The sequence below is a fragment of the Manis javanica genome, chromosome 11, assembly GCF_040802235.1.
Source record: "Manis javanica isolate MJ-LG chromosome 11, MJ_LKY, whole genome shotgun sequence".
NCBI classification, from domain to species: domain Eukaryota; kingdom Metazoa; phylum Chordata; class Mammalia; order Pholidota; family Manidae; genus Manis; species Manis javanica.
Window position 1 is genome coordinate 432,537 of NC_133166.1, and position 288,358 is coordinate 720,894.

At 41.3% G+C, this 288,358-nt stretch overlaps 7 protein-coding genes and 1 pseudogene across 33 annotated transcripts; 5 read left to right on the forward strand and 3 right to left on the reverse strand.

Annotated features, from left to right (window-relative positions):
* Positions 1–35,120: 35,120 nt before the first annotated feature.
* On the forward strand, positions 35,121–36,059 carry LOC108384424 (olfactory receptor 5AN6-like; annotated as a pseudogene).
* A 9,121-nt stretch (positions 36,060–45,180) lies between these two features.
* LOC108384425 (olfactory receptor 5AN6-like) lies at positions 45,181–46,517 on the forward strand. Its single transcript, XM_037004389.2, has one exon. It carries the CDS (start codon positions 45,377–45,379, stop codon positions 46,361–46,363), a length of 987 nt encoding a protein of 328 aa, XP_036860284.2. The 5' UTR covers positions 45,181–45,376; the 3' UTR covers positions 46,364–46,517.
* A 51,471-nt stretch (positions 46,518–97,988) lies between these two features.
* MPEG1 (macrophage expressed 1) lies at positions 97,989–102,133 on the forward strand. Its single transcript, XM_017641417.3, has one exon. The coding sequence runs from the start codon at positions 98,074–98,076 to the stop codon at positions 100,225–100,227; it is 2,154 nt and encodes a 717-aa protein (XP_017496906.2). The 5' UTR covers positions 97,989–98,073; the 3' UTR covers positions 100,228–102,133.
* Positions 102,134–102,716: 583 nt separating this feature from the next.
* DTX4 (deltex E3 ubiquitin ligase 4) lies at positions 102,717–136,812 on the reverse strand. 5 transcript variants are annotated; one of them, XR_001850016.3, is made up of 10 exons: positions 135,684–136,340; positions 126,982–127,705; positions 121,038–121,099; positions 120,554–120,715; positions 118,674–118,735; positions 117,748–117,900; positions 115,584–115,745; positions 109,393–109,482; positions 105,042–106,126; positions 102,717–104,873 (listed from the first exon to the last, which is right to left on the reverse strand). XR_001850016.3 is itself a non-coding variant. In XM_073215783.1 (9 exons), exons 2-9 carry the CDS (start codon positions 127,596–127,598, stop codon positions 105,893–105,895), a joined length of 1,542 nt encoding a protein of 513 aa, XP_073071884.1. In that variant the 5' UTR covers positions 127,599–127,705; positions 136,752–136,812; the 3' UTR covers positions 102,717–105,892. The 5 variants fall into 5 exon arrangements, 2 of the variants coding, with proteins under 2 accessions (XP_073071884.1, XP_017496908.1); XR_012122483.1 differs by having other exon boundaries at positions 102,717–104,669; positions 104,750–106,126; XR_001850018.3 differs by having other exon boundaries at positions 102,717–103,822; positions 104,454–106,126.
* Positions 136,813–146,322: 9,510 nt separating this feature from the next.
* Positions 146,323–169,384, reverse strand: FAM111A (FAM111 trypsin like peptidase A). Of its 17 annotated transcripts, XM_037004365.2 has the most exons (8): positions 169,191–169,384; positions 156,853–157,855; positions 156,233–156,358; positions 155,806–156,016; positions 155,036–155,065; positions 153,494–153,612; positions 153,085–153,202; positions 146,323–150,920 (listed from the first exon to the last, which is right to left on the reverse strand). In XM_037004365.2, exons 7-8 carry the CDS (start codon positions 153,163–153,165, stop codon positions 149,193–149,195), a joined length of 1,809 nt encoding a protein of 602 aa, XP_036860260.2. In that variant the 5' UTR covers positions 153,166–153,202; positions 153,494–153,612; positions 155,036–155,065; positions 155,806–156,016; positions 156,233–156,358; positions 156,853–157,855; positions 169,191–169,384; the 3' UTR covers positions 146,323–149,192. The 17 variants fall into 17 exon arrangements, with proteins under 17 accessions (XP_036860260.2, XP_036860261.2, XP_036860267.2 ...); XM_037004366.2 differs by lacking the exon at positions 169,191–169,384 and having other exon boundaries at positions 155,806–155,969; positions 156,853–157,846; XM_037004372.2 differs by lacking the exons at positions 156,233–156,358; positions 169,191–169,384 and having other exon boundaries at positions 155,853–155,969; positions 156,853–157,846.
* Positions 169,385–178,607: 9,223 nt separating this feature from the next.
* On the reverse strand, positions 178,608–194,498 carry FAM111B (FAM111 trypsin like peptidase B). 4 transcript variants are annotated; one of them, XM_073215790.1, is made up of 6 exons: positions 194,278–194,471; positions 193,821–193,989; positions 189,006–189,918; positions 188,131–188,180; positions 187,150–187,269; positions 178,608–180,879 (listed from the first exon to the last, which is right to left on the reverse strand). In XM_073215790.1, the coding sequence occupies exons 5-6, from the start codon at positions 187,228–187,230 to the stop codon at positions 178,768–178,770; spliced, it is 2,193 nt and encodes a 730-aa protein (XP_073071891.1). In that variant the 5' UTR covers positions 187,231–187,269; positions 188,131–188,180; positions 189,006–189,918; positions 193,821–193,989; positions 194,278–194,471; the 3' UTR covers positions 178,608–178,767. The 4 variants fall into 4 exon arrangements, with proteins under 4 accessions (XP_073071891.1, XP_017497389.3, XP_073071893.1 ...); XM_017641900.3 differs by having other exon boundaries at positions 193,777–193,989; XM_073215792.1 differs by lacking the exons at positions 178,608–180,879; positions 187,150–187,269 and having other exon boundaries at positions 189,006–189,967; positions 194,278–194,498.
* Positions 194,499–197,042: 2,544 nt separating this feature from the next.
* LOC108407616 (glycine N-phenylacetyltransferase-like) lies at positions 197,043–238,075 on the forward strand. Of its 3 annotated transcripts, XM_073215795.1 has the most exons (7): positions 197,043–197,178; positions 197,429–197,642; positions 217,173–217,268; positions 227,047–227,154; positions 229,020–229,146; positions 229,993–230,161; positions 237,544–238,075. In XM_073215795.1, exons 3-7 carry the CDS (start codon positions 217,191–217,193, stop codon positions 237,944–237,946), a joined length of 885 nt encoding a protein of 294 aa, XP_073071896.1. In that variant the 5' UTR covers positions 197,043–197,178; positions 197,429–197,642; positions 217,173–217,190; the 3' UTR covers positions 237,947–238,075. The 3 variants fall into 3 exon arrangements, with proteins under 3 accessions (XP_073071896.1, XP_073071897.1, XP_073071894.1); XM_073215796.1 differs by lacking the exon at positions 197,043–197,178 and having other exon boundaries at positions 197,281–197,642; XM_073215793.1 differs by lacking the exons at positions 197,043–197,178; positions 197,429–197,642 and adding an exon at positions 212,148–212,350 and having other exon boundaries at positions 237,544–238,070.
* A 6,087-nt stretch (positions 238,076–244,162) lies between these two features.
* On the forward strand, positions 244,163–263,582 carry LOC108409953 (glycine N-acyltransferase-like). 2 transcript variants are annotated; one of them, XM_037004381.2, is made up of 6 exons: positions 244,163–244,518; positions 249,962–250,057; positions 257,938–258,045; positions 260,474–260,600; positions 261,952–262,123; positions 262,501–263,582. In XM_037004381.2, the coding sequence occupies exons 2-6, from the start codon at positions 249,980–249,982 to the stop codon at positions 262,901–262,903; spliced, it is 888 nt and encodes a 295-aa protein (XP_036860276.2). In that variant the 5' UTR covers positions 244,163–244,518; positions 249,962–249,979; the 3' UTR covers positions 262,904–263,582. The 2 variants fall into 2 exon arrangements, with proteins under 2 accessions (XP_036860276.2, XP_036860275.2); XM_037004380.2 differs by lacking the exon at positions 244,163–244,518 and adding an exon at positions 246,800–246,922.
* Positions 263,583–288,358: the final 24,776 nt, after the last annotated feature.

Below are 288,358 nucleotides of genomic sequence, written 5' to 3' on the forward strand. Positions count from 1 at the left end.
ATTCCACATATTGGTGACATCATACAGTATTTGTTTTTCCTTTTTGGGCTTATCTAAATTAGCTTAATGCTTTCAAATTCCACTGATGTTGTTGCACATGACAGGATTTACTTCTGTCCCATAGCTGAGTAACATTTCATTGATACACTCCTTCATCCATTCACCCATTAACGGACACTTCAGTTGTTTCCATGTCTTGGCTATCGTGGATAATGTTTTAATAAACATAGCCATGCAGATATCTTTTGGTATGCAGTTTTCATTTCCTTTGGATATGACTGCTCAATCTATTTACATTTAGGGTAATTAACAATATGTTAGGGCTTGCTAATGCAACTTCTCAATTGCATTCTGTTTGTGTTTCCATTCTTTCTTTTTCTCTCTTCTTGCTTTTGTGAATTGGTGATTTCCATGTTGGTATCCTGTGTGTTTATCCGCTGTGAATCTACTATAGGTTTTTGCTTTGTGATACCATGAACCATACGTAAAACATCTTACAGACAAAATAATGCATTTTACGCTGATAGCAAGTTAAATTTGATTGCGTACAAATGTTCTACCTTTTAAGTCCCCCTTTAATATTTTTGATGTCACAATTTACCTCTTTATATTGTGTATTTAAAAAATTATAGTGGCTATAGTTACCTTAAATACTCTTTTCCTTAAACTTTATACTATACTTGAGTGGTTAACACACCTCATATTGCAGAATTAGGATGTTCTAATTCTGACTGTATATTTACCCTATAGTCTGCTGTACATTTTCATCTTTTTGTGTTACTATTTGGTGTGTTTTCATTTCAGCTTGACAAACTCCCTTCAGCATTTTTTGCAAGGCAGATCTAATGTTGATAAATTCCTTCAGCCCTTGTTGTCTGGAAAAATCTTTATTTCTCCTTCCTATCTGAACGATAACATTACTGGATAGATTGTTCTTGGCTGGCAATTATTTTCTGTCAACACTTTGAATACATCATTCCACTCTCTCTTGCCTATAGGGTTTGCACTGAGAAATTGCTAAAAACCAAATGGGGTTCCCTTGTAAGCAACACTATTTTTTTCTTGCTGTTTTTAGGACTCTCTCCATTACTTATTTTTGACAGTCTCTTTAAAATACGTCTTGTAAAAGGTCATTTTGCATTGAAATAATGGGGTGATCTACTAGATTCATGAACTTGTATGTCCACATCTCTCTTCAGGTTTGGGAAGTTCTCAGCTGTTTTATCTTTAACAGGCTTTCTGCCCCTTTCCCCCCTTCTTCTCCTTCTGGAACTCCAATTATTCTAATATTTGTAAGTTTCATAGTGTCCCATGAGTGTGTAGCCTTTCTCTGTTCTGTTTCATTCTTTTTGTTGTTCTCTCTGACTGTGTTATTTCAAACTTTCTATCTTGATTCTACCTTCCATTTCTATCTTCCATGTGGTGTACTCTATTTCAGATCCTCTCAATTTCACTTCTCATTTCACTCACTGAATTCTTTAGCTACAGAATTTCTGTTTGGCTGATTCTTACAATTTCTATCTCTTGGTTAAATGTCTCATTTCTTTCATGTACTGTCTTCCTGATTTCATTGATTTGTCTTTCTGTGTTTTCTTATAGCTCTTTGGATTTCCTCAAAACAGCTATCTTCATCAGGCTAATTGCAAGATGCTGTCTTTGTGTTTGGTTACTGAAGAATTATTGTTAACTTTTGGTGATGACATGTTTCCTCGGCTCTTCATGTTACTTGGAGTTTTGATTTGCTGCTTTTGTATATGAAATATCAGATACCTCCTCACGTCTTTACTAGTTGTCTTTGAGTGGGAAATATTTTTCATCCGTTTTGCTTATATCTGAGGTTTCTCCGATCTGTATCGAGTACACCTGCTCCATACTTCTTGCTTTTACTTGTGGCTGATTTCTTAAGCTTGGAAGCTTGCATCCCTTTAATACCCTTTGATATGCTTATCTGCCTTTCTTCATCTCCTCCCTCTCCCCGTCATGGAGGTCCTAGTTCAATACCCCAGGTGCTGTGAGACAGAAATAGGTTTCTTTAGCAGCATTAGCACAGGTACTTTCTGTGCTGTACCAGGTACTTCTCCTCCACTCTACCTTTGTTACTAGGAAGATCACTTCTGGCTAGTTCAGCCCTGTTCTCTGCTGTCTTACAGGAGGGCTGGTGCCGGCACAGTTTCTCTTACCCTATACAATGGATCCAATCTTACCATATTTTATCTCCAATGGTGTTCTGCAAGCTCTCTTTGGGGGTGCTGGTCTTTTGCAAATTCTCTCTCATCTGTGGGTGTCTTCCCAAGCCAGCCACTTTGTTTTCTCCCTGACCACAGCTAAGAAGGGTTGGGGCCAATTTGATGGCTTCTTCTGGTTCTATAGCCCATACAGGGTCTGTCTACATATTACCCAATGCACGAGCGGGACATACTGCTCCCAGTTCTCTTGGCATACGGTGCTGGACCCCACAACTCCCAAAAAGGTTTCGGTTATGGATAGATGCCATAACCAAACTTTTTGATTATGGATAGATGCCAATTTTTAATTATTAGAATGGGGGATAAAAAGGAGGAGTGTCTTATGCCACAGTGATCCTGACATCACTCCCTTAAGTCATTTTGTAAATTTTTTTGACTGAAAATGTGCTGTGATTTTCAAAAAGCAATGGTTGGAAAGTTCTGAACAAGATGGCAATTTTTACCCTGGTGTCTTGCCCAGCCCCAATTACATTCCCATGAAAATGACTTGCACAAGTTGCAAATGATGAATTGTATTTATTACTACTGGGAATGAGAGATAATGAGAATCTACATGCCAGGAACTTCCTAATGCCACTATATTGACTTTGTTAGATTAAAGAGTCTTGTGTGGATGTGAGAGAGAAGCTTTGATAATTCCCCACTGACCTTCCCTACTTCAGAGATGAAATGGCACTAACTATATGTGAGCTGAGGAGTTATCAGGAGAACTTCAACAATAAAAAAAATGGAATAAATCAATGAACTAATGCCACCCAAACAGAAAAGGACACTTAAAAAAAAAAGATGTAGTGTGTGTGTGTGTATGAGAAAGTTAAACTCACTTTTTAGGAAGGGGAAGAAAATCCCTAAAACCCTACTAATTGAACAAACAAGAAAACAAGTTGTTTCACTGGGTTAAAAGGATATCTAACTTCAGTGATATTCTGCTTACTTAAAATGCTCCTAAAAGCAAATGACTCAAACTAATTAAATGCAAATTGATGGGGAAATACATATAACATACAGAAATGAAAAAAAAATGAGTTGCAATGTTGATGTAAGCAAAGTAGAATTTAAGGGGAAGAGTGAAGTCATCCAACTACTAACAACAACTACCAAAAATTCATAATGATCAGTTTGATCACAATTTATAATGATGGTAATAGCCACAACCCAGCGGCATTGAACAACAGCGGCACAGCATTTGAAGCTAAATGTCAAAAACGCAAGACGAAATTTATGGCACCACAACTAAAATTACGTAGAGTTTACATCCAGTCAATTTAAGATCATAAAGTTGGCAGAAATTAAATTTAAATATAGGGCATTTAAAAGCTTTAATGATAGATTTAAATTGACTACAGTAAATATATATCCTCTTTTACAGGTTTTGTAAAATTAAAAAATAAATGAATCTAGAACAAGTTAACAAGAAAATCTCAATAAATTTCTGAAAGCAGAAATCAGGTAGGTAAACTTATTGATCACAAGGCCATTCAATTAAATTAAAAAATAAAAAGCAAAACAAAATTCAGTGTTTTTGTGTGATAGACTAATTGTTAGCCCTGATTTTCAAGGTTCCCTGCATCCCCACTCTTGCTACAACCTTGTCACAGGTAGAGTGTTATTTCCCTATTCTTCACCTTGGGCTTGCCATCTGATGTGCTTCAGTTGGCAAGAGTAACAGGGTGCCAGTTCTCATCCTATGCCTTAAAAGGCCTTGTGTGTTTCTACACTTACTCACTTGTCTTCTGCCATTGCCCTGCGAACATGTCCTGGGTGCCTACTGGCCCAAGGAGGAGGATAAAAGACATTTGGGTCAGAGCTGTCTCAGCCAAGCCCAACCTAGACAGCCACACAGTCAGTGGCTAGCTTACTTCAGAGGAATATCCATGTAAGCCAGTTAGTTCTAGATTGTCTGAATCCCAGCCAATCTCAGTCTAGAGTGGTTGGATCCTAGCTGACCTTCCCCTGACCTGAAGATGCATAAGTGGCAATATTCATTTACTGTTATTATCATTGTTACTTATTGTTATTAATGAATGTTGCAGTAAGCACTGAGTTTCAGGGTGGTTTGTTATGCAATGATAGTTAACCAATACACTATATAATTGGAAATTAAATTAAATTACTATAATTGGAAATTAAATTAAAATTTTTCTCCCGAGCCAAACTACTTGTTTTCAAATCCTGCTTCTGCCGCTCACTAGCGGTGCAATGCTGGTCAAACTACATAATCTCTCTCAGTTTTCTTGTCTGTAAATTAAGGATATCATATCTATCTTGTTAGTTTGTTAAGGTTGATTAAGTGAGTTGATATCTGTCAAGAACTCAGAATACTGCTGACACATTTGTCATAGATTATTGTTTTTTGAGTACTCACTGTTTTCCAGCAGTTTTAAATTGAACTAAGTTCTGTTGTGAAACCCACTTCACAGAGAAGGAAAGTGCAGCCTGAGGAATTAAGAAGCACAGCTTGTAAGTGAAGGAGTCGGGATTCACATTCAGGATCACAGATACCCAAGCCTTAATACTTCGCAATATGCAACATGTCAAATAACTTCTTAATGTACAGGGAAAGTATGAGGAAATTTTAACAGTACTTAAGAGATGCAGCTAATGCTAAAGTCAGATGTAATCTTATTTGAAAGAAATGAAGTAACAAAGCTCTCGATGGAATTGCAAGAAGAATATCAATAGAAACCTTAAGGAAAACAGGAGGAAAAAATGATGAGAACTATGTTGGGAAAAGGAAGAATAAAATTTCTAAATTTGACAGACAGGTCTTTAAGAATATAGATAAAGTATACAGACTCAGGGCAAGTTTTGCAAGAAACAGACAACATCCAAATTTAGAAAAAGGACTAAGTAGAAGAAATTTAAATATGTATTTTAACTAATTACTACCTATTTGCTAAGTACTGGACTTGGTTGGGGAGCCTGCCTAAGTATCTCTGCAGCAGAGATACCCATAGTAGGTGAAACACTGGTTCCTTCAAACTTTTATGGTTATTAGAGAACCTAAGGTTAAACATATATGTTTACCTGTTTTTGACCTTCTCACAGTGCAAGTAATGCAAGCCATTGATTCTGAGAAACTTGATTCACTACTTGCACATGCCATTTTATGCAATTTAATGCTGAATAAAATGTCTCTAGAGGTACAACTTCTATGTGCACATAAGTGCAACATCTTAAAGGGAAATCACATGGTACAGAGAAAACATTTTTGGACCAGGACAAAGGAATAAATTTGTCTCCAAATCTGACATTTGTGTTTTGGGTGACTTTGAACAAGTCACACACCATCTGTCATCATGATTTCCCTGTATTAAATGAAGACCATTAACCCTTGGTTTCTAAGGTAATCAAGAAATTAAGTTAGGGAAATGCATGTGAGCTTACCTGAAAGACGCTCTTCTCATACTCTCTCCAAGGATAGCATAATAAGCAACTTGTTGAAGGTCATACTGCTAGTTAATAATGGAATCTAGAATTTTCTAATGCCAATTTCAATGTTTCTTCCCATAAGTGCTAATGGGCTAACGAATAGCTCCTTCACCCATCCTTGTTAAAAATATACATTTCCTGAAATCCCACTGGACACATAAAAATTTATTGTGTCGTAGATATTCTTGCCTGTGAGGTATAAATTATTGAGAGCTATATTAATTACACAGAGTGGTTTTGTTTCAAAGACTAATAGACCAATGGAATGGAAGAGAGTCTAAAACTAACTCATGTATACAGACGTTTGATTTAGAGCAAAGCTGGTCCTGCAAGTCAGGAGGGGAAGAGCAGACTTGTCAGCAAATGATGCTAGACAATGGGGTATCCAAGTAAAATAATGTTGGGTCTTTACACATACCATGTACAAAACTCATTTCCAGGTGGACTCAAAAGGTTGAAGTTCATGGAAAATGAACACTTCGAAGCACACTAGCCATAAGGGGAAAGGTTTATAAATTTGGTGACATTAAAATTAAGAATCAATTTCTACTAAAAGATACTGCATGAGAGTGAAAAAACAAACCAGAAGCTGAGAAAATATATTTTAATACAAATGTTTGATGAACGACTAGCGTCTAGCATGTAAGAAGAAATACTACAGACCACAAGAACACATGTTAAACCAAAAGAGAAAAGAGTAAATATTCCAACCAGCAAGTCACAAAATAGGTAACCCAAATTGTCTATAAACATATGAAAAGGTATTCAATCTGATTAGCAAGCAGAGAAATGGAAGTTAATACCATAATCTGATAGTGCACTAGAGAACTAACAGATGTACAAATGTTAAACAGTCGGATGACACAAGTATTGGTAAGGATAGAGAGCAATGGAAATTCTCATGCACTACTTGTCCAAGTGTAAAACCACAGAATTACTTTGGAAAACAAGTTAGAACTATTTGGAAATGTTGAAGATACGCATTCAGTTCAACCCAGCAATTGAACTCCTAAGGGCACAAGTTGGGAAAACTCACACACATGTGCATGAAAGAATGCTCATAGCAGTACTCTTAGTAATTACCCTGTAATGGAAACAGCAAATGTTAATCAACAGCAGAGAGGATAAGTTGTCATGCAGTAAATGGAATAATACATGGCAAGAAAAAAATGAATGATTACAGATGCACACACAACAATGTGGAGGAAAAGATAATATTTAGGGCAACAAGGCAGTCACAAAGGAATACAAACTAAAGACTTCCATTTACATAGGATACCATTTATTTAATGTATATTATGTAAAGTATATGCTCCATGTAAATACTTGGTAAAATGATTGAGAAGATAAAGAATATGATGTTCACCAAAGTGAGGATGGATGGTGATTTCCTGTGGATGAAGGGGGATTATGATAAGGAAAAGGCTTGGTGTGCATTTCTGGGACATTACCAATGTTTTATTCTTGATCTGGCCATTTGGTTTAAAAATATTTTTAAAAGAAGTACATATGTATTTTATGTACTTTATGTACTCATCTGTTTTTATTTACAACAAAAGTGAAAACATAAATATATAAATGAAAGACTGGTACAATATATCTGTAAAGCCAATTTTGTAACAAGATCCTTCAAAATATCCTGATCCTTCTGTCACATTAATAGCCTTCCAAGGAAATATGGCCTTACATAATCCACGTTCAAAACTCAACACACTAGGTTAGGAATCAGATTCTGGAGCCAAACTGCTTGACTTTGACTGATCAGAGCTCTGCCACTGATTAGTAAGGCTGCCTTGGGCACATCGCTGAGCCTCTCTGTGTCTCAGTTTTCCCATCTGTGAAAAGAGCACAGCAACAGCACCGGTCACCCGCACTATTGTGAGCATTAAGTTAATACATGTGAGGATTAGGGTATATATTCTGAGAGCTCAGAATACTGTCTGCACGTAACAAGCACTATAAAAGTGGTAACTCCTAATTGGATCATGAGGGGCCATAGAAGAATCAAGGAAGGGCACCAGCTGAGAAAATCTCCCACCAGTTTCTTTCATCCAACCCTCTTGAGAGTAATTAATGGAAAATGCTGTCTTCTGTTAATTGCCTCTTCTCCCTCCACCATGGACCCAAAGGAAACATTTAAGAGAATCCCTAGTTGGAAGCATCTCTCTTACAAGAACTCTCTGAATTCCTGAGGACCAAGGGAAGGCAGCAGTGTGGGAAGTGCCCAGGTTTTACCCAGCTGCAGAATTGTGAAGAACATCTGGGTTAGTAACATTGGCAGGAACATCTTAGAACAGTTTGTCTTCAGTGTCTCCCAGTCACCATCCCCACCTGCCTGACCCTGTTCTGTGGTTTTCCCCGTTCCTCACTGCCCTGCTCTCCTAACCCACAAAAGGGCTTCCAGTAATAACGCTTTGCTCCCCTCACCCCTCCAGCCATCATCTAACTCTTTTCCTTTCCCAAATACCTATTCTTCTTTGTTTTTCAAATTACTTTCATTTCTCCTGATAAAAGATTACTTGTATTTTAACAGAAACCTAAGTCCTTCAGCTGAAAATGTTAAGCATTGGCCGGTTTGTGGAGTGGGAATGGAGGTTACAGATTCCCTGAGGCCCCGGCATGGGGGTCATTGGTTCCAAATTCCACATGACCAAATGATCCCGCTTTTTGCTTTATTAACCCCAGCTTTGCAATATTAACCTACCAAACTGCCTTAAAATAGTAGTTCTCACCATCGCCATCATTGTCGTAGTAAAATAAGAAAGTTTGGCTATAATAACAACTGTTAGTCAAGAGCCTACTATGTGGCACGCATTGTATTGGGCATTGTTCCAGAACTCAGCACACACAACAACCCTACGAGGTGTCCATTATTGGCACTTCATACACGATGAAAATGAAACTCAGAGGTATTAAGAAACTTAGACAAAAGTCACACCATGGACAAGTGTTAGAGTTTAACCTTCCTCATAATAACACATTTCTCCATTTTTTTTTTTTGAGAGGGCATCTCTCATATTTATTGATCAAATGGTTGTTAACAACAATAAAATTCTGTACAGGGGATTCAATGCACAATCATTAATCAACCCCAGGCCTAATTCTCAAGAGTCTCCAATCTTCTGAAGCATAACAAACAAGTTCTTACATGGTGAACAAATTCTTACATAGTGAATAAGTTCTTACGTGGTGAACAGTGCAAGGGCAGTCATCACAGAAACTTTCGGTTTTGATCGCGCATCATGAACTATAAACCATCAGGTCAAATGTGAATATTCGTTTGATTTTTATACTTCATTTATATGTGAATCCCACATTTCTCCCTTATTATTATTATTTTTTTAAATAAAATGCTGAAGTGGTAGGTACATGCAAGATAAAGGTAGGAAACATAGTTTAGTGCTGTAAGAGGGCAAATGTAGATGATCAGGTGTGTGCCTGTAGACTATGTGTTAATCCAAGCTAGACAAGGGCATTAAAACATCCGCGGATGCAGAAGATTTCTCTCAAAGCAGGGGGGATGAGGTTCTGAGCCTCACCTCTGTTGATCCCCAATTTCTCACCTGATGGCCCTCCTGCGACTCTGCCTGTCTTAGGTTGTTCCTCCCTTGAGGAATCTTACCCGTCTCTGGCTAACCAGTCATCTTCCGGGGCCATACAGGGAAATGTAAAGTTGGTAAGTGAGAGAGAAGCAATATTGTTTGAAAAGGTTAGCTTTTTACTTCTTTGCATATTTATGTCCCGTGGCTTCTATGCCCAGCATTTGTCTTGAGTATCTTTAACACCTGGAAGAATTATGATACTCGGTAATTTCGATATGAGGCACGAATTCTACTTAACGATTGTAATTAGGAAGGAAGAAGAAAAGTTATAGAAGTAGCAGACGGAAGAAAACATGGGAGGATTGATTATTTCTTTGACATATCTTCTTGTAGAGTAACATAAGCATGTATAGGTTTTAAACTACTAATTAAATTGAGTGCACACATTAACGTAATAGGAATACAGCTACATAACCAAAGCAGACCTATAATTACCAGCCATATCCAGTGAAACAAAAAAAAAAAACAGTTAGGCACCCGAGGCATTTGTGAAAACTTATCAATGATATGATGAATATTGTGTAACTGAATTTGAATAGTTTGAGAAAAATCAAACAAATTAAAACAACACATTCCTGGGAACTGTTGACATCCCATATGTTCTTTTAACAGTAGATAGTCTGTAGTCGCAAGATTTTGGAGCGCTGCAACTTGCACTTCTCCTAATTCTTGGTTGAGTTTCGACAGTATAGATCCAGTCAAATTTGTTGTTTTACTGTATGCACAGGCCAGCTTAGATATCTCCTTCTTCATTCCCACATTTCTCCATTTTTATTAAAGACAAACAAACCTTAGTCTGAAAGAGAAAGCACTGTCAATTGCTACTATTCTTCTACACACCAAAGAAATGTGGTGGTTTAGAATCTCTGTGTGGTGTCATTTAAATTGAAGTACACATTTCTATGAGCTTTTAAAATACTGAGAAAAAACAACCATTTGATCAATAAATATGAGAAATGCCCTCTCAAAAAAAAATACTGAGAATGGATTTCTATTGCCATTTCTGTAAGCAGTTGAAATTGAAAAACATGATGATGCTTGATGTATGAGGCAACTCACCAGTAATTGATACTGAGCCTTCATGTCTCTTTTGACCCCTTATATCTTCATTTAAAAAAATCAACACTCAGATACTATTGATGTGCAATGTCTTATGTGTAAAATTTTCTAGAAAAAAAATCTTTGGTGGGGCTAATTCAAGTCTATTTAAAGGCAGGAAGATGAAAACAGTGACATCTGAAAATTCCCATTATTATTATATTTGCAAATTTCTTCCATGTAATTGTCCAACTCTAGTCTGTTCATTTCATTTTGCTATAGCATGGCAGTGTGATTAGATCACAGTTTACTTATCCTCTCCACACTGATGGGTATTTGAGTTGTTTTCAGTCTGAGGCTAATACAGTGCTTCATGGGAATATGCACATATATCCAGTGCAAATGTGTTTAGATCGATTTAGGATATAGATCTGGAAGTAGAATTACTGGTTCATAGGGAATCGCTATGGAGTTTATCTCCAACTTCCCTGCCTTAAAAGTGAGAGGTTGAGGTCCCTAAGAAACAAACTATGAAGCATAGATTTGTCTGCAGGAAGTTTATTGGGGAATACTCTTCAAGGTCAACACTTTAAAGGGCATGAAAGCAGAACTGGGCACAGGGAAAAGTTAAATGTGTTACAGTGGTTTTGGCTGGTTCTGTGGGAGCCCTGGAAATTGGAGCTTCAAGTTGATGGGCATGCACGCATTACCTCTGGGGAGATCTTAGGAAATTCCTGGACAGTCACTCAGCTGAGAGTCAGCCATGAAAATCTGAAGATGGTAGGATGAATGTTGTAGTCCTGAAGGTGGAATCTGAATACTGCTATAGTTTTTAAATGGATGGTGACTGTATGGGTCTCCTTGTATTGTGTATCTTTATGAATGATATTTTGTACATGTTAATCATTTTATAAAACCATATCATGGTAAAAGATGTAGAGTAGAACAATATTATGTTGGCCTGCATTGACTATACAGAAATAAGTGCCTTGAAGTACGGTGCTACCATTTCAAATATGTCAAATGTGTTATCCTGGCTAGTCTTTGGGCAATGGACAATCTGAGACTGTTAATATCTTCATGTAAATACTTTGGAAATTTTTCCTACATATATATATATGAATAAAACTTTCAGTATGCATGGTTCTGTAACCTGATTTTTCCACTTACTGTTTCATGCATATTTTTTTTTTTTTGAGAGGGCATCTCTCATATTTATTGATCAAATGGTTGTTAACAACAATATAATTCAGTATAGGAGGGTCAATGCTCAATGTACAATCATTAATCCATCTCAAGCCTAATTCTCATCAGTCTCCAATCTTCTGAAGCATAACGAACAAGTTCTTACATGGTGAACGAATTCTTACAGAGTGAATAAATTCTTACATGGTGAACAGTACAAGGGCATTCATCACAGAAACTTTCGGTTTTGATCATGCAATATGACCTATAAACCATCAGGTCAAATATGAATATTCATTTGATTTTTGTACTTGATTTATATGTTGATCCCACATTTCTCCTATTATTATTATTTTTATTTTTAATAAAATGCTGAAGTGGTAGGTAGATGCAAGATAAAGGTAGAAAACATAGTTTAGTGCTGTAAGAAGGCAAATGTAGATGATCAGATGATCAGGTGTGTGCCTATGGACCAAGTATTAATCCAGGCTAGACAAGGGCAGCAAGACATCCACGGATGCAGAAGATTTCTCTCAAAGCAGGGGGGGTGAGGTTCTGAGCCTCACCTCTGTTGATCCCCAAATTCTCACCTGATGGCCCCCCTGCGACTGTGCCTGTCTTAGGTTGTTCCTCCCTTGAGGAATCTTACCCGTCTCTGGCTAACCAGTCATCTTCCGGGGCCATACAGGGAAATGTAAAGTTGGTAAGTGAGAGAGAAGCCATATTGTTTGCAAAGGTTAGCTTTTTACTTCTTTGCAGATTTATGCCCTGTGGCTTCTATGCCCAGCACTTGTCTCGAGGTATCTTTACCACCTGGAGGAATTATGATACTCGGTAAATTCGATATGAGGCACGAATTCTATTTAAGGTTTGTAATTAGGAAGGAAGAAGAAAAGCTATAGATGTAGCATATGAAGGAAACTTGGGAGGATTGATTATTTCTTTGACATATCTTCTTGTATAGTACCTTAAGTATGTATAGGTTTTAAACTACTAACTAATTTGCACACACATATTAACATAATAGGAATACGGTGACATAAACAAAGCAAATCTATAATTACCAGCCATCTCCAGTGAAGCCAAGAAAACCATTTAGGCACCCTAGGCATTTGTGAAAATTTATCTATGATATGATGGATATTTTCCAACTGTACTTGAACCATCAGACAAATTAAAGCAGCCCATTTCTGGGATCTGTTCACATCCCATATGTTCTTTTAACCATAGATAGTCTATAGTCATGAGATTTTGGGGTGCTACAACTTGCACCCCTCCCAACTCCTGGTTGAGTTCCAACAGTACAGATCCAGTCAAATTCGTTGTCTCACTGTATGCACATGCCAGCCTAGACATCTCCCTCCTCCTTCTTATGGCAAGTCCAGGAGACGGTGGGCTGGATGCAGCCACAACCGCAGCATCGTCCGGATCCCTGTGGAGGCTTTTTGATGATCATCCCCCGGCACGAGTCCTCCAGAGAGTGCTGATGCCGGAAGCTCCTCCTCATATCGTATCTTAGTTCATTTTCTGGGTATCCAAGCTAGGCCTTGATCTTCTGCGTAGAAACAAACAGACCCTTTGCCCACACTTTGACATGCCCTCTATACCACTGTGCAGAACTCATTGGAGGTCAGCACACAGTAACTGCTTTTTTTTTTTTTTTAATTAAGAGAAAGGAATATTATCAGAAAAGAGTACCTCCATAGCTGATCATCTGACACCCTTTAAGTGATCAACATTAAGGATATTTAAAGCATGCGTTGATCATTGATTTACCAATAGTTTTATCCTGTTAAGGAGTAATCCCCCTTTTCTTTCTTTCTTTCTTTTTTTTTTTTTAAATTTTTAATCTACACTTACCTGAAGAATACTATGTTTACTATGCTCTCCCCTATATCAGGTCCCCCCTAACAACCACATTACGGTTACTGTCCATCAGCTTAGCAAAATGTGGTAGAGTCACTACTTGTCCTCTCTGTGTTGTGCAGCCCACCCTCCCCTTTCTCCCTCCCCCCCATGCATGCTAATCTTAATACCCGCCTTCTTCTTCCCCCCCCTTATCCCTCCCTGCCCACCCATCCTCCCCAGTTCCTTTCCCTTTGGTACCTGTTAGTCCATTTTTGGGTTCTGTAATTCTGCTGCTGTTTTGTTCCTTCAGTTTTTCCTTTGTTCCTATACTCCTCAGATGAGTGAAATCATTTGGTATTTCTCTTTCTCCGCTTGGCTTATTTCACTGAGCATAATACTCTCCAGCTCCATCCATGTTGCTGCAAATGGTTGGATTTTTCCACTTCTTATGGCTGAGTAGTATTCCATTGTGTATATGTACCACATCTTCTTTATCCATTCATCTACAGATGGACATTTAGGTTGCTTCCAATTCTTGGCTATTGTAAATAGTGCTGCGATAAACATAGGAGTGCATCTGTCTTTCTCAAACTTGATTGCAGCGTTCTTAGGGTAAATTCCTAGGAGTGGAATTCCTGGGTCAAATGGTAGGTCTGTTTTGAGCATTTTGATGCACCTCCATACTGCTTTCCACAATGGTTGAACTAATTTACATTCCCACCAGCAGTGTAGGAGGGTTCCCCTTTCTCCACAGCCTCGCCAACATTTGTTGTTGTTTGTCTTTTGGATGGCAGCTATCCTTACTGGTGTAAGGTGATACCTCATTATAGTTTTAATTTGCATTTCTCTGATAATTAGCGATGTGGAGCATCTTTTCATGTGTCTCTTGGCCATCTGTATTTCTTTTTTGGAGAACTGTCTGTTCAGTTCCTCTGCCCATTTTTTAATTGGGTTATTTGTTTTTTGTTTGTTGAGGCGTGTGAGCTCTTTATATATTCTGGACGTCAAGCCTTTATCAGATCTGTCATTTTCAAATATATTCTCCCATACTGTAGGGTTCCTTTTTGTTCTATTGATGGTGTCTTTCGCTGTACAGAAGCTTTTCAGCTTAATGTAGTCCCACTTGCTCATTTTTGCTGTTGTTTTCCTTGCCCGGGGAGATATGTTCAAGAAGAGATCACTCATGTTTATGTCTAAGAGGTTTTTGCCTATGTTTTTTTCCAAGAGTTTAATGGTTTCGTGACTTACATTCAGGTCTTTGATCCATTTTGAGTTTACCTTTGTATATGGGGTTAGACAATGGTCCAGTTTCATTCTCCTACATGTAGCTGTCCAGTTTTGCCAGCACCATCTGTTGAAGAGACTGTCATTTTGCCATTGTATGTCCATGGCTCCTTTATCAAATATTAATTGACCATATATGTTTGGGTTAATTTCTGGGGTCTCTAATCTGTTCCACTGGTCTGTGGCTCTGTTCTTGTGCCAGTACCAAATTGTCTTGATTACTATGGCTTTGTAGTAGAGCTTGAAGTTGGGGAGTGAGATCCCCCCTACTTTATTCTTCTTTTTCAGGATTGCTTTGGCTATTCGGGGTCTTTGGTGTTTCCATATGAATTTTTGAATTATTTGTTCCAATTCATTGAAGAATGTTGCTGGTAATTTGAGAGGGATTGCATCAAATTTGTATATTGCTTTCGGCAGGATGGCCATTTTGACGATATTAATTCTTCCTAGCCATGAGCATGGGATGAGTTTCCATTTATTAGTGTCCCCTTTAATTTCTCTTAAGAGTGACTTGTAGTTTTCAGAGTATAAGTCTTTCACTTCCTTGGTTAGGTTTATTCCTAGGTATTTTATTCTTTTTGATGCAATGGTGAATGGAATTGTTTTCCTGATTTCTCTTTCTATTGATTCGTTGTTAGTGTATAGGAAAGCTACAGATTTCTGTGTGTTGATTTTGTATCCTGCAACTTTGCTGTATTCCGATATCAGTTCTAGTAGTTTTGGAGTGGAGTCTTTAGGGTTTTTTATGTACAGTATCATATCATCTGCAAATAGTGACAGTTTAACTTCTTCTTTACCAATCTGGATTCCTTGTATTTCTTTGTTTTGTCTGATTGCCGTGGCTAGGACCTCCAGTACTATGTTAAATAACAGTGGGGAGAGTGGGCATCCCTGTCTGGTTCCCGATCTCAGTGGAAATGCTTTCAGCTTCTCGCTGTTCAGTATAATGCTGGCTGTGGGTTTATCATAGATGGCCTTTATTATGTTGAGGTACTTGCCCTCTATTCCCATTTTGCTGAGAGTTTTTATCATGAATGGATGTTGAATTTTGTCAAATGCTTTTTCAGCATCTATGGAGATGATCATGTGGTTTTTGTCTTTCTTTTTGTTGATGTGGTGGATGATGTTGATGGATTTTCGAATGTTGTACCATCCTTGCATCCCTGGGATGAACCCCACTTGGTCATGGTGTATGATCCTTTTGATATACTGTTGAATTCTGTTTGCTAATATTTTATTGAGTATTTTTGCATCTACATTCATCAGGGATATTGGTCTGTAATTTTCTTTTTTGGTGGGGTCTTTTCCTGGTTTTGGTATTAGGGTGATGTTGGCTTCATAGAATGAGTTTGGGAGTATTCCCTCTTCTTCTATTTTGTGGAACACTTTAAGGAGAATGGGTATTATGTCTTCTCTGTGTGTCTGATAAAATTCCGAGGTAAATCCGTCCGGCCCCGGGGTTTTGTTCTTGGGTAGTTTTTTGATTACTGTTTCAATTTCTTTGCTTGTAATTGGTTTGTTTAACTTTTGTGTTTCTTCCTTGGTCAGTCTTGGGAGGTTGTATTTTTCTAGGAAGTTGTCCATTTCTTCTAGGTTTTCCAGCTTCTTAGTATATAGGTTTTCATAGTAGTCTCTAATAATTCTTTGTATTTCTGTGGAGTCTGTCGTGATTTTTCCATTCTCATTTCTGATTATGTTGATTTGTGTTGACTCTCTTTTTCTCTTAATAAGTTGGGCTAGAGGCTTATCTATTTTGTTTATTTTCTCAAAGAACCAGCTCTTGGTTTCGTTGATTTTTGCTATTGTTTTATTCTTCTCAATTTTGTTTATTTCTTCTCTGATCTTTATTATGTCCCTCCTTCTGCTGACTTTAGGCCTCATTTGTTCTTCTTTTTCCAGTTTTAATAATTGTGATGTTAGACTATTCATTTGGGATTGTTCTTCCTTCTTCAAGTGTGACTGGATTGCTATATACTTTCCTCTTAAGACTGCTTTCGCTGCATCCCACAGAAGTTGGGGCTTAGTGTTGTTGTTGTCATTTGTTTCTATATATTCCTTGATCTCTATTTTGATTTGTTCATTGATCCATTGATTATTTAGTAGCATGTTGTTAAGCCTCCATGTGTTTGTGAGCCTTTTTGTTTTCTTTGTAGAATTTATTTCTACTTTCATACCTTTGTGGTCTGAAAAATTGGTTGGTAGAATTTCAATATTGTGGAATTTACTGAGGCTCTTTTTGTGAGCTAGTATGTGGTCTATTCTGGAGAATGTTCCATGTGCACTTGAGAAGAATGTATATCCTGTTGCTTTTGGATGTAAAGTTCTATAGATGTCTATTATGTCCATCTGTTCTAGTGTGTTGTTCAGTGCCTGTGTGTCTTTACTTATTTTCTGCCTGGTGGATCTATCCTTTGGGGTGAGTGGTGTGTTGAAGTCTCCTACAATGAATGCATTGCAGTCTATTTCCCTCTTTAGTTCTGTTAGTATTTGCTTCACATATGCTGGTGCTCCTGTATTGGGTGCATATATATTTAGAATGGTTATATCCTCTTGTTGGACTAAGCCCTTTATCATTATGTAGTGGCCTTCTTTATCTCTTGTTACTTTCTTTGTTTTGAAGTCTATTTTGTCTGATATTAGTACTGCAACCCCTGCTTTCTTCTCACTGTTGTTTGCCTGAAATATGTTTTTCCATCCCTTGACTTTTAGTCTATGCTTATCTTTGGATTTAAGGTGAGTTTCTTGTAAGCAGCATATAGATGGGTCTTGCTTTTTTATCCATTCTATTACTCTATGTCTTTTGATTGGTGCATTAAGTCCATTTACATTTAGGGTGACTATTGAAAGATATGTACTTATTGCCATTGCAGGCTTTAGATTCGTGGTTACCAAAGGTTCAAGGTTAGCTTCTTTAGTATCTTACTGCCTAACTTAGCTCGCTTATTGAGCTGTTATATACACTGTCTGGAGAGTCTTTTCTTCTCTCCCTTCTTATTCCTCCTCCTCCATTCTTCATATGTTGTGTGTTTTGTTCTGTGCTCTTTTTAGGGGTGCTCCCATCTAGAGCAGTCCCTGTAGGATGCCTTGTAGAGGTGGTTTGTGGGAAGCAAATTCCCTCAGCTTTTGCTTGTCTGGGAATTGCTTGATCCCACCATCATATTTAAATGATAGTCGTGCTGGATACAGTATCCTTGGTTCAAGGCCCTTCTGTTTCATTGCATTAAGTATATCATGCCATTCTCTTCTGGCCTGTAGGGTTTCTGTTGAGAAGTCTGATGTTAGCCTGATTGGTTTTCCTTTATAGGTGACCTTTTTCTCTCTAGCTGCCTTTAAAACTCTTTCCTTGTCCTTGATCCTTGCCATTTTAATTATTATGTGTCTTGGTGTTGTCCTCCTTGGATCCTTTCTGTTGGGGGTTCTGTATAATTCCATGGTCTGTTCGATTATTTCCTCCCCCAGTTTGGGGAAGTTTTCAGCAATTATTTCTTCAAAGACACTTTCTATCCCTTTTCCTCTTTCTTCCTCTTCTGGTATCCCTATAATACGAATGTTTTTCCTTTTGTATTGGTCACATATTTCTCTTAGTGTTGTTTCATTCCTGGAGATCCTTTTATCTCTCTCTATGTCAGCTTCTATACGTTCCTGTTCTCTGGCTTCTATTCCTTCAATGGCCTCTTGCATCTTATCCATTCTGCTTATAAATCCTTCCAGGGATTGTTTCACTTCTGTGATCTCTTTCCTGACATCTGTGATCTCCTTCCGGACTTCATCCCACTGCTCTTGCATTTTTCTCTGCATCTCATCCCACTGCTCTTGCATTTTTCTCTGCATCTCATCCCATTGCTCTTGCATTTTTCTCTGCATCTCTGTCAGCATGTTCATGATTTTTATTTTGAATTCTTTTTCAGGAAGACTAGTTAGGTCTGTCTCCTTCTCAGGTGTTGTCTCTGTGATCTTTGTCTGCCTGTAGTTTTGCCTTTTCATGGTGATAGAGATAGTTTGCAGAGCTGGTACAAGTGACCGCTGGAATAGCTTCCCTTCTTGTTGGTTTGTAGCCTTTTCCTGGGAGAATAGCGACCTCTAGTGGCTTGTGCTGGGCAGCTGCGCGCAGACAGGGCTTCTGCTTCCTGCCCAGTTGCTTTGGGGTTTATCTCCGCTGTTGCTGTGGGCTTGGCCTGGCTGGGGCTGTTCCTCCAAAATGGTGGAGCCCCGTTGGAGGGGGAGCAGCCAGGAGACTATTTATCTCCGTAAGGGGCCTCTGTGCTCCCTGCTGCCCAGGGGGTTAGAGTGCCCAGAGATCCCCAGATTCCCTGCTTCTGGTCTAAGTGACCTGTCCTGCCCCTTTAAGATTTCCAAAAAGCACTCTCCAAACCAAAACAACAGCAGCAACAATGAGAGAGGGAACAGAAAGAAAGAGAAAAAAAAAAGGAAAAAAAGGGAAAAAACAAGCGATTTTTTTTTTTTTTTTTTTTTTTGTCCTCAGGTGCCGGTCCCAGGCACCCGCTCACTGGTCCTGCTGCCCTGTCTCCCTAGCACCAGGGTCCCTGTCCTTTCAAGGCTTCCAAAAAGCACCCACCCACCGGTCCCGCAGGGAAGGAATGCTCAATATTCTTTGTCCTCAGGCACTGGTCCCACGCACCCGCTCACCAGTCCCGCCGCCCTGCCTCCCTAGCACCGGGGTCCCTGTCCCTTTTAGGCTTCCAAAAAGCACTCGCAGAAAAGAGAAAAAAAAAAGGGGAAAAACGCGCGATTTCCTCTGTTCTCAAGTGCCGGTCTCAGGCACCCGCCCACCGGTCCCGCAGGGAAAAACGGGGGATATTCTTTGTCCTCAGGCGCCGGTCCCAGCCACCCGCTCACCAGTCCCGCCACCGTGCCTCCCTAGCACTGGGGTCCCCGTCCCTTCAAGGCTTTCAAAAAGCGCTCGCCAAAAAGAGAAAAAAAAAAAAGGGGAAAAACGCGCGACCTCCTCCGTCCTCAGGCACTGGTCTCAGGCACCCGCCCCCAGGTCTCGCAGGGAGAAACGCGGGATATTCTTTTTCCTCCGGCGCCGTTCCCAGGCACCTCCTCACCGGTCCCGCCACCCTGCCTCCCCAGCAACGGGGGCCCGTCCCTCTAAGGCTTCCAAAAAGCGCTCGCCAAAAAAAAAAAAAAAAAAAAAACACCGCTCCGGTTTCTCTCCACCCGCCGGGAGCCGGGGGGAGGGGCGCTCGGGTCCCGCCGGGCTGGGGCTTGTATCTTACCCCCTTCACAAGGCGCTGGGTTCTTGCAGGTGTGGATGTGGTTTCATGCATATTTTTATTGTCAATAAGTATACATTTATTTTGACATGCTCAATTCAAATGACTGGAAAGTGTATAAGCAATCCTTATGTTATACATTGATTGTATGTCCTCTAACCATAGTTACAATTGTTTTAAGTGAATAAAATGCTACAATAATATATACATTTTAAACTTTCATACTCATATTCTAGTAAATTTTTTCTCCACCAAGAGTTAATGCATAGTGTGTTCTCTGAGCACTTTTATGTTGGAAAATACTTTTATGTTGCCTTAACATTTGAATGCCAGTTTGCTTGGTTATAAAACTTGGCACACTTTTTTCGAGGGAGAGTTTGTAATCATTGCTCTATCATCTTTTGATGTTTAATGTTACTTTAGAAAAGTCCAATGCCAATCTGACGTTTTTCCTTACAGGAAACTTGCTATTCTTTTCCCCTGGATGTCCAAAGGAATCTTTGTCATTGCAGCCCTGTAACTTCACTAAGGATGACTTGGTGTTGATCCTGTATTGATTTTTCTTAAAACAAGGTGTGTACTTTATTTTTTAAGTGTATTAATTGAAGTATAGTTGATATACAATATTATATTTGTCTCAAGTATACAACGCAGTGCTTCAACAGTTACACACATTATTAAATCCTCACCCCAACTAGTGCAGTTACTATCTGTCAACATAGAAAGATGCTACAGAGTTATTGACTATATTCTCCATGCTGCACTTCCAGCCCTGTGAGCAATTTATATTATGATTGAGATTTTGTGCTCTTTATCCCCCCTACCCACCTCACCCACCCATCCTAACTCCTCTCCCATGGTAACCACCAGTCACTTCACAGTGTCTATGTGTCTATTGGTGGTTTTGTTCATTTTGTTTTGTTTTCCCTTTAGATTCCACAAATAAGTGAAATCATAAGTATTTGTCTTTCTCTGTTTGGCTTATTTTACTTAACATATGTGTTTTTCCATCCCTTGACTTTTAGTCTGTGATTGTCTTTGGGTTTGAGGTGAGTTTCTTGTAAGCAGCATATAGATGGGTCTTGCTTTTTTATCCATTCTATTACTCTGTGTCTTTTGATTGGTGCATTCAGTTCATTTACATTTAGGGTGACTATTCAAAGATATGTACTTATTACCATTGCAGGCTTCAGATTCGTGGTTACCAAATGTTCAAGGTTAGCTTCTTTAGTATCTTACTGCCTAACTTAGCTCGCTTATTGAGCTGTTATATACAATGTCTGGAGATTCTTTTCTTCTCTCCCTTCGTATTCCTCCTCCTCCATTCTTTATATGTTGGTTGTTTTATTCTGTGCTCTTTCGCGTTTCCTTTAACTGCTTTTAGTGGGTAGTTGATTTTATTTTTTGCCTTTAGTTAGTATTTGGTTGGTCTGCTTTCTTTGCTATGATTTATTTTCTCTGGTGACATCTGTTTAGTCTTAGGAGTGCTCCCGTCTAGAGCAGTCCCTCTAAAATACCCTGTAGAGGTAGTTTGGGGGAGGCAAATTCCCTCAACTTTTGCTTGTCTGGGAATTATTTAATCCTTCATATTTAAATGATAATCATGCTGGATACATTATCCTTGGTTCGAGGCTCATCTGTTTCATTGCATTAAGTATATCATGCCATTGTCTTCTGGCCTGTAAGGTTTCTGCTGAGAAGTCTGATGATAGCCTGATGGGTTTTCCTTTGCAAATGACCATTTTTTCTGTCTGGTTGCCTTTAATACTTTGTCCTTGTCTTTGATCTTTACCATTTTAATTATTATGTGTCTTGGTATTGCCCTCCTTGGGTCCTTTCTGTTGGGAGTTCTGTGTATTTCCGTGGTCTGTTCGATTATTTCCTCCCCCAGTTTGGGGAAATTTTTGGCAATTATTTCTTCAAAGAAACTTTCTATCCCTTTTTCTCTCTCTTCTTCTTCTGGTACCCCTATAATATGGATATTGTTCCTTTTGGATTGGTCACACAGTTCTCTTAATATTGTTTCATTCCTGGAGATCCTTTTATCTCTCTCTGCATCAGCTTCTATGCGTTCCTGTTCTCTGGTTTCTATTCCATCTATGGCCTCTTGCATCTTATCCATTCTGCTTATAAATCCTTCCAGAGTTTGTTTCACTTCTGTAATCTCTTTCCGGGCATCTGTAATCTCCCTCCAGACTTCATCTCTTCGCTCTCGTATATTTCTCTGCATCTCCATCAGCATGTTTATGATTTTTGTTTTGAATTCTTTTTCAGGAAGACTGGTTAGGTCTGTCTCCTCAGGTGTTGTCTCTGTTATCTTTGTCTGCCTGAAATTTTGCCTTTTCATGGTGATAGAGATAGTTTGCAGAGCTGGCACGAGTGATGGCTGGAAGAAATTCCCTTCTTGTTGGTTTGTGGCCTTCCTCTCCTGGGAGAACAGCGACCTCTTGTGGCTTGTCCTGGGCAGCTGCGTGCAGACGGGGTTTCTGATTCTTGCCCGGCCGCTATGGAGTTTATCTCCACTGTAGCTGTGGGTGTGGCTTGCCTAGGGCTGCTGCTCTGATATTGTGGAGCTGCGTTGGCTGGGGAATGCCCGGGAGACTATTATCTGCGTGAGGGGCCTCTGTGCTCCCTGCTGCCCAGGGGGTTAGAGTGCCCAGAGTTCCCCAGATTCCCTGCTGCTGGGCTAAGTGTCCCAGGATGCTTCCGTCCAGTTTTGGGGTCCCTGTCCCTTTAAGACTTCCAAAGAGCTCTCACTTTTCTTTGTCCCCAGGGCGCCGGCTGTGGGGACCCACTCACAGGTATTCCTGACCTGTTTCCCTCGCCGCTCCAACTCCTCTACTCCTGCCTGGAGCTGGGGTGTGGGGCGCTCATGTTCCACCAGCCGGGGCTTGTATCTTACCCCCTTCATGAGGCACTGTGTTTTTGCAGGTGTGGATGTGGTCTGGCTGTTGTCCTGTGTCTTCTGGTCTCTCTTTTAGGAAGAGTTGTCTTTGTTGTATTTTCAAAAATATATGTGGTTTTGGGAGGAGATTTCCACTGCTCTACTCCTGCTGCAATCTTGGCTCTGCCTCTCAACCCTATGTTTATTGCTGCATTATTTTCAATAGCCATGATATGGAAGCAACCAAAGTATCAATCAATAGATGAATGGATGAAAATGGGGTATACATAATGAAATATTATTCAGCCATACAAAAGAAAGAATCCTGCCATTTGTGACAAAATGGATGGACCTAGAGAGCATTTCAGGCAAACAACAAAGAGAAGAAAGCAGGGGTTGCAGTACTAGTATCAGACAAAATAGACCTCAAAACAAAGAAAGTAACAAGAGATAAAGAAGGACATTACATAATGATAAAGGGCTCAGTCCAAAAAGAGGATGTAACCATTACAAATATATATGCACCAAAAACAGGAGCACCAGCATATGAGAAACAAATACTAACAGAACTAAAGGGGGAAATAGACTGCAATGCATTCATTTTAGGAGACTTCAACATGCCACTCACCCCAAAGGATAGATCCACTGGGCAGAAAATAAGTAAGGACATGGAGGCACTGAACAACACACTAGAACAGATGGACCTAATAGACATATATACAACTCTATATCCAAAAGAAGCAGGATATACATTCTTCTCAAGTGCACGTGGAACATTCTCCAGAATAGACCACATACTAGCTCACAAAAAGAGCCTCAGTAAGTTCCAAAAGATTGAAATTATACCAACCAACTTTTCAGACCACAAAGGTATAAAACTAGAAATAAATTCTACAAAGAAAAAAGGCTCACAAACACATAGAGGCTTAACAACATGTTCCTAAATAATCAAAGAATCAATGAACAAATTGAAATAGAGATCAAGGAGTATATGGAAACAAATGACAACAACAACACAAAGCCTGAACTTCTGTGGGACACAGCGAAAGCAGTCTTAAGAGTAAAGTATATAGCGATCCAGGCACACTTAAAGAAGGAAGAACAATCCCAAATGAATAGTCTAACATCACAATTATCAAAACTGGAAAAAGAAGAACAAATGAGGCCTAAAGTCAGCAGAAGGAGGGACATAATAAAGATCAGAGAAGAAATAAACAAAATTGAGAAGAATAAAACAATACAAAAAAAATCAATGAAACCAAGAGCTGGTTCTTTGAGAAAATAAACAAAATAGATAAGCTTCTAGCCAAACTTATTAAGAGAAAAAGAGAATCAACACAAATCAACAGAATCAGAAATGAGAACAGAAAAATCAGAACAGACTCCACAGAAATACAAAGAATTATTAAAGACTACTACGAAAACCTATATGCTAACAAGCTTGAAAACCTAGAAGAAATGGACAACTTCCTAGAAAAATACAATCTTCCAAGACTGACCAAGGAGGAAACACAAAAGTTAAACAAACCAACTATGAGCAAGAAATTGAAACGGTAATCAAAAAACTACCCAAGAACAAAACCCCCGGGCCAGACGGATTTACCTCAGAATTTTATCAGACATACAGAGAAGACATAATACCTATTCTCCTTAAAGTTTTACAAAAAATAGAAGAGGAGGGAATACTCCCAAACTCATTCTATGAAGCCAACATCACCCTAATACCAAAACCAGGCAAACACCCCACCAAAAAGGAAAATTACAGATCAATACCCCTGATGAACGTAGATGCAAAAATACTCAACAAAATATTAGCAAACCGATTTCAAAACTACATCCAGAGGATCATACACCATGACCAAGTGGGATTCATCCCAGGGATGCAAGTATGGTACAACATTCAAAAATCCATCAATATCATCAACAAAAAGAAAGACAAAAACCACATGATCATCTCCATAGATGCTGAAAAAGCATTTGACAAAATTCAACATCTATTCATGATAAAAACTCTCAGTAAAATGGGAATAGAGGGCAAGTACCTCGACATAATAAAGGCCATATATGATAAACCCACAGCCAACATTATACTGAACAGCAAGAAGCTGAAAGCTTTTCCTCTGGGATTGGGAACTAGACAGGGATGCGCACTCTCCTCCACTGCTATTTAACATAGTACTGAAGGTCCTAGCCATGGCAATCAGACAAAACAAAGAAATACAAGAAATCCAGATTGGTAAAGAAGAAGTTAAACTGTCACTATTAGCAGATGACATGATATTGTACATAAAAAACCCTAAAGACTCCACTCCAAAACTACTAGAACTGATATAGGAATACAGCAAAGTTGCAGGATACAAAATTAACACACAGAAATCTGTGGCTTTCCTATACACTAACAATGAACCAATAGACATAGAAATCAATAAAACAACTCCATTCACAATTGCATCAAAAAGAATAAAATACCTAGGGATAAACCTAACCAAAAAAGTGAAAGACCTATACCCTGAAAACTACAAGACACTCTTAAGAGAAATTAAAGGGGACACTAACAAATGGAAACTCACCCCATGCTCTTGGCTAGGAAGAATTAATATCGTCAAAATAGCCATCCTGCCCAAAGCAATATACAGATTTGATGCAATCCCTATCAAATTACCAGCAACATTCTTCAACAAACTGGAACAAATAGTTCAAAAATTCATATGGAAATACCACAGACCTCAAATAGCCAAAGCAATCCTGAGAAAGAATAAAGTGGTGGGGGATCTCACTCCCCAACGTCAAGCTCTACTACAAAGCCATAGTAATAAATACAATTTGGTATTGGCACAAGAACAGAGTCACAGACCAGTGGAACAGATTAGAGACTCCAGACATTAACCCAAACATATATGGTCAATTAATATTTGATAAAGGAGCCATGGACATATAATGGGGAAATGACAGTCTCTTCAACAGATGGTGCTGGCAAAACTGGACAGCTGCATGTAAGAGAATGAAACTGGACCATTGTCTAACCCCATACACAAAAGTAAATTCGAAATGGATCAAAGACCTGAATGTAAGTCATGAAGCCATAAAACTCTCAGAAAAAACTATAGGCAAAAATCTCTTAGACATAAACATGAGCAACTTCTTCTTGAACATATCTCCCCGGGACAAGGAAATCAAAAGCAAAAATGAACAAGTGGGGCTATATTAAGCTGAAAATCTTCTGTACAGTAAAAGACACCATCAATAGAACAAAAAGGTACCCTACAGTATGGGAGAGTATATTTGTAAATGACAGATCCAATAAAGGCTTGACATCCAAAATATATAAAGAGCTCACCCACCTCAACAAACAGAAAACAAATAATCCATTTAAAAAATGGGCAGAGGAACTGAAAAGACAGTTCTCCAAAAAAGAAATTCAGATGGCCAACAGACACATGAAAAGATGCTCCACATCGCTAATTATCAGAGAAATACAAGTTAAAACCACAATGAGGTATCACCTCACACCAGTAAGGATGGCTGTCATCCAAAAGACAAACAACAACAAATGTTGGCAAGGTTGTGGAGAAAGGGAAACCCTCCTAAACTGCTGGTGGGAATGTAAATTAGTTCAACCATTGTGGAAAGCAGTATGGAGGTTCATAAAAATGGTCAAAATAGACTTACCATTTGACCCAGGAATTCCACTCCTAGTAATTTAACCTAAGAATGCAGCACTCCAGTTTGAAAAAGACAGATGCACCCTATGTTTATTACAGCACTATTTACAATAGCCAAGAATTGGAAGCAACCTAAGTGTCCATCAGTAGATGAATGGATAAAGAAGATGTGGTACATATACACAATGGAATATTATTCAGCCATAAGAAGAAAACAAATCCTACCTTTTGCAACAACGTGGATGGAGCTAGAGGGTATTATGCTCAGTGAAATAAGCCAAGCAGAGAAAGAGAAATACCAAATTATTTCACTCATCTGTAGAGTATAAGAACAAAGGAAAAACTGAAGGAACAAAACAGCAGCAGAATCACAGAACCCAAGAATGGACTAACAGGTACCAAAGGGAAAGGGACTGAGGAGGATGGGTGGGTAGGGAGGGATAAGGGAGGGAAGAAGAAAGGGGGTATTATGATTAGCATGCATTATGTGGGGGGTGGGAAAAAGGGGAGGGCTGTGCAACACAGAGAAGACAAGCAGTGATTCTACAATATTTTGCTATGCTGATTTACAGTGACTGTAATGGGGTTTGTGGGGGAGACTTGGTATAGGGGAGAGCCTAGTAAACATAATATTCTTCATGTAATTGTAGATTAATGATAACAAAAAAAAGAGAAGGAAAAGGGGGATTACTCCCTGATAGGATAAAACTAACTGCAAATCAAGGATTAATGCATGCTTTACATATCCTTAATTTTGATCTTTTAAAGGGCATCAGATGATCAGCTATAGAAGTACATTTTTCTGATAATATTCCTATATCTTAAAAAAAGAGCAGTTCCTGTGTGGTGATCTCCAATAGGTTCTTCACAATGGTATAAAGGTCATATCAAAGTGTGGGCAAAGGGTTTGTTTGTGTTTATACAGAGGATCAAAGCCTAATTTGACTACCCAGAAAATGAATTAAGATACGATATGAAGAAGAACTTCCAACATCAATATCCTCTGAAAGAGTCATTCCAGAAGATGATCATCAAAAAACTTCAACAAAGATCCTGGTGCTGCTGCAGTTGTAGCTGCATTCATCCCACCAGGACCTGGACTTGCCATTGGAATGAAGAAGGAGATATCTAAGCTGGCCTGTGCATACAGTAAAACAACAAATTTGACTGGATCTATACTGTCAGAACTCAACCAAGAATTAGGAGAAGTGCAAGTTGCAGCGCTCCAAAATCTTGCGACTACAGACTATCTACTGTTAAAAGAACATATGGGATGTGAACAGTTCCCAGGAATGTGTTGTTTTAATTTGTCTGATTTTTCTCAAACTATTCAAATTCAGTTAGACAATATGCATCATATCATTGATAAGTTTTCCCAAATGCCTAGGGTGCCTAACTACTTTTTTTTTTGTTTCACTGGATATGGCTGGTAATTGTAGGTCTGCTTTGGTTATGTAGCTGTATTCCTATTACATTAATGTGTGCACACAATTTAATTAGTAGTTTAAAACCTATACATGTTTATGTTACACTACAAGAAGATATGTCAAAGAAATAATCAATCTTCCCATGTTTTCTTCCATCTGCTACTTCTATAACTTTTCTTCTTGCTTCCTAATTACAACCGTTAAGTAGAATTCGTGCCTCATATCGAAATTACTGAGTATCATAATTCTTCCAAGTGGTAAAGATACCTCAAGACAAATGCAGGGCATAGAAGTCACAGGGCATAAATATGCAAAGAAGTAAAAAGCTAACCTTTTCAAACAATATTGCTTCTCTCTCACTTACCAACTTTACATTTCCCTGTATGGCCCCGGAAGATGACTGGTTAGCCAGAGACGGGTAAGATTCCTCAAGGGAGGAACAACCTAAGACAGGCAGAGTCACAGGAGGGCCATCAGGTGAGAAATTGGGGATCAACAGAGGTGAGGCTTAGAACCTCTCCCCCGCCCCCCTGTTTTGAGAGAAATCTTCTGCATCTGTGGATGTTTTATTGCCCTTGTCTAGCTTGGATTAACACATAGTCTACAGGCACACACCTGATCATCTACATTTGCCCTCTTACAGCACTAAACTCTGTTTTCTACCTTTATCTTGCATCTACCTACCACTTCAGCATTTTATTTAAAAATAATAATAACAACAATCAGGGAGAATTGTGGGATTCACATATAAATCAAATATAAAAATCAAATGAATAATCACATCTGACCTGATTGTTTATAGTTGATGATACATGATCAAAACCAAAAGTTTCTGTCATATGACTGCACTTGCACTGTTTACTATGGAAGAACTTATTCACCATGTAAGAACTTGTTCATTGTGCTTCAGAAGATTGGAGACTGTTGAGAATTAGGCTTGGGGTTGATTAATGATTGTGCATTGAGTCCCCTATACAGAATTTTATTGTTGTTAACAACCATTTGATCAATAAATATGAGAGATGCCCTCTAAAAAAATAAATAAATGAATGAATGAATAATAAACATAGGGTTACACATAACTTTTCAAATTGGAAATTTTGTTTTCATTGGATAAATCCTTAGAAGTGGGGTTATTGGTCATGTGGTGTTTCTATTTTCAGTTTTTCAAGGAAACTCTATATTGCTTTCCATAGTTGCTGCATCAATTTACATTCCCATCAACAGCTTGAGAGGGCTCCCTTTTCCCCACATCCTCGCCAATACTTGTTATTTTTTGTCTTTTGGATAGGGGCCATTCTAAATGGTGTGAGGTGGTATCTCATTGTGGTTTTGATTTGCATTTCCCTAATGATTAGCAATGTGGAGCATCTTTTTATGTGCCTGTTGGCTGTCTGTAGTTCTTCTTTGAAAAAATCTCTATTCAGGTTCTCTGCCCATTTTTTAATAAGGTTATTTGTTTTTCTGGTGAGTCATAAGAGTTCTTTAAATTTTTGGGATGTTAAATCCTTCTAGATAAATAATTTATGAATATATTCTATACTGGAGGTTGCCTTTTTGTTTTGATGGTCTCCTTTGCTGTACAGAAGCTTTTTAGCTTGATGTAGTTCCACTTGTTCACTTTTGCTTTTGTTTCTCTTGCCCAGAGAGAAGTGTCCAGAAAAATGCTCATGCTTACATTCAAAAGATTTTTCCCTATGTTTTCTTCTAAGAACTTTATGGTTTCATGTCTTACACTTAGGTCTTTAATCCATTTCAAGTTTACTTTTGTGTATGGATTAGACAGTAATCTAGTTTCATTCTCTTGCATATAGCTGTCCAGTTTTCCCAACACCATTTATTGAAGAGAATATTTTTTCCCATTGTATATTCATGGCTCCTTTATAGTATATTAATTGACCATATATGCATGGGTTTATATCTGGGCTTTCTATTATGTTCCATTGATTGATGGGTCTGTTTTTGTGCCAGTACCACACTGTTTTGATTACTATAATTTTGTACTATAGTTTGCAGTGAGGGAGCATAATCCTAGCTTTGTTCTTCTTTCTCAAGATTTCTTTGGTTATTTGGGGTCTTTTGTAATTTCATATGAATTTTAGGATATTTGTTCTAGTTCATTGAGAAATGTCATTGGTACATACTTTCAATCCATAAGTCTAATTCATTTAATTTTATGAAAATATTATTATTAAATTACTTTTGAGTGCTTGCCCTATTTCATTATTTTTTCCATATTTAATGATACATAATTGACATATAACATTGTATAATTTAAGGTATACAATGTGAAGATTCAATACATGCATATATTGTAAAACAATTACCACAATAAGGTTAGTTAACACCTCCACTGCCTCACAGAATTGTTTTTGTGGTGAGACTATTTTGGATCTACTCTCTTAGCAACTTTAATGTATACAATACAGTATTATTAATGATGGTTACTGTAGCACATTAAATAGTTTAATATGGCTAGATATAATTTTATTGATTTGGAAGCTATTGTGAATGGGATTGTTTTGTTTCTTTTTCAGATAGTTTGTTAGTATATAGAAATGCAGTTGATTTGTGTATACTGATTTTGTATCCTGCAATGTTACTGAATTTGTTCTAATAATTTGTGGAAGTCTAGGATTTTCTATGTATAAGATCATGTTTTCTGCAAATAGAGACAATTTTAGTACCTCCATTCTGATTTGGATGACTTTTATTTCTTATTATTGCTCTATTGCTCAGGCTAGGACTTCCAGGGCCATGTTGAATAAGACTGGTGAGAGTAGGTGCCCTTGTTTTTTCCTGATTTTGGAGAAAAAGCTTTCAACCTTTCTCCAATGATGTGACAATAGCTGTGGACTTGCCATATATTGCCTTTATCATGTTCCTTTTATACCCACTTTTGTTGAGGGTTTTTATCACAAAAAGATGTTGAATTTTGTTAAATTCTCTTTCTGTATCTATTGTGATGATTATGTGGTTTTTATCTTTCATTCTATTAATGTATTTGTCACATTTATTGATTTACATATGTTAAATCATTCTTGGACCAGAGATGAATCCCATTGGATCATGGTGTATGCTACTTTAAATGTGCTATTGAATTTGTTTAATATTTTGTTGAGAATGTTTCCAACTATATTCATCAGGAATATTGATCTATAGTCTTCTTGTAATATCCTTATCTAGCTTTGGTTGCAGATAATGTCAGTCTCATTAAATGAGTTTGGGAATGTTTTCTCCTCTTGTATATTTTGGATGAGCTTGAGAAGGGTTAATCTTAATCTTTAAATGTTTGTTAGTCTTTAAATCCACCCAGGAAGCCATTGGTTTGGGTATTTTTTTGTTGTTGGGAGGTTTTTTCTTATTGCTTTAATATCCTTAGCCCTTCTTGGTCTATTTTGGTTTTCTATTCCTTCATGATTCACTCTTGGCAGTATGTATGTTTATGGGAATTATCCATTTCCTTTAGATTTTCAAATATTTTGGCATATAATTATTCAAATTAGTCACTTATTATTTGTAGCTCTGTTATCAATTGTAATGTCTCCTCTTTCATTTCTGATTTTATTTATTTAATCTCTCTTTTTTCTTAATCTAGTTAAATATTTGTCAATTGTATCTTTTCATAAAACAAGCTCTTAATTTTGTTATATTTTCTATTTTTTTGTTCTCCATTTTATTTATTTCTTCTCCTATCTTTGTTATTTCCTTTCTTCTGCTAATGTTGAGATTAGTTTGCTCTTCAGATTTTTCTTTTTTCTTAATGTAGACATTTGTTGCTGTAAAACTTACCTCTTAGAACTCCTTTGCTGCATCCCATAAGTTTTGGTATGTTGTGTTTCCTTTTCATTTGTTCGAGGGTGTTTTTTTTAACTTCTCTTTTGATTTCTTCTTTACCCCTTTGATTGTTCAAGAGTGTGCTGTTTAATTTCCATATACTTGTGAGCTTTCCAACTTTTCTCCATTTCTCACTTCTAGTTTCATACAATTGTGGTTGGAAAAGATGCTTGAAATGATTTAGTGTTCTTAAATTTGTTATGGAATTTTTTATGGCTTAAAAACATCCTGGAGAATGTTTCCTGTGTGCTTGAGTGGAATATGTATCCTGTTGCTGAATGAAGGAATGTTCTATATATGGTTATTAAGTCAATTTGATCTAAAGTATAATTTAAATCCAATGTTTCCTTAAATATTTTCTGTCTGGATGATCTAGTCATTGTTGAAAATGGAGTATTGAAGTTCCCTACTGTTATTATAATTTTTTCTGATATTCCCTTCAGTTATGTTAGTATTTGCTTAATATATTTAGGTGCTCTGATGGTGAATGAATATTTATTTATGATTGTTATATTTTATTAATGAATTAACCAATTATTATTATATAATGATTGTCATTTTTCTTGTAACAGTTTTGGCCTAACATCTACTTTGTCTGATATAAGTATAGCTACATTTGCTCTCTTGTCATTTGCATGAATCATCATTTTCCATCCCTTATTTTTGAACCTTTGTGTACTTTTAAAGCTGAAGTGAGTCTGTTGAGTCAGCATATAGTTGGGTCTTGTTTGTTTAATCCAGTCAATCACTCTGTGCCTTTTGATAGGAGAATTTAGTCCAATTACATTTATTCATAGGTAAGGACTTACTTTGACATCTTTTAATTGTTTTCTGGCTGTTTTAAAATTCCCTTGTTCCTTTCTCTCTCTCTTTCTGTCTTTTTTTGTGTGTGTGAATTGATGATTTTCCACAGTAGTATGCTTTGATTCTCTTCTCTTCCTCTTCTGTGTATATACTTTGTATATACAAAAATGTGTAGGATTTTACTTTGCAGTTATCATGTAGCTTACATAAAACATAGTTACAACAATCTATTTTATGTTGATAATTTTGATTTCATACAAAAGCTCTGCCCTGTTTTCCCCTCTCCCTCCAAATTATATGGTTTTGATGTCACAATTTACCTCTTTTTATATTGTGTATGTTTTCAAATTACTGTAACTGTAGTTATTTTTCAATACTTTTGTCATTTGGCTTTTATACTAGAGTTCAATGGTTAACATACCATCATATTTACCTTTATCAGTATGTTGTATATTTTTATGTTACTAATTAGTACCTTTTCATTTCAGCTTGAAGAAATCCTTTCCAAATTTCTTGTAAGGCAGGTCTGGTGGTGATAACTGCCTTAGCTTTTGGTTGTTTGAGAAAATTTTTATTTCTTGTTCATTTCTGATGACACATCTGCTGGGTAAAGTAATCTTTGTTGTTGTTTTTTTTTTTCTTTTATCCTATTGAATATATCATTCCAGTCTTTCTCCTGACTTGAAAAGTCCTACTGAGAAAGCTGTTCATAGCCTTGTGAGGTTTCCCTTGTATGTGAGGATTTTTTTCAATTGCTGCTTTTAAATTTCACTTGTTGTCTTTGATTTTAATATATAGCTGACCCACAATACAGGTTTTAAATGTGTGGGCTCACTTTTATGTATTTTTTTCAATAAATATATTGGAAAGTTTATTGGATATTTGCACAATTTGAAAACAATATTTTCTGTACCTTGCTTTATTGTAAGAATACATCATGTAATACATATATACAAAATGTATGTTAATTGACTGTTTGTGTTATTTGTAAAACTTCCAGTCAACAGTCAGCTATTGGTAGTTAAGTTTTTGGAGAGTCAAAAGTTATACATGGAATTTTGACTGCATGGAGGGGATCAGTGCCCCTAATTCCTGAGTTGTTCAAGGGTCAACTATAATGTGTTAGAGAAGATTACTTTGGGTTCAGATTTGGGGGTAATCCATGAATTTCATGAACTTGGTTGTCCAAATTTCTCCCCAGATTTGGGAAGCTCTTAGCCATTTTTTCTTTAAATAAGTTTTCAGCCCTTTTCTCCCTCTTCTTCTTGTCTAAAACAGACTGTTTCTTTTAATGGAGTTCTATAGTTCATGTAGGTGTTCTTCACCCTTTTCCATTTTTTTCTTTGTTTTTCTCTGACTGGATGATTTCAAAGGACTGTCTTCTATTTCACAGATTTTTTCCTTCTGCTTGGTCTAGTCTTATACTGATTCTCTCTCTTGCATTTTTCATTTCATTCATTATATTCTTAAGCTCTGGAATTTCCATTTGGTTCTTTTATTACAATTTCTATATCTCTTAAAATTCTCATTTTTTATGTACTACTTTCCTAAATTCATTGAATTATCTTTCTGTGTTTAGCTCACTGAGCTTCCTAAAAACAATTATTTTGAATTCTTATTGTGTAAATCACAGACCTTCTTTTCTTTGGATTAGTTACTAGGAAACTATTACGTTTCTTTATGGTATCATGTCCCTTGATTTTTCATGTTCCCTGAAGACTTGCATTGCTGTATCTGCATTTGAAGAAGGAGTCACCAACTTCAGTGTTCACTGACTGACTTTGAGAGAGAAATATCTTATATCAGCCCTATTAGGGATTCTGAGGCTTTCTCAGACTTTTTCCATGCATACTCCTGCTCCATGCTTCTTTATTCCCTCTAGAAGGGGAATTCTTAAGATTGGATATCTTTCCTTCATCCTTCAAAACCAGCTGCGTTCAGACCACCTCCCGTTTGCTTCCCCTAGAGTATTGCTAAATGCTCAGCAATACTCTAGGGGAAGTACTGAGTACTTATATAGATAGACAGCTATAAAAATATCTATACTCAGTCATAATTTGACAGATGTCTTCACTACCAAACCAAGTTTATTGTTTTGCTACCTCACTGGGCTCTCGTCTTCATTTAGTATTTGTTTTAAATAGTATTTAGGATTTTAAAGACCAATTAATTGATGCACTTAAGTTTAGCCAGCATTGTTAGCAATACTAGTTGTTAGTTTGTGTGATTAGTGCTCTGTATCTGATCTCACTATAACATTAAGTTTCTCTTTTACTTTAGAATTCTTTCATAGATTTCATTTGCTCCACTGCCCCCTATTCATTCATCATCAGTGGCATAGGTGTTTCCAGATACATTTTTTTAAATGTAGATGGAGATCTATACTTACAAGGATGTCCTTTTCACTATGTAGGTTGTACTTAATAAGAAGATTCCTGAAAATAAAGACATAATAATGTACATGAGCAGTTTCTTCTTTTTTTTGTTATATTGTTTGCAGGGCAATCATTTAACTAGAAGACTGAATAACAGGGTAATGTCATGCATTTAACTTTAATTTTATTTGCCTGAGGATACTGGAATAACATGAGATTCCTTTTGTTATTTCCATCAGATCTCAGAAGCGCCATGGCAATGGCTGCAGGAAGAAATAGCACTACAGTTACCAGGTTTATCCTTTTGGGATTCTCTGAATTTCCAAGGCTTACAGAAGTCCTCTTTTCAATATTCCTAGGGATCTAGCTCACGACAGTGTTCTGGAATGTGGGTCTCATCACCCTGATCAAAACGGACTTTTATCTGAAGACACCCATGTATTTCTTCACCAGCACTTGCTTTTTTAGATACTTGTTATGTTTCTTCCACAGCTCCCAAGATGCTGGCAGACTCTTCCAGAAGCAGAAATCCATCTCCTTTGTGGGGTGCACCATGCAGTACTTCTTCTCCAGCCTGGGCCTGACCGAGTGCTGCCTCCTGGCAGCCATGGCCTATGATCGATGTGCTGTCATCTGTAATCCTCTGCTCTACACTGCCATCATGTCCCGCACCCTCTGCGAGCAGATGGTCGCAGGATCTTGTATCACCGGGTTCCTTGGCTCATTTATCCAACTGTGTGCCTTACTTCAGCTCCATTTCTGTGGGCCATACGTCATCAACCACTTCTTCTGTGATCTCCCCCAACTGCTGATCCTGTCCTGCTCTGATACCTTTTTCTTTCAAATCATGACCTCCGTGCTCACAGTGATCTTTGGACTCACATTTGTCCTGATTATCATGATATCCTATGGTTATATCGTTGCCACCATTTTGAGGATCACTTCTGCTGAAGGTAGGACCAAGGCCTTCAACACCTGCACTTCTCACCTGATGGCAGTGACCCTCTTCTTTGGCTCAGGTGCCTTTGTCTACTTGTGCCCTGTCTCTGATGATTCTCTGAGCCAAAACAAACTGGCTTCCGTTGTATACACTGTTATCATCCCCATGTTAAATCCACTGATCTACAGCCTAAGGAACAAGGAAATCAGAGATGCCCTGAGCAGATGGAAGAAAAGAATGCTGTCATGGAATCTTTAAGAGGTGCATTTTAGGGCTTAGAAAACATAGAGAATGGTGAAACGGGTATGGTAACACTTATCAGCCTTGTAATACATTGTGTAGTTTTTCATAAATATCTGCTTTTCCCCTACTCCCTGAGCAATGATTGTACTTCATTCCTTTGAAGTCAGGTTTGACCACATGACTTGTTATGGCAAATGAAATGTGAGCAGATATGGCATCTCTCACTTCTAGGCAGAGGCTGTACATATATATATACATATATATATATATATGCTTCTTAACTGTCTTCTTTCTCAGTGCTTCCATTAGTGGCTGAGTGGTAAGGAATAAGATGATGATACAGGAGAAGATCCCTTAGCTGACCTAAGGTGGACATACAGTGTTAGCAGAAATAAATGTTTGGATTGTTTGATACTGTGACATAGTCTAACATAACTGTTCTGGAAATTTGTACAGGTAATAGTATGCTATTAAAAAAATTAAGTGTTACCATTCATAGGTTTCTTTAGGGCTAGGCAGTAGGTATCAGGGCATCTTATTGGCAATTGAAAGGATATCAGTTCATGTCTGGCACAATAAAACATTTGATACAACTATCATCTGTGTAATTTGGAAGGAAATTTGTGTGGAAAAACAGAATGTTGTAGCATGAGATGGTTGCTGCTAGATGCATCTAACAAGGCCCTACAAAAATGACACAAGTCACAAAACAACTGATTTGCAAGCAAGAATGGAAGAGAATCTAGAAAGAATCGAGAAACTTGGGGAGTTGCAGAGTTAGGAGAGAAAACTGATTTTCATCTCCAAACCAGTAAAAATGAACATTAGAATGAGTCTGAGAAAAATGGGCCAATAAAACACAGCCTTGCACCAAGGACCATATCAAGATGTGGTCCTCAGACCTCATCATTGTAAACTCTAAATGGTTGAAGGTAATGGTCAGTAAATTTTCTTTAATTTGAGATTGTGATTCACATAAAAGAAATTTAGAGTGTTCGAGTATGACTCTTGCAGAGAAGCCTGATAGGCCTAAGATATTTGAAATTTATGTATGTGGATATACATATATATATGGCAAAGGTATGCCAATGGGAATATGACTGTGAGGTCCACTGGTTGTATATTGTATGTCACTATGCAGAAGTATCTCATTTAATAGCTGAATGGAGGTGTCACTAGAGAAAAATACCTTTTAGTTAAGGTACTATCTTCCAGGAAGCCTTATGTGCACTAAAAAGGTAGTTAATACGGTGCTTTTCTCCCAGTAGCTTAAATATACAACTCCAGGAACTTCTACCCTTCACCATCATTCCCTGTAACTCAAATGCATATTTGTGCTTTCTTTTCCCATAAACTTAGGCTCTACCAAGTTAGAGGTCCTAGATCTCAAGGGCAAATACTTTTGTCAGGGGCACAGAAGGATTCCAGTGAACTTGAAAATGAGCCAGACCAGCAGGCACAGAAAGGACTTTCTGTGTGGTGGGGATAATCGACCTGATTATCATAAGGAGTAGGGTTGCTGCTGTACAACAGGAAATAGAAGAAGTGTGTCTGGAACACAAGGGATTCACTGGGGCACGTCTTGATATTTCTGTGCCCAAGAGGACAATTAATGGGCAATTGCAGCAACCAAGAACTATCAAGAGCAAGGCACCTAAAGGCTCAGACTCTTCAGGGATCTAGGTGTGGTTAACCCTCTAGACAAGCAACCTTGACCAGCTGAAATAATGGCTAAGAGTGAGGCAAATCTGCAATCAGTGGTAGAGGAACAAGATTAATGTTTGGGTCCTCAGAACCAGCTGCAGTGTGAAGGACAGTAAATTGCTTCACTGATCCTATTGACTCTAGCGCCCCTCTTGGCAGGAAGTGAGGGCATCTTGTTCCCGTGAAGATGGTGCCTCCATATTGTAGTGTTGGAGTCAGATCTTATGGGAAGTCATGAACAGATCTGAGTGGTACAATGGCTTGTCTATATCCATACTTCTTATCTACCTCTTCAAATCCTGTTAGCCTCACTTATTTTTTGTTTTTGCTTTTTAATGTGTGTTATTGTCCCAGTTATTGCTGTTACAGCCGGCCTTGTAACCATTTACCGCAGCTTCTCATAAGTACTCGGGCAGAGGAGCCGGGCAAAGCACCGGACTTATGAAGTGACACAGGGTGGCACTACGTGCCTTCTGACTGGATATTACAGACAAGTGTGTAATATCACCCGCGGAATAGTCTTGCTAAAACTATCAAAACTGAATCATATTAAGCCCCTACATCCAACTACCAATTTATATGAAGGACAGAAAAACATATTAAACTGTACTGTAGGGAGTCAATTAGCAAAATGCAGACTGTGAGAAGTTCCAAAGGAAAAACAAATACATTTCATAAGGGGACACACACAAACACACACACGCACAGAAAGAGAGAAAGAAACAGAGACCCAAATGCACACATAGAGACAGAGGGAAAGAAACAGAAACTGAGACAGAGATCATTGATATACTAAAAAAAAGAAACCAAACTGATCTTCGAATTTTTAGGTATGCACATGTGAGTGATGAAAGTATAAAGAAAAGTAAGGAAATGATTATCATTAAATCAGAATAGTGGCTACCTGTAAATAGTGGCTACCTTTGAAAGGATCAAGGTCACAGAGCTCAAAATTAAATCAGAATTCAACCCAAGCAGGTGTGTCCAGAGCCAAAACCACAGTGAATAGCTGTTCTGATAAAGACTTCCTATGGGTGACCATACAACCTGGTTTGCCTTGGACAATCTGCTTTATGCTTGTCCTGATATGATTATTAACTCTCCTTTTCATGACCAAAGTTGTCCAGTTTGGATAACAAAAGATATGACTGCATTGAGAGCCCCTCCCAGATCTCATGATTCTAAACATCTGGGAAGAAAATTGGAATTTGATTCAATTAGGTCATAAGGGGCACATGATAGTATGAAGAAATGGAATCAACTGGGAACATTTCTCCATTTGTTTTCTCCATTACTCCAGAGAATAATTAACTGAAAACAGTGCCTTCTGCTAATTGCATCCTTTGTCTCCACACTGGACCCTAAGGAAACATTTAAGAGAGTCTTGAGTTGGAAGCACTTCTCTTGTTGCAATGGCTAGTAGGAGCCATGGCCAAAGCATAGAGCCTAGGGGAAGTAAGCATCTCCGTCCTGAATGCTCATATTACGAAGTTTGTGTCCTCTAATTCCTGAAAGAACTCTGCCCATCTGGGCATCTAAAGTGTGGTCAAGATAGAGCCCCTGGAGAAGGCAGCTGGGGCACCTGCACCACTCAGTTTTCACCAAGACACGCCTGGCAGAAGTGACAAGAGTATCTGGGTGGGTAAAACTGGAATGGGGCAATTTAGCTTGCCTTCTTCTTCTTGCAACTCTGCTCTCCTATGTGCTAGACCCAGAGACCTGATGCATCCAGGCTCAATGACTATTTTTACTTTTTTATTTTCTTACAATAACCATGCTCCCTCTCCCCTATGCCAATGGGACTGTTTGAGTTTTAACAGAAAGCAAGGAATGTGAACTGAAAGAAAAACATCTAACATGGAATTTCAGGTACAGTGGGTGGAGTGAGGAACCTCGAGCATGGAGGTTTTTCTAATAGCTCAACATCTGGGCCAATCAATCCCAAATTTCTACTACCCAGTAATTCCACTTTTCCCCTGTAAAAGATTTTTGGTTAGCAAAATACCTTTAGGATATCATCTTTTTTATTATATTTTATTAATATTACAATTCCCATTTGCAAGAGCTTACAATGTGACCAGCACTCTGTTACATACTTTACATGCCGTACTGAAATTGATCTTCACAAAAACACTCTGAAGTGATGATCATTCCTCCCTTATAGATGCAGAAATAAAGAAATAACCATTCTTAGGAATTAATTTCCCATTTATGTTCATCAGAGATAGTTGCAACTTTGTGTACTCTGAAAAGAGTAGCTAGAGGGAGTTGATGTAATTTTACTCCAAAGCAATTTGATAGTGTGATTTTGCATAAATATACAGTTTTAATAGCTTTTTGAAATACTAAAAATTGTTTTTTGCATCTTTGCAGACCCAACCTTGCAGGGAATGTTGATCATTATAGTAGTTGGTGTACAGGGTGACTTAATTTAGCTACAATTGATACTGGGTCAATGAGACCTTTTGATCTTACCTACTCTTGTTTATACTTTTAAAATTATCTTCAAGCTTTAAACAACTTATAATTAAATGGTACAATGCTAACAACTAGGAAAATAAAGATAAAAGTGATGCAAACTCTGGATGTAAATTTGCAGCAGAGTGTAATTGTTAGATGCCCAACCCGGGAGCCAGTCTACCCCAGGGGGTTCCCAAGTCTGCCACTTACTGGTGTTAGGAACCTGGGCAAATTCCCTAACTTCATGTACCTCAGATTAAAATGGGGTTGCTGTGGGGACTAATTGGGCTAATATTTGTATTAGAAGAGTGACTAGGACAGTAAGTATGCACTAAGTATAATTATTGATGAAGACAAATAAACAAAAAGGAAGACATTTGCTATACTATACCCTAAAAGTGACAGCTGATTTGTCTTTTTTGATGCTCAAAACCTGTCAGTCTACAGTCTTTTTATGATAAAACTAACATAACTCATTTCATCATGTCCAAAGCTTTCAATATGAACCAATAATTATTTCACACTGTTTAGTCTCTTGTTTCTCAGAGAAATTCATTTAAGGATCTGGTTAGGACATAAAGGCTACAACACACAAGTGAACAAGCCCAAGCTCATCCCCTACTCCACATCCTGAAACTTCAAGCATCTATGAGCTATGTCCCTCCCATGCCCTGCCTTTGAAGGTGGGCCACTGTGTTCTTTGAATTTTCCAAATATGAATTTTATCCTTTTCTTTCCTTCTTTCCTTTCTCCCTTCCTCCCTCCCTCCCACCTCCCCTCCCTCCTTCCTTGCAAGGAGTAAAACAAGAGAAAATAACTATTAAAGATAGGACATGCTCTCCTTTGCTAACTTAAGAAGTTTACATCAGGCAGTAATTTCTAATCTGTCACTATGAACACTGTAAATCACAGTGACACAATTTGCTCCATGAAAGGCCCACAGTAAATCAACCTCACTGAAACCGAAATCCTCAGATCTCAACAGAATGTTATTGTCTCAGGATTTCTGGATTGCCTGACCCCTGGGGCTCGTTTGGTAGAAGTCATGAGGGCAAATAGTAATGGCCACAGAAACACTTTGGATATTTTTCCTACCGTTGTTCCAAGCTATTATCTCAGAGAAACACAAACGGTGCTTCTCATTCTATGATAGAAGACTTATTTTCTACATGTATACATATTTACATACACATGGATTTTATATGTTGATGTATATAATTTCCCACCAAAATGGGATAATACGTTAGTGACAGAAACCTCTTAAAAATTCTCTTTTAGCCCCATGACTGTGAACATTTTCCAGCTTTAAAGAAGATCCATCATGGCTCTACACAGTTTGAAAATGTATGCACTAATAGAAATAAATGACAACACTATTAGTTGAGAGCATTAGGTTCTAACCTCAGGTTCTGACAAAGGCTGAAGGATTCCTTCCACAAACGTGTGCTCTCCACAAGAGTATGTGGGCTATCGGAGGTTTTCACCAAAAAATAATAGGTGCCGAGGATGGTTTTCCTTTCCTAAGACACAGCTTCATTCTACCTTTGTGTTAGCTTTCCAAACAGTTGTTTATACTCTAGTAACAAAATCCCACCTAACTCACTTATTCTTTAGAGAAGTGGATCTTGAAGTGTGCTTGGGGAACCAGCAGCATCAGTGCCACCCGAGAACCTTTGGTAAATGTAGATTCTGGACCTACTACATCAGGAATTCTAGGAGGTAGGGTCTGCTTGTCGATACTCTATTTCATGTTCTATTGGTAAATTTGTCTCTCTTGTGCCTATTTAATAATGTCTGAATTTATACAGCTGTATAATTATTTTTGAGGGTGGGTGAGGCCACTCTGTCTACCTTGTACTTACTTCTCAGTGCATTGGGCTCTTTGTTTCTCTTGCTTTCATTCTTATTGTAAAATCACGTTCCCCGAGTTCCCCACATACCACACAAACCCTTATGAATTTGCATTTGCATTAAGAAATGGATCTATATTGAGAATAATTGAAACTTGTAAGTTCTTGAGTCTTCCAAGCCATGAACATGATTTATCTTTCCATTTATGTAGGTATTCTTTGACATTTTCATAGAGGTTTATAATTTTATCCATCTGGATGGTTCTTTTGTAAAATTTATTCCTGGATATCATTTAAAATGGCTTCTTTTTGTTCAACTTTCCAGCTATTCTTGATGGAGCTTAAATATTAAATTGATTTTGAACATTATTTTTTGTATGTTGATTTGCTAAACTCTCATTAATTCTAATGACTTATCTGTACATTCTTTTTTGTTATCTATGTAGACATTCAGATAATCTGGCAATAAGTATTAATTTTAATAATTGTTATATGTTATGTAGTTTCTTTGGAGGTTTTACAAAGGTAACCAGATCTCCTGGAGGTAATGAAAATATCGTTTCTTTCTTATCCTCAAAAGCTGAAATTCTCATCATTGTTGATAGTGTAAAATGGTACAAATAGATTAATTTATGGCATGTGAATCATATCTCAGTATAACTGTTTTAAAAATTTTACCCTGGTTAAAAACCAATTTGACAGTTTCTTTTAAAAGTAAATGTACACTCTCCACATAATTCAGCAATTCAACTGTAAAGTATTTACCTTCCCAAATGAAAATATGTCTATACAGTGATTTGCACACAAAAACTAATGAAAGGTTTATTTATAATAGCTAAAAATTAGAAATAATCCAAATATCCATAAACAGGGAAATGGAAGACCACAATACAGAACATATATGCAATGGAATATTATTTAGCCATTCAAAAGGGCAAACTACTGATGAACACAACTCTGGATGAATCTCAGAAACATGTTTGATGAAAGAAGCCAGACATGCAAGAGTACATACAGTTTGATTCCATCTTTTTGAAAGTCTAGTGAGAGGCAACCCTCATGTAGAGTGACAGAAAAGTCAGTGGTTGCCTAAGGCAGGGTGTTAGGACACAGGATTGATTTTTAAAAAGACACAAGAGAATATTTTGGAAGGAAGAAAATGTCCTATATATTGTGGTGTGCAAATGGGTGAGCAAACTTGTCACCTGCACACTTGAAATGAATACATTTTATTTTATGTAAATTATACCTCACTAAAGTTTATTTTAAAATTTGATTGTTTTTCTGCCCTTGGTACAGTAGCTAGAATCTTTAAGGCAAAGATTAATGCAAGATGTGGTGAGCTTCATTTCCTTGTTTTTCATATTCTATCAATATTTACCATTAAAAATGAAATTTACTGAGATTGTCAGGTATCTTTTACAAGGTTGAAATATTTCCTTTACCTGATAATTTTTTTACCCTTTAATTTTTCTAGTTGTATCTATTTTGACAATTACATTGCTTTCTTCTTTAATCTCTTAGTGTGGTGAATTACATGAATTAATTTTCTAATATTAAACTAAACTTGCTTTTCTGGGATAAACTGAAGTTGTTCATGATATTTTTTTTTACATGTATATTGTTGGATTCACTTTGCCAAAATTTTGTTTAAGATAGTTCTCATCTATGTTCATAAGTGAGCATGGTTATAGTATTTCTTTATTGTTTCATGCTTATCAGTTTTTGGTATTAAGTTATGATAGTCCCACGAAATAAGTTGGAAATTGCTCCAAATTTCCATACTCTGGAAAATTTTGTGTATGATTGGAATTATTGTTTTCCTTTAGTTCTTGGTACAACCTACTGATAAAGCCATTTGGGCCTGGAGTTTTCTGCATGGGAAAATTTTTACCATTGTTTCAATTTTTTTTACTGTTTATGGAATATGCAGAATTCCCATTCCTACTTGAGTCAGTTTTGGCAAGTTAGACTTTGGCAAATTTCATTTTATTTAAGTTTTAAAACTTATTGACATGAAATTGCTATGAGTATCCTATATGACATCTCCAAGATCTAGAGTTACAGCCCCTTTTCTGTTGTTTTAAAAATTCTTTTTGCTTGTTGTCACTGGATATGTTAAGAATCAACTTTTGCTTTTCTTGTATTCTTTTGTATTATTCTGTTCTTTGCTAAGAATTATGGTCAGATCATTTTTTTTCAGTCTTTCTTTTATATACATTCTAACAACTGTATCTCCAAGTCCCTCTTTAGTAAATCTACAACTTGTTAAGTGTCCTCACTATGAAAAAGAAACAATTATGTGACATGATAGCTATTAGCTAAAGCTAAAATGGCACTCATATCACAATATGTAATTGCATGAATCAACACATTGTATGCCTTAAAATTATACAATGTTATATGCCAATTATATGTCAGTTAAAAAAATCCACAAGATTTGATAGGTAGTATTTTTTATTATATTTGTTATAAATATTTTCTAACTTCTTTTAGAGCTTAATTGACTTCTGAATAGCTTAGAAATATGTAGTTTCCAATTATGTTTCTTTAATTACTAAATTGTTATTGATTTCTAACTTAATCACGATGTAGTTGGAGAATATTATCTGTATTACCAATCCTTTAAAATATGAAGTTTCAGTTTATATTTATATAAAACATAAATATTTAAGTTTTAATATAAAATATTATATTAATATAAATACTAATATAAAATATTAAGTTTTTCACAAACCAAAGGAGTGCTTCAAAACTGTATTGGAAAGATACAACTAATGACACCAGTTCATATGATACTTACTTCATGCATGATAGGCACTATACATAACTGAACCAATCTAACATCAAATAAACTCTGTGAGATGTGTTCTATGATCCTTGTTTTACAGATGAAATAACTAAGGTAGAAAGATTACAGACAGCCTATTCAGAGTCATAAAGCCCAGAGATAAGACAGCCACAGTCCAAAGCAGTTATGGGACTTACAAGGCCAAACTCCTGGTCACTACAGTATACACAGGAGTTATGATCCCATTAGTGTTACCCTAATATTTCTAAAGCAACTTTAAGAAGAGCTTTCCAGGTGTTATTATACTTTCTTTTGTCTTTTCAAGAGCTGGTGGGTTAATCAGGAAAAGTGCAATTATCCTCTTTTATGTGTGGGAAAAGTGATGTACAGACCCAGTGCCACTACTTAGGGGCAAAGTTAACCATCGTGATTTCTTCTAAAATGGCCCAATAGTTCTCGGTTCTGTGTTCAGTGTGGGGAGAAGGCGGTTTATTTCAATAGAAATTTAGATAGCAACAGACTTAAGAATGTATTCTATTCTTTGTCTACAGATCCCCAGGATCATCCACGTAATGGCTGGGGGAAGGAACAGCACAATCACGATGTTCATTCTCTTGGGATTCTCTGAATTTCCAAAACTCACCGTTGTCCTCTTTTCGGTATTCCTAGGGATCTATCTCATGACGGTGTCCTGGAACGTGGGTCTCCTCTCCCTCATCAGGATGGACTCCCATCTGCACACACCTATGTACTTCTTCCTCAGTAACCTGTCTTTACTGGACATCTGCTATGTTTCCACTATATCTCCCAGGATGCTGGCAGACTTCTTCCAGAAGCAGAAATCCATCTCCTTTGTGGGGTGCACCATGCAGTACTTCTTCTTCTCCAGCCTGGGCCTGACCGAGTGCTGCCTCCTGGCAGCCATGGCCTATGATCGATATGCTGCCATCTGCAATCCTCTGCTCTACACTGCCATCATGTCCCCCACCCTCTGTGTGCAGATGGTCGCAGGATCTTGTATCACCGGGTTCCTTGGCTCATTTATCCAACTGTGTGCCTTACTTCAGCTCCATTTCTGTGGGCCAAACGTCATCAATCACTTCTTCTGTGATCTCCCCCAACTGCTGATCCTGTCCTGCTCTGATACCTTTTTCTTTCAAATCATGACCTCCGTGCTCACAGTGATCTTTGGACTCGCATCTGTCCTGATTATCATGATATCCTATGGTTATATCGTTGCCACCATTTTGAGGATCACTTCAGCTGAAGGCAGGACCAAGGCCTTCAACACCTGCACTTCTCACCTGATGGCAGTGACCCTCTTCTTTGGCTCAGGTATCTTTGTTTATATGTATCCAAACTCTGTTGATTCCCTGAGTCAAAACAAGTTGGCATCAGTCTTATACACTGTTATCATCCCCATGTTAAATCCACTGATCTACAGCCTGAGGAACAAGGAAATCAAAGATGCCCTAAGCAGGTGGGAGAAAAGAATCTTCTCCTGGTGTTGCTAATTATGGGATTTACTGCAGATGTACAGTGTAGTAGAAAGGACAACTAAAACACTGACCCACAACCCTCTTAATTGTGGGCTGAATGAAGTTGTTATGCTTTTCTGACTTAAGCCCACAACTTGCACAAGGATAGGAAAGTGCTGAAGAAGTACCTGGGAACTCAGCATTTCCATTCTTCATCAATTATGACTTGACACATCAGTAGACCAAACAATCCACAACTATTTTTATATATCGTCATAGCTTTATGATCCTACCTTTTATATTCCATTCCAACCTAACTTGCATTACCTCACAGACCAGAGATGCCAGGACTGGTCAATGCCTCCGGAAGACAACCTCCTTATAGCATCTCATTTTAAGTAAGGAAGATAGTATTAATAGTACTGATATGTCTCTTTAAAAAGAATATCCTAGCTAGTTTAGTTCTCACATTTGACCTATTCACCTCTGGAAATTATGGATTAATTTCTTCACTTATGGATTTGTCCAGAGCAAAAGTAACCATAGCAGATCAAAGATTTGTTAACTTCAGACACACACACATTTTTGTAATAGAAACGCTGGACTTGTCTGTCATAGTTAAGGTTTGATTGACCAGTTGTCCCGGAAAATTCTAAGTTCCTTTGTACAGTCATCTTTGTTCTTCCGTTTTCACTGTGTAACCAGAAAAAGGAGTCATCTAGTGTCTGCTTGTGGCATTACCAATGATGTCATCATGTTCCTTTTTTTTTTTTTTTAAGTAGAACAGGTCTCCATTAGGAAGTCATTTCTCTAATAATTAACAGATGGGAAATAGTGGTAAAATTAGATATAAGAAGCTGAACTTGTGGTGCATAAGAAAGTCTAGATTTGTCTTGTAATCTTGGTTGGAATTGCTACAAGGCATAGAGAAAGACTGGAGTTGAGATTAGGCAGAAACCACGCTCCGGTTGCTTATTCTCTAATAGGACTCTGATTTCCATAATCTTAGCCAGGAATGAGGGGTAGATTCAAGATGTTGTTCTGGTAAAAAGAATTGTATATATTTCTCCCTCTGTATTCAAAATGGAAAATTCAAAATCCCCACGAATGTTCATGTGGTAAGAACTTAAGCAAACCTTTCGGACAACTGAAAGCACTATACCTTTGAGGGTCCTGCGTCTAGGACTCCATATTTCTGGGGGTAGAATCCGACTTCATGGAACTTGGAGGTGAGAGGGAAAGTTCTTTTGGACAGCAGCCAAGTTGCAGGTATTGGGTAAGACTTTGTCAAGGGAAGTTAGACACGGGGCTGTAGACCTAGATTTCATCTGTCTTTTTCAGCACGAACATCTGTTAGTGAGGATTCCATTCAGATCTCCCTCGGCTTCAGCCTAATGACCAAGTACATCAAGTGAACACTGGACCAGACTTGAGAAAGAAAATTAGCTCTTTAAGTATTGTACATTTTGTTTGGTTGAATCCTTACTCTTTTAATGGTCACAGATAATTAAGATCTCTGAAGAGAGATACTATTTGGAGTCAATGTTACAGCAGAAATGCTTCAATATGTAAAATTCAAAATCTCCTGAATTATGGAAAACAATCCTCAGGAAAGAGTGAAAAGGCTCTTAAGTCAAAGGGACCTGTTTCCACAGAAGTGTAGCATCCCTTTTATTATGATCTTTAAATCATCTGTAAGATATGGATGTATAGGACACATTTCCCTATGCACAAATGACAAAGGTTCAGAGATTCATTAGTCATCGAGAGGCTAAGATATTAGACTTCTGGACAGTACTAAGTGCTTTTCTTTTTGTAACTGCATGTGATTGACATTTTTTGTCTTGATAATCTTAAAGAAACAAGTATCCTTTCTGTGACACTGTGCTAGGGGAAATATGGTCTGTGTTTATTATTCTATCATACAGTATTTTTTGACTTTCTAGGTGCTGCATGACTGAGAATGGGTATGGGGTAGTAAATCCTGTTATAACAAGTTATATTTTCCTTGCTGTGTTAGCAGAAGAGGATGGGATCTGGTAGCTTCTAGGACCCTGGGTGTGGCTAAGTGCTCCTAAGTCAGTACTGATTGCTGAGTTGGTTGTTTTGTCCATCACTACACATCTCTATCATTTCATATTCTATATTTGGAAAACGATGTTGCACATACCTGTATCCCACTTTTCATAAGTGCTCTACTACTTTATTTTTGGTGACTGAAAGTAGATGTCTGCAAATGAAGATATAAGTGGAGTTTGGAAAAGTTTCCTAAGTTTCCTAAGTTGAGACATATCCAGGGATGTGGATCAGTGGATTGGTACAACCATGCAAGGGAGCTTCAGGAAGGTTGAGGCAGCGAGCAGCAAATTGGATGTTTCAGAAAACTAAACGTCAGATTAGAGAACTACCCTGAGATCTTTTCTAAGAATTCAGAGAAAAAGTATAAAGAGATGATTATGGTGAATAAGAGATGAGGCATGAAGGATTGCTTCAGGAGATCCAACACAATAGACTAGGAGTCCAAAATTCCATCATTAAACAGATGGAGACAACAGGATTGCTGAATTTTAAGAAAAGGTAGTTTTCTTGATCTGAAGAAAGAATATGGAAAACCTGCCTGTTTTAACCAAGTAATTGATTTGTGAAAATTAATTCCAATCCAAATCCCAAAAGCATTTGGTTGGGGGGGGAGGGATAGTAGTGGAAAGCATTTTGTAAAATGGTACTAATGCTCAGCTTGGAGAATAAAACTTGGTAATAAGAATACTTTGAAAAATAGTAAGTTGTGGCTTGTTTCTCTAGGTTTATCACTCATACAATAATTTAACTATGTGGAAATGGTGCAGAAATTGAAAGAAAAACGGAACAAAAATTTACTTTAGGAAAAGATCTAGCTAGATGAAAATGAAAATTTTTACTACAGGAAGTCATCTACAAATAATTGATAAAATTATTCATGTTATAATTCTGAAATTAAATATTTCAGAATGTAAAAATGTTTCTATTTATTTCACAATACATAAAATATAGGTGCTCTGTGGATTAAAGAATAATAAATAGAGCACATTTAAGCCACAAGAAAATACTAGAAAAAGTACATGAATAAAGTAGATTAATGTATCTAAGAAAATACAAATAAATACAAATTTTTAAATGATAAAGAGCTTAATGAGGTCAAAAACCAGGGAGGAAATCACAAAGGAAAATAAGTTGGTGCTCTAAAGACTTTATATTTCTTTTCAACCAATGACACAAACAAAATTCAAGGATAATCAGCAATTTGAGGAAAATTAAGAAACAAATGATGATCTACAAAGAGTTAAAATTTGGGGGAAGTTTTATCCCCTTTACTGAAAAGTAATCATTTTATTACAAACCCTGTATATGGCTGAATTACAAAGGAGAAAAAAATTAGTCTAAACAAAACTATGAAAAATAGCTCAAACTCAAAGTGATTAGATAAATGCAAATTATAACAACTAAGTGTGCCACATTTCAACTGTCAAATTAATGAAAGTAATGTAAAATAATTAAAAATATTGAATAGGGATTAATTATTCTAAAGATCTTTAGTCAAGTATTCCATTTTTTTTTGCAGGGGAGATTCTTAATACTCATTATAAAACTATTTTCCATTGCTTTGGGGACAAAAAGATGAAATTGACAGTCATGATCATTAAGTGAATTTTACCAAGATCATTCTGCTCATTTTTCAGATGATTATTTTGTCTCCTGTGACAAAATGACTGGGCAACGTCTAAGAAATCTCTGTTCGAAAAAGCTAAGATAGTAGCAATAGAGACATCTCCCTGCCATGGAAAGATGGCCTCCAGAGATAATAAAAATATGTCTCCCTCTGTAGGGGAGGATGGGTAGGCTGCCAGCAGGCTTTTATAAGATCAGGGGTATCTTAATGTCAATGCTTGTCTGCTGTTGCCCAGACCCCTACCTTGTGTGCGTGTTCTTCCTGGGTCTACCTCCCAGGGGACTTTGACTAGAGAGGTGTGGCAGACACACAGCTAAAGCTGCCTCTTCTCTGAGCTCGTTGTCTTCATACCAGCCCATGTTACTGAAGTGTGAAAAGCCATTCCAGCAGCTGCCACCACGCTGTTGCCTAGAAACTGTGTAACACAAGACAGAGGCTCTTCAGAACACTAAAAATGGAATACTATATGACCCAGTAACTCCATTTCTAGGAATTTACCCAAAGAAAGAAAAATCTCTGATTTGAAAAGATACATGCACCCTTATGTTATTGCCACACTATTTACAATAGCCAAAATATGGAATTAACCTAAGTGTCCATCAATAAATGAATGGTAAAGAAGAGGTGGTACATATGCACAATGGAATATTATTCAGCTATAGAAAAGAAAGAAATCCTTCCATCTGTGACAACATGGATGAACTCAGAGGATATTATGCTAAGTGAAATAAGCCAGTGGAGAAAGACAAATACCTTATGACTTCATTTACACATGGAATCTAAAAAAACAAAACAAAACAAATTAATGAAACAGCAGTAGACTCATAGACACTGAGAAGTGACTGGTGGCTACTGTGGGGAAGAGGTGGGAGGGTGAAATAGGTGAAGGGGATAAAGAAGCACAAAATACCATTCATAATATAAATTAGTTAAGGGGATGAAAGTACAGCAGAGAGAATATAGTAAATAATTCTGTAACATCTTTTTATGTGGACAGATAGTAATACATTAGTTAGGGTGAAGAGATAATAATGTAGATAACTTGCAGCACTATGTTGTAGACTTGGAACCAATATAATATTGTATATCAACTATACTTCAATAAAAAAAATTAAAAACAAAACTGCTTGACAAGTTGATACTAGATAAACATCAACCTATCAAAATGAAAGACATCAATAAACTATCAGTATGGCCATGCCCATGCTTACTAATGAAATACCAGCTCTGCTTGTTAGCAATAATGATAATAAGTAGGGCTTCTTGAGCTTTATATGGACTTACTCATTTAATCTGTACAATCCTATGAGAGATTCATTATTTTATGTACTCATTTTTAACATGAAAAAAAGGTTTAAGTAACTGTGCCAATGTTGAATAGCTCACAAGTGGTACAGATGAAGTTGAAACCGGGACAGTCTGACCAGCATTGAGCATTCACTACAATGGAAGTTTCATATTTGCACCTCTCTGTGTGGAGGCGAGGTGATATTTACCAGTGCATGGTACCCCTTTCTGCTTCATTGAATTTTTTTGTTTAAATCTTGGAAGTCTTTTCCTGAGCTGGAATGTCGGATGCTGGTCACTCATATTAAGGGAAAAGTTGTCACAGCAGAACCAGGGAATAATGGTGAAAATTCTTATTTTTTAAATTCAAAAGCTTTGGTTCAAGTGTAGGACCAAAAAGGCACAGAAGGTGACAAACTTAATAAAACCAAAGATCTTCTTCACTGGTGAGTAGAGAAAGCCAAGAGTTGGGTATGAATGAGGAAAGTTTGGATGTATTAGTGTGGGGTCTTGTCCTCTGCTGCCTGATCACTTTGGGTTAAGTTCAGGGTCTAGAAAGATAGAGAAGCTTTTTGAAGAATCCAAAGGAGAAGGCACTCACTCATAGGTGGGTGCTCCTTGGCTGGGGCACGGGAAAGCAACACAGATCCTAGAGTTCTATGTACAACGTAAACATAAGGTGGTAGACTACGTAAAGGGCAGCATGAAAATCCAGGGCTGATACAGGCCTTGAAAAAGTGGTTGCAGAGAAGCACAGAAGAGGAAAATGAACTTTCCCATGTAACCCAAGAGGGGTTGGAAAGGGCTGGTGGACCAAAAGAAGGAGGAAGAAAAAGCAGAATCTGTGGAATAATGACCAGAGACCTTCAGGACCATGTACAACTCAGTAGATGGCTGTTCCTGTTTAGATGTCAGTGGTAAAAGGAAGACTTGCCCAAGAACCATGTGGAAAAACTGCATCTTGAGGGATGCCAGACAGATCTGAAAGCTGTAAGTCCTCTCTCCCGTAGCACTCCAGTACTTCACAAGTTCTGGAGCGTAGAACTGAACCCCAGGGAACAAAAAAAGAGAAAACCCTAGTGGATAGATTTATAGATACTCAATAACTGAAAAAAAGAAAAGATCCCTGGAGTGACTTTATGTGGAAGTATCTGCAAATAAAAATGACAACATTAAGCTTTTGTCATAAGGTAGAATAGAGGCTCAAAATAGAAATTATGTTAAAAGACAATAAAGAATATGGATTTTTACATACTTCAGTTTATGGCATGGAAATATGTTATGCTACATTAAATTGGCAGGAAGGGCCACACAACCTCATGGTCTGCTATTTCTCCTAAGACTAAATTCTGAGTTCAGATTATATCTACAGATGATGATCAAAGGAAATGAAAGGGAAGAAAGAAAGAATTGGGTACTTTCCCTACAACTATGAATTTTAAGTCCTAAACTACTTAGATTAGATGGTAGCTAACCTTAGAGTGGCTGTCACCTGGAAAGAAGAGAAAGGAGAGAGGGGGAAGGAAGGAGAGAGGCAAGGACATGGGATGGAGGGAGGGAAGATGGGAGAGAGAGAGAAACAATATTTTTCAGGGAGAAAAGGCCCTAGACATCCTAACATCTTGGCAGCAAGGGAGCAAGATATAGAACTGCCAAACTTATGTACTAAAACTTTTAGTGAGGAATTGGGCCAACAATATCCTAGGACTTTATTGAGAGGCTCTCCAAGATTACATGTCCATGTTTTACAATTAGTATAGATACAACTCAGCTCCCATAGCCACCAATATGCTCCAGTGACTCATCTTCTTTACATAGTAACTAGAGATCCAACCAAAGCATGCTGTGTACCCAGCATCACAGAAATGAGTCAAAACCCTCCGCTCATGGCCAGTCCTTGGTTGCCTCATTTAGACTTTTCAGCCACCACTGTGGTGGGAGGTTAACCAAGCACTGCCAGACTCTGTTTCTCAGTCCAGGTTTATAAATCTAAATTAGTACCCTCTTTGAGCTTACCTATGTGTCTAATTCATTGCTATGAACTCAGTCTTTCCAAATAGGACACAAACCTGGCAAGAAATCCCTGTGGGCATGGTTTCATGTGTCCCATGAATCTTTTGGTAAGATTTCTCTCTTATCAGAGCAGAAAAATCTGGAAGTTTGAAGGAATAAAACACACAGCTACCTCATATTTCTGGGAAGCTGACTACAGCAGATTTAAAATTTAGCCCAGTACTGTAAGCATGCCTTCTTAAAGAGAACCTCACAACCACTTTGTCCTGCCAGCAGCACTAAACAGCACTTCTTCTTGGGGAATCGGGTGCAAAGTTCCCACAGAGCCTTCTCAGGTGAATAAGTAGGAGGTAAAGTGTTGAGGTCCCCTGGAGAGTCAACACTATTATTAGGAATTGTTTCTGGGTGGCAGGATTTGGGGTCATTTCTTATAATTGTACTGTTCTGTATTCTTTAAACTTCCTGTGTATTCATTAAATTCCAATTAAATTTAAAAGAATCAAGGGCAGAGAAGAGCCTGAGGGAGGTAGAGTGAAGTCAGTAAGACACCCACCTGAAGTCTTGTCTGCTACCCAACTGATGCGCTCTTCTAGCTCTTTAGATCAGATTCAAAAGCTCCTAAGAACATCTTCTGAACATCCCTCATAAAATCACCCGACAAGTTTATATTGGGAGTTGATGACAATAACCTCTGGCATACAGCTGGGTGAAGAAATGCCTCCAAGCCATACCAATCTGTACAAAGGCTCATCCCGGGGGTGAAATGTGCTTTCTCCATGCAGTAAGAAGAGCACCTCCTGGCTTAGATCATCCTCTCTGCTCTCATCATTATGCGAGAGTTGGTCCCACCCACAGTGACTGGACCAGGAGCAAAAAGGAGTCAGTGACTTGGGTATATTCACAGGCAGATAAAAGCTGGACTTGACAGGGAAACTTGGAAAATGAATAATGGAATCTCTGATAATGAATAAGTGAACTGCTAATGGAACTGAGCTCTATTGGGATTACAGGTGGCTAGCTTTACCCTCAGAGGGGAGGAGAGCAATTCTTTATTTGAAATAGGTGTGAGTAATGTAAGTGACGTGCTGATAAACGTAAGTGCTGAGCCAGAATAAACCCAGGGGCTCTGTCATCATGGCAAAATAAAGGCAGACGCCATCCACTAAAAAGAAGTAACATTCTACATACACTCTAAAACCACAGAATCAAGGACCCCATATGTAATTTTCAGTGGCCTCTGGCTTCTCAGTCTTCCCTGATGCCATCTCTGTCAGCACAGCACATTGGAAAACAATACAAACCTGCAGTCTCCATAAGTACATGTAATTCTCCTTTATTCTCCACAGTGCGATGCTTGCATCTTTCTACTGGGACTCATCCCATCCCAAATAAGAGATGAAAGACTAATCTTAGAGACAGTAGTATCCTGTTCAAATTTACAGTTCAAAATTATAAGTAAACTACCAGGGGGCATGGGACCCTTTTTTTTTTGAGTGATGGAAATATTCTAAAATTGGATAGTGGTGATGATTGCACAACTCTAGAAACCTACAAAAAATTGTTCTATACTTAAAATGGGTGTATTTTATGACGTGTAAGTTATACTTTTGCACAACTGTTAAAAATAAAAATAACATGAGATTCAAGATGGCAGCGTGAGAGGTGAGACAGAGAACTCCTCCCAAAACCACGTATAGTACAAAAATATAGTTAATACAACTAACCCTGGAACAGCAACAGGAGGGAAGGCTGCACCAGACTGCATACAGACCTCACGAACAGAGCAGACCTCACGAAGCAGGGTAACATACCAAAGCTTTGATCTGGTGGGACCCAAGCCCTTCCCCCACCCCAGCTCAACTGCAGGAGGAAGAGAAAAGAAAATGGAGCAGGGAGCATGTGGAAGCCTAAGACTGCTGAACACCCAGCCCTGGAGATTTCCTTTGGAGCACAAACCTACACTGCTCTGGAAGTTGGTGGTGTTGGGAACTGGGACAGGCTGAGTGCTTGAGAGACAGATTCTGGCTGTTTTTGAAGGAAGGGGATCCACATCTGGCTGCTCTGGGACAAAGTAAAGGCAGGCAGTCTGAGAGGCTTGCGAGAGGGCTGCTGAAGGGGCAGGGTTTGCATGGAGCTTGCTGTGCAGGATAAGGGAGAGCTGGACAAGGTTGTCTGAGCATGCTCTGCCCAGCAGATTGGGAACTCTGAGGAGCTTCAGGCTCTCCATTCCCCAGCTGGCTACCCAGCTCCGAGGCCTCACACTGTGACATGTAGCCTCCAAGCCTGCAGGCACTGGCTTGAAAAAAGGGAGTCACTGTGCTGGCATCAGGCCACCCAGAGGGAGGCCCTGCTGACAACAGCTAGAGACACAAAGCACAGAGGCTTACCACTGGGTGCTCAGCCCACTCGCTCTGATACTGGAGACAGGCACTGCATATGGGAATCAGGAAACAGCTATTTCCTCCCCCAAGGCACCCGTGCTGCTCCCCTATGATCCCCAACCTCACTCTAGGGGCTCAACAGCTCCAGAGACTGGAGATCCTGGGCACTAGAGGGCACCACATACAAACAAGAAACATCAAAGGAGTCTGGTTCAGACCAAAATCTCACAAACCCCAGAAAAAGGGCCAAATAAGACTGAACTCACCAATATTTCTGAGAGTTCAAAATAAAAATCATAAACGTACTCATGGAGGTACATAAAAATTTTCAAGAACTCAGGAACGAATTTAAGATGGAGATTCAATCATTAAGAAATTCCATATCTGAAATGAAACATACAATGGAGGGATTTAAAATAGATTGGATGTAGTAGAAGAGATGGTAAATGGAATAAAAATTAGAGAAGAGGAACATAAAAAAGCTGAGGCACAGAAAGAAAAAGGATCTCTAAGAATAAAAGAATATTGAGAGAACTGTGTGACCAGTCCAAACAGAACAAAATTCACATTATAGTGGTACTAGAAGAGGAAGAGAGAGAAAAAGGGATAGAAGTGTCATTAAGGTGGTAATTGCTGAAAAATTCCCCAATCTTGGGAAGGAAATAGTCTCTCAAGCCATGGAGGTGCACAGATCTCCCAACACAAGGTACCGAAGACAGACAGCATCAAGACATACAATAATTAAAATGGCAAGCATTAAGGAAGAAGACAGACTTTTAAAAGCAGGTAGAGAGAGAAATAAGATCACATACAAAGGAAAACCCACTAGACTATCATCAGACTTCTCAGCAGAAACCTTACAGGCCAGAAGGGAGTGGCATGATGTATTTAATGCCATGAGCCAGAAGGGCCTCGAACCAAGAATACTCTACCAGGCAAGGTTATCATTTAAATTTGAAGGGGAAATTAACAATTTTCAGATAAGCAAAAGCTGAGAGAATTTACCTCCCACAAACCATCTCTACAGTGCATTTTGGAGGGACTACTATAGATGGAATTATTCCTAAGGATAAATAGATGTCACCAGGGGAAAAAAAACCACAGTGAAGTAGAACAATTAATTACTAAGCAGATACAAAATCAAATCAACTACCCCTAAAGTCAATCAAGGGATAGACAAAGAGTACAGAACATGATACCTGACAAGAAAAGAATGGAGGAGGAAGAAAAAGGAGGAAAAAAGAAAAAGAAACTTTAGGTTGTGTTTGTAATAGCATACAAAGTGAGTAAAATTAGAATGTTAGACAGTAAGGGAATTACCCTTGAACCTTGGGTAACCACAAATCTAAAGCCTTGAATGACAATAAATACATACCTATCGATAATAACCCTAAATGTAAATGGTCTGAATGCACCAATCAAAAGACATAGAGTCACTGAATGGATAAAAAAGCAAGACCCATCTATATGCTGTCTACAAGAGACTTACTTCAAACCCAGAGACATATACAGACTGAAAGTAAAGAGATGGAAAAAGATATTTCATGCAACTAATAGGGAGAAAAAAGCAGGAGTTGCAGTACTTGTATCAGACAAAACAGACTTTAAAACAAAGAAAGTAACAAGACACAAAGGACATTACATAACGGTAAAGGGGTCTGTCCAACAAGAGGATATAACTATTATGAATATCTATGCTCCCAACACAGGAGCACCAACATATGTGAAACAAATACTAACAGAATTACAGGGGCAAATAGAATGCAATGCATTCATTTTAGGAGATTTCAAAACACCACTCACTCCAAAGGACAGATCAACCAGACAAAAAATAAGCAAAGAGACAGAGGCACTGAACAACATATTACAACAGATGGACCTAACAGACATCTACAGAACACTCCATCCAAAAGCAACAAGATAAACATTCTTCTCAAGTGCACATAGAACATTTTCAAGAATAGATCATATACTAGGCCACAAAAAAAGCCTCAGTAAATTCAAAAAGATTGAAATTGTACTAACCAGCTTCTCAGATTACAAAGGTATGAAAATAGAAATAAATTACAAAGAAAATGAAAGAGCCCACAAACACATGAAGGTTGAATAACATGCTCCTAAATAACCAGTGGATCAATGACCAAATAAAAACAGAGATCAAGCAATATATGGAGACAAATGACAACAATAATTCAACACTGCAAAATCTGTGGGATGCAGCAAAGGCTGTGCTAGGAGGGAAGTATATTGCAATACAGGCCAAAGAAGAACTATCCAAAATGAATAGTCTAAACTCACAATTAACAAAACTAGGAAAGGAAGAACAAATGAGGCCTAAAGTCAGTAGAAGGAGGGATATAATAAAGATTAGAGCAGAAATAAATAAAATCGAGAAGAATAAAACAATAGAAAGAATCAATGAAAGCAGGAGCTAGTTTTTGAGAAAATAAACAAAATAGATAAACCCCTAGCCAGACTTATCAAGAAAAAAAAGACTCTACACACATAAACAGTATGAGAAATGAGAAAGGAAAAATCACTCTGTACACCACAGAAATAGAAAGAATTATGAGGGAATACTATGAAAAATTATATGCTAACAAACTGGATAACCTAGAAGAAATGGACAACTTTCTAGAAAAATACAATCTTCCAAGGCTGACCCAGGAAGAAATAGAAAATCTCAGTAGACCTTTACCAGCAAGGAAATTGAATTGGTAATCAAAAAAGTACCAAAGAACAAAACCCCTGGACCAGATGGTTACACTGCTGAATTTTATCAAACATTTAGGGAAGATCTCATACCCATCCTCTTTAAAGTTTTCCAAAAAGTAGAAGAGGAGGAAAGATTCCCAAACTCATTCTACAAGGCCAGCATCACTCTAATACCAAAACCAGGCAAAGACACCACAAAAAAAGAAAATTACAGGCCAAGATCCCTGATGAACAAGGATGCAAAAATACTCAACAAAACATTAGCAAACTGAATTCAAAAATACATGAAAAGGATCATCCATCATGATCAAGTGGGATTCATCCCAGGGATGCAAGGATGATACAACATTCAAAAATCTATCAACATCACCCACCACATCAACAAAAAGAAGGACAAAGCCACATGATAATCTCCATAGATGCTGAAAAAGCATCTGACAAAATTCAACATCCATTCATTATAAAAACTCTCAACAAAATGGGTGTAGAGGGAAAGTACCTCAACATAATAAAGATCATATATGACAAACCCACAGAAACATCATACTTAAGAGCAAGAAGCTGAAAGCCTTTCCTTTAAGATCGGGAACAAGACAAGGACGCCCACTCTCCCCACTTTTATTCAACATAGTTCTAGAGGTCCTAGCCACAGCAATCAGACAACACAAAGAAATAAAAGGCATCCATATTGGCAAAGACGTAGTCAAATTGTTCCTGTTTGCAGACAACATGATATTGTACATAAAAAACCCTAAAGAATCCACTCCAAAACTACTAGATCTAATATCTGAATTCAGTAAAGTTGCAGGATTCAAAATTAATACACAGAAATCTGTTGCATTCTGATACAACAATGATGAACTAGCAGAAAGAGAAATCAGGAAAACAATTCCATTCACAATTGCATCAAAAAGAATAAAATACCTAGGAATAAACCTAACCAAGGAAGTGAAAGACCTATACTCTGAAAAATACAAGACACTCATGAGAGAAATTAAAGAAGATACCAATAAATGGAAATACATCCTGTGTTCATGGATAGGAAGAATTAATATTGTCAAAATGGCCATCCTGCCTAAAGCAATCTGTGGATTCAATGCAATCCCTATCAAAATATCAACAGCATTCTTCAATGAACTAGGGAAAATAGTTCTAAAATTCATATGGAACTGCAAAAGACCTCAAATAGCCAAAGCAATCCTGAGAAGGAAGAATAAAGTGGGGGGAATTACTCTCCCTGATTTCAAGCTCTACTACAAAGCTACAATTTGGTACTGGCACAAGAATAGACCAATGGAAGAGACTAGAGAGCCCAGATATAAACCCAAGCAAAGATGGTGAATTAATATATGGTAAAGGAGCCATGGACATACAATGGGGAAATGACAGCCTCTTCAACAGCTGGTGTTGGCAAAACTGGACAGCTACATGTAGGAGAATGAAACTGGATCACTGTCTAACCCCATACACAAAAGTAAATTCAAAATGGATCAAATACCTGAATGTAAGTCATGAAACCATTAAACTCGTGGAAAAAAACATAGGCAAAAATCTCTTGGACATAAACATGAGCAACTTCTTCATGAACATATCTCCCCAGGCAAGGGAAACAACAGAAAAAATGAACAAGTGGGACTATACCAAGCTGAAAATCTTCTGTACAAGAAAGGGCAGCATCAATAGAACAAAAAGACATCCTACAGTATAGGAGAATATATTCATAAATGACATATCTGATAAGGGGTTGACATCCAAATTATATAAAGAGCTCATGCATCTCAACAAATAAAAAGCAAATAAGCCAATTAAAAAATGGGCAGAGGACATCCAAAAGACAAACAACAACAAATGTTGGCGAGGCTGTGGAGAAAGGGGAACCCTCCTACACTGCTGGTGGGAATGTAAATTAGTTCAACCATTGTGGAAAGCAGTATGGAGGTGCATCAAAATGCTCAAAACAGACCTACCATTTGACCCAGGAATTCCACTCCTAGGAATTTACCCTAAGAACGCAGCAATCAAGTTTGAGAAAGACAGATGCACTCCTATGTTTATCGCAGCACTATTTACAATAGCCAAGAATTGGAAGCAACCTAAATGTCCATCTGTAGATGAATGGATAAAGAAGATGTGGTACATATACACAATGGAATACTACTCAGCCATAAGAAGTGGAAAAATCCAACCATTTGCAGCAACATGGATGGAGCTGGAGAGTATTATGCTCAGTGAAATAAGCCAAGCGGAGAAAGAGAAATACCAAATGATTTCACTCATCTGAGGAGTATAGGAACAAAGGAAAAACTGACGGAACAAAACAGCAGCAGAATTACAGAACCCAAAAATGGACTAACAGGTACCAAAGGGAAAGGAACTGGGGAGGATGGGTGGGCAGGGAGGGATAAGGGGGGGGAAGAAGAAGGGGGGTATTAAGATTAGCATGCATGGGGGGAGGGAGAAAGGGGAGGGTGGGCTGCACAACACAGAGAGGACAAGTAGTGACTCTACCACATTTTGCTAAGCTGATGGACAGTAACCGTAATGTGGTTGTTAGGGGGGACCTGATATAGGGGAGAGCATAGTAAACATAGTATTCTTCAGGTAAGTGCAGATTAAAAATTAAAAAAAAAAAAAGAAAGAAAGAAAGAAAAGGGGGATTACTCCTTAACAGGATAAAACTATTGGTAAATCAAAGATCAACGCATGCTTTAAATATCCTTAATGTTGATCACTTAAAGGGTGTCAGATGATCAGCTATGGAGGTACTCTTTTCTGATAATATTCCTTTCTCTTAATTAAAAAAAAAAAAAAGCAGTTACTGTGTGCTGACCTCCAATGAGTTCTGCACAGTGGTATAGAGGGCATGTCAAAGGGTGGGCAAAGGGTCTGTTTGTTTCTACGCAGAAGATCAAGGCCTAGCTTGGATACCCAGAAAATGAACTAAGATACGATATGAGGAGGAGCTTCCGGCATCAGCACTCTCTGGAGGACTCGTGCCGGGGGATGATCATCAAAAAGCCTCCACAGGGATCCGGACGATGCTGCGGTTGTGGCTGCATCCAGCCCACCGTCTCCTGGACTTGCCATAAGAAGGAGGAGGGAGATGTCTAGGCTGGCATGTGCATACAGTGAGACAACGAATTTGACTGGATCTGTACTGTTGGAACTCAACCAGGAGTTGGGAGGGGTGCAAGTTGTAGCACCCCAAAATCTCATGACTATAGACTATCTATGGTCAAAAGAACATATGGGATGTGAACAGATCCCAGAAATGGGCTGCTTTAATTTGTCTGATGGTTCAAGTACAGTTGGAAAATATCCATCATATCATAGATAAATTTTCACAAATGCCTAGGGTGCCTAAATGGTTTTCTTGGCTTCACTGGAGATGGTTGGTAATTATAGATTTGCTTTGTTTATGTCACCGTATTCCTATTATGTTAATATGTGTGTGCAAATTAGTTAGTAGTTTAAAACCTATACATACTTAAGGTACTATACAAGAAGATATGTCAAAGAAATAATCAATCCTCCCAAGTTTCCTTCATATGCTACATCTATAGCTTTTCTTCTTCCTTCCTAATTACAAACCTTAAATAGAATTCGTGCCTCATATAGAATTTACCGAGTATCATAATTCCTCCAGGTGGTAAAGATACCTCGAGACAAGTGCTGGGCATAGAAGCCACAGGGCATAAATCTGCAAAGAAGTAAAAAGCTAACCTTTGCAAACAATATGGCTTCTCTCTCACTTACCAACTTTACATTTCCCTGTATGGCCCCGGAAGATGACTGGTTAGCCAGAGACGGGTAAGATTCCTCAAGGGAGGAACAACCTAAGACAGGCACAGTCGCAGGGGGGCCATCAGGTGAGAATTTGGGGATCAACAGAGGTGAGGCTCAGAACCTCACCCCCCCTGCTTTGAGAGAAATCTTCTGCATCCGTGGATGTCTTGCTGCCCTTGTCTAGCCTGGATTAATACTTAGTCCATAGGCACACACCTGATCATCTGATCATCTACATTTGCCTTCTTACAGCACTAAACTATGTTTTCTACCTTTATCTTGCATCTACCTACCACTTCAGAATTTTATTAAAAATAAAAATAATAATAATAGGAGAAATGTGGGATCAACATATAAATCAAGTTCAAAAATCAAATGAATATTCATATTTGACCTGATGGTTTATAGGTCATATTGCATGATCAAAACCGAAAGTTTCTGTGATGAATGCCCTTGTACTGTTCACCATGTAAGAATTTATTCACTCTGTAAGAATTCGTTCACCATGTAAGAACTTGTTCGTTATGCTTCAGAAGATTGGAGACTGACGAGAATTAGGCTTGAGATGGATTAATGATTGTACATTGAGCATTGACCCCCCTATACTGAATTTTATTGTTGTTAACAACCATTTGATCAATAAATATGAGAGATGCCCTCTCAAAAAAAAAAAAAAAAAAAAAAAAAAAAAAAAATGGGCAGAGGAGCTGAACAGACAGTTCCCCAAAGAAGCAATTCAGATGGCCAACAGGCACATGAAAAAATGCTCCTCTTTGCTACTCATCAGAGAAATGCAAATTAAAACCACAGCAAGATATCACCTCACACCAGTCAGGATGGCCAACATCCAAAAGACAAACAACAACAAATGTTGGCAAGGATATGGAGCAAGGGGAACCTTCCTACACTGCTGGTGGGAATGTAAATTAGTTCAACCATTGTGGAAAGCAGTATGGAGGTTCCTCAAAAAACTAAAAATAGAAATACCATTTGACCCAGGAATTCCACTCCTTGGAATTTACCCTAAGAATGCAGGAGCCCAGTTTGAAAAAGACATATGCACCCCTATGTTTTTCTCAGCACTATTTACAATAGTCAAGAAATGGAAGCAACCTAAGTGTCCATTAGTAGATGAATGGATAAAGAAGATGTGGTACATATACACAATGGAATATTATTCAGCCATAAGAAGAAAACAAATCCTACCATTTGTAACAACATGAATGGAGCTAGAGGGTATTATGCTCAGTGAAATAAACCAGGTGGAGAAAGACAAGTACCAAATGATTTCACTAATCTGTGGAGTATAAGAACAAAGCAAAAACTGAAGGAACAAAACAGTAGCAGACTCACAGAACCCAAGAATGGACTAACAGTTACCAAAGGGAAAGTGAGTGGGGAGGATGGGTGGGAACGGAGGGTAAGGGGGGAAAAGGGGCATTATGATCAGCACACAAAATGTACGTGGGGAGACACAGGAAGGCAGTATAACACAGAGAAGACAAGTAGTGATTTTACAACATCTTACTACGCTGATAGACAGTGACTGTAATGGGGTGTGTGGTGGGGACTTGATAATAGGGGGAGTCTAGTAACTATAATGTTGCTCATGTAATTGTACAATAATAATACCAAAATATAAACAAATAAATAACATTTGAAGAAAAAAAGAAATGTCTTTAAGCAAGATCTGGTTAAAAGAGCATGAAGATGTCCTATTATACTATGAACTACAGAAATGAACTTAGTATAAAAGTCTTCAGTTACCACCAATCACTTCCCACTATTAGTCTATTGCTATTTTGTTTGTTTTGCTTTGTTTTAAGATTCCACATGTAAGGGAAATTAAATGGTATTTATTTTCCCTGCCTGGCTTATTTCACTGAGCATAATATCCTCTAAGTCCAGCCATGTTATCATAAATGGCAACATTTCTTTCTTTCTTATGGCTGAATAATATTCCATTGTGTATATGTACCACATCTTCTTTATCATTCATCTATTGATGGACATTTGGTTGCTTTCATATCTTCGCTATTGTAAATAATGTGGCAATAAACATAGGGATGCATACATATTTTTGAATCACAGATTTTGTTTTCTTTGGACAAATTCCTAGAAGGGGAATTACTGGGTTGTATTGTATTTCTATTTATATGGTTTTAAGAAAACTCCATACTGCTTTCTATAATGGCTATACCAATTTACATTCACACCAATGGTGTTGGAGGATTCCTATTTCTCCACATCCTCACCAGCACTTGATATTTCTTTTGGATAGTCTGCCTTCTGTCTTTAATCCTTGGTGATCATTAATATGTTCCCCATTTCTAGTTTCATCATTTTAAGAATGCTATGTAAGTGTATTGATTGATGGATTTTTTAAATATTTAACAGTCTCACATCCCTAGAATAAACTCCACTTAGTTGGTATATAATTATTTTTATGTGTTGTTGAATTACATTTTATATTTTGTTAAAGACTGTTGGGTCTATTTTCATAAAGGATGTTGATCTGTTCCTTCCTTCCTTCCTTCTTCCCTCCTTCCCTGCCTCCCTCTCTGTCTTTCTTTCTCTTTCTTCATTCTCCTTTGGTACTGCCTTTGTATGCTTTTGGATATTATCAGGATAATAATAGTTTCATAAATGAATTGGGAAATATTCCATCTCCTTCTGTTTTCTGGAAGGGTGTGCAGAATAGGTGTTAATTCTGCTTTAAACACTTGGTGGAATTCTCCAGTGAAACCATCTGGAACTAGACATTTTATTTCGTAGGGGATGAAAATCATAAATTCAATTTTCTTAATTATTATAGGGCTCTTCAAATGATCTATTTCTCGTTGGGGGAGTTGTAGTTTGTGTTTCTTAAGGTGGTTCATTTAGTTTAAGTTGTAAAATATGTGTGTGTTGACTTGTTCACATTATTCTTTTATACCCTCTTGATGACTGCTGCTCTTATCATTACTGTTTCTTTCCTTCTGCATGCTTGAGTTTGTTCTTTTTTTTTCTTTGTGTCTTGACTGGGAGCTGAATTTGTTGATGTAAGATTTTTCTTCTTTTCTAATGCAAGAATTGTGTGCAATTTACATGGTTTCCACTGACACTGTGGATGTGTGAACCATGTTACTAGCCAGTGGATATGAAGGTCCTGCATCCTACTTTGCCTTCTCTGACATCACCTCAGCAGGAGTGGTTATCACATATTTTCAATATACTTTCCAGGAGTCTAGTTGTACACAGTGGAAGGAAAAGGGAGAAGTATGTGTAGTTGATCTTAGAAGCAAAAGTCTCTCCTTAAGTTTTAAGTGGCTGGTTTTCATTTTGTCTTTGTAGAGCCATTCCAAGTGGTAAAATGCGTTGGACTCTATCATTTCAAGAGCTGAGAACAACTGATTGATTGGGTCTGTGTATTCTACAGGCATTGCTTCATTTGCCTTCTGATTGAAGGCACACTTTAGCTCTTTACTCAGAAAATGTAATTCCATTTTTTAGAGAGCAAGTACTTCTTCAATACTGTTTCAGAAGAGATAGTTGAATAAAATTACAATTCCACAAGTATTTATTGCCTACCTATGTTGTTTGGTTCAGCCAATGAACTAAACCTGGTGTGCTACATTGTTACATTAACGGACTCCAGTGAATCACATATTCTTATACGCATGTCCCTGTCTTATCCCCTTCCACATTGATTCTTTATTTGGTCATGTGACCTGCTTCAGGCAAGAAATCATCAGCACTTGTGATGCAAGCAGAGCCCTCATGAGCACTCATCAACGGGGCTGTCTCTCACACTTACAAGAATCTAGGATGAAAGGCCATGTAGAGAGAGAATCTCAGCCATTCCAGCCATCCCAGATGAGGCCCAAAAGAAGTAAGTGAGGTCAGCATGGAACATCTGGCGCCATCCGAGCCACCAGAAGAATGCAGCCCCATCTGGAATCCAAGGAAGGTCAGCAGATGAACAGTTAACCAAGAGGAACATGAGACATGATTATTTGTTGGTATTTCATGCCAATAAGTTTGAAGTAACTTGTTACACAGCAATAACTGATAAATTAAATGTTAAATATTAAAAATAATATTTATTCTTGGCTAAACAGGTTAAGATCTAATGGGAAAACTCATAACCATAAGAAAAGTGAGATTTTCACTGTGCTAGAAAAATAAACAGGTGCCCAAGGAGCTCAGAAGGAACTCCAAATTCATAATAGAAAAAGCTTTCCAGAGCAAGAAAATATGCTTTCCTTTAACACATTGTGTATTTCCCTCTTCATATTAAATCACCTCTTTTCTTTGCCTGCCCTTCTGAAATGTATGAACAGCAATAATGAATTGTCCCAGGAGCCACTTGAAATACTTATTTAATCTTCCTTCTACTGTTTTCCAAATGATACTCTTATTTGGTGCCTTGCAGATGTTAGATATTCAACAAACATCAAATTATTTTCTAAACAATAGAGAAACATTTTCTGTGCCTCATAAATAGTGACTTAATTTGGGCTTAGTACTAAAGAGAAATTAAGGTAAAATATTTAGCTCATGGGATATAAAATTTTATTTAGGAAATAAAACATTTTACCATATTAAGAGGGAAGGATAGAAAGCAAGAATATGAGAATGGCTCTTTATTTCTTAAATTTCTTAACTGAGTGTTCAATGGCTCTTGGTACCTTGTACTGTTCTCTTGGGTTGTAAACACATGAATAATTTATTATTGCTATATTATTGCTATTTGTTCTCCAAAAGTTTACAAGTGGTGTTTACATGTTGAGCCACTGCTCACCTTTACTTTCAAACTTCTAAGTCTATTTTTATATAAATTGTGTTTTCATGTGGGATCCTTAAAATGTGTCTGCAGTGAATTTCCATAGTAAAATATTCTAGAAGAATGGTAAGTTCACCCCTTAAAAGGCTCGGCATGTTTACTGCTCTTGATGTCATCTCGTTGACCTCACCGGTGAAGGGATTGGCCAGCCCACCCATTTCACATGCCTGAAGGGAAGGGAGAGAGCAGCACGGATTCTACTATTTGGGACCTCTTGTTTCTAATTGCAACCAGAGATTTCAGTTTTTGTATGTTTGTTCTGATGGAAAATTGGAAGGGAAAACAACAGGTGTACAAAACAAAAATAACTTCAGGTATTTCCTACAATTTCAAAATTAACCTATGGCTTAGGATCTCCAGGCACATGTAAACTTCAGGGCAGACATGACAAAATACACCATAGATATACTATGGCAACTACTGCTTCCAAAGAAACCTTTGTTTAACTTCTTGAAATGTGAGCTCATTATAAATTTAGCAGATGGAATCTTTCTTTCTCTATTGCAGGTGTTCTAAGCACATAAACATGTTCCAGATCTTACTCCAGGAGCATAGTCTGGAACTTGTGGCTTCATCTAACTTTTTTTATAAATGGTATTGAGTCAGTACAATTTTCCCTTTCCAAGTAGTTAAATAATCCTCTTCTTTGACTGTTTCAAATCATATTAAAAATGTCTTCTGATATTAGATCACTCTTCTTTCTATGTTTTTCTTTCATGACTAATGTTTCCTTAAGCATAAAAAAATAACGGAGTCCAGCTCCAGCGAGTCCAGGAGTCCCTGAAGGAGGATTGGCGACAGCGAGTGAGTGAGGACACAGACACTAGCAAAGATGCTAAGCTGGCCTGTTTATTGACAGAAACCTCATGCAATATATAGGGACTGGTTACATGAAATCATCATAAAATCATCATAAGGCATGTGTCATTCAGTGATTTATGGCATAATCTACTTCTCGGAATGTTACCCCGTTTTCCCAACCATGAAAGGTCATTATTTTTTCTTCAAGATTTTTCTGTTGCTCTCATACCTTTAGATTCTAATCTCAGGTTAAATTTCTACAAGGCACCGCAATGTTTCCTCAATGTGTCATAAAAGTTGCTCAACTAGATTCTCACTTAGGCTCGCTGTGGGGGCATGTTTTTTCCATAGTTCCCTGAAACCATTTACAGTAGAATGAGCAGCATTTATTCTATTGATCTTGACTATAACAATATGTACCGTAATTTCTATAGCAATTATTCATAAGGGAACTCTACCAAGATTTTTCCACCTGTTTTCCTGACCTGCACCCCATGTTAGTCACCTCTTGTTTCTCCTGGGGAAGAAGTTGGCCAGGGAGTTGTACCCTGAAGTCACCTGAACTTTCTTCTATTCCCCAACCCAGGGATAATAACCCACTGGCCTGAGGGGAATGTGCAGGGTCACAAGTTGAGTTTAATGATTGCTTTACGACCCCCAATAGTCTTTTCTACAGGGGCTTTTTCTGATTCATGAGGGCTGTTCAGACTGGGGGAATAATCAGATTAAGCAATAGAAAAGGCATCAGTAGCATCCCCCCTGGTGGCCCACTGTGCGGCATCCATCCACCGGCCTGTGGGGCTGTGCCATCAGGCAGGCGGAGTAGGTCGGCTCCCTGCAAAAAAAAGTCCCTATGACACAATGAGAATAGCTGCAATGATCTCATTTCACAGATGAGGAAACTGAAGACACAGAGCAGTTATAACAATGTGGAGACAGAGCTTAGAATCTAGAGTATATGTCACTATGCCACTAGACCCAGGTACCTCAGTTAAGTTTGACAGTTATTTACAAGAATTTTTAGTGTTGTGCCTTCTGTAATTTAACACTTAGCAAAAAGAAAATTTTTACCTTTTTCCAAATTAATGTAATAATAAAATGCAATAAAATGCTATTTCATTTACATGAGTTCATCATAAAGATATTCTGAAGACATAAATATGAGAACCTCAAAACAGTCTCAGAGTGAAAAAAATGAAGGAACTTTTTTCTTACCACTTATCAAAATGTTCTATAATTCATTAATAAAATATAATTATGAGTAATTAGAAAATGTTCAGGACTGGATAGATGACACACGACAGGTTAAGAATTGAGCAGAATAGGGAACCATAAATAACTTCATCATAGAGGTGACTTTAATCAATGGAAAAATCATTCAATGAATTGTGTTGGGACAAATGGAAATCAGTTTGGATAAACAAAACCAAAATAATCTCAAATGTATACCTCACCCTATGTACTAAAATGTTCTATAAATTTAAATGCAAACATAAGAATACAAAAGAACATAAAGAAAATATAGGGAAAATTATTCTTTATATTTAGAAAATACACTCTTTTTGGATTGTGCAAAATCCTTTTCAGAATAATACCAAGAAGAAGAACCACATATATCACAGAAAATTGAATAAGAATAAAAGAAATTTGTATAGCAAAATACAACATAAGAAATACTGATAATGATAAACTTGGGAAAGAATTAGCAACATGTAGGAGGGAGAGAGAGTTATCATCTTTGATATTTAAAAGTGCTCCTACGAATCAATAATGAGCAATGAATCAGACAAATGGGCAAAAAATACACATGAGCAAATCAGTAAATGCAAATTAAAGAACAATGAAATAATTTTTTTCACCTGTAAGGATTAAAGTTAAATAATTATGGGTAGTACTGACAATGGAATGGCAGGGGATATTGTCATAAAATCTTGATTATTATATAAGTTGATAGCAATTTTTAGACAATAGTTTGAAATCATTATGTGTGTGTGTGCAGAAAAATTTGCAAGATTATATCCCTACTAACAGTAGTTGGGAAAAGAGATTTCCAATTGTTTTAAAAATTATTTTTATAATTTTTTATATTGTTAAAAAAAGTTCCCTTGACAGTGAATAATTTTTGTCCCCAATCATGAAACTATACTCAAAACTAGTAAGTTTCATAGTGTTCAAGTGGTCAATCATTAACCTAAGGACCTTTCTGTAGATTGAAGAACTTCAAGACAATGCCTGGAGGAAGGAATGAAAAGTAACAGTCACCAAGTTTATCCTTCTGGGATTCTCAGACTCTCCCAAGCTCAGGATTATTCTCTTCGCAGTGTTCTTGGGAATTGACTCTTGACAGCAGCCTGGAACCTGGGCCTCATCATTCTGATTAGGATGGATTCCTTCCTACATACACCCATGTACTTCTTCCTTAGCAAGCTGGCTAGCTTTTAGATTTTTGCTGTTACCTCCACAACCCCAAAATCCATGTCCTTTATGGGATACATCATGCAATTCTTCTCCAGTCTGGGCCTGACCATGCTGCCTCCTGGCTGCCGTGCCCTATGGTAGATATGCTGCCATCTCTAATCCTCTGCTCTATGCAGCCAGCCAGTCCCCCAGCCTCTGCGTGCAGGTGGTGATTGGAGCCTATATAATTCGTATCTTTGGTTCACTGATCCAACTGTGTGCTTTACTTTAGCTCCATTTCCATGGGAAAATGTTATTAACAACTTCTTTTGTGACCTGCCTCAATTACTAGTCCTCTCCTGCTCTGAAACCTTTTTGTGAAGTTGTGAAGTTTGTGATAGCAGAGATGTTTAATGTGACATCAGGCTTAGTCATCATGATATCTTTTTTTATTGTCATTGGAGTATTATTGATATACAATCTTATCTTGGTTTCAAATACACAACACAGTGATTCAACAGTTACACATATTATTAAATCCTCACCCCCTCTAGTGCAGTTACTATCTATCAATGTAGAAAGATGTTACAGAATCACTGACTATATTCTCCATGCTGTACTACTGTCCTCATGACCAGCTTATATTGTGATTGTGAATTATTGTGCCCTTTTATCCTCTTCCCCCTGTTCCACCTGCCTCAACACCTCCCCCTTAGTAGGTCACTTCTCAGTGTCTATGAATCTACTGCTGTTTTGTTCCTTCTGTTTCGCTTTGTCTTTGTATTTCACAAATAAGCGAAATCATATGGTATCTCTCTTTCTCTGCCTGGCTTATTTCACTGAGCATAAAAAAACCCTCTAGATCCATCCATGTTGCTGCAAATGGCAGAATTTCTTTTCTTTTGAAGTCATTCATGATATGGTTGTGTCATTGGCACCATCCTGAAGATCAGCTCTGCTGGAGGCAGGTCCAAGGCCTTCAACACCTATATTTCAGTGGCCCTTTCTTGGGCTCAGGTACCTTTGTCTATATGCACCCCAGTGCTGATAATTCTCTGGGCTATCACAAGATGGCATTAGTCTCCTGTAAAGTGATGATACCATGTTGAATCCTTTGATTTATAGTCCGAAGAACAAGGAAATCAAAGATGCCCTTAAGAGATGTAAGAAGAAATGAACATTTTTCCCACTGTCACAGCTAATTAAAGGTCTGATAGGCTAGTGACCCTGATTATTGGAAATTTCCAGACTATGCAAGGGAATTGCACTGAACATTATTCAACCTCGCTGATGCTCTGGCAGGGTTGTGAGTCAACTCATCTAAACCCAGGACTGGCTCAGTGCAATGCAAATCCTGTGGTTTCTTTGAGTCTAGACTGTTGACTCTCCTCTCTTAAACCAGCAATGACCTCATAAAGCAGTTCCTATATTAATTTTCATATCAATATAGATCTTCAGATTCATGGTGTTTGACATTTTTTGCAAGTCTTTCAGAGCTTCAGACTGCAGGCTGAAGAGAATGGGATTAAACATAAAACCAGTGATCTTCCTCATACACAGCATCGCAAACAGTGTAACAATCACTTTTTCATGGACTTCAAACTCTCCAGGTGCCTAGGAAATTTCCAGTTGATTGAGGTGGGAATGTGAGAGAAGCATAACTTTATATTTCAACCTAATAACTTCCCTGCCAAAGAAATCAGCCATAGGGAGTTTGGTCTAGAATTTGTTTTCCAAGTTTTTGTTTTTAGAACTTGACAGCAATAGTTTTTAAATGAGTGACAAAGGGGATTTCTCTGGTGCTATCCTCACCCAGGAGAGCTAAAATACAAAGGAAAGAAATGATCATTTGGACTCTAAATAGACTGGAAGGGTTGCATTTCTGTTATTATGGTAGACTGGTTATCATAAATATAACCACCACTGCAAAACAACTAAAGATGTTGGCAAATATACTTCACAGGAAATATTTTTATAAACATTTCTGAGCAGGCAAGAAAAGAAAGGAAATCTCAGGCACCCAAATATAAAGTAAAATTGGGAATCCAGAGAGTAGAGGCAGTTCGAAGATGGCCTTCACATTGCGGGAATCTGTTGAACTCTAGCAATATTCAGCCTGCATTTGGACAGGCACATGAAGCATGGAGAAAAGGATACCGAGCCGGAGGCTGCTGGGAATTTGATAGGAGGCCCAGACAGGCATATGAGAGTCCAGTGGACTACACTTCAGGGTGAGAGGAAATGTAGGGGGAAAACAAATCCTGTCTCACACAAAGGAAATCTTGACCCTCTCAGACTTGATGCTGAGTGTGGGGAAAAGTACACTAAGAATTTGTGACCACTTACCTAAGAGGGGTTTGTGGTCTGAATTTACACTACCTATGTAATTCAAGAATTCGATAGATGAGAATTTATTTTAAAGTAGTCTACAGAGACAAGCAGATTAGCAATTGCCTAGGGATGAGAGGGTGGAGAGGAATGTGGAGTGACTGCACATGGGGGGTGGAGTTGCTTTTGATGGAAATACTCTAAAATTAGATTGTGGTAATGATTGCAAAACTCTGAATATACTAAACGCCACTGGGTTGCACACTTTAAACAGGCAAATTTTAGAATTTCTGAAGTATATCTCAATAAAACTGTTTTTCAAGAAAAGGAAAGAGCTGGAAAGTGCCCAAGACCAAAGGTGACCTTCTTGGGAAAGCACCATTGGTAATGAAAGAGAAAAAGGGAGTAAGTCTAAGACAATAAAAAAAATCAAGTAAAATATGATCCTATCTCTGTTCTCTACTCAGGAACCACCCTTCCCTATATCAACAGAGGAGGACACACTCCAACTAAGAAGGCTCTTAAGTTTAGGTCCTTGTTTGATTCTGCACAGCCCCGCACAGTCTCAGACCTCAGGCTCTGTAGAGCCATGATTGACCAATATGGCCAGGAGTCTAGTAATTCCCCCCCCTGCTGTGCCCAGCATGGTCCAGATGTGCCATTCACCAACAAGTCACACTGGACAGCCTGATGTTTTCAGTTCAGAACTGAGACAAATGAAGAATTACGGAGGAGGCTGTGGCAGCCCCTTCGGTCACAGTAGAAATGAAGAGATTTACCATAAGATTCTTTGAAACTTATGCATTCAAAATATGGCTTGACACGTACCAATTAGCATTACATATGGATTGTCAGGACATGTTACATGGCTATGAACATGACCAAATTAACCAGTGAATATAAAGTGGCAAGTAGAATGGAACAAACTTGTAATACGTGTATGATGCATCCATTACAATGAAATACCAAAGTGTGAAATTTACTTGAAGTATAGTTGATATACATTATGTGGGTTTCATTAACCAGTGGAGGGGGATCCCTTGCAAGACTCTAGTAACCAAGAAGTCAACACAGACAAGGGAGGCAGTGGGCAGGTCTGACTGGTGACAATGATGATACTGACTTAAGTGTGTGTAACCCTTTATAGTTTACATTCACCAACATTTGGTCTTCATGACAACTTGGCTATGAAGCCCTCATCTCATAGATGAGGAAGCAGGTGACCTAGCAAGCAAGCAGCAGGTGAGGGACAAGGTGTGTGCATGATCCAGTGTCACCCAAGGGGACAGAACGTTAACACCTCTCCCACAGATCTCCAAAGAGTGCTACTATTTTTGCCAAATAGTTGCCACTTTCGCTGGGATTATCCCTTCAAATATCTTGGCATGAACTCATGCACTCTTGTTTTTTGTCCAGGAGATATGAATACTTCTCTTCAATATTTCTCTTCATCCCAAGGGTTTACAACCTTAGTCATTTTTATCATTGGATAAAAGATAAGAAAATTCCTCCTGGAACTAAGTAACAAGCTCTTTGCCAGTAACTTCAACCTATTATTTCTCATCTGCAGAAGAGACATTAAAACATCCTTTCTCCCTACTTCATAAGCTGCAAAAAGAGGAGACATTCTGCATGAAGAGGTAGGTGGGGCTAAATAACCCAATATTTTCTCTTACCCTGTTTGGGGGGAAGCAAGTAAGCAGAAAACCCAGCTACCCACTCTAACACTTCTACTCTGCAGACCTGTGAGATAATAACTTGTTTTAAGACTTGTTTTAAGCTGCTAAATTTGTGTTAATTCATTCTGCGGGAATAGGAAAACTAATATCTTCACTGCACATTTTTGTTGGCTTTTCTCCAAACTCTGCAGCTGATAATCTGATAAAGCTATTTTTTTAAGTTCCTTTGTAAAAAAGTTGTCCTGTTCAATTCAGGAGATAATCACTGAGCATCTATTTGATGCCAGCCACCAGATTACAAAGATGAATATGAAGTTAAAACCTTAAGACTGCAAAGAAGACACATAGCTATTATCTGAGTCAGAAGGGGATGGAAGGCACAGGAGAATAACAAGTAGAAGCTATGCAAGTTCAGAAAAGGGAGAAATGATGTCCAGTTGAGGGTGTCAAGAAAGGTTATCTTGGGCTGGCCATGAGGAATATGACAGGAAGTCAACAAGAGGCTCTAGAAGGATTTTATGCAGCCATGAGCATATTTGTGCAGTAGGAGACCACCCTTTTTTTAATTGAAGTATAGTTGATGTACATTATATGGGTTTCAAGTATATAACAGAACGATTCAACAGTTCCATACATTATTAAATGCTCACCCCAACTGGTGTAATTACTACCTGTCAACAGAGAAAGATGTTACAGAACTATCGATTATATCCTCTATCCTGTGTACTTTCATCCCTTGGTGATTTATATGATAGTTGAGATTTTGTGCCACTTAATCCCCTTCACCTATTTCACGCACCCATCCCAAACCTCCCCGATGGTGGCCACAAGTCACTTCTCAGTGTCTGAGTCTGTTGCTCTTTCGTTTGTTTCATTTTGTTTTGTTTGAAGACCATATTTAAATATTATTATCCCATCATCAACCGATCTGGGAATAGTAGTGGAAAAAAGAAAATGGTGAGGGACGTTGGTAGAAACCCCCAAATGCCAGAGTGATGGACCCATGGACTTGGGAGACTCTGAGGATCAAGAAGCCACCAATAGATTTACTGATATTTGTACAGTAGAAAAACAGGAAATTTTGGTAAAGGGAAATTCTACAGTTTGAGATTTTAAAATTAAGCAACTTCCCTTTATGGCGATGTCTGGGAATGAGGCTACTAAATCATGTGCCTGGGTGTCATAGAATCTGAAATCAGTGGAAGTGTAGACATCAAGACAGGGTGCAGCCAGGGAATTTGGAGAGACATTGACCTTGAAACCCTCTGATGTATCTCTCTGGTTGCGCTTAACCACAGAGGGCTAAATAAGCATTGAATGGAAAGCATGCAGAAGACTAAAATAATCACAGTGAGGTGAAGTCAATCCAGAAATATTTCTTGCATTACTGAGATTGAAACTTGGCCTTGAGAAGAGGCACCAAATGGGTGAGCAATACGCCATTCCTGGCCACGTGTGGCTGCTCTTAAGCAGATTGCCCAGGACTGTCAGTGATCAACTTGACAAGAGGGAGATCTTGAGACCTCAATAAAAAACATCATGCAGGCAGTGTACCGACAGAATCTGCTGGGCTTTCCCCCCCCCAATCTTTCTATCTGCAACATCTGGCAATGAGAATTTCATGACTAATTTCAGCTTTTCAAGACTAATTTGTGATTCAGTACACGAAACAGAAACTGCCGGCTAACCCATAGTTGTTTTCTCCTCTCTTCCTCTCTGGCTCCCCAAGCCATCAACATCCACGAAGACTGAAGTTTTCCCTATTCATCTGGCTTTTTATGGCCTCTTGTAGACAAGGCCTTTCCCACCATCTGGGATCCAGCTGGACAGTCCTCCCCGGGAAACATTCATCCGCCTAAGTGTCTGCCTCCAGCCACGGCTGCCACTTCTCCGTGAATGTGAACCCCGCTGACAAAATGCTGCTTTTAAGATCAAATAAGCTCCCAAGTCACATCAGCCTGGATCATTTACAGGTCTATTTTAAGGAACGGTTCAGCGCTGCGGTGCACACATTAATTGCATGCATGATTCCCACAGGCTCCACACTTGTCTGTGTTCCTGGTCTCAGAAAGACTTCTTTAGGAAAAGCGTAGGGTAGCCTCTCTCAGTAGGGTGCAGAGGCTCTGCCCTTCACATCACTCCAAACAGGACTGAAGAATCAGAGTCTCCTTAAAGAACAGACAATAGACACTGTCTGTGGAGGGTACATCTGCCTGACATATGTGGTTGAGCAACTATTTTCTAGGTTTTGCCACATTGGTTTATAGATCTCAGACTGAGAATAGATTTCACCTTCTCCATTAATCCTGGATCCAGAAAAATAAATATACTTTTAAGTTATTTTCAATGAGCTAAAGAACTATTTACAAAGGCAGACAGGACCAGCTTCCTGTAAGTTTGCCCTCTGGGCCACCCTGTCCCATTTCAAGCCCCTCCCTTCCCGATTCTGTGTCCCTTGTCTTTGCTGTTCCCACTTGTCTGTATGCTCACAGGCAGCCTTCCCTCGTCTCCTGGGGCTGGCCCAGGCTTAAATTCTGGCTCTGCCAAAGACTGGTTGTGATCTGGTGAGTGGCCATGACCAAGAACCGGTGCTGCAGAGAAACCCTCTCCATGGCCTCTTCTTGGTCTCCAAACCTGTTCCAGTTTCCCCAACCTTGAGAATTCTTTCTCTTGACATACCAGCTGCTGTACCTACTTCCCATTTCACTCTCTTCTTTCACTGCTAACTGGCACCTCTCTTTCTTCATCACCCGGCTGTACTCAAATCCCCCCGAGCTCCAGTCCAGATCCCCCATCACTCATGGGCTTCTGTTGGAACTGTGCTAGGAAGCCCACACCTTCCTTCCTTCTTGCCACACCCAGTGACCTTTGGTTCATGCTTTTCCCTCTTTGATTTCCAGGCCAGGCTCACCAAGCATCACTGGGTGGTGAGGGCACCGGGGATCAGGATACGGAATTTGGATGTCATCAGGCTATTAATGAACGACAATGAACGAATGAATGTTCTTGAGCGAGGGATGACCTGGCTGGATCTGTGCTTCCAGGGAAGTCCATCTCCAGGTTAAGGAGGAAGGATTGAATTGGAGAGGCTAAAGGCAAAAGACCAGTTGGAAAGTAGTGGCTTTTCATGAACAAGTTAAAATGGTCTGACGAAAGCAGCTGGGGTGGACAGGTCATGAAAGGAGGCCTTGTTTCTATTGATGATATTTTTGTTCTGCAAATGTCAAAGAGGATCCTTTCTTCCCTGCCTTGGGGAGGAAGAAAAGTGGGAGAGAAGAAGAGAGGCAGGAATTTTTAAAAACACCACAGTTCTACATCATCCTATCCTTACACCCTTCACTCTCCAATAAGGAGCGAGAAACAAAGGGCTTGTTTTGGTTTTGTTATTATTTTTTTTAATCTAGAAAAGATTAATTACATACAGACTATTGCATTGGCTATGGTGATCCTGTCCCCAGTATCAAGCCTTAGAGGGACCCCAAGAATGTAGGTGTAAGACCAAGAGCTGAGAATTTAAGAAAGGGGTATAATTTTTAGCTTCTCAGTCAGACTATGGCCCTGGTAGAAGAGAATCGGGTGGGGTTTGGGGTGGAGAAGGGAAACTGCAGCAGATTTTTCTCATCTGGATGCAAGTTGAAGAGCTGCCAAGATAAACAGGGTGTGGCCCCCATCTTCCACAAATCCTTGAAAGAAGCCGCAGTGTTCTGAGGGTTTGCACAACGCCCACTTCCTTTTGTTCTTCCCTGTCCTTCCCCAAGACACACAAATAGACTCGAAGTCTTTTCAAGTTGGATATTTGATAAAGCAGAACATGTACACTGGGGAACTCTGGTCCTAGTCAAACAGCAAAGGGTTATTTTCTTTTAACCCCCTGCACATAGAGCTTTTGAAAAATGAGGCCTACCAAGTGAATTTTCCCCACTGCAATCCGTGCCTCAAGTCCTTATGGGAGGCAGTGGGGTGTAGAGGATTGAGTGTGGACTTGGGATTCTCGAAGCCCTGAGTATAAACTGCAGCTTTGCCACAGTCTCTGTGTGACATCGGCAAGCACTTCCCCCAAACTCCATTTTCTCATCTGAAAAATGCGTTTAAGAATGCTTTCCCCTGCAAGCTACTGTGAGGATATTATGAAATAAAGTATACAAAAAGCCCAGTCCACACAACTGAAAATGGCAGTCCTATCTTCCTTTTTAACTCTTCCTCTTTTTTTTCACAGAATCATAGAATTTGAGCATTTTACAAACCTGTGAGGTCAACTAATTCAGACTGTCTCTTTTTTGATAGCCTATTTCTTTTGTTTTTCCCCCAATTTTATTGTGATATAATGACATACAACATTATATTAGTTTAAGGTGTACAACAGGATGATATGACATATGTATAATCATGAACTGATTACACAATAGGTTTAATTAACATCCATCACCTCACATAGTCACAATTTTTTTTTCTTGGGGTGACAACTTTTAAGATCTACTGTCTTAGCAACTTGTGAATATACAGTACAATATCGTTAACTCTAGTGGCCATGCTGTGCAGTATGTACCTAGACCTTATCATGTAACTGGAGGTTGGTACCTTTTGATTACCTTCACTCATTTCCCCTAGCCCCAAACTCCTGCCTCTCACAACACCCAATATGTCTTTGTTTCTGTGAGTTTGATTTTTTTGAGATTCCTCATATACGTAAGATCACTACAGTCAAGGTTGTTATCTTCTCCTTACTTACCTTCAGTGATGGAGTGTTTACTCCTTTCCAGGACATCTACCTACCTTTGGAATGTCCTATTGTTTTCCTATAGTCTCTCTCTCAGCCTCTGTCTCTGTCTCTCTCTCTCTCTGTCTCTCTCTCTCTCTCTCTCTCTCTATATATATATATATATACATATATATATATATATATATATATATATACATATATATATTACATTACCCACTTAGTCCTAGGTCCAACACTTGGAGTCCTCCATTACACAAAGAGGTTCTGTAAAATATCTAGTGCTTTAGAAAGTAACTGCTACTATTGGAAATAGTTACATGTTTTGAAGCCAACGCCACTCTTGGCTTTTCTGCCTCTAGGGATATCTTATTGCAACCAGACCAGAGGCTAGAAATATAATGGGAGCAGGGCCAGTGGAATCCAACTCCACTCCATCAAAGCTGGCATCCTCTTTACGTCTGAGCCCAGACAATCATCCAAATTGCCAATAGGTATTCTCTGGGACATGTCGTAGCCCACTGCCTAGAGAGACCCCACAGTACTTAGGAGAGAACTGGCCCCCTTTAAAGCCCCATCAACTCCTTCCCTTGGTGGCCAGTTTTAAGTAGCTACACCCAAATTTTATTTATCTCTCTGGCCGAAACAAGTGCTCCAGGTGCTAGCGGAGACGGGTTTTGCTCTTGCTCCAAGCATCTGTTTTTAGGCATCTGACTGAAACTCAGAGGTAAATGTAGGTGAGTCTGCCCATTGTCCTTCCTTAGGAATAGTGAGTTCTAGAATCACAGGAAAAGAGGCTTCCAGAGACCCTTGCAGGAGGAAAAGGTGGAGCAGGCAAGAGGCTGGCATCTTCTCTCCCTTCTGCTCTGACTTTAACCAGGGGACCTGGACTTTACCTATTTTTATATTCTGGAATTCTGCAGAAGATTTTGTTTTCAAAAAGGTTCTGCTTTTTACAAATGGAAATAAGAAAGGAAAGTGGACTAAAAAACACTGATCTAAATTAATCTCTTTATTGTATAGACAGGAGATGAGAAGGTTAAGACTCAGAAAAGCAAATAATTTTTCTCAAGGCCATACTGCAGAAAGATAAGAGAAACAGACTTCAGTCAGCACTTCTTTTTAAGCTTTCAGGCTACTTCTCTTTATGTCTAGAGTCATGAGTATGTTTGTGATTTTTAAAAATCATCTAGTTTCCTTAGATCCTTTCTAGATACCCTTGAGACTCCAGGTTTTAGAATAAGGTAAAGCAGAAAGAGCTATTCCTGAATGTAAGGTTGGAGGCACCGAAAGGAGGGGTGAGCACCTCGGACACTGATGACGTGCCAAAGTCCCCAGCTGCTGCCCCCTCCCAACCTGAAAAATGTGCCTTAGGCTAGCCAATCCTCATGCCGCTGTAAATCTAAGCTCTGACTCCCCCTACCTTCTTTAAAAACTCCCCACCTGTCTAGTTGCATGCTACTTACGCAGACTGGTGAACCTTGCCCGGGATTGCGCTCAAATAAACTGCCTGGCCCTTCGTTGCCTCTCGTTGCCCGCTTATTTCAGTTAGAATTTATCTTACACTGAAGAATGAGATACAGGTCCTAATCTCACTTGCTGTCCCCACCAACTATACATAATTCACTCTCTCTGTTTTGGCTTTAGTTTCATTGTCCATAATGGGGAAAGGCTACGTTAGCTGGTTTCTACCTCTAATTGTATTTTAAGTGTATCCCGAGCATTTTCTGGACCTGCCAACAGTGTTTAAAATAGCACAAGTCTAGTTAGCAGTCTTGGGACGAGGGCAAGTTTATAGTGTCTTATGTAGTCAGTACTTTCTCACTCTTTATTGAACCAGTCAACGTATATTGACTGGGCACCTATAATGTGCCAAGCCCTATAATAAATGAGAATAGGGAATTGATGAAAGTCAAAAACACATTTTTTTTTCCTACATGCCAGTCTTTCTAGACTGTCTTCATCATACCTACAAAGTCATCTGCACTACAAATGCCCTCCACACCGCAGCTGTATCACTTATTTGAACTTATTTCCTCTTTATCTCGGCATGCAGCATCGACCTTGTTAGAATGTAAGCAGAACTTCCCAGGTTGAGGAGAAGAGAACTCTTTACAATGGTTTTCAGAATTCAGATCTACATAACCCATCTTGTCCAGTCAGTTGGGATGGAAAGGGCCATGTCTATTGCAGTTACATCTGTAATGTGGGCCTGAGGATTGCCCAGAGCCATGGCCAGATTCATGGATAGAGTTCAGGAAAGAGAACAGGCTCAGACATTCAGGGACTTGCATCTTATCTTGGCTCAGTCACTTCATAACTCCTTGACCCTGGCGTCACCTCATTGAGCTTCTGGTCTGTAAAATGTGTCTTTTGGGGTTATAAATTGAGTTCATTCAGCAGTATTATATTTATGTCTGTGCTGTGTGTCAGGCACTGTACAAGACATAAGATTATAATGCTCTCCCAGTTGTTATAGTTAAAGAGACAGAATAAGTAAGCAAACAAAAGCAAATACAGTTTGATCAGTGTTATGAAATAAACCAACATGTTGCTATAAATATTGGCAATAACATAAGTAAAGGGCATATATATGGTCAATGTAGCTGTCCTTATCATGTTCATGTTCATGCACCTGGGTTTAGGTTACAGGTGCAGTGAAGAGCAGGCTCTGGATTAGGGATGAAGAGACCTGGGTTCAAATCCTGACAGTGCTGATTATCTGTTACATAATAAAAATTATTTCTTTTTCTCTCCGAAACTTAATGTAAATAATTTCACTTAATCCTCACAGTCTGTAAGGCAGCCCTGTTATTGCATCTGTTTTACAGTTGAGGAGAATCAAAAGAGGAGATTTCAGAGTAATGGGCCAGTTTGACCAAGGCCACATACCTAGTGATTAGTGATGAAGGACTAGAGACTAGCTCTGACAGCAGAGCCCTGTTTTTGAAGACCACAAGTAAGATAATCGATGTGAGATTGCTACATAAACTCCAAAATGCTGTAAAAATACATGTTGGTCAGTCTCAGACCATGCAAACTAATTGTATATGCATACATATGTATCTATATAATATAAAATATATTAATATATATTATGTATAGTTACTGTTATAGGGAAATTTAATATATGTCACACACTCTATTTCTATTCCTTTACCTCCAGATAATTTAGGTCAAAATAACCAGGTTATCTATGTAGTAGTTATAGAAAGTAATTGGAAATTAGCTTTTATCACACTCTAAAAATGTAAGAGACTATATATCATGGACCCTTGGGGTTGAAATAGAGAAGAATCACAATGACCCTTGCTAAAACCCTTTGTTGATAACTGTAAATATGAGAACTAAGGTGAGCAGGGACTAATTGTCTGGTTTTATATGATTTCTTTTCCCTGCCGCACTACAGAATGAATGGTGCTGGGTTTTCATTGCCCCAGGGATCTCCCCTTGGGGATTGGAAGGTAACAGAGAGAAGATACATGGCTGTGGAAAGGAATATCAGCACGATGCCCGATTTCACCCTTTTTGGGATTTTCAGAACATCCAGAGCAGCAGGTTATCCTGATTGTATTGTTTCTGGGGATCTACTGCATGACTTTGGCTTGGAACCTGGGCCACATTATCCTGATCAGGATGAAGTCACACCTCCACTCCCCCATGGATTTCTTTCTTGGTTACTTGTCCTTTGTTGCTATCTCACACACCTCCTCCATCACCCCTAAGATGCCACGTGACTTCTTTGAAGAGCAGAAGACCATCTCTTTTGTGGGCTGTGCTTCTCACTTTTTCTTCTTCACTGGGGTGGGAGGCACTGTCTCCTGGCAGCCCTGGCATATGACCAGTATGTGCCATCCCCAGCCCTCTGCTTGGCACAGCCCTCATGTCAGCCCCCCACCTGTGTGGAGATGGTCATCACAGCATATGCTGGAGGGTTCCTCACTGGCTTGGTCCAAATCAGCTCTGCATTCTGGCTCCTTTTCGGTGGGCCATGAGTCATTAACCACTCTTTCTGTGACCTGCCACCTTTGCTAGTCTTGTCGTGCTCTAGCACCTTTCTCAGCCAGGTAGTGAACTTGTTGTGTGTGCAGATTGGGAGACATCAGGTCTTCTGGTCCTGGTGTCCTGCGGCGACATCACTGCTGCTGTCACTGAAGATCATGTCTGCCCGAGGGCTGATGAAGGCTTTCCACACCTGTGCCTCTCATCCGACCACTGTGATTCTCTTCTATGGCTCTGGTTTCTTCTCCTATCTGCATTCTAGGGCCGGCTACTGATGAGACCAAGATAAGGCAGTGTCCATGTTCCATGAGGCTGTGACCCCCAAGGTGAGCCCCATCACAAACATCCATATGTTTGTGGAAGAAGGAGGTCAAAGATGCATTGAAAAAAAACAAGAAGAGGAAGAAACACATGTCCTCACTATTTTATGGTTCCTGAGTTTTAAAAAAAACTTGTTTTGCTATATGTAAATAGGCATAATAATAACTGGTTCACAGAATCTGAGTAACAAATTAAAGAACCTACTTAAATGAGATCCCCAACTTATGCATCCACTGCACATTTAGGCTAAACAAAAGTTTGTTCTTTGCCTTTTCCTTTTCTTGTCATGGACAGATAGGGTTTCAATTTTGGTCATTTGCAATAGAAAATAAATACGATTTTCCATGAGATGCCTTAGCTTTATGGCATCAGCTGCTGGATCCAAGTACCAGAGAACCAGCTGGGGCATGGCTCCAGGACCACAAGCATTTAGTAGAAACATCTTTACAACATAACATTGCTCCTACCAAACCACTCACCACTTAGGACACATTTTCTGTTCCCCTTGACTTGGATTCTTACATATTCAAAGGTTGATATTGACCTGAAAGTCTGACTCTGGATTAGGAACCTGAGAACCCGGAACTGAGTTGGGTTCAGCAATGGTTACTCAGAGTCAGGAAAGCATTAGGGGACCTGTAAGCCATGACCAAGGAGAAACAAGGGCCATATCTGTGAGGTCGTGAAATCTACTGGAGCCAGAAATAGGAGCCAAACCCAGCAGATTCAAAGTTGTAAAGTCACACTGAACAAAGAAGGAGGATAGGGGTATGTAAAAAGTCCTAAGGTTTAATATTCATGGCTGAAACCTTCCAGTGACAGGGTAGGACCACCTTGTTTAAGGAACAGAGTCAGGGAGGGGAGGCTTCCCCTGGAAGCTCTTGATTCGTCTATTCCCTAGACCAGTTCTCACTCTTAGCCTTATATGGATACTTGCCTGACTCTCTGTTCTCAGTTTACTTTCACTTCACATACTAGAGTTTGTATCGTGTCTGCTGTCTCTCTGGAATTTGACCTCAGCCTGTGCCATGATTCTGACATCCCTGCTTTCATTTTCATGCGTTACCTCAGAAGGGATCCCACTCCCTGACGTGACCTGAGATAAAGCAACCAAGTCAGTGGGTTTGCAGCAGAACTGGTTGTGGATTTCAAATCGTCTTTGACCCTACTTTACAAGATGGCTCTGGAGCAAAGGACAAACATTTCCAGAGTCTTGCCTCTGTAATGGCTGTACATATAAATCACAGTGAATCATGACAGCCATCCCCACGGTGCATCCACTTTGGCCATGACCCACATTTGGGTTATATCTGCTTCACTCCTTTCCATTTATACTGCTATTTGATTTGTTCTCTGACCACTGGGGTTTTAGGCAGTTTACATATAGGAGGGGCTATAACTTAGACTTACAAAACATTCCATGGTCCTTGACTCCTCCAGATCAGGTTCAGAGTTACTGCACGTGTTCCCATAGCATCCTCTATTTCATCTATCAGCCCTATGAGATTATTACTTTTTTCTTCTTTAGTTATCTGTCTTCTCCCTAAGTTGTTTACATCTTTGTCTAAACTGCTCCCTACTGCTTCCCCAAAGCATAGAACATGACTGGAGCAAACAAGGTGCTTAATAAAGATTTGTTTAATAAATGAATAATGAAATCCAAACTTAATTGGCAGATAATTTAGAGATTTTTATGCCAAAGGAAGGGAATGAATATTTATTGGACACTTATTATATGCCAGGTTTTGTGCCCAGCAGTTTTGAAAAATTGTATTTCAGTTCTATAATGTATGTTTCCTTGTTGAAAAAATATTGAAAAACTATGGGTAAAAAAAAGTCTCCTTGGACCATAACCCTCAATTTCAATTCCTTCCTGCATGCCCCAAGAGGTCATGACTATTTGTGTTGGTGTATAAATGTACACTTCCTCTGCATATTAGCATTCACATGTGAACCAACATAGAATACCACTTTATGTGGCTCTATGTGTATTTATAGAAGTGGTATCATACCGAATGATCATTCCATACCCTGCTTTTTTTCATCCAATATTATTTCTTGGAACTCCTTCCATGTTGTACATATAAATCTACCTTGGCCTTTCCAATTGTTTCATAGAACTGATATATGAAAATGTATGTACTTCTTACACTGATGGACATTTAGTTTCCAGTTTTTGCTAGTTTTTCACAAATACTGTTGCAATATGTATGTCTGTACATTCCTCTGAATGCTAATATGCAATTTTCTAGTAGAAACTGAGAAGTTGAATTCCTATTTATAGGATGTGTGCGTTTAAAAATTTTAATGTGCACTTCCAAATTTTCTCTAAAGCAGCTACCAACGACTGCTCCTGCCAGCAATATACTAGGGCACCTACCTTCTCACATAGCTGATGAAAGATGATATAAAAAAACTCAATTTTTTCCCTCTTTATGTGTGTTCCTTTAACCCTTGAAATGACCCTGCTGGATATTTTATTGCTCTCATTTACATACAATGTACTACATATTAACTAAAGACTATATACACTTTTTTTTTTTAGTTCTCACAACCACACTATAAGATAGGGTTTTTTTTAGCCATGTTTAATCTAGGAGATGACATACGTAAGACTTGGGAAGGAGGCCAAGTGACATACAAAGGCACATGCTACTAAGTCAGGGAGATCCAAAATACATACCTACATGACACCAATACCATTAACTGAAAATACATATTCTCACATGTATAATGGCATCGTCCAGAGATGAAGAAAATGGTAAAGCAAATTCTGTCAAAAACTCTTTTCTCAAGTCAGGCATGATTTAAGAGAAAGATAATGGAGAACTGACTTCTGTTATATCGTTTGCATTAGTTTCAAAAAGACCATCATTTAAGTTATATATTAGTAGTGACTAGCTTTATTTAAAACAGAATCATTCAAAAACGGATTTCTCAGTGAAACAATTTGGTAAATGGTTTTGTTCCCAAATGGCCATGAAACAAGAAACCAAAATATTAAACAAAAACAGAATAGAATTAATAATGCTTTTCAAAGGGAATCAGGAGGCTCTATCCCAATTTATGGCCTCTGCATCTATATTCAGATGCTCTATCCCAATTCATAGCCTCTGCATCTATTTTCAGCTCTGGTGAAAGAAAGCAATCTTAAGTGCAATGTGTCAAGATACTTTGATCAGGGGGATAACATAGGAGGAGGATTGATGTTTTAAAGTTTACCCCTGGACAAGCCAGATAAGAGTTTAGCAGATAGCCTGTATCATCACCCACATCTACCTGTTTATACTGAAGGATTCTCAAAGAAACCTACTGTAACAAAAGCCTTCTTTTCAACAACATTTTCATATTCCTCCTGTCGACACTGTGAATTGTGTCACTGAACATACGAACTCTTTCTACACTGGCTGCTGAGAAGTTTTGAGTGCAGTGTGTGGCCCTTATGAAGCAGGAATCTAGGTCACTCGGCTATGCTCTTGTTCGTGGCTCTGCTGGCTTCCTCACTTTTTTTCTTTTACCACTTTATTAATCTGTTATCTTGTATAGTTTATGTATCTTGGCAATCTGCACTCTCAAACATTTTGAAGAAAAGTAGAACATAAAAATGACCAAGACTTGACTTTACCCACCAAGCTGGTTCATTAGAAAGTGAATCAGCTATGGTTCCTTTGGCCCCTGATACTTCTAACCTCTGTTCAAATCACCCGGATCAGTAGTCATCCTAGACATCATCCCCATTGTTCTCCCTATTCTCTCTGAATCTCTCTCTCTCTGTCTGTCTGTCTTGGAGGACCACCCTTACCCACCTGTCCAAGTTGAGCCCCTCCTCTATGTCCTCTTAGCACCTCTCCTTCCATGTGATGCATCATTATTCATGTCTGTCTTCCCACTAGACTGTGATCTTCATGACAAAGCAAGTGGTGCCTGACACGTAGTATATGCACAATAAATTAGTTTGTGCATTAATACTTTGACTATATCTCAGAGGGTTTTTAGAGCTCTAAGCGATCTCCTGGTGTCTAGCCTATTCCACTCCCCTCTTTTCACAAATACAGAACTGAAGTTCTGAGTGGTGAAATAATTTGCTAATGACTCACAGCTGGTTACTGAAAACACTCCTTTCCAGCCCAGCAATCTTTCTGCGTACTAAACAGCAGCTGGCTGTTGCCTGTCAACAGCTCATCCTAAAGGAGGTGAAAGGTTCCTTAAGGAAGAATGCAGTGGGATCTGAAAACCCTTGCTTCAGTTTGGCAACTCTAGTTTCCTGTTTTCAGGGAAATCATGCCACTTCAGTGCTGCTTCATGAATCTTCTGGCTAGGAAGGCTTTGCTCCCCCACATCATAATTAGAGTGCCTCCACTAGAAGAAACTGCAAAACACACATGGACTGGCGGTTTTCAAACTGCATTCCAGAATCCCAGGGACTTACATAGGCCTCTCCAAGAGGGAAGGAGGCCCTTGTTCAACCAAGGGAGGTTCTTTTTATATGCTTTACACGTTAGTTTCCATCTACTAACCTTGATGCATTTGAAAATAAAGCCTTCACGAGTAAAAATAATGCTTATAGTCTACAAATTTAATGTAGTCCCATAATTTAGTGAATGAGGAAATGAAAGCCCAGAGATGAGAAGCAACTTGCAGGAGAGTGGCGAGGCTGGGCTTCCAACTGCGTCCTCCTGACTCCCAGCATGCACTTTTCTCCACACACATGCACACACTCACACACACATATACACACTCACACACATATAAACATACACGCTCACACACACACCATGGACATGAAGGGGAAGGAGAGAATAACAGGTTTATTGATGTCTTCCTGCCAATAAAGTTAGTCTCAGAGTTTTCTCCTCCCCCAGACCTGGCCTTTCTTCATCTTTCTCTCTCCACCTCATATATGCAGTAACCAGCTGCTCCTTCCCCTCTCCTTGCTCTCAGGAGAAGTCTGTCATTGTCACTTTGTGAGAACAGCAGCTCTCCACCTTTTTTGATGAGGGTGCAGGAGATAGAAAGGCGGAGGGAAGCTTACTCCCCCCCTCTGGAAAGTTGCCACCTCTGGAGAAAGGGCTTTGGGCTTCAGACTTCAGCACAGGCTTCAGACTTTAACACAGGCTTTCTTTTATTGGGAGGAGGGAGTATAACTGCTGGAAAATTTGTTTCCCAAAGCCTGATACCACAATATATGAGTGGCCACCCATTACATTTATGGAAAAGTTAACCATACAAAATAACTATAACAAGAGAGAATTTGGCTGGTTGAGCTGATGCATGGAAGACTCCCCTTCCCCTTAGACCCACAGAAAGAGATCCATTTCTCCAAACACGATGATTCAAGTTCAAAACCAAGAAGGGGAAATTCTTGAGTGCCAGAAAAGGAGAACTCAAAATCAGAGCAATGAGTAGGACTGAAGCCCTGTGGCTGAGGGGCTTTCTGAGCCAGATGTAGACTTCAGAACTGGGTCTTTAAGGGCTGTGGGAGGCAATCCAGGCTAATGGTCTTGCATACAGTATTCAAGGGCAGGTGCAACCGCCTGGGAGTCTGGAGAGACTGTCTTAGCCACCACCTGCAGGTGAGAATAGCTCCACCCACTTGCCTGTGGAAAATAGCCAGGATGCTTGCCATCTTCCAAGAGATACCAGAGCCCCAGGCCTCCATTCATGCAGATTCACGGTCTTACTTCACACTGATGTCAAACCAAGAAACTAGCATACATGCTGGTCCAGTAGGAATATAAGGCCTCAGCAGAGACAAATTTCAAACCACTTTGGAGGGACAACTGCATGCACAGGGCAAAGTGGCCTCCCACAGAAAACCCCAGTGGAAAAGGAGCTCAACAGTCATAAATTACAAACAACACAAGGAAGCGAGTCACCAAGGGGAAGTATTAGCAGGAACAACAAATGTGAAAATGTACACACCATGACCTATAGGGCATGGAATATTCTTGACATTCCTTAGCAAAAGATCACAGCCATAGCTTTCAGTTGCAGCAGGCTGCCATTGGATTGCAGACTTACAAGCCATATATTGTTCAGAGGCTGAAAAGGAGGCCAGAGAACATTCTTACTTTAAGATGGGGAAATAGAGACTCAGAGAAGGGAACTGACTTGTCTTAGGTCACCAGCAGGTTAGTGGCAGGATGAGGAATAGAATCTGAGTCTCCAGAATTCTAGCTCTAGGCTATTTTGCTACCTCATGATGCCCCCCAAGGTAGAAATGAAAACCTAGCTTCAGCAGAAAAACTAGGAGGAAAGAGGAACAGGAAGGTCCTCTCATGACCCAGGAAACCCCAGAACCAAGGCTCTGGCTCTCATTAGCAAAGCTCAGATTTGGCACTCTGATAAATCAAATCTTTAAATAAACCCTTCCCATCTTCGTTTTGTATTTTGCTGTCCTGTTTTTCTTTTCTATTCTTCCTCAATTTTCCTTAGTTCTTCTGACTGACAGCGTGATGGAAGTGTCATCAGAATTGGGGCCGGTCAGTTCTGTAACAGTTGAACTGCTCAGCCTCTGCCCCAGCCTCTGCCCCAGCATCCAGGGAGCCCTGCTTCCATGCTGTGTAGGAGGATTAGGAATGAGGGGAGGGAAGGGAAGAGGGAGAGAATGGGTAGCTTAAGGCCAGACTTACTCGCTGCAGATACTCGGCAATGATGGGGACCATGGAGGGTATGGAAGTGGATATGGGTTCAGTCCTGTGGGGCTAGAGCCTCAACTACCAGATCAGACACAAGGCAAAAGCTCTTGGCTCAGAGGAACACTCCCTCTGGGCTTTTATAATTCATTTATTATGCATGTATTTATTAGGCTCATACAATCCCATATTCACCCAGGATACAATTATAGACCAAAAACACAAATTCTTTTGCACTAAGAAATAAAAAAAGAGCACACACTAGCTCCACAGTGCTCCAAAATATCGATGTAAACTGAAACAAAAATCCTATCATGTTGCTTCAGCTTGAATATTCATTCTCAACCCTTTGTGGCCTGATTTTCCAGGGAAATGTTTGAGAAATATTGTCAGCTTTGTCTGATTTATTTACTTATGTACTCACTCAACAGGAACAAATATTGATTGAACATCTGCTACATACACACAATGCACTAGACTCCAGTAGTATAATGATGATGCAGAAAGGTCACAGTCTCTTCCCATAAGTAGCTTACAGTTTACTGGAAGAGGGAGTCAAACAAAAAGATCATTAAAATATACAGTGACAAATGCAAAGAGTGCTCTGGAGAACAGAAGAGGGACATGATAATACTAATTAATGCTCTATATTAATTAGTGGCTCATTGGGAGGTACAGCCCCAGAGCAGCAAATGTGAGGGGAAAAGGGAGATAAGGTGAGGAGATAAAGCAGTCTAAGAGGGTGGATTACTGAGCTGATCACAGCTTCAGGACAGACCCTGACAGTCTTTTAGTCATGCAAATGCCTTCAGACAGACCACCTGAGACCACCTGTCTTCAAAATAGTCCAATGGAAGGAGAAAGAACAAATCCTTTGCCAGATCCTGGCTATATCTTGTCTCTAATTCATCAGTGTTCACTAGCACGTGGGATTGAGTCCTCTGTACTTCCGGGACGGGTCATGTTCTCCAACTGCTGGAGAAGCCATATGGCCCAGTGTCCCAGGGCTTTATCTGAGCTCAAAAGTGAGGAAGGAGCCACAGTTTCCTTGGGTCCAGTAGTGTTTAGGTTCTCCAGATCCACTATAGGATGCTCAGTTAAATCTGGACTTTCGATTAAAAATTTAACATTTTTCTTCGTATAAGTATGCCCCAAACATTGCATTGGACATACTTAATACTAAAAAATCATTCATTGTTTATCTAAAATTTAAAATTTAATTGGGTACCCTGTATTTGCATTTACTAAATCTAGCAGTCCCCCTCTTGTTGGGACTGGATCATGGAGCTATGGGGCAGGTAGAGACTATGCCAGAGCCCAGACCTCCTCTTGGGGTAGACCAAGTGGTGTTGGGGGTGAGGAGATGGGGACCACCTGGAGATCTTCATGGGGGTGTAGCCGAGGGCTTGGGAGGCCAGTGCTGCTGAGGAGCCTAGGGATGCATTTAAACTGGTCTGATGTAACCTGGTCCTGTGGGTCAGGCTTAAGAATACTCCATTCCATACAGGCCATGACATGCACATTTTCCCATTTGTTTCCCATTTTCCCATTTCCCAGGCATCTAGGAAGAAATCATGCTTGAACTGAAATATAAAAGACAAGTACAAATTAGCCTGGAGAATTTGAGGAGCAGCTCCATCTGCCTAAATAGCACATGTTGTCCAGCACCCAAAAAGAGCACTTCAGGTCTGAATAACTGCCTTCAGCTTTATTTCTCCCTGCATCTGAAAGACACCTCTTCAATTTGAGTTGCCCCTTCAACACCCCTTAATAAATACACACTGTCAGAATTGTCTTAATGGAATTCCCATGCCCGTTCCTCCCAAAGTTCCTAGAATGGATTTGCCTATTCTAGGTCCCTCATGTAAGTGGAATCATACAATATTTGTTCTTTTTTGTCTTTCTAGACCCCATTTTGAGAGACCTCAGAAAGCTGGCATAAAATAATTTCTAGAATGTGGATTCTTGTTGGCTTCAAGCACAGACTGGATCCCTCCTAAAATGGAAGTCACCTTGGGGCCTGTACAACTGTACCATCGAGTATTCTGGAATCTCACTAATAAACTTCTAAGACTGTAAGCTTCTTACATTCATTCATTAATTCAGTTATTTTCCAAAAAATATTTATCAAACTCTTAGTAGGTGCTAGATATTCTTCTGGGGAAGGCTTGTATTCATGTCAATAAGTTGTGAAAATACTGAAATGTTTTCTTCTTACAGGGTAATGGGTGCTTCTCCAAGTCCACCAAGTACCCTCTCCACCCTGATCCCTGCCCTGGAAACCCCTGAAGTTCCCCAGTATCCACCAAGAAAGGAGGAATTGGCCCATCAGGAGGCCTATAAGATCTTCAAGCTGTGGTCCTCACCTATTTCATTAGTCAGTAAACAAGACAGACACAGTCACACCTGCACAGGACTTCCAGGCTTCTGGGCATCTAAGCCAACCCCCTTTTTTCACTTGAATCTGGGATACAGCATCACTGTCAAGATGGCCACAGCATGGAAGTGTGGCCTCACCCACCTGATAATTAAAGAGACAATTTGGGCTCACTTGCAGCAGAAGTTTTCTAAGAGTCAGACTGTCCACAGATGGGAGGTAGGGAGCCATCCTGCCCTGGAGGCATCCAAGCAGAGACTGGGTGACCACTTTGTAAGACAGAATTGGAGGAAGCTCAAGTGCTGGCTGGAAGGGCAGGTCCTTTCCAATCATGGGGTTCTGTAATTCCATGATTCTAAATTGTGGATCAGTAAACTACAGACACCAGGCCAAATCCAGCCCCCACCTATTTTTATAAATAAAGATTTATTGGAACATAACCACACCCATACATTTACATATCATCTACTTTTGCACTACAATGCCAAAGCTGAGTAATTACCACAGAGACCATTTGGCAGCAAAGTCTAAAATATTTACTAGCTGGCCATTTACAGAAAAAGTTTGTCGACCCCATTCTCAAAGACTCCTAGGATGAATTCTTTGACAAAGCCATAAATCAATTCTATTTTATCTGTGTCATTCATCCAAATTGGATGGCTACTAGATGGCTTTCCTTAAAGACATGCATGTCTTTGTTTAGGACATGAGTAAAAAATATTCAGGGGTCCCTCTGAGTCAATATGGCTTTCTAGGATGTCAGATGGGCCAGAGGAAAGTCAAGTTCCTGGGATGCTCTAGTGTCTTTCCTCACTTTTCCATCCTGAAAGTATTGAACCACAGAGTCAACCAGAGGAACGCAGCTATGCTGAGAGCTGATGTGCACTGAGCCCCTCGCTGGGTCCTACAGAGCTTCACATGGGTTCAGCCAGTCCTCTGAACAGCATCATCTATCACACAATGGTAGATGCTGTTTGTATTTCACAGTTGAGGAGATGGAGGCTTAGGGAGACTTCAGAACTTGCCCAACATCACATATGGAGCCAGATATTGGCTGTATTTCAATTCTGAAACCTCTATTTCACATCCACATTTGTCAGTCTAGCAGTTGAGATATTTTGAATGACTGTACAAAGCAGAACAAAATCTAGAGATAAACAGACCCAAACCCAGTCCATGCCCTTGATCTCATACCTGAATCAGCAAAACAAAACAAAAATAGCAGAGATAATAGGAATGTTTCAATGGAGGACACAAGGCTCCTAATTCCACGTAATTCTGTGATGGAAGAACCACCTCCCTTAACTTGTTTGTTTTCATCTAATCTATTCATGGCTATTTCAGATAGAAAGGATAAGACGGTTAAGTTGATCTGAAGATCCTGTGGTAAAAAAAGGAAAAATCAAGTGAATGTTAGATTGGTTTTGTGTTACCCAATAATGAAATACAGAAATATGAAATGCACCAACAGTTAATCCAGAGACATCAAATGCCACTCAGCTACTTCTTTTGTTCAAATCTTCCTCAGAGAAGAAGCTGCATGACAGAAAAGATGTGCAAATGTAGAAATGAGGACGTAAGAGAAATCCCATTTTTCCACCCCCATTGTGTGCAAAGTCCTCCACACAGAGCTGTTTTCAGCTGAAGAATACAAGAGTCACTCTGTCACTCTTCATATTAAGCTGAGGGCATTAGGAAACCTGAAGCAGATGGAAAGGGGAAATGGGGTAGTCCTACCTACTCAACTTCTGGGAGCTTAGCTTGGAGGGTACATGAAAAGGGAGGGGTGACTTCCAGTGTTCCATCCATCAACCAGAGTCTTAAAGCATTAAATTCGACATTGGCTACTCCAAAAATGGCACTGATGGTGGGTGCCTGATAAATAACAGATGCTCAATAAGAATCTATTTAATGGGGAATTTCCACTAGAATGGTCTGGAGTACTGCGCTGAGAATGGTACCAAGGCAGCCTGGGGGCTCAGTGGAATGACGGTTGTGATTGATTAGTGATGTCTGCCCTGGCTTGGATTGGGGAGAGGTAGTTGAAAAGTTAAGCCTTTGCCACATCAGGATTTCCTTCTCCTTTAGTGCCGTGGAAATAATCATCTTAAATCACAGACTTGGGTCTGCCAAACCTACATATGGAAAAGGCAAAGGCAAAGAGAACAAAGAGCAGGAAGGGATAATTGATGAAGAGGAAAAGCATGAGAAAAATTGGGAGGGAAAACAATAGAGAAACGAAATAAGATGGCTTAAGCTGCCAAAGTCTAGCTGAGCTTTTAATGGGACTATGCAGAATTTCACATGGACCTTTCATTTTCACCAACAAGATTAAAAGGAGTCAAAACACCATTATATTCTTATTTTTGTGGTCAGGACGCAAACGATCCTGATGGTAATAACAGCCTGTGAGGGAAAGGCAATGACTCTCAAAACATCAGGTTAGCAATCAACCATTCAAAAAAGAAAACATTGTCCCTTTGTTAACCAATACTTTCTAGGTTTTCCAGATCCATGTTTACTCCAGAGTCTATAAAAGTCATGGTTCTTTGATCCATTTAATGACTACTGAGTATCAATTTTCAAATTGTCTTCTTAGATTCCTGCTAAAAATAAGAAAGGAGATGATCCCTGCCAATGCAGCCAGACTTCCCTGCCCATTTTAGGCCGCAGGTGAAATGCAGAAGTAGGAAACACCTGGACTGGCTCCAAGCCCACACAGAACTGAACCTCAGACAGGAATCATGGTTTGGCTCTGCATACAATGGTGTCAGAGTTACACGTGCTCAAACTGAGGAAGAGAGCAGACATGGGACTTCCCTCTTGCCTCTCTTTGGAGGAAGTGAAATCACTCTTCTGCAACACAGATGGATACACTTTTCAGAAAAGTTGTCTTTTTCTTTCAGAAACCAAAGTTCAGTTTTAAGGCATAGGCCCTTGAGAACGGCCATCTGGAGAGTTTGTGCGACTGCATATGCATTTCAGTACAAGAAAAAGTAGAGGAAATTGCTGGAGAGCAGAGCAAAGCAGGAAAAGTGTGGCTGAAAGGCTCTGGTCAAACACTCCTAGCCACTTCCTCACCCCTGACCTTTATGAGCAGCAATTCTAGCAAATGGATGCAAATATGAGTTGAGCTGAAATTGCCATAGTTTGTACTTTTCCTTCCATTGTCCCCCTGCGAATTCCAAAGAAGACTTCCTTGAGCATGGCAATCACAGAATCACTTTGGATTCTGTGGCTTTGGATCACTTCAGGCATATAAAAATTCTAGATACAATGTGTTTCTTTATGTTTTTAAATGTGTATTTTTTTTTTTTTTGCTTATTTTTCTGAGTACATGTCTGTGTTTGGCACTTAGCAGATTCTGAATAAAATTATGTCAAATGAGTGAACACATGCTCATTGTTGAAAACTCGAACAATACAGAAAGCTAAGAGGAAAGAATTTAAATGATTTATACAACCTACTGACAAGATACAATTACTGTCAATGGGTTGGTTTGTGTATATTTGTCTAGTCATACATATTATACATAGTTGAGGTCATGCTGAATGTATATCACACTTTTTCCACTTAGTATTATGGCATAAGAATTTCTCATGCTCTTAAAGTTCTTTGAAAACATAATTATGATGGCTGAAAAATATTTCTTCCTAGGGATGCAATATAATTTTGCGCTTGTTGACTCTATTAGCTATTTTCAATTTTTTGCTGTGATAAAAATGAAGAGAAAGGCTGTCCAAAAAAATGACAATAACTGGGTGTTCAGGGATATAGGAAAACCTGAATATAGATTAATCTATAATCACTTTGTTTGTACTCTCATTCCAGAAGAGTGAGGTCCCAACAGGATCTATTAATGAGAAATGGAAAAGCAAGAAATTGTCAGCATGACTCCAAAACACTGTGAGAGTTTTCTGAATCTGATGGACGAGCCCTGAAACAGTTTGGAGAGAAACCTGTGGACATTTCAACAGACTTATTGGAAGTACCCAAGGGCATGCAACTGTAATTTTTCCAATTGTAGGGTCACTCTTCCAAGTGATTTTTAACTAACTGATTTATAAATTAACCAGGACATCCTATGCAGATGCTTTCTTCTCTAGCCAAGCATAACTGGATGCTGGTTCATAAATTAATCCCTTTTGGGTATAAGTGAATGCCTGGAACACGGTAACTCAGTCACAAATAGACCCAGGATGTAGTATTTCTGGGTTTAGAGAAATACCATCAAGGTTTTATAATAAGTAGTGAAGCTCGGCCTGGGAGGCAACCGGCCTAATTATTTCTGAAAACACTTGTCAGCTGCATCAGTGACAATCTATGGTAATTCAGTTCCTTGGGACCTTCTTTCCAGGATGCATTCAGGTGATGGTATAGTGAAACCTATGATTGAAACATGACTTTTTCAGTCTCTGCTCTGCACCTGCTTTGTGGTATGATTTTAGGAGCTACGAGGGTGCAGTTGGGAGCTTCATTAACTCCTTGGGTTCCCTGACTACCGCTAAAAGTATTCAAATGTGCCCTAATGGCCCCGAATAATTGACAGAGCTAGGCTTCAATTATCCAGTCTAGAATCAGTGGGTCTGGGAACATTCCGAATTATGGGGTCTAATAGATACAGCATTAGCACATGAAAGGAAATTCATGAAATTATGTCCTAATATTACAAACATATTATTGCTTTTATTAAGAAAAATATTGAGTAATAAAGAACCACATTCTTTTTTATGCACCTTTGCTGATTACATGCATTTAACAACAGAATGAAAAATTAAAGATCTAACAGAAGGTACCAACTTATTGCCAACTACATACACATACAGAGGAAAATGTATGATACAGGGAATGTATAAATATGTACACATATGCATGCACATTCCTTAGCTACTGTCTGCTTTTGATAAATCAAAATCTAGATTAGAGTGTGAATTTTCTCTTTGCTTAAATATTTCTGTCTGAAAAGAAACCACAGTGTGGGGCCCCTTGTCTCTACTTTGAATGCTGGGATAAGGCAGGCTGAGGTGCCTAGCAGTCAGCAAAATGGAATCCTCTTTAGGCCCCTTCAGCTCTGCCCCAGATAATGTCATCTCCAAACCCAGAACAATTAGGGCCTTATGACAGTGAAACGCCTTAGGACAGGTGTCACAGATTTTCACTCCTTTCTTCTGTGTGAACCACCCTCACCTCAGGTGAATGGGCAACCCCGGCCTGCACCCTGACCTCCAGGTAGCCTAGGTGGTGGGTGGGGAGGCAGGCTGTCTCATCAACGGTGATGTCGCCATTCACCTCTGCATTTGCAGTAAAAGCAAACTGATATTGGAGTCCCAGGGGAGGGCAGTCAGGGAAAATCTGGAACATCAAGAGCATGACCAGAAAGCAACACCAAAGCTTTCTTTCGAAGCTGGAAGTTTGGCACAGGGAAGGCAGTAAGGTGTGTGGTTGCTCTTTTTTTGAGGGCCCACCACTGCTGCAGAGGAACCAGCCTGAGGCTGGAGGCAGGTGGGGGGCTGTAGGGATCGTTAACTGTTAAGAACATAGAGCTGTGCTTGTATATCTAGTACAACATATTTTTTTCAAAGTCTCAATGGACTTTGGTATTTCAACTGACTTTCATTTCCCCATTTCGCAATTAGGGTAAACTGAAGAGAAACTGCCGGCTTTGAGAGAACTGTTGAAGTTGTTTCAGCAACTGCTCTCTTTCCCTTAGGTTCATTCTAGACTACGCTGGCTGGCTGCCGCTTAGGGCTGGCGTGCGGCTGGTGCCGTCGGAGCCATGAGCGTCTTCAAGGGCGCCGTCCTCTTCTGGGCAGTGGTAGCATGGGCTCAAATGGACAAGCCTCTGGGAGAGACAGATATGTCTGGGTCCCAAAAATGTAAGAATGCCTTAAAACTACCTGTTTTGGAAGTCTTACCAGGTGGGGGCTGGGATAATCTGCGCAATGTGGACATGGGACGGGTGATGGACCTGACTTATGCCAACTGCAGGACCACAGAGGATGGACAGTACATCATCCCCGAGGAAATCTTCACCATCGCCCGGAAACAGAGCAACCTGGAGATGAACTCAGAAATCCTGGAATCCTGGATGAACTACCAGAGCAGTACCTCCTCCTCCATTAACCTGGAGCTCTCCCTTTTCTCCAAAGTCAACGGCAAGTTCTCCCCTGAGTTCCAGAAAGTGAAGACGCTTCAAGTGAAGGACCAAGCTGTAACTACCAGGGTTCAGGTAAGAAACCTGGTGTACACGGTCAAAATCAACCCAGTTTCAGAACTAAGCTGGGGGTTTAAGAAGGAGCTCATGGACATCTCTGACCGTCTGGAGAACAACCAGACGCGGATGGCCACCTACTTGGCAGAACTCCTGGTCCTCAACTACGGCACTCACGTCGTCACCAGCATGGACGCTGGGGCCGCTCTCATTCAGGAGGACCACATCAGAGCCTCCTTCCTGCAGGACTGCCAGGGCAGCCACAGTGCTGTGACTGCCTCTGCGGGAGTCACCTTCCTCAACATTGTGAACTTCAAGTTTGAGGAGAACTACACCTCACAGAATGCCCTCACCAAGAGCTACATCTCCAACCGAACCAACTCCAGGGTGCAAAGTGTTGGAGGGACTCTTTTTTACCCAGGCATCACCCTCCAGGCCTGGCAGCAGAGCATCACCAACCACCTGGTGGCCATAGACCGTGCTGGCCTGCCTCTGCACTTCTTCATCAACCCCAACACGCTGCCTGAGTTGCCGGGGCCCTTGGTGAAGAAGTTGTCAAGGACGGTGGAAACAGCCGTGAGGCGCTACTACACATTCAACACCTATCCTGGATGCACGGATCACAACTCACCCAACTTCAATTTTCAGGCCAACACAGATGACGGCTCTTGTGAGGGGAAAATGACCAATTTCTCCTTTGGTGGAGTTTATCAGGAATGCACCCAGCTCTCAGGGAATGCGGCTGTCCAACTCTGCCAAAAGTTGGAGCAGAAGAATCCACTCACTGGTGATTTCTCCTGCCCCTCTGGCTACTCCCCAATCCACCTGCTGGCCCAGATCCACGAGGAGGGTTATAACCAGCTGGAGTGTCAGCGGAAGTGCTCCCTCCTCATCTTCTGCAAGACAGTGTGTGAAGATGTGTTTCGGGTGGCGAAGGCTGAATTTAGGGCTTTTTGGTGTGTGGCTAGTGGCCAACTACCAGAAAACTCAGGACTGCTTTTTGGGGGACTTTTCAGCGGTAAGAGCATAAACCCTTTAACAAATGCACAGGCCTGCCCTGCCGGCTACTTCCCCTTGAGGCTTTTTGAAAACCTCAAGGTCTGTGCCTCTCAGGACTATGAGCTGGGATACAGGTTTTCAGTCCCCTTTGGTGGGTTCTTTAGCTGTGCAGTTGGGAACCCCTTGGTGGATCCTGCCATTGCCAGAGACTTAGGGACACCTGCTCTAAAGAAGTGTCCTGGGGGCTTCAGCCAACACCTGGCCCTCATCAGTGATGGGTGCCAGGTGTCCTACTGCGTCAAGTCTGGGCTTTTTACAGGAGGGTCTCTGCCTCCTGCCAGGCTCCCACCTTACACCCGGCCACCCCTCATGAGTCAGGCTGCCACCAACACTGTCATGGTGACTAATACTGAGACTGCAAGATCCTGGATTAAAGACGCCCAGACCCACCAGTGGAGGCTGGGGGAGCCGTTAGAGCTGCGCAGGGCCATGAAGGTCATCCACGGGGATGACGGTGGCCTGTCAGGGGGAGCAGCAGCTGGGGTCACGGTGGGGGTCACCGCTGTCCTGGCAGCTGTCATCGCTCTGGCCATCTATGGCACCAGGAAGTACAGGAACAGGGGGTACCAGGCCTTAGATGACGAGAGTCAGAGTTTGGCTTCAGGCACCGCAGCAAGAGGAGACACCCCAGACCAAAAGCAGGAGCAGAGTCCAGCCTAAATCTCTCCCAGGAAACTTTCTCTCATTTCTCCAGAGCCTGAAGCACCCCATCCATTCCTTCTCCCTCCACTTCTGCTTTCCTGAGTATCGAAATGGCAAGTGCAGCAAAACGCAGGTATTAACTTTGTGACTTCGTTAGGTCTCTGGGCCAGGAAATTAGTAGAGCTACATGGACAAGGTGTGGGTAGGGGCTGGGGAGCAGGTGTGACTTTTTAAGCAAAAGTCATCCAGGGCAGTAAAACACAGAGGGGGTGTCTTTTCTCTGTGTGTGTCATTAATTACCTTGATCTGAATGCATACATGTAAAAACAGAGGAGGGAGAAGGTTGACATTTGGACATGGAGACCGTGCATGCAATCTGTTGGCAGAGGTTTCCAATTCACAAGCTGTAAGAATCTCTCCTGTTAAGCATTATCCTCCCACTGTTTTGTTTTTTAAAAAGCTATCTGGGTTCCATATACCTGGAGGCTGACAGAGCCCCTGGAAGACACAGCTTTTCAGCTCTGAGGGTTCTGTCCTGATGGACTGTACTTGCCTCTGGGTCATCTCAACATCATCGAACAGAAAGATGTTGCCTATCCTAAGCTCACTTTTTCCAACTACCTAATAATTAAGACTTACTTGGACCAGGCCACTTTTGGACTTCAGACTAGTGTCATAAAGTCTTCAGAAAATATTTTAACGTATAAACTTCTATTAGAAGGTCAAGGGAGAAAGTATGGTTTGGAGACAAGGAGTGAGTAATAAGGCTGAAACTGGAAAAGATTCCAGTGCTCAGGGGAAATTAGAATTCTTATCCACAACTGACTCCCTGGTCTCTTCCTCTTATTTAGCTCATTCTACATCGGGCAAAGAAAGGGGCTGCAGATTTTGTTAGATCAAGCATTACAGCCTCCTGGTCTGTGTGACCAAGTATAATCCCTTTCCCTTCTGTGAGCAGCCCTTAATCTTCCTGCCTTCACATGTACACACACACACACACACAACCACACACTCCCCACATTCTAACAAGAAGTCTTTATTTTTCTGGGGGTAGATGAGGAACAATGTAAGAGGTCAAAGTAAACCCATATCTAAGTGCTTCCCTGAAACCAGAAAGAGTAGAAAGTATCAGTTATGTAGCTTACCTTTGTTTTGTTTTCTAGCAGAAAGGGGGCTGACATGATCAAATACATGTTTTAAAATAAATCAAAAAAGACTTCGCACATCATTTGTGACCCAGTTCCAGGCTAATTTACCTGGTGCATCTAGCAGGACGCATGATGGTTACCTGGCATTTGGGGCTTGGCCCAGTTTTAATACCAATCTCACCGAATTGTAATTATTAGGGTGGATTAGTCATGTTCCTCCAAGACATTTTTTTAAGTCATATATTTCCTCACCAAATCAAATGTCGTTAGTGGATTATACTTAATGAGGAATAATTTGTCCTTTCCTAGTTAACGTTCACACTCAAGAGCTTGGTTTACAATAGGTCCTTCTTCTAAGGAGATAGAAGCATCCCAGCCTGAGGAAAGATGGGGAGGAGGGTCCTCAATCATCCCAAACAGAAGAGAAGCGATCACAGAGTTTGAGCCTCGCCCTCCTGGCTGCCCAGCCAGGGACACTGATTTCTAGAAACTCTTCCCTTAGCCCTGCCTCTGAAACATTAAAATGTTCTCCTTAACCTCCGGGTGACTGCTGAGTAAGTTTCAGACAAGCGAATCACTTTTCTGCAAGAACTGATTTTCCCATGAATTTTTTGAAGATTACCGAATCGGGAGAAAAAGTATAGCTAATGGCTCCCCAACTTTTAACACATGAACTGCCCATTAAAATAAAAAACTCTTACCTTTTTACTAACAAAATTGCACATAAATATGCATTAAAATGTGTACTTAAGGAACACTCTGTCCCCAGAATGTGAGATTTGGCAGTTTACATTCATTAAGTCATTTTTCAAAGTCAGAACCCCGATGAGGGAATCCCCAGGTCTGCTTTCCTGAGTGGTGAGCCCAGGCTGGTGGGACCTGCGGGAAGACTAATCTCAGCTTCCAAGAAAACCACACTCCACGGACTGTTAGAAACCGAGGCACATTTGGATGACAGAGGCAGCTTCCACTTGCATTTTATTTCTGTTCTTGTCTGTATTGGGATGAGTAATACTAAACATTTATTTGGAAAACAACAGCCTGTAAACTATTGAAACATGCACCATATTATAGTCAGGGGAAGGGGATTTTAAGTAAGTGGACATTTGTCGCTTCAGGATGGTCTTTGCGCCACAGATTCACTTACTTATCTCCCTGCCATGTGGTGAATTTCTTTAGAGGAACAAGAAGCCAAGCCAGGTTCCGTGGTCAACTGTGTGGTGGAAAAGATGTGAGAGAAGAGAGAAAGGGACTCCCCCACATCCCGTGGAAGGGCTGTGGTTGCTCACGGTCTTGGGGAGGTGCCCCTAATACCTCACAGACAGGTGCCCTGATCTACAAAAAGCAGAAGGTTAACAGTTTGTGGTTGTTCATTTGCCATTTATTGTTCTGCACATACACCTCATGAGCACCAGGTGGCAATGTCCTTTCACAGAGCAACACAAAGGACTTCAAAACACACCAATTACAATGATTGACCAGAGGATGTTCACCTGCCCTCTCCCAGAAACCCCCTCCACTCGAATGCCAGTGACCACAGACAAGCAAAGGGGACAGGGCCCTTGTACCACACGGGGCCTTCCCCGAGTTCTCTCATGTGCGCACAGTGCAAACCAGGACGAGTACTTTTGACCAAGTATAAAACCACAGAGAAGTTCAACCTTTACAAAAGGGTTGGGGGAAGGGGGATGAAGACCCAAAGGCACACACACAGTCACATATACACGATGGAGCTTTGAGGGATGGGCATCTGACAGGGCTTGTCTCCAATCCCACTTGCCATCCCTGGAGACGCAGGAAGGGAGACAACAGGCTGCTGGTGCTATGATGGGAGGACAGTGTGGGATTCTATGCGCAGGCTGGGAGCGCAGCAGGGCTTCCGGCGGGAAGACGGAGTCCAAGCGGAGGATGCCCGGGGCCCCTGCCTGCAGGGCTCTCACTGAACCCGAGACCGTACCTCTCCAGGCACTGGAGAAAGGGCAAAGGCAGCCCCCTGCCTTGCCTGGCACAGTGTTAGAAAGGAAAGTCAAGATCCTTCTTTCCAGGAAGTCCCACAGGAGGAGCAGCATGAGGACTCGGGGGCTACCGAGCATCCTCAGGAAGAGAAATGGCGCACAGACTTGATCAACATCCTCGGGGCAAAGGCCAGAGCGGGTAACCTTCTCTCACAGTGGGATTGCCCCCGCCCCGGCCCCCTGCATGCACCCTGGGCCCTCCTTCTGCTCCTGACCGACCCCTCCCCCACCGTACGGTAGGGACCCAGCTCTCCTCATTGCCCACTGCCAGTCGTCAAAGCAGGTCTTCTTTCTCTCCCCGCGTCCCACTGCACAGCTGTACATTTCCACCCGCTGCCCCTCGATCTGTTTCTTCATCCCTGGGGGTGAAAACCGCAGATCCTGGCCTGGGTGCTTAGACGGCAGGAGGCCCACAGCCAGGCTCTCCGACGAGCTCTGGTACGTGGCAGCCTGGTGAAGGGCATAAGGCCGACATTAAACACTGGAGGCATGTCTCCTGTATTGACCTCCTCCCTAACTGCGGCAGGAAATGCCCCATGGCCTGGTGAGCTCAGGACCAGCACCTGGTCCGCTGGTGACATAAAACGGCTGCAGACTGCTAGGAGAGGAGGGAACTGCAGTGGCAGGAATAATGCCTCAGGGCTCCCTCTGCTGGAGCCGGTTCAGGGCCCTGGGGCCACGGGGAAAGCCAAGGAAGGCTTGGCACCAGCATGTCCCACGCATGCGTGACACTCGGGTGGCCCCCCTGGCCACACGAACGTCAATGCGCCTTCGGACCAAAGAGCACGCAGCCTCGGAACTGGCCCTCAGAGAAGCTTGGTCTCCGGTTCCAAATTAGGTACCGTTTTTGAAGGTTCTTCTGTTTCAATTTTTCTAGCATCAAAAACTTTCCAAATAGTATGAGATATATATGCATATATATATATCAAACCCCCAAAATATGAGGTATATAAATTCAAATTAGTATCCAGAGGAGCTTCCCCCAAACACTTTAATTCAAAGAACCCACTTTCGAAGGGGGAAGTGGGTTTCCCTTCCTGATCCCCCTTCTCTCCTCCCTGATGTCCAGTTCCTTCCTTACTGGGAGCCAAAGGCAGAGGAATGTTGAGGTGCGGAGGCCCTGGGACGCCACCGAGATGCAGGTTCGACTGGACCAGAGTGCAGTCCTGGCCCTTTTAGGAATGAGCTGCGGACTTTCCCTCCATGGTCTAGGTCAGTTTGGATTAGATGAGGGAGATGGTGCCAGGGCCACCTCTGGGCTCTGATTAGCAAATCTGCATGGAGACAGATTGAAGCCCTCTTGGAGCAAGGCTGGATGGATATTAGTCCAGATCTAATCTTGAAAGAGAGACAGAAAGGGGTCAGTCCAGCCCTCACCTTACACATCAGCTCAAGCACAGTTCTGGGTCCAAGTTTACTCTGGGATGAGCTGGCAAAGGATGAGGAAAGTCAAGGGACCACAGCCTGGCTGTTCGATCCCATCAGAACCAGGGTGTGACACCTCACAAAAGAGCGCAAGAACACGATGGGACGCTCCACCAACCTGGCCCAGTGTGTGCACACGCACGTGCACGCAGACACATGCACGTGCGCACACACACACACACACACACACACACACACATGCAGGTACACAGATGGCACAGAGCCCTGCACAGGCTCTACTCACAGTGACTTGATGAAACTCATGGCATCTTTGAGCAGGTCTGGGACGAGCTGGGAAGGAGGCTGTGGGCTCCTCTCCCTGAGGACAGTTCAGATGCTGAGTGGGGTGCAGCCTCTGGTCTGATCAGACAGCAGCTGGACACATCACAGATGCCACCCCAGAGAGGAACCCCAGAGTCCATCCATCCTCACAAGACAACCAGCTGCCTCTTTGGACAGGTGGGAAGTGTGAGGAGGAGGGAGGGCCAGAGAAGTCAAGGACCGTCATGAGCGCTGAGGGCACCCCCAGTAACTTCAGCCTCCCGGACCCCCTTGGCAAGAAGTGTTTCCTCACTATACACTGAGGCATCGATTTATGTCACAGCAGTTTAGTGGGTCACCCCTTTGCCCTCCAACCTTGCACAGTGAGAGCTCCTCGCCTCCAGTAGAGGTGAGAAAAATGGAAACTCTGCCCTCGAAGCAGAATGGAAGCAGCGAGAAGCCAGCTGAGGGAGGCACTGAACCTCGGGCTTCAGAAGGCCAAGTACAGGGTGCCCATGTGCTATCTGCACCCTAAGTGTGCTGGCTGTGCCCCCTGCTTAGGGGGTTGGGGGATTCTTGCCTACCCAGCACCGAAAACTCCATGGTAACAGCCTGAGGATGACCCTCATCCCACGTACCCTTAGTGGTGGATGAGGTTTATGAGTGACATCTCCTTATTCAATCTGGCTCCCCCTGGGGCTGGGAGATGGAGACAGGAGGGGAGATGACGAAGCAGGGAGGACCTGGCACCAATCTCTACCTTGGCTCCCCCCATGTCTTGCCCTGTGGTCCCCACGGCCCTCCCACTCTACCCCCCCACACGCTCCGGCCAGCTCAGTCCTTCTCCTGGGCAGCGCTGTCCTCAGAAATGCCCTGGGCAGCCAGTTCAGCCAGCACATTATCCAGGTAGTTGGCATCTGGGTAGCCGTGGCCAGTGAGATTAGAGCCAAACTCGGTCTTGTGGTGGACCTCGTTCCAGATGACGGTGTCAGACTCGCCCGTGGTGCTGGAGGTGCCGATGGCAAAGATGAGGCGGCGATCCCAGGCCACCAGCAGCAGCTTGAGGACCTGAGACAGCAAAGGCCAGGACCAGAGGCAGACACTCGGTGTTGGTCACAGACCATCCCTGCATGCAGAGAGTCCTCCCTGGGTCCCACCCCTTCCTGCATCCTACGCCCTAAGTGGAACTGTGAATGGAAGGAGATCTGGCTGTGGAGTCGGGGACTGCAGGTCCAGTCTTGGCTCTGTCACCAACTAACTGCGAGAGCTTGGATAAGTTATATCAACCCTCTGAGCTTTAACTTCCTCACTCAGAAAACAGCAATGGCACAACCTGCCTCTAAAGGTTGTGAGCATCTCCTGGCATTACATGAAAAACACAGTGCTGGCACACGCTAACCAACAGCGTTAGCTACCAGTGTCACAGCTGCATTTCACAAGAAGGATCTAGGAATTCAAGGCACTTAGGGTATGAGATCTTCTGAGACTGTGCCCTCCATTACCACCACTAACTGAATGTGGTATTAAGTTACCCACAGCCGCAGTTGTGGAAGACTTCCCCAGGGACACGGTTGCACTGCTCTGACCCCTCTAGGTCATATTTATGTTCATCTGGTCCTCACCACCATACTCAGGCTGGTCTGGAAGGTACTATTACTGTCTCTATCTTATAGGTGAGCCCCAAAGAGGTGTGAAGGCTTGCAGAAAGTTCTAGTTCAGCTAAATTATCTTTTTTAAACCTGTATTGAGCGAGACAAAAGCCTAACATGCTATCCTCTCCAGCATGAAGAAGGAATGCAATTAAAACACATTGGATTCAAAACTGAACTACTGACAACACCATGGCATGGAGGTGCTATGCCAGGGCTAGAGGGGGGGATGACAACAGTAGCAGTAAAAATAATAGCAGACAGTAAAATATGAGCCAAAAATGTTGCTCATTGCCTGAATGTTTACATACTAGGTGTCAAGCACTGGGTCATGTGCCAGCTACAATAATCAGATAAGACAGGGCCTCTCATTTCCTCCTTTCTGCAGATGAAGAAACAGGCTCCAAAGATCAAAGACTTGCCTTGCTCATACAGCTAGGATGTGGCAGAAGGGGGCCTTGATTTTTAGGACTGCCTGACTTTATTGTCCCTGGTCTGAATCATTCCTCTGCTGAGTTTTAGGGGAGGATCAGTACAGATTTCATGGAAGAGGCTTCTTCTGAGCTGAGCCTTGGAGGGAGAGGAGGATTTGAAGTTTGGCACTAGAGGAGGATGTGTGGACACAGTAAATAAATGTGAGCCAAGGCATGTATAATTACAACAAAAGCTGTCACCACACTGGGCATCTCACAAAGCCTACTTTTCATTTAATTCTTACAATATTCTGTCCAGACAGATGGAAATGATCACCACTGTCATGCAGATTAGGAAACAGAGACTTAAGAACATTAAACTTTATGCCAGTTTCCACATTTCCACATCTGGCAAATGGCAAAACTAGGATTTGAACCCAGCTTGGTCTGGTTCCAAAGCCCATGCACGCTCTTATTATCTCTCTCTGCAACAGCGCCCAAGGTTAGCCCCTGGGAACAGCAGACGCGAAGGACAGGGTGAGAGTCGGTGAGAGGGAAGGTCCAGACTGACATTCACTGGTCTTGTCTGTCAAGCTGATCTGTCTAGGTGGTACTTTATAAAGGAGGAGGGAAAGCCATCAAAACAACGTTGTTGTTTTTTCTTACTTTATTTCTTTTAAACAAAGGAGGTTGATGCTGGAATTGTGCTTTAGGTCCTCTTCACCTGGTGGCAGGTCAAAGATGAAAGCATTAACTAGGTGGGTGGGGCAGGTTTGCAAAAGGAGACAAGGGGTTTGGGAGGCAGCACGAGGATGAATGGGCTGAGTGGATGTGGTAGTTTCCAGCAAGAGTGCAGTCTGGGTCCGAGATATTCTGGGTATGTCATTGACATAAAGTCCTGGCAGAGGAGCAGTTCTTGTCAAGAGAAGTCAAGTTTTAGCAGTAAGACTTTATAGTGGAGACATTTAGCCAGCAGTTGGGATGAAGATCTAGGGCTCAGGCATAGAAATGGGGCAAATAGGTATCAGGACTGATACTGACCCCTAATCTGAGGACACTGCACTGGGCACATCATGGGAGAGTTGATTTGCTCATTGTTCTACACCATCTGCTTCCTCTCCTGTAAGAAGAGAACTTATCCACACCCTTTGCAGGAGCCCTGCAGGGCCTCCATTAGGCAGTTTACCCGCGCCATTCTGCACCAGGCTTGCCCATGTCTTGCTGGGGCCTGGGAAACGTAAGTGGAGGTAAGAAGCTTCCAGGAACAGCTCTAATAGAATTGCACAAGTCCCTTTGGATTCTCTTTGGTCCTCTGCCCGCTTCCGTGAGAAGAGCATGGACCATGGAAGGGCTGGCTGCTCCTTCCATCTGGATTCCAGAACAGGAATCTATGTGGAGCACACTTAGCTGACCCCCAGCATCAAGCCAACTACAGCCACTGACATGCAAAGTGCACAGGAAACAAACATTTATTGAAGTAAGTCATGAGGCCTACGGTAGTTTGTTACACAGCACGCCTAGAGAAAGCTAACTAAAACACACCTCTTGTCCAACATTTTCCCTGGCACCCCCATAAGAAAGGGCACAATGTTCCCTTAGATCAACTGTTCTTCTCCCTTTTGATATTGGGGAAGGTTTTTGAAAACCCAGTGATGTTCTGGCCTTATCCACAGAAAAATGAGCATAAATTTTTTTTCCCCAAATTTAGAATTCATAGAACCACTGAAGCCTCACCATGAATCACTGCAAGTCCAGAAACCCAGTGATCTTTCCCTCTGCCCTTTGGGAAAAGTCAAGGAATTCAGAAGTATGTAAAAAGAAAACAGTTTCCTACAAACTAAGACCCCTGCCCCAGACTATGCTCCCCAAGTTTTAAGGTGCCATCAGATCACCTGGGATTTTCTTAAAATGGAATCGGTTCTAAGATTCTGCATTTCTACCAAGCTTTTGAGGCACTGCACTGGTGTGGGTCCCAGGAACAACTGTTAAGCATCAAAGCCCTACAGAAAGTATCCTAAAACAGATAAATTATTGCCAGTGATATCCAGGAGAGGAAAAGGCCAAAAGTCTTGCCCTCATCACCCTGGAAAACAAAATTCTAATCATATCCGCCCTTACCTGTGGTTGACTCAAATACAACCTTCTTACGATGCGCATCCAGAGTTAAAAATAGACCCAGTTCTCTTTAACCTGGGCTTGGTAGGAAGCAAGACCTAGGGCCCTAACACAGCAGGAAAGTCCCTGCCCAGCCCTGAAGCCCCCCTGCTCTTACTTTTCTGCCTTTCTCGCTGTCCGGTAGGTAACAATGTCGTGGGAAGCCACGGGCGCTGAAACTCTTCCCAGGATTCGGGTGTTCTGGCCCCTGGAAGTGATGTACGGCAGGGACATGAGACAGGCATCATGATTAATTTTCCAAAAAAGCCAAGATATAAACGGCATAGTTAAGAACAGGAAAGATTCCATTTTAAAATTCAGGAAGTTAGGAAGATTCCTAACATATTCTTTAACAAACAGGCAATAACTCAACCCACTTTGGGGGCAGGGCAAGCAGTCTTGATTGATTATGTTTCCAGAGGGAAGCTGCTATCCTGGAGAGGAACCAACCAATTTCTTGTCTCAATTTTGGAGAAATACGTGGAGCACTGATAATAGAAAATATAATGCCTCGCACCAGAGATAAGCATTTTGAGATTACTTTACAAGTCTACAACCCCTGGCCCTGTGTCACACACCTGAAAAATCCTTGAAGAGAGAACTCCCAGCTTTTCAGAGCACCTCCTGGATGCCTGCACTTTTTCTCTCTTTAGGTGCATACCTTAAATAAAGTTTTCTCCCTGCTCAACTTACCGCATTTTGTCTTTTTGCTATTTCATTCTACTTCCAAGTCTCCATTTTACCCTGTAAGTAGGGAGGGGCCGCTGAGAGTATGATTTGGGCCTGCGAGTTCCCCTCACCTGGACGACCCTATGCAGCGTGCCTCCTCTCCCTCCCTCTGCACTTTTCTGCTGTCAGCCACCTGCAAGGCTGCTGCCATTCATTTCCACTCTCCCTTTAACAAGTTCCTTCTTTGCCTACACTCTTGTGACCTGCTCGAGAATTCTTTCTTGTTCAGTCAAGAAACTGCCCCCATCCAGGTTGAGGTTTCACCTGGCATGCAGGGAGAGACCCCCCCAGATGCAGCTGCCGGGCAACAAAAGCAGAAAGCAACCAAGGGCACTTTTCAAATACTTCTAATGGGGAGGGGTGGTGCAGGCCGTGACTAGTGCAAAAAATGATGACAATAATAATGGCCACAGAGCCAAAACACAGACCAGACCCAAAAAGCAGTGGGAGTCGCCGTCTAACGGGCTTTGGAATCCTTGGACCTGGGATGGGTCCCAGGGCTGTGTTATCTGGAGGTCTCTCAGGGGTCCTCAGTTCCCCACCCATTAAATGGGAAGATGTCAAATGCTCATCTTGTGGGGCAATTTTGCATGTTAAGTGAGCTCAGTGGCTGGTGCTCGGTAAGAGCTCAGCAAACGCTTATTATCACCATCATGATCATCTGTTTGGGCTCTTTTGTTTTACAGAAGAGGAAAACCGCCTCCCAGGGAAGTTAAGTGACCTCCTAATGACAATGGCTTTACCAAAACTGAAGTCCAGGTCTCCTGAGGCACATGCTGGCCTTCTTACCTCTAAGCTGCTCTGATCAGCAGAAGGCCTCTGACCTAGGAGCGCCGCAATCAGAACTTTCTGGAATCCTGAGGATGTTCTCCTAGTCCTCATGGGCTTCTGTTTGTTTAACAGTGAGGACTGGGATATTCACAACTAAAAATCTTCTAACAACATTTCAACGGTTTTTCCAATACTCCATTTTTTTAATTTAGATGTAACTGACATGTAACATTATATTAGTCTCAGATGTACAACATAGTGATTTGATATTTATGTTTATTGAGAAGTGATCACTACAATAAGTCTAGTTAACATCTGTCACCACGCAGTTAGAAAATTATTTTTTCTTGTGATGAGAACCTTCAAGAATTAATCTCTTAGAACTTTCAAATATACAATAGAGTGTTGTTAGCGAAACTCACCATGATGTACAGTACATCCCCAGGACTTACTTATTTCATAACTGAAGTTTGTACCTTCTGACACCCCTTCACCCATTTCACTCACTTCCCACCAATCTGTTCTCTGTATCTATGAGCTTGGTTTTGTTTTGTTTTTAGATTCACACATAAGTTAGATCATATAGTATCTGTCTTTCTCTGGCTTATTTCACATAGCATAATGCCCTCAAAGTCCATCCATGTTGTCACAAATGGCAAGATTTCCTTCTCTTGTATGAGCAAACAATATTCCATTGTGTATATGTACCACATTTTCTTTACCCATTTATTCATTGATGAACACTTAGGTTGCTTCCAAGTCTTGGCTACTGTGAATAATGTGCAATGAATACAGTAATGCACCAGTGCTGCTATTAAGCAAGCAGTCTAAAGCCACCGGCTGGGAAAGAAACTGAAGCAGAATTTAGCCAGAAACCAGGCTTCTTAATCAGGGTCCAGAATGGACCCACAGGCCCCTTTGAGAAGCTCTTGAAAAATGAGGAATTTTCTCCCAGTAACAAATCATATATTCCTCTCCCATCTCAGCACACGAATCTAGATTTCTATACAAACGTAGATTTGTCTACAATATCTGAGCATCCCTGACCCCCTAAGGGTCTGTGGAACTCTTTTTAGATCCTTTCTAGATGAAACCAATATAGCTCCTGGCACCAGCTCTCACAGAGATGGTCAATAAATGTGTCCTGGCTGAATAAATGAATGAATGAATGAATGAATGCATGCATACATGAATGAGTCAGTGATAAATCTGCAAGAAAACACAGATTCTTCATTTTCTCTTATTGTGGATCATGGCCCCAAAATGATTTTAAAATTCTGTGATTTTAACATTTTCTTTAATAGCATGATTCAAGATCTTCTATGATTCGGCAAACTGAACAGCATAAGTGTAGTGGGGTCTCAGGGAAGGGAAAGATCACTGTGAAATGAAAGAAGTGAAGTTTTCTTGGAGATGTAGGACCTGCCGGTTCTGAATTTCATATTCACGTGAAATCACCCACAGTTACAACATTCGCATGCCCATGGCTGTTTCCAAGCCAGCCTGCCTGACTGAAGGGCACTTCCCACCATGGCTCTGCCTGCTCCTGTCCTGCCTGGGACCTGCCCGCTGTGCAGCCGACACAGCCGCCTGCCTGGCACGGACCCAGCAAGGCTGTGTGCTGCCCGCGCGTCACTAGCAGAGCAGTCACGACTCTGCCTCAGCCCAGCTCAGAGTTCCTCCCCCAGGGAATCATTCTCTGCAGTGAAGGCAGAGTGTAAAGGTCTGGACTGCTCACAGACGCCTGAACCCGTGTGATCTCTGGAGTCTCCAGGGACAGGGAAGGGAGGGGCCTGGCACTGGCGGTCCTGCTGGTGACTCTCCGGGTGGGTCTGTGGAGAGGCTGTACTGCCAATGGAGAGATGCGTTTCCCTTGGGTTTTCTGGGAGGAGCTGTGGCCTCTACAGAGGCCTCATGCTGGCACCTCTGGGCCCTGGGGCAGGCTTTCCGATCCTTAATCCTAGAGGCAGAGAAATGAGCCTCCTCCAAAGTGGTTGCCCTTCTCTGACCTTTGCGCACTTCAGTCTCTTCCTCTTCCCACCAAGGCCACCAGCTATTTCTCCAGAGCTGCATAGTTTGGTTCATGTCCTTATCATCCCAGCTGGCTGCCTCAGAATCACTTCAGAAGGTTCATCTGCTCCACATCCAGTCGTGTCTCGCTGCCCCTTCCCGTCCCTTCTCTTCTCCAGGCCCATTACTGCCTGGGGCCAGTCCCCTAAGTGGTTCAGCTCATCCTCACGCTTTCGCCAGGCCGACCTTCCTAGGCATAATCCCAACCACCCGATCTGCCATCATCCTAATCACACATCCAACAACCTTTGGGGACTCCCCACAGCCTGTCAAACAAAGTCCACGGCCCTCACCCTAGTGTCCGAGGCCTTTCATGCCCTGCCCGTAACCTTCCTTCACCACCGAGCCTTCTACATCTTTCATGCTCCTTCCTCCCTCCCCGGCTTGGGCAAGTCTTAGGCCCCCAACCAAACTCTTCCTTAGGAGCCTCTAACACCCCCACTCTCTCTCCTCCATGACTGAACTGCGTCCCCCACCTAAAAATGCCCTCCTCCATTCTTCCGTGTCTTTCAAGGCTCTACCGCCAGGCGCCCTGCACCAGTCTCCTCCAGCCCTCCCAGACAGGCGGGCAGAGGCCCTCATCCTGAACGGGACGAGCAGGGTACTCAGAGGGCGACGGCCACCAGCCATGGAGCACCTTGGTACTCAGCCTGCACCCCAACACGCACACGCACAAATTATCTCCTATGCTTACAAAACCCTGGTATTAGGTTCCCAGCTGTACCGATACAGAAACCAAACTCAGAATGATGAGGTGGTTGCCCAAAGTCACCAGCTGATCAGGAGTCAGTCAGGGATGGGAACCCAGGTCTGTCAGACTTTGAAGGCCTTGTGTTCCTTTGTCCACACTGCCTCCCACAGCTTTTCTCATTTTTTGCTCTATAGCTTTGTAATGTATATTTACTTTTCCCTGACTGGCTGTTAAGTCCCTCAAGGAAGTTCCTCCCTCCTTCCCAACAAGGGCCTTGTTGACTTATTTGTTTACTTTATGGTCTTCCTCATCCCACTAGAATGGGGACGTCAGGGGACTGTGCTGCTTGCTCGTCAATGTTTCTCCAGCATCAAGAACACGCCTGCCCAAAATCCACTCTCAAACGATTGTGAAATGATAGGCCAAATGGAAGATAGACAGCAAGGATAAGGGAGGGAGGAAGGGTGAATTAATAAATATTTGCCAAATAAATGAATCCAATCAGCTCCTGAGAACATTTGGAAAAGCTTCAATAAGTGAAGGAAGGGACACAGTTGTATTTACTGTGAGGAATATTGTTCAGTTTGTTCTGTAGGACTGTCTTTCAATGAATGAAAAGAGCAGAGAAAGGCCCACAAAAATCAAAGCCAAGATATATCTATCAAATTACAAATGCAAATACTATTTGACAAAGACATTCCACTTTCAGAAAACTATTCTACAGATATACTCACATGCATATTAGGTTTTTCATTACAGCATTATTTGTTATAGTAAAAGATTGGAAATAATTAATCCATATGTCCATCAAATGGAGACCGCTGCATTTAAATTATGGTACATTTATACAATGGGTTTTTACACAGAGCTGAGAAAGAATGAGGAATCTCTCTCTGCACTGACAAGGGAAGGTTTATAGACTATAATGTTAATTGAAAAACGCAGAGTGCAGAACAGTATGTCTAATATATATCACCCTTACATAAACATGGGAGGGTGGATGCAATCTGTGTTGTGCATGCACAAAGATTCCTGGAAGGACGTAAGAAGGTAAAAACAGTGGTGGGTGGGGATTGGTGAGACTGAGTAAATGTGAGACAAGAGTGGGAAGGAGACTTTCCATAGTAAAAAGTTGTCCTCTCAAGCTGCTATAACAGATGCCATAAACTGGGTGGCTTTTAAACAACAGAAATTCATTTCTCATAGCTCCGGAGGCTGGAAGTCCAAGGTCAAGGTGCCAGCAGACTCAGCTGTGTCTTCAGGATGGGAGTTTGCAGCTGTTCATAGTCAGCCACCTCCTCCCTGGGTCCTCATGTGGCAGAAGGGGTGAAGGAGCTTTCTGGGATCTCTTTTATAAAGCCCTTAGCCCTATTCATGAGGGCTCCACACCGTAACATGTCTGGTTTTACAGGTTCACAGCTGGAGAAGAATTTGCCTCGGGATGAATGTCATATCTTGGGTCTTGTCCATCTCTGATTTAGATGATATTTAGGTGAGACTTGGGACTTAGACTAAAGTTGGTGCTGGAACAAGATAAGACTTTGGGGACTATTGGGGTGGAATGAATGTATTTTGCACGTGAGAAGGGCATGAAGGGATGGAATGCTGTAGACAGAAAGTTTGTGTCCCTCCAAAATTTGTATGTTGAAATCTAATCCACATGTGGTCTTAGGAAGTGGGGTATTGGGGGTGTTAGGAGGTGGGGCCTTTGGTAGGTGATTAGATTATAAGGGTAGACCCTCATGAATGGGATTAGTTCCCTTATCAAAGAAACCCTAGAGAGCCCCCTCGCCCCTACTGCCGTGAGAGATGACACGGCGAGATGTCTGTGAACTGGTAAGTAGCCCTCACCAGACAGGGAATCGACCAGTGCCTTGATCTCGGACTTCCCAGCTTCCAGAATTGTAAGACATAAATTTCTGTTTTTCAAAAGCCATCCAGTCTGTGGAATTTTGTGACAGCAGCCTAAACAGACTAAGACAAATATTTTGCCTGCAAACATTTAAACTTAAAAATAATAATAAAACCCAATGGGGAGAGTGGTTCACCTGAATGCCGGGGGGGATGCTATAGATGATCCGGATGGTTTTGCAGTCTGGGTGGCCCGGCAGGGAGTGAGGGATGAGGTGGTACTCCATCTTCCCTGGAGGCTGGGTGCCTGTCTTCACCCCATAAATGGTCTTACAGGTTGGACACTGCAAACTCCCATCCTGGGGAGACAAGGCAGGAACAGCCAGATTGGGAAACAGTTTTGATAACGACTACCCCACCCAACCTCAGAAAGTACTAGAGATAAAGGACCAAAGGGAAAAATGTCCTTAACTGAGTAATAGACCTTAGATGCCCCCTTGCCCACTTTCCAAGACCATTTCTGCTTTCTCAAAGTGACAGGACGTAAATTCCACAAACAGCCACCTGCTCCATGCTAAGGGGCATGTAAGGGAGGCCAGCCATCCTTGAGGCCAGCTCACAAGGGCAGGGAACAGACCTAGGGAATTATTATTTAACTAAGTACCAAGTGTGTGGAACACACAGTAAAGCACTATTACCAAACTGCTGAGCACCACAACCACCTAGGGAGCCTGCTGGAAATAAAGATGCCCAGACCCAACACCAGGCCCACTGAGCCAGAGTTGGGAGGCCGCAGAGCATAGTGGTTAGAAGTGTGAACTCTGAGGTCAGACTGCCTGGATTTAATTCCCAGCTCTGCCATTTACCAGCCGTGTGACCCTAGACAAATTAACTAACCTCTCTGGTCTCAGTTCCATTACAGAACAGGGAAAATAATGATATCTATCCCACTGGATTATTGGAAGGATAAAATGAAATAGTACATAGGAAGGGTTTAGCATGTTGTGCATCTAAATATTTTTATTATTTCTGTGGAGAGTGTAATGCTACCAAAAGAGAAACTGGGTACAATGTGATGGAGTAAATGAAGATGATTTTAAGAAAATAGTCCTTGAAAGAGAACTGGCTTAGGACAAAAGATAAGGTCTGCATAACTATGGAGGAAATGATGTGATTAGTTACAGTATTTTAAATCTTACAACTGAGTTTACATCTCATTTCATTTAGACCTCACCTTCTGACATTGGCTGAGAAGGAATATTAGCCTTATTATTATGAGCCTTAAAAAGTATTCCCTTGTACAGAGAAGGAAACTGAGGCATAGCAAAACCTAAGGACTTGCCGCTCGTTAGGGCAAAGATCCTTACAGGTCTGTGTAAGCCCCACAGGCTGTGCTGGGAGGCAGGGGATCTCTGGTGCAGTGAGATAAGGGGTCGTGGCTTTACAGAAGTGCCAGGTGGGTGTTGTCTGGAGGATAGCCTGGACAGAAAATCTTATTCCCAGGCTCTCAAAAAGAAAAGGGGTGAGAAGGGAAGTGTGGGCAGGGAACAACGTGTGTTACCAATGCTGCCATACAGCGAGGACCACAGCTCCCCAGGACATCCCCATAGTCTCAGGAAGACAGGGACCCTCTGCTGAGCTGCTTCAGGACATTTCAATTCAAGCTCCACTCATCTAAAGGAATAGCTTATGTTCAGGGGCAACAGAGAAGGTTACTCCATGTGATCAAAGGACAGGAACCCAGAGCTTGGGGTCAGGAACCAGGGTCCCATTCTCTACTTTGGCCTTAATTGCTTCAGGACCTTGGAAGAATCACTCCATTTCTCTTTGGGCCCTTTTCTTCCCTCTTCTGTGTAAAGAAAATTAAACATGCATGCTTCCAAGCATTAGTGCCAAAGAGAAGAAAGGATAGTGTCTTGAGAAACATTTCAGAAGCAAGCACCATGGAAATAAATGCAAAGAGGGACTAGATTATTCTTGGATACAGTCATCAACAAGAAAATGAATATGCTGAGAAACCCGGTCAACCCTAATGCAAAGTTCCAATGAAACCTCTACACCTTGGGTCAGGGAAGTGAGCCCAGATCCTGACGTGTATCTGTCAGTGATTGAGCATGTGCTCGCTGAGACAGAGGAAAAGCCCAAGGTCAGCACTGTGGGAACTTAAATAAAAGGGCTATATAATGATGAAAAAAAAGGATAGCTCAAAAACAAAGGAGCTATCAATTTGAATAATATTAACACTACCCTATAAAGTAGGGGCTATTTTACCTCCATGTTCCAGGTGGAAAATAAAATCTTGGTGGGGGCAGGTGTGTGTGCGTGTGTGTGAAAATCTTGCTTGGCGCCAGCAGCACAAACCTTGTTGCCATTGTTGTACATGGCGACCAGGCAGTACACATGGTAGATGTGGCCACATCTGGATAGCTTTCCCACCAGGTCAGGCTTGATGGTCGGATGCAGGCCCTTGTAACCTGAGGGGGCCGTGAGGCGCTCCATGCAGATGGTGCAGTCCTGGGGACAGGCGGGGACAGAGCGGAGAGACCATTACTCTCACCTAGCCTGGGAGGCCAGGGCAGCTCACAGTGGTTCCCGCAGGACCTCAGAGCTCAGGTGGGCTGTTATTGCTCTTCATCAGGAAAGCCCACAAACCAGGGATCTAAATACAGTTTTACACAACAGAAATTCCTGCAATCACTCCTGGTCATGGTACACATTAACTTGGGCTCACCAACAAAACTGTAATCTACCCAAGGGCCCTGATGATGCACTGCCCCTCCAACGGCTTGTGGGGGATACAAATTTTGCTGATAGACCCACTGACAAGCTTTATTTAAGCTGAACGTGTATAAAGCAATTACATCTCAAGTATACCTCGGGGCTGCTATTTAAACAAGGGCTTCTCAATCTTGGCATTACTGGCATTTGGGGCTGCCCTGGCACTGGCCCCTGCCCACCAGATATGAGTGGCACTCCCTCTCTCCCCAGCTCACGCAAAATCTCCTCTGGTTGAGAACCATTGCTCTACACCAAGCCCATTTTAAACTTAGTTCCTATAGTTCATCACACTGTTTTTCTTAAATTCAGATGGTCAGTGTTAAGGTGGTGTAGAATCAATCAGCTCTTTGCTGCACGGGGAGGTGGGAGAGATTGAGCTGCATCTGGACCACAACCCCTGGAGCCCTGTGCCAGCTCTGACCAGGACTTAGAGCAGCTCTGGGTACATCCCAGGCAGAACTCTGGTGGCAGCAGAGAAGGTGAGGCCTGCCGGTCTCCCCTGCACTCACCTCGTCTGGCGGGTGCCGGACTTTCTGCAGGTACTTCTTCAGCACTTCTTCTGGGGTTTTACCTGTGGGGACAGGATGATCAGTGGGCCACCAAGACAGAGATTAGGGATCAAATGGCCTTGTCAAGCTGGGCGTGCCGCAGAGGAGTCACCAGCCAAGCTCAAACCAGGAAAAGGGAAGAATTCATTCTGCACTTGGATTTAAAAATTTGAAAGGGAATCAGGGGATAGAGAGAGAAAGGTTATCCGAAGACAAAGAGGTGTTCCTGCATACCCTCACCTCCTGCAGCCACTTCCCAACATCTTCTGCCTGTTTTCAACAAACCCACTGTTTAACTGAGATCCATGGAGTGGGTTTTCTTCCCTACGACTGAAGAGGCTGGACATGCCCAAATGAAGCAGTGGCATAACAAATCAAAGCCCCTTCCTTGTGACACGTTAACATGATAGGGAGCTTTATTGCTCACTTTGTGTGTGCTAAGTATTGTCTCAGTCTCTCTGACCTGTCAGAGTGATATTATTTTCATGGGCAACCAGGAAGATATGAGCGTGGCTTCAGGATGGTTTTCTCTGGCTGTTGACAGTAGGTCACTGCCAGCAGATGTAGCCCAGCAGTAGCAAAAGGGTGATGCTCTAGGAAGCACTCTGACAGGATGCAATGATTCTGGAGTTTCTCTGGGTACTAGACCCATAGGAGGCAGCCAGCCTGAAGGCAGAGGATGGGCTGATAGGGCCTCACAAGGTAGCATAGAAGCACAGAAGGTCAGTGCCTCCGGGGGCTACTCTAACTTCTCTAAGCTCCCATTCTCATGAATAAATGGGGAGAAGAATAGCACTCACTCAAAGGGTTGCTTTGACAATTAAATGAGCCAATGGATATATAGCCCTTTAGCACATTACCAGAGAAGGGTTCAATAAGTGCTATTAATAATAGCAGGAAGAATGGGAAAGTGCAAATTCCTGTCATTTCCTATCAGACTCTAAGCAAGGCAGTTGAGTTCATTGAAGCAGAGACATTTTGATAGACTGGAAAAGTAGGACAAGGGTCTGAGGAAGTGGATCTTGTGACAGCAAAAAGCTGGGATGCAGGCCCTTCCTCCCCACCCTTCTCCTTCTCTTATAAGAATTAAGCCCCTACTGATTGACAGCTTATTATTTGCCAGGCCCTGGGCTGAGTTCCAATGTACATATGGTCCCTTTGAAACTTCAAACCAAGTTTTCAAGATGGGAGCTTAGGAGCAATGGTCAAAACATTTAACAACCAATATGAGCAACTGGCAAGGCCAGCCACAGAGCTGAGACAGGTCTCTTGGTGCCAGGGAGGCACAGGCACAGGCCCCTTAGTCACAGGACTGTGGGCAGGTGGGAAGAACCTCCTGAAGGAGGGCTTGAGTGGCCAGATGTCGACAGGATCTAGAGGGCTGTAACCACAGGACCCTGGGTGCCTCCCCACTGTCCTGGACAGGGCACGCCTGCCAGATACTGGTTTATGAGCCATTTTACCCTGTTGTAAAGGTTAGGAAACAGAGGCTCCCCGCAGTCACACAACTTGCAAGTGACAAAGCTGGGACTGGAACCCAGTCTCTTTGGGCTCCAACGCCAGTGTGAGCTTTCTCTCCAACATATTTTATTGGTGTCACACTTCCTGATTTAGTAGGTTTCTCTAATCTTGCCAGGCGTGTTTGTATTTCTCAGGGTGTCTCCATCTCACTCATACACAGTCCACTTCAGTAGAATCATCAGAACAGGGACTAGTTAGGCCCACTTGGCCAGGGCAGAAATCAGGGCACAGAGGGTCAGGCCTGGGGGACGACCCTCCGTGGTTGAGGCTGGCGGCCAAGCTTTGACTGCCAGTGCCCCTTAAGATAAGGAGGCCAATACCTTTCTTAGCTTGTTTTTTGGTGGTCTTGCGGCTTGTGTTGGAGACCCCTGGGATGGACTTTATTTCACTCTTGCTGACGGGGGGTGGGTGGAGGACCAACTTTGGTGGCCGGGTGAGACACACAGGCAGTCCTGCTGCACTCATGAGAATCCCAGTGATTCCTGGAGGGGCAGGGTGGGAGTGAGGAAGGCCTGCAGAGTTAGCTCCTAGCATCCCCAAAACCCTCCTTCCCACTAACACCTCCTCCCCATCTCATAACTCAGATTCTACACATACCCTCTACTTTCTCCAGAAACGTATTCATGCACTTGCCTTCAACTGTGTTCTTTCCATTTAGGAAGCAGCTCTCCCCAAAGTCTTCCTCTAAAATCCTCACTGGTTGTAATTAACACTCGAATTCCCTCTATTTTACAAATGTTCATTCCTTATTTCCTTGCTTCCATTTTTCTACCTTGAGCAAGCCTGGCCCAGGGTTTTTCTTACCCGCCAAAGCAGGGTTGACCGGACTGGACCCATTTAGGTTCTTCACCGGGACGGTAGGGACTCTGTGAAGGAAAGAGCAGAGACATTACAGTTTTGACCAGTGGGACAAAACAGGCCAGTGTTGGGAACCCCAAAATCTCACCCAGTAAGGAATTCCCTTTCTTATAGAAACTACAAAAGATGCATTAAGTTCTTAGCACTGCAGAGTCAGCGGTGATAAATTTAAAACCTAAGTCTGACCATGTAGCCCCTCCTCTTAAAACATCAAAATTCAGAACAGCCCCTCAGTTCACTGACTATTCCAGCAAGGCCAACACAGCCCTGCATGATGTGCCAACACCCTCCAGCACAATGCCCGGATCTCCCTGACCTCCCCTCATAGCACTTACCTCTCTGCTCCACTCTACCTGCTCTTCCTACATGCCAGGCATGCTCCTTCCTCAGAGCCTTAGCATATGCTGTTCCCCCAGCCTCAAATGCTCTTCCATCAGGTATCTGCTTAGCTCCCACCTACAACTCCCTCAGTCATAGTTCAACTTTTACCTTTTCAGTGAGGTCCCCGAGACCATCTTATTTAACGCCGCTACTAACCCCTCCATCCCACCCTGGGATTCTGAAGCCCTCCAACACAGCCTCTGTTACTTTGTTTTCTTCCATAGAACTTACAATTTTTAGAAATAAGTTGACTATCTCCCCTATAGAACTGAAACTCTATAAGGGCAACTATCTTTGTTTTGTTGGAGCCTGATGCTAGCAGGCATTCAATGAATATTTGTGGAAGGAATGAAAAAATAAAGAAGAAAAAAAAAAAGTTCAGACCTGGATGTATGGAAGAGCCACCTAAGAAGCTTCTAAAAAGAGAGACCCATCCACACACCCCCACCTCCCGACCAGGGCTTGAATCAGAATTTCTATCTGTGGGGCCCAAGAATCTGCATTTTTACAAGCTTCTGCTGAGAGGAGGCAGGTGCAGCCAAGCCCCAGCCCAGCATTGGGAAACCATTGCTCTAACAGCTGCCACAGCTTTTTCCCTGAGAAACATAAGTATCATGCCAGGCCTCCTCCCCGTTCTGTCCTTCTCCCCAGAAACTCGAGCCAGGCTGGAGAGGAGAAGGCACAGCTGCCTGGGAAAAGCGAGGCCCCCCAAGGCGCCGACCAGGAAAACACAGGCACAAGGGATGGGGTCTTGCACCACATCCTGCCACCCAGGCTTCCGCAGCTGGGCTTGGAGAGGCCAATGGATTGGGTCATAGATGAGTCCAGGAGACAGGCAGCCTGAGCAGCCGACAGTTATGTGATGGGAGCAGGGTGGTGCTGGGAAAGTGGGAGGAGGGAGAAAGACCATGTTTATTTGTTTGATTATATTGTTTGTTATTTGTTTCTTTGTCCATTCATATTGAGCCCTACTTTGTGTTGGACACTTTGCTAGATGCTGGCAACACAGCAGTGAGCAAGGCAGCCCGTGGCCCTTCAGCCATGCGTTAAAATCGCTACCAACCCGCCTCACACCAGGCGCGTTCTTACGGCTCAGCTCGCAATGACTAATCCATCTGATCCTTCCAACAACCTAAGCCAGAGGTGTTATTGTTATTAACCCCATTGTAATAGTCAGGGAAGCTGGGACACAGAGAGGTTCGGCAAGCTTGACAAAGATCACACAGCTAAGGATTTCAGCCCGGGAAATGTGGCCCCAGAGCCCTACCTGTGCTCTGAATCTGTGATCCTTCTGTCACTTCACATTGCAACAGAGGACATGAAGCCCAGAGTGTAAGGGACAAACCTACAACTAGGAAAGAGGAGCGCTGGAATAGTGGGTCTGTCTGTCTCCCACAGGCCCAGAAGGATGGGTGCTTCCTTCCTCTCTATGCTGAGGCTTCCGGGGCCTCCGTCCCTTCCCAGAGATGATGGCACTGAGGCTGTGAAATAACAGATAAAGGAGTGTTTGTGTCTCCACAGGCCAGCAAGGGCTACCCTCCTCAGAAACTGTCCCCAGGACAAATCAAACCCAGAAGGGGGTGGGTGGGGGGAAGCTGAATTCAACACAAAGGAAAGTCAGCCAAGAAAAGAGGCACAGGCTGCATTCTGGGCCCTGGGACCTGCCCCACAGCGCCAGGCACGGCGTGGTGGACTTCGAGGAGTCAGGAACACAGGCTGGGGTCCAGGCCCTGCCCGGAACTCCTCGCAGCCACAGCCAGCTTTGTGAGCCTCAGCTTCCTAATCTGCAAACCGGTGAGGGTCCGGGGCTAGAAGATGTCAGGGAGGCTTCCTGGTGATTTCCCACCTCAATACCTGAGAACAAGGTGCAGGTGGGCCCTGGGTGCCGAACCCAGGTCTGATTACCTCCCCCCGCGGCTCTACCCAGAGCCTGGGAGCGAAGATTTCAGTCTCCTGTCCACCTCCCAGCTCCCACCAGGGGGCAGCATGCGCCGCTCAGCCCCGCACCTGCCTCTCCCCCTGGCCATCTCTAAGGCCCCCACTCCAGCTGATAAGTAGCTGTGATCTGGGTGACAAAAACCACCTTTGTTCCCACAAACTGGACTGGCAGGTTTCCACACCCAATCTGGTTAACCAGGAAATAGTCCAATCCCCAGAGCTCACCCCGCCCGGGGCAGCCCAAGAACTCCATGGGGGCACGGTCTGAAGGGAGGGAGGGTCTGCACGTGGACCCTGGAAAGAAAGACTTGGGGGAGGCGTGTGTCCCTGCCACGCTAGGAAAGGGACAGCACAGTGGAAGAGCTCGGGATGGTGGCAGTAGCCCTGGGGAGGAGGTGGTATTCAGGTATGAAATACAGAAGGGTGTGGTAGAAAGACCCCCCGCACAGGGGGCAGGAAACGGGCCTTCTGGCCCCGCTCGGCACTGACTTTGCGCCTTTGGGAGAGCCACACAGCATCGGCATTTCCTTGGCCACATCCGAGTCCTCCCCGCTTTAAGGAGGGCACCCTAAATCTCACTCTTGTGGGTTCCAGTGAAGATTTAGGATCTAGGTCAAATACTTTGTAAATAGCTAAGCCTTATGCAAATTTGGGTGACCGTTTACGTTTTTATTTCCAACTGTAAGAGGAAGTTGGGCTTGAGAAAGCCTTTTTCTTGCTGTAATATTCCAATTTTCTCCGATTCTTGGGGACATCAAGTAAAAAGCTGAGTGCCAGGCAGGACCGAGGGTTGCTGAGTTGGCACCATCTGCTCCGCCTTGCCCACAGTTGCCCAAAATGATAGCCACGGAGGCCACACCGGTCACACCCTGCTGGGGCCCCAGCTACACAGGCCTGAGCCCTCCTTCTAGAATTCAGCAACAGGGCAGTAGCATTTCTCACATCCTCCAGATAACTCGGCTCATCCAAGCCTCCAGCCTGACTCAGAAGGCACCCGCTCCCCCAGTTCTGCTGGGCTGTTCCTAGTTATGGAGGGCGCAAGTTCTAATTTGTCCCTAAAATATAGAACTAAGAAAAGAGAAGAGCTGACAAGGTGGCAAGGGAGGGGCTTCGATGGCGGCAGAACAGCCCTGCACATACCGTGGTGAGAAGCAATGTTTTTCTTGGGGTTTTATGCCAACCCCAGAATCCTTACTCAGAGCAATGATTTTGTCTCTCCAGCAACCGATGTCTCGCAGGAGATGGGGAAACCTAAGTTTGGGAGGAGAGGGCCAGAGGGGCAACACCCCCTCCACTCCATAGCCCCCTCTCCTCTCCTTAGAAACACCCTGCTGTGACTCTGAATAATTCACAGGATCTTTTGTTCCCTGAAAACCCTTCTCTTCATCCCACCTCTCCCGCCCTCCCTGGTCTTCCTTTTTTCCGTGGGAAAGTTGCTGGAAGAGCTAGTGGACAGGGAGGAGGGGGAAGGGGCCATACCATGACAGAAGGTCGATGGCGATGCCAGACAAAGGGAATGAACACGCTAATTAAATGGCCAAGAAAGACTGGAGGGGAAGATGGCAGTGAGGGTGAGGGCGGAGGGAAGAGGTGAAAAGGAAGGAGCTGGAGGATAGAGAGGGGCAGGGAGGGGCAGGGAGGGGCCGCCCTTGTCAGGGAAACAGAGAAATAAACTTGTTTCTATGGCCCTTTTGAAATAGCGCTGCCCGCCCGGGCCTCCGCCCCGTTCTCTCGCTTCATTTCTATTGGCAGCCAGTGGGAATAAAGCAGAGAGATAATGAGCTGCCGACACCCTCACTGAGATTTTAAGCGATCTGGGACCCTTTCCCTACAGGGCACCAGAAATGAGGTGGGTGTTAGACTCGACTCAGCTTTGACTTCCACTCAAGAACTACACAGCGCACATTCAATAAATACCCATTAATAATAATAACAGCAGCTAATACCGACCAAACGCATGTTATGTGCCAAGCACTGGGCTGAATCTACACACCAAATATTTCATTTACTTCTCATGACGACCTGATAAGGAAGGTACTGTTATTATCCCCGTTTTACAGATGAGCAAATAGGAGACAAGATGCACAACTCGCTCTGAGTTACGCAGCAAGGAGCTGGGTCCACGTCCAGCCAGTCAGGTTTTGTAGGCTGTGCTCTCATCCACTACACGAGCCTCCCTCGGCCACACCAGTAATCACCCCCAAAACTCTGTTAGGGGCCCCCAGCTGTGGCTTTGTGACCGCAGCAGTGCCTTTGGGCACCCATTTCCCTCCCAAATGCTTCTGCCAGCTCGGAAGTCTGTGAATATTCCAGGCATCTGACCAGCATGTGAGCACATCTCAACTGCCTTCACATACCCTGAGGAGCTGGGTGTCAGCCCGAAGAGCTGTGGACTAAGGGACTGAAACCTGGGTCCGACCCCCGGCTCTGTAACCCACAGCCCCGTGGCGCCCCTTGGGAAGTTCACGCTGAGCTAAGGGCCCACATCACACACTTGCGTCTCGTCTCGGGGTAAGGGGACGGGATATTGCCAGCAAATGCAGCTGGAAAACTGGTAAGGGGTGAGCTTGCTTAGTGGGGGTGTTCACAATGATCCCATGGGGTGGGTAAGACCAGCATGACGGTTCCCATGTGTCCCACCTAACTTTGCCCTCAGGAGCCACAGGCAGGGCCAGGTCCCTCTGGAGAGAGGGAAGATCAGGCAGGGTGAGAGGCCAGTTTCACAAGAAATCAGGGGCTGGCAGGCGAAGGATGTGGACACCACATGGACCTGGGTCTCTTCCGTTTTCTGATCAGGGAACCAAGATCCTAGAAAGCAGTAATCACAGAACCTAGAACGTCACCAGGTTGTCACAGAATAACTGAGCAGCACACAGCAAACACTCATAAATACGGGCTGTTATTCCAATCTGGAGTCACCCCTCCAGCTTCCAGGGAGCCCAGAGAAAGGGGACTAACCCTCATTTGGCACCTACTGTATGCTGGGCCCTGTGCTGTGTGCCCGACAGGGAAGCAGCCCAGCTGCATAAGAAGTCTGGCTCTGGCATCAGACCTCCTGAAGTTTGGACCCTGGCCTCAGCTAATGATTAGCTATGTGTGCCCTTGAACAAGTGAACCTGATTTCTTCAGGAGCAAAATGGGATCATGCCTACTTCATAGAGTTGCTGGAAGGATAAAATGAAGTGATAAAGCCCCCAAACTGAAACACGGTGGGGGCCCAGGTAACCTTGCCTGTTACTACTTAGTATGCATCATCTCCCTTCATCCCCACAGCAACGCTGACGTGAACATCACTGCCGGCACTTACAGAGGGAGGCTCCGTGACGTGCGCCTGCCCCAGATCACAGGGCTAAGGCAAAGCCTCACTTGGATTCCACACCAGTTGGGCCCCAAAGGCCAAACCCACCCTTATCCATCAGACCTTGCTGCTTTTCACCTGCAGCCAGAGGTCAGGACAAGATGACCAGGAGCTCTAGTCCTGGCAGCACCCCCTTATCCGCAGCCCAGAAGGTCAACCATGCCCTATGCCCGCGGTGAGTAAATGCTCGGAGGCAGCTGTGGAAGGACCTACCCAGAGGCGATCAGCACCCGGGACTGGGCAATGGCCAGTCGCTGCAGGTTGGTGCGATTTAAGGTCGCCAGGGCCACCCTTCCCGGCTTGCTGTTGGCTCCTGAGGGACTGGCAGGAGAGCCCATGGCCACTCCTGCCGGTGTGCTGGAGGCTTGTCTCCGGATCCCCTGCGATGGGATCGTCTTCACTGGGCCTCGAATGGTGCCCGTGCTGTCCAGCGGCTTGGCCCCAGGGCCTGGCGGTGGGGGCAGCTTGACGGCTGCGGATGGGGGCACGTTCCTGCGGGCCGCCGGGGGCTGCAGGGGCCCAGCGCTCCCGTTGACCACGGCCGCCTTGACACTCATCACCAGGACGCACTGAGGGCAGGGGCAGGGCGGGGCGGGGGGCGAGGCGGCCGGTCCGGGGCTGGCTGGCCAGGACTGAGCCTTGGGCAAGGTGCCCGTGACCATGGGGTAGATGAGATCGAGACGCCGGCGGACGCGGCGCTGGCGCTGGGTCTGCCGGTTGATCTGGCCCATGCTGCTGAAGTCAATGACGTAGCTGAAGCCGATCGAGGTGAGGTCGATCCAAGCGTGCTGCTTCTCATAGGCGTGCTGGATGGTGATGCCCACCTCCATGTCATAGGGCGTCCAAGAACCACTGTCGTTCTCCCACTCCCACACCACGCCCTTCCCGGGGGCCGACGACGGGTCGTAGTAGTTGCGGCGAACTGGGCGGAGGGTCCCTGCCAGCGTGGGACAGAGGAGAGTCAGAGTCAGCAGTGAATGAAACTGAACTGTGTTCCATTAACAGGCAAACACTAAAGGAGTCCTACTGTGTGCCTGAGCACTAGATTGCCTGTTGAGATATCCCGAGCAATGAGACGCATTCCTGCCTGTCAGGAGTCTACAGTCACACAAGGGTGGAGGCCGATGAGTTACAGGTGAAGGATGTGGGGGGCAGTGCGTGGGACCAGAAAGAGCACCTCCTGGTTTGCAGTTGGGAGATCTTGGTTTGTAGCCAAATTCGTTCACTCCCTAGCAAATAAAGAGCTCCTCAGCCTCCTTTTCTCCCCTGAGAAACAAAGTAGCAACTCCTTTGCAGAATTTTTGTGAAAATTAACTGTGACCCACATACTGATTCAACAAATAGGTATTTAGATATGCCAGATCCTGGATTTCCCACATGTGTTTTAATTTGCACTAAGGCATATAAAGAAAGCCCTTACACATGGTAGGTGCTCATAAATATCATATCCCTTCTCCCCTGCCCCTCTGAATGCCCCTGCCCTGAGGGCTACAGAGGAAAAGAACACAGGGACTCGGACGTCCAGAAGACAGAGCAAGACCCTGCCTCCACCCAGGAAGGATTCCCAGGCTCAGTGGTGACTGGGGGGGCTCTCTGTACCTTTATGCATGTGGTGCAAAAATGGAAAATCAGGGTGAGAAAACTCTCTCCTGTTTCCCAGCATGAAATCTTACAACAACATCAATAATAATGATCATAAGAATAATTTTCTATTTACCTAATGTCTTTCTTAGAAGTTCGAATCTAAAACCTAAAGATAGGGTTGTCCTAATGTTTAGTCTCACTCGGGACAGGGAAGAGACCAGGGTTATTGTGCATCCAGGGGAACAGTGCACCAGAAATGAACCTTCAGGACCAGAAGGGAAAACTAAGCCTATACCTGTTGCCTCTTTCTCTCCTGCACACCCAAAACCGGAATTCAGACCCATACCCAGCCAGGGCTCATTTCATAGTTATTAGTATCAAAGCTGAAGGCTCAAGACAGGGTGGGGAAGCCGGGGAGGGTTCCAAGGGTGCAGGAATCTAGGCATCTGTCAGCTTAAGCTCTATCCATCAGAGCTGGTGGGAAAAGGCTCCCCTCCATCCGGCCTCTGACCCATCCCCTCCTCCAACCCAGAGGGAGACACCAAGACTGAGGACAGAATCCCATTCAAGGGGGGAAGAAAAGAAGAAAAGGAACAATGGCCATTCAGGCCTTTGCCAGGGTCATAACCTGCCCCCCACCCCATCTCCAAGCCCCTTAATGACCCAAAACATCAACATTCAGAGGCTGGAGGGAGAAGCAGAACAATCCCCTATTCAGCACCCAGACCTCTGCTGGGGGACTTGGGAGCAGCAGGACCAGAGGAGGAAGAAGGGGGGTGGGCAACAGTTCCCGGGGTTGCCTGCATCTCCTTCCTAGATAGGCAGCTTGCTGGGCAGCGAAGAACCCAGGCCTTGGACCCAGCAGCGGAGGGCCCAGCCCTTCCAGCTCCACGATGAAGCCTGAGTTTCCTCATCAGTGTGGGTCCTGGGTAACTGCTTCCCAGAGTGGATTTGAGGATTAAATGAAGGAATGAGTATAGTACACCTAAAATCACACACATGGCAAGAGCTCAGTAAAAGTTGCTGATTTTTACTGTGATTTGTTTTCTATTACGTGTCAAAGCAGGATGGAAAGTCACAGGGAAAGTTTAGCTCAGAGGATGCGGTCTGTGTGTGTATAGGGGGGTGGGGAAGAAGAGAGAGGGAGAGTTTCTCTATGCCTCTTTACATAATCTTTATTATTTAGAAAGCTCCTTTACCTATTCCCTCCCATGTGATCTTCGTGGTAATCCTATGAAACACCTTTTGGAAATGAGGAAATTAAGTTTAGAGAGCTTACATGACACTATCTCATATTCTCCCCAGAGCAACAGGGACAGTGCTGTTGATCCAATCGCACAAGTGCGCCTAAAGGGCCTTTTTTACAACAGTGTTACCAATCCCAGAAATGCCTGAGACTTGCCCCAGAAAGCTCTAGAAACTATGTCCTGGCTCTCACATACCTTTCCGAGCTTACCTTCCTCTGTGGCCTGTATTTTCCTCCATCCTGACTGGCAGGTGCACTTCCTGGGCCCCTCTACCAAAATGCTTTCCTTTGACATCTACCCAGCAAAATTGTCCGTCTCATTCAGGTCCTACACCCTCTGCCATCCATTTCTGGAAATGTCCTCCAGTCCGGCTCCACCCTCAGGAAGTCTGGGGTGCATAGCTGCTGGTTCCCGATGTGTCCCGGGTCTCAGCATTTGTCACACAGGTGTCTTGAGAGGAGGCAGAGCCAGCCCTGTAGAGCCCTTTGGTACTCTGGCGCCTCAGGCAGCGCCGGCAGGAAGGAGGGCTCCACAAACACACTGTGATGGAAGACTCCTGGCGACTTGGGCGGGTAGTCATTTATCACATATTGCCGAGGACCCCCTGGCTGCTATGAGGAATTCAGGCACTCCTCGAGCAGCTCAGTCTAAAACAAGATGAGCGTGCGAATGACTATTTATGAGGCAGAATATGCCACAAGAAGGCACAGAATATGAACAGAAGGCATGTTGGCAGAAAACCTGACCACATGTCTTCCTCCAAGCTTAGATCCAGTCCATGACTTCCCCTAGGGCAGGAGGGAGATCCCCTCCGGCCACCCACCTCTGCAGCCCTCTCACACCTAGTTCACCCTGCCCACATTTCCACCACACCGGCCTCCTTCGGCTCCTCCCCATGGCCATGCTTCCCCTCTCTAGGGTTTTTCTCAACGCTGGTCTCTCCCCCGCAAACACTCTGGCATCCTCTTCATTCAGAGTTCAGCTCATTTCCTCAAGAAAGCCTTTCTGGGCTACCCTGACCAGGGCAAGTTCCCATTCCCTCCTTTCGTTTTTGTTTTGTTTTTTAAATAGCATTTATCTTGGACATTACATATATCTTTGTGTGATTCATGAGATGACTCTCCGTCTCCCTTCACTGGACTCCCACGCATTTGGTCCTGGCATGTCCTGGGGGTTAATACCTGTCAGTTGAATAAATGAAGTAATTATGGTTTGGAGATCATTTCAGGAAATGGATGAATGGAATGACAACCAACATAGGAACTGCAGGAGGGGAATTTCCATAGGCAAGAAATGGCACAGGGGGCATTTCAGTAGAAGGGACTTGTGAATAGCTGGGGGGTTGGGGGAGAAATACATGAGGCTAAAAGGATATCTGTGTGTCAGCAGCAGAGGAAAATACCAGGCACAGAGGAAGATGAATGTGGAAAGCTCTGTTAGAGCCAGGGCACAGGCGGTCTGCCCACCAGGCCACTATGGGTTTTATTTATAGGCAATGAGCTGCTGGTGAAGTTTGTGAGAGAGAAGTAACAAGACCAGAGCTGCTCTGTTAATTAGTTCCAAGTGAGAAGTAACGAGGGTGTTGGCAGTGAAAATGAAAAGTGAGAGACTGAGGGACCCCACATAGGGGACATGGGTAGGATTCGACCATGAGTCGCTGACTGCTTGCCAAGAGAGGTCCAGAATCACCTGCCCTGAATCTCCCAGGGTACAGATCAGTAATGCTGTGCAGGCCTAGGGGGTCAGCATCTCCAGGGTCTGGGCCTGGGAATCTGCATGTGAACAACCGCCCTGAGCTTCCATCTTGCACACTGAAGTTTCAAAGCCTGGGTGACACAGTCTCCATGGCTGTACAGAAGGAGTACCCAATAAGACTCTCAACAACAGAATGAATCAAAGAATGCGGAGGCCTGGACCATGGGCAAGTGGTAAAATGGTGCACGATTCACAGGAGAGGGGTGTTAAGAGGAAGAGCTGGTTTTTGGAGGGAGGGAAAGATGCCAAGTTAGCTCAGCCCTAGCTGGTTCATCAGACACAGAAGGCAGACTTCAGAGCCACAGTTGTGGGAAAGAGAGTTGGTGGGATTGCGTTAGCTGATTATTTTCAGAGACCACCCTCCCCTGAGTGCACTAGCCCTGAGGAAACCCAACTGGTTCTGAGAAGCACTAACAAAAATGGGATAGAGATAAAGGATGTTCATAGACTAGGGATGGAGAAGGAGAATGAGTTTTTCCTGAACTCAGACACCTGCTCTCCAAAGCACACGAGGGGTTTGGCTCCTGGGAAATGTGAAGCTACCAGGCATGAGCCAAGCCCTCTAGGGCGTTTCAACCCCATCCAAGCCAACTGTGTTGGAGCATACACTGTACCGAGAAATGGCAGGCCCCTCTTACCTGCACCCCCCGTCCCCAGCAGAATGTCCTATGAGGGCAAGGATTTGGGTGTTCGTAATGGCTGTGTCCCACATGCCTGCAACAGGGGCCTCACCCAGTCCGTGCTCTCTAAGCATTCATCAAATGAAGGAGTAGAGGGCAGGGCATTTGATTTGCAATCTCAGCTCTGCCACTGACTAGCTGTAAAACTTTGAACAGCCCGATCACTTCCAACTTGTGTCCTTTCCTACAAAATGGGAACAATAGGTCCTTCACACCACTGTTGTGAGGATTAAACAAGATAATGTGTGCAATGTGCCTGGCACATCCCCCAGGCTGTAACGGCCACATGGCCCTTAAGACCCCTGCCTCCTCCACTCCAGAGCTCACACAGGGCAGAGGGTATTGCAGGGGTGGGGTGGCTACAAATCAGCTTCCGTCAAACCCTTCAATCTCTCTCCATCTGACCCTTCTCACCACATTAAAGACACGAAAGAGGCAATAGTTGCAGAGAAAAAAAACTTGAGCTGGAAAGGCCCTTCCCTCATGCCATGCCACTGGCAAGCAAATGCAGGAGCCAGTCCCATTCATCTGCCCATCTGATCTGCGTGACGGGAATCAAGGAGCCAGAAGGAATGTAAAGCTGCTCTTCATTCTACAGGGGAAAATGAGGTCTGAGCAGCTAAGACTTGCTTAAGGTCACACAGTAAGCCAGTGAGTCTGGAACAAGAGCCGCCTGAGCCATGTCTCCCCCCTCCCAGCCCGGGTCTTCCTCTCTCTCTCTCCTGTAGCTCGGGCCTGGGATAGGCAGCCACCCCATGCACTGAAAGGCACGGGGGTGGGGGGGGGCGGGGGGGAAGGGACGCTGAAGTTCAGCACTCACTGCTGCACACCAGAAAATGGTCATTCCATCAAGGTAGCGCAGGTGGAGAGAACCCAGCCAAGGCTTTGGGAAGCAGCCAAGACCCTGTCCTCTCTATCTCGCCCCATCTCTTCCCTTCTTCCAGATTCTCTAGCACAAAATGCCTGGAGCAGACCAGGGGAGAATGCAGACAAGCTGACTCAAAAGAAGCATAGAGAAGCAGGGCCCAGCGCAAATAGAGGTGGGCAGAGGGTATCTGCAACCTCCTGGCCATCTCCCTGGAGACAGGCTGGATGAGGTCAGAGCCCAGGGGGGAGAGGAGACTCTGAGGACTCACTGGCAGGGGGGCAGGCAACTTCTGAAAAAACAAAGCTCTCATGTCAGGAAATGTCCCTACATAGGGGAGGCAACAAAAAAGAGAGGAATTGCCTCTAGGCAGGGGACTTCCAGCTCTCCTTTGTTTGGGGGATGTTTCTGGTTCCCAGCTTCAAATGTGGCTTGGGATGGTGGGTAATTTAATTAAACATTGCCAGGGCTTGGCTGAGGTTGCCTGGGAGCCGGTGGTTTAAAGTTCCTACCATGTCACGGTCTCATCAATGAGCTATATTGAGAGGAAGCAGCAGCGGAGGGGGCTCCGAGCCCAGAAACCCGGAGATGCTATTCTACTTTAACAAGCTCTCTGACAGACCCAGCATTCCTGGGAATTCAGCCCAGTGGCTTCCACACCCAGTGGAGGGCCTGGCACCAAGAAGGGAGGCACTTGGTACACACTGACCAACTGACCATTAAAATGAGTGGATGAAAGCAAAGCATGTATCTCGCGCCTCAAAGACAGACAAACATTGTAAAACACACTCTGAGGCCATCTTCAAAAGACTCCAGGGCCAGCTCTCTGTCTCCAGTCTAAAATCTGAGGAGCCCGGGCCTCAGACTAAATTGCTAACCAAAGGCAGTGGTCAACCTGTCTTCAGGGCAGAGCAGTCAGACCTAAGAGAGGTAGTTTCTGCCCTTCAACCCAGTTTTCCCCAGAAGTTCATCTCTGTAGACAGGGTGCTTCGAGACATGACTCGTCATGCCGGTCTTAAATACCACTGAACACTGACTAAGCTGCCCCCTGTCCACTTGTGGGGCTGGGGCTGGGACTTTACGTCACCAACGTGTTTCTCCAGATTTGCAAAGATTTAGTCTGAAGTAGAAACGCTAATACCTGCCGGTTTATTCTTAGCAAGACAGGAATTCCCAGTGTTTGCACTGCTTGTCTCTCAGGTCCCACCTCCAGGGCTCAGCTCCCTTACCCTCCTGCACACCACCCACTACTGCTGGCGCCTCCACCTTCACCTCTGCAACCGCAGTCCAACTTGCACAATGACATTCTGTCCCTTCCCCTCAGCCACATTTAATCCTCCTCAATATCCCCACATTCTCCCTCTGGCCTCTCCTAGCCCCCTTCCCACCAAGGTTTAAGCCCCTCCAGATGCCAACACTTTGGAAATCCTTTCCTCCGAAAGCTTTACTCAGTCAGCCAGTGTCTGCAGAGTCCTTGGCAAAGAGGTTGTTGGGAGTTATGACTAAAGATGAGGACACGAGGGTGGAAAGATCTCCTTTCCCATGACAATCCTAATTAGCGCACAGGATGTGGGGGCTTTCCAGGGAGGCTGAGATGCCCTGCTCCAACAGCTGTTCTCTGACCCTCTGGGATTCCCCCAGCCATCCCCTCGAGTCCCTCCCCACAACACCTGCCTCTCCAGGCTTTTGGTCACACTCTTGGCAAAGCCCAGCCAGAATTCCAGAAATAAGCCCCCATGTCCGTGGACACTGCTGCAAGACAGATGTGTCCTAGGTCTTCAATCACGCCTGAACACCCCAGGCCAAGGAAAGAGACAAACCTCTGCTCTACCCCTCCCACCAACCACGGGCCACCCAGACCTCCCTGCAGGCTCTCCTCCTTACTGGGACCTGGAAAGACTGGCCAGCTGGGAAGTGGGATTGGGGTGGCCACAGGGGCACCTAGGTTCTCACGAAAAGATAGGGGTTTAGTGCTCTGGGAGGGCACAGTGCCTCTCAGGGGGGACAGTTTTGGGAGGACGTGGAGACAGTATCTCCTTCGGAATCTGCCTCCTCCGCAGACTAGGGGCGCGGCGCCCCTGCCGGCATTCCCGAACCTGGCCCTCCCCTCCCCGCCGCTCTCCATCTGCTCTGGCCTGTTGCTTAGGCGCTTGGAGCGCCCCAGCCGCGGCACCGCCAGTGCCACAGCGTCCAGGGTGCTTAGTGCCCTGGAATCCCGCAACTCCAGTCTCTCCTCGCAGGCAGGCCCGGCCCTTCCCACACCAGACTACAGACAGAGCCTCCAGGGAATCCCTTCTTCCTCCCGCCAGTCCCCACCCCCGGGGCCCAGCGGTAGGAAGGCATCCCCCACAGGGCGCCGAGGCAGCGGTGGGTGATGAGGGGGACCTGTGGCAGGCCCAGGGGTGCCTGAAGCAGAGCAGGGTCGGCCAGTGTGTGAGGGATGAGCCTAGGAGTATGGACTGTCTGTGGACTGGGGAGGCCCCCGAATTCCACATGGGAGGACTTGGGGCCACCACGCGCTTAAAAGGGGCCCAAGGTGGGAGGGTTCCTAGGGCTGGGCTGAAGCTCGGTGAGTATAATCAGAACACTGACACTACTTGCACGCACGTTCACTGCACGCAGAATCTTAAGAGGATCGTGGGGTGTAAAGCGCCCCTTCCACGACCACCTCTTGGTGACACCGCTGCGCGGAGGCGCGGACTGGGTAGCCCCGGGCTCTCAAAGTGGGAGATCTCGGGCAGGGAGCGGAGGTGGGCGCGGGCGGGGCAGGGGCGGCTGGCTTACCCGTGTCCTGGCGGAACTGGTTCATGGACTGCAGGTCGATGATGTAGGGCGCGAGCCGGCTGTCCACCTGGCCCAGCACCACGCTGCCCCCAACGCGCGGGCCGGCGCGGACCACCGCCTCGATGTGGTGGCTCACGGCCGGGCTGTAGGGACGCCAGCGGCCGTGCTCGTTCAGCCATTCCCAGACCACCACGGCCGAGGCCAGGAGCATGACGAGCCCGGGGCTGCGGCGGCGCTGCGCTGCCTGCCTCCCGGGCCCGGCGCGCCCGTCCTCCTCCGCTTCCTCCTGCGCCGCCGCCTCCGGGCCTCGACCGCGCTCCCCGCCCCGCGCCCTGCCGCCCCGGGCAGCCTCAGCTCGGGCCCATGGGCCACTCCCCAGCCGCGCATCCACCGGGGCCCGGAGACCGGGGCCGCCTGGCTCCGACCGCGCGCCGCCGCCGGGCTTAGCCGCTGCTGCCGCTGCGCCGGGGGGTCGAGCCGCTTCATGCAAATGCCCGGCTCTCTGCAAACAGGCCCCCGCCTTGCAAAGCCACCCGGCGGGGAGGGGAGCCCCGGCGGCCACGAGGTGGGGCTGACGGCGAGGCGAGGACCAGACCCGCACACCAGTTGCGCCTCGGGCTCTGCAGACGCCGGGGTGGGATCTGGCCGCGCGCTCGCGCCAGGAATGGCACGCCAGGCTCTCCTCCCCTCTCCCCTCCCGCCCCACCTCCGCCGCCCGGGCGAGAGCTCGCCCTCCCTGTGTCTCTGCTCAGTCGCCTCCACAAGGAAGCGGCCCTCCCGAGCGGGGCGCCGAGACAAACCCGCGTCTGCCGGGGTTCCCCCAGTCCTTAGACGCCGAAAAGCGACCCGCCATCACACGGCCCTGGGACCGCAGCTGTTACCCGGCCGCAACTCTGCAGCCTCCCCCCAAGAAATGGTATTTTCTTATTTGTTTTAAAGCAGCGTGGTCAATGTCCGCAGTGCCAGCTTCGAGACCTGCAGCGTCTCCGGCTCGTGCACGCACCCCCACACTCACATTCGCACACACTAGTCCGCACCCCGACGCCCCCCTCGCTCCGGCTCTATTACCTCATCGTCGCCCGCATCCTTAGCTGTCCATCAAGGATGCAGAACCACGCCCCCTGGCTGCTCGGGCCGGTGCCCTTGGAGCCCGCACGCCCCCTGCTGGCCCAAGGGGACGCGTGCCGCCAGCGGCCGCGTTCCGATTATTGCTCAACTCCAGCCTCTGCTATGGAGAGCCAGCCAGTCCAAAGGGATGCAGCAATCTGGTGAATGAGGGATTTAAATCGTCTATGGAGAGAGCAAATGCGTTTCTTCTGGCCTGATTCAACGTTACTGTAGTCCAGAAGACACATGCTAACTTGATTTATTCTGCAGGGTTTCCACAACCAAAATCATGAGACTCAAGATAGACACAAGCTAGACTTAGTTATTTTGGTCATGAATAGTTAATGTGGAAAACAATCTAAAAGGGCAGATTGACGTCGGGATTATATATTAGTCTTGCCAGAGAACAAAAACTTTATTTTGCTGAGGTTGCAACCACAAAAGACAATTCATGTGATGAAAACCCAGGAAAAATAAAAACAGCTGATGATTTAGGGACAGGGATTGTGAATCTTTCTGAAATAATCATTTTCTTTCATAATATCCTATGATCCTTCTTGTCTTGGAAGATTTGCTTTCCCTCTCTTTCTCACTCTTTCTTGAATTACAACTTTCTTTCCTCCTCTCGTTACTTTTTCTAGATCTTTTTCATCCCTCCTCCTGGAGTTTTAAACAGAAAGCAAAAGAAAAAAAGTCATACATGCTCTTCTTTGGGCCTCTAAAAGCACCAGGATAGAGGCTACTTCTGAGCTCCATTCTTGCTCACCCACTGGCCCAGAAATCTCTGCAGCATGACCTCCAGAAGGTCCAGTCAACCTCTTCCTTAAGGCCAGTCTCCCAATCCAACTCATTCAAACCATTCATTAGAACATTAGATTTCAGGGATTGGTGGACAAAAGGGAAAGAATACCTCAATTAATCCTACCAAGAGTCATTATTAATTAACTTACTATAATTACAAATTTTATAATTTTATTCTAATAATTATGAATTAATTAATCCTTTCAAGAGCCATTATTATTCCCCTTTTCCAAATGACAAAATTTAGGGAATTAAAGCAATTTGCTCCAGGGTACAAATTTAGCCAGAGGAGAAATTGGTAGTCAAAATTTAGTTAGGCTCAAAAAAATAAAATGCCTGTTTCATAACACATGTTACATGACACTAAAGGTGATGCAATATGAGGAAAGGTATGTGGAAATGTAAAATTGTCTCCTTGGGAAGAGAGGGAAGGGAGAAAATGCAAAACAGAGTGTTCTAGAAGAACAAAACTAGAATTGAAAAAATAAATTGTAAGTTTTACTAAGTTATTTTCATTTTTATTTCCAATCATGAGACCAAGGGTATGAAGATTCTAGAAACTTCCTTATGATCTAAATAAGGACAGATCCAGATGCTATTAGTGGTGCTATAAGGGTATACTGGAAGTACCAGGCAGAAAACAACACCTGACCAGCCAAACCAGAAATTCCCAGGTGAAAAAGCTTAAAACAGATAAGAGGGCTATTAACACATTAGACAGGCTGTTTGAAAGATAAATGGGAAGCAGGAAGGCACTGGCTTCTAGCTATATCCGGCCTGATTTTATATCTGTTCTTCCTGTGTCTTCCTTGTTAAACATGGCAGAATATTATAACAGACAAAAATGCCTAATGACACACAAAGGGGTTTGTAGATAGCCTGATTCATTTGCAGAAGGAGGTGAATATACAGATGACTTGACATTAGTAATCAGTGGCAGTTGCAAGATGTGTGTTTTTGATAAGCTATGACAATTTATAATTCACAACAAACCATTTGAGAATTATAACTTGCAATTATGTGTGGATAATGATAGTAATAGTTTGATTACACATCTTAGATCTTCTAAAACAGTCCTAATTTCAAAGAATCTGTACCAAAAGCCCCTGAAAACTTCAGACATTCCATTTGACTATCCAGACTGTATCTCCCCAGTTGCCTCCTGTTTCCACCTATAAGTGGCATAATAATCTTTAATCAAATGATGTGCCCAATTTGTAAATGGGAACATGGCAGCTATAATAAAATCCCACTTATTAAGACTGATTAGAAGGATGCAAGTCTGAATTGTTCAAAGGTATAATTTGATACTTCAAGAAAAAAAAAGCCATCATTGCTTAACACCAAGTTTCAGGGAAAAGCCATTCTCTTCTTTTTCTGTGGAATTTCACCAAGTCATTTTTAAAAATTTCCTATGTTCTGTAACAAACCAACCCAAAATTAATGGCTGAAAACATTTATTTTGCATGAGAATCTGCAATTTGGGGAGGGCTTGATGAGGACAACTAGTCTCTCCCATGTAGCTTCAGGCAGCTTCAAGAATGGCTGGGGACTGGAATCATTGTAGGCCTGCTCTTTCATGTCTAATGATTGACGCTGTCACCTGGGAGCTCAGCTGGAGCTATCAGCCCAAGCACCTAAACACGGCCTATGTTGTCCATTGGCTTCTTCACAGAAGAAATGTAACTATTCTGTATCTTTACTGTGTCAATATCATTGGTGATATTGCACTATGGATTTTTAGGTATAGTTTGTAGGATGTTACCCTTGGGTAACATGGGAGAAGAGGGTACATGATATCTCTTTCTCTGATTTCTTACAGTTGCATGTGAATCTACAATTATTTAAAAACAAAAGAATATAAAAAATGTAATGCAGCTTCTGTCTGACACTCTGTTGGGTCACATTCATTGGAACCCAACCTCTATGCCCCACCTCTTCAGCTTCCCCAACTATGAACATTTCATGTTTGTGTGTTACATTTGTTAAAATTGATGAACTAATATTGATTCATTATCATTAACTGATGTCCATATTTTATACTAGGGTTCACTCTTGGTGTTCTGTATCCTTTGGGTTTTGACAGAGAACCTACAGGACATAGGTAGTGTGTCTTACTGCTGTTTTCAGTTGCAATTTTCTGATGACGTATGACATTGAGCATCTTTTCACCTGCTCATTTGCCCTCTGCCTCTGAGGCAAAGTGTCTATTAAGGTCTTTGGCCCATCTTTCTAATCAGATTGTTTTATTGTTCAATTTTAAAATTTCTTTGTGTATTTTACATAGCAGCACTTTGTCAGATGAGCCTTTCACAAATATTTTAGCTCAGCCTGTGACTTGTCTTTTTATTCTGTCTGTCTGCCTGTCTTCTCTCTCTTACTCTCTTTTAAAATAAGGAGCACGTGCAGCATTCAGCCCATGGCAGGAGCCACAGGGCCCAGGTGTGGTAGGAACCACCTCAGCTTCCTGGTGCACAGGTTCACATGGACATCCTCGGATGTTGCCCAGCACACCTGGCGCTGGGGCACAGCGGCCTTCATTTTAACAGTGTCTTTCACAGAGCAGTTTATAATTTTTATTTATTTATTTTTTGGTATCATTAATCTATAATTACATGAAGAACATTATGTTTACTAGGCTTCCCCCTTCACCAAGTCCCCCCACATACCCCTTCACAGTCACTGTCCATCAGCATAGTAAGATGCTGTAAAATCACTACTTGTCTTCTCTGTATTGTAGAGCCCGCCCCATACCCCTCCCACATTATACATGCTAATTGTAATGCCCCCTTTCTTTTTCCCCACCCTTATCCCTCCCTTCCCACCCATCCTCCCCAGACCCTTTCCCTTTGGTAACTGTTAGTCCATTCTTGGATTCTGTGATTCTGCTGCTGTTTTGTTCCTTCAGTTTTTCTTTGTTCTTATACTCCACATATGAGTGGAATCATTTGGTACTTGTCTTTCTCCGCCTGGCTTATTTCACTGAGCATAATACCCTCTAGCTCCATCCATGTTGTTGCAAATGGTAGGATTTGTTTTCTTCTTATGGCTGAATGGTATGAGCAGTTTTAAATTTTAATGTAAGTTCAACATAACAATATTTTCTTTAATGGATCAAATCTTTTGTGTTGTATCTGAGAAGACCACCAAAAAACCTAAGGTAATCTCACACTCTCTTTATTATCTTTGGAATTTTATAGTTTTATATTTTACATTTAAGTTCATGGCTCATTTTGAGTTAATTTTGTGAAAGGTATAAAGTCTGTGTCTGTATTTTTGTACAGGAATGTCCAATTATTCCAGCACCCTTTTCAGAAACCAAAGAGAGAGTGTACTTCCTTCTTCATAGTGGGGAACACAAGATTTCATGATTTATCTTTTACCTTGGATGCAATATCCTGGCATATCCCTGTTTAGTGGGCCTCTGATTCTTTGTAGGGTTTATTTCCCATCATCTGAAATGTGTGTGTACCACGACCTCTAACATGGTGGCTACTTCTTGCTTATCTGGCCTATTTTGCATGATATCACTGGTAGAGTGGATTAATGTGATGGTCTACAGGAAACACAAATAGTCCAGACTTTTTCTATGTATATCATAACAAAAGAAGAGAGTGTTATGGTGTAACTATACTTATTGTGGCAAGTAGCTAGTAATGTATACAAGTATTGAGTAACAATGTTATACATCTGAAGCCAACATAATACTGTATCTAAACATTATTGCAATAAAAATAAATAAATAAAGATCCTTCCAGATATTTAAAAAAAAAAGTGTTACTACAATCTTGGGACAACCAAAAACATATATGCTATTGTTTATTCCATGTGAGTTGAACTGCTTATGATCCTCTTTTCTGATGGTGACAAAAAGAACACATTCATTCAATCAGTGGCCACACACCCCATACCTGAGGTAGTGTTAATTTGCTCTAGCAAAGATGCCACATCTGGCCAGTGACTGTAGCTGGCCTTACCACTTGGTTTGTGGCAGTCAGCTGTCAGGACTTACTAGGTTTCCACAGGGAACAGACTGATAAGTGCATAGATGACAAAGAATACATGAAATATATTCATATATTCTTTAGATTTATAAGGATTGTGCTAATGTTCACATCCCATCCAACCTGGGTAAGTCAGTGAAAAGTGAGGTGGAATTACCTAAAGACTCATGGTGCTGATGAGATAAAAAGTGGGCTTCAGGATTTGATAAGGTTTGGGACACTAGTAAATATCCCAAGCTCTTGGTTGAGGCCCCTAGAGGGCTAAACTCTAGAAGTGGAGAAGGCCAGAGGTAGACAGAGCATTAACATTCTGCAACTCAGTTTCAAATTCAGTCCTTGACTGAATTAAGATGATCTGATTTCACTCTGTCTATTAGAAGATAAGGTGACCTCGCCCTGAAGGAAAGCAACAAAATCCAGGTGATGATGTAGGGGTTAAAGTTTCCCCCATAAAAGGCAACTACCACTTTTTCTTATCAAATCCAAGTTGATGTCAAGGCCGGGTTGGCTGAGCTCCTGAATATACATACCAAGATCTTTTGGATCCTTCTATTGTTGGATAATGAGTCTGAGCTGAACCACCCAGAAAAGCGGATGCCAGCTGGAGGAGACCTTGGGTCCAGCCCTCAGTTTCGACAAGGGTTTAACAGGTTAATGGCTGCTTTTGTTTAGAAGGGGTGCACCGGCGCCTACATCCAGCAAGTGGCAATGTGGTACCAGGAAATGGCCTCAGTGCTCAGGTCACCTTTCAGTCTTTACCCAAGATGGTATTTCCCTTTCTTTTGGGATTCCATATTTTTGCTGGAATATCCAGAGGACACAGGGAAATGGTTTGGGGACAATCTACCTGATTCACATGAAGCAGCTCCTGAACAGGAGAATCCCTCTGGCCCTTATGAGATGGGGACTGAATGCGTACAGCCATCAGTTCTACAATGAAGGACATTGAATCCAGGAGGGGAAGGGAAGACTGAGGAGGAAATAAAACTTAATAGTCAGTCTTGTTCCTTCCTTTGTCCTGTTGCTCCGGGGTCAGCCCTGAAGAACCAGTGTGAGCTCCCTGCCCTGTACCTGCTGGTGTCTGCAGAGCAGTCAAGCCCAGGGACCCAATCTGCGTCCCCCACCACCACTACCACCACCAGCTCCATCCCTCAATCCTTGGTGCCTTCAACCACTCAGGTGGGTGCCAGAACCTCTTCTTCCCATGGGACAGCATAGGGACAGGTGAGTTGGGCACCTGAATTCAAGAGGGCCATGAGTTTGAGCCCTCCCCTCCCATATTCACACAAGTGTATGTGGCCTTTGGTCCGTCCTGGGGACAGGGAGCTCTCAGCTCCATCTCTATCTTTCTCCAAAAGCAGCTGAACTTTTGGTAGAGGGGAAGGGAGAGATCAGGGGTAGGAGGAAGGTGTGAGTGACCACATGCTTTTATTTTCTGTTTTGAGTAGCTGGTGGTAGTTTGGGTTCACCCAAAGCTAATCAGTAGCCACTGCCATCAAATGCAAGGTTGCTACTGTTGCTCCATTATCATCACATCTCTTCCTGCTCCTGCCCAGAAGAGAGTGAATAACATAATTAACAGCCGAGGAACCATTTAGGGGGCTTATTTCAATCCCAAGTCCAGCCACTCAGAGTCATTAACAGGTAGATCAGAGGGGGGCCATCAATCCCACCCCTCCACCCAGGTCACTGGGTGAGAACATTTCCTACCAGATTCCAGACGATCTTCTCAAATCCCTGAGCCATCCCACAGGAATCTTGTCCTTTCTTTTCCAAAAAGTTTGAAAAATTAGTTCATCACCTGAGCATATCATGTTACTGCTAATACTAAACAACTTGGATTTACCCAGCACTTTTTTTGTTTTGTAATAAATGAAGGGGAAACTTAGGCAGAGAGAAATAACCACCTTGAAATCATTCATTATCAATGAATGAAATAAGAATCAAACAAATGCTTTATTACTTTCCCATTAGATTATGTGTGATATCCTACATGAATTTTGGGTCATTCGCATTTGTAAGAGACTGGCTTTAGAAGCCAGAGGACAGAACGGGGCTTAGTGCCTCTGGTGATCTGGAATGGATTTCTGGGCTCCACGTGGTTCTGGAGTGAGCTCTGTGGCTCTGTCTCAGGTTCCGGAGCAAGACACCTGTGGTCCAAAACCCGTTGCACTGCTCAGGATGACCTTCCACTGTAGATACCTTATTTCCTCATCTGTAAAATTGAGACAATGACAGTATCTACCTCCTAAGGAAGTGACAAAGTTTAAATGTGATAAGAGTGTTAACAGTTTTAGCATAGTCCTAAATATTAAGCATTGCATGCATGTCAGCTACCACAATAATATTGACAAAATATCAATATTATTGATAACAATATTATTGATAAAAGAGATCAATAACAATATTATTTATAAAAGAGATGAAAGAGAATGGAAAGAAATGTGGTGGCCAAGGGGAGAATGAGCAAGAAGGGCTGACGATGGTATTCTGAGGGAGCATTTGCATAGCGTGAGGAGAAAGAGGCACAGGGATGGTTTGACAGGTGGAAGGAAAATCAAGATGTCATCAGAGGTTAAGAATAGAATGACCTTATAGAATAGCAGACAAGAGGTTGCCAGGGACTAGTCGGAGGCAAGGGCCAGAGCACAGGGGGGAACACAGGGGTCTTCTCTGGAGTGTTGTTCTGTATTCGCTTAGTGGTAGCGGTGACAAGAGGCTTTGCCTGTGTTAACACTCAGAGGGCTGTACAACAAAATTCAAAGAGTGCATTTTACTGTATGTAAATTAAGAAGTGAAGAAGAGGGCCTGTAGAAAAGTTGACAAAAGGCCAACAAGTTTGATCAGAGGTCAGACATTCGAAAGAGCAACTGTCCTTTCTCTCATCTTCATATTTCCCATCCCATTTTCCTTCCTCACTTTTTCTCTCCCAGCCACACAGAACTCTAAACAAAGTATTAGATCTGTTCTTCCTCAGACCTTAAAAGGAATCTCCTAATCTAACTCATGATAATTCAGAAGGTCACCACTTGGAGAGTTTGAAGGACAAGGGGTAAGGAAGTGGGGTGCCTCATTTAACCTTCCTGAGAATCACTATTATTTCCACCTTACCCTTTAGCAGACAGTGTGGAGGCATTAGGAACATGGACGCTGTGCTAGACTGTCTTGGGTCCATACTGCGGTTCTCCAGAGCTGGCCAAGGCTGGCCAAGTTCCTTAATGCTTTGTGCTGGTTTCCTCTTCAGTAAAATGGGGATAATGAAAGGACCTACCTCAGAGGCCTGACCTGAGAATTAGCACTAACACACATAAAGTGCTTAGGACAGTGATTAACCCATAAACAGGCTATGTCATTTTTTCAAAATGATAGACAAAAATCAGGGCTCAGGGATTTTAGGTAATTTTCCCAAGGCAGACTGAGAAAACATGCCAGGGAAGCTGATTTTCAACATTTGAAATTCAAAATTCTTCCTGGCTGCCCTCAGAGGCTGTTAACAGGCAGGGAGTGTGACAAAAAAAAAACACAAGAATTTGTGTTTCAATGTGGAAGATGGGAAGGGATGAAATAAGGAAATGAATGTTTTGGAAAAGAAACAAAGGCAGAAATGAGAAAACATGTTTCAAGGCCATGTTTAAAGCTTTCTTTGAGTTCACCTGGAATTCCCATGTGGAAAATGAGCAGAGACAGAAAGAAGGTAGGCTGTGTGAATGACTGAAAGGGAACAGAAAGGAACTGTTTTGTTTTGTTTTGTTTTTTTTCTATCTGTGCCCAATGTTAGCTTTTAACTTGATAATTCTCTGTGATGGCATCAGATATTAAACATGGCAGAATACTTCAGCAAAACAAAAACACGTGGTGATAGGATTCGCTTATAGCATAACTCGCAGGACAGTGAATATGCAGATGACTTGCAATTATGTAATCAAAGTTGAAACATACACTTTATGATAAGTACTGCATTATAATCTAGCTATCAGTGATAATTTGATTATATAAAGTGTTGTACTATATGCATGTGTGTGCTGGTCCTTACTTCCCTTATAAAGCTGAGAACTATTTTTCCCAGAATCCCTGTGTGTTCTGAGTTAGCATTTGCCAATGAGAAAAAATCATAAGAAACTTAGAAGGTGGAAACGAAGAGGTAGTCATTATTGGAAGATCATGGCAGTCAGACAGGGCTTTGTAGTATCTCTACAAGCTTCCACGTGTAGGTTGTGCCTGATGCAGAACCTTTACAAACCCTTTGTAAGTTACTAGTTCACCATCATGGTGATGAGATATGGCAACCTCTCTCTCCCTTTCAATGCTTTCAGCTGACATCCTCTAGCAGCAGTCTTACACATCTCTTTCCCTGCTTGTCCCACACTCACATAACCCCAATTCCTAAGTAAGCACCTCATTCTTACAATATTTATAGCATCTTTATTCTCTTGACAGAATATAGACTGATGCTATATGTACATACCCTAGACATCCAAGACAGCTCCAGTTTCATGAATAAACCCCAAACTCCCCCAAAGAATAGCAGACATTTCAACAATAGTAGGATGATTAAAGTCCAAAAGACTCTCATTCATCTTTGGTGGGAATGCAAAACAGCTCAGCTACACTGGAAGACAGTTTGGCAGATTCTTACAAAGTAAAACATCATTTAACCATACAGTCCAGTAATCACACTCTTGGGAATTTATCTAATTGAGTTGAAAATAATGTTCACACAAAAATCCTTATGCCAATGTTTATAGCAGCTTTATTCACAATCACCAAAAATGGAATCAATTAAGATATCTCAGGAGGTGAATGTATAAACAAGCTGTGGTATATCAACACAATGGACTATTACGCAGTGATAAAAACTAATGAGCTATCAAGCCACAAAAAGACACAGAGGAATGTGAACTGTGTACTTTAAAGTGAAAGAAGTCAATTGGAAAAGGCTACATACTACATAACTCCACCTATGTGACCTTCTGGAAAAAGCAGAACTATAAAAACAGTTCAAAAGTTCAGTGGTCACTAGGGGTTCAGGGGAGGGGGAGGGATAAGTAGGTGAAGCACAGGGGAATCTTAAGGTGGAAAAACAATTCTGTACATATTGTAATGGTGTATACATGATATTAGGCATTTGTTAAGATCCACAGAATGTACAGCATGAGGAGAGAAGCTTAGTGTATGCACATTTAAAAAAAAATCACCTAGGAGACTGAGGGATCAAAGGAAAGAATGGGAGCTGAGAAGAGACATATGACAAATGTATGAAACAAACTTACTGAAGGTGGGGAGGGAAAAAGCACTGACCCGGGTAGCTCTGGGAATGAGTTCCTAAGATTAGAGGCAAAGGAAACTGCACAGAAACACTGAGCTCTAGTTGATAAAGTTATTTCCCATCCCAGTACAAGTGAACAATTATGATACTGCTGTACATATATGTATACTGGAACTAAACAATTAAGTAAATACGTGGTGGATGGTAGGAGCGAATTCTCACAGTTGGCCTGGCTGATCCATGTGTGGTGATGGACTAAAGCTGGGACACCTGTAAGAATGGTTTCATTTATCACACATACAGATGGTTACAGATACAAATGTTCGTAGGTATGTGTATATACATAATGCCCCCCTATCTGTGGGAGACGCATTCCAAGATCCCCAGTGGATGCCTAAAACCACAGATAGTGCTGAACCCTATGTATACACTATGTTTTTTCCTATGCATACATACCTATGATAAAGTGTCATTTATAAATTAGGCACAGTAAGAGATTAACAATAAAATAAAAACAATTATAACAATATATTGCAGTAAAAGTGATGTGAATATGGTCTACCTCTTTCTCTTGTTCTTGAAACACCTTACTGTTCTGTCATCATCCTTCTTATGATGACATGAGATGATAAAATGACTATGAGATAAGGTGAAGCAACGTGAATGATGGAGGCATTGTGATTTGGGCTATGATTGACCTTCTGGTCATAGGACAGATGAGGCTCACCCTAGCATGGGTCGTGGGAACCACAAAAAGCTGAACTTCAGATAAGGGGGGACTACTGTACATGAGTTAGATACACACATGTATTTCTTTGCTCTGTCAGCTGAGAAGGCCTAGAAGAAATACCCCAATAGCAACAAGCATACCTAGGGTCCGGATCTTGGTAACCAATACTATTCTCCTTTAGAAGGAACCAAAGCTTCCTGGAGAAATGGCTAATTTTAGGAGTGAGGCAGGAAATATACCCCAAAAGTCTGTGGTATCCTGTAGTGTCAGAACTAAGGAAGTGCTCAAAAACCAAAGAAACAACAATAACACACTGATGCAGGTATGTCACAGGGGCCTCTGAAAGTGCTCCCGCAGACCAAAGCTGGAACAGTTTGAGCATCTCAGTAAAGTAGTACTGGTTTATAACCAAAGTATAGTTATGAGTCCACACCGATACACATGAATGGGAGAGAAGAGACAAATCTCCCAGAAGAATGACTGAGAATAAGTTGTGCAGATATTCTAAGAGGCCTAATGAGGAAGAGAAGCCATAACTCTCCACCCTGTAAGTGTGAACTTCGAATGACTTCCTTCCAAAAAGTACATAGAGGAGGGGAAAGGTTAACTGCACAGTAGAGAAACCTGATAAGCCCCACTTTGGCTCAGGGACCCAGGACAACCCAAATCATGTTGACAGAATGTATCCCTGGGGTGGTATGGTAAGAATGGGGTTTTGCCTCTTTGGTTTTTCCCTTCAAAACCCACAGCCCCAGTCTAATCATGAGAAAAATATCAGACACGTTCCAGGAGAAGGGCACCCTACGAAGTACCTGATGTGTGTGCTCTCTGACCACCAAGGGCATCCAAAACAAGAAAAGCCGAGAAACTGTCACAGCCAACAGAAGCCTGACGGGATGTGACAACTAAATGTCACGTGGGACGTTGGGTGGAACTCCGATCGCAGAAAGGATATTGGGTAAAAACTAAGGAAATATGAATAAAGTAATGTGATTTTTAAGGTATCCCATTTGCCCTAATAGCTTTTAAATGTGGGGAGAGTGGATATTACCCTCTGAGTTTCAGGATGCATATATCCTGAGTTTTTAGTAATATGAGGATTTGGGAAATTCTGAAAGCTTTGTTTGAGATCATTTCCAATCAAGCCTTTAGCTCCTCAGTTAAGATTAACTGCATACCTAAATTGTGCTATTGATTAACCCACACATTGTCTAAACACTTACTTTCCACCTGCCAGACATTAGGGGTAATGGCAAGTCGTGGGCCCTACCCTCAAAAAACTAACTTAGGGGAAGATACTCAAGATGATAAAAACCAATAGTTAGCCTTTAACTGCCATATGACTAATTATTACTTAATCTTATCACTATTCACATTGCTTGACTTTAGTGGAATAATAGCCCACTTCATAAAGATGCTAAGACTTCCGTCTTCACGTGCTTAGGAAAAAAGTTTGGTGCATAGGATGTAGTCAATAATAGTAATTGTTATTTTTAAATGAAATTCATCATTTTAGATTTAAAAACTCTATTCGTCTATAGAATAGCAACTCCATAGGAAATTCCCTAAATGCCAGCAATTAGACTGAACTCTCACCATCCTCAATCCTCCTCACTCAGCATTTCTGCATCCTGCTGATTTATACATACTTCCGTATACCAAGTTCCATAGTTTTGCTTAATATCAAAGAGGATGGATTCCATAGTGGAACCAAACTCAATGATACTAGAAATCCCGTTTTGGTACAGATAAGGGAAGCCAGCAGTATGCATGGCCACCAATGAACCTTTTGAATCAAACACCGGGGAGCCAGAAGCCCCAAAGTAAAAAGTGGTGTCATAGGTAATCACATCAGGGTTGTGCATCACTTCTTGGAAACTTCTTTGAGTGTGCATATGGATATACTGCTGACCAAAATTGCAACCCTCCTCTTCTCTAGCCTGAAGATGTTCCTGAAATTTCTTTTCTCGCTGACCCAGAGAGATCACAGCACAAGCGTCAGTAGACTTTGGTTCTCCATATGGGTGGCCAATAATATAAACCAACCCCGTAAGTGGTGTAGGAGCAATCCCATTATATAGTCCCAAAGGTACCCGCTGTCCATTTTCCTTCAGTTTCAGAACAGCGTAATCAAGAGTTACACCAGATATCTCAAACCAAGGTTCAAGAAAAAAACAGTTCTCCTCTTTTTCGGGGAGATCTTCATAACTGAATGTCACCTTTACACATTGACCAATCATGTCTGCCCACCTACTTGTCTCTATCCCTTCTCCCACAACGTAATTTATTACATGCCGACAAGTGAAAATGAACAACCCTGTAAAAACATAGCAGGTGGCAGAACCCTTATTCCCATTGTTGTCCCATGATATGCACCCAACTGAGTCACTGAGATGAGAAAGAAATTTGTGGACTTTAACCAGAGTAGAGTTTTTTGTCAGTTTCCCAAAATTTGCTTTCTGCAGTTTAAATAACGAAGCTTTGTTCTTTTTTTTCTCCATTTCTTTCTTGAAGTTTTCTCTGATTTTTTCACTTTCTCTTTTCAAACTGGGGTACTGGTCCACAATTTCTTCTCTCAACACACAGGTGTTCCTTTTCTCTGACAGGGGCTCCCGAGCGGCTCCTGCCCTAGAGCTCATTCTTCTCTCAGCCTCCACCTCAAAGAGCTTGCCCTCCAAGTCATCGACCGGCTGTGTGTTCTCTAAAATGGAGTCCAGGTTTTTAATGAGTTTCCAGTCATCACGCTCCAGAAAGGAAAGAAGTCTGCCATCCTTGCACAGAGCGTCCTTGATGGTTTCTCCTTTGAAAGCGTAGATGCACAGTTTGCAGCCTTGCCGGTGAAGCTGCCTGAGCTTCACGATCCTTTTTTTCCTCTTCTCAATGGCATGAATGTAAAACTTGACACAGTCGGTAGAGGCCAGGTCATGCCGGCCAAACGCCTGGTTCCCTTCTCTCTGCTCACTTTTATTTCGGGCAAATGTGATTAGCACGTGGCAGCTTTCCGGAAAACATCGGAGGGGCATTCCAAGGTTTATGTAACCTTCAATTCCTTCTGTGCCACGCACGAGCATTTCTTTGCCCTGCTGAGTCTCCATCTCTTTCTTGATAGCCGTGAGAGTGTTGAGTGCCCCGTATAAACTGCCCCTTCCGCCATGTGTGAGCACGTGCTTCCTGTGGTTTACATCCAAGGTGATGTAAATGGTCTTATTCAGGGGCACCGTCTGGTCTTTGGGTCCTTGAGCTTGGATGTTAGTTACATCTGTTAGACCTTCTTTAGAGTCTGTCTTCTTCTGAGAAACACTGGAATCATTCTGTTGCTTTTTAGTGACCTAAAAATCATTCAACACTTTAAACTCTGAATGCAACCTTAGTCTTCTGTTTCTCTTTTTGGGATGCAATTTACAAAATTTCTATAGGAAACTCAGAACCAATCTCCAAAGGCCAATGAATAAAAGGAAATCAGAATTTAGTTGGGATTCACAATTAAGGTGAGTTTCCTGTCCCATTACTCAGATAAGCTCTTAATACTACGAAACTAGCACTTTTTTTTCCCCTGAGAAATATGAGAAAAGAAACACAACTTTTTTTTCCAGGTGCCTAAAAAAGTAGAGGTGCCTAAAAGTCTACCAGCTCTCTCATAGTGTTATTTCACATCGTGTCTATTTTCAGCTATATAATTTTTACTTTTTCCAAACACAAGTGATTGCACCAAAAATGTTTTTAAAGCACCAAATAAGTTACCATTCTTCAGCAAGAGTATGTCACCACAGCTTATGATCCGACATTAAATGTTAAATGAAACCATCACTAGTTAACTAATCATCTGGCCATGATAGTATAGTTATTTCTAATAATGACAGCCTTGATTCACCCAGCATCTATCATACAAAGAACTCAAATCTATTCCTCTATTATAGCCATTAATCCCCAAATTCTATGAAATGAAGAGGAACAAATAAGGCCAATCTCTCCTTTTTGAGGGAGAAACTGAGGTACAGAAAGTTGTCCCTGTAAGTGCTTTTCTTAGGGTCATATAATAACACTGACAGAAGTGACTGTCAGAACTGCAACATTCAGTCCAAATATTTTTCCCATTTGACTGTGTATTCCTATTTTTTTTTTGTAAAATGTTATATCTGTGATTCCCATTTTTATAGGGCATTATCTTAAAAACCAGGGGCCATGGGAGAGGAGAGGAATTATGTATGGAGGACTAATCAAGTAGCAGAAATTCAGTGACAGCTTAAGAGCACCTGATTCCTATGTCCAGGACAGTTTCCCCAGGTCATAGTCATCATGGTACAGGTGTCAACAGATAGGGCTTCATTTGCCAGCAATGTCAATTGCAGGTAGTGGGAATAACAATGACAGGATGGGTGTAAATTAAGTGTAACTTCATGTGTGACAATGCCTAGCACAGTGACTGGCACATTAATAGGTTAACTTTTATTTTCCTTCTTCATAATGGTACTAATATTCTGGATCACAAAAAGGGAACATAAGGTAATATAAATATATTCTGGGCATACATACGAACTGTCAAAGAGCATCCCTTCAGCCTAATGCTGTCAGAAAAATCTTTGTCACACATCCCACCAGAACTCTGTAACAGGTTTCCCACTTTTCATAGGACTCTTGAGCAGATAGAGACACTTTTAAAAGGGGAATGGGAGTGATACGTGGTTATTAGTTCACTCTGTCATGGAGTAGGACAGAGAGGGACACAGCTAGGCTTGTCTTGGCTTTCTAGATATTGGGGTATTCTAGTTAGAACCAGAAAAAAAGGAAACAAGGTAAAGGTTTGGCTGTTGCATTCTCAAATGCTTGCCATTTCTCAGCCCTCTTGATAAATTCTGGGAGCATTTGAGACTCAGGAAAGGATACGATGGTTTGAGATGATAACAGCCCAGATAACAGAAAGACCCCTGACTTAATGTTCGTAAACTTAAGTCCAAACCTTCACTCCACTTCTGCCTTAAGCAACAGCTCACTTCACAAGCAACAGCTCGCTTCTCTCCTCATAAACAAATGGAGGATAATAAAATCCTCCCTGCCTACTTAACAAGACTATGCTGAGAGCAATTATTTTAAAAGTTGTTTTATAAACTATAAAGCACTGTAAAAATGTAGGTTCTTACTGCGATCAAATAGATCAGCCATATTTGGGATAGTAGGTATTTTCATACTAGGAAATAGTTTATTTTTATTCTTCAGTTTGCTGCAATACATTGTATTTGATTTTTGTTGTTCCGGAAGCGTTACAATAGCTTTTATTTAAATAAAAGCCTCTTGGATGTGGCCAAGATTTGTATTAAAATGCCCTTTCCCACAGCAACCCCCTGACATAGAAAGAATAAAATGGATGAGAAAGATTTAGCTTAATATTTCCAACGTACAATGAGCTAATTGCTGGCAGGAAGAACTATGAAACCCAGTGTCAAGGATAGCTAACACTAATGTTGATATATTTCATGAATAGTATTTCCAACATACCTGAGAAAAATAGTGCTCAATTTTCATATTACTTTTTACTTCAAATGAGACCTTCTGTGACCTGCGCTTCTTAGAGCTCATGGTGGCTTAAAGATGAATAGACAGTTCAGCTGAAACACTAATTTCAAAAAGGTTCAAGTTAGAGCAGTTATCTTCATAGCTATGAGTAACTGTACAGAGGATACGACTAATGGGGACCCCATATCCCACCTTTCCCCTTCGGCCCTTGCCTCAATCCCTCCAGAGATATTAACTTAGCAAGTAGACAGTTTATCCACTAACAATCATCACCTCAGCAATAAAAGCTCCCTTTTACAGAGCGCTGCATGTCAGATACCATACTAAATAGTTTAACTAAATCATGTCTAATTGCCAATCCCCAGATACCACGCAAAGTAGGTATACTTGCATTTTGCGGTTGAGGAAAATATCACTCAGAGAAGGAAGGTGACATGCCAGAGGCCTGGGCTATGGGGCAGAGATGGAATTCATAGGTAGGTATATAATATCCTCAGAAGGGTTTGCAGCCTGAGAATTTAAGAGTGTTCTAGTTACAGTGATGTTAAAATCTGGCCTCCATTTAAGATGGAGATGGCACAGGGGTGTTAAATTACAGAGAGACAGATGGGAAAAGAATCATAAAAGCAAAATAAACTTAGAATGCCTGGGAAGATAGGAACTTTAGTTGTGGCTTTGGTTTTTTGCTTAAAGAAGTATTTTCCCCTCTATCTTTCCTCTGAGGTCTCCACAGAAGAGAATGAAATGGAAATAAAATCCTCAGTAGTGATAAATCCCATTAGGATGAAGGTCATGAAGGACAGCAGCTGCCTTTCAGTATACCAGCATCTCACACAATGCCTGGCACATGGCAGCCCTCAATAAAGATACATTTATAAAGATACATCCAATGAATGGAGTATGCATAAGAGGCACTATGCTCTGTCCTAAATACTTTTCGTAAGTTACTTCATATACTTCTAACAACTTTGTGAAATAAGTATTATTAGTCCCATGTTACAGATAAAGAATTGGAACATCCTAAGAGATTCAACTATTTACTAAAGGTCACAAAGCCCCAGGGAGTATAATTGGGATGACTTAGGAACTTTTTCAAATAGGAAAAAAGAAGAAAAGAGAGAAAAGTATAAATGCACCTCCATATATGTATCACAGAGAGTTAGTAATTATTCATTTGTTTTGCAAATTTGCATCATCTTTTTTATTTTACTAGATTACAGTTAGAAACATCATGACATTTTACCCCAACTGTCACTTTTCATCTCTGAAAATTAAGGACTTTTCCCTAATCACAGTGTGAATTTATTTAAATCAAGATCCAATTGAGGCACACAAGTTGTTCTTAATTATTCTGTGTCTGAAGGCTCTTTTATTCTAGAAAAAAAACATTGATTTATTGAAGACCACAAAGAAATTCAGAGAATGATTCCCCCCTGGGTTGTCTCTTCATGTTGCTTTTCTTCTTCATGTTGTTATGCTCGAGCCTCTGTATTTCTTGTCAAGTGTAAGTTACCTAAAGACTATGCCTATTTTCCTAACCATCTGCTATGGAGCAGGAGCCCTGGCCTCATCCTTCCCGGGACTGAGCTATTTAGGAAACTTACTTCAGCGTTCCTGTTTGTAAAATGACTGCAGTGATTCCAAATGAGGTCATGAATATTTAAGTATTGTATCAATGCTACTTTTTATAAGAACACTTGGGTTCAAATATCAGGTTACCATGGACTAGCTGCACGACCTTGGGCATATTAATTAAGTACTCTTTGCCTCATTATGCACACTTCTAAGATGGGAGGAGTGATAGAATCAGCCTCCAGTGCTGAGAAGATTAAAAAATACAACGCATGCAAAGCCTTTATAACAGTGCCGGGGACCCAGCCAGTTGCCCAGTAAACATTACTGCTATGACCGTTTTCAGTGTCTGTATACTTACCGCAGGGATGCGTTTTAAACAGCAGAGAACCTGGGGAAATAAAAACAGATACATATAACTAGGAGGTGGGCAGGACTTTAAGATCCTTGAAGGTAAGAACTTAATGCCAACAACTAAGGGAATCTGGGGCCTCAAGTGTGTCTGTGGATGATGATCCATCTTACGGAGAGAGGACCCCAAGCGCTTCAAGGGGTGATTATTACACAGGGAACCAAAAAGGGAACATAAAAAGGGCAGGGGAAATGGGGATTTTGCACGGTACTGGGATGAACTTGAACAGTCACAGTGGGAAGGGAGAGAGGCTAAGAAACCTCGCGGGTATCCTCCCCCGGCCCTGTCCCCTCCCTCTCCGCCTTCTCGCTCCTCTCTGGGCCTCGCCCGCTGGCCAGGCGCGGGGGAAGGCTGCTGAGCGGCAGCGATCCGCCCTCGGCGGACCGAGGCCGCGTGCAAGTCGCCTGCGCCACCGCCCGCACACAGCGTGACCAGGGGCAGCCACTGCGGTAAAAGCCAGCCGGCTGCCCGCCCCGCGGGCCGTCCAGGCGCCGCGCGCGCCGAGGCCGGTCCTCCCCGGGGCAGCGCAGGCCTCGGAGCCCCGCGGAGACCGCGCGAGGACGCGCGCCGCGAGCTCGGGCGCGCAGGAAGGGCTGCGGCTGCGGCGGCACGGTTTGAAAAGCCCTTCCGCCTTGGACGCATCGCTGCTCAGCCGGCCCAGTAAATGAGTTACTTTTATTTTCACATCCGCCTGGCTTCTTCCAGCCTCGGCCTCCTACCCATTCTCCCAACGCCGTCCCTCTAGGTCCTTCACTTCCTTGGACACCTGGGGAAGCGGGCCTGCGGCTGGCCCCGTAGTGAATCCTGATGATGTGTTGTTTCAGACAGTCCCTCCGGCCTGAAACGGGACCTTCCGCACTTCCCCGTCGCCGCGGCCTGCTTTCTGAGAAACAGACAACGGGAGCCTATGCCTCTTCCCTGTGGACTTTTCTTTAACATAAGTACAACAAACAAGGAGAGAGACGCATTGTAATATTGCAATAAAGCAGATTGTCACCAAGCATGAGGCCTTTTCAAGTTTTGATTAGATAATCAAAAAGATTCCTTAAAAGGCTTCTTCCCTCCCAGCGTAAAATAAGCTCAGCTCGTAGGGAGCTCAACAAAAGTACCTGGGGTTCAACCAAACGCAAGATCTACTTTCCCCACCTTTGCGTTCCAAGAGCGCCCGATGCAGAGGTTGAAGGGACTCAGAGGAACACAGTGATTCCCTGATTTAAGGGTGTTGGGTTGCGCGGCAGCAGAAAGTGACCAGGTCTCGAAGAATGTCAAGCGCTGGCTCCCAGAAAATTCACCATAACAACCCGTCGATAAGACAGAGCTAAGTTACTGCTTGCTGAGATTATGGAGGGCAATAACTTGGCAGAATTTTGTTGGTGTGTCGGGGGTGGGAGGGAAAGGTTGGGCAGTTTAGTGAGATTTTGAGGTCTGGTTTAAGGTCGGTCTTTAAAATAGGGGATTGGTTAGGACAGAGTATAAGCATTGGGTAATAGTTTAGGGTTGGTGCACTAAACGGCCCAACCTTTCCCTCCCACCCCCGACACACAACCAAAATTCTGCCAAGTTATTGCCCTCCATAATCTCAGCAAGGAACTTCACGTTTCTTTTTATGTTTCCAGAAACAGACCTAGGGCCCCCTTTCAGAACGACGGCAGGTGTAAGGTCCTCTGTCCCCCTCCCGGAGTCTGAGGTTTTCCTGAGTCATGCTTCTTCCAGTGAATTTCCCCACAAAACTCCCGATCAGCCCCAGGACCACAGGGGTAACTCACCTAAGAGGAGAGTCCTTCCCGTACCGAGCTGTCACTCGCCTGCACTTGGCGACTTCTGGGGAAACGTTTTCCTCCAGCGACGGACCCCTCACTCGGAGGAAACCGCGGCCAATGGGCGCAAAGATCCTGCACTCTGAGTGTTCTCATTGGATAGTAAACTCCTAGCGAGGAAGCTGATTGGCTTCTAGCCAACGCCGGGAAGGGCCAGTGTGGACCCATTCGGCAGCAGGGCAGCTAGGCTCGGGCGGGAATGGGGAGCTCGTGCCCTTTCCTCCAAAAGCGTTCATCGTCGCGGCGGCAGGACCCTGCCCCACTGCTCCGCGGCTTGCTGCCATCAAAGCCTGCTTGCTTCATCTCTCCTCCCTCCCGAGTCCTACCTGGGGGATGGGGTGGGCTGGGCTGGGCTTGAGAGCGCCCCGGCGCAGGTGGCGCAGGAACGCTGACGGCCAGGCCACTGCGGCGGCTCAGCCCTGAGCGCGGGAACCCGCTGTGGCAGGCCGGGGGGATGAGGGGGGAGCGGAAACGTGGCTGCCGGGTGCTCTGCGTCCCCGCTTGGAGAGGCGGGGAGGAGACGCGGAGGCACTAGCCCAGCGTCTGCAGGTTGTCACCTATGCGGCGCCCAGGAGGCACTGCAGGTATGTGGGAGGAGGGACATTGGGCGACTCAGGCTTTTCCCGGGGTGGCATTCCCAGCAGAAAGGACAGGCCCTACAACTATGGTAATCAGGAAGAAGCCGCGAATGCAGGCAGGTGAACGGCCGTGTCACAACTCCATTCCCCAAAACGTCCATCCAATTGTGCAGAAGTTTACAGTCCGGATGAAGATGATGATATGGACTCCAGGAATATACGTTTCACAGTTGAGCAAGAACGGAAAGGGCTTGCTTGCAAAGGCAGTTTTCTATAAGGATCTATATCAAGCCCTAATGTTCATACAGTACACCCAAAGTAGCTAAATTACTGCTTCCCCTTCTGTGGGTTCTCTGGGGTTTGACGGAAGTAACCTTTAAAAACGGAAGAACAAAAACACCAAATTGTTAGAAAAAGTCACCACTTACTATCACTCTGAATCATTAGACTTTCCATGCCCTTGAATTAGCATTTGGCTAATTTTTTTTTTCATTGTGGACTGATGCTGTAAAAATTTCAGTGACAATCAAGAGATGGTAAAGAACACCAGGGTTGAAGTTGCCCAACAAAATGAGCTATCCTGGTGTGGAGAGCTACCCTGTGACTCCCAAGCATTGAACAGCATCCTGCCGTCGTTCAGGCTGACTTGCTGGCATTTGATAGGCTTTTGAGATATTGCCTGGCATTTAAGAAATGGATCTCAGAAAGCCACGAAGAAGAGTGAAGTTGTCCTTTTTGAAACACTAGTAATGTTGAGGCCAGTATATGTGAAGATACTATGTAGTAAGAAGACCTATGATGACAGAATTAATGCAAGTGGTTAGTCCACTAAGAATGTATTTATGCAGATGTGAAATGTTTTCAGTGTGTAAACAGAGTAGTGATTTAATAGGCACAATCAACACTTTCTAAAATATGCTGTTAAGAATTCAACATGTTAATATTTTGTTTCTATTGAATTATTAGCAGCACAAGAATTAAGTAAAAGGTTACTATTACAGAAACTATAAAATGTGTTTCTATGCATCAGTGCAACACCTGTTCAACTAAAACTACTATGTACCAAGATAGCTATCATGTATTTTTTTAATCTTCTATAACTTTGTGTAATTTTAATTATCTTTATTTTAAAAACATTTCTGGCTTATGAAGTTATGTGTTGGCTTATTGTGGAAAGGGTATAAAATAACAATTAATTCTTAAACCTTAAATATATTTGCAATAAAATACATTTGGCTTAAGGAAAAATCAACTTTTTTCAGTGCAAGATTACTGTCACACTTTTTCTTCCTCATCCCTACATCTTTACCATCTGTATGACTAAAAAGCCTTACTTTTTTCTTTTTAAAGTTCAAAACTGACATTCCTTTTTCTGTATAAACTTTGGTTACTGGTTTTTCTTCACATTTCAGACAAAATGAAACCTTAATTTCAAAGTTACAAAAGATAGCTAGTGAGATCTAAACCAAATAAAATTCTCATTCTCAACACAACAGATCAAGCAAGTTTTAACAAGCTATTTGACCATTAAACTTATTTGTTAAATTTTAGCCCCCGCTTTTTATTTTTTGTCTTCTAAATACCAGAATTCATATCATTACTGTGAAACTCTTCTTCTAAAAGAATAGTTGGGTTCCTTGTCAATGAGCCATCAGTCTATGTCTTCATTCCTAGACTAGATCTACCAGGGACAAGTCTTCTAACATTAGCCCCAAAGGGTTTTTTCTCTTCCATATTTCATTTTCAATCACTGGGCGGTTTTTTTCAGGGGGGTGGGGCACACTTCTTCCTTGATGGGAAGAAATTAATTTTTATGTGCAAGGTCAAACATAAAGGTAACAGTATGGGATGAATTCATTAGGGTGTCCAAGTTCATGCCCCTCACCTCATGACATGTCCATAAGTCTAGAGACAAGGTTTTGAGACAGGAAAAGTGACTATTTAGAAAGCCAGGAGACAAAGAAAGTGGACTAATGTACTAACTACCATCTTAAGTCAGGGTTGATTGCAAGAGTCTTTTATGTTAGTGAAAAGGGGAACAGGAAGGGCAGCAGGTTAGGGGGCGACTGACAATTGCAGACATCTGGGTGCCAGTGAGGGCCTGAGAAGGCTGAGAAACTCCAGGCTCTTGGTTAGTTTGACCCTTGCTGACCAAGGTCTGGTCATGGTGCTCCTACACGTCTTTGACAAGGGCAATCATTATTTTCATACATAGTTCCCTATCTCCTGGAGGAGGCCAGGTTAGGGTTAAGGAGCTATTTGCAGAAATCTCAAACTGTGAGCAAAATTCCTTTTGATTTTCAACAAGGCTGTCTGCAGGGCTTCAGGGCTGAGCAGAAACCCTTTTCCCTTTGTTTCCTTTTGGCCCAAAGGTTAAGACAGCAAAGGAGACAAATTTAGTATGGAAGCAGAGATGCCACTTTTTCACTCAGTTACAGATTTTCTTCTACATGTATACACACCATTTTATTTCCTGACACTTGCTTTTTATGTAGCAAAAGAGTTAAGAGCAAAATGGATTCAACACAGTATCATTTTTAAAAATTATTCCTGTTTATTATTCTGCTACATAAATTAATTCTGTAAATATATTCCAAAGTTACAACCTATGTGATGTTTTGGAAAATATGTAAGAACAACTCTATCATGGCTTTCCCTCGGTTTATACGACACTGTGGTCTATATACAGTAATTCTGATCGGTTACTCATATATTCTATGAGGAATTTTATTATAGGAAGCAGATATCAACAATAATCTGCATGGGTTTAATTATGCTATGCATAATTATGCTGTGTCTATATACAGTAATTCTGATCGGTTACTCATATATTCTATGAGGAATTTTATTATAGGAAGCAGATATCAACAATAATCTGCATGGGTTTAATTATGCTATGCGGAGAATGTTTATGGTCACTCTTGAATATGAAACCCTGTCTAAATAATCTTAATTAGATAATGTATCTGTAAGACATTATATAAAATGTAAAAGTATAACTCCATTCTCACTCTTTTGCTATTAATCTTTTTGCAAGGTCTTCTTGTAGGAAAAGATGTTACCATACATGGAGATGCCTTGTTTTCCATTTTTAATTCACTTTTTTAAAAAGGCCATGACTTCTCTGTAAAAACAAAACAAAAAAATTAGTCAAAATTCTAGGTTCATCATACTCTATACAAGTGTATTTTTGTTGCTCTAATTCTTTTGCGTGCTAAATGTTTGCATATATTTTATGTGCCCCTATAAACCCTAATTAATTCTTAATTGTTGAAATCAATGTAAGTAAATACCTGTTTGATAAAGCAAGATGTGTGATCAAGATAAAAATACAAGTGTTATTGGTGTATACAATTTTTCTTATACTCCCTTTTGTAAGTAATTTTACAATGGGGAAAGAGGGTGGCATTCCTTGGCAAAGCTAACTTGGCTGTTTGACTGCTTTTATTTATGGGCTCACACTTATTTCTACCCAAGTATGGGGTTAGGAGGATGTAAGAGGCAAATAAAATCTGCTGAGAAACTACTTTGAGCTCCCTTTTGTGCTTCCTACATGTATGTGCCTGTTTCATTTAATATTCTCAATAACCCTGTGGAGAAGGTATGATCATCTTCCCTGTTTTACAAATCAAAGGTGTAGCAAATTCTTTTTTTTACACTGAAGCATCATTGATATACAATCTTATATTGGTTTCAGATATACAACACAGTGGTTCAACAGTTACCCATATTAAATCTTTACCCCCTTTACCTCCTTTGGTTTGTCAACATAGAAATATATTACAGAATAATTGACTATATTCCACATGCTGTACTACGTCCCCATGACCAACTCATATAATGACTGGGGATTTCTGTGCCCCTTTATCTCCCACACACTTCCTACTCCACCACCCCAAGCCCCCAGACCATGATAACCACCGGTCACTTCTCAGTGTCTATGAGTCTACTGCTATTTTGTTTCATCTGTTCTGCTTTGTTTTTATACTCCACAAATAAGTGAAATCATATGGTATTTGTCTTTCTCTGGCTGGTTTATTTCACTGAGAATAATACCCTCTAGATATTTGCAACCCATGTTACAAATGGTAGGATTTGTTTTCTTCTTATGACTGAATAATATTCCATTGTGTATATGTACCACATCTTCTTTATCCATTCATCTGCTGATGGACACTTAGGTTGCTTCCATTTCTTGGCTATTGTAAATAGTGTTGCAATAAACAGGGGTGTATATGTCTTTTTGAATCTGAGAACTTGTTTTCTTTGGGTAAATTCTTAGGAGTGGAATTACTGGGTCACATGGGATTTCTATTTTCAGTTTCTGAGGAACCTCCATACTGCTTTCCACAATAATTGAAATAATTTACATTCCCACCAACAGTGTAGGAGGGTTCCCATTTCTCTGCATCCTTGCCAACACTCGCTGTCTCTTGCATTTTGGATAGTGGCCATTTACAGGTGTGAGGTGATATTTCATTGTGGTTTTTATTTGCATTTCCCTGATGATTAATGATGTGGAGAATCTTTTCATGTGCCTTGTTGGCCATCTGCATTTCTTCTTTGGTGAAATGTCTGTTCAGTTCCTCCCCCCATTTTTAATCTGTTTACTTGTTGTTTGGGTGTTGAGGTATATGAGTTCTTTATATATTTTGAATGTTAACCCCTTATCAGATAAATCATTTACAAATATATTCTCCCATACTATAGGTTGCCTTTTTTCTCTGCTGATGATGTCCTTTGCTGTACAGAAGCTTTTTAGTTTGATGTAGTCCCACTTGTCCACTTCTGCTTTTGTTCCCCTAGCCTGAGGAGAACTGTCCAGGAAAAAATTGCTCATACTTAAGGTTCAGGAGATTTTTGCCTATGTTTTCTTCTAAGAGTTTTATGGTTTCATGTCTTACATTCAAGTCTTTGTTTCATTTTGAGTTTACTTTTGTGTATCAAGTTAGACAGTAATCCAGTTTCATTCACCAATAATTTAAGGGGCTGTCTTTACATTGTATATTCATGGCTTCCATTTTATACATGGTTCCTTTACTTTATATTAATTGACCAAATATATTTGGATTTATATCTGGGCTCTCTATTCTGTTCCATTGATCTATGGGTATCTTCTTGTGCCAGTGCCAAATTGGTTTGATTACTCTAGCTTTGTAATATAGCTTCAAGTTCAATATATTACAATATAGTGTAATTCCCCTAGCTTTGTTCTTCTTACTCAGGATTGCTTTGGCTATTCGGGGTTTTTTTTTGTGGTTCCATATGAATTTTAGAGCTATTTGTTCTAGTTCATTGAAAAATGCTGTTGATATTTTTATAGGGATTGCATTGATTCTGAAAATTGCTTTGGACAGGATGGCCATTCTGACAATATTAATTCTTCCTATCCATGAGCATGGGATATATTTGAATTTATTTGTGTCTTCTTTAATTTCTCTCATGAGTGTCTTATAGTTTTCAGAGTACAGGTCTTTCACCTCTTTGGTTAGGTTTATTCCTAGGTATTTTATTCATCTTGAAGCAATTATAAATGGAGTTGTTTTCCTGATTTCTCTTACTCTTAGTTTGTTGTTAGTATATAGGAATACAACAGATTTCTGTGTGTTAATTTTGTATCCATCAACTTTTCTGAATCCATTTATTAATTCTAATAGTTTTTGTGCTGACATCTTTAGGGTTTTCTATGTATAATATCATGTCATCTGCAAATAGTGACAGTTTTACTTCTTCCTTACCAATTTGGTTGTATTTTATCTGTTTGTCTTACCTGATTGCCATGGCTAGGACCTCCAGTACTATGTTGAATAAAAGTGGTGAGACTGGACATCTGTGTCTTGTTCCTGATCTTAGAGGAAAAGCTTTCAGCTTTTCACCATTGAGTATGAGATTAGTTGTGGGTTTATATGGCCTTCTATATACCTATGCACCTTCCATACTTATTTTGTTGAGAGTTTTTATCATGGAAGATGTTGAATTTTGTGAGATGCCTTTTCACCATCTATTGAGATGATCAAATGGTTTTTATCCTTTGTTAATGTGGTGTATCAGATTGATTGACTTGCAAATCCTGCATCCTTGGAACAAATCCACTTGGTCATGATGGATATTCCTTTTGATATATTTTTAAATTCTGTTTGCTAATATTTTGTTGAGAATTTTTCCATCTATGTTCATCAGGGTTATTGGTCTATAATTTTTTTTGTAGTGTCTCTCTGGTTGTGGTATTAGAGTGATGTTGGTCTCATAGAATGAGTTTGGAAGTATTCCCCCCTCTTCTACTTTTTGGAATACTTTAAGAAGGATGGGTATTAACTCTTCTTTAAATGTTTGGTAAAATTCAGCTGTGAAGCAGTCTGGTACTGGACTTCTGTTCATTGGGAGTTTTCTGATTTCCAATTCAATTTCATTGCTGGTAGTTGTTCTGTTCAGATTTTCTGTTTCTTCCAGGGTCAGTCTTGGAAGGTTGTACTATTCTCGAATTTTGTCCATTTCTTGTAGGTTGTCCAATTTATTGGCATGCAATTTTTAATAGTATTTATGTGGTATCTGTTGTGACTATTCCTGCTTCGTTTCCAGTTTCTTTTATTTGTGTATTTGCTATTTTTATCTTGATAGGTCTGGCTAGAAGCTTATCTATTTTCTTTATTTTCTCAAAGAACCAGCCTTTGGTTTAATTTATTTTTTATATTTTTGAATTCTCCATTTTATTTATTTCTGCTCTGATCTTTCTAATGGCCCTCCTTCTACTAACTTTGGGTTTCATTTGTTCTTTTTTTAGTTTCTTTAATTATGAGTTTAGACCATTGATTTGGGATTGTTCTTGTTTCTTAAGGTAGGCCTTTATTGTTATCTACTTTCCTTTTAGTACTGCTTTTGCATCATCCCTCAAATTTTGTACACTAGAAGTTCAGTTTTCATTTCTTTCCATGTATTGCTCGATTTCTGTTTTAATTTGTTCATTGATCCATTGATTAATTAGAAACATGTTGTTTAGCCTCCATATGTTTATTGGCATTTTTGTTTTCTCTGTGTAATTTATTTCTAGTGTCACACCATTGTGTTCTGAGAAGTTGCTTGGTACAGTTTCAATATTTTTTAATTTATTGAGTCTCTTTTTGTCACCTAGTATGTCATTTATTCTGGAGAACATTCCATGTACACCTGAAAAAAAATGTGTATCCTGCTCCTTTGGGTGGAATGTTCTGTAGATGTCTTTTAAGTCCATCTGATCTAATGTATCATTCAGTGTCTCTGTTTCCTTATTTATTTTGCTGGTTGATCTATTGATGTGAATGGTGTGTTCAAGTCTCCTAAAATGAATGTGTTGCAATCTATTTCTCCCTTTAATTCTGTTGGTATTTGTTTTACATATTGAGGTGGTCCTATGTTGGGTGCATAGTTACTTATAATGGCTATATCCTCTTGTCAGACTGACCCCTTTGTCATGATGTAATGTCCTTCTTTGTCTCTTGTTACTTTCTTTATTCTGTAATCTGTTATGTCTGATATAAGTACTGCTGCTCTTGCTTTTTTCTCCCTATTGTTTGCATGAAATATCTTTTCCTGTCCCTTTACTTTTAGTTTATATATGTCTTTGAGTCTGAAATGAGTCTCTTGTGGGCAGCATATAGATGGGTCTTGTTTCTTTAGACATCTGCCACTCTTTGTCTTTTGATTGGTGCATTCAGTGTATTTACATTTAAGGTAATTATTGATAGGTATGTGCTTATTGCCATGTTATTGTTTTCTGTTTTTTTTCAAAGTTCCTCTCTTTTCTTTTCTTCCTCTCTCATACTCTTGTTACTCTTATACTCTTTCTTTAGTATTGTGACTGGAGTCCTCCTTTTAAACTTTTTGTGTATCTATTATAGGCTTTATGTTTGTCATTGCCATAAGGCTGAAGGATAGCTTCCTTACTATATAACAGTTCTATTAAGTTGATGATTGCTCTATTTCATACACAGTCTAAAAGTGTGTTCTTTTTTCTTCTTCCTCCGCACACTTTATTTATTAGATGTCATAATCTGCACTTTCTGTGTATAGTTGGTTTTACTACTTTTGTTTTGTTTTAATTTTTTACTTACTTAGTAAGTAATTGGTCTACTATCTTTGCTGTGGGTTTTTTTCCACTGGTGAAAATCACTTAGCCTTAGGAACATTTCCATCTACAGCAGTCCCTTTAACAAATCCTGTAATGCTGGTTTAGTGGTTATAAGTTCCTTGAGCCTTTGTTTATCAGGGAACTGTTTAATCTCAGCTTCAAATTTGAATGAAAATATTGCTGGGCTGGTTATTCTTGATTGAAGCTCCCTTTTTTTCAACACATTAAATATTTCATCCCACTCTCTTCTGGTCTTCAAGTTTCTGCTGAGAAGTCTGCTGATAGACTGATGGGGTTTCCTTATAAGTAATCTTTTGTCTCTGGTTGCTTTCAATTCTCTCCCCTTATCCTTAAACTTTGTCATTTTAATTATTATATGTCTGTGTTGTCTTCCTGGGGTTCCTTTGTTAGGGGTTCTCTGTACTTCCATGAACTGAGTGTCTATTTCTCTCCACAGATAGGGGAAGTTTTTTCCTCCTCAAAGAGACTTTCCATCCCTTTGTCTCTGACTTCTCCTTCTGGTACCCCTATTATGAGAATATTGTTTCAATTGGATTGGTCACACAGCTCTCTTACTATTCTTTATTTCCTAGAGATCCTTTTTTCTCTGTTCCTCAGCTTTGTTGTTTTCCTGTTCTCTAATTTCCATATCATTGACTGTCTCCTCTACTTCAAGCAATCTATTATTCATTCCCTCTATTGTATATTTCAGTTCTGTTACTGTATTCTTCAGCTCTGAATGGCTATATTTTAGATATTCTACATCTTTGTTGAAGTCCTCCCTGAGATCTTCTATACTTTTCTGCAGATCAGTGGTCATATTTATGACTTTTACTTTGAAATCTTTATTAAGAAGTTTGGTGATCTCTGTTTCATTTAGCCCTCTTTCTGGTGTCTTCTCCTGTAGTTTTGTTTGAAACATTCCTCTGCCTCCTCATTTTGTCAGGGTTTCTGTGTTTCTTTCTTTGTAGTAGCTGGATCTGCTATGCTTCCTGGTCTAGAGAGTACTGACTCTGTGAAAAGGTATCCTGTGGTGCCGAGAAGCTCAAGACTCTTTACAGTTCAGGGTCTGGTTCTCCTTTGCAGTGGAGCTCCAGTTGCTATTGGTGGGCAGTGGACAGGGCTGCCATTCTGTCTGTCTGCTGGAAGTGGTCTCAGTCCCTGTGGCTGGCAGTTTGCCTCAGAGGCCCTTTGTGATCAGAGTCATGGCTTCTGCTGGGACCATTGTGGGTGGAGTAGCCCTCTGCCTGCCCTGCAGTGATTGCAGGGCTGCTGGATTAATGGGTGATTTAGTTTTTGCATGGTTCTGGGACAGGGTGGGCCCAGTGAGCAGCACCATGCTTGGCTTCCAATAGGGAGGAAGGAGTTCTTGGTGTTGGCTACTGCAGGTGCCTCTGCAGTTGGGATGAGACAGGGCTAAGAAAGCTAGAAGAGCTACCCTCTGCCCGCCAGGCAGCAAAGTGTGATGCTATTGGGCTGAGTGAACTGGCCTGCTGACAGTGTGCAGGGAAGCACCTTAGGGCCAAGCCACCAGTGACGGGGGTGGACTGTTGCTTTTGAAAACATTTATTTTGATTTTCTGGGAATTTGGGGAACCCTAATTCTATTTTCCCTATTTATTGTGGAAAGTCCTTGCAGAACTGGAAGAACCAGATGTTGAGTGTGGGAAATTGTTCTCAAATCTTCACCCTTCCTTTTGCCCTGTGACTTGCAGTTCCTCCCTATCTCATTAGTATCAGGTGTGACCATGTGACTTGCTTTGGACAGTGAAATGTTCATAGAACTAAAACTTGCTGAACTTGGCCTTAGGAGCCACTGGCTCCTGTTATTTGCCTCTTGGGCTTCTGCCATCACCATGAAAAGAACATGCTCCTGCTAGTACTATCTCACCAAGTGGGGAGGCTTGGCTTAAATGAGTCAGTGATTGTAAAGATTGTCCAAATAGACTAGGCACAAATGCTCCATGAATGATAGCTGCTGTCACTGTTACTTCCTTTCTTACCATGAGGTTATTCTGTCTAGTGTATATCTGTCTAGAAGGCTGTGCACTAAGTCAAAAGTTGCACATAATTTTTAGGTTTGTGGGAATAAATGCCAAACTACTGAACAGAAAGGTTGTGGCAAAATGTTCTTCACCAGGAGAATGAGATGATGTTCATTTCATCTTGAAATCAGAAGTGTTGAGAGACCAGGATTCCTAAATTCAGAGCCATATTATATAGGTCTGTCCAAGACCAGGAAGGCAAAGCATCTCTACAAGGTAACACCTCATCAGGGACCTCGGCTTAGACTTTTATGTTGGGTGCCCATGCCACCAGGATTCTAGAGACTCTGAGGAAGAGGCTGCCAGCATGCTGGGCTCTTCCTCTTTCCCACATGACAGACAACTGCAACGCCCTGTGTAGTCACGGCCAGAATCTCGGGCACTGGTTGCCAGGAAGCTCAAAGGTGAGTAGACTGGAGTGACCTCTGGCTTCCCACTGTGCAGATCTCTCTGAGCAGGTGAACAGCTTCCAACCTGGCTGGGCAAGGATGGACATTTCTCCACCACCTTTCCCAGTCCCCACCTCCTGAGACTTGCACTTCCAAGAGGCGCTATTTTCCTCAACACTTGAAGGTGGTAGGGGTGGGGGAGCACCCTTTGTGTCTCAAAGAACAGATGGGAATCACATGCTCATTCACTATCTCCTGTTGCCCTTTCACCCCTTGGGTGCTTGACTCACTTTAATCTTTTTTAATACTCATATTTACCCCTTTGAGGCTAGGTGTAACTTTGCCCCCACCTCACAGATTAAGAACCAGGTGAATTTGCTAGCAGCCACAGAGCTCTTACAGGGAAAGAGAATTGTTTAAGAACATATTTTTAAAAAGTATTTTTGATATACAATCTTATATTAGTTCTAAGTACACAACACAGTGGTTCAACAGTTATCAATATTATTGGAGGGTTTGGGGTGGGTTGTGGGGAGAGTGTGGGGAATAAAAGAGCATGAGGACTCTCAATCATAATATATATTGGTCACGGGGATGGTAGTACAGGAAGTCTTTAACCTCAGAGCCTCACAGCATTTTTAAGGACCCTGCAGAGAGACTTTGGTCATCTTTTAGTTCTTTCATTTGCGAATCAAAGAGGTTGGCAATGATCAGTGACTCCCCAACTTAGTGTCTGTATTTTCAGTAACTAGGACAGTCTCTAAAATATACATATTTACAGGGGCTAGCCCAATACTCTAAGGGTCAGTCTTAATATCTTAACAGGTCTGGGATGAGGCACAGTAATTTGCATTTTTTAAATTCATCCTGGTGAGACATTCTGACTTAGACCATCTTTAAAGCCTTGCTAATTAACAAATAACAAACATCGCACAGCCTCTGTACCTGGCATTATTCTGTGCTGTTTACAAATTTTAAATCATCACAACACTTTTGAAAAGATGGTACAACTTTTATCACCCCCGTTTTGCAGAGGAGGAACCTGGCACCATGGCTTTTGTCTCTAGGAGTTGATTCCTTCCCTTGTTAGATCAGTCTTCGTGACCCCACCCCACCCCCCGTCACATGCACACACACACACACACACACACGCACACACGCACCTCTATTACCCTTTTATGGTGACCGTAGTGCTCCTAGACCCGCAGCCTCTGTGGATGAGCTCAGCACCAGCAGCTACCTTCCAGGACCTGGCCGGCGAGTGGAGCCACAAAGAACCGGGCAAGCGAGTGTGTCTTCTCCATTGGTGGAGTCCCGAGAACTGCCTGCAGATGGCGCCAGAGGATGAACCTGTGAAAAAAGAGGAGGGGAGGGTAGAGTGAAGATTGGCATCCTTCCTGCCCAATGGCAGCACAAGAGGGAGGTGGTTTACCCAATTCTGAGGCAGAGCTTGAGGCCTTTAGGAAACTGCTTTTCCTTTGCCGAGTGTTGGAGAAGCGGTAGAAACTTAGACTTTCTCTCCATGTGAACCTCCGAGATCCATCTTTAGGTCCAAGGGTAGTAGAACTGAGTCTGGCTTGGCCTGTTGGGGCTGCGGTCATAACCATAACTTAAGTTTACCATACTAACGATCCGTTTCATCTTTGCTGGGTAAACAAAGTCTCAAGTGTCCTCTTCTCCATTGCTCAAAATACTCTGGATTATTGTAAAAATGTATAGGGAATCTTGGCACATGGCTAGAGTCTCCTTTTATTAATGCAGACACCAAGTATGTCTGGCCATGAAAAGGAGAGAGCAAACCAGACCCTTAAATATATTTTAAGCTATATATTTTTATCTTGTAAATCAATGTATTACATATTAGTAAGTTTAATTCCTTAACCATAGGTTTCTTCTCCAACCTTTCTATAGTAGCAATAGCGAAAGCACACTGTTATGCTCCAGTCAATTGCAGATGCTTTCTGTTCCCTGAAGCTTAGCAATAACTTTATTTAATCCACCCTCTCCTCCTGTGCTGACAATTGGAGAAGTGGTTGAATTGCATGATTAGACTGATCAGAATCATTAGCAGATTTTATTTGGACTGGCTGTCTTTTAGTTCTATTTAAACAGTAAAACTGACCTTGCCAACAAATAAAAACAAACAAAAAGGACTGAAGCCAGTGTGTTCTATAAGGATGGATTGGCATGTCATCTTAGCCTCTGGTTTGCTCTTCTTGGCTGCCCTTTGCAAAGTTGGCTGAAGCCCACATTACCAAATGGCAAAAACAAAGTGCTGGAGGAGTGCCACTCCTGGGCCTTCATCTTTAGCTGATTTAGGTTTCAACACAAGTATCTGTTGAAGGAAAAGCCCCATGAATATGCTCTATAGAAAAGCTGCCACTGACCTGTCTCTAAAAGCTATAAATCTAAATTATTATTTTACAAAATTTTATTCACTTTTTTTGGAGGAAATTTTGTGTGCTAAGTTAAGCACTAGGGATACAAAGAGGAATGTTACCATTGTCCCCAGCATCCGATCTTAGAATCTAGTAGGTGAGAAAAACAAGAAGAGTTTATAACTCATGGACTATAATATGGAAATGAACAGGATGCAGTGGTGCCACATAGAGGACTTCAGGGATGCTAGCACAGAGGTGGTGACATTGGAGGTAGATTCCCAAAGTCAACTGTCACAAAATCCTTCACATCCCGATGATGAACTACACCTGTAACTCTGGTGGAGAATGCATCTGAGTATAACCACCTAGAACCACCATTTGCATGGCCCATTTGCTTGGACCCCTCTTTATTTGGAGGGATGGAGCAGAGATCATATGGCAGACATGTTCAAGAAACTGCTTATGACCAGGCTCTCAGGATGGGCCCTGAGAGGAACAGACTTCATTGTGTACTTAATTTTTAAGTTTGAGGGTCGGATTCACTCACTTAGGTTCCATGAATAATTTTTCAGTAGCTATTTGGTTGCAGCAGCAGGATCAGGTGATTTGAAATCTTTATGCCTGTGATTGAAGGAGTAGCAGCACTGGACTCTCAGGATTTGACAAGAGGACCCACAGCATGGAAATGTCTAAAGGGGGTTAAAGTTACACCTCGCCTTTTGTTGTGCAATTGCTCCTTTCAGTTTCAGTAAATACCAGAACACAAAATATCGATCCATATGGTCTGATAAAAAATGAGTCAAATGCTGAAAGTAGAACCTAATTCCCTATTATTCAAATAGTAATTATGAGAGTTTGGTCTCTTGAATAAGTAATTTGGGCCCTTGAGTTGGCTTATAAGAAAATATAATACAGTATGTATCTCTCATAATAGTATTGCATAGAATACTGTCACATTTTCCCCCATTAAGTCTTCTTTGCCAATGAAAATATTTACCTTTTCAAAGTCAAAGATTTCTTCTCATTTTTCTATAGCAAATTTTGTTTTGTAGAAAAAAATTTGATGCTCACAACAATAATTTCCGCCCAGAGAGACTTAACCATTCATTTTGGGAGGTGGAGAGGGTGGGGATCACTAGCAATCCCAGATCACCTTAACCTAATTTGGAATGAAATATCAAACTGATCTGTGTACCTCTGAAGCCTGGTATATTTCTGGAACATTCTTATTCCAAGTGTGCCTGATTTTCAACTAAGGAAGCCATGTAACCAAGTTATAGACCCTGGGTGTGAACAGCCATGATATATGCAGATGCTGGATGGTGTTCTTAAGAGGAAGAAATGTATTTCCTTCTGCGCATTTTCCTTTCACCCCTGGCTGTGGTGTAGTGCTCTCTGGAAGTTTAATAGCCATCTTGGACCATATTGCATACTGAGGATTGCAGTATAAAGGATTGAAGAAACCTAGTATCTTGACACCCTGGAATTCCTACAACCATAGAGGACTGTATGTTTTAGACTATTGGGTGAGAGAGAAATAAACTTCTCTCTCATTTAGCTATTTTATTTTTGAAATTCAGTTGTTCCTGTGTACTTTTTATATAGATATACAGTTCTAGTTTCTAAACCAATGATTTTATGGCTTTTGCATATGTCTGGACAATCCAAACAACTCTAGTTGGTAAGGAGGGTATATCAGAGTTAAGTAAGATTTAACTGAAGAGATACATGCTGAGAAATCTTTAGGATAAAAAGCAGTGGGATGAGGGTGGAGCCAAGATGGCGGCATGAGTAGAGCAGCAGAAATCTCCTCCGAAAACCACATATATCTATGAAAATATAACAAAGACAACTCCTCCTAAAATAGAGACCAGAGGACACAGGACAACATCCAGACCACATCAACACCTGCGAGAACCCAGCGCCTCACAAAAGGGCCCCGAGCCAGGTCACGCCCACAGCGACAGTGGAGATAAACTCCATAGCAGCCGGGCAGGAAGCAGAAGCCCTGTCTGAGTGCAGCTGCCCAGCACAAGCCACTAGAGGTCTCTATTCTCCCAGGAGAGGAAGGCCACAAACCAACAAAAATGGAAGTTCTCCCAGCCGTCACTAGTCCCAGCTCTGCAAACTATTCCTATCACCATGAAAAGACAAAATTACAGGCAAACCAAGATCACACACACACCAGAGAAGGAGACAGACCTAACCAGTCTTCCTGACAAAGAATTCAAAATAAAAATAATAAACATGCTGAAAGAGATGCAGAGAAATACGCAAGAGAAATGGGATGAAGTCCAGAGGGAGATCACAGATGCCAGAAATGAGATTATAGAAAGGAAACAAACTCTGGAAGGATTTATAAGTAGAATGGATAAGATGCAAGAGGCCATTGATGGAATTAAAACCAAAGAACAGGAATGCATAGAAGCTGACATAGAGAGAGATAAAAGGATCTCCAGGAATGAAACAATATTAAGAGAACTGTGTGACCAATCCAAAAGGAACAATATCCACATTATAGGGGTAACAGAGGAAGAAGAGAGAGGAAAAGGGATGGAAAGTATCTTAGAAGAAATAATTGCTGAAAACTTCCCCAAACTGGGGGAGGGAATAGTCTAACAGACCACAGAAATACACAGAACCCCCAACAGAAAGGATCCAAGGAGGACAACACCAAGACACATAATAATTAAAATGGCAAAGATCAAGGACAAGGAAAGACTTTTAAAGGCAGCTTGAGAGAAAAAGGTCACCTATAAAGGAAAACCCGTCAGGCTATCATCAGAATTCTCGACAGAAACCCTAGAGGCCAGAAGAGAATGGCATGATATATTTAATGCAATGAAACAGAAGGGCCTTGAACCAAGGATACTGTATCCAGCATGACTATCATTTAAATATGATGGTGGGATTAAACAATTCCCAGACAAGCAAAAGCTGAGGGAATTTGCTTCCCAAAAACCACCTCTACAGGGCATCTTAAAGGGACTGCTCTAGATGGGAGCACTCCTAGAAAGAGCACAGAACAAAACACCCAACATATGAAGAATGGAGGAGGAATAAGAAGGGAGAGAAGAAAAGAATCTCCAGACAGTGTATATAACAGCTCAATAAGCGAGCTAAGTTAGGCAGTAAGATACTAAAGAAGCTAACCTTGAACCTTTGGTAACCACGAATCTAAAGCCTGCAATGTCAATAAGTACATATCTTTCAATAGTCACCCTAAATGTAAATGGACTGAATGCACCAATCAAAAGACACAGAGTAATAGAATGGATAAAAAAGCAAGACCCATCTATATGCTGCTTACAAGAAACTCACCTCAAACCCAAAGACATGTACAGACTAGAAGTCAAGGGATGGAAAAACATATTTCAGGCAAACAAACAGCGAGAAGAAAGCAGGGGTTGCAGTACTAATATCAGACAATATAGACTTCAAAACAAAGAAACTAACAAGAGATAAAGAAGGACACTACATAATGATAAAGGGCTCAGTCCAACAAGAGGATATAACCATTCTAAATATATATGCACCCAACACAGGAGCACCAGCATATGTGAAACAAACACTAACAGAACTAAAGGGGGAAATAGACTGCAATGCATTCATTTTAGGAGACTTCAACACACCACTCCCCGCAAAGGATAGATCCACCGGGCAGAAAATAAGTAAGGACACGGAAGCACTGAACAACACAGTAGAGCAGATGGACCTAATAGACATCTATAGAACTCTACATCCAAAAGCAACAGGATTTACATTCTTCTCAAGTGCACATGGAACATTCTCCAGAATAGACCACATACTACCCCACAAAAAGAGCCTCAGCAAAATCCAAAATATTGAAATTCTAACAACCAATTTTTCAGACCACAAAGGTATAAAAGTAGAAATAAATTCTACAAACACATGGAGGCTTAACAACATTCTCCTAAATAATCAATGGATCAACAAACAAATTAAAATAGAGATCAAGGAATATATAGAAACAAATGACAACAACAACACAAAGCCCCAACTTCTGTGGGACACAGCAAAAGCAGTCCTAAGAGGAAAGTATATAGCGATTCCGGCACACTTCAAGAAGGAAGAACAATCCCAAATGAATAGTCTAACATCACAATTATCGAAATTGGAAAAAGAAGAACAAATGAGGCCTCAAGTCAGCAGAAGGAGGGACATAATAAAGATCAGAGAAGAAATGAACAAAACTGAGAAGAATAAAACAATATGAAAAATCAATGAAACCAAGAGCTGTTTCTTTGAGAAAATAAACTAAATAGATAAGCCTCTAGCCAAACTTATTAAGAGAAAAAGAGAATCAACACAAATCAACAGAATCAGAAATGAGAATGGAAAAATCAGAACAGACTCCACAGAAATATAAAGAATTATTAAAGACTACTATGAAAACCTATATGTCAACAAGCTGGAAAACCTAGAAGAAATGGACAACTTCCTAGAAAAATACAACCTTCCAAGAGTGACCAAGGAAGAAACACAAAAGTTAAACAAATCAATTACGAGCAAAGAAATTGAAAAGGTAATCAAAAAACTACCCAAGAACAAAACCCCTGGCCGGACGGATTTACCTCGGAATTTTATCAGACCCACAGAGAAGACATAATACCCATTCTCCTTAAAGTGTTCCAAAAAATAGAAGAGGAGGGAATACACCCAAACTCATTCTATGAAGCCAACATCACCCTAATACCAAAACCAGGCAATGACCCCACCAAAAAAGAAAATTACAGACCAATATCCCTGATGAATGTAGGTGCAAAAATACTTAATAAAATATTAGCAAACGAAATTCAAAAGTATATCAAAAGAATCATACACCATGACCAAGTGGGATTCATCTCAGGGATGCAAGGATGGTACAACATTCGAAAATCCATCAACATCATCCACCACATCAACAAAAAGAAAGACAAAAACCACATGATCATCTCCATAGATGCTGAAAAAGCATTTGACAAAATTCAACATCCATTCATGATAAAAACTCTCAGCAAAATGGGAATAGAGGGCAAGTACCTCAACATAATAAAGGCCATATATGATAAACCCACAGCCAACATTATACTGAACAGCGAGAAGCTGAAAGCTTTTCCTCTGAGATCGGGAACTAGACAGGGATGCCCACTCTCCCCTCTGTTATTTAACATAGTACTGGAGGTCCTAGCCACGGCAATCAGACAAAACAAAGAAATACAAGGAATCAAGATTGGTAAAGAAGTTAAACTGTCACTATTTGCAGATGACATGATATTGTACATAAAAAACCCTAAAGACTCCACCCCAAAACTACTAGAACTGATATTGGAATACAGCAAAGTTGCAGGATACAAAATTAACACACAGAAATCTGTAGCTTTCCTATACACTAACAATGAACCAATAGAAAGAGAAATCAGGAAAACAATTCCATTCATAATTGCATCAAAAAGAATATAATACCTAGGAATAAATCTAACCAAAGAAGTGAATGACCTATACTCTGAAAACTACAAGTCACTCTTAAGAGAAATTAAAGGGGACACTAACAAATGGAAACTCATCCCATGCTCATGGCTAGGAAGAATCAATATTGTCAAAATGGCCATCCTGCCCAAAGCAATATACAGATTTGATGCAATCCCTATGAAACTACCAGCAGCATTCTTCAATGAATTGAAACAAATAATTCAAAAATTCATATGGAAACACCAAAGACCCCGAATAGCCAAAGCAATCCTGAGAAAGAAGAATAAAGTAGGGGGGATCTCACTCCCCAAGTGCAAGCTCTGCTACAAAGCCATAGTAATCAAGGCAATTTGGTACTGGCACAAGAACAGAGCCACAGACCAGTGGAACAGACTAGAGACTCCAGACATTAACCCAAACATACATGGTCAATTAATATTTGATAAAGGAGCCATGGACATACAATGGGGAAATGACAGTCTCTTCAACAAATGGTGCTAGCAAAACATGTAGGAGAATGAAACTGGACCATTGTCTAACCCCATATACAAAAGTAAATTCAAAATGGATCAAAGACCTGAATGTAAGTCATGAAACCATTAAACTCGTGGAAAAAAACATAGGCAAAAACCTCTTAGACATAAACATGAGTGACCTCTTCTTGAACATATCTCCCCAGGCAAGGAAAACAACAGCAAAAATGAACAAGTGGGACTATATTAAGCTGTACAGCAAAAGACACCATCAATAGAACAAAAAGGAACCCTACAGTATGGGAGAATATATTTGTAAATGACAGATCTGATAAAGGCTTTACGTCCAAAATATATAAAGAGCTCACATGCTTCAACAAACAAGAATCAAATAATCCAATTAAAAAATGGGCAGAGGAACTGAACAGACAGTTCTCCAAAAAAGAAATACAGATGGCCAAGAGACACATGAAAAGATGCTCCACATCGCTAATTATCAGAGAAATGCAAATTAAAACTACAATGAGGTATCACCTCACACCAGTAAGGATGGCTGCCATCCAAAAGACAAACAACAACAAATGTTGGCGAGGCTGTGGAGAAAGGGGAACCCTCCTACACTGCTGGTGGGAATGTAAATTAGTTCAACCATTGTGGAAAGCAGTATGGAGGTTCATCAAAATGCTCAAAACAGACCTACCATTTGACCCAGGAATTCCACTCCTAGGAATTTACCCTAAGAACGCAGCAATCAAGTTTGAGAAAGACAGATGCACCCCTATGTTTATCGCAGCACTATTTACAATAGCCAAGAATTGGAAGCAACCTAAATGTCCATCGGTAGATGAATGGATAAAGAAGATGTGGTACATATACACAATGGAATACTAGTCAGCCATAAGAAGAGGGCAAATCCTACCATTTGCAGCAACATGGATGGAGCTGGAGGGAATTATGCTCAGTGAAATAAGCCAAGTGGAGAAAGAGAAATACCAAATGATTTCAGTTATCTGTGGAGTATAAGAACAAAGGAAAAACTGAAGGAATAAAACAGCAGCGGAATCACAGAACCCAAGAATGGACTAACAGATACCAAAGGGAAAGGGACTGGGAAGGATGGGTGGATAGGGAGGGATAAGAGGGGGTGGGGAAAAAGAAGAGGGGTATTAAGATTAGCATGCATGGGGGGGTGGGAGAAAGGGGAGGGTGTACAAGACAGAGAAGACAAGTAGTGATTGTATGGCATTTTGCTGTGCTGATGGACAGTGACTGTAGGGAAGGTTATGGGGGGGGGACCTGGTATAGGGGAGAGCCTAGTAAACATAATATTCTTCATGTAAGTGTAGATTAAATATAACAACAAAAAAAAGAATGAAAGAGAAAGGGGATTACTCCCTGATAGGATAAAACTAACTGTAAATCAACGATTAATGCATGCTTTAAATATCCTTAATTTTGATCACTGAAAGGGTGTCAGATGATCAGGTATGGAGGTACACTTTTCTGATAATATTCCTTTCGCTTAAAAAAAAAAGCAGTGGGATTTAGAAGGCCATCACTGGAATTATTGAGTTTAAGCACACCCTCTTAGTTGCAATTCACAATCAGGAAGATGGATTTGGAAGGTGTTACAAATACCTCTCCACACCGTCAAAGTGAGTGACTAAACACTGCAATGCTGACTCTAGCTACTGCTGCAGATATGCCTGGGTACCCACTAAGCTGATGATGAGACATCAACACCAAAAGTGGCCAATAGTATGTCTGCACACTCACTTTTCTATGATTTGTTTGTCAGAAGATGGAGCAGAAAAGATGTCCTCCATTCCAAATGCATGCATCTATTTAGATGGATCATTTACATCAAGAACCCTAAATACATTAGACTGAGATATTAGCTTTTAACATTCTAGACTCTGAACATGAGAGGGTGGGGTTGGAGACTAAGCAAGTCACTTCTCGTATCTACCAGAGAAGGGCAGAATTAAGAGGAAAGAATTCAACATCTGGGATTTCCTACTGGCATTTGCAATACAGGCTGATGTCCACAGGTGGCATCAAAGGTAAAAAATGAAGATTACCAAAGAATTTTGAGTTTTAGAGGAATAATATATCTAAAAGTGTATTTCCGCATTATTTTGTTATGCAGAGAACAAGAGTCACTTTACCTGTTAGAAAGATGGGATGATGTACCTATGTGTATAAGTGAGCTAAGTATTTTAAGTGAGGCTTGAGATTGTTTCAAAAATGAGCAAAAAGCCAATGAGAAAAAAATACCTTTATTTGAGCTCTAATAGGTGTTTTACACATCCACATGATTCTCTAAGTTTTCTAATTAAGAAGGAATATTCATTATAATTAAAGGAAACAGCCCCAAATACTCTACGTTATTGGCATATTTTCTTGAAGGCAGCTTCTTTTTTCTAATGTTCCATGGGTTCAATCCGATGATCTTTAAGTGACAACTGTTTATTTCTGTCTTCATTGTGGTTCTCATTTTTCTTTTCAGTTAATAAATTGTACAAGATCTCCTTTTTTTGTTCAATATCAGAAAGAATTGCATCCATAGAACAACCAAATTCAATAAGGGCATGAACTATACCTGCACGTTTATAAAAATGCCCGAAGGTATGCACAGCAACCAATTTGCCAGATGCATCAAACACTGGGGAGCCAGAGGACCCACTAGAAAAATAAGTATCATAACTAACTGTGTCTGTGCACCAAGCCTCTGATAGGAAACTTCTTTGGGTAAACATAGGGCAAGTATTATAGGTGGCAGCATGAGGTCCTGCCACCTCATTTTGGAGAAGCTCTGAGTACCTCCCTAAACGTTGATTTAGAGGAATGACAGCACAACCATCTATTTTTTTGACCTGGCTTTCTGGGTGACCAATTAAATAAATCAACCCATTAGATGGTGGAGAGGACATTTGTCCAAATAGGCCTGCAGGAAATCCGTTTCCATTTTCTCTTAACTTTAATATGGCATAATCTAGAGTTTCATCAGACACTTCAAGCCACGGCTCAAAGGAAAACCAGTCAACACCAACTGGGCAGAATTCTTTGTAGGAAAAAGTTACCTTTGCACATTTGCTTATTATATTTGGCCAGCAACTTGGATCTGTGTCATTTCCCACCAAAAGATGTACAACATGTCGACAGGTGAAGATATAATTATCCCTGAAGACAAAGCAAGTTGCAGTGCCTGTGTTTCCATTATTGTCCCATGCCATGAATCCAACTGACTTACTAAGTTCAACAAGATGTTCACAGGTTGCAACTGAAGTCGAATTTTCAGTCACTTTCCCTAAGTATTTTTTATATATGTTGAATTGTTTATATGGTGGTAGTTTTTTTCTCTTCTGTTGTTCCTGAAAATAATTTTTTAACCATAGTGCGTCTTTTTTAAAATTTGGATATTGAGGCATTATAGCTTCATCCAATATTTGGAAATTCTTTAGCCAGAGATCAGTCGCCTGCTTCTGGATAGCTCGTTTAACAGGATATGGCATGCCCAGATGGAGCCTTTGCCTAACTCGTCTGTTTTTTCCCCTATAATGTCTGTTCAAACTATTATAATACTGCCTAAGTCTGGATTTTGTCCTTTGTCTTTTACCTTCAATATCATGCCCCAGACTTTGAGATGGGAGAGTTTCTTCTCTGTGGTCTTCGACACCTTCAGCCTCCCCATCTTCTTCTTGTTTGTGGACCTCCACCTGAGACTCTAACAGATCCTGGGGACTGATTTCATCAGTGGTATTTTCATTCTCCTGTTTAATTTCTTTATGGGTACCTTTCTTGACTTTCTTGAGGGGAATGTCCACTTCTAACAGTTTTCCAGATACTACATCCACTATGGTCTGTTTTTCGTAAATATTCTTATGCTGTTCCACTAGTTTCCATTCCAATTCATCTAGATCAGACCGGAATCGGCCATCCTTAATAAGAGCTTCTCTGATAGTCTCACCCTTCAAGGCATAGATACAAAGTGTAGCTCCTTTTTCATGAAGTTCCTTGATCTTGAGAATCGTCTTTGTGTTCTTCCCAAGAGCAACAATGTGGAAAAGAATGCATTTGACGTTTAGATTCTCATATTGGCGTAATATCTGACCACCTTCCCGATTACAACCAAATGTTATTTTAAAATGGGACTCTGTGGGTAGGCACTTGAGAGGCATTCCTAAATTTATATATCCTTTTATTTTTTCTTTTTCAAAAACAATAATGCTCTTATTAAGATGCTTCTTCACCTTTTCATTGAAACTGTCATTAGCTTTCAGAGCTGAGTAGATACTGTCATTGAGTTTACCATATGCTGTAAACTTACTATGGTCTGTCTTCTTGAACCTTCCATGAAAACTAAAGGTAAAATCATATATTTCATTGGTGCTCAAATTTGGGTTCGGAATTTCAAGGGATGCCTCATGCTTAATGACTTCACTTCTAAGTGCAACAGTGCTGCTACATTCTCTTACATCAGATTGAGAATGATTAACAGGTGTGCCCGAACATGTCCTCTTCGTGACAGTATCCTTAAAAAAGGAAAGATTAAAAATTTAATAAGGACCACCTTTAATAACAGTGTTACATGTTTTCCTAATTACAAAAATAAAAGATATTCTGGGTAAAAACTGGGTAATTTAATGGATAATGAGTAATGGGGAAAAATATCAATCATTTGATCACAAGAGATAGCATTTCTACATTTTGTTTTGTTTCTGTTATCTTACATGCAGATATAAATCTTACAGTCTTAAACTATACTATGTTGCTTATGAATTTATTTTTCACTAAACAATCTGAGTGCTTTTATGTGTCATTAAGCTTTGAAAACATTTTGAGGAGCTTTATTATATTTCATAGTATGATCATTTCTAATCCATCCTTCCACTGCTGAATATTTAGATTGTGTCCTGTTTTTTACTACACTAACAAACATTTCTATACATGAAATATTTTGTCGCACATATGAGTATTTCCTCAGGCCAGATTCCCCAAAGTAGAAATACTGAAATTAAGTTTATAAATGTGCATTACAGCATATATACTGCCAAACTGCTTTCCAGGAAAGTTGCATCAACTCACCCTGCTGCCCAAGAAAATTAGCCATATGGGTGGCTCTGCAAAAGGTTTTCAATACTATTATTTTAAATGTCTGCTAACTGATAGATGAAATGTCATCTAATTTGACTGCTTTTAAAATGTGCATTTATTTAGGTGCTAGTAAAGCTGGACTTTTTTTTGGACATTTGAAACATCACTTTTCAAAAATTCCAATTAAATACCTGTTTGGGTTCAATTCTCTACCCGGTTTCAACAGCACTAAGGAAATATACTGTATACTGAAATGATTGATAAATTATAGGATTGTAGAGAAATACAAATAAATATATACATTTATATACAAATAAATACACCTATTCAAACAGATATATACAATCAGTTGTCAAAAGCCTAGGAAAATTTTTCAATTATCTGATGGCAACAGGAATGATGGCAACAGGAACTATCTGATGAAAACAAGGACATTAATAGAAAATATTACACTATAGGAGTCAACAGAACTTGGATGGGAATTATTTATGGAATCTGAAATCCCAGACCTGGTCTATATGAATAGGAGAACAAAGCTGGTGAGAGTAAAGTCAGCAGGGATAGCAGGGTTTGCTTTATTTAAGGGGCAGGTACAATGGAATGAGTCAGATTTTAGGCATGGTGAGTATCTTCTTCTCATGGTGCTTTCCTGTTCCTTCATGTTTTCACCTACTACTTATTGTCCAAATCTGCATAGGCAAGGACATTTGAGCTCCAGATATTAATATTTTGTGGCCTGTTTGATATCTACTCCTGAATACATCAGAGGCATTTCACCTTCAACATTTTCAAAACCAAAAGCATAAAACTTACTCCAAGTCTTTCCCTTCTTGTTTTTCCTAAGTCTATTTAAATGGTGGCATTACCCACTTAACCACCTAAGCTAGCACCCTGCAAATCATCTTGTTTCTTCCTCTTTTTTATCTTCGATATCATTTCTTAAAACTACAAAACACATACATGCAAAAGCAGTATATTGACATATCCTATATTTTGAATAATAATAATAAACATGTATGCTATCACCCAGCTTAAGAACAAGCATATTACATTCATTAGAAGCTTCAGTATACCCTTCCTTTATCTTATCTCCCTTTCTCATTCTCATAGACAACCACTAATCCTGAATTTATTTTAGAATTATTGTTACTTTACATTTTTTTAGGGATATACACATGTATAGTAAAAACATAAGCATACTGTTTATTTTTCCTTGATTTGATTTTATATAAATGCATCCTATGGAATGTGTTCTGTGATTCGTTTCACTACGTTTTTGAGGTTCATTCTAGATGATGGAGTTCTATATTCACTTTCACAGTTAAACAGAATTATTTGAAGAAATTAACTGTTTATGCACATTTCAGTTGTTTCCAGTTTTCTACTAAAACAGTGGTACAGTTCTGCTGTGAATACCCTTGAATATGTTTCCTGGTGCATATGTGCAAGAGAGTCTCTCAGGTATAGACTCAGGAGTGGAAATGCTCAACTTTGGGATATATGCATACTTACCTTTATGAACTATTGCCAAATTGTTTACAAAATGGTTATACCAGGAGTGGGAAATAAGTGTTCTCATTACTTCTACATCCTCATCAAAACCTGGCATTGCTCAATTTTTAATGCTTACCAATCTTGTGGTTAGAAAATAGCATCTTATTGTAGTTTAATTACTAATAGGGTTGAATTCATGTTTATGTTTATGCCTATTCATGTCTTTTGCCTGTTTTGATTTGGATTATTTTTCTTTTTATTATGAAAGTACTTTATGTATTCTAGACACAAATGTGTCAAACATACATTCTCATAGATTGAGGCTTGGTTCTTTTTCATTCTATTAGTTGTTATTCAAGAACAGAAGTTCTTAATTTTAATGTCAAATTTATTGACCTTTTAATGTCATAAGATTACCTTTCGTAGACTACAAATAATCTAGTTTTTTTCCCCATAGAAATTGTAAAGGTGCTTTCCCCTTCAAGTCTTTCATCTGGAATTATTTTTTGCATATGGCCTGAGGGAGTTTTCACTTTTTATTTTTCCTAAAGGGATGACTAATTGTCCCACTACTATTCATTGAATTGTTCATCCTCTCTACACTGATCTGTGCTGCCAGTTTTGCCACGTAAGATTATGGACTGAACTGGGTCACCCCAAAATTGGTATGTTGCAGCACTAATCCCCAGAACCTGACCTTTATCTGGAAATAGGGTGGTGGTAAATGTAATTAATTAAGATGAGGTCATACTGGAGTAGGATGGGCCCTTAACCTCATATGACTGATGTCTTTATAGAAGGGACGTACATAAAAGAAGACATTGTGAAGGGACACAGGAAAAAGATGACCATCTACAAATCAAGGAGAGAGGTCTTGGACAGATCCTTCCTTCCCAAACCTCAGAAGACCTTAGCCCTACTGCCACCTTGAACTTGGACTTTGAACCTCCAGAACTCTGAGATAATACATTTCTGTTGTTTAAGCAATCCAGTTTGTGGTCTTCTGCTACAGTTGCCCTACCAAACTAATACAAAGGTATCTTCATGTATTTTATGAGTTTGTCTATACTCTCTGTTCTGTTCAGTGGTATATTTTTCTATATCTGTGCCAAATATTGTCTTAATTACTGCTATCTTATAATAAGTATTCATATCTGATAAGACAAATTCCCTCACTTTACTTTTTATCTTCAGAAAGGTCCTAGCTATTGGCCCTCTGCTATTCCAATAATTTTAGTCATATTGTTAAGTAGTATAAAAATAAATGGTAGTACTTTTAATTTGGATTGCATTGTATCAATAAATGAATTTGAGAAGGGCTGACATCTTAATAATGTTTTTCTTCTCATAAACATCTTATATCTCAACACTGATTTATTTAGGCTTTCTTTCATGTCTTCCAACAAAAGTTTACAATTTTATCTACAAAGGATTCACAAATCATTTCTTGCATTTATTGCTAGGCAACTTATTTTTCCAGGCATTATAAAATAATTTTGGGGGAAATTATGCTTTTCGATTATTGATCAAGATAAATGCATTTTATTGTAAATATCAATCTTAAATCTAGCCAACTTACTAAATTAAAATCATTTCTAATATTTGGTCTATAGATCATTTTGGTTTTCAAAAAAGGCAATGCTATTAATCTGTGAATGTTTTCATGAATATGCTTTGTTGCTTCCATTTCAATCCTTAATTCTATCTTTATTCATCTTTCTTTTCTTACTACACTGGCTAGAATCAACAATATAGTGTAATGTAAATTATATAATCACCAGCCAAATAGGGCCAGTAATAGTTAGCATTCCTCTGTTCTCTCTGATTCTAAAGGAAATGCTTCTAACGATTCATGTTTAACATGTTTCCTGTAGGATTTTTAAAGATGCCCTTAATTAACATTCTTGTATGTAAATATCTATATTTTAATTAATAAGGAGGTAGCAGCCAAGATGGACTAAGCCCAGAATAACTTATTATTCCCATTAATTACAACTAAAACCCCTGGAAATAATATAAATAACAATACCCTGAAATTCTACTCTGGCCAAGATGGAATAACACTGACCTAACTCACATCCTGCCTGAAACAACTGAAACATACACACCCACTCACACCGAGATACACACATTTTATTTTTCCATTCATTCAGTGGTGGGCACAGGTTGTTTCTGTGTCTTGTCTATTATAAATAATGCTGCAATGAGTATGGGGGTGCAGATATTTCTTTGAAATGGTGATTTCATTTAATTCAGATATTTACCCAGCAGTGAAATTGCTATTCTATTTTTAACATTTTGAGGAACTTCCATACCATTTTTCATAGTAACTACACCAATTTACTTTTCATTGATACATTTTCAAAAGTGAAACCCAGCTTGCATCCTGGGCATTTCCCTCACTTAGTCATGAAGCAGTAGAGTTTTTGCATTTCATCTAAGTTTAGGGATATTGTTTTATAGTTTTCTGTAATGTTCTGCCTGTATACTATAAAGCTAATTTTGCCTTATTGCTGAGACAAGGCCTTTTTCAGTTTTATCCATTTTTTTTAGTAGGCATAAATGTGTTTGGAAATGAATTTATACCAGCTCAGGAATAGATTTTGACTGCTGTTAAGTGCCTCCTTAACCACAGATTTTGTGCAGGAATGGTTGAGCTATTTAGCTTGGAACAATTAGATGGCAAAGATAAGTTTTCCTGGGATACTAGGACAGAGTCATTATCTGAATAGTGAAGAATGCAGATATGAACTCTGAAGTTACTGAAGCTACACTGTCACTGCATAGAAAGCCAGCCAGATGGTAAACATGAAAAGCAGAGCGTAGCAACTAAAAACATAAACAAGTCCTTGAAAAAAACTGTGCTGCTGAAATAAAGCTCTACTGAACTCTGGACTTTCCAGATGCATGAGCCAATGAATCCATTTTTTTTTTCCTCATGGGAAAAAGTGTCTCTTTCTGAAACAATACCATATAAGTAAATAAATATTAGCAAATAATGCTGATAACACTGATGCATTTCACAATACAAAATCTTCTAGTGGAAGTGTACCTTAGGAACAATGTTTCTCACAATGGTGCATATGAATCACCTGGGTATCTTGTTAAGATGCAGATCACACAGGTCTAACAAGCTCTCAGGTAAGATCAATGCTGCTGGTGTGTGGACCACACTTTGAGTAGCCAAAGAGTTCCTTAATCTATAGCAGTGCTGTCCAATGAAATTTTCTGCAGTGATGGAAATGTTCGACATCTGCTTTGTCCAATATGATGGCTATTAATCACATATGGCTACCAAGCATTTGAAATGTGGCTAATGATAGAGGAAATTAATCTTAAATTTCATGTAATTTTAATCCAATGAATCCATTTTATTATTTCACAATTAAGAGGGTTTTTTTTCCCCCTGGTAAAATAAAAAATTCTTGATATAAAGCCTACTGTGGTCTTGTACCAAACTATCTTCCCAGCATTATTTGCCTACCACATTCCTGAAGTCTCCTTAAATAGTGTTCCCCAGGTATATCTTCGTGTGTACATGACTTAATCACACATTTTCTTAATGCTTGACCCACTTACCTGTGAAATATGATTCATTCTTTAAGATCTTTCTCATATGATACTACCTTAATTTCTGTAGTATGAAATAAGCATTCTTCTCTCTGCACTCTAAAAGCACTTGTCTATTTTTACTCTGAGTTTAGGATTGCCATTTTGCATATTTTGAATAAAATAGAGTGCTGTTCAAACACTAGCTGCAAAGTCTGATTGCCTAGATTCAAATCCTTGCTTTAAAATCCACTACTTTTGCAACTTTAAGAAGTTGGGTTTTAATGTCTTCATTTGTAAATTAGAGATGACAGCAATATCTATTGTTTTATTAAATGTTAAATGGGAAATTCCACAGGAAGTGACAAGAGTAATTCCAGGCACACAGTAAACATTAAACTATTATTTTTTCCTGTCTATATTTCCAATATATTCCATGTCTATACTGCCTGCTAGTCACCTAGTCTAACAATGCACCTTTTGCATTGTTAACTCATACATTATCATTTTATTTTGCACATGCACTTACACATATGCTCTCTCCAAATATATTTTAAACAATGGAAGAGAAGGGATTACAACTGCCATTCTTTATGAGCTTATCCTAATATAGTGATTTGGTCAGAGTGCCGCTCCAGTGAAGAGTTGTTAGAAAGCAGACATACCTTTGAAACTTCAGTTCTGGTACTCTGGTCATTCTCTGGAGCACTGAGTGACTTGTTCTCTTCTGGCTTCACAGAATTCATGATGAGTTGCAATAGAGTATAACTCACTTCTGCTACTGGCTAAGAGAGACAAATAAGTATTGGATTTATCCTTCCTCTTGAAATGACAAAAAGAAAACCGACAAGATGTATGAAATAACAACTTTCAAACACAGGACATCAGGCAGTGTAGAGTCATCTCTGATCCCTCAGAGAGGGAAATAAATGAGGTAAGCCCTACTATGTCTAATGCACTGCCTGGGGAATGTTTCAGCCAGCAGGAGAGGAGACACCGGAGCCTGGTCGTCTCCCTGAGTTGAGAAGACAAGCTGAGAGGTATGGGAGGTGCAGGTGACTGGAGTTTGTAGGGCAAAGTACTAGACAGAAGAGAGTGGTAGCTACATGGAGTGAGGAAGAAGTGGAGATCTGTAGTGGATACCCCTTGAAATTTCAGCCAAGTATCGGTCAGTGCCCGTGTGTGATGAAACTACTGGAAGCTGGGGGAAGAACCACCTAAAGGGAAAAGATGCAATGATTCTGAGTCATCAGGGCTAAGGGCAGTTTCTGTTCCCAAAAGTCAAACTAGAACACTTGATCATTCATGATATTCGAGTGTTCAGAAAGGTACTGCCTCCATTGTGGGGCAAAATCAGCAAATCAGCACTAGACTAGAGGCTACTCTGGTTCCACCTGATAAACGTTTAAAGGCAAGACTTGCAAGGATTAAACTGTTTCCAAGTAAACTTTCCTACTAAGCTCAACATTGGTAGGAACATAAAAATGTCCAGCACCCAAAACATGAAAGCTAATATCCAATCAAAAACTATTAAGTATAAAAAGAAGGCAAACACGACCCATTGCGAGGAGAGAAATGAATGAATAGAAACAGATCCAGAAGTGACATAGAGAACTAGGGTACAAGAACATTAAAACAGTTATTACCTTGGATTTCTGGGCAAATGGAGTAACCGGGACTGAATTTATCCTTCAGACTGAAAACAAAACAAAGCAAAATGGGCACAATATATGAAACAATGATTTGCAAGGATCCGGACATCACACGAAGCGCACGCTATGATTACTCCAGCTGACTGCACGAGGGATTCCAGGGGGGATTCCAGGCAAGGCTGCAGCGAGACGCAGCAAGGAGAGCCGCACGGAATTCCTAACTTGAGGCAGCTAGGCATCAAGGTGGCAAGAGATGGCAGCACACAGAAGGGTAAAACCTATACACAGAGAACTCCGGGAAAATGAAGAGGGCTCCTCTCTGGGGTTCAGCTGAGAACTGATCAGAGCAGCAACGCAGGAAACTAAGACCGGAAAGAACCACCCCAAACGTCAAACCCTCTCCCTACAGCCCTCTTAGGGAATTTCCGTTTCATGCGTAACTTAAGGAGTCTGGTTCAGATCAAACTTCTCTTGTTTCTGTGAATTACCCCCTCTGGCCTTGTTACAAAGGAGATACCGGATTCCACACACAATGAGTACAGTTCAGTTTGTCTGGGGTGCAGTTATGGAATTTGCACTTTTAACATATCCGCCCCCCCGCACTCCCCTCCCCGCGACGACCACCAATGACACACAGCACACTGGCTGGAACAATTGCTGAGATTCTAAGAACCTTGCCAGGAATAACACCCTTGGCTTTTGAAGCTGGGGAGTAGGAAGGCGGTTCCCATTATGGGGAACTGTATTCCCCCCCACGCCCCACCACCACCCAGACCTCCTTGGCTCCCAACCGAGGTCCCAGCTGCCGTCCCTTGACAGCCACCCTCTAGGAACTCCACGCCCGACCCTAGACCAGAAGAATCACTCACAGAAGCAGACACGCTGCCCACGGAGCACGGGCACGCGCAGGATCCGCGGGGATGGCGCTCAGCGGACTCTCGGGAACTTCCCTCCAGCTAGACGCCCGCGCTCGGGACACAGCCTCTGGCCGGTGGGAGGCGGGGCTGTGGAGGCTGTCTTCCCTCATTGGACAGAGCCTTGCCCTCCTCGGAAGCCGATTGGCCGCGTCCGGCCAGGTGGGACGGCGGGAAAGGCTGGGTGTGGACCTCGTCGCGCGGGCGGCTGCCGGGAGGCGTTCGCCCGCCAGATCCTCCTGCCATTGGTGGGTCCCGTCCAGCCGCCCGCTCCTTGCCCTCGGGTCGCGGCCACATCCGCGTTCCGCAGCAGCCACTTCCCTCCGATCCCCCCGCCAGTCCGCGTCGCTGTCGTCGCGCGAGGAGCGGGGCGAGGCGGGGCCGGAGTGGGAGGAGCGGGTGGCCTCGGGCCCTCCCGGAGCTTGGACTCCGCGGCGGCCCGCGGGCCTGGTGCCTCGTGCGCGGGTTCGCGGCCCCCAGCCTCTGCGGGGTGGAAAAGGCCTCCGGGCAGACCCGCCTAGAGCGGGCAGAGGCCCCGGCCCAGAACCCGCGGGAGTGGGTGCCGCGCCCTTCGAGGGCTTCCAGGGACGAAAGGGCCCAAAGCAGGCAGCAGCCAGCTCTGCGGTGGGGCCCAGTGGGTCTTGGCGCCGCCCGCAAACGAGCCAACTTCACCGAGAGGCTGATGTACGTTAGACTCGGCCAACCAGGAGTCAAGAGGCCCGGGCTGGCACCCCTGGTTCCTAGGATGCGCCGGTACCATGTGCAGAATTCACTGTTCTGATGGAGGGCTCCGTGGTTAGGCATCACCAAACTGATAATCAGAAGTGCTTTGCCAGGGACTTGAGAAAACAGCTTACTGTTTGAGAACCTGCATAGAGAGCAGATGCCTTTCAGGTTCGGGTGCTATTCTTGAAAAGCTGGTTAAAGAATGGGAGAATATAGCTGATAACGCGATAATGGTAACAACTCTTTTGTAACGTGTAAAAAATTGATGATATTGGAAGAATGGCGAAAGCTTTTCCTAATTTGACTTCAAGTAAAACATACACAAAGAAGCTATAATCACTGCGTAAATTTCAGGTGCTCTGTGGCTTTTCGAGAGAGTGAACATGAGAAGTATAATGGTAAAAATAATATGAAAAAATCAGAAGAGAACTATGGAAGTTTTATCACATCACTGCTATTCCTTAAATCATCCTGACGTGGTACAGGTGACTGGCATCAACATATACATAGATGGAGAACAGATGATTGCCCAAGAGGACTTGTGATTCTCTTTGTAGAATCTGTAGATGATGAAAAGGTATGAAAAGCAAGAGGCAGTAAAGAATGGCGCTACAGAAATTGTCTGACGTCTCTGGGGACCGAGAATTTGTCCCAGAAAGGAACATGCCTTTGAGAGCACTTGCGTATGATGCCACTGACACTAAGCACCTTCTAGGCTATAATAGGGAGTCTGGGTTTTATTATAAATGTGAACTTTATTCTCACCAGAGTTTGAAGCAGGGGAACAGTATAACCTGACTTGTATTTTTAAAAAAAAAAACTTTTTAAAAGTGGGCAAACACTCTAGGCGCCCACGAGCAGACGCAGAAGGAGAAGGCAGGCGGCTAGCCTACCCTTGCAAAGCTGTGGGAGGCACGGCCACAGGAGGTGGTGAGGGAGGTGTGAAAGGTGGTTGGATACTGCATGTATTTTGAGGGGCAAACGCGCCAGCTTGGTTTATGCATGGGGTTTCCAGAAATGAGAGAAAAAGAGGGTTCAGTGATGATTCCTGGGCTTCTCATTTGAGAAACTAGAAGAATAAAGTCTCCATTAACTGTATGAGAGCATCTGAAGAAAGAGCTGCTATGTATGCTATGAATGGTGGCACACGTGTGTGTGTGTGTGTGTGTGTGTGTGAATGATTCTGCTTTTGGCATGGTGACTTAGAGATGCTAATCTACTCCAACTGAAAGATGAGGAGTGAGGTGGAAGGATTCATTCAATACATGATGGTGAATATCAGGGAAGGTCACAAAGGGGCAAGGGACCGAACATGGTAGAGAAGAACACAGACCAAAGTAAAAGAAAAGGAGAGAAAGACAAGAGAACCTTGGACTGATTATGGTAATGATGTTGGCCATTAGCTGAAAAGTATATTTGAGGCACAGTGAAAATTAAAAGGCAAAAAATGCATAGGGAAATAGCAGAAGATCAAGTCTGCTTTGTTTCCAGATCTTTTTCTTCAGTGACGTGTATTCTGTCCATTTGTAATGGCATCAAAACCAGCAGATTCCAGAGTTTCACAGCTCCTTGATCCCAGCTAATAGCTGATGCTCCTCCTCCCTCCTCATTTACTGCTCACTGGAAGAGCAACAGAACCACATCCTTGAAATAATTAGCCTGCTGCCATTTTAGTTGGCAGTCTTCTATTTCTGTGTGAAACTGGTCCCCCCTTCCCCCTCAAACCCCTGCCAAAAAAAAAAATTGAACTGCACAGAGCTGGCTGGGTCAGCACCTATAGGCCTGTAGTAGGGTTCCAGCTTTGCATTCCCTTTCTTTCATGGCTGTACTGAGAGCTTTGATGCAAACTCTCTTCAACTGGGCACCAGTGACAAAATAGGGAGTCTAGGAGTCTGTTGAGCCACCAAGGAAACTTCACTTTCAGCCAATGCTGTTCAAATTGTCTGAGATCCCTGGGGCCAGAATGTTTGCCCTGAAAAGGCCACACACTGTACAATCCCCTGAAACTAAGCACCTCATTGGCTGTATGTAGTAAGTAGCCTGCATTTTATTACAAATGCAGCAAGAATACTTCTGGCCAAGTGGCAGGTGGTTGGGTTACTTTGCTGCCAAACCCGTGATGGGGTGAAGACCATCACATGATCAGGAGAGACAGGAATGCATCACACACTAAAGCCAGGCCTGACAGAGTTGGGGGACCAAGGTCAGGGCTTGTGGATAGTGCCTCCTTCATGAACCTCTGAAAGATGTCTCTCCCACCCCCAAATCCTAACAGAGTGGGCTGACTTCTGCATTTAGAGTTGCAAACAACATGTTCTGGGAACAAGAAAGCACCATTGCCTCCACCTGGGGAGTGTATCACAAAGAAAGAGGGTTGATTGGGACTTGCTGGGTGAGGGAGTAGTTTTCTAGAGAAGCAGAGGGGGCTAGTCATTAGAGGTACAAAGGTAAAAAGCAGCATGAAGGGCTGAGAATTGGCTTCTGGGGAAGGGTTAGGGATGAAGTCCTGGCCATCCTATTCCAGAGCTTGTACTGAGATGCGCAAAAGTGTGGAAGGGATGCTCTATTAGTCTCCTCCTATGACTGCACAGTGGGCCCCCCTCACATGGGCTTAGTAGCTGCCCTCATTTGAGAGAGGATGGGGATGGGGCCTCGATGCTTCAAGCAATCGGCTTAGGGGCAGCCCTGAAGCCCTAGCAGCTAAACCTTTCTCTAGAGACCCCTGGTTCATCCTACTCAAGGAAGACAGTGCGTTCATGAGAGGAGAAAGCCCTCCCTACCTAGCCTCCAGAGGCTCCAAGGAGGTGCCAGCAAGATGCAATTTTCTCTCAATACCTGCTGTGCTGCAGGTGGACCAGGTCTGTGGCCCATATGCAGAGATGAGCTGGATGGTGTCGCCTCCACTCTCATACAACTGGACTCAGAAATCCCTGGAAGCCAGCGATCTTGGCTCAGGACTCAGCTGATGCAAACCATCTGCCCAAATTCCCTCCCCTGGTGACCCATGTTTCCAAGAAGCCTTATTTTATCAAGGACTTCCTGGAGGTAAATCTGCTATAGGGCTCCAGGGGCCTGCAGGCATCTCAGATTCAGGTTCCTAGCATTGGTGAACACTTAGTTCAACCGTCATTCCCAGTGAGGTGGTGCTATCATTTGATAGTTACTCCTTGAATTGGGTATGACTTTTGCCCCCATCTCACAGATTAGGAAACAGGATAGTTTGTCAGAGGACTAGTCGGGGGCAGCAGTTGAGGTAGTTTTTTTGGGGGGTGTGGAGTTTAACCTGAGAGCCTCACAGCTTCTTAGGACCCTGCCGGATACCTTGAGCAAGTTCTCTGCTCTCTTGGGGATCTTGATTGCCTGTTTGTAAATTAAAGAGGTCTGCCCTTTGCGATTCCCAGCCCCTTCGTGTTCAGGTTTATTGTAGCTTTTAAAAACCTCAAATTCTGCGAATCAACCCTAGCATATTTAAATTCAATAGGTCTGGGATGAGGCCCAGTAATCCACACCTTTTAACAAGCAGAGGCATCAATAGACCTGCCTGAGAAACTCAAACCAGGGCTTTACAAAGTTAATAATGCTGCGTCAGAATCCTCTGGTAAGCTTGTCTGAACACATTCCTGAGCTCCATCTGTGGGGATCCTGATTCCGTAAGGCTGGAAGACCTGAGGCCAATCCTGATGGTGACCACCTTTAAAGCCAATTGTTAATTTCACTGAGCAAAACCTACTCCAAGCACTTAAAAAATATGAACTGATTTTATCCTCCTAATGACCCGTGCAGGAGGCAATAGATTTGTGGCCACAGAGACAGTCAACCAAAAGGTCTCAAGACGCACAGCACTGAGCAGAGCCAGGATTACAACCCAGTCAGGCACCGTGATCTTAGCCGTAGGCATTGCTTCTCCTCTATTATTACTGCAATCAACCTCCACTACCCCAAACCACCCCAGCACTTCTCAGCCCCATCCCCCTCCAGTTTCGTCCCCCACCACCCTCACGTGTTCCCTCTGCGACCGCCCCTCAGAGTCCGTAGCTCCCTTACTCAGATCCTGGGGATGAGATCAGCGCGGGAGGCAGCCGCCTTCCAGGACGCCTGCACACAGAGCCCTAAGATCCACCCCGAGTATTCCAGGCCTGAAGCTGCGGGCAAAGGCTGCTTCACGGCGGATGGAGTTCCGCACGCGGCCTGCAGATGGCGCCAGAGGACGAGCCTGATGGAGCAAAGAGGCGGGGAAAAGCGAGCTGGTAAGGACGGGCACTCATCACTGCCAAGGGCAGTACTGTGTTGGTTGGCCCACTCTGGTCCTTTGGCGTCCAACAGCTTCCCACCCCTTTAGGGGACTGCACATATGGCCCGGAACTGCATGTGTGAGCGTGCTCTATGCCGCCTCATGTGCTCCCTAAAGGTACACCTGGTAGTCCAAGGTTGCCACCGCTCATGATGACTCAACCCGTATTTTCCAACTTACCCTCCTCTCACTGACCAAGGCCCACCTTACCTGTCTCTGGGAAAACTTGTCTCCATCCCTCTGGGTCCTTGGAATTTCTGTAAAAGGCATTGTGGGGGCAAAGCCAGCGTCGGGCAGGGCAAGCATGGCACCTGTCATTGTCCTAGCAGCCAAGTATTTCCAGCGCTGACCAGGTGGGCTGCGTGGGGGTGGGGGGTAAAGAGGGAATGAGAGAACTAGTGGGAAGTGCCCTCTCAGTGGTGGGTCTTGTGCTTTGGCATTTTCCATGGGACTATGTCATTCATCATCTTTCTATTTAATTATTTTCTTGTTCACCGATTAGGAAACAAGGTAAATAAATTGCCCAAGGGCAGTCTTTGGATGATTTTAACACATGTCAGACTCCAAAGGCCAAGGTCCTTTGCTGTGCCAAGGCTTCCTTTGCAGAATTTCAATGCTAGCAGGTCTGGTGAATCACCTCTTCCCACAGAGACTTTCTCTGAATTATAACTGAGTCTTACTGGAAGTGCCTGTGTACTACCTGTGGGAGTAGGGGCTAAAAAGGTACTACGGCCCCTAAAAGTCCTAGAGACTGCAGGTAACTGAGCTAGAGGGAGGGGCTGGGAGTGAGCAGGGTGGTTAAACAGCCTGTCCCCACACTATCTGATCAGCTTCCTATACGGGAGTCAAGAACACCTGGGAGATGCCTCAGGACTGAATTTCTTACCCAAACTGTGTTCTGATTTAATGATAAATAAATCTTGCAAGATTGCCAGTTTCTGTAATGTAGGGAGAACATCCTAAGAAACTTACACATGGTATAGAGATTATTAAATATATGATTTATAATTAATGGGCCCAACTGCCCTGAGGATGGGAACCAGGTGTCCATCCTGGAAAAGCTGACCAGGTATAACCTTCGAAGTGTCAAGCTGAATGGGCAGACGGGCACTTCTCTGGGCCTTTCCTCCAGCAGCCCAGTACCCCTTGCGTCTGGGCCCGGAAGCAGCGCCAGGTCACCGCAGCACTCCTGATGAGCATCTGCATGCTGTGCCAGCTCCTTGCAGTCCTACATCATTTTATAAACTTGAAGTTGGGTTCAACCCTATTTTACCCTAAGCTTTTGGTTGTTAATCCCAATCAGAAACCGTTATTGCTAGTGCTTCACTTCTTACTAGCTTCATGACCTCGAACAGGTTACCTTCTTGCTTTGAGCCTCAGTTTCCTCAGGTACAACATGGAGAAAATAAGATTTGGCCAGCTTAAAATTGGGGTCCCAGGGTGTCACTCCTCTGAGGATCAAAGGAAGGTATTTATGGATTGGGAAACCTTCAGAAACTATTTCAGTAACATACTCAGATGTAGGAAATACTGGAGTTAAGAATTCTAGCCAAACACCATCTACATGGACAGTGCTAGACTTTCTGGGAATATGTAATAAATGTTTTAAAGAAAGATTCTTTAAATAGAAGTGACTTGCTGCAAGGGAAACTTTGGCCTGAAACACCTAGGCTACGTGTTCAGAGGAGCCAGAGGAGGGGCACAAAGGCCTTCTGCCTCCTCTAGCACGCGACCCTTCTGGGTGTGAGGCAGGGGGGGAGTTGCGTAATGAATGTTTGGAAAGATGTCATCTCACGGGGGTGCGTGGGGATGAAAAGGTAGAATAGCTGGTACTTTATTTCATATAATAGCAGATAGTTTTGTGTTCACTTCTGAATATTCAGAAAAATACTATTGGTTAAAGTAAAATTAATAAGAATGTGATGGGTAAGTGAATTAAGATTCCTTAATGGAGGGAATAACACCTTCTAAAACCATTTTTTGAATAGATACAGGGAACCCTTTCGAAAGAAAAAAAGGTATATCCAGGGGAAATAAATTTTTACCCCATACTCTAGACACCCTCTCTTTCCAGAAATAAGCTGTGATTATACAAGCATAAGAACTCCTTTTCAAAAAAAAAAAAGAACTCCTTTCCAATATATTTTCCCAGCACCTAGGAAGTTCATGTTCATATATAAGAAGCTTGGCTCTCTATCCTGACATGAAAAGTATTACGTTAGATATATTTCTCACAGGTAGCTTTCACAATGTGCATTGGCACCAGGAAGTAGAGATTTGGGCTAAATTTAGATGAGATCAGGGGCCAAAGCGAACAGCAGCAAGGGGTGTATGGGGTGTATGTGCGCTGGGATGGGGGCAGGTGAGAAGCCTGTGGGCTGTTGGAAAGGTGCCACGGACTCCAGGACCTGGAGTCTATCCTTGGGAAGACAAACTGTTCTGAAAGGTTGCTGCCCTTAATGGTAAATGATTTATGATCCCCCCTGGCATCATTGCTAAATTTTAAAAAATCTCACCCCTGGGCACACAGGCTACTCCTCCTATGTGAAAGACCAAGCTTGGTCGCCATTAACTTCTGCTGGACTGCCCCTGAATTTTCCCTGTGAGATCAGTTGCTCCTTCAGAGTAAGGAAGGAACAGCCCCCACCTCCCACTCCCCAACCAACTCCCCGTGCCCTGTGCCTTCAGGAGGCACAGCAAGCTGACCTCCAGAGACATTCCTTGAGCTCTGCTAGTGCTGCCTGACCTCCAGAGGACAGGTCTTCAGTGAAGGTAGAAGCCAGGACCACGTGCTGTGCCAAGGGAAGATTCACATGTAAAGCTCAGGACTTGGGTGACAGTTCAGGGGAGTTAGCATCCATGGTGAGACAGGATTGACCCAGGGTCCTCTGACTGCAAGGGCAACTGTCTGAGGCCGGATGACAAAACTGTTACAACATGAGGGGTAGGATCTGCCAAAATAAAGAGTGAAGAGAGAATCATGGGAGGAGAGGGGATCAAGGTGGAGAGCCAAACATACGTCTGTCTTCTTCACACCAACAGCTATGTGAAATAACAGAAAAATAAAAGCAAAGGAAAACAGAAAAAATCTGCAACAGCAAAGAAAAAAAGGTGCTGTCATTGGGTCAGAAGTTTTGAGCAGACAAATAAGCATGGAGAAAACCTCAGGTCGAAACACGTGAGGGAGCAGACTGTTATGTAGATAGGAACCGAACAGTCCTTCAGTTTGAGGACCACAGTGTTAAGACATAGGTGGGAGGTGGCCTGGGCTACACCTTTACTGTGGTCCATCTGGTCAACCCCTTGCTCGCCTCCATTCTCACATCCCTGTTTGTCCTAAGCAACTGTGGCATTTCTACAGGCTGAAGAGGAGAGTGTCAGCGCTCAGGCTGGAGATGCAGAGCTGCCCAGTAGAGAACTGATGATCGCAAGGAAGGCCAGGCGTCTCCTGAACTTAGAAACTTAGGAACAAGTTACCAGCACCTGCCTTGCGGAAGCCTATCCTCCGCTCCCCAGCAGCCCCAGGGGGTCAGCTGTGATCAGCAAACAGAGGAACAGGAGCTCTCAAACACAACGTAAGTACCTAACCCTGATATCAAGTTGTAGCAGCAGCATGTGGATCCAAACGGTCTCTTTTTATCCACTTGGTCAGTTGCTTTCTGAGGAATGTCCTGAATTCTCCCACTATGACTATGGATTTCGTGATCTCTCTTTGTGTGTCTATATTTTGCAGCTGCCTCACGCTGTTAGGAAGATTCATCGCCTGACTTGTGGGAGGATTCTGTTTATCAGAATGTTCGCTTTAAGTTCAGTTTTGCCCGATACTGATGTTATTATCTTGCTTTCAGTTTAACAGTTCTCTAGGGTATCGTTTCCCATCCATTCAACTCTCACATCTGTTTCAGACATGCCTTTTTATGGACTGGATGTTTGTGTTCCCCCTAAACTCGTATCTTGAAGTCCTAACCCCAATATGGCAATATTAGGAGGTGGGACCTTTTGGAGGTGGTTAGGTATAGATGAAGTCATGAGGATGGGACCATGGGATTGGTATCTTCCTAAGAGAGGGAGAGACCCCGTAGCTTGCGCTCTCTCTCCACCTTGTGAGAACATAGCGATATAGTGACCACCTATCAGCCGGAAGAAGAGGCCTCCAATGAAACCTACTTGCCAGCATCTTCATCTTGGGCTTCTCAGCCTCCAGAATAGTGAGAAATAAATTTCTGTTGTTTAAGCCGCCCAGACTGTGGTGTTTTGTTATGGCAACCTGAGCAAACAAATACATGCTTCTTGGACTCAGTATATGAGAGACCAGTGTTTTAATAGAAAAACTAACCCATTCACTTTTATTTTGATTACTATTATGTACATATTTCTGCCTAATTAAAAATATCTCCTTCCTAGTTCCCATAATTTTGTGTTGTTTCCTTAACCCAGGTGCATGAACAGGCCTAAGAATCACTCTCTTCATGGGGCCATGCAGGGCTAGGTAAGGGAACCTGGCATGCACTCAGGGAAGGGGCAGAAGGAGAAGCTGCCAGCTGGACTCTGCTATGGTGGCCTGAGCTCTCAATCCTGAACGCATATCCTGTTCTGGATATAGGATCTGCCTGGGTCACCATTTGAAGTAGCCAAATTTGTTTGTTTTCTATTCTTTTATCTTCTGTGGTCACTCCTGCTTCATTAGTGCCAGAATATAGTTTTTTCATATAACTCTAGGCTCCTGATTTTATTTTTTAACCTAAGACTTCTCTACCCTTCAAAATCCAAAATGAAATCTTTCCTTTCTTTCTTAGACATGCTTTCATTTAGTCAATAACATCAGCCAGGTCTTAGGAGTTTAGCAGTTTGATTGAGCTGATTTATACTAAGTTGTGAGTGAAAACCTATTACAGATGAAGTGGAATTATTTTTTCAGCTCATTAAAAAAAACTCGTTAATATACAGAATTATTTAATTCTGGAATTGCATCCTTTAAAATCATATCAAATACAAACATTACATTCTGTGGAGATTTACTTTTTTATGGAGAGATAGAGTGTGCATTGGTTAATCACCAATTCTGTAATTTCTTGTTTGATGCAATAATTGCAATGTCGAGTGACAGGGATGCAGGGCATGGCCAAAAGAGGCCATTACTATGTCTGTGCTGCTCCTGAAGTATATCCTTTTAGATCAGGAATTCTGAATTGGTAATTAGGTTATAAACTGCTTATAATAGTGCCTGGCTCGTGTTCTCTCTCTCATCTGGAATTTCCCACCACTTTGTTGCCTGGTTCACTCCTACTCGCCCTTCAGTGCTCACCTTTGTTGTTACTTCTTCCAGGAATCCTCCTGACATCAATTCTTACCCCTGAGATAGCAGTGGTGCAAACACAAAGGGCTGAACAAACCAGATTCACAGGAGTAACAACTTACCCAGGACCACGCTTCCTGAATGATTAGCAAGAGCTATGAGAAAGGAGTCACAGCAAAAGTCCCATCTGTAACAGAGGCCCTGAGTCCATCAGACTCAATTCTCAATTCTCTGTATTCCATTTTCCCCACTGCAATGATGAAAGCTAACTGTGTGAGTGGTTGATGTTAGCCCAGGAAAGCAATTTATTTGGAATTTCACCTTTTATACCTTGTTAGCCACAAGCTAGAAGACTAACTTCCATGATTCAGTGTGGCTATGCCTCAGAAATCTATAGATAGCAGATATATTCCAATAAAACATCCATACGAACTAGGTATATTCTACTGACAGTTTTGTTAAAGTCTCTCATTTATTTATCTTTCAGATTGTAGATACAATCGATCCACTTTCATACAGAGTTCTCATTCCCAGAAGTAACAAGTACCCTTGGTTTTCCAGTTACATGCTTCCTGGTAACCCCATCCTTCCAAGCAACACTTTCATACATTTTGAAAGACTGTATTACCACCACCCCAAGCCCCTGCCAGATTGTTAGTTCTGGCAGCCATGACACATCTTGGCTACATAGCAAAGTAGAAAGCTCTGATTCAAGACCATGTCAAAGGAATGACAGAAACACATAACAAGAGGGAGAAATGGCTTATATCTAGATATAAGCCACATGATAATAGCTTATATCTAGATAGCACTTAATAGGCTACAGGCAGCATACTACATGCCTCACGTATTTTAACTCATTTAGGGCTCACAACTGCCCTGAGAGGTAGGCAAGTTTATCACAGAAGAGAAAACCACACTAAAAGAACATTACATCCCTTGTCTAGGCCAAGCAACTGGTTAAGTGGCCAATCCAGGAATTGAATTCAGCTGGTATGGCTCCCAAGCTCGTACTTTTAGCCTCTGGGATATAACTTACATCAGATCGCTAAGCCTTAATTAACATTGACAACTCAGCCAAAGTTTAGGTTCCTGGCCATTGTCTCAGTTTCCTGATCTGTAATTAGAAAGAATGATAGTTTTCTTTATTTCACAGAATTCTCTCAGAATTAAAGGAAGTAACCTAAATGAAGGCTATCACTATATAGCTCAGAAGATTAAAAGTGCTTATTTAACACTCTTCCTGTTTGGGTCTGGAATAATCACCTTAGAGCAATATCACGACTCTGAATAACAGGTTCCCTTGTTCACTATGAGCCCTCACTGGATTTGGTAACTGGATCTTCCCTGTTTCACAGAAAACTTCCTCCCAGGAAGTCAGCCAGCTTAGCTTACAGTCTTTGAGCCAGTTGACTTCGACTCATCCTACAGATAGAATTTTCTCTGGAGACTACTGAACAAGTCCCAGGCACTCGCCACTATCCCCGACTGCCCACTAGACTTTAGCTGACTGAATGGCTTCACCTAGGGGAGTTTCAGCACCAAATGTAATGTTGAACCCAAAGATACAGTCTTCCTAGGCATTTCTGCTTTCCTGAGACCCTTCTAGTGTCTATAATTCTATGTAAAACTAAAACTAGAAGTTTGTTCAAACTTTATTCCTTTAGGAAACTCATGGTAAGTGAAGTATGGAAATCATTTTGCTTTGCCTTTCACCTCTGAACCCCAGCTAATAATTATTTAAAGAATATGACCAGACACCAAAACACAAACTGCAGCTGAAAAATGTCCCCAACTGCTTAGTTAAGACTATTTAAGTTTCAAGTTACAATAATCAATTTGAGCTACTCTGAGCAAAACCAAAATACTTTATTTATATAAGGATAAATAAAAGTATAAAAAGATATGTATTCCCACGCACAGGAATGTAGATCAACCCCAGGAAAAAGGATAAACTTGGAAACAGGAAGCTGCCAGGGCTTCAGAGATCACTCTTTCACCGTGCTTTGTTTTCTCTGAATAGACAGTATTTTTAAAAACCCATATATATAGTGCTAAATATATATAACATACTATTTTTCATCTTAACCATTTGTAAGTGTATAATGCAGAGGCATCACAGTCACCATGTTGTATAATCACCACTATCCATGCCAAAAACTTGTCATGATCCTCACATGAACTCTGTACCTGTTAAACATTAACACCCAATACTCCTTCCCCCAGGTCCTGGTGAACTATTCTACTTTCAGTCTCTATGAATTTGCCTATTCTAGGTAACTGATATAAATGAAATCGTACAATATTTTCCCTTTTGTGTTTGGCTGGTTTTAGTTGACATAATATTCTCAGAGTCAATCCATGTTGTAGCATTTGTCAAAATTTCACTCCTTTCTGTGGCTGTATGATACTCTATTATATGTATGTACTACATTTTGTTTATCCATTCATGCATGGATGGACATTTAGATTGTTTTCCCTTTTTGGCTATTGCAAATCATGCTGTTATGAATATGAATGTAAAATATCTGTTGGAATTCCTGCTTTCAATTCTTTGAGGGCATGTAACTAGGAGTAGAATTGCTGGGTCTTATGGTAGTTCTGTTTAACCTTCCCCTCAGTTTTACTGAGATGTTGTTGACTTCAGTGCTGTTTAAATTTAACGTGTACAGATTAGTGGTTTGACTTCGCATATGTTGTGAACTGATTACCACAATAAGTTTAGCTAGCATCCATCATCTCATACAGACAACAGAAAGAAAAAGAGACAGAAAATAAAAAAATGTTTCTTGTTTTGAGAAATGTTAGTATTTACTCTTTTAACAACTTTTGAATGCATCTGACAGCAGTGTTACCTTGGTCATCATGCTGTCCATCACATCCCCAGGACTTACTTATAACTGGAAGTTTGTACCATGTGACTCCCTTCATCCAGTTCCACCTCCCCATGCACCACACCACTTACAACAACGAATCTGATCTCTCTTCGTATGAGTTTGGTTTTTTGGGTTTTGTTTTATTTTGGTTTTTTGTTTGCTTTTTAGCTAAGGCCCTCAAAGTCCATCTGTGTTGTTACAAATGGCAGGATTTCCTTCTTTTTATGGCTGAGTAATATTCCTGTGCAAGTGTGTGTGTAACACACTTTCTTCATCCATCATTGGTTAACAGACACATTGTTTCCCTATCTTGGCTATAGTAATAATGTTGCTATGAACAAGGGGGTGCAACTGTCTCTTCAACATAGTGTTTTCATTTCCTTCAGATATATTCCCAGAAGTGGGGTTGGTGGGTTGCCTGGTAGTTCCATTTTTAATTTTTTAAGGAACCTACATACTGTTTTCCATAGAGGATGTTGCAATTTACAATCCCACCAGCAGTGCCAAAAAGGTTCCCTTTTTCTTCACATACTCACCAGCATTTGCTATCTTTTCTCTTTTTGATGATAGCCATTCCAACAGGATTGAGGTGATACCTCACTGTGGTTTTAATTTACATTTTGCTGATGATTAATGATGTTGAGCATCTTTTCACATACCTGTTGGCCACTTATATATCTTCTCTGGAAAAATATCTATTCAGGTCCTTTGTCCACCTTTTATTGTATTGTTTGGGATTTTTTTTTTTTTGCTGTTGAGTTGTATGAGTTATTTACATATTTTGGATATTAACTCCTAATCACAGATATGCTTTGCAAGTATTTCATTCCATTCCATAGGTTGTTTTTTCTTTTTGTTGATTGTTTCTTTTTGCTATGCAGATGCTTTTTACTTTGGTGTAGCTCCACCTGCTTTTTATTTTGTTGCTTGTGCTTTAGGTAAGATATCAAAAAATTCATTGCCAAGACCCCTATCTAGGAGCTTTTATTCTGTTTTCTTCTGGGAGTTTTATGGTTTGAGGTCTTGCACTTAAGCCTCATCCATTTCCAGTTAATTTTTATGAGTGGTGTAAGATAGGGGTCTAGTTTCATTCTTTCAAATGTGAATATCCAGCTTTGCCAACACCACTGAAGAGACTGTCTTTTCTCCATTGAGTATTCTAGGCTCCTTTGTCAAATGTTAGTTGACTGTATGCATATGCATAGCTTTATTTCTGGGCTCTTGATTCTGTTCCATTGTTCTGTGTTTTCTTGCCAGTACCATACTTTTTTGATTACTAAGTCTATAATATACCTTGACACCAGCAAGTGCGATACCTTACACTTTGTTCTTCTTTTTCAGAATTGCTTTGGCTACTAGGGATCTTTGTTGTTCTAAATAAATTTTAGTTTTGTTTTTTCTACTTCTGTAGAACATACTATTGAAATTTTGATAAGGATTGCATTGAATCTATAGATAGATTTGGTATGTGGACATTAAAAAATATTAATATTTCAATCCATGAACACAGGATATTTTTCCATTTATTATTCCATTATAGATACCCATCTGTCTCCTTTGATTTCATCAATGTCTTATAGTTTCAGTGTAGAGATCTTTCACCTCTGGTTAAATTTATACCTAAGTATTTTATTGTTTTTGATGCTATTGTACATGAGATTGTTAGCTTTATTTCTTTTTCAGATAATTCACTGTTAGTGTATAGAAACATTACTGATTTTTTTATGTTAATCTTGTATCCCACAACTTTACTGAATTCACTGATTAGATCTAAACAGTTTTTTTGGTGGAGCCATTACAATTTTCAAATGATTTCCATCTGAGTTAGTTACAGTGGGAATCCAGACAAAATGCCTGAGGATTAGTGTGAGTCCCTCATAGACTGGAGTATTTGAAAGAGTAAGAGTTTGTCACATAAGAAAATGAGGTAAAGCTGTCCTAAGAATTTTGACTCAAAATCATAAAACCAGCTCAGTGAGAGGAACCTGCGAGTGTAGGCTCAAGGGGCTGGACAAGTTACTGATGTTTATTGGTAGCTTCTTTTATTACACAAAGGACATGAAGTTACCATTCTATTAGGAAAAGGGCAATGCCTTACATGCTCTCAGCTTCACAGAAAGTTTATTCTTTGGCTCTATGCTTTTTTGCATATCCAGAGCCCAAACTCTGAGAACTAGGTAGAACCTTACAGCTCAACAACTTTATCTCAACACCAATTTATCAATGTAAAATAAAAGTATACAAGATAATTGAATCCCAGAGGTAAGAATTAAAGTGTCCAAATTTATATAATGACTCAGTGTTATATTTTTATAAATGTGTTTGATTTCTATTTTAACACCAGGCTTTGTTATAGAGTGAGTGGCATTATCTTTTATCTCTTTAGATATTTGAAGACACTTAATGAAAACTCCACATATGGTGGGTGCTCAGTGATGTTTCGAAAGGTGGGCCACAAGTGTGACTTCTGGAAAAGGATTAGTGTACAAAGGACTCCAGAGTGGTTATTTCACAAACTCTGATATTTTTCATTTTTAAAATAAGACTTAACAAATGACATTAAATTAGGATTTGGCATGGGGTCATGCCAATTTCTGTTCTAGACATGGACACTTTTGAAACTACAGAAACAATGTCTGAAATCCTTTCTCATCATTTGAGTGTAATTAAATTGTTGGGTTAATCATGGTGCATCATTGCATAGTAATATGAGACCTAGAAGGAATGCATTCTCATAGTTAAATGACTGAACAAAAAAAATTTGTTATGTTCAATCAGCAGTAAGTGTTTTAATGGATACAGTGCCATTATATTTCAAAATGATCCCAATGTAGTATCTGAAGACACTTTTATGAATTAGCTGAGGCTGACTGACATTATTTTGCAGTAGAGTGGTGAATCCATGGCTATTGGACCAAAGGAGAAGTTACCATGCCCTAATCTCTTCTGTAAATTCAAAAGAAGACTTATAGTAATGTGGAAGATCTATCATAACTGGTCACTGAAAGATGTTTTCAGCTCCTTGAAGGTCTTTCAGTTTCTCTGTTCCATAGAAGTGGTTCAAAAATTTTTAAGTTAGTCAAAAACATCTACATCAACCTATATTGAACAGGAAGGAGGCCATTATAAGTGAAAAGTTTGTAAGCACTGATGGAATTGCTGAGCTAATCCTCCTGCTGCTAGCAATTATAAACTCTGGACAGAATATAAAAAACAACTGTTTGAAGAATAAGCAAACAAAGCAAGCCAGAAATAGAGCACATTTGATCCATAAGGAAAATAAACACATTGGATGAAATACAAGTTTACTTGATGTTCCTTTGAAGGCGCTTCCAAACCCTGAACAAGGAAGATAGATTTCAAGCAGACATCACAGTTTTACTGGTCAGAGGAGCCAGAGGGCTGAGTTGGTGTCTACAGCAACAGCTGGATACTGAATGAGAATGTCCTGGGAAGGAGGGTGTCATTTAGGGAGAAGTGTCAAAATCTGTATTCAAGCTCCCTCCAAATCGTTGGCTGACTCTTGAAAGATGCATATGTGAGAATCACATTCAAGGACCCAAGAAGATACCAAGAGATAGGAAACAGAAGGAACTGTGCAGAGGTATAAACGGCCTCCCATTGCTGGAATTCAGTTCACTTGGATGGTTGTAACAAAGTACCAGAGACTGAGTGGCTTATAAACTATATAAATTTCTTTATCACAGTTCTGGATAAAGCCCAGGTCTATTGTCTATCTATGTCCTAGAAATAAAGGCAGAATCAAAGAAATAAAGGCAGAAATCCAAGAGAAGGATGCCAGCTGGTTGAGATCTGCTGAGGAACCCTCTTCCAGGTTGCAGACTGTTGACTTCTCATTGTATCTTCACATGATGGAGAGAAGAGGTAGAAACTCTTGAGTGACACATAAGGGCACTAACCCCATTCATGAGGGCCCCATCCTCATGACCTCTTCTCATCCTAATTACTTCCTGAAGACACCACTTCTTAATACCATCGCATGGGAGGTAGGAGTAGAGTTTCAACATATGAATTTGGGGGGATACAAGCATTTTACCCATAAAGAGTCCAAAATCTTGCCAAATCATATGGGGTTGGTAAACATTTTAGGCTTTCTTTTGAAATCACTGAAGGGCCATGTATGAAGTGTGAGAAACACAGCCCAGGTCTATTGTCTATCTATGTCCTAGAAATAAAGGCAGAATCAAAATAGACTAATGAAGTCTATGAATGCCTCCACAGAATTGAGAAGATCTGTCAGACGTGTAATTGACTTCTAGAATAATCCTCAATATTCGTCAAAGAAAGAAAGCAGGTTTTTGAGTACCTACAATGTGTCAGCCAAAACATCAGTATCCAATAAAGAAAAATTACTAATTGGAATCATCTCTAGTTTTGGCCAAATTAGTTTTGGAAATCTTTTGGCAATTCTTTATAAAGTTAACCCTACACTTATCATACAACCCAGAAATCCATTCCCGGATATTTATTCAAGAGAACAGCACATGTCCATCCAAATATAGTAAATTAATGTTTATAGCAGCTTTATTTATTTATAATAGTAAAAAAACCCAGAATAATCTAAGTGTCCATCAACTTTTAAATAAGTTGTATGTGTAAAAAGTGTTGTTGTGTATCTATACATTGGGAAATATACTAAGCAATGAAAAGGAAAAATTACTGCTGCATAAATAGGTTGTATGAGCCTAAACTGTTTGGACCACATCAAAGTTTCTTAACCTACATGCTACTGACACCTTGTTGTGGAGGCAGTCCTGTGCATTGCAGGTGTTCACCAGTGTCTCTGGCTTCTACCCAGTAGACAGCAGTATAGCCTCTTCAGTTGTGACCAAAATATCTTCAGACATTGTCAAATGTCCCCTGGTGGAACAATTGTCCCCAGTTGAGAATCACAGCTGTAATTCCATAATTATTAATAACTAGGATATAAGACTCAGGTTTGTGGTTACAGTCATCCATCAACTACTTATCACTTCTCTGTTCATTTATTCATTCATAGTATGTGCTTACTTCATTCCCATAAATATGTGAGGAATATGTCTTACCTTCTACAGTGATAATGCCGTGTAACAGATAATGACACTTCAGGGGCTTATAGCGAGAAGTCCTATTGTTCACGTGCCTGTGCTGATGGAGTTGCTGGCTGAGTGGTTCTGTTGATTCCTGCTGGGCCCACCCATACATCTGGCCATGAGTTGGCTGTTGACTGGTTTTGGCAGGTCTCACCTGCAGTAACTGAGGTTTCCTGACTCTGCTGCACATGTCTCTTATCTTCTAGCCTGTCATGTTCTCAAGGTGACAGCAGAGGCACCAGAGATAGATCAAGTTCAACTGCACTAGTCAAGCTTCTGTATCTGCTAGCATCCTACTGGCCAAAACAACTGACACAACTGAACCCATATGCAGGAGGCAGGGCAGGAGGAGAGGGCACTGCAGTTACATGGCCAAGGGCATGGATGCAGAGAGGGGAAAAAACTCAAGCCAACAATGAACTCTGTCACAGTACTATTACAACTTTGTAATATGTTTATGTCGTTTTGACCAGTATTGTACTATTGAAAATTGTAATGTTAAACTAATCCAGAAGAAACATATAACAGAATCTTCTGAGCACACTTTATTTATATATGTATTTTTGATGTGAAGACATAAGATTAGGTAATTTAAAAATACTTTAAGCATAAAATACATTTAGCATAAACTTTTATAGAAGAAGTATAACAAAATAAAAATTCAAGAAAAAAATTAGAAAAAGGAAGATCTCTGACTTTTAATGAAATAGTTGCTCTGATATTTTTGAATAATGATGACTATAAATTTTACATTACATACAGGGAAAAAGTGATTTAATGACAGTGTTTCTAAGAAATTAGATCCTTATAACAATCAAAATTTGCAATGAAAAATTTTAGAAGTCAACTTAGAATTATGAAGGGTTACTTAATTTTTCAATGTTCTTTTAGGAGGTCATACATCAAAAATGTTTGAATGAATACTACCAATTTAGGTATGGAAAGTAATTAGCATAGTGCCTAACACATAATGAGCTATCAAAACATGTTCAGCAATTACAGCTGACCCTTGAATAATGTGGAGGTTAGGGGTGCTGACCTCTCCATGCAGTTGAAAATCCACTTACAACTTTTGACTCCCCAAAAACTTAAGAGCCTTATGATGACCAGAAGCTTACTCATAACATAAACAGCCAGTTAACATATATTTCATATGTTATAATGTATTATATACCATATTCTTACAATAAAAGAACTAGAGAAAATAAAATGTTTTTTTCAAATTGTTGCAAAACTCCAGAAAGATCTTCCAATATATTCACTGAAAAAAAAATGTCATACATGGACCCACATAGGTCAAACCTATGTTGTTCAAGGGTCAGCTGTAATTACTTTGCCTTCCTAACATCCAGCACAAAAGTGGGAGTTGAAATAACTAGGAAACACTTGGAATAGGGACACAGAAGACCCTGATAGGATAACCAGAGGACAGGGAAATATTTCTGAGAAAGGGGCAGGAGAAATGGAGAGGATGACTGCCCAGAAGTTGACTTAGGAAAAGAGAATTGAAAGGGGAAATAAATAAAATTAAAGTGTTTTGAAGTTTTGCTGGTACCAGTCTCGTATCAGTGCAGTGAATACCTTCCCACTATAAACATGCTTGCTTTGTCTTCAAAACTTAAGACAAGGAGAGAGGCAAAGAACAAAGAGATGTGAGTCTGAGGCTGATGACGGGTGGTGGCAAGCAGAGCTAGCAGGCTGAACTGGGCTGGAATTTACTTTTAAAAGTTTCCTAATAGGCTTAATTAAACTCTTGGCCCATAAAGTATTGCAGAGGTACATGGCGTGGGGAACAAAAAAGGGTCCTGAGTGAATGCCCAGGCTATATTTCTTCTCTTAGGGAGGTTCAGTATAACAGGTTAACAGCCAGTTTTGGAATTGGGTAGACCTTATTTAGAATCCTGGTTCTTCTTTAAACCTCAGTTATTACATCTTAAAACAGACAATAATGGAACCTTCTTTACAGAGTTATAATGATGACTAAAACAGAGGATGCATAAAGAGTGCTTCTCATGGCACCTGGAACATGGCGAGCATTCAAAAACTGTTCCATGCCACTGCTTATTGTTACTATCTAGCAGGCAGGTGGGGAATTTGGATCAGGTGATAAGAAGAACTCTAGTTTTAAAGTTAATGCAAGTGGACTATGTGAGAAATCACCTACTTATTGATTGGATAGTATCCAAACCAACTCAGGGATCCCCAAAAAAGCAAGTTGGAACCTCCTCTGAGGCACCAGCCCCAGTGATGGAGAACAAGATGGGTGAGGATAGGCCTTGGCCACCTCTCTTTCCTGAAATAGCCTGTTCATTAGTCCAAGGAGTTAAAATTGCCCCAGAGCGTACAGTTGCTTGGGGAGTGGTGGAAATGCAGGAAATCTAGGGATAGGTGGCTTGGGTTGTCGTGTGTATGAGTGGCTAGTTTGAGATGAATTGAGGGACTTTAACTGAATTTGGATAAAGGGTGACTGAGTTGAGATATGGGCATGTATATAGGATATAAGGCAGAATGAGCCAGAATCCAAATGTTCTTCCTCTATGTCACCTCACATAGTTCTCATTTGGGAATTTTTCTTTGCAGAACTAACATGGGCTTCAAAAGGTCTTTGCTAGAGGTCTTCCATGCAGGGCTGGTCAACAGTAACTGTCAACCTGGTCGGAATTAATGGAGTCTGAGCTGTGTCCGGTGTTGCAGCCGGCCTTTCCCGCTGCTGAGCCCAGAGGGGTACCCCACCTCCTGGAGTGCCCTGGGAAGTGAAATGGCCTTACCCACCCTGATATGCATCTCCATGGTTTCTCAGGGTGGGTCAGAGGACATGCGGTGAAATGCTTCATTGAGCAGGGCATCCCATTTCACGGACAAGTGGCAAAGGAAAATGTACAAACTCTAAAAATCATGAAACACTCAGGTTTTCAAGCTGCTTCCTGTGACCAGCACTAGTGGAAACGTACCCCTACTCAGGTTGGCCTCCCTGCTGACCCCAAATCATCCTTGTCTGTTGGAGTCAAAGAATATTACACACCTGTCCTGTGCTTTTGTCTGATACATTAGTGAAACCTATTATGTGTAGCTTAGAAGCTACTAAGCCAGACCTTTGAATGTTTGACCTGAAACATACCCCAGAAATTATCAGTCAAATGCCTTCAGGCTTTTTCTCTGGTTCTCTGCACTTACTTTTACTCCATCCTTGAACACCAGTGCAGCCTTCACACTTAAGGATTACTTCCAAAAGGAAGCTTTCTGTGACTCACTTAGAGCAGTTTCCCTTGATGCATGTTCCCTTGGAACCCTGTACTTGACCTGCAGATAACTCATCCCAAATGCAATGAAACACTTACACAATTATCTGTTAAATACTTGCTCCCTCCTAAACACTGGAAAGTAAATTCCATGAAGGCAAAGAATATATTAAAACGTTAGTCCAAAGACTTGGCCAGGGACGTAACAGTCAATACCTGCTGAACGAGTGAATAATGAAAGAATATAAATAATAAATTAATAAATAATGAGTGAATGAATGAAACTTCACAGGATAGTTGTGAAGACAAAGTAAGAAAGGATATATGTAAACTTAACATGCACAGTGCCTGGTTATTTTCAACTTTTTTGTACCTACTGTTATGACTTACAAGATTCCCCATCTTAGTAAACCCTTTTTTCAAAACACAATTTAAATGATTCCATGGTATATTAACTGGGATGCTTTCAACTTCAAGCAAGAAAAAGCAACACTCCTGATTCAAAATGGGCCTAGAAATAGTCAACTTTCAAAAATAATCAATAGTCAAAATCTCCTAGTAATAGGGAAATTTGTTCTGTCACAAACCTTAGAGTCCAAATGCTGGTGCCTATCGGCAGCCCAGTGATGTCATCACGGTGCCTCGCTCTCTCTTTCTTTGATCACCGCTGGTTTTGTCCTAAGGTTGGTTCTCCTCATGGTTGTGATTTGGCTGCCATTCCAGGGCCTTTTTAACATGCAATGAGAGAGACACAGAGAAATTCCGATCAGCCTTACACTTCCCAGGGAGAATGTGACACTCTGATAGCTTTTACCAGTGGTCCTCCAGTAATTATGAATATGCATTCATAGCACCACATTTTATCTTGAATTAATGTTATACCACTTCACATATAATGTAAGAACAACAATATAATTCCATTTTCCATTTTTTGCTCCCCCCTTGTACTATTGTTAAACAATTTACTTCTACAAAAACTGTAACTCCGAAGTATATTGGTACTATATTTGAATGTGAAATAGTTAATTGTTTCTAAGGAATTTAGGCAAAGAAAGAAAAATAGGTTTCAAACTATTTAATATTTTCAGTGCTATCCCTTGCTAACTGCAATTCCAAAAATGTCACTGAGTTTGATTTCCTTTTGGGAATGAAGACTTTCTTTCCTGTAGAGCAGGTCTGCCATATTTCTCTGAAAATGTTTGTATTTTGCCTCCATTTTGAAAGGGTATTTTGTTTGACATGGAATTTTAGGATGAGAGTTACTTTTCTTTCAGCACTTAAAAATGTCATTCTATGATCTTCTAGACCTTTTTATGTATCTCTGAAGGTCAGCCTTTGTTCGTGTATTTACTCCCCTATGTGTAATACATCTTTTTTCTCTGGCGACTTCTGTTAAAGGGGATGGAAGGAAAGAGGAATTTCTTATAGAGACCCACCTACTTCCCAGTTCTTAGCCAGCTGGGTTCACCGCTCAGTAACTAATAGCAGGAGCATTAGGACCAGAAAGCGGCCCAGGCTTTCAGGGAAAGAGCCTCAGGTGGCATGCTTCCAGTTTCTCAATATACATAGCCACTTCTCTGAACACGGGGGTGGAGGGAGGGACTGCATCTCACACCCTGCTGCCAAAAGTTTGCACGGCTTGGTTCAGCAGTTTTCGGAGAAAACTGATCGAAGTACACCGTTCAAGACCACAATACCCATCTTCTGGAATAGTCTGCTGCCTCGTCTTTTTCTGGGGAAAGGAATTAATAGAGACTGAATGAGAGGGCAGTTTGGCAGGTAAGAACAAAAGCAAATCATTGCTCTGGGACCTCTCATCCCCTTTTGTTTCCTCACTAAACAGGAATAAGTCAAAATGCCACTGTTGGATGTTTCTGAGCTCATTTGCATTAGGAATTATGCCAGGCGAAAGAGAAGCCCCTCCATTTGAGAACTCGGTATAGGACACTACCTTAGTTCTGCAAGAAATTCTTGAACAGATAAAGCCAGGCTCTTGTTCTAAATTGATAAATAAATGTGGAGAGAGTTGGGAATTTGCCTTTAGTAAATGAGTGACAGAAATGTAACAGCCTCTAGGAAGGAATATGGTGGCTTGGACGACATTTATATAACGTGGTTTGTAGAGAGGATATGCAAACATTGCATGATTTGGTCCTCTAGTAACATTCTAAAGTAGCCAGTGTTTTTTTCCCTTGGATAAATGATGACCAGGGAGAGTAAAAACCTTGTTTTAAGTTTCAAAAAGGGGAAAGTAGATTCTAGTACAAAGTCTACAATAAGGATGGGATTTAGTCTAAAACCATAAAAAGAAATGTAATTTCAAAAATCTTATCTGTAATATGCTGATAATATCTGGTGTTTCCTTCTCAATTTTCATTTGACATATGTGCTTTACATAAATGTGCACAAAAGGCTTTACATAGTTCATTAGAATTTATGTACTGTCATTTTCAACTTTTCTCAGGTTTATCTTAAGACTCTCTTATATGGCAACATATATGTTGAAACGTTCATGTTAATGCATTTTAGAGAAGTAAAATAATGATAGAACATCACTTACATAAATCTATAGAAAGACACGGAGATTGTGTCCAGTACTTCCCCAGTTAATATTGCTTTACAGAATTTTTTATGGAGCATTTTTTTTTCATTCAAATTGTTTTCTTTGGCTAAATTCCAAGTACTGCAACGGCTTTGTCAACTGTTTCAAAGTATCTTTTATAGGACTTTGTCCACATCAAGGCTGGAAAACCACCAAAATGTGCCAGTTCCCTTGAGTCTTGTCAGTTTTAGTCATCTGCATTTATTGAACATCATATTTTCTCAGTGTGCGTGTGTGCGTGTGCAGAAGGGTGTCCCAAATCGACGTGGTAGTACATTAATATTACATGCCCAGGAATCGGGCATCAAATTCAACTTGGTTTCTTATTTTCAGTAACCTTTTTGTGAGATGATGCTACCTAGCTAGTATGAGATTAATCTTCAGAAATGTTATACTTCTACTGTCTCAATACCTTTCATGACATGATACAGGTACCTTTATTCTGATCTAAGCATTTTTTTTTCCAAAGAAGCAGCTGGTACAAATTCCCAAGCCCAGCACATATTAGGTCTTCAATAGTCACCTGTTGAGTGAATGATGAGTGTTTGTGCTTGTAAATAGAGTGGCTAAATAGATGGTTATGTTGATACAAATACTTCATAGATTCAATCATTAAGCAGCTTAAGCAGCCATTTATTGAGTCCTTACTGTGTGTCACACAGTATAATAAACATGAGGAATACAAGAATAATAATTTGAGGCTTTCTCCAGAAGATTCACAATCAGAAGGCAAACTAATTCACTGCAACAGATTTTGTGATTGAAATATGTATGTAATCCTAGGAGAGTGCAGAAAAGAGTGCTTTCTTCTGCTTGGATTGAGGGACTTGAGTCAACAGGAGGAAAGCTGAAATTTGGGTAAGACTTTGACAGAGGAGTAAAAGTTGAATTTTGAAGGTTATCTGGAAGAAGGGCATCAATAAAATGAAGAAAGCCCACAGGTGTTAAATCAGATACTAATTTACAGAAATATTCTGTGGTCTTGGGTAGAAAAGGACAAGAGAAGAGGCTAATAGACTTTACCCAGATGGTAACAAAAAATTAATCTACTGGACCTACGTGAATCTGCCAGTCCCAGCTACTGCCCATAACATCTACAGTCAAGATGCAACCACTGATATTACACCACTCACAAAACATTATCTCAAAATGGATCAAAGACTTAAATGTAAAACCTGGAATCACAAAACCCCTAGAAGAAAACAGGGAAAAAGCTTAATATTGGTCTTGGCAACAATTTTTTAGATATGACACCTAAAAGCACAAGCAATGGAAGCAGAAATTAACAAGTAATATTATAGCAAACTCAAAAGTTTCTGCACAGCAAAGGAAACAATGAAGAGACAACCTATGGAATGGGAGAAAATATTTGCAAACCATGTACCCAGTAAGGGTTAATATCTAAACTATATCAGGAACTCATACAACTCAAGAACAGAAATATATCTATATATATAATCATATATATATAATATATAATTATTTTATATTATACTATATATGTATTTTATATTATTATAATTCTCATATAATTATATATAAAATAGAATAACATATATATATACTAAATAGACATAGAAAAGTAGTCAACAGCTAGTGGTTACCAAAGGGAAGAGGATGGGGAGGGAGGGAGAAGGGGATTAAAGGGCATTATAATTAGCTAGTACCCATAATTGGGGGGGGGCACAGGGAAGGCAGTATAGCACCTTACTACATTGATGGACAGTGACTGCAATGGGTTATGGGGGGAACTTGATAATATGGGTGAATGTAGTAGCCACAATGTTGCTCATGTGAAACCTTTGTAAGATTGCACATCAATAATACCTTAATAAAAAAAAGAAAAATGGTCAACAGGTATATCCCCAACATCAGTAGTCATCAGGGAAATGCGCATCAAAACCAGTGAGATACCACTCCCACCCGCTAGGATGGCTCTCATCAAGAAGATGAAGTAACAGGTGTGGATGGGGACGTGGGGAATAGGAAACCCTAACGTACCGCTGGAATTAAATTGATACAGCCACTATGGAAAATAATACGGAGGTTCCTCAAAACACTAGGAATAGAACTGCCATGTGATCCAACAATCCCACTTCTGATATATATCAGCAGGAAATGGGTGTCCCTCTGAAGCCAGCTTCCTTCATTAGGGAGCTAAGCACCCTGGCCATAGCCCAATTTGGAAAACGTTGAGCTACAGCATTTATTGTTTCCTATATAAGGGCTTATAGGAAAAGATTTGTTCTTTTTCTTTTTTCCTTTTTTTATTTTTTTGGCTCTAGAAACAAGAAAAGATACGCTTTATTTAACTTACAGGGATAGCAATAATTAAAACGGCTGGCCCATATTGAGTACTACTCCATGCCAGGCGGTGTGCTTAAGACTTAAAATTCATCTCACTTACCGTTTTCCAGATTACATAGATGGCCCCCATTTAATCCTCACAACAGATTGTTGTGCAGAAGAAAAGTCACCCAATGGACTTTTTTGGATGACAGGGTGGGTTGACTGTTGCCTATGCTAATGATAATACTAAAAAGTGATAATAATTATAATCATTAATTGAGTGCTTACTATGTCCCAGGCATTGTTCTAAGCACTTACGTGTATTGATTCATTTAATTGTCACAGCTTCTCCACAGGAAAGATATTAGTCACTGCAATTTATAAATGAGGAAATTAAGGCCCAGAAGAGTTAAGTACATAACTTTCCCAACATCATATAGCTTCTAAGTGGCAGAGTCAGGCTCGTCATGGATGAACACGTCATCTCAAAGTACGCTCATGCATGCTTAGTAACATGTATGGTAATCCAGTGCCTCCTTAATACCGGAATTTGAGTGATATAAAAACAAAAATGAAAATTTCAGGAATATTGTTTAAAATTCAAAAAGTATTAAAAATAATTTTAGAAGGAGACACCTGTGCTTTGTGCCAGTTTTATCCTTCCTTAAAGTTAGTGAATGGGACACCAGTGAAACAGCAGGGATAAAAACAGACCATTAGCAGATACTCCACATCGCTAATCATCAGAGAAATGCAAGTTAAACCCACAATGAGATATCACCGCACACCAGTTAGGATGGCCAACATCCAAAAGACAAACAACAGCAAATGTTGGTGAGGATGTGGAGAAACGGGAACCCTCCTACACTGCTGGTGGGAATGTAAACTAGTTCAACTATTGTGGAAAGCAGTATGGAGGTTCCTCAAAAAACTCAAAATAGAAATACCATTTGACCCAGGAATTTCACTCCTTAGAATTTACCATAAGAATGCGGCAGCCCAGTTTGAAAAAGACATATGCACCCCTATGTTTATTGCAGCACTATTTACAATAGCCAAGAAATGGAAGCAACCTAAGTGTCCATCAGTAGATGAATGGATAAAGAAGATATGGGACATATACACAATGAATATTATTCAGCCATAAGAAGAATACAAATCCTACCATTTGCAACAACATGGATGGAGCTAGAGGGTATTATGCTCAGTGAAATAAGCCAGGCGGATAAAGACAACTATCAAATGATTTCACTCATATGTGGAGTATAAAGACAAAGAAAAAACTGAAGGAACAAAACAGCAGCAGACTCACAGAACCCAAGAATGGACTAACAGTTACCAAAGGGAAAGGGACTGGGGAGGATGGGTGGGAAGGGAGGGATAAGGGGGGGAAGAGGGGCATTACGATTAGCACATATAATGTAGCGGTAGGGGGGACACGGAAAAGGCAATATATACAGAGAAGACAAGTAATGATTTTATAGCATCTTACTACACTGATGGACAGTGACTGTAATGGGGTATGTGGGGGGGACTTGATAATAGAGGGAAGTCTAGTAACCACAGTGTTGTTCAAGTAATTGTACATTAATGACACCAAAAGAAAAAAAAGAGAGAGACCATTAGCTACAACTGCCTATTGCATCTGTTTTGTCTTCGTGTATCTTCTGTCACTTCTCATTCCTTGATGTTTCTTGATTCTCTCTCTAGGTTAAGGTACTTGCCAAGATGTTCCACCTACAAGGTTCACAAGTGCTGCAGATGCTGGAGAAATCCTTGAGGAGCAGCCTCCCCGAGTCCTTGAAGGTAAGAGTTGAACATTCTCAGGGAAAAAAAAGGATCAGCAGCTGCCTATGGAAAAGGTGGGAAGGAAAACAAGCATTCCTCAGCTTGTTCTGTACCAGGCACGCATTCATCTTGCATCTCATTTCATTCCCTCAACTTCACTGTGGGGAAGGCATATTATATGCATGTAACCAAACAGGAAACGGAGGCTCAACTACATGACTTTTCCAAGATCATGCCAGTAGCAAGTGGCAATGTTATGACTCGAATCCACCATGATCTTTGCTCTGTGATGACCCAAAATGTCCCCTTGGCCCTTCCAAAAACGATGTTAGATAACACTGGAAGCTTTCCCAGAATTGCTGAAAGTAACACAGTAATGTTCAGTTTCTTGTTCCTAAATAATCAAGTGCCTAATGAAAGGTTAACCACTATGATTCTTCTTCGAAGTTAATAATAGGTTAGTTTCTATTTTGTCAAACCCCCAAAGGATTAAATTCAATTTAGAATGAGACAGAAAATTTGCTTTAGTAAACGACTGATAATTTTGTACTATAGAAAGAGTGTGCTTTTTTTTTACAATAAAATATGTTGCAAAGAGACTAGAATATTACCGAGGAGTGCCATCACATTAAAATAAAGGCATCAATTCACCAAGAAAATATAAAAAATCCTGAAATGTTTATACCTAACAACAGAGGCTCAAAGTACATGATACACAAACTGATAGAACTGAAAGAAGAAATAGGTAAACCGTTGAGTATAATAAAAGACCTCAACATTCCTCTCTTAGTAATTTATAGAATAGGCAGAAAACCTGTAAGTACATAAAAGAGTTGAAAAATGCTATTGACCAACTTGAACTAATTGACATTTATAGAATTTTCCCTTAACAACAGCAGAATACATATGGAATATTTTCAAATGCACATGCAATACTTACCAAGATAGACCATACTTTAAAGAATTGAAAAAATTTAAATCATACCAAATATGTCTTTGAACAATACAGAATTAAACTTAAAAAAAATCTGAAAAGTATCTGGAAAATACCGAAATTTTTAGAAATTATACAACACACTTCTAAATAAACCATGCTTCACAGTCACAAGGAAAATTACAACATATTTTAGTTGAATGAAAACAAAAGTACAACATATCAAAAGTTTTGGCATGCAAGTAAAGCAACGATAAGTGGGAAATATATAGCATTAAGTGCTTATACTAAAAAGAGAATAATGGTCTCAAGTCAATGCTTTGAGTTTCTACTTTAGAAACTAGAGAAAGAGGAGTAAATTAACCCCAAAACAAACAGAACTGGACATTATTAATGGTAAGAGCAGAAGCCAATAAATTTTACAAGAGAAAAACAATAAGAAAATCAATGGATCTGACATCCAGGTCTTTGAAAAGATCAGTAATGATAAACTTCTAACCCCTTGAACAAAAAGAAGGATGGGTGCCCTTGAGGAAGGACTCATTACACTGCAAAAAGGTGTCCTGCCAATCTTCCTTCCAGTTTTCTCTAAAGGAACCAACCACTTTTAATCAGGGTGACTGTGCATTTGGGGGAAAGGAAAGGAAATAGACATGGATCAAGTGCACACCTGTCTGCTCTTTAATTATTACCAGAAAGAGTGACTCCAGATCAACTACGCTAAAACTAAAAGCATCCACTTTGGTAAGCACTACCCACCATTTGTTTATAACTCTTAACTGCCTTGAACTGGCGGTCCTGTACAATGAATTAACTCATCCTACAGATGACCTTTTTTTTTAATAAGAAGAAGGTAGTAAATAAGTCAGATGTTCTGTTGACTGACATATTTTTATTATGGGTTACTTTGAAAAGCTTTCCAGGTTAATTATTTTCTTCCATAGGGCAGATCTCTGGGATTTGAATGGTTGTTTACTTGTATTAAATGGACCCCATCTCTTTTGAGAAAACCCTTGGCATTACCCTTATCCCAACTCTATTGTGAGGTGAAGTAACCCTCAATATTAGATCCTCAACTGTAGTTAAGTAGGTGGTTCTCCTCTCTACCCAGGTGACTCTTTGATAACATAAGTTTTTTTTCTCATTAGTAGAAATACAGAATATTTCTATGAATGACTCTTATTACAACAGTATAACCTAAAACTCACTCTTATTCAGTGCTCACTAAAGTCTCAGTTGAGGGAAAGATTTATGTGTTATGGCCTGAAGGACTGCCCATCTATTTCTCCAAATGCTGGACACTGAATAGGTCTATCTCATGTGTCAGCTTCAATCCACTCAATTTGCAGTGACTGCCCAGATCACTGTGTTCTGGCTTAGTGATGCTACCATGGGCATAGAACAGAGGAATGATTCCACTTATTTTTAATCTAGTGTGTATAAATGTTACTGGTCCCAAACTCCAGTGTTTAAAAAATGTCACCTCTTTGTTTTTTCCAAAACTGCATTTAATTTCTATATTCAGCTTCTGCTGATGGCAGAAATTTGTTTTGTAAAAACTCAGTAAAGTCAAAGTTTGTCTCCTTAGTCCCACATAGATGTTTCATGGCAAGAGTAGGAAGGCACAGGGGGAGCTGTGCTCTTTAGCCATTGAAAGGCTCATCATTCCATTGGCTCTTGGGCTTCAGCATCCTTCCATGCCATCTGCTGAAGCACCACGCTTCCAACTGCCCTGAGGTCCTGAGCTCCGACCTTGGGTGTACTGTTGTACCTCCTTTCCCCAAAACCACAGAGACCCTTCCAGTTTGGAGGTCTCTTTTTCTAAGCCTCCACAAGGCCTTGCTTGAGGGCACCAGGGTTTGAACAGATAGTTGTGGAAAAGATTAAATAGACTGCCCAATGTTTGATGTTCTTGGACTTTGATCAACAAACCTTGGGCTTTTAACACTATGTTCTGTCTCTATTAAATAGGCAATAACTCATTAACCTTGCTGGAAAGTAATCTGGAGATATGTGTAAGAAAAAAGAATCTTTAAATGGCAGTCGACCTTTGACCCAGAAATTCTCTTCTGATATTTGTAAGAACAGCCATATTTGCAAAGATTTAAGCAAAATTAAAAAAAAAGGTTCCTTGAAGAATAAACTGTTAACCACAATGATTAGGAAAAACTGAACTGATGAGAAAATTAAATTAGAGTCCTTCCATACAGTCGATATCATGCAGTCATTAAGAACGGTTATGTAGATTTGTTTATTGATATGGAAATATGGCTGCAGTATAGTGGGGGTGGGGGTTAGGGAGGTAGATGTTAAACTGATATATATTAGGTAATTTCATTGTTTGTATAGAAAGATGGTAGCATGAGAGGTGAGACAGAGTCTTCCTCCTAAAACCGCATATAATATGAAAATATAATTAATATGACTAAACCTGAAAGAGCAACAGGAAAGAGGGCTACGCCAAACTGGATACACCTGGAGAAAAGAATAAATCTCACAGAACAGGGTAACGTACCAAAGCCGTGGCCCAGCGGGACTCAAGCCCTTCCCCACCCCAGCTCACTGGTGGGAGGAAGAGAAACAGAGCAGGGAGGGAGTGGAGGCCTGGGGCTGCTGAATACCTAACTCCGGAGATCTGCTCTGGGAGCAGAAACCTACATTTCATGGTGCTTTCATGATACTCTCATGATTGTGGGGTTGGAAAGCTAAGACAGGCAGGATACCTGGAGAGACTGAGATTCCAGCCACTTGTGTAAAGCAGGGATCCATATCCGGCTGCTCTGGGACAAAAGAAAGGTGGGCAGTCTGAAAGACTTCCCAACAGCAAGAGGGCTGCTAAAGGGGCAAGGACTGCACAGAGCTTATTGCTCAGGAGAAAGGACAGCTAGACAAAATTGTCCAGGTGCACTCTGCCCAGCAGGTTGGGAACTTTCTCAACCTACAGGTGCCCCAGCTCCCAGGCTGGCTCCACAGCTAAAAAGACCCCCTCTGTGATACCCAGCCTACTGCGTCTTTCTCCTGGCTAGCCCTACCTGGCTCACAAACCAGCAAACACTACCCTGGTGTTAGGCCAGCCAGAGGGAAGCCCCATCAACAGCAACTACAAATGCGAAGCATATAGGCTTATACATGTGTGCTCAGCCTGCTGGTTCTGGCAGTGGAGACAGGCAGAGCAGCTGGGAAGCAGGAAAAGCTCTTTCCTCCCCCAGGCACAAATATGGCTCCCCTGTGACTCCCAACATTGCTTCAGGGGCTGAGCAGCTCCAGAGAGTATAGCTTCTGGGCACTAGAGGGCACCACATATAAATATGAAATGCCAAAGAAACCTGGTTCAAAGAAAAATTATGAATACAACACCTGAGAAAGAATCAAATGAAATCAACCCCATGAATATTCCTGAAAGAGAGTTCAAAATAAAAATCATTAACATGCTCATGGAGGTACAGAAAAATACTCAAGAACTCAGAAATGAATTCAGGTCAGAGATTCAATCATTGAAGAGCACAATGGAGGGAATTAAAAGCAGATTAGATACAGTTGAGGAGATTATAAATGAAATAGAAATTAGAGAAGAGGAATACAAAGAAGGTGAGGCACAGAGAGAAAAAAGAATCTCTAAGAATGAAAGAATATTGAGAGAACTGTGTGACCAATCCAGACAGAACAATATTCACATTATAGAGGTACCAGAAAAAGAAGAGAGAAAAAAAGGGATAGAAAGTGTCTTTGAGGAGGTAATTGCTGAAAACTTCCCCAATCTGGGGAAGGAGATAGTCTTGCAGGTCATGGAGGTACACAGATCTCCCAACACAAGAGACCCAAGAAAGACAACACCAAGATATGTAGTACTTAAAATGGCAAAGAACAAGGATAAGGACAGACTATTAAAAGCAGCTAGAGAGAGAAATAAGATCACATACAAAGGAAAGCCCATCGGTCTATCATCAGACTTCCTAGCAGAAACCATACAGGCCAGAAGGGAGTGGCATGATGTATTTAACGCAATGAAGCAGAAAGGCCTTGAACTAAGAAAGCTTCATCCAGCAAGATTATCATTTACATTTGAAGGAGGGATTAAACAATTTCCAGATAAGTAGAAGCTGAGAGAATTTACCTCCCACAAACCGTGTCTACAGTGTATTTTGGAGGGACTGTTATATGGAAGCATTCCTAAGGTTAAATAGCTGTCACCAGAGGTAATGAAACCACAGTTAAGAAAGTACAAGAGTTAATTACCAAGCAAACGCAAAATTAAATCAACTATCCCCAAAGTCAATTAAGGGATAAACAAAGAGTACAGAATATGACACCTAATATATAAAGAATGGAGGAGGAAGAAAAAGAGGAGAAAAAAAGAACATTTAGATTGTGTTTGTAATAGCATATTAAATGAGTTAAGTTAGACTCTGAGATAGTAAGGAAGTTAACCTTGAACCTTTGGTAACCACGAATCTAAAGCCTGCAATGGCAATAAGTACATACCTATTGATAATCACCCTAAATGTAAATGGTCTGAATGCACCAAAAAAGATAGAGTCACTGAATAGATAAAAAACAAGACCCATCTATATTCTGCCTACAAGAGACTCACTTTAAACCAAAAGACACACACAGAGTAAAAGTAAAGGGATGGAAAAAGATATTTCATGCAACTAATAGGGAGAAAAAAGCAGAAGTTGCAGTACTTGTATAAGACAAAATAGACTTTAAAACAGAGAAAATCACAAGAGACAAAGAAGGACATTACATAATGATTAAGGGGTCAATCCAACAGGAAACATAACCATGATAAATATCTATGTGCCCAATACAGGAGCACCTACTTATGTGAAACAAATACTAACAGAATTAAAAAGGGAAATAGAATGCAATGCATTCATTCTAGGAGACTTCAACACTCCACTCACTCCAAAGGACAGATCAACAAGACAGAAAATAAGTAAGGAGACAGAGGCACTGAACAAAACATTAAAACAGATGGACCTAATAGACATCTACAGAACTCTACATCCAAAAGCAGCAGAATACACATTCCTCTCAAGTGAACATGGAACATTTTCAAGAGTAGATCATATACTAGGCCACAATAAGAGCCTCAGTAAATTAAAGAAGTTTGAAATTGTAACAACCAGTTTCTTAGAACACAAAGGTATGAAACTAGAAATAAATTAAGCAGAGAAAATGAAAAATCCCACAAACACAAAGAGGCTTCACAACATGCTCCTAAATAACCAATGGATCAATGACCAAATAAAAACAGAGATCAAGCAATATATGGATACAAATGACAACAATAATTCAACACTGCAAAACCTGTGGGACACAGCAAAGGTGGTGCTAAGAGGAAAGTATATTATAATACAGGCCTACCTAAGGAAAGAAGAACAATACTATATGAACCCTCTAAATTCACAACTAACAAAACTAGAGAAAGACGGACATAATAAAGATTAAAGCAGAAATAAATAAAATTGAGAAGAATAAAACAATAGAAAGAATCAATGAAAGCAAGAGCTGGTTCTTTGAGAAAATAAACAAAATAGATAAACCCCTAGCCAGACTTACCAAGAAAAAAAGAGAGTCTACACACATAACCAGAATCAGAAATGAGAAAGGAAAAATCATTACGGACACCACAGAAATATAAAGAATTATTAGAGAATACTATGAAAAATTATATGCTAACAAATGGGATGACCCCGAAGAAATGGACAACTTGCTAGAAAAATAAAATCTTCCAAGGCTGACCCAGGAAGAAACAGAAAACCTGAACAGAACAATTACCAGCAATTAAATTGAACTGGTAATCAGAAAACTACCTAAGAACAAAACACCTGGATCAGATGGTCTCACCATGGAATCTTATCAAACATTTAGTGAAGACCTAATATCCATACTTCTTGAGGTTTTCCAAAGAGTAGAAGAAGAGGGAATACTTCCAAACTCATTCTATGAGGCCAACATCACTCTAATACCAAAACCAGGCAAAGACACCACAAAAAAGGAAAATTATAGACCAATATCCATGATGAACATAGATGCAAAAACACTCAACAACATATTAGCAAACCAAATTCAAAAATACATCAAACAGATCATCCTTCATGATCAAATGGGATTTATTCCAAGGATGCAAGGATGGTACAACATTCGAAAATCCATCAACATCATCCACCACGTCAACAAAAAGAAGGACAAAAACCACATGATCATCTCCATAGATGCTGAAAAAGCATTTGGCAAAATTCAACATCCATCATGATAAAAACTCTCAACAAAATGGGTACACAGGGCAAGTACCTCAACCTAATAGAGGCCATATACAGTAAACCCACAGCCAACATCATACTTAACAGTGAGAAGCTGAAAGCTTTTCCTTTAAGATTGGGAACAAGACAGGGATGCCCACTCTCCCCACTTCTATTCAACATAGTACTGGAGGACTGAGCCATGACAATCAGGCAACACAAAGAAATAAAAGGCATCCAGATTGGCAAGGAAGAAGTTAAACTGTCCCTGTTTGCAGATGACATGATATTGTATATAAAATACCCTAAAGACTCCACTCCAAAACTACTAGATCTAATATCTGAATTCAGCGATGTTGTGGAATACAAAATTAATACACAGAAACCTGTTGCATTCCTATACACTAGCGATGAACTAGCAGAAAGAGAAATCAGGAAAACAATTCTATTCACAGTTGCATCAAAAAGAATAAAATACCTAGGAATAAACCTAACCAAGGAAGTGAAAGACCTATACTCTGAAAACTACAAGACATGCATGAGAGAAATCAAAGAAGATACCAATAAATGGAAACACATCCCATGCTCATGGATAGGAAGAATTAATATTGTCAAAGTAGTCATTCTTCCTAAAGCAATATACAGATTCAGTGCAATCCCTATCAAAATACCAACAGCATTCTTCAATGAACAAGAGCAAATCATTCTAAAATTCATATTGAACCATGAAAGTCCCCGAATAGACAATGCAATCCTGAGAATGAAGCATAAAGCAGGGAGGATTATGCTCCACACCTTCAAGCTCTACTACAAAGCCACAGTAATCAAGACAATTTGGTACTGGCACAAGAACAGACCCATAGACCAGTGGAACAGAATAGAGAGTCCAGATATTAACCCAAGCATATATGGTCAATTAATATATGATAAAGGAGCCATGGATATACAATGGGAAATGACAGCCTCTTCAACAGCTGGTGTTGGCAAAACTGGACAGCTACATGTAAGAGAATGCATGTATGAAACTGGATTAGTGTTTAACCCCATACAGAAAAGTAAATTTGAAATGAATCAAAGACCTGAATGTGAGTCATGAAACCATTAAACTCTTAGAAGAAAACATAGGCAAACATCTCCTGAATATAAGCATGAGCAACTTCTTCCTGAACGCATCTCCTCGAGCAAGGGAAACAAAAGCAAAATGAATACATGGGACTACATCAAACTAAAAAGTTTCTGTAGAGCAAAGGACACCATCAACTGAACAAAAAGGCATCCTAAAGTATGGGAAAATGTATTTGTAAATGACATATCTGACAAGGGGTTAACATCCAAAATACATAAAGAACTCACATGCCTCAACAACCAAAAAGCAAATAACCTGATTAAAAAATGGGCAGAGGATATGAAGAGACAATTCTCCAAAGAAGAAATTCAGATGGCCAACAGACACTTGAAAAGATGCTCCACATCACTAATCATCAGGGAAATGCAAATTAAAACACAAAGAGATACCACCTCACACCAGTAAGGATGGCCAGCATCGAAAAGACTATGAAAAACAAATGCTGGCAAGGATGTGGAGAAAGGGGAACCCTCCTACACTGCTGGTGGGAATGTAATGTAGTTCAACAATTGTGGAGAGCAATATGGAGGTTCCTTAAAAAACTAAAAATAGAAATACGATTTGACCCAGGAATTCCACTCCTTGGAATTTACCCAAAGAATACAACTTCTCAGACTCAAAAGGACATATGCACCCCTATGTTTATCGCAGCACTATTTACAATAGCCAAGATATGGAAGCAACCTAAGTGTCCATCAGTAGATGAATGGATAAAGAAGAGGTGGTACATATGCACAATGGAATACTATTCAGCCTTAAGATAGAAACAAATCCTACCATTTGCAAAAACATGGATGGAGCCAGAGGATATTATGCTCAGTGAAACAAGCCAGGTGAAGAAAGACAAGTGCCAAATGATTTCCCTCATTTGTGGAGTGTTTTGGGATGGCAGGTCAGGAGGGAGGGAGATGGGGATTGAGTGGTATTACATTTAGTACACATGGTGTGGGATGTTACAGGGAAAACAGTGTAGCACAGAGAAAACAAGTAATGACTCTGTGGCATCTTACTACACTGATGGACAGTGACTGCAATGGGGTGTCGGTGGGGACTTGATAATATGGGTAAATGTAGTAACCACATTGTTTTTTCATGTGAAACTTTCATAAGAGTGTATATCAATAATACCTTAATAAAAATTAAAGAAAAAATAAATTGTATGTGTATACATAAACAAGTGAAACAAAATGGAAAGATATAATACTAACTTCTACAATGTGATAGTGGATGGCTTTTAGTTTATTCATTTTATTTATCTGGAAATTTAAGTATATTCATATAATATTTGCATGGTATGGTTTGACCCAAAAATCTCTCTCCATTTGGAATAATAAAGTAGAATGTGAGAACTATTTGGCCTAGATGCCCTGTTTGTCCCTTTTCCACCATAAAATTTTGTTTCATTGAAATAGTCCTTACCCTGACCAAGCAAGGCTCTTTCCCATCCCTTACTAACAATGACCCTCTCACTTTCTCTGGATGCTGCAGGTTTATGGGACCGTCTTCCACATGAACCAGGGAAACCCCTTCAAGGTAAAAGCCCTGGTGGACAAGTGGCCTGATTTCAGTACAGTGGTTATCCGCCCTCAGGAGCAGGTAAGGTGCCAGGTGTAGAATGAAGACACTTCTGGGCTCTTACTTGCTATGTGGTAGACCCAGGGAATATAGAAATGAATCACAGTGAGGGTGACCAAGTCCCTGTCCTCAAGAAGCTCACAGCTTGGAGGGAAAAAAAAGATAAGCAAATAAACCACAACATGGTATAAAAATGTACAAAAACATACAAGATACAGAAGTGACACTGGCCAAGACATGATCAAACTACAGATGTCAGGGGATACAGAGAGAGGATCAGACAGCCTTCATGGCAGACATTTTCCCAAAACTGGATTTTTGAAGATAAACAAATTTTTGACATGCTGACAAGAACAGAGGATGCATTCTAAACAGAGGAACTAAAACCTAAGAATACGTAGAGGTAAATATGAGGAATGTTAGGCAAATATAAAGAACAAATTGCAATGCCTTATTTGGGAATATATCTTCAATACCAGACCTTTAAAAATCACTCAAACTAGGTGGTTTCCAAAAACAATTCCAAGTACAAATATGTTATACGCACACTGGAAAACATAAAGTAAAAATTTATGCATGCAAAAATAGTAACCATATAGCACCTTAACATAAAATATTTACAAATAAAATTAAATATATAATTTTTTTTAAAAACTACCAAATTAAACAGAATACAAAAATGAAGATATTTAAATAAATTATTCCAGCAACATGGATGGACCTAGAGGGTACTATGGTAAGTGCAACAAGCCAGGTGGAGAAAGACAAATACCATATGATTTCACTTATGAATGTAATCTAAAAATGAAACAAAACAAAATGAACAAAACAGCAATAGACCCATAGACACTGAGAAGTGACTGGGGGTTACCATCAAGAAGAGGTTGGGGTGGGTGGGTGAAATAGGTGAAGGGGATAAAAAGGCACAAAACCTCAGTCATAATATAAATTAGTCATGGGGATGAAGGACAGCCTAGAGAATATACTCAATGGTTCTGTAACATCTTTCTGTGTCAACAGATAGTAATATACTAGTTGGGGTGAGGATTTAATAATGTGGGTAACTGATGAACCACTCACTGTGTTGTGTACTTGAAACCAACATAATACTGTATATCAACTATACTTCAATAAAAACAACCCCAAAAGTGGAATAATTGCTTTCTTAATATGATTTTCACAACAGACAATAATAATGCTGAGCTATGAGTACATTTCTGTGCCACATTTTCTAGCTCTTCTACATTGTTCTTAGTTGTTCTCTGACTCCTTCATCTTTAAATAATCCCATCTCTTATTTGTTGACTTCGAGAAGATGTTTTTGAATAAATTTTGTGCTTCAACTTAGTTGGGAATGTAAATTATCTCTTAAAACAATAGTGCATTGTGGTGTACTTTTTAAAGACACAATGTGTCTTCATTTTGTATAGATTTATCCTATATAGGTGAAAATTCTAATATAAGGTTACCTGTGTTAATTGCTCTATTGCCATAGTCATAATCTATTTGTTCTGAGACTCTTTGAAATAGAATAAGACTTATTCTTGCAGTGGAAGCTTGCCTTTGACAATAATACTTTCTTTCTCCTGAGGATGACAGACTATAGAATAACACTTTCCAAATTGGTGCATGTTTGGTTGATTTGAAGTTATAATGCAACACAGAAATATCTAATTTAGCAAGTTTTCCAATCATAAATTGAAGAGCTGATTAAATCCCTGTCTTGCTCTTGTGATGCAACGGATTCGAGAAGAACGATAGAACATCAAGAAAAAGATCAATATTCAAGTTTGTAAAATAGCACAGTACTATGAAGTATGATGCTCAAGTGTTCCAATCACTGGGCATAATCAATCTTGTTTATTCCACATTACCCAACCAAACAGGAGATGACAGATGACTTTGATCACTATACCAACAGCTACCAAATCTATTCTAAGGATCCCCAGAACTGTCAAGAATTCCTTGGCACGTCAGACGTCATCAACTGGAAACAACACCTGCAGATCCAGAGTATGTAAGGGATGTGGGAGCCATGCTGGTGGCTGGGGCCGCTCATGCCTCCACCTGCAAGGTTCCTCTCTTCCCGAACACCTTCCTTCAAACTCTACCTCCTACCAAACTCTAGACACTTAGCTTGATTTTAATTTCCTTTGATTTCTTGAATCAGCCACCACCACCTCTTCCATGGAGTAGAAAACTATGGGGTTGCTAAAAGGAACTGTGAGTGAAGTGTTTTCTTGTTGGCTGAGGAGACGTGATATATTTTGCAGACATAATCAGGACTTCTTAGGGTGATTAGATGTGAGAGCAAAGCTCCCCCACTTGCCTCTTCCTAGAGGAAGAATGACAGCTCCTTGCGCCACCTCCTAGGTCGGAGGAACAATAGTGGCTATCACAGGCCGTCCAGGGTCAGACTCCCCAGGGAGATATCCTTGCTCTACCTGTTGCTTGCTTTGTGATTGTGAACAAGTGATGTAAAACTTATCTATTATTCCATTTTCTCATATGTAAAAAACGAGGATAATAAAAATATGTAAAACAGATGGTTAATGTAAGAATTAAATGTGGTGTTAGACCAATACCTGGGCATGTAGTTATGTGCACAGTTTAGGATGGCTACTATTTTCTAAATATGATTTCTCCTTTGATTTCACGGTGAGGTAGTCAGGATTTCTAGAATAATCTCTGGCTTACATAAGAGAAAACATGCTCCAGGAGGGACTCGGTCATGGTCACATGGTTACTGGTAACACCAGAAACAACACTGCCTGGCTTTAAGTTCTGCAGACTTTCATTGGGAAGATTCTTGCAGCCTCTAAATGTGCAATAACTTTCTCCCTACTTTATACCCTCTAGGTTCGCAGTCCAGCCTGCATGAAGCGATACAAAATGTTGCAGCTGCTAAACTGGTTAAGGTCACGCAAACACAATGCATTCTCTATATGTTGCCAAATACAGTAAGGAAATTGCTCCCTTCCCTGGCGGAGGCAAACTTACCTCTTCAGTCTGGCAAACACAAGCCCCTGTGAGTTCAAAAAAAGATGCTCCGCATACTGGCCCCTTTCACTGCTGAAAAGTAGCCTCCCAGCTCCTCTCCCTCCATTCACTTTTGCCCCCCTGTAATCCATTTTCACAATGATCCTTTTGGTATGTAACACGGATTATGGTCAGTTTACCCACCTAAATGCCATTGACATTTCTAAACTCACCTTGACTAAAAGTTTAACCCCTTTATGGACCTTCAAGGGCCTATAAGACCTGGCCTACATTACCTCTTAGACTTCATCTTACCCCCCTGCTAACTAACTCCCACCAGCAGCTCTGGGCTTCTTTCTGCAACTTGATCCCCATGCCTTTGAGCCATTGCACTTGCTCTTTGCCTCTGACCTTCACATACTTGCCTCCTCCTTGCCATTCAAACTTTCAAATACTGTTTTCTTAGAGAGTTCTTCTCAGCGCACCCCAAAACCATACCCCATAATTCTTCACCACAAATCCAATTTCAGTTCCTTTTATTGCACTTAACTATTATTTGAAATCAGCTTATTTGTGTATTTACTGACCTTTTTGCTGTTGGATCCTCCCCTCCAATATCTCAAACTCCATAAGATCAGAGACCCTCCTGTTGTTCACAGAGAAAGATCCTCAATAGCCAGAACACATGGTAGATGCTTAATAAATCCACATTTATGAATTCATTTCACAGAGCAAAAGTTTCCAATTAAGAGAATGTAAAAAAATTATGTATTTTCCCCTACTGATGTCCAACCTAACACTGAACAAAATTAAAAACCTATGGTAGGGATTTCATCTGGAGACACTCAGTCCTCTGGCCCTCTGTGTTCATGTGCCTGGAAAAGCTTTATTGACACCCTAAGGCACATTACACCTGAGAAAAACCACCTCCACATGTATCATCTCATCTGATTCTCTTGGCCACCCAGTGAGAAACACAACGTAAAAGACATCATCCCCATTTTCCTGACAGAAAACCAGCTCAGCTGATGAAATAGCTTGTTCAGGTCATGTAGATGGCTGAGGGCATAACTGGGGCTTGAGTCTAGATCTTCTAGTTCACGCTGTGGGCTCTTCCCAGGATGCCACACGGAGCCCCTTTGCCCCACTGCAGGGGCCTTCAGACTTCACTGGGCTGTCACTCGGGGGCCACCTGCTCTGCACATCACTGCCCCTCCCTGGACTTCAGCTTTCCCAGACACCAACATCCTAAGCTCTGGTGTCACTGCTGGCTAGCATGTGCTTCGGGGCACTCGTTTATTTTCTGTTTAACCTATTCATCTTACCTGTAAAATGGAAATGGTATCAATTCCTCCATTTTAAGTGGAAAGACCCAGCAATGTCAAGAACAATATTTAATCGTTATGTAGTTCTTTTTGTTTGTGGATCAAAGGTCCTAGATACTTCTCAGGCAATAACTCTTCAAATGTTTGATGAAGATGCTATTAATATCCCCCATTATAATAATATCCCTATTTTTTTTATTTTGGTATCATTAATCTGCAATTACATGAGGAACATTATGTTTACTAGACTCACCCATCACCAAGTCCTCCCAACAAATCCCATTACAGTCACTGTCCATCAGTGTAGTAAGATGCTGCAGAATCACTATTTGTCTTCTCTGTGTTGCACAGCCGTCCCTGTGCCCCACCCCCCACATTATACATGCTAATCATAATGCCCCCTTTTTCTCCCCCCCTGATCCCTCCCTTCCCACCAATCGTCCCCAGTCCCTTTCCCTTTGGTAACTGTGAGTCCATTCTTGGGTTCTGTGAGTCTGCTGTTGTTTTGTTCCTTCAGTTTTTTCTTTGTCCTTATACTCCACATATGAGTGAAATCATTTTGGTACTTGTCTTTCTCCACCTGGCTTATTTCACTGAGCATAATACCCTCTAGCTCCATCCATGTTGTTGCAAATGGTAGGATATATTTCCTTCTTAAGGCTGAGTAATATACCATTGTGTATATGTCCCACATCTTCTTTATCCATTCATCTACTGATGGACACTTAGGTTGCTTCCATTTCTTGGCTATTGTAAATAGTGCTGCATAGGGGTGCATCTGTCTTTTTCAAACGGGGCTGTTGCATTCTTAGGGTAAATTCCAAGGAATGGAATTCCTCGGTCAAATGGTACTTCTATTTTGAGCTTTTTGAGGAACCTCCATACTGCTTTACACAATGGTTGAACTAGTTTACATTCCCACCAGCAGTGTAGGAGGGTTCCCCTTTCTCCACAACCTTGACAACATTGGTTGTTGTCTTTTGGGATGGTGGCAATCCTTACTGGTGTGAGGTGATATTTCATTGTGGTTTTAATTTGCATTTCTCTGATGACTAGCGATGTGGAGCATCTTTTCATGTGTCTGTTGGCCATCTGAATTTCTTCTTTGGAAAACTGTCTGTTCTGATCCTGTGCCCATTTTTTAATTGGATTATTTGATTTTTGTTTGTTGAGGTGCATGAGCTCTTTATGTATTTTGGATGTCAAGCCTTTATCGGTATTCTCCTATACTGTAGGATGCCTTTTTGTTCTACTGGTGGTGTTCCTTGCTGTACAGAAGCTTTTCAGCTTGATATTGTCCCACTTGTTCATTTTTGCTTTTGTTTCCCTTGCACGGGGAGATATGTTCAAGAAGAGGTCACTCATGTTTATGTCTAAGAGGTTTTTGCCTATGTTTTTTTCCACGAGTTTAATGGTTTCATGACTTACATTCAGGTCTTTGATCCATTTTGAATTTACTTTTGTGTATGGGGTTAGACAGTGATCCAGTTTCATTCTCCTACATGTAGCTGTCCAGTTTTGCCAGCACCATCTGTTGAAGAGACTGTCATTTCCCCATTGTATGTCCATGGCTCCTTTATCAAATATTAATTGACCATATATGTCTGGGTTAATGTATGGAGTCTCTAATCTGTTCCACTGGTCTGTGACTCTGTTCTTGTGCCAAATTGTCTTCATTACTGTGGCTTTGTAGTAGAGCTTGAAGTTGGGAAGCGAGATGACCCCTGCTTTATTCTTCCTTCTCAGGATTGCTTTGGCTATTCGGGGTCTTTTGTGGTTCCATATGAATTTTAGAACAATTTGCTCTAGTTCTTTGAAGAATGCTGTTGGTATTTTGATAGGGATTGCATTGAATCTGCAGATTGTTTTAGGCAGGATGGCCATTTTGACAATATTATTTCTTCCTATCCATGAGCACGAGATGTCTTTACATTTATTGGTATCTTCTTTAATTTCTCTTAAGAATGTCTTGTAGTTTTCAGAGTATAGGTCTTTCACTTCCTTGGTTAGGTTTATTCCTAGGTATTTTATTCTTTTGGATGCAATTGTAAATGGAATTGTTTTCCTGATTTCTCTGTTAATTCATCGTTAGTGTATAGGAAAGCAACAGATTTCTGTGTGTTAATTTTGTATCCTGCAATTTTGCTGAATTCCGATATTAGTTCTAGTAGTTTTAGAATGGAGTCTTTAGGGTTTTTATGTACAATATCATGTCATCTGTAAATAGTGACAGTTTGACTTTTTCTTTACCAGTCTGGATGCCTTGTATTTCTTTGTTTTGCCTGATTGCCGTGGCTAGGACCTCCAGTACTATGTTGAGTAACAGTGGGGAGAGTGGGCATCCCTGTCTTGTTCCTGATCTTAGAGGAAAAGCTTTCAGCTTCTCGCTGTTAAGTATGATGTTGGCTGTGGGTTTGTTGTATATGGCCTTTATTATGTTGAGGTACTTGCCCTCTATGTCTATTTTGTTGAGAGTTTTTATCATGAATGAATGTTGAATTTTGTCAAATGCTTTTTCAGCATCTATGGAGATGATCATGTGGTTTTTGTCCCTTCTTTTTGTTGATGTGGTGGATGATGTTGATGGATTTTCAAATGTTGTACCATCCTTGCATCCCTGAGATGAATCCCACTTGGTCGTGGCGTATGATCCTCTTGATGTATTTTTGAATTCAGTTTGCTAATATTATGTTGAGTATTTTTGCATCTATGTTCATCAGGGATATTGGTCTGGAATTTTCTTTTTGGTAGTGTCTTTCCCTGGTTTTGGTATTAGAGTGATGCTGGCTTTATAGAATGAGTTTGGAAGTATTCCCTCCTCTTCTATTTTTTGGAAAACTTTAAGGAGAATGGGTATTATGTCTTCTCTATATGTCTGATAAAATTCAGTGGTGAATTCATCTGGCCCAGGGGTTTTGTTTTTGGGTAGTTTTTTGATTACTGATTCAATTTCTTTGCTGGTAATTGGCCTGTTTAGATTTTCTGTTTCTTCCTTGTTCAGTCTTGGAAGGTTGTATTTTTCTAGGAAGTTGTCCATTTCTTCTAGGATTTGCAGCTTGTTAGCATATTAGCATATAGATTTTCATAGTATTCTCTAATAATTTTTTGTATTCTGTGGGTCCATCGTGATTTTTCCATACTCATTTCTGATTCTGTTGATGTGTGTAGATTCTCTTTTTCTCTTAATAAGTCTGGCTAGGGGCTTATCTATTCTGTTTATTTTCTCAAAGAACCAGCTCTTGGTTTCATTGATTTTTTCTACTGTTTTATTATTCTCAATTTTATTTATGTCTTCTCTTATCTTTATTATGTCCCTCTTTCTGCTGACTTTGGCCTCATTTGTTCTTCTTTTTCAATAATTGTGACTTTAGACTATTCATTTGGGATTTTTCTTCCTTCTTTAAATAGGCCTGGATCGCTATACATTTTCCTCTTAGAACTGCCTTTGCTGCATCCCACATAAGTTGGGACTTTATGCTGTCATTGTCATTTGTCTCCATATATTGCTTGATCTCTGTTTTAATTTGGTCATTGATCCATTGATTAATTAGATGTATGTTGTTAAGCCTCCATGTGTTTGTGAGCCTTTTTGTTTTCTTTGTACGATTTATTTCTATTTTTATGCCTTTGTGGTCTGAGAAGTTGTTTGGTAGAATTTCAATCTTTTTAAATTTCCTGAGGCTCTTTTTGTGGCCTAGTATGTGGTCTATTCTGGAAAATGTTTCATGTGCACTTGAGAAGAATATGTATCCTGCTGCTTTTGGGTATAGAGTTCTGTAGTTGTCTGTTAAGTCCATCTGTTTTAGTGTGTTGTTCAGTGCCTCTGTGTCCTAACTTATTTTCTGTCTGGTGGATCTGTCCTTCGGAGTGAGTGGTATGTTGAAGTCTCCCAGAATGAATGCATTGCATTCTATTTCCTCCTTTAATTCTGTTAGTATTTGTTTCACAGATGTTGGTGCTTCTGTGTTGGGTGCATATATATTTATAATGGTTATATCCTCTTGTTGGACTGACCCCTTTATCATTATGTAATGTCCTTCTTTATCTCTTGTTACTTTCTTTGTTTTGAAGTCTATTTTGTCTGATACAAGTACTGCAACACCTGCTTTTTCTCCTTATTGTTTGTGTGAAATATCTTTTTCCATCCCTTGACTTTTAGTCTATGTATGTCTTTGGGTTTGAGATGAGTCTCTTGTAAGCAGCATATGGATGGGTCTTGCTTTTTTATCCATTCTGTTACTCTGCGTCTTTTCATTGGTGCATTCAGTCCATTTACATTTAGGGTGTTTATTGAAAGATATGTAGTTATTGCCATTGCAGGCTTTGGATTCGTGGTTACCAAGCCTTCAAGGGTAGCTTCTTTACTATCTAGCCATCTAACTCTCTTCTTAAGCTATTATAACACAGTCTGATGATTCTTTATTTCTCTCCCTTCTTATTCCGCCTCCTCTATTCTTTATGTTAGGTGTTTTATCCTGTACTCTTTTGTGTTTCCTTTGACTGCTTTTATGAGTTGTTGATTTTATTTTTTGCCTTTAGTTAGTATTGGGTTGTATGCTTTCTTTGCTGCGATTTTTTTTTCTCTGGTGAAATCTATTAAGCCTTAGGAGTCCTCCCATCTAGAGCAGTCCCTTTAAAATATCCTGTAGAAGTGGTTTGTGGGAGGCACATTCCCTCAACTTTTGTTTGTCTGGGAATTGTTTAATCCCTCCTTCATATTTAAATGATAATTGTGCTGGATACAGTATTCTTGGTTCAAGGCCCTTCTGTTTCATTCATTAAATATTCATTAAATATATCATGCCATTCTCTTCTGGCCTGTAAGGTTTCTGTTGAGAAGTCTGATGATAGCCTGATGGGTTTTCCTTTGTAGGTGACCTTTTTTCTCTCTCTGGCTGCCTTTAATACTCTGTCCTTGTCTTTGATCTTTGCCATTTTAATTATTATGTGTCTTGGTGGTGTCCTCCTTGGGTGCCCTGTGTTGGGAGTTCTGTGGGCCTCCATGGTCTGAGAGACTATTTCCTCCCCCAGTTTGGGGAAATTTTCAGCAATTATTTCTTCAAAGACACTTTTTATCCCTTTGTCTCTCTCTTCTTCTTCTGTTACCCCTATATTGCGAATATTGTTCTGTTTAGATTGGTCACACAGTTCTCTTAATATTGTTTCATTCCTGGAGATCCTTTTATCTCTCTCTGCCTCAGCTTGTCTGTATTCCTGTTCTCTGATTTTTATTTCATTAATGGCCTCTTGCACCTCATACAGTCTGCTCTTAAATCCTTCCAGAGATTGTTTTATTTCTGTATTCTCCCTCACTACTTGCTCCTTTAGCTCTTACATATTTCTCCGCAGGTCCATCAACATGGTTATGACCTTTATTTTGAATTCTTTTTCAGGGATATTGGTAAAATCTATCTCCCCAGGCCCTCTCTTGGGGATTGTCTGGGTAATTCTGGACTGGACCAAATTCTTCTGCCTTTTCGTGGTGATAGAAGTAGCTGTAGGCAGGTAGCGCATCTGTCAGCTGGGAGAACAAAGTCCTCTCCTGTTTGCTGGTTGCCGTGCCCTTCTCTGCTGCCTGTGTTGGTTACCTGCACTCCTGGAGCAGCCTCCAGATTAATCCCCTAAGCTGCTGTGGGTGGGGTAACTGTCAGCATAGCGCAGAGCCCTGTGGGGAGTGGCAGGCCCACCGGGTGTGCTCTCCTGCGAGAGCGGCGCCCATTCCCACCTTGCCCCAGTTTCTTCTGCCTGCACCAGGCAACTGCACATTGGCAGCGGCCTTTGGATCTGGCCCAGGTGGGTGTGTGCTGGGAGGAGATTCTGGGCAGCTGCTAGGGGTGCAGCCACTCCTGGGCCACTCTGCCGCCCTGCCACAGGCTCGCTCAATAACATCCCTATTTTATAAAGAAAATATGGAGGCAGAGAGACATTATGTTGCCTGTTCTAAGATTGCACAGCCAGTGAGATTGTGAATCCAGGAAGTCTGGCTGCAGACTCTACACCTTTACCTGCACTATTATTGGCATTGTCCGAAGACAATTTTGCAGAAAACAAATATAATGCTCCACTGTATGTATGATATTGTGGACTGTTCTCTTGTTCTCAACAGTAACCAAGAGATGTTTAAATTCTCATCCTTGGATGTTACCCATGCTGCTTTGGTGAATAAATTCTGGCATTTTGGTGGAAATGAGAGGAGTCAGAGATTCGTGGAGCGCTGTATCCAGACCTTCCCCACCACATGCCTGCTGGGGCCCGAGGGGACCCCTGTGTCCTGGGCCCTGATGGATTACACAGGAGAGATGCGCATGGGGGCCACCTTGCCTGAGTACCGGTGCCAGGGCCTCATCTATCATATAATGTGTAATCACACCCAGAATCTGGACAAACTCAGCTTCCCCCTATATAATCATACAGACAGAGCCAACAAAACCATACAGAAGATGAGTCGCATTCTGCATCATACTATCCTACCCTGTGACTGGAACCAGTGGCACTGTGTGCCTCTGTGAGGCAACTGTCCATACAAGACAGCGTTGGGCCGGCTGGTCGTGGAGCAGGAGAAGAGGATGGGTGGACAGAGAGAAATAATAAATTATAATCAGCAGTAAACTAGTGTGTGTTATTTGGACCTGAGAATCAGTGTGAATGGTCAACAGAAATCATAGTCTCTGCCCTCAAATCGCTCATGGACTTCTTTGGGTCCAGAAGACCTGGTGTGGCCAGACTTTCCTATCATGGACCTTGGGCTTGTTCAGTTTCCTACATTTCAGGATTTCAACGATACTCTTTATTTAGTTGCATGCTGCCCTAATGCTTCTCCAGGAACTCTTGTCTCACATGGACTTATATAGATAGTTTTATTAAGACATGGTATTACCTCATGGACAGTATAGTTTCCATTCTCTCTTTCTATTACCCTCCCCTTCCAGCTTTATTAAGGTATAATTGACACATAAAATTGTAATATACTTAAAGTATACAATGAAATAATTTGATATATGTATATATTGTGAGAGGATTCCCACAATCAAGTTAATCAATACATCCATCATCTCACATACTTAGCTTTTTTTGTCTCTTTTCTTTTTTGTGAGAACACATTAAGATCTACTTTCTTGGCAAATTTCAGTGATAAATACAGTATTACCAACTACAGTCATCATGCTACAGATTAGATCCTTGGAACTTTTTCATCTTACAAATCACAGTCTGTACCCTTTTACCAGCCTTTCCCTATTTCCTCCACATCCCTGCCCCAGCAACTGCCACTATACTGTTTCTATTAGTTTGACCTTTTCAAAAAAAGATTCCATATGTAAGTGATACCATTACAGTATTATAGGTTTATTGAGAAAACTGAATGAGTGAGAAAATGCACATAAACAACTTGGAGAAATGTCTGACACTTATTAGGCACTCCCAAAACGTTAGTGGTGATTTTTGTTATTGAGGATATCGTTAATGAACTCATGTAACATAGACATGGTTATCAGAGAAGACAGACAATGGGCATGTGCTTGTGGCAGACAACAGTATAATTCTCGAAGCTGACACATCAAGGAAGCAGCAAGCTGACCTAGATTCTGCTGATCTAAGATTGCACTATCAGGTGACATCTCTGATCTTCATCACACTAGAACTTTCTGAATACTGAAAACATAAACATAGAGATAATTATATTAGCTGTTCATTTTTATGTGAAAATGGCTCTATTTTACCTAAATTTTTGAAGAATATTTTATTTGGATATAGGATTATATAATTTTTTTCCCTGAAGCACTTTTACAATGTTATTCCAATGCATTCTAATGTAGCCTTGAGAAGCCAAACATAATTTTTACGCTTGCTCCCTGTATGAAATGTGTTTTGTCTCTGACTGCTCTGTGCCACCTTTAAAATTTTTATTCACTTATTTATATTTATTGTAGCAAAGAAGATGAGATCTTAATATACATTTACTTGTATAGTACAGCATTGTTCTCTGTAAGCACAATAGTGTAGAGCAGATATCTGGAGCTTTTTCATCTTTCATAACAGATACTCAACATCCATTTCATGGCAACTTATTATTTTTTCCACCCCCACCCACTCCTGTTAACCACCACTCTACTTTCTGCATCAGTGAGTTTGATTACATTAGCTACATCATGTAAGTGAGCTCATGGGCTTAGATGTTTGTCCTTCTGTAGTTAATTTAACTTACCATAATGTCCTCTAGTTTTATCTACATTGTCATATACTGCAGGATTTCCTTCTTTTTAAAGGATGAGTTAAATTCCACTGTGTATATCGACCACATTTTCTTTATACATTCATCTGTCAGTGGACATTTAGGTTGGTTCCACATCTTGGCTGCTGTGAATAACGCTTCAGTGAACATGGGAGTACAGATAGCTATTCCTGTTTCAATTCTTTTGTTTATATACCCAGAAATGGAATTGCTGGATAATATGGTATTCTGACTTTAATTTTTTGAGGAATTGTCATGCTGTTTTTCATAGCATATATGAAATATATATACTATGTAGTATGATATATATAAAGTTACACTTACTAATATTAATGACCTAGATAAGGTCAGCCTATAACTAGATATTCCAACCTATTGCTACTAGAACCAATTTAGAGAATTATGGATCTGATAACTGTAAAAATCCAATTAATGCCCATCCCTGTAATAGATGCTTCTAAAATGAGTTTTTATCAAAAAACATTCTAATAAAAAATTGTCTTACAATAACTATAGATAAACATCTAGGATAGGGTTGCCACAACTCTACTTATGTAAGTACCATTAAGCCACCTGATCACATGCATCAGTTCCATCTCAAGAGATACCTCCTTTTGTCAGTCTTCCACGATGTTTTCTTTTTAGAAAAACTATAAGTCAAATAACAATGAGACTCAAGGTTTGAAACCATGAGTAAGTCCTTAAAAAATGAAAAGAAGTTCAACATTTTACATATAGAAAAAACTGAGATTGGAATAATGGTATTTAGACTAATCTTATCAACAATGTGCCTTTTGTAAGCAACATGTAAGTGAGTTAATGTCCTTGTACTGGAAAAGGAGGTACAAATATTCTTGGGATATAACTGAGACTGTTTTTCATGTTCAAACCCAGAGGAAATAAACTTTCAACTCCACTGAAGTTGATCATGCTCTTGGGGAATGTCTGGCTCTTCTCTGCCAATCAAAGATAAGGATTACTTGTCCTCTGGAGATCTCAGACCATTCCAAGTATTTGACTGCCCAATATTATTAGTGGGCTATTTCTCCTTACATGGAATTGAATTTGAAATGAGAAAACCTTCTGAGGTTACACACTACAAGTGGCCAAATGGACTCAACAATTGGTGATTGTGCTCATAGGAGACGGACGCATAGGATGGTCATGTTATATTTATGCTTCAATTTAGCTGACAAAAAGAAGAACTCAGACCCTAACCCCTGCTACCTGCCAAAAGAAGCAGCTAAAATTTTATAGTCCATTTGATTATAAGTAATGGAACAGCCTTGAACTTTTTTTTGCCAACCATTGTTCACCTTTCACGTAGTTTCTAGGTTAATACCAAAAGTAAGATGAAACAACACATACCTAAATTCAGAAAAGATAACCTCACTTCTGTTGCTCCCTACAATTTACAAAGCTGGAAAGAGCACTGCTCCCACCCTAATGATAAAACCACAATCATAATTGTTTTAGAACTTATTAGGGATCTAAGGGCACAGGATAATCAAGTAACCTGAATGCCAAGAAAGGATAGCCCTTCTGAGACAAGAAAGGACACCCAGACTGTTTAACCTGTGGCAGAGCGCAGGAAGAGTAAGATGGCTTTCATACAAGAAGAAATCAGTTAAAATTTTATCAAGTGGCTGAAGGCTGACTGTGAGCTGGTTTGACAACACAGAACCCCTGGGAGCCCCAGATACAAGAGTTGCACCTGACGCACACATTCATCTCCCTGGGCCTTCTCCACCTGCTAACATTAAGGACTGGGGACAGGAGGAACACCAGAAAGTTTCTCCCTTGGTTTTGCAGAGAATAGTCTTTAAGGGAAAGGCAGGAAACCTAGTCCCCGTCTGGACTCTCTTCTCCTGTGGAGCAAAACCCTTAAGCTTCTGGGAGAGAGGCAACAAAGCCTGCCAGCCTTCAGGCACAGTGGAGACCCTTTGCTGCCAGAGAACAGTGAAATAAATAAAATCGTTTTCTCCTGGAGAGGGACAGGAACTTGTCCTGAGCCCGGGATCCTACTCCAACCTTAATAAATGTATACAACCACTTCCATGCAACTCCTGCCACAGAGACTCTGCTGAGGCTGGCTGCCTTGGGGCGGAGAGAGATGCTGAGAAAGCCCCTCTCAGGCATGCAGGTCCTGCCTATGACTGAGGCCAAGCCAGGACAAGAGAGAACTTGCCCTGCTCCCACACCATCAGCCTGAAAAGCATCAAGTAACAGCTTTTCCTTTCAGATGCTAAGTAAGGCCCTCTCTTCCACACGTGTTGAAAGAAATCTTGCCATTTGCAATAACATGATGGACCTGGAGGGTATTATGCTCCGTGAAATAAGCCTGTAGAAGAAAGACAAATACCATAGGATTTCACTTACATGTTGAACCTAAAAAGCAAGACAAATAAACAAACAAACGAAACAAACAGACTCAAATGCAGAGAACAGACGGGAGGTTGCCACAGGGGAGAGAGGTGGGAGGGTTGGCCAAATAGGTGAAGGGGATACAGAGGTACAAACTTCCAATGATAAAATTAATTAGTCATGGGTATGAAAGTACAGCCCAGAGAATACAGTCGGTAATGTTATATCTTTGTATGGTGAGAGATGTAACTACACTGACTGTGGTAAACACTTAGTAATGTATATAAATGTTGAATCACCATGTTATACCTGAAACTATTATACTGTTTATCAACGACCTTGCAATAAAAATAATGCATAAAAAAAGAAAGGACACAGACTGTCTCACCTGTGGCAGAGCCCAGGAAGAACTTAATTCTTCCTCAAAACCCCTGCACAGTAAGTACTATTATTTTTTTATTCCCCTTTCTAGATATGGAAACAGTCAGGGAAAGTGAAATAATAAGTCCAAGGCACAGTCAGGATCTCAGCTGGCACTCCGGCCCCCCGCCCTCCCTCTGAGCCCCAGAGGCATGCTGCACACTGTCAGCGCCTCCTCCCAGGACCCAGGGGGAATGCTGACGCCAGCGCTACTCAACTTGTTCTCTTAGATCTGGTCCCAAAGCATGTGAGAAGATTGATGCTTATCTCATACAATACAGCAAAAATAATGACCACAGAGTCAAGGAAGTGCAGGAAACATCCTTGGTTACCTGGTATGACAACAGTCTTTAGACAGCAGGGCGAACAACTCAGAGAAGTTAAGAGAGTAGGTGAAGGTAACAAGGGTGGTAGGGACCCTGGAATCTTCTGACTGAGGAATGTGAGGGCTGAAAGGGACAAGCTAGGGGTCTGGTTTCTGGGGCTAGGGACAGGACTTCCAATCAGCCTTTGTGAGATATGGACCCTGCTCGGACTACGGGGTCCACTCTGCTGATAGTGACAGAACAGCTTCAATAGCCTGTGGCCTCAGAGAAAAAGTAATGAATGATTATAATGACTTCAACCCCAGGAGATCAGACTGAGAATCAATATTCTAGGAAGGACAAAACCCTAGAGAGGACAGAGAAAAATGTGTGCAGATTTGTGCTGCACTCGCTGGTCCATGGACTGGAAGCACACAGGCTTTTTTGACTTTCTATCTAGACACTAGACACTCCTGTCCCTGTTCCTCTGATGAGACTGACTCTTCTCCCCTTCATGATGAAGCTATCCACTCACTTGGCATACAAAGGCATGGGTGACGAGGACAAGGACCCAGATGGCATCACTTTCCTCCTTGGCTGTTTCACACCAAGGAGTTAGGAATTGAAATATCTTTCCTATGGATCCTCCTTTCTTTTCTGAAGATGGCTGGGCAAGTGTTAATACGGAGTAGCAGGCACTTTGGAGTGAAAGGTACTGGGTTTAAATTCTATCTGTTCAAAGCAACGTAAGTGGCCATCAATAGATGAATGGATAAAGAAGACGTGGTACATATACACAATGAAATATTATTCAGCCATAAAAGGAAAAGAAATCCTGCCATTTGCAACAGCATGGATGGATCTAGAGGGTATTATGCTCGGTGAAATTAAGCCAGGCAGAGGAAGACAAATACCATATAATTTCACTTTTTGTGGAAAAGCAAAAGAGAAGGAACCAAACAGCAGTCTCACAGGCACTGAGACGTGACTGGAGGTTACCAAGGGGGAGGGGAGGGGGACTGCTGAACCACTGTGATGTACATTTAATAACAACAACAAAAACATTCTATCCGTTCAGCCACACGGAGCCAGTTTCCTTCTCTATTAAAGAGATGCTTTGAATCATTGTCAGGTATTTAACTGCAGCCTCAGAATGGGCAGGGGAGAGGGAACAGCTCATCCTAAAACAGGAGGACCCTAACAGCTTTAGTGACTCCACACAAATAATTTATTTTGTGCATATGTGTGAGAAAAGAGATCAGACTCTGCAAATCAGACCGCATCCCCATCTGTTAAGCCTTGCTCTTATCGTAGGTACCGGAGAATGGGAAGTGGAGGAAGAAGGTATTGTTTGCACAGTGTGATCCACTTTTCAGGGACCGCCTCTTGGTTTCACGCAGCTCTGCTTTGCAGAGAGACAGAAGGACCTGTTGGAGGAAAGAGCAGCATTGTATTTCATAAAGAGAAGCGGAGAGGGCACACTGTCTGCCTCCCAATCCTGCTGATTCAGCTCCGCCAGCATAAGACCCAGAGAAAAAGGGCTGGATTTCACAAAAGCTGATGCCAAGAATTGTTTGCTGTAGTACAAGATCCACAGTACAAGCCTCCGCTCAGCAATTTCTGGAAGAGACATACCTAAACACACTCTGCAAGCCCAGCTGAACTGACTGTATCGAAGGGAAACTTCACCACCTAGAAGTCTATTCCTCTTCATTTGTTCCTGGGAACACCTGCAGAGATTGGTGTGGAGACAGCTTTCCAGGTGAGGACTTGTGCCAAAAACATTTAAAAAGATAACCATTCCTTAATGATATCCTCTCCACTCAAGTGAGGCAAATCAAAATGCTCATATTGTGTTATGCTCAGAATATAATAGTAAACATATCAATGGAAAATGAATAAACTTAAGCTAAGAAACATATACAGTTGACCCTTGAAAAACCTGGGGAGGTAAGGGGTGCTGACCACCCATGCAGTCAGAAATCTGGACATAACTTTTGACTCCCCAAAATCTTAATTCCTAATAGCCTACCATTGACCAGAAGTTTTATGAATAACATAAACAGTTGGTTAATATGTATTTGATATGTTATATATATATACTGTATTCTTACCATAAAGTAAACTAGAGAAAAGAAATTATTTTTGAAATTGTTGCAATCCTCCAAAAAATGTTTCAATATATTTATTGAAAAAAATTCACGTATTAAATGGACCTACACCTTTCAAACCAGTGTTGCTGAAGGGTCAACTATATCCGGCATCTACTCTGCAAGTAGCAACTTGTTAGGTGCTATGAAAAACTCTTACAAGTTTCTGATCTGAACTAGTAAATGAACTAGGAAAGACCTGGGCACTTGGTGGTGAATGGACCGCTGAATGTCTAGAGACCGTCATTACTGTATTTAATCCTTCTGGTTATATTACAAGGTAGTCAGGTTTTTTCTCTAAATGACTGATAAGAAGATCTGTACCTAAAGTCAGAGAGGAAATAAGTAAATGAGTAAGGACAAAAATACAGACCAGATTTATTGTTTATTCAAATCACATAATAAGCAAATTTAGTTTAAAGATTTTACGATACTGTTACTACCAAGATCTTATTTTTTTGTCTGTGTTCTCTCTTAAACTTATATGCATATACATGGTATGTACATTGCTTTATCTCCTACATTTTCTCACTTTAACACACTATCATGTGTCCATATGTATAGGTAGTACATTAATGTCTGAGAGCTGCATTTCCCTGAAAGATCATATTTTATATTACTTTTGCCTATTGCTGGATATTGGGATTTTGTTCAGTCCTTGGATTATGTTTGCGTGGCTTTACCAAACTCTGTTTACAGCTTTTTTCTTTTTTGAATTGTTTTCTTTGGATTAATTTCTGTGACTGGAATGACTGGGCCAAAGGTTCTGAAGTTCACTGTCAAGGACGTTGGTCCAGTTCCGTGAGCTCACAGTAAGCGTGTCAGATCTCCTGAAGAATCTCTGTCCCTGCCATTTTCAGGCTGCCCCGTTTTTGGGCACCATGCTTGTCTATTAGCACGTGTGTACAGTCTTGGAGGGTGGTTCCGAACTCTACACTTTTCAGGAAACACAAATTTGACACCACAGATTCGACATCAAACTCTACAGTGCATCTTATACTTGTGTAACTTCCTTGTGAATTACCTCTAGATAAAAGAGAAGATTAGCCTTCAGAAATGTTCTATTTTTATAGTCCTGAGACCCTCAGATGTTAAGACAAGGATGCCTCTACTCTGGTCTGGACTTTTCTTCAAGACGTAACTTAGGGCAAAGTACTGAAAACCGTCCCCATGTCCAGCTTATATTATGTACTCAATACATATATGATGATTGAAAGAAGGAATGAGCTAACGAATCTATGCCTTTGGAAGGTGGAGTGACTAGACAGAGATTAATACAAGCATTTCATGCCTTTACTCATTCACTATTCATTTATTGAAGGAACACAATGTGCCAGAAATCAGTGATAGTCATAACGGATAGGATAATAAATACGATGAACTCCTTGCCCCAGAGGAGTTTACAGTCTACGAAAGTAAGAAGAATGAAACTAGGGAATTCCAACCAGAGGATAAAATGCAGAAAGGCCAGAGTGCTAAAGCAGACTCTGTACTGAAGAAATGTCCTGTCATCTTATGTGGTGGGGAGTAGTGACAGAAGAGTCTAGGAAGATAAATCACAGCCAGGTGGTAAAGAAGATGACATTTATATTTCCCAAGTGAATCTTTAATAAGCTCAGCAGCAATGGTCAAGGCAGGCCACAGCCTCCCTCCTCTGGCCAAGTCCCTCCTCCTCACATCATGAAGGAGATTCAAGGGGAAATTAAGCAACTGTTTTTTTATTTACCCCTCAACAGATTGACAAGGATTGAGGAAGGAGACAGAGGACACACACATGGGAAAATTAGGAACATTCACCAGTCCATCCATTGCTCAACGTGTTGAACAGCAGGACCCCAAAACATAGCGAAATCTTTGTAACCTAGAAAAGTCTTCCCACAGAAACAAACCAACACTGGTTCCACTTCTGCAAATCCAAACCTTTCACGACCATCCTGACATACTGCAGTCCGGAGGAGTCAAGCGGAAAAGCAGGTCCTGAGTCACGGCAAGTCTAAGTGGACAAAGAACAATATGGTAGGAACCGATGCCTCAGAGCTAAACACTTAAGTTTGTCAATAACTTCTAGGCAAAGACCAAGTGGAACATACCTGTAACCCAACAAGTTTGGTTTATTGCCTGTCACCACAAGAGAGAGAGCACATCATGGAGAAATGTGATGCCTCTCAGTACGAGTGTGTCATGTGGGGCTTGGCAGGTGATTTGGGAAAGCATGGGTTTGCTGTGGCTTGGATCCTCTCACGAAGCTTTGCAAGTCTATTTAATATTTCTTTCCATGAAGCAGGAGGGCAACAGTAATATAGTAGCAGCCATTTGTTACCTGGAGAGAGGGGTGTTTGGCCACATTTGCTGATAAAATCTTTGATGTTACTACTGTTAATTCTTTTGGGATGCCACAAACTGCGCCCATATAAGACAATGAACCTAATAAACGTTGTGTGTGTTCTGACTGCTCTCCCAACTGGCCATTCCCCCATCTCCCTCCCTCTCTACAATAGGCCTCCCTATTCCCTGAAACACAATATTGATTGTAGGCCAATTATTAACACTGCAATGGCTTCTAAGAGTTCCAATGAAGAGTCACATGTCTCCCACTTTCAGAAAAAAGCTAGAAATAATTAAGCTTAGTTAGGAAGGCATGTCGAAAGCTGAGGTGGCCAAAGTTTTGGCCTCTTGTGCCAACAGTCAGCCAAGTGTGAATGCAAAGGAAAAGTTCTGGAAGGAAATGAAAAGGGCTGCTCCAGTGGACACGCCAATGATAAGAAAGTAAAACAGTCTTATTGCTGAGATGGAGAAAGTTTTATTGGTCTGAGTGGAAAATCAAACTAGCCACAACATTCCCTTAATCCAAAACCTAATCCAGAGCAAGGCCCTAACTCTCCTCAATTCTGTGAAGGCTGAGAGAGGTGAGGAAGTTGCAGAAGAGAAGTTCGAAGCTGGAAGACGCTGGTTTGCAAGGTATAAGGAGAGAAGCCATCTCCACAACATAAAAGTACAAGGTGGAGCAGCAAGTGCTGATACAGAAGTTGCGGCAAGTTATCCGGATCTAGCTAAGGTCATGAATGAAGGTGGGCACACTAAACAACAGATTTTCAATGTAGACAAAACAGCCTTATACTGAAAGAAGACACCATCTAGGATTTTAATAACTAGAATGGAGATGCCTTCAAAGCTGATGAATGGCTTCAGAGTTTCAAAGAGCAAGCTGACTCTCCTGTTAGAAGCTCATGCAGCTGCTGACTTACCATTGAGTAAATAACCAATAGGTTATTTACTGTTCTGCAAATCCAAGGGTTCTTAAGAGTTTTGCCAATCCTACTCTGCTGAGCTCTATAAAATGGAGCAACAAAGCCTGGATGAACAACACATCTGCTTGACAGGAAATACGGTTTCCTGAGTATTGGAAGCCCACTGTTGAGACCTACTACTAAGAAAAAAAGATACTTTTCAAAATATTACTGCTCATTCACAGTGGACCTGGTCACCCAAGAGCTCTGACGGGGATGGACAAGGCTAATGTTCTTTCCATGCCTGCAAACACAACATTCACTCTGCAGGCCATGGATTAAGAAGTCATTCTGACCTATAGAAAGATTTTCACCTACTGCTTTCAGGTGATTCTTTCCTATGATAAAGTCCAAGGCAGTTTCCCCTTACACAGATCAGTGACTAACCAAAGACTGGGAAATGGCTCTTCCCTGATCTCCAGCTCTCTCTCTCTCTCTCTGAAACTCCACCCTGCCTCCCCCAACTCCAGTCTTGGCTTAAGTCAGTCAGGCCCCTGTGCTTTGACCAGAGTCCACTTCCCTGAGCTGCAGCCACCAAACAGCAAGCTGATGCAGTCCCAAGGCTCACGGTTTCTGTCTTGCTTTCCTCAGGGACCACAGTTCCGTGCTGCCTGATGTCCAAACATATGGAAGTGTTGTTTCATCTGCATTCTTTAGTTTTGTCATTTTTTTTTAAGGTAGAGAGGTAAATCCAGATCCGGGGACCATCTCTTGGCCAGAACTTGCCCTTCTACATTCACAAAGCCACCCGGCTCTGGCCCGGAGCATGACATCTCACACACGGCCGGAGTTAATGCAACATCCTCTCAGCACACTTCTTGGGTGCCTCTGCTTAGAAGTAACTTTGTACTCCTCCAAAGATCACCTGAAATAGGGTACTGTGACACTCTCTTCTCTTCCTTTTTAACGTAGCTGAGATTTTATGGAATGTGTTGGTAATCCCAATTTTATGAAATGAGTCAAACACATAAAAATGCCTCTTTAGTACTACCACCTGGTAATGTGAACAATACACATCACAGATCCAAGAGGGAGGCTTGGAGATGGAGGGAGGCTCAAAAATAGGGTAAGGCTCAGTAATAGGGTGAGAGGAGCAGCTTGACTATAACTTGGCAATTAAAAAAATAGTTATTTACAGTTGAGACCCTGTCAACATGCCCTGTGTTTAAAAAAAGACTGTATCAAAATATCATGCAATATGCAGCACTTTAACTCAAGCGGGGAGCAGGGGGGAATAGGAGAGGGTAAGGGAGGAGAGAGGAGGAGGAAAGGAAGTAGCAACAAAATATTTTGCTTACTACATGGCAGGCTCTTCTAAGCATCTGGTTACTCATTTAATCCTCACAAAACCTCTACAAGTTGCACAGTGCTATTATCCCATCTACCTCTGAGGAACCCAAGGCCCAGAGTGGCTGAGTTCCTTTTCTGAGGTTACGTGGATTATTACTGGTGGACTCAGAAGAATCACTGATAGCAACTAAATTCCAAAAGATGGTATATATATATTTTAAACACGTTAGTTAACCTAAAGTGAAAATAACAGCCAGAATTCCTCGAAGTGTAAGGAAGTGAATTAAAGTGTTCAGAAAGTGCCCCCTGTGCGTTCTGCCAGTCCCATCCTTCCTTGGAGCTCGTGAAGACGTAAGTGAAGGCCACAAGGAGGAGACACTGAAAAGGGACCCGGTCATTGGCATAGAAATTGCTACTCCTGCTTCCGAGACACCTCCAGGTCTTCTCATTCCTACCTTTTTCTTGGTTCCCTCTCCAGGCTAGGCTATCTTCCACGATGTTTGCAGTGCACAGTGCCCAGATGCTTCAGACGCTGGGGAAATCCTTGAGGACAAGCCTCCCTGAATCCTTAAAGGTACCGATCAAAACTTTTGAGGAGAGTGACAGAAACGTTCTTTCTGTGCCAGGCACTACTGCGTGTTTTCTCTCACTTGATTTGCATGACCTCTCTGCAAGATATGTGCTATTATGTCCATGTCACTAATGAGAAGATGAAGGTTCAGTTAAGCAATTTGCCCAGCATTATATAAATAGTGAGTTGCAATGCTATTAGTGGCATAAAGACAGGAATGCCTGAGACCTTACACTGCCCTGTGCTCTGGGCTCTGTGATTCAAAAAGCATTCACTTGCCCTTTTCAAAGAAACCTTCCACAATAGCACTGGAAATCTGCCGAGTTCTCCTCCAAAGTTGGTTGAGATTACCTGCTAATGCTTAACTTGTCCTCCCTAAAAGAACACTTGCCAGATGAGAGGTTAACCATCGTGAGGCTTCTTTGACATTAATAATAATGTAAGTCAATTCCTATTTTGACTTAAATTATCTCCCTTAACACAGTGCGACTGATCATCAATCTCAGGGTTAATTAACACATACACATAAATACCTACATCCAGAACTGCACAAGTGCAACTCTAATGACAGGCTCAGGTCTTTGCTTGTGTTTTTCTTAAGCACCCAACAAAATAAGGTGTGATTATAATTATAATCCTGTGAGTGTGTGTGTGATATATGTATGTGTGTGTGTGTACTTAGAAGAAAATTGTTAGTCCCTGAAACTTTTTTTGTAGAAATAGAAACTAAATTTCTACTCTTTTATAAGACACTCCTATGAGATGCATTCATTTCAGATAAGATAAATGCATTCACCACCCTCCATCCCTAATAGATTGGTTAATGCCTTACTTGCAGTTACAAAGGAGAAAAATATGAGTATTTTATTTGTGGATCACATGGCATCACTTTCTTTTTTTTTATTAAGGTATTATTGATATATACTCTTATGAAGGTTTCACATGAAAAAACAATGTGGTTACTACCTTTACCCATATTGTTATGTTCCCCCCAATACCTCATTCCAGTCACTGCCCATCAGCACAGAAAGATGCCATACACTATTTGCCTTCTCTGTGCTACACTGTCCTCCCCATGAACCCCCCAACACCATGTGTGCCAGTCATAATACCCTTCAGTGCCCTTCTCCCTCCCAACCACCCCCACCCCTCCCCTTTGGTAACCGCTAGTCCTTTCTTGGTGTCTGTGAGCCTGTTGCTGTTTTGTTCCTTCAGTTTTGCTTCATTGTTATGCTCCACAAATGAGGGAAATCATTTGGTATTTGTCTTTCTCCACCTGGCTTATTTCACTGAGCATAATATTGTACACCTCCATCCATGTTGTTGAAATGGTAGGATTTATTTCTTTCTTATGGCTGAATAATATTCCGTTGTGTATATGTACCACCTGTTCTTTATCCATTCATCTACTGATGGACACTTAGGTAGCTTCCATATCTTGGCTATTGTAAATAGTGCTGCAATAAACATAGGGGTGTATATGTCTTTTTGAATCTGAGAAATTATATTCTTTGGGTAAATTCCTAGGACTGGAATTCCTGGGTCAAATGGTACTTCTATTTTTAGTTTTTGGAGGAACCTCGATACTGCTTTCTACAATGGTTGAACTAGCTTACATTACCACCAGAGGTGTACTAGGGTTTCCCTTTCTCTACATCCTCGCCAGCATTTGTTGTTCTTAGTCTGTTCAATACTGGACATCCTAGCTGGTGTGTGGTGATATCTCATTGTGGTTTTTATTTGCATTTCCCTGATAACTAGTGATGTGGAGCATCTTTTCATGTGTTTGTTGGCCATCTGAATTTCTTCTTTGGAGAATTGTCTCTTCATATCTTCTGCCCAATTTTTAATCAGGTTATTTGCTTTTTGGTTGTTGAGGCATATGAGTTCTTTATGTATTTTGGATGTTAACCCCTTGTCAGATACATTGTTTACAAATATATTCTCCCACTGTACGATACCTTTTTGTTCTGTTGATGGTGTCCTTTGCTCTACAGAAACTTTATAGTTTGATGTTGTCCCATGTATTCATTTTTGCTTTTGTTTCCCTTGCTCAAGGAGATGCATTCAGGAAAAAGTTGCTCATGTTTATATTCAAGAGATTTTGCATATGTTGTCTTCTAAGAGTTTTACACTTTTATGAATTACATTCAGATCTTTGATACATTTTGAGTTTACTTTTGTGGATGGGGAGAGATATAATTCAGTTTCATTCTCTTGCATGTAGCTGTCCAGTTTTGCCAAAACATGTTGAAGAGGCTGTCATTTCCCCATTGTATATCCATGGCTCCTTTATCGTATATTAATTGACCATATATGCTTGGATTTATATCTGGACTCTCTAATCTGTACCTTTGGTCTATGGGTCTGTTCTTGTGCAAGTACAAAATTGTCTTGATTACTGTGGCTTTGTAGTAGTTCATATGGGACTGTTGTTCTTTCCTGAGGTAGGCCTATATTGCAATATACTTCCCTCTTAGCACAGCCTTAACTGCATCCCACAGATTTTTGTGGTGTGGAATTATTGTTGTCATTTGTCTCCATATATTGCTTGATCTCTGTTTTTATTTGGTCATTGATCCACTGGTTATTTAGGAGCATGTTGTTAAGACTCCTTGTGTTTGTGGGGTTTTTCATTTTCTTTGTGTAATTTATTTCTAGTTTCATACCTTTGTGGTCTGAGAAGCTGGCTAGTATAATTACAATATTTTTGAATTTACTGAGGCTCTTTTTGTGGCCTAGTATATGATATATTCTTGAAAATGTTCCATGTGCACTTGAGAAGAATGTGTATCCTGCTGCTTTTGGGTGGAGAGTTCTATAGATGTCTGTTAGGTCCATCTGTTCTAGTATGTTGTTCAGTGCCTCTGTCTCCTTATTTATTTTCTGTCTGGTTGATCTGTCCTTTGGAGTGAGTGGAGTGTTGAAGTTTCCTAGAATGAATGCATTGCATTGTATTTCCCCTTGTAATTCAGTTGATATTTGTTTCACATATGTAGGTGTTCCTGTGTTGGGTACACAGATATTTATAATGGTTATATCCTCTTGCTGGATTGACCCATTATCATTATGTAATGTCCTTCTTTGCCTCTTATGAATTTCTTTGTTTTAAAGTCTATTTTGTTTGATACAAGTACTGCAACTCCTGCTTTTTTCTCTCTATTAGTTGCATGAAATATCTTTTTCCATCCCTTCACTTTTTGTCTGTGTATGTCTTTGGGTTTGAAGTGAGACTCTTGTAGTCAGTATATACTTGAGTCTTGTTTTTTTATCCATTCAGTGACTCTACGTCTTTTGATTGGTGCATTCAGACCATTTACATTTAGGGTGATTATCAATAGGTATGTAGTTACTGCCATTGCAGGCTTTAGATTCATGGTTACCAAAGGTTCAAGGGTTACTTCCTTACTATCTAAGAGTCTAAATTAACTCACTTAGTATGCTATTAAGAACACAATCTAAAGATTCTTTTCTCTCTCTTCCTCCTCCATTCTTTATGTATTAGGTATCATATTCTGTATTCTTTGCCTATCCCTTGACTGACTTTAGGGGTAGTTGATTTAATTTTCATTTGCTTAGTAATTAACTGTTCTACTTTCTCTACTGTGGTTTTATTACCTCTGGTAATAAACACCACAAAAAAACAAATTACAGACCAATATTCCTGATGAATATAGATGCAAAAATACTCAACAAAGTATTAGCAAACTGAATTCAAAAATACATAAAAAAGATCATCCATCATGATCAGGTAGGATTTATTCCAGGGATGCAAGGATGGTACAATATTAGAAAATCCATCAACATCATCCACCTCATCAACAAAAAGAAGGGAGAAAAACCACATGATCATCTCTACCAGCTATTTACCCTTAGGAACACTTCCATCTATAGCTGTCCCTCCAAAATACACTCTAGAAATGGTTTGTGGGAGGTAAATTCTCTTGGTTTTTGCTTATCTGGAAATTTTTTAATCCCTCTTTCAAATTTAAATGACAATCTTGTGAGATAAAGTATTCTTGGTTTGAGGCCCTTCTGCTTCATTCCATTAAATATGTCATGCCACTCCCTTCTGGCCTGTAAGGTTTCTGCTCAGAAGTCTGATGATAGCCTCATGGGCTTTCCTTTGTATGTGATCCTTTTTATCTCTCTGGCTGCTTTTAATAGTCTGTCCTTATCCTTGATATTTGTCATTTTAATTACTATATGTCTTGGTGTTGTCTTCCTTGGGTCCCTTGTGTTGGGAGATCTCTGTACCTCCATGGCCTGAGAGACTATCTCCTTCTCCAGATTGGGGAAGTTTTCAGCAATTACTTCCTCAAAGACACTTTCTATCCTTTTTCCCTCTCTTCTTCTTCTGCTACTCCCATAATATGAATATTGTTCCATTTGGGTTGGTCACACCTTTCACAATATTCTTTCATTCTTAGAGATCCTTTTTTCTCTCTGTGCATCAGCTTCTTTATATTCCTCTTCTCTAATTTCTATTTCATTTATTGTCTCCTCCACCATATGTAATCTGCTTTTAAAACCCTCCTTTGTGTTCCTCAACAATTGGATTTCCATCCTAAATTCATTCCTGAGTTCTTGAATATTTTTCTGTACCTCCATGAGCATGGTTATGATTTTTATTTTGAACACTCTTTCAGGATGATTGATTAGTTCAGTCTCACTCGATCCTTTTTCTGGTGTTTGTGAGATTTTGCTTTGAACCAGGTCCCTTTGACATTTCATATTTGTATGTGATGCCCCCTAGTGCCCAGAAGCTCTACTCTCTGGAGCTGCCCAGTCCCTGAAGCGATGTTGGGGGTTGCGTGGGAGAGATGCTGGTGCTTGGGGTGAGGAATGAGCTGTTTCCTGCTTCTTGGCCGCTATGCCTGTCTCCGCTGCCAGAACTAGTTGGCTGAACACATAGGTGCAAGCCTCTATGCTTTGCATTTGTAGTTGCTATGGACTGGCCTTCCCTGTGGATGGCCTGACACCTGGGCAGGTTTGCTGGTTTGCCAGCCAGGTGCAGACTGGCCTGGAGGAAGGTGCAGCAGGCTGCATATCACAGTGGGGTCCTTGAAGCTGCATAGCCAGCCAGAGGGATGGAGTGCCTGATGATCCTGTAAGTTCCCAACCTTCTGGGAAGAGTGCACCTGGACAATTTTGTCTACCTGTCCTTTCTCCTGAGTAGTAAGCTCTGTGCAATCCTTGTCCCTTTAGCAGCCCTCTTGCTTTTAGGAAGTCTCTGATTGCCCACCCAGAGCAGCTGGATATGGGTCCCTGTTTTCCATAAGCAGGTGGGGTGGAATCTCATTCTCTCTAGGTGTTCTGCCTGTCTTAGTTTTCCAATCCCACTAATCACCAGAGCACCATGCCATGTAGGTTTGTGCTCCCAGAGAAGATCTCCAGGGCTGTGTTCAGTAGTCCCAGGCCTCCACCCCCTCCCGACTCCATTTCTCTTCCTCCTGCTGGTTAGCTGGGGTGGGGGAAGGGCTTGGGTTCTGCCAGGTCACAGCTTTGGTATGTTACCCTGTTCCATGAGCTCTGTTCTTTCCTTCAGTTGTATGCAGTCTGGCCCAGTCTTCTTTCCTGTTTCTCTTTCAGGATTAGTTGTGTTAATTTTATTTTCATATTATATGTGGTTTTAGGAGGAGGTCTCTGTCTCACCTCTCATGCTGCCATCTTTAATCTCTTTTCACCATAACTTTTATTTATTTATAATAGATTAATGAAACAACTCACCTTGTTCTTTAATTGCTATAAAAAATTACTTCAAATAAACTAATCTGAAACTAAAGTCACCCACTTTGGTAGATTCTTGCTAACATTAATCTCTGTTACCTAATATTTAACTGCTTTTGCTTGATAATCTTTAAGATCCAGGCAACCTCTCAGAGAGACAGTCAATTTACTTTGGAGATTACATCAGTTAGACACCATATGGGCACTTGCTGAGGAGCTGTTTTTAAAAACTCTTCAAGCTACCATAGACAATATATTGGAATACATTTCTATGGTGACAGAAGCAACTACACATCCTGGTGAGCATTTACCAATGTATGCAGTTGTGTGGTCACTGCATTTTATATGTGAAACCAATATAATGTAAACTGTATTTCAATTAGACTATATTTCAATTTAAAAATAAAATAAAACTGTAATCCTAAGTGCAGAGAAAAAATTTTTTTCAAGCTTTTAAAGGTTTTCTTCCATGCTCTGTAGTGTAGAAGTTTCTGACATAAATTTCTCTTTCCTGCTTGTATTAAGTGGACCCTAAACATTTTGAGAGAATTTGGTGCTTCCCAAGTGTTCTTTCTTGGAGCATCTCTGCAGTAAGATAAGGTGGCCCTCTGGGCTCTTCAACTTTCATGAAGGGTTAGAATTCTTCTGTTTGTTACATATTAAAAATATATATTTTCCCCTAATTGAAATCTAGAATATTTGTAGGCCAGGTTCTTTTAATGTAAGTATAACATAGAAATCAATACTCACTTGCGTCTCAAAAAATCCATCCATTCTTCTATGTGTTGGATGATAAATACATTTTATTATCTGTGTCAACTACAGTTGAGTCATTCTTGAGTAGCTGTCTTGCCTGTTCTGAGTTCAGCAGGAAAAAAAAGAGTTTTAGTGATTTAGGCCATGGGAATAAGAAAAAATAACAGCTCCACATTATTTTCAGATCTTGTAATGGATAAGAGCATAGAGCAAATCAAGTCCCAAATGAAAATGTGTAAAAAATTAACATCTATATTTTGCCAAACTACAGTGAATTTCTATATCAAGCCTCCACTCACGGCTGAAAACAGAATTCAGATAAACTCAATAAACCTAGAGAGATTTTTTTTCTTTCTCCCTGGTTTAGCATCGACTTGATGTTAGCATGCGGCAGGATGGAAAGATAGACATAGTCCTTGGTCATCATCTGTCAGTGGTGGAAATCATGAAAGTGTACACCATCTTTTTGACCTTTCATATCCAGTTTCCATGCTGGTATCCACTGCAGGATTCCCCAACCCCCAAACCACAGGGACATCTAATGTCCACAGGCTTACTCTCATTCATTCTCTCTCCCCTTCTTCCTCTTTCTTACAGCCTATACAACATGGTGGGGGTGGGGAATCCAAGACAGGATCCAGACTATGAGTCCCCTCAGCCCATTTTCTTGAGCACTATGCTGTAGCCTCTGCCTTTGGGTGGGAAGTTCACTGAACCTTTCCAGAAGGTAATGTGAACATATATGTTAAGGAGTTTTAAACATGTGTATAACCTTTGAACCAGAAATTACCCTTCTGAATATCCTAAGAAAGTTTCAGGTGCCCATGCAAAGATTTCTGTGCAGGCATGCTCTGTGAAGAATTATTTGTTAAACTGAAACACTGGAAACAGCTGAAATGACCATCAATAGGCAAACAAGTACATGAACTGTGGGACATCCACATAATGGAATATTATGCAGCCATTAGAAAATAAATGAGGAATCCTGTGTTTATGAACCTAGAAATATGCCCATAACATATTCAGCAGGGACAAACACCATGTACCAGATTAATTTATTTTTGTAAAATTGTATATCTCTTTGTGTATGAATAGAAGTCTGGAAAAAGATAACATTAAGTCCTAAAATAAAGAGAGGTGTTCTTAAAATCATCAATTTATTTGTTCTAATTTTCACTATATGCATGTATGCAATTCATATTGGATGGAGAGAAAAAGCTCTTCTTGTCTGAGGTTTAAAAAAATGTGTACGTGAAGATGGTTTGGCCTCAATGTCCTATTTGTCCCTTTCCCACCATAAAATTTCATTTCATAGAAATAATCCTTGTCCTGACCAAGCGAGGCTCTTTCCCATCCCTTCCTAACAATGACTCTCTCACTTTCTCTGGATGCTGCAGGTTTACGGGACCGTCTTCCACATGAACCAGGGAAACCCCTTCAAGGTAAAAGCCCTGGTAGACAAGTGGCCTGATTTCAATACAGTGGTTATCCGCCCTCAGGAGCAGGTAAGGTGTTTGAGGTAGAATGAACATGCTTCTGTGTTCTTACTTGCTGCGTGCCTATCATGCGCCTGAATGCGCTGTTCTTGCACTCAGTGTGAGGTGTGCAAGAACAGCAGATGTGTAACAGAAATAACACAGGCAAAAGCAGATTCAACTACAGAAGTGGGACATGGAGTTTGAAGGATCAGGTTAGAGATACTTCTTTGTGGTGGTTTCATATGAACTGGATTGTAGATAAATGTATTGCTTCTTAGGCTGACAGGGAAAAGGGGACTTTGCTAAGAGAAAATAGCAAGGGCAGAGATACGAAGGTCTGAAACAGGACACTGAATTAGGATGATTATAAAAAGCGGACTTACAATACTAGAATTTCTGTATACAACTTGGGGAAACACTTAAAAATTGGTGATGACTGGATCTATACTGTTGGAACTCAACCAAGATTAAGGAGAAGTGCAAGTTGCAGCGCTCCTAAATCTTGAGACTACAGACTTATCTACTGTTAAAAGAACATAAGGGATGTGAACAGTTCCCAGGAATGTGTTGTTTTAAATTGTCTGATTTTTCTCCAACTATTCAAATTCACTTAGACAATATCCATCATATCATAGATAAGTTTTCATAAATGCTTAGGGTGCCTAACTGGTTTTCTTGGTTTCACTGGAGATGGCTGGTAATTGTAGGTCTGCTTTGGTTATGTAGCTGTATTCCTATTATGTTAATGTGTGTGTGCAATTTAATTAGTAGTTTAAAACCTATACATGCTTAAGTTACTCTACAAGAAGATATGTCAAAGAAATAACCAATATTCCCATGTTTTCTTCCATCCGCTACTTCTATAGCTTTTCTTCTTCCTTCCTAATTACAACCCTTAAATAGAATTCGTGCCTCATCGAATTTACCGAGTATCATAATTCTTCCAAGTGGTAAAGATACCTCAGGACAAATGCTGGGCATAAAACCCACAGGGCATAAATCTGCAAAGAAGTAAAAAGCTAACCTTTTCAAACAATATTGCTCCTCTCTCACTTACCAACTTTACATTTCCCGTATGGCCCCGGAAGATGACTGGTTAGCCAGAGACGGGTAAGATTCCTCAAGGGAGGAACAACCCAAGACAGGCACAGTCGCAGGGAGGCCATCAGGTGAGAAATTGGGGATCAACAGAGGTGAAGCTTAGAACCTCACACCCCCTGTTTTGAGAGAAATCTTCTGCATCAGTGGATGTTTTGTTGCCCTTGTCTAGGTTGGATTAATACTTAGCCTATAGGCACACACCTGATCATCTACATTTGCTCTCTTACAGCACTAAACTATGTTTTCTACCTTTATCTTGCATCTACCTACCACTTCAGCATTTTATTAAAAATAATAATAATAATAATATTATAATAATAAGGGAGAAATGTGGGATTCACATATAAATCAAGTATAAAAATCCAGCGAATATTCATATCTGACCTGATTGTTTATAGTTCATAATGAGAGATCAAAATTGAAAGTTTTTGTGATGACTGCTCTTGTACTGTTAACCATGTAAGAACTTATTCGCTATGTAAGAATTTGTTCACCATGTAAGAACTTGTTCGTTATGCTTCAGAAGATCGGAGACTGATGAGAATTAGGCTTGGGGTGGATTAATGATTGTGCATTGAGTCCCCTGTACAGAATTTTATTGTTGTTAACTGTCAACAACCATTTGATCAATAAATATGAGAGATGCCCTCTCAAAAAAAAATTGGTGAAACTAAATAGTAAATACATTACAAAGCTTATTTTAAAACATCCAGTAAAATTATAAATTTATAAAAATACAAATATTATACCTTTCATGCAAATACAAAGCTATTTTAAACCCACTAAATTAAACAATAGGTAAAATGAAGAAATTTATATTAATAATAAAAACTGAACTGAAATAAAATTATCTGATCTTTTATCTTCAATGTGGGCTTAAGGAACAACATGTGTTAGTGGTATTATTGTTGACTTATGAGTGTATTTTTGTGCAACATTTTCCAAAGATTTAAAAACCTTTCTAATTCTGCATAGTTGTGGTAATATTTTCCTGTGTCTCCTTCCTCCCAATATCTCATCTGTTATTTAATAATTTGAGGGGATTCAAATTTCTAATTGGTTTAAATGTGGATTATTTTAATCCAGAGAGATGTATAACCAAATTTAATATTATGTTCATAGTTTTAATGTAATATATGGGTAGATAATAGTATTGTTCTGCCATTTTCCATCTTAAAATGAATACCTGAATCTGTCATCTTGAACTATGGTTTAAGTGTTTCAGAAATAATTATAATGCACCAATAAAAATATGTGAGTACTTAAAAATATGATAGCATAATGGAATTTAGAAAAAAAAGCATTCCCAAATCATGAAATAAAAGGAATATTCCCCTTCTCCTGACAATAACAGGAGATGACAGATGATTTTGATCACTACACCAATAGTTACCAAATCTACTCCAAGGACCCCAAGAACAGTCAGGAATTCCTGGGCTCCCCGGAAGTCATCAACTGGAAACAGCATTTGCAGATCCAAAGTAAGTAAGAGGGATGGGATGTGTGCTGACTCACTTCTCTGTCCTGAACAATTTTCCCCATGACTCATATCTCCTCCCAAGCTGCAGACCCTCAGCCTGCTGTCTATATTTTGAGTCAGCTGCAAATATACCTGTAAAGGGGGGAAAAATACCCTTAAAGTTTGCAAAGTTCATAGAAGGACCCATAACATAATTCCTTGATAGCCAAGGATTTATTGCATATTTTGCATACATATCCAGGCTCCCTTAGGGTGACTGGGTGCCAGGGCAGAGATTCCCCTAAGCTTTCCATTACTGCAATAAGAATGACAACTCATGCCATAAAGCACCTGCCAGATCCTGAAGGACAACTGCCCTGGTTACAAGCATGCCCTTTGGACTCAGACGCCCTAAGGTGATCTCTGCCTGTTACTAGCTAGGTGATCCTAGTCCCATGATTTATCCTCTCTGAGATCATGATTCCATATACAAGAACAAGGATAATCATGGTACCTAACACACAGGGACACTGAAAAGATTAAATGAAATCTTGAATAGGAATTGCTTAGACCTGTCAATGTATCAGTTAACTTTTGCTGCATGGCAAACCTCACAATTCTAGGACTCAGCAATTCAGGTTGTATTTTCCAAGGCAGTTCTGCTGGTCTCCTGAGGGTTTACTCAGCTGCAGCCAACTGATGGGTGTGCTATGGGCTGGTTGCTTTAACACGGCATCACTCACCCATCTGAGTGATTACTCTGGCTGTCAGTGCTGGCTGCTATGGTGACAGCACAGTAAGAGCATCTGTCCTCGGCTGGCTAGCCTCAGCCTATTCATGTTGTGTTTGTCTTAAGGTAATCAGGAGCACAAAGAAGGGGCAAGTCCCAGGGTGCAAGCTTTTAAGCTTCTCCCTGCATCCAGTGTGGTGAAAGCCAAGTCATATGGCCAAGGTCTGTTGCAGTGAAGGAGGAAACTGTTCCAGGGAATGGATACAAGGAGATGTGGCGCAAATTGTGGCCCCACTGCTGCAACATCCTACCACACTTGGGAATGTAATAAGTGCACAGTAGATGTCGGCTACCATGTTTTTATGCATCTCCTTTGATTATCGAAACTACATGATTACATAGCCCAGAAAACTTGTCATTGTCTTGGTATTACCACTAATGGCATGACTGTGGTTGAATGAATTTCTGGGCACATTTTCACTTACGTAAAACAGGTAAAACTGCACAAATCCTGACCACGTGGCCCAGGTCACAAAGCAGCAGCACCAAGCCCAGAGCCAAGGTTTTCTGACTGTAAATCCGCTGGAGAGCTTCTCCATAGACTGTACTCACGTCACCGCATCTCTCCTTCTGTCCCAAACAGGTTCACAGCCCAGCCTGGATGAGGTGATACAAAATCTTGCAGCCAGTAAATCCTCACAAGCCAAGCTCACACAGTGTTTTCTCTATATGATGGCTGAGACAATAAAGAAACTGGCTCCTTCCATGATGGATGTAGACAAGCTATTGACCAGAAGTAGCAAACCCAAGGCCATGTGAGTTTGATAAAAGTCACTCTACTGCTCACACCCCTCATTACTGAAGTAGCCTCCCAGCCTCTCTCCCTGCTTTCACGCCGGCCTTGGCGTTCTTTAAAGCACCGGAATCATTTTTGACAAAAAGGTAATTCAGACCATGTTCCTCTCCTGCTTAAATACTCCACCCTTTCCTTTCTCATGTCCCTGGTTTTCCCTCGCTGCTCACTCCTTCCAACACTGGTTTTCTTTCTAACCCTCTGTCATCACAAGCTCACCCAGACACCAAGACTGCATTTTGTTATTTCCCCTGCCTACTCTGCCTCTCAGGGCAACAAAAGTAAGAAAAACATAAACCTCCATACTCAGACTTTACTCTTTTCTTGCAACCTCTGTAGCGACCAAGAAATGTTTAAGCTCTCATCCCTGGATGTTACCCATGCTGCCATGGTGAATGAATTCTGGCACTTTGGTGGCAATGAGCGGAGCAAGAGATTCATCCAGCGCTGCATCCGGACCTTCCCCAACTTCTGTCTGCTGGGGCCCGAGGGGACCCCCGTGTCCTGGTCCCTGATGGATTACACAGGAGAGATGCGGATGGCTGGTACCCTGCCTGAGTACCGGAACCTGGGCCTGATATCCTATGTCATCTATACCCAGACCCAAAGTCTGAACAAACTCGGCTTCCCCATCTATTCTCACACAGACAAGAGTAACAAAATTATGCAGTCAGTGAGTCACAGGCACAATCATATCCCCATGGCCTGTAGCTGGAACCAGTGGCATTGTGTGCCTCTGTGAAGCAGCCCTGAACCCCTTCCTGATGGTGTCACAAGGGCCTGGACCGTTGACTGGAGGAGGAGACAGGTGGACAGAAAGAATAAATTGTCATTGTAATCATCAGTAAAGCTGTGAGGGCTGGGGAAGCACCATGAGTAGCCAATGGAACCAGGCCTTGCTGATAGGATTCCCTAACCTGTACCTATGGAGGCAGCCATGTTCTCTGGCAGTGGCCCCACCTAGAGGAGCTCCCCACACTCCCCAGATCTCTGTCCCATTCCATCATCAGCTGCATGTTGCTCAGATGCCTTCTCCTTGAACTCCCAGTGCATGGACTGGCAGAGCCTTGCCAAATCTTCCTGGGGGTGGGTAATATTTTCTGGGCATTCTGACTTATTCCTCTCTCTTCTATGGCCTTTCCCTTAGTGATCAGCAAGTGGATCCTGTTCATTAGTTCTTATTAGGAGCCCAGATAATCTCCTCTGACTGCTGCTTTATAGGTACATGAAATATATTATTCACGAATACATATATTAGGTTACATATAAAACACATGATGGAGCAGAAAGAGTTATTAAGTAAAGACTGATAGTTGCTTGTCTCCTCACTCCCACACCAGGGAAAATGACTCAGTGTTGTGCCTAAAAGCAAAGCTTTCCAAACCCACACAAATAATAAAGAGAGATCATGTTTGATTGTACCCATTGAAGATAAGTGGTTCGTGACAGGGAAAGCACTGGGTAAGCTGCTAGAGAAGGGAAATGGGAGCCTCCAGACCCAGGGGGTGGATATGCATCAACAGTTGAGGGGGTGTACAGCACAGCGCGGACACCTACTGCTCCACTGACCTCAGACATCATTCAGGAAGCCTGAATTCAGTGCAGGTCAGACAACTGTTTCATGGGAGAGTCCAGTTTGTGGGTATGGAAAGAGGTTCTTCCTGGTAGGTACAGGTTAGCTGGGAGTTTCCCACCGGACATTTCAGGAGAAACAGCACTAAGCCTCAGCGCTGGGCAGCAGGAAGCACTGAAATGAAGGGAGTCACGTGGATTAAGAACGTGGTCCCCTTTGGTCCACCTATGCCTGCAATTAGGCTATGGCACGGGGAATGAATTCCCCCCCACATGTACACAATAACTGAGGTTTAATTTCTTAGCCAGCCAAGGAAGTGAAGGCTCAGTTCAGAGCAGGATTTCTTGGCCTCGGAACAACAGACATCTTTGACTGGAAGTTCACTGTGGTGGGGCTGTCCTGTGCACTGCAGAATGTTTAGCAGGATCCAGGCCTCCACACACGAGATGCTAGTGACACCCTCCATCCCAGTCATGACAATTAAAAACGTCTTCAGATACCAATAAATGTCCCCTGGAAGCAAAATCACCTCTGACTGAAAACCACTGTCCTAAACCAGTGGTTCTCAAATAAGATGCTTCAGAGTCACCCAACAGGCTTGTCAGAACACAGACTACAGGGCCTAACACTTTGATTTTCTGATTCAGTAAATCTCGGGTAGAGTTCCAGAATTTATATTTCTAATGAGCTTTCAAGTGTTCCTGATGCTGATGGTCCAGGGACCATGCTTTGAGAATCACTGATTTGGAGAACTAGAACATATTTTATTCCCTAGACCTCTAGAAGATGTCACCATGGAAGCATTTTACTTTTGCAGTTGTAGTGTAGATTTGTGTTCTAGTTGACTCATAGCATTATTAAAAATTCTTAAAGCCCCCATAAATGTTATTAAACAGTGCAACGGCAGACACCAAGCTACTCTTTCACTACTTCCCTATAAAACCTGAGGACTAGAGAGCATCAGTGATGTTTTAATAAAGGAAAATAAAATTTTCAACTATTAAGCGCTGTGCTAAGAATTGTCCAGCATAACGGTTCAGCTGGGTTGTTTGAAATCTGACCTGAAGGATCTTTGATATTTAGAGTGACGTTTTTACTGTCCTCCATGGTCCCACATGCAAGGGCACATTCTCCGTCTACAGTGCTTAGCACAGCACAGCTCATCCCCTGCTCCTTGTCTTCCTCCTTCACACCACCCCGAGGGCAGTTATATCTACAATCTGGCATTCTTCAAAGTTCTTTCAGAACTAAGATGGGACTTCAGAACATAGAAGCTGCCTTTTACTTTCACTTTTTTTTTTTTAGTGCCTCTGTCAAGAATAAGAAAGATGATATTCCTTATGTTTTAGCCAGACCTATGCTGTCCTGCTGAATTAAGATCACCATATATACTGTTGGCTTCAGGGGGTTGGGAGGGAGGGACGATGGGATAACACAGCAGATTTAGCATTTAAGACTTTGGCATTTAAAACAATTGTACTGCAGAAAACAAAATCTCTGATTCAAAAATATCTATGCACTCATGTTTATGGCAGCATTACTTACAATAGTCGATATAGAAGTACCCAAGTGTCCATCAATCAATGAATGGATAAAGAAGAGGTGGTACATATACACAATGGATGTCATTCAACCATAAAAAAGAAATACTGTCATTTGTGACAACATGGGTGAACCTAGAAGGTGTTATGCTAAGTGAAATAAGTCAGGCAGAGAAAGACAAATAACATTATTTCACTTATGAACAGAATCTAAAAATGAAACAAAACACAATGAACAAAACAGCAGTAGACTCACAGACCCTGAGAAGTGACTGATGGTTACCATAGGGGAGGAGTTGGAGTGGTGGGTGAAATAGGTGAAGGGGATAAAGATGCAAAAAATCTCAATCATAATCTAAATTAGTCAAGGGGATGAAAGGCCAGCATAGAGAATGTAATCCATAGTTCTGTAACACCTTTCTATGTTGACACAGTAACTACACTAGTTGGGGTAATGTAGAGAACCATCAAATCACTATGTTGCATACTTGACACCAATATAATACTGTCTATCAACTATAATTTAATAAAATAAATGCAGCAATCACACAGAAAAAATTTTTATGGAAAATCAGAAAAAAATAAAATATACAAAAAACAGACAAACAACTATACTGCAGAAAATAAAGAAGCAGGCATTAACCACCAAGTGGAGAACAGGTATCATTAGCTCAGTTCCTCAAAGCAACAGGCTTTCATTTCTATGAGTACAAACTAAGATTCCCCTCCAAGAATTCCTGAGGGTAGTGAGGACAGAGAGGTTCTGTGATGTTAGAACAGGGGAGGGGCCCCAGGCTCAGGTAAAGGAAAACACACCTGTGACATCAGCATGAGAGAGGTGATCTCATTAACATTCATGACCTCCAGAGGCTAAGTTATGAGACACAGCAGGTGAAGGGGGGTGGGATTTGTACTCATAAGTCAGCCGACTTCTAAAAGCCTACTTGAAAAGGGTACCTACAATATAGGCATTCAAAGGTATGAAGCACGTGTTAGACATGCAGTTTCTTGAGGCTTTTTCTTTGTCTAACTACTGATATGTAATGCTGTCTTATTACAGGGTAGCTGCTTCCCTCCTAAAACTACTTGTTGGGTAAAGACAAGTTTTCAACCAGAATCCCTACCTGGCCTGGATAGTGATATGCATATAAGGACCTGTTTGCATATCAATGTGATGTTTACCATGGCAGAGCAGCTCCGGTAAGGGGTGGAGAATAGCAGCCATTCTTTCCTCCCCTCCATTCCTGCTACGTAATTGGCCAGATGCCCACCAGTCATCAGGGATCTGCCCACGGAGTCCCTCCTGGAAGGAGGGTCAGGGGAAGGAATGAGCCAGGGCCAGAGAGGGAGGACTTGGAGCATGGTGGAAGAGAGAGCAGAGCAGCTGGGGTTCGGAGAGGGAGTACCGCAGGAGAGAGACTGAGCCATGAGAAATAAACCTAGTAATCCCCAACCTATCCTTTCCCTTGTCTTCCTTCAATCTCATTGGATTTATAGAGAACTTGCCCTGGGCAGGGGACACCCTTCCTACCAGAGCTACACATTAAGGTACATACATTTATTTATATTTATTAGCCATTAGGTTACAAATATGCCATTTGGGGATGCTTATCATTACTGCAGAGGACCTGTGAGGGAGACAGACATGGCGGGAAGCACAGAGGTGGGGTCTTCTGCTGCTGTTCCTACCACCTATGATCCAACCACCAGTCCTAAGGTTACTGATCCCACATGTCCATGAAGCCTTCAAGGACTCTTTGAGGACTTCGCTCAATCTTCTGCAGATGCATGCAGGGTAATGACTTTTGCTCTAGGCAATAGCTGAGACAAGATGGTGAAAAAACATGATTTGCCTCTGTGCTTTAAATTTAGTTGTTAAATTCTATCATTTTATCTACAAATCATTTAAAGTGCACACCTTTTAACAATTCTCTTAAAGGAGACTTTAACAAATGTTTGCTCCTATTCTTATTATAAACACAAACACATGAAGCTATATCTATAAATTTAATTCCTCTTTTAAAGACTTCAATTTCTGTCAACAAATGAACTGTTCTTAAATACTTATAGTTCCAACAAAGTGATATTTTAGAAATAACACATATAGTAAATCTAAACTTTTATTGTTTCTTCTAATATTGAAGAACTTAGAGAAGATTTCACTTTAAAAAATCATAAATCTCAATCAATTGCCCTTAAACCAAAACCACAATGAGATACCACCAGAATGCTACTATCCAAAAGACAAGAAACAACAAGTTTTGGCAAGGATGTGGAGAAGAGGGAGCCCTCCTACACTGCTGGTGGAACATAAATTGACCCTGGTTGATCAAGTATTTGGATTTTAGAGCTTTCAGATGTAGAACTATAAATATAGGAGGCGGAGCCAAGATGGCGGCGTGAGCAGAGCAGTGGAAATCTCCTCCCAAAAACACATAGAGCTATGAAAATATAACAAAGAAAAATCTTCCTAAAATAGAGACCACAGGACACAGGACAACATCCAGACCACATCCACACCTGCAAGAACCCAGCGCCTTGCGAAGGGGGTAAGATACAAGCCCCGGCCTGGCGGGACCCGAGCGCCCCTCCCCCCAGCTCCCGGCTGGTGGAAAGAAACCGGAGCGGTTTTCTTTTTTTTTTTTTTTTTTGGTGAGTGCTTTTTGGAAGCCTTAAAGGGACAGGGACCCCGTTGCTAGGGAGGCAGGGTGGCGGGACCGGTGAGCAGGTGCCTGGGACCGGCACTTGAGGACGGAGGAAATCGCGCATTTTTCCCCTTTTTTTTTCTCTTTTTGGCGAGTGCTTTTTGGAAGCCTTAAAGGGACAGGGACCCCGGTGCTAGGGAGGCAGGGCGGCGGGACTGGTGAGCGGGTGCCTGGGACCAGCACCTGAGGACAAAGAATATCCCGCATTTTTCCCTGCGGGACCGGTGGGTGGGTGCCTGAGACCAGCACTTGAGGACGGAGGAAATCGTGCGTTTTTCCCCTTTTTTTTCCTCTTTTTGGCGAGTGCTTTTTGGAAGCCTTAAAGGGACAGGGACCCCGGTGCTAGGGAGGCAGGGCAGTGGGACTGGTGAGAGGGTGCCTGGGACCGGTGCCTGAGGACAAAGAATATCACGCGTTTTTCCCTGCGGGACCGGTGGGCAGGTGCCTGAGACGGGCACCTGAGGACGGAGGAAATCGCGCGTTTTTCCCTTTTTTTTCCCTCTTTTTGGCGAGTGCTTTTTGGAAGCCTTAAAGGGACAGGGACCCTGGTGCTAGGGAGGCAGGGCGGCGGGACTGGTGAGCGGGTGCCTGGGACCGGTGCCTGAGGACAAAGAATATCGTGCATTTTTCCCTGCGGGACCAGTGGGCGGGTGCTTTTTGGAAGCCTTGAAGGGACAGGGACCCTGGTGCTAGGGAGGCAGGGCAGCAGGACCAGTGAGCGGGTGCCTGGGACCAGCGCCTGAGGACAAAAAAAAAAAAATCAAGTGTTTTTTCCTTTTTTTTTTTTTTTCCTGTTCCCTCTCTAATTGTTGCTCTTGTTGTTTTGGTTTGGAGAGTGCTTTTTGGAAGTCTTAAAGGGGCAGGACAGGTCACTTAGACCAGAGGCAGGGAATCTGGGGATCTCTCGGCACTCTAACCCCCTGGGCAGCAGGGAGCACAGAGGCCCCTTATGGAGATAAATAGCCTCCCGGCCACTCCCCCTCTAATGGGGCTCCACCATTTTGGAGGAGCAGCCCCAGCCAGGCCACACCCACAGCAACAGCGGAGATAAACCCCATAGCAACCGGGCAGGAAGCAGAAGCCCTGTCTGCACACAGCTGCCCAGCACAAGCCACTAGAGGTCGCTATTCTCTCAGGTGAGGAAGGCCACAAACCAACAAGAAGGGAAGCTCTTCCAGGAGCCACTTGTACCAGCTCTGCACACTATCTCTATCACCATGAAGAGACAAAACTACAGGCAGACAAAGATCACAGAGACAACAACTGAGAAGGAGACAGACCTAACCAGTCCTCCTGAAAAAGAATTCAAAATAAAAATCATGAACATGCTGACAGAGATGCAGAGAAAAATGCAAGAGCAATGGGATGAGATGCAGAGAAAAATGCAAGAGCAGTGGGATGAAGTCCAGAGAGAGATCACAGATGTCAGGAAGGAGATCACAGAAGTGAAACAATCCCTGGAAGGATTTATAAGCAGAATGGACAAGATGCAAGAGGCCATTGAAGGAATAGAAGCCAGAGAACAGGAACATATAGAAGCTGACATAGAGAGAGATAAAAGGATCTACAGGAATGAAACAACACTAAGAGAAATATGTGACCAAGCCAAAAGGAATAATATTCGTATTATAGGGATACCAGAAGAAGAAGAAAGAGGAAAAGGGATAGAAAGTCCCTTTGAAGAAATAATTGCTGGAAACTTCCCCAAACTGGGGGAGGAAATAATCGAACACACCATGGAATTACACAGAACCCCCAACAGAAAGGATCCAAGGAGAACAACACCAAGACACATAGTAATTAAAATGGCAAGGATCAAGGACAAGGAAAGAGTTTTAAAGGCAGCTAGAGAGAAAAAGGTCACCTATAAAGGAAAACCCATCAGGCTAACATCAGACTTCTCGACAGAAACCCTACAGGCCAGAAGAGAATGGCATGATATACTTAATGCAATGAAACAGAAGGGCCTTGAACCAAGGATACTATATCCAGCACGACTATCATTTAAATATGATGGCGGGATTAAACAATTCCCAGACAAGCAAAAGCTGAGGGAATTTGCTTCCCACAAACCACCTCTACAGGGCATCCTAGAGGGACTGCTCTAAATGGAAGCACCCCTAAAAAGAGCACAGAACAAAACACACAACATATGAAGAATGGAGTAGGAGGAATAAGAAGGGAGAGAAGAAAAGAATCTCCAGACAGTGTATATAACAGCTCAATAAGCGAGCTAAGTTAGGAAGTAAGATACTAAAGAAGCTAACCTTGAACCTTTGGTAACCACGAATCTAAAGCCTGCAATGGCAATAAGTACATATCTCTCAATAGTCACCCTAAATGTAAATGGACTTAATGCACCAATCAAAAGACACAGAGTAATAGAATAGATAAAAAAGCAAGACCCATCTATATGCTGCTTACAAGAAAATCACCTCAAACCCAAAGATAAGCATAAACTAAAAGTCAAGGGATGGAAAAACATATTTCAGGCAAACAACAGTGAGAAGAAAGCAGGGGTTGCAGTACTAATATCAGACAAAATAGTCTTCAAAACAAAGAAAGTAACAAGAGATAAAGTAGGACACTACATAATGATAAAGGGCTCAGTCCAACAAGAGGATATAACCATTCTAAATATATATGCACCCAATACAGGAGCACCAGCATATGTGAAGCAAATACTAACAGAACTAAAGAGGGAAATAGACTGCAATGCATTCATTTTAGGAGACTTCAACACACCACTCACCCCGAAGGATAGATCCACCAGGCAGAAAATAAGTGAGGACACAAAGGCACTGAACAACACCCTAGAACAGATGGACCTAATAGACATCTATAGAACTCTACATCCAAAAGCAACAGGATATACATTCTTCTCAAGTGCACATGGAACATTCTCCAGAATAGACCACATACTAGCTCACAAAAAGAGTCTCAGTAAACTCCAAAATATTGAAATTCTACCAACCAATTTTTCAGACCACAAAGGTATAAAAGTAGAAATAAATTCTACAAAGAAAACAAAAAGGCTCACAAACACATGGAGGCTTAACAACATGCTACTAAATAATCAATGGATCAATGAACAAATCAAAATAGAGATCAAGGAATATATAGAAACAAATGACAACAACAACACTAAGCCCCAACCTCTGTGGGACGCAGCGAAAGCAGTCTTAAGAGGAAAGTATATAGCAATCCAGGCACACTTGAAGAAGGAAGAACAATCGCAAATGAATAGTCTAACATCACAATTATCAAAACTGGAAAAAGAACAAATGAGGCCTAAATCCAGCAGAAGGAGGGACATACTAAAGATCAGAGAAGAAATAAACAAAATTGAGAAGAATAAAACAATAGCAAAAATCAACGAAACCAAGAGCTGGTTCTTTGAGAAAATAAACAAAATAGATAAGCCTCTAGCCCAACTCATTAAGAGAAAAAGAGAATCAACACAAATCAACATAATCAGAAATGAGAATGGAAAAATCACAACAGACTCCACAGAAATACAAAGAATTATTAAAGACTACTATGAAAACCTATATGCCAACAAGCTGGAAAACCTAGAAGAAATGGACAACTTCCTAGAAAAATACAACCTCCCAAGACTGACCAAGGAAGAAACACAAAAGTTAAACAAACCAATTACAAGCAAAGAAATTGAAATGGTAATCAAAAAACTACCCAAGAACAAAACCCCGGGGCCAGACGGATTTACCTCGGAATTTTATCAGACACACAGAGAAGACATACCCATTCTCCTTAAGGTGTTCCAAAAAATAGAAGAAGAGGGAATACTCCCAAACTCATTCTATGAAGTCAACATCACCCTAATACCAAAACCAGGCAAAGACCCCACCAAAAAAGAAAATTACAGACCAATATCCCTGATGAATGTAGAAGCAAAAATACTCAATAAAATATTAGCAAACAGAATTCAACAGTATATCAAAAGGATCATACACCATGACCAAGTGGGATTCATCCCAGGGATGCAAGGATGGTACAACATTCGAAAATCCATCAACATCATCCACCACATCAACAAAAAGAAAGACAAAAACCACATGATCATCTCCATAGATGCTGAAAAAGCATTTGACAAAATTCAACATCCATTCATGATAAAAACTCTCAGCAAAATGGGAATAGAGGGCAAGTACCTCAACATAATAAAGGCCATATATGATAAACCCACAGCCAGCATTATACTGAACAGCGAGAAGCTGAAAGCATTTCCTCTGAGATCGGAAACCAGACAGGGATGCCCACTCTCCCCACTGTTATTTAACATAGTACTGGAGGTCCTAGCCACGGCAATCAGACAAAACAAAGAAATACAAGGAATCCAGATTGGTAAAGAAGAAGTTAAACTGTCACTATTTGCAGATGATATGATACTGTACATAAAAAACCCTAAAGACTCCACTCTAAAACTACTAGAACTGATATTGGAATACAGCAAAGTTGCAGGATACAAAATTAACACACAGAAATCTACAGCTTTCCTATACACTAACAATGAATCAATAGAAAGAGAAATCAGGAAAACAATTCCATTAACCATTGCATCAAAAAGAATAAAATACCTAGGAATAAACCTAACCAAAGAAGTGAAAGACTTTTACCCTGAAAACTACAAGTCACTCTTAAGAGAAATTAAAGGGGACACTAATAAATGGAAACTCATCCCATGCTCATGGCTAGGAAGAATTAATATCGCCAAAATGGCCATCCTGCCCAAAGCAATATACAGATTTGATGCAATCCCTCTCAAATTACCAGCAACATTCTTCAATGAATTGGAACAAATAATTCAAAAATTCATATGGAAACACCAAAGACCCCGAATAGCCAAAGCAATCCTGAAAAAGAAGAATAAAGTAGGGGGGATCTCACTCCCCAACTTCAAGCTCTACTACAAAGCCATAGTAATCAAGACAATTTGGTACTGGCAAAAGAACAGAGCCACAGACCAGTGGAACAGATTAGAGACTCCAGACATTAACCCAAACATATATGGTCAATTAATATTTGATAAAGGAGCCATGGACATACAATGGCAAAATGACAGTCTCTTTAACAGATGGTGCTGGCAAAACTGGACAGCTACATGTAGGAGAATGAAACTGGACCATTGTCTAACCCCATATACAAAGGTAAACTCAAAATGGATCAAAGACCTAAATGTAAGTCATGAAACCATTAAACTCTTGGAAAAAAACATAGGCAAAAACCTCTTAGACATAAACATGAGTGATCTCTTCTTGAACATATCTCCCCGGGCAAGGAAAACAACAGCAAAAATGAGCAAGTGGGACTAATTAAGCTGAAAAGCTTCTGTACAGCGAAAGACACCATCAATAGAACAAAAAGGAACCCTACAGTATGGGAGAATATATTTGAAAATGACAGATCCGATAAAGGCTTGACATCCAGAATATATAAAGAGCTCACACGCCTCAACAAACAAAAAACAAATAACCCAATTAAAAAATGGGCAGAGGAACTGAACAGACAGTTCTCTATAAAAGAAATACAGATGGCCAAGAGACACATGAAAAGATGCTCCACATCGCTAATTATCAGAGAAATGCAAATTAAAACTACAATGAGGTATCACCTCACACCGGTAAGGATGGCTGCCATCCAAAAGACAAACAACAACAAATGTTGGCGAGGCTGTGGAGAAAGGGGAACCCTCCTACACTGCTGGTGGGAATGTAAATTAGTTCAACCATTGTGGAAAGCAGTTTGGAGGTTCATCAAAATGCTCAAAACAGACCTACCTTTTGACCCAGGAATCCCACTCCTAGGAATTTACCCTAAGAACGCAGCAATCAAGTTTGAGAAAGACAGATGCACCCCTATGTTTATCGCAGCACTATTTACAATAGCCAAGAATTGGAAGCAACCTAAATGTCCATCGGTAGATGAATGGATAAAGAAGATGTGGTACATATACACAATGGAATACTACTCAGCCATAAGAAGTGGAAAAATCCAACCATTTGCAGCAACATGGATGGAGCTGGAGAGTATTATGCTCAGTGAAATAAGCCATGTGGAGAAAGAGAAATACCAAATGATGTCACTCATCTGAGGAGTATAGGAACAAAGGAAAAACTGAAGGAACAAAACAGAGTGAAGTTACAGAACCCAAAAATGGACTAACAGGTACCAAAGGGAACGGAACTGGGGAGGATGGGTGGGCAGGGAGGGATAAGGGGGGGGAAGAAAAAGGGGGTTATTAAGATTAGCATGCATGGGGGGGAGGGAGCAAGGGGAGGGTGGGCTGCACAACACAGAGAGGACAAGTAATGACTCTACAACATTTTGCTAAGCTGATGGACAGTAATCGTAATGTGGTTGTTAGGGGGGACCTGATATAGGGGAGAGCATAGTAAACATAGTATTCTTCATGTAGGTATAGATTAAAAATTAAAAAAAAAAGAAAGAAAGAAAGAAAGAAAAGGGGGATTGCTCCTTGATAGGATAAAACTATTGGTAAATCAAAGATCAACGCATGCTTTAAATATCCTTAATGTTGATCACTTAAAGGATGTCAGATGATCAGCTATGGAGGTACTCTTTCCTGATAATATTCCTTTCTCTTAATTAAAAAAAAAAAAAAAAAAAGCAGTTACTGTGTGCTGACCTCCAATGAGTTCTGCACAGTGGTATAGAGGGCATGTCAAAGTGTGGGCAAAGGGTCTGTTTGTTTCTATGCAGAAGATCAAGGCCTAGCTTGGATACCCAGAAAATGAACTAAGATACGATATGAGTAGGAGCTTCCGGCATCAGCACTCTCTGGAGGACTTGTGCCAGGGGATGATCATCAAAAAGCCTCCACAGGGATCTGGGTGATGCTGCGGCTGTGGCTGCGTCCAGTCCACCGTCTCCTGGACTTGCCATTGGAATGAGGAGGGAGATGTCTAGGCTGGCATGTGCATACAGTGAGACAATGAATTTGACTGGATCTGTACTGTTGGAACTCAACCAGGAGTTGGGAGGGGTGCAAGGTGTAGCACTCCAAAATCTTATGACTATAGACTATCTATGGTTAAAAGAACATATGGGATGTGAACAGATCCCAGAAACGGGCTGCTTTAATTTGTCTGATTTCTCTCAGACGGTTCAAGTACAGTTGGACAATATCCATCATATCATAGACAAATTTTCACAAATGCCTAGGGTGCCTAAATGGTTTTCTTGGCTTCACTGGAGATGGATGGTAATTATAGATTTGCTTTGTTTATGTCATTGTATTCCTATTATGTTAATATGTGTGTGCAAATTAGTTAGTAGTTTAAAACCTATACATACTTAAGGTACTATACAAGAAGATATGTCAAAGAAATAATCAATCCTCCCATGTTTCCTTCCATATGCTACATCTGTAGCTTTTCTTCTTTCTTCCTAATTACAACCCTTAAATAGAATTCGTGCCTCATATCGAATTTACCGAGTATCATAATTCCTCCAGGTGGTAAAGATACCTCGAGACAAGTGCTGGGCATAGAAGCCACAGGGCATAAATCTGCAAAGAAGTAAAAAGCTAACCTTTTCAAACAATATGGCTTTTCTCTCACTTACCAACTTTACATTTCCCTGTACGGCCCGGAAAGATGACTGGTTAGCCAGAGACGGGTAAGATTCCTCAAGGGAGGAACAACCTAAGACAGGCACAGTCGCAGGGGGGCCATCAGGTGAGAATTTGGGGATCAACAGAGGTGAGGCTCAGAACCTCACCCCCCCTGCTTTGAGAGAAATCTTCTGCATCCGTGGATGTTTTGCTGCCCTTGTCTAGCCTGGATTAATACTTAGTCCATAGGCACACACCTGATCATCTGATCATCTACATTTGCCCTCTTACAGCACTCAAATTATGTTTTCTACCTTTATCTTGCATCTACCTACCACTTCAGCATTTTATTAAAAATAAAAATAATAATAATAATAAAGGGAGAAATGTGGGATCAACATATAAATCAAGTACAAAAATCAAACGAATATTCATATTTGACCTGATTGTTTATAGGTCATAATGCGTGATCAAAACCGAAAGTTTCTGTGATGAATGTCCTTGTACTGTTCACCATGTAAGAATTTATTCACTATGTAAGAATTTGTTCACCATGTAAGAACTTGTTCGTTATGCTTCAGAAGATTGGAGACTGACGAGAATTAGACTTGAGATGGATTAATGATTGTACATTGAGCATTGACCCCCCTATACTGAATTTTATTGTTCTTAACAACCATTTGATCAATAAATATGAGAGATGCCCTCTCAAAAAAAAAAAAAACAAAAAAAAACAAACTAAGTGCCAGGCAATGTTGTAAGCTTTATATGTGTATTATATATCCCACTTGAGTCCTCACAATAACCCTGGGAAAGGCAGTAATCTGTATGAGATACAAACATACTGCAGAGTCAGTCTGCTGGAGCTCAAATTCAGGGTCATATATTAATCATGTTTTTATTTTCTGTATTTTATGATGCTTTGACATTTTGGGGCCTTGCTAATCCCAGAGAGATCACCCCTCCCAGAGCTAGCTAACTCCTAGCTATAGTAAACAACTTGCCTATGATAATGCCTTTCATATATGCAAAGCAAATAATACAAAATCCAACTATCTCTTTTATCTACTCTCACACACCAAGTCAATATTCTCCCTGCTGTAAATCACCCCCGGGTCAGGTACCAGACAACTAGGGATCACTCCATAGCCTGGAGCCTGCTGAAATTATTCAAACAAGCCAATCCTAAACTGCTTACCTTGTCTCTCTCATTCTTTCACATGAAAACCACACTAAAGTCTTTTGCCCATCCTTTTTGTCTGTCTAACTGACCCTGGTGCCTTCCCACATGGCCCTGTGTAGCATGGCATGCTCCTCTCTCCTTCGGAATTATAAGAATTAAATTCTTTCAAAAGTAGCTATCTCGATGTCTGTCATCTTACTGTCCCTGATTAAAATAAAAGCTTGGGTACATTTCATAACAACTCAGTCTCTTACTAGCTGTGTTGCCTTGGGCTCAATCTCTCTTGGTCTTGAGTTCTCTCTATCTAAAATGGGGAAAATAATAATACCTATGTAAAAGATGTAGAGAAAATTTGTAAAAGACTGTAATGGAAGAAAGAGAGAAAGAAAGACAGACATTAATGAGCCTCTGATTAATTTCCAATGTTATTGCTACCTTTCACTGTCTGAGTTAGTTTGTAGCTCTGCAAGTTTTAGAAAACTGATGGAAATGCAATAATCATTGATAATAGAAATGCCAAATATCTGGTGCAATGCAATTGTTTTCATCCTAGGATATTGACCAGTTTTTTTCAGTTTCACATCTATTTGTAAATTCATTTCAGCATTCCTTTTCTGACTGTGAATAGTAGTGCTTTTGAGATAGGTAGGAAAAAAAATGGAGAGACCAGTCTGACCCTTCATACCTAAGTCCTGACAAAGTGCCTTGTGACTCAGAACACTGGTAATATAAGGCTCCAATGTGTCTTGTTTTCATGTCAACCTATTGTTTCCTGTCAACCTATAGTCACCATGTCCTAGGTTTAGAGACCCCTTGGTCAGATAATCAATGGACCAAGACACAAACAACTTGTGACACGTACATAAGGTAAATTTGGTGTCTAATGGTTGCCCTTTCCTCATTATAACACTGGAGATTTTTTATGCTGATGCTACATGAAATGATGTTGCAACATGTATGTATGCAATCCAACTGCGTATGTGCTAACTGAAACCCTCCCTGCTCATGCTAGGTGACCTAAAAACTAATGAATAAGCATTTTTGCTCCCTATAATAGGAGCTACCCTGTCTTCTCAGGGCTGACTCTCTCTTGAGCAGCCTACCTTGCTTCTATCAAGGTGTTTCTGTTTCCTTATTTCTCCAATAAAGTGCACTGCTTGCTTGCATAAAAAAAAAAAGAAAAGAGTGAATTCTTGCCATTTGGGGCAATATGGAAGGACCTTGAGGGCATTATGCTATGAAATAAGTAAGACAGAGAAAGAGAAATTCCATGTGATTTCACTTATATGTGGAATCTTAAAAACAAACAAATGAACAAACAAAGCAGTAATAAATTCACAGACATAGAAAACAGACTGGTGATAGCCTAGGGGAAAGGAGGTGGGACGTTGGGTGAAATACGTGAAAGGGAAACAGCAGGAGTATTTGGTACTTGGATCTGGACGACGGTTACATGACCGCACACACATTAAAATGCATCAAGCTGGGCACTAAAATTTGTGCATTTTATATGTACCTCAGTATAAAAAATATTTTAAAATAAATAAATCTGAAGATAAAGCAAAAATAAAAGGCTGTAATAATTAAACAATAAAGATTAAAACAGTCTTATCTAAATTTGCCCCCTGAAATGAATATCAAGCCTCACTTTGGAAGCTTGCTCTAGAGAGACTTCTAAGGACTCCGAATGAAAAAGGCTAGCAGGGTCTCTGATCTCCACCTGCCTGGAATCAAAACCTGACTGCTTTCTCCAGTTATGCAATCCTGGCTGAGTTCTTTAATCTCCCTGTGCCTCAGTTCTGTACCTGTAAAATGGGACAAAAGATGCTAATGCATTCTGTTCTTGGGAAGATTAAATGAATCAATACATGTAAGCCTCTTAGGACAGGGCCTGATGCATAGTAGAAACTCACTAAATGTTAGCTGTTACTATTATCACTCAAGAGCATTACATTTTCATTGGTTCAATGCAACACTCCAAGACTTGCAAAACTTCTCAGCTAGAAAGTTCATAAGATGATAACAGTGTCTTCGCTGTGCAGACCACATGCCATAAGAAAAAAAAAAGGCCAGGTATCTTCTATTACATGTTATGCAACAGGCAAGGTACAAAGTGGACTTGGATATCCTTTCGAGGGATCCTCTTCCACTAAGATCTGCTGGCAAAGATTGGGCTGTCAACCAGGCCCTGGGACCCAGAAGCCCTACCTCTGGGGCACGCCATTTACCACCTCTGTCTGAGATCTCTTGGAGGCTCCTGGCTGGTTCTACAAACAGGCTCTGATGCCTCCTATCAAAAAAAGGGAGGTTCAAGTGGGGGCACCCTTTGTCTAACAATTTGATAGACACATTGTTGCAGCTCCTAGGAATAGGCCCTCTGCTAGGTGTTGTGTAGGCCCTGGGAAGAAGTTAGCCTGAATCCTGCCCTGCAGCTGCCCACAGCCCAGCAGGGCCCTCGTCCTATGAATTCATCATTAGGTCAAAACTAAAAGGGTGGTCAGTGTCCTAAAAGACCTTGAAATAAATGCTGAGGCAGATCTGAGAAAGAGAAGGTGCTTACCAGCTTTCAAAACTATTCCAGAATTTCACAGAAAGCCTGACCTGTTCATTTGATCTATAATTATTGAAGGATTTCCCACCAGTAACTTGTATGATTTTTTTTCTTAGGTACTGTTTGCAGAATATGTTATGAAGTACAGAATTATACCCATCACTCCCATTACTAATATTTTGACGTATTTCCTTTTGGTATGTGTCTAGGCATGTTTTTACACATTGAGACCATTATCATATATTTCTTGCTTTTCTCTTAATATTATATCCATTTTCTTAAGCTAGTCAAACCTCGTTGCATCTTTTCTAAGTGACTGATTGTGATCATGGATATTGATCGTGGAAACTGTGAATTACTTAAACATTTATCTCATAATTAATATTTCCGTAGTTGACCATTTCCTCTGTTGATAGTCATCTTAGCATATGACTATTTCTATGAAGTTTTGATGATATCCCTAGGGTCAATCCTGAAAAGAGACTTACAAAAATGGTTTCGGTTTTTTAATGATTGCTAAACTGACCTCCATATAGGTGGCACCAATTTGTACTCTTAAAAGGAGAAGAGAGCCAGCATCTCACTGTCTTGGCCTGGTACACTTGAAAGCCATCAGGAACTTCTTCCAGAAGTTTGTAGAATCAACAGCAGATGACACAATGCAAAATACCCTGTTCCCTTTTTTCTAAGCACTCACTAGGATTTCTAAACCACGAGGACTGCTTCGCCCAGAGAATGAGAGTCCTATTCCTTCAGCCAGAAAACAAAGTTAATTTTATTTATAAAATATCACTCTGTCTGACACACCCTCTGACAGTTTCCTATGAAACTTACAAAGCTTAAATTTCAAAGTTGCTTCCCTCTGTTACATTTTGTCTCTTGCCAGGTGGCAATGGGATTTGCACAGGGAGTTTGGAGATCCAGCTACAGGAAGAGTATGTAGCCACACTCATTTCTCTCTCTTCCACTATGCACGCTGCCTATATAGCAGCTGGACCTCTGGCCCACTCAACCTTTCAAGAATCTGCTAAATAAACTCTGCAGAAGGAAAGCCTGAATTCTCTTTCTAATCTGTGTTGAAAATGACTTTACAAGATCCTCAACATATAACGAGCCCATCAAAGAGAAGACAGACAAAAACTGTAGGGCAGAGGCAGAGCCAAGATGGCAGCATGAGTAGGACAGTGGGAATCTCCTCCCAAAAACATATATATTTTTGAAAATACAACAAATACAACTAATCCTAAAAGAGAGAACAGAAGACACAGGACAACAGCCAGACTACATCCACACCTGCGAGAACCCAGCGCCTGGTGAAAGGGGTAAGATACAAGCCCCGGCCCAGTGGGACCCGAGGCCCCTCACCCCAGCTCCCAGCAGGAGGAGAGGAGTTGGAGCAGGGAGGGAGAGGGAGCCCAGAACTGCTGAACACCCAGCCCCAGCCATCCGCACCAAAGCACAGACACAGTGCATGCATGGGGTGCTGGAAACTAGGGAAACAGTGCAGCAAGATCTTTGACCGGGTCCCACAGCTGGCGCCCCTGTGACAAAGAAAAGCGAGTGCTTTTTGAAAGTCTTAAAGGGACAAGGATGCCACAGCTGGACGGAAGCATTCTGGGTCACAGTCCAGCAGCTGGAAATTCCAGGGAACTCCAGGCACACTAACCCCCTGGGCAACAGCTCTGAGACCCCACACAGAGGTAAACAGCCGAACAGCCCCCCGACCATCACCCCTCCGGGGCCCCACCATAGCAGAGCAGCACCCTGAGGCTGGCCACGCCCACAGCAAGGGAGCTTCCTCCATACCGGCTGGGCAAGATACAGAGATCCAGTCTACATGCAATTGCCCAACACAAGCCACTAGGGGTCGCACTTGTCCCAGTAAAGAGGCCAGGAGCAAGTGGAAAGCCTTAGCTCTCCCAGCTGACAGAAAGCCAAAAGATCACCACTGCACCTATCAACAGGAAAAGGCAAAAAAATTTGATCCAGACAAGACTAACCCAGACAGCTTCGACATCTGCTACGTCTTCCCCTGAAAAGGAACCCAGGCAGATAGATTTAACCAGTCTTCCTGAAAAAGAATTCAAAACAAAAGTCATAACCATGCTGATGGACTTGCAGAGAAATATGCAAGAACTAAGGAGGGAGAATACAGAAATAAAACAAGCTCTGGAAGGACTTCAAAACAGAATGGACGAGATGCAAGAGACCATTAATGGACTAGAAAACAGAGAACAGGAATGCAGAGAAGCTGATGCAGAGAGAGATAAAAGGATCTCCAGGAATGAAAGAATTCTAAGAGAGCTGAGTGACCAATCGAAATGGAACAATATCCACATTATAGGGGTACCAGAAGAAGAAGAGAGAGAAAAAGGGATAGAAAGTGTCTTTGAAGAAATAATTGCTGAAAACTTCCCCAAACTAGGGGAGGAAATGGCCTCTCAAACCACAGGTACACAGAACTCCCATGACAAGGGATCCAAGGAGGACAACACCAAGACACATAATAATTAAAATGGCAAAGATCAAAGACAAGGACAAGGTATTAAAGGCAGCCAGAGAGAAAAAAAAAGGTCACCTACAAAGGAAAACCCATCAGGCTATCATCAGACTTCTCAACAGAAACCCTACAGGCTAGAAGTGAATGGCATGATATACTTAATGCAATGAAACAGAAGGGCCTTGAACCAAGATTACTGTATCCAGCACGATTATCATTTAAATATGAAGGAGGGATTAAACAATTCCAAGACATGCAAAAGTTGAGGGAATTTGCCTCCCACAAACCACCTCTACAGGACATCTTACAGGGACTGCTCTAGATGGGAGCACTCCTAAAAAGAGCACAGAAAAAAACACCCAAAATATGAAGAAGGGAGAAGGAGGAATAAGAAGGGAGAGAAATAAATAATCTTCAGACCGTGTTTATAATAGTTCAATAAGCGAGTTAAGTTAGACAGTAAGATAGTAAAGAAGCTAACCTTGAACCTTTGGTAACCACAAACTTAAAGCCTGCAATGGCAATAAGTACACACCTTTCAATAATCACCCTAAATGTAAATGGACTGAATGCACCAATCAAAAGACACAGAGTAATAGAATGGATAAAAAAGCAAGACCCATCCATATGCTGCTTACAAGAGACTCACCTCAAACCCAAAGACATGCACAGACTTAAAGTCAAGGGATGGAAAAAGATATCTCATGCAAACAACAGAGGAAAAAGCAGGAGTTGCAATACTAGTATCAGACAAAATAGACTTCAAAATAAAGAAAGTAACAAAAGATAAAGAAGGACATTACATAATGATAAAGGGCTCAGTCCAATAAGAGGATATAACCATTATAAATATATATGCACCCAACACAGGAGCACCAACATATGTGAAACAAATACTAACAGAATTAAAGGAGGAGATAGAATGCAATGCATTCATTCTGGGAGACTTCAACACACCACTCACTCCAAAGGACAGATCCACCAGACAGAAAATAAGTAAGGACATGGAAACACTGAACAACACAGTAGAGCAGATGGACCTAATAGATATCTATAGAACTCTACATCCAAAAGCAACAGGATACACATTCTTCTCAAGTGCACATGGAACATTCTCCAGAATAGACCACATACTAGGCCACAAAAAGAGCCTCAGTAAATTCCAAAAGATTGAAATCCTACCCACCAACTTTTCAGACACAAAGGCATAAAACTAGAAATAAACTGTACAAAGAAAGCAAAAAGGCTCACAAACACATGGAGGCTTAACAACATGCTCCTAAATAATCAATGGATCAATGACCAAATCAAAATGGAGATCCAGCAATATATGGAAACAAATGACAACAACAACACAAAGCCCCAACTACTGAGGGATACAGCAAAAGTAGTCTTAAGAGGAAAGTATACAGCAATCCAGGCATATTTAAAGAAGGAAGAACAATCCCAAATGAATGGTCTAATGTCACAATTATCGAAATTGGAAAAAGAAGAACAAAAAAGGTCTAAGGTCAGCAGAAGGAGGGACATAATAAAGATCAGAGAAGAAATAAATAAAATTGAGAAGGATAAAGCAATAGCAAAAATCAATGAAACCAAGAGCTGGTTCTTCGAGGAAATAAACAAAATAGATAAGCCTCTAGCCAGACTTATTAAGAGGAAAAGAGAGTCAACACAAATAAACAGAATCAGAAAGGAGAAAGGAAAAATCATGACGTACCCCACAGAAATACAAAGAATTATTAAAGACTACTATGAAAACCTATATGCTAACAAGCTGGGAAACCTAGAAGAAATGGACAACTTTCTAGAAAAATACAACCTTCCAAGAGTGACCAAGGAAGAAACACAAAAGTTAAACAAACCAATTACGAGCAAAGAAATTGAAATGGTAATCAAAAAACTACCCAAGAACAAAACCCCCGGGCAAGATGGATTTACCTCAGAATTTTATCAGACATACAGAGAAGACATAATACCCATTCTCCTTAAAGTTTTCCAAAAAATAGAAGAGAAGGGAATACTCCCAAACTCATTCTATGAAGCCAACATCACCCTAATTCCAAAACCAGGCAGAGATCCCACCAAAAAAGAAAACTACAGACCAATATCCCTGATGAATGTAGATGCAAAAATACTCAACAGAATATTAGCAAACCGAATTCAAAAAGACTTCAAAAGGATCGTGCACCATGACCAAGTGGGATTCATCCCAGGGATGCAAGGATGGTACAACATTCGAAAATCCATCAACATCATCCACCACATCAACAAAAAGAAAGACAAAAACCACATGATCATCTCCATAGGTGCTGAAAAAGCATTCGATAAAATTGAACATCCATTCATGATAAAAACTCTCAACAAAATGGGTATAGAGGGCAAGTACCTCAACATAATAAAGGCCATATATGATAAACCCACAGCCAACATCATACTGAACAGCGAGAAGCTGAAAGCTTTTCCTCTGAGATCAGGAACAAGACAGGGATGCCCACTGTCCCCACTGTTATTCAACATAGTACTGGAGGTCCTAGCCATGGCAATTAGACAAAACAAAGAAATACAAGGAATCCAGATTGGTAAAGAAGAAGTTAAACTGTCGCTATTTGCAGATGCCATGATATTGTACATAAAAAACCCTAAAGACTCCACTCCGAAACTACTAGAGCTAATATCGGAATTCAGCAAAGTTGCAGGATACAAAATTAACACACAGAAATCTGTGGCTTTCCTATACACTAACAATGCCAGTAGAAAGAGAAATCAGGAAGACAATTCCATTCACAATAGCATCAAAAAGGAATAAAATACCTAGGAATAAACCTAGCCACGGAAGTGAAAGACCTATACTTTGAAAACTATAAGACAATCTTAAGAGAAATTAAAGAAGTCACTAACCAATGGAAACTCATCCCATGCTCTTGGCTAGGAAGAATTAATATCGTCAAAGTGGCCATCCTGCCCAAAGCAATACACAGATTCGATGCAATTCCTATCAAATTACCAACAGCTTTCTTCAATGAACTGAAACAAATAGTTCAAAAATTCATATGGAAACACCAAAGACCCCAAATAGCTAAAGCAATCCTGAGAAGGAAAAATAAAGTCGCGGGGATCTCACTCCCCAACTTCAAGCTCTACTACAAAGCCACAGTAATCAAGACAATTTGGTACTGGCACAAGAACAGAGCCACAGACCAATGGAACAGAATAGAGACTCCAAACATTAACCCAAACATATATGGTCAACTAATATTCGATAAAGGGGCTATGGACATACAATGGGGAAATGACAGTCTTTTCAACAGATGGTGCTGGCAAAACTGGACAGCTACATGTAAGAGAATGAAACTGGATCACTGTCTAACCCCATACACAAAAGTAAATTCGAAATGGATCAAAGACTTGAATGTAAGTCATGAAACCATAAAACTCTTAGAAAAAAACATAGGCAAAAATCTCTTAGACATAAACATGAGTGACCTCTTCTTGAACATATCTCTCCAGGCAAGGGAAACAAATGCACAAATAAACAAATGGGACTATATCAAGCTGAAAACCTTCTGTACAGCAAAGGACACCATCAATAGAACAAAAAGGTATCCTACAGTATGGGAGAATATATTCGAAAATGACAGATCCGATAAAGGGTTGACATCCAAAATATATAAAAAGCTCACACACCTCAACAAACAAAAAGCAAATAATCCAATTAAAAAATGGGCAGAGGAGCTGAACAGACAGTTCTCTAAAGAAGAAATTCAGATGGCCAACAGACACATGAAAAGATGCTCCACATCGCTTGTCATCAGAGAAATGCAAATTAAAACCACAATGAGATATCATCTCACACCAGTAAGGATGGCTACCATCCAAAAGACAAACAACAGCAAATGTTGGCGAGGTTGTGGAGAAAGGGAAACCCTCCTACACTGCTGGTGGGAATGTAAATTAGTCCAACCATTGTGGAAAGCAGTATGGAGGTTACTCAAAATGCTCAAAATAGCAATACCATTTGACCCAGGAATTCCACTTCTAGGAATTTACCCTAAGAATAGAGCACTCCCGTTTGAAAAAGACAGATGCACCCCTATGTTTATCGCTGCACTATTTACAATAGCCAAGATATGGAAGCAACCTAAATGTCCATCAGTAGATGAATGGATAAAGAAGATGTGGTACATATACACAATGGAATATTATTCAGCCATAAGAAGAGGGCAAATCCTACCATTTGCAACAACATGGATGGAGCTAGAGGGTATTATGCTCAGTGAAATAAGCCAGGTGGAGAAAGACAAGTACCAAATGATTTCACTCATCTTTGGAGTATAAGAACAAAAGAAAACTGAAGGAACAAAACAGCAGCAGAATCACAGAACCCAAGAATGGACTAATAGTTACCAAATGGAAAGGGACTGGGGAGGACAGGTGGGAAGGGAGGGACAAGAGTGGGAAGAAAAGAAAAGGGGCATTATGATTAGCATGTATAGTGTTGGGGGGGCACAGGGAGGGCTGTGCAACACAGAGAAGACAAGTAGTGATTTTACAGCATCTTACTATGTTGATGGACAGTGACTGTGAACGGGGATGTGGGGGGGACTTGGTGAAGGGGGGAGCCTAGTAAACATATTTCCTTCATGTAATTGTAGATTAATGAAACCAAAAAAAAAAAAACTGTAGGGCAAAAAAGAAAGTGTAAGAGAGGTTTGCCAGGCAGTTAATTCATAAAAATATTATGCTATTATTTTGGATTTTGTATTGTGGTATTAGCAACACTTGTCACTTCATTTGTGGCCATTCCTTTCTTAATCCAAACAAATTTGGGCTGCTACTCTGTCACACTTTTGTATTTTTTTTTCTTAAAGGAGACCCTCCAAACTGACTAAGCTTCAGGAACCCCAAACCTTGGATCTGCCCCTGTTTGCCTGCCTCTAGCGTCTTCGGTCGCTTGCTGAACCCCAGCCACCACAGCGATGCCTCTCTGCCAGCCCCATTCACAGCCAACCTATTGCACATTCCATCCTCTGGTGCTTCTCGGCATTCTGGGCTTGCCTGAAGTGCCAGGATGCACAGCAGAGGCTTTAGCTCCTCCTGTTGCTGCCCAAGAAACAAAGCTCACAACTGGGGAGCACAGAAAAGTTAATTCCCTGGGGGCCAAACTTAAACCAATGGAAAATAACAGAAGGAGCCAGAAGATAAATCTCTCTCCCTTTCTCCCTCCAATAGATGATCTGGGCCAACATGTGTCCATACAACTTGTCTGGAGTGTGACCAGCAGTGCTAAGCATGGGCTGTGTTTCCTTCTGTTCATTGTGAAGGTGGGAGGATGGGGCGAGCACAGTAATGTGCCACCGTGTATTTGTTGCTCGTCCTTTTCCATTCACACTCGTTACCCTCACTCTCACATCCTAGGGTTGCATCTCCCAATAAAGCACTAATGCACAAGCCTCACCGGAGGCTCTGTTATCTAGGAACCCAAGGTAAGTCAATCATACACTGTGTTACTCAAAAAACGCAGGAGGGGAATATATCCCAAGCCGCTAATAATGATCTTTAGGCAGTGGTGTTGAAAGGAGTTATTACTTTTTATGTTATATACTCTTTAGCAATTTAATGTCACATACTTAGAATATACTTGTCTAATTACGAGAGGAGTTATTTAAATTTTGTTTATTTTATAAGAACACTGGATTTATAATAAAAATAACTGGAGATGGGAGAAAAGTAAAGCAACTAAGTGTCTTTGAGTCTTTACACAAAATATAGACAGATTAGATAGATAGGTAGGCAAAAATGTGCTCTCAAAATACTTGTGCATTGTGAGTTCCAGATTAATAAAGTACTTTGCAGGAAGTACTTTAATTTTTTGAAGTCTGTCTGTCTAACTCAATTTCATAAAGGAGAGCAGTTGGGAGGAGAAATAGAGAATTACATCTGTCCACTTCATATCAGGGAGTTTAAATTTGTTATTTCATTCAAGTCTCACAGTAAATTTCCAAGGGAAGTATTATGGGTGCCCTGCAGTCAAAGGCCACCAGGACACACATCCCCAGTCACACAAACTTGAGTTTTTCGGCTTTTTGCAATAAGAGAGGCCTCTCAGCAGGGAGCATGGGGTGTCTTAGTAAGATGTCAGCAATTACAGGTTTGGGGCTTGTGTTGAGTGATTTTAGGGAAGGGTTAGGAGAACTAGGTTCTGTTCTGGATTAAATCCTGTCAGGAAACAGGAGTCATTCTATGATTGAATATCAATAATATTTACCTAGGAGGCGGAGGAATAAAGTAAAGCTAAAATTGTAATTGGAAAAGAAGCATCTGTCCATTCTATTAGCCAGGAAAGGAGGACACACGGTCGTTTTGTGTTTTGAACACAATCTTATTTTTGTCTGATTGTTTTTTTCTTGTTTTTGATGGTTACAGAGGAATATTATTTTTGCCTCCCTCCCTCACGGTCCCAAACTGGCTGTGCCTGATGCTGGCATTCTGTCAAATTGTTTTATGTATGGCAGGAGAATGTCAAAGATTTGTTATGAGGGCCAGGCCA

Coding starts and splice junctions, on each gene's coding strand:
- LOC108384425 (XM_037004389.2), top strand. CDS start 45,377: ATGTATTCTATTCTTTGTCTACAGATCCCCAGGATCATCCACGTAATG.
- MPEG1 (XM_017641417.3), top strand. CDS start 98,074: ATGAGCGTCTTCAAGGGCGCCGTCCTCTTCTGGGCAGTGGTAGCATGG.
- DTX4 (XM_017641419.3), bottom strand. CDS start 135,894: ATGCTCCTGGCCTCGGCCGTGGTGGTCTGGGAATGGCTGAACGAGCAC. Junction 121,100..126,981: donor CGGGTGCTGATCGCCTCTGG/GTAGGTCCTTCC, acceptor TTTCCTTCACAG/AGTCCCTACCGTCCCGGTGA. Junction 118,736..120,553: donor CAAAAAACAAGCTAAGAAAG/GTATTGGCCTCC, acceptor CTGTCCCCACAG/GTAAAACCCCAGAAGAAGTG.
- FAM111A (XM_037004365.2), bottom strand. CDS start 153,165: ATGAGCTCTAAGAAGCGCAGGTCACAGAAGGTCTCATTTGAAGTAAAA. Junction 150,921..153,084: donor TTGAGCACTATTTTTCTCAG/GTATGTTGGAAA, acceptor AATGATTTTTAG/GTCACTAAAAAGCAACAGAA.
- FAM111B (XM_073215790.1), bottom strand. CDS start 187,230: ATGAATTCTGTGAAGCCAGAAGAGAACAAGTCACTCAGTGCTCCAGAG. Junction 180,880..187,149: donor CCAGAACTGAAGTTTCAAAG/GTATGTCTGCTT, acceptor TCCTTTTTTAAG/GATACTGTCACGAAGAGGAC.
- LOC108407616 (XM_073215795.1), top strand. CDS start 217,191: ATGTTCCACCTACAAGGTTCACAAGTGCTGCAGATGCTGGAGAAATCC. Junction 217,269..227,046: donor GCCTCCCCGAGTCCTTGAAG/GTAAGAGTTGAA, acceptor TGGATGCTGCAG/GTTTATGGGACCGTCTTCCA. Junction 230,162..237,543: donor TCTGGCAAACACAAGCCCCT/GTGAGTTCAAAA, acceptor TGTTCTCAACAG/TAACCAAGAGATGTTTAAAT.
- LOC108409953 (XM_037004380.2), top strand. Junction 258,046..260,473: donor TTATCCGCCCTCAGGAGCAG/GTAAGGTGTTTG, acceptor TGACAATAACAG/GAGATGACAGATGATTTTGA. Junction 260,601..261,951: donor ACAGCATTTGCAGATCCAAA/GTAAGTAAGAGG, acceptor TGTCCCAAACAG/GTTCACAGCCCAGCCTGGAT.